Below are 201,926 nucleotides of genomic sequence, written 5' to 3'. Positions count from 1 at the left end.
TGCGCCCATTAGCATCAAGTTTTTTTTTTTAATATATAGCCAAAAATCATCACAAGGCCTATATCTAAAAATAATATAGCCTAAAACCATCCAGAGATTTATAAGAAGCTTCCCTAAATCAGTTCAGTATTTATTGATTTTTTTAACTTCAGATAGAAAAATTTACTACTTTATATAATAGGATTTATGAATAAACTCTTAACTTTTCAAAATATATTTCAAATAATTTAGCATGTCATATTGAGTGATGAGGAATTTTTGAACGTGATACTAATGTACAAAATTATTCTTGCCTTAATCAATTATTTAGCATGATATGATAAGTAATCGTATAAGCTGGCACACAATAGCGGTAGCTTATTGTCGCTGCGCTGTTTAGTGTTTATACACATTAATGTTCTTGTTTTTATTTATAATTTGGCATGGTATAATAAGTAATCATGTAAGTTTGCACACAATAATGGTAGCTTTTTGAAGCTGCGCTACTTATGGATATAAACATCCATGTTTTGATTAATAATTTGGCATGGTATGATAAGTAATCATATAAGCCGCTACAAAAGATTATTTGTCATATCATATTTTTACAATAATAACAAATATTTTTCCTATCATCCACTGCGCAGATATATTATAACAGAAAATTTTAAAACAAAGTTTGTCTACACTTATAGCGAGGATGTAAGTCTAAACGTCCGTAATGGATTGCTATAAACGCAAACTTAAAACCTAAAACAACGAGGAACAACCTTAAATATAAATTTCTCAAACATTTAGGCATATGTTTTTGAACTCTGGTAAATTTAAGAGCTTTTACTCAAAGAGCTGTTTAAGCGCTGATTACCAAGAACACAGTAATAGTGTCTGGCTGATTATGACGTAACAAAAAAAAATTAGCCAATGAGAGGCCGTTATTGACCAATGGTAAAATTTATAGTGGCCTCTCATTGGCTAATTTTTTTTGTTACGTCATAATCATTCAGACACTATTACTGTGTTCATTACCAACCCCTATTATTTTCCAAATGATTTTAAGAAAAAAAATATTCGTTGCTACCCAGTACTCAATATAATTAAACCTAACCTCTCTCAAAATGATTAACAAACAAAAAAATAACACCGCCCCATTGTTCAATAGGCACTTAAAGGAGATACACCTTTATTTTTATATTGGATAATATTTTCTATTACTAACGTATGTATACTGTATAGAAAGTATGGGAGAAACTAGTTACGAATATGATGTATCTTTTCCTATATTAAGTGGTCACCCAATAATAGATAGACTTGCAGTATCCATTAAGTTGTATTGTCCTACTAGCCCAACCCTCCTATAGTAAGTGGTCACCCAATAATAGATAGACCTACAGTATCCTTTAAGTTGTATTGTCCTACTAGCCCAACCCTCCTATAGTAAGTGGTCACCCAATAATAGATAGACTTACAGTATCCTTCAAGTTGTATTGTCCTACTAGCCCAACCCTCCTATAGTAAGTGGTCACCCAATAATAGATAGACCTCCAGTATCCTTCAAGTTGTATTGTCCTACTAGCCCAACCTTCCTATATTAAGTGGTCACCCAATAATAGATAGACCTACAGTATCCTTCAAGTTGTATTGTCCTACTAGCCCAACCCTCCTATAGTAAGTGGTCACCCAATAATAGATAGACCTACAGTATCCTTCAAGTTGTATTGTCCTACTAGCCCAACCTTCCTTTAGTAAGTGGTCACCCAATAATAGATAGTCTTCCAGTATCCCTCAAGTTGTATTGTCCTACTAGCCCAACCTCCTATAGTAAGTGGTCACCCAATAATAGATAGACTTGCAGTATCCCTCAAGTTGTATTGTCCTACTAGCCCAACCTTCCTTTAGTAAGTGGTCACCCAATAATAGATAGACTCGCAGTATCCCTCAAGTTGTATTGTCCTACTAGCACAACCCTCCTATAGTAAGTGGTCACCCAATAATAGATAGACCTACAGTATCCCTCAAGATGTATTGTTCTACTAGCCTAACCTTCCTATAGTAAGTGGTCACCCAATAATAGATAGACTCGCAGTATCCCTCAAGTTGTATTGTCCTACTACTAGCACAACCCTCCTATAGTAAGTGGTCACCCAATAATAGATAGACCTACAGTATCCCTCAAGATGTATTGTTCTACTAGCCCAACCTTCCTATAGTAAGTGGTCACCCAATAATAGATAGACTTCGAGTATCCTTCAAGATGTATTGTCCCACTAGCCCAACCTCCTATAGTAAGTGGTCACCCAATAGTAGAGAGACTCGCAGTATCCCTCAAGTTGTATTGTCTTACTAGACCAACCTTCCTTTAATCTGTACAGAAGGATAACAAAACTTTATGAATGATTAATAAATAATATCAAACACACTGATAAAGTCAAAGAAACACAAATTAAAGGTCTCGATTTTCAAAGGGGAGGGGGGGGGGGCATAAGTTTTTAAACACGCCCTCATATTAGCTGACTTATTTCGTATTTAATATTGATTGTGCAATCTTTTACACTAATATTTAATCCAATAAAATAAGGAGAGATAATTTATGTATTTTAAAAGGAATGTGTATCATCCATTATATTATCTCTTAATATCTCTTAAATTTAATTATTTATTTTTTTAATGGCTGGTCCAAAAATATTTTTGAAATTTTAGCAGGAGGGTACACTAATTTGGGTCACTATACTCTATAGGGAAACTGTCTCTGATACTCAATATAATATCTACAGCAAAAATACAAATAATATCGGAATAAATACATAACAAATATACTTATTATAAATACATAAGAAGGGTACTTTTATATTAATCCTTTGATATAAAGTAGTAATATTTTTGAAGGATTCTCTAAAATGGGTTGATTAATTGGAATTTACTATAAAGGGAGGCTTCATTTATGTCAGGGGTTGTTTTTTAATCATTTTATTTAACTGAACACCTCAAATATGAATCCCATGGTGAAGTTGGATTACCCAAGATTTTAGTCATTTAGATAGGCATAACTAACTTTTAGAAATAATTTTACAAATTAAATTTTTTTTTAGGGTGATTTATCTTGGATGAGTGGAGGTAATTTTCTCAAAAATAGTTACAAACCTTCCGAGGGCCTATGAGAAGCTTCACTTCATTGTTCATCTGTACATATAGACAAACAAACATCCTGTTACTTTTATATAAGAATTTATTTTTTTCAGTTGGAGAAAGAGTGTATGGAGTCAAGTGATTCAAATCTATTGAAAGGCCATGCTGTTAAACTATTGGAAAATGGTAAGTTATTATTTAGTAGCGAAGGTACTCTATAATACACTTTGTCTTTCTGTCCGTAACGCTATAGGAAAATGTGATTTTCTTGGCTGCTATTTAAGAATTTTGGTAAAAATTTCATTTATATATTGATAATTTCATGAACATTTATTTGGACAGTGAGTCTGTCGGTAAGACTATAAAATACAAAAAAATCGTATTTCTTTATTTATTATGAGGTATAGCATCCTTGTTTAATATCAGGTAGTCTAAATTTATTCATAACTACTAAAGTCCACATCATCCATTTACCTATTTTTAAATATGAAAAAAAGTCAGTATAGAATCGGACGAATGTATATTCTATTATATAAAGTAGTCAGCTTTTTTGTCTGAAGCTAATGACCTCTGAAATTGGTGGTCCGAATTGGTTGAACTTTTCTGGTGAGATTTATGCATATCTTAGGGTGGTTTTAAGCTATTTTCCTGACCTCCCCTGTCCTTCTAAAAGAAAAATATTTTAGGTCTTTGAATAAGGAAAGACAATATATCTAATATCATGTTACAAATTTTATCTCGAGCTACATCGCATTGCAATTCCAAGTCAAGAAACAAATTCCCATCAGGGATCTAAAGGGATAAGACAATGTCCGATAAATTGATGTATATCCTCAATGATGATAAACAAAATTACCCCATCGTAGATTACAGTTAGTGGTTGAAACGTGTGAACACTTAACTAAATGAACCAACCTATTAAAATTCAAAAAAAGTCCCCTAAGATTTTAAGCCAACGGATAATAAAACAATATTATAAAACTTTTGGGACTAGTGTTATAAACAGCCCAATGTCCCCTCTGTCTCTCTCTAGCTGAAATTCCACACATTTTTTATGCATTTCATAACTTGAGAAATATAGAAAGTATGTACATATGTATAATATTTATTGCAAGTAAGGACAATTGTGTTCAAATAAAATAATATTTTCGCAGCAAAAACAATATTTTGGACAGGCATGAAATTCTTATGCGATAATTATGTTAGTATTAAATATGAAGTGACTAGGACGTCCAAGCTTTTCAAAATAAGGGGGGGTTAAGTCAAAATCTCAATAGGGTCGTGAGGGGGGGGGTGGAGAGTTAATTAATTCTGGGATGGGGAGTAGAATAGTAATAATCCTCCATATAAAAAATTATAGTACTACGCCCATTACCTTAAACTTAGACACCCTTGGCAAGTTATATGGCTGAAAAAGGACTGTTACTAGAAAAGACAAACAATCTTTTAAAGTTGCTGTTCTTTTGAGAAAGATGTATCTGGTTTTAATCATAGGATAGATAAAAAAAAGGGAAATAAATAGCCTCAAACCTGACTTCTTATTTAACAATCAAGACATTTAAGACCTGTAAGGTAACACAGGGACGAACACACAAATTAGACACACATCATGGCACTCCTGGATTTAAAATTGCATAATTTTTAGAAAGAAGGAGGACAGATAATAATATTTGGAGGGGAAATTATTTCAGGGGAAGGATAAGCTAGCTAAAATGCACTGCATTAGAGTGTTCCTTCCATTTAGCAAAATTATAAAAAAAATTGCATTTTGCCATAGGTGTATCCTTATCAAGTTGACCGAAATACCTTTACATATACTTTAAAAACTTTAATATGATCTATGTTTAACTCTGACCAATACAGCTGTACTCCTATGGGGTTCTTCTGCTCCAAATAAGCAGAACATATTTTTATATTTTTAGATTCTTTTCTAAATCTTAGATGTATAATGAAACTTTTTTACTGGCCTGCCACTCCTTTGCAACTTCTTTTAAGATCCTAGAATGTTTTTTTTAAATATTTTTTTAGTGAAGGATATAAATTGAAAAAAAATTTCCTGAACTCCACAAGCCCAAATAATTTTTTCTTTTAGTACTCAAATCTAAAATGCTGGGTCTATTCCTCCCTTTCCAAACCTCTTTGCACTTGAGGAAAACTAGGGGCGACGCCACTTTAAGTTATTTCACATTGAATGAACGTTCATTTCATTTGGTACATTAACTTATATGATTTATTTCCTTTTATACTCAGGAATACAGGGATAAGATAAATAAAGAAAAAAAATCTTCCACCTAATTTTGCAATATTTAGCAGTGAATAATATATTACGGGGAAAGAAAGGCTTGTAGATTAATTCAACTACAATGTAATCTATTCTCTCCTTTTGCACAACACAACCTAGATACATGGACACAGGGAAAGGGCAACGATCATTCATATCCTTCTATACTATAGAGAAAAATTTGTATATGTATTCAGCAGTGGAGCTACAAAATAACAAGTTTCTTTAAAATTAAATGAAATATTAACATTTAAAACATTTAAACCTATAAATTTGTCTTCCATGCTTATTTACATTAATACATTAAATAAACCTATCATTATTTAATATTTTCTTTATTAAGCAGCATGTTTTTCATGATATAGTTGTCCTTGTTAATCATTATTCCAGTATAGCCTTGAGACCGATTAATATCCCCTGGATTAGAACCAGTTCTAAGCCACTAGGAGCCAATAAAAACAGTTTTTATCTTAACATTTTTCATTTTATTATCCGGGGAAAGCTGTCTTTAGTACGATGCTATAAATAACTATGAGTATCCTGTAGTTATTTTAGTTTTATGTACGTACGGACAATATTAATAATTGAGTAGCTGCACTACAGATATTAATATTGATAATAAGAATAGTGTGAATTAATATCCGCAAATGTATTACATTTTTAAATAACCACATTTGGATTTGTTACAACAGCACAAAGTACGTCTTGTACTATGTAATAAACATTCCTTGTCTTTATATCTTACTAGGGGCAATTTAGGTGGTTTATTAACTAAACATCCCCGTAGGTTTATTTGCTATTTTGACATTCTGGGATTATAAGCAAAGCACTAAGCGCATATTGATTATATTCGGATGTAAAGGCACGTTATAATAAGTATCGCCCTGTTAAACAAATTTAGGCCGCGGTATTAACAAGATTAGTATTAGTAATGGATAAAGAAAATGTGGATATATTGACAGGGGATAATTTATCGTTATTTAGATTGCTAATGGAGATCTCATTTATTGGTCAGTTTAGAAGGGAAGGGGATGGGATTAAGGGGGTAGATTTGATGTATCGTTACTTAAGCCAGCTGAGTGTATAAGTTTCTTAGAGTACATGAAAATCTGGTTCAACATCCAAGTAATTATACATCAATTGTATTAGTACATATTTGTTTATATATGTAGTTGGGTAAATGAAACCAAGTCTTTCTGTGTGAAAACCTTGTCTAAGTCACTTTGGTGGAATGTAAAATATCATACAGTAATAGTAAATTTAATCTTTCATGCATTATGAATAACTCTTTTTCTAAATTTTCCAAACTATGTTAGGTTATAGTATACATATGAATATGATTACTAGAATAATAATAATAATAATGATCCTCAAGTATAAGATGTATATTTGGTTTTAAAGGAAATATTTTTATAAAATTAATTCTACGCATAGTCATATAAATATTAGCCCAAAAATAAGTCCTTGATTTCCTTCTTTATCTTTTTGCTTCTATAACTCTCTATGTAAGACAAAACAACATTCGCCATGTGCTTACTTTAAATTCTACTTTTACCAAATTGAATGGATGCTTTATCTAAACAAAGACTAGTATAATATTTAATGATATGAATGCTACCAGAAAAATTAATTATCTTTAGATGTCATACCCTTGTCATTCCTGTAAAAGTAATACTAATAAATATAAGTATAAAGGTTAAGGAGTAAACAAATATTTGTTATGTATTCCTGATACCAAATATTATACATTTCATGTTATTTCTATAATACAAATTATTTTATAATATAACTAGTTACTTCACCCCTAGCCTGTAGGAATTTTCTTCAAGATCCTTAGCTTTAATGGTTGATATACAAAAATGAACTCAAGTTATTCAGAACATTCTTGACCATTACCTTGCTGGACACCTTAATCCCAAATATCAAAAAAATGATAGTTAAATTGTACATTTCAAACTCTGACTGCTCCACTTGAAGTAAAATAAAGGGAGGATGGGGACATTGGGTTGTTTATTACACTAGTCCCAAAAGTTGTATAACGTTTTCTTATTCACTGTTTGAACAACCTTAGGAACTTTTATTGACAAGTTCATAATCAAAACGATTCAACCACTAATTGTAATCTACAGAAGGGGTCATTTTGTGTATCAACATTGGGGATTTACATCAATTTATCGGCCATTGTCTTATCCCTTTAGATCCCTGAATAAAATATATTTTGTTGATATAAAGATCTTTCTTGTATAAAGAAGTGTGGCTATGACATAATCTTTTCACATTTTCATAATATATTTCTTATTACTCACACTTTCATTAATTACAAAATTTTGTCCTTTTTTACAATTTAATAGTCTTTTTTTAATAATATAGTTTTTTTTTAAATTAAAATTAATGTTACTTTTAAAAATGTGTATTCACACTGTAATAGTGCTAAATCTACTAAAGATAAAAAAGTTGCTACATGCAAGATTTATCTATAAAGTAGCAAGGTTTTTTGTCTGAAGATTTTGATCTTGATAACTACTGAGCCGAGTGGATAAGCTTCGCGCAGGTCATTTGATTGCTATTTTATATTCAGATTTAAGACTTGATATGGTTTAAAGCAATTTTTCTCTGTCCCATAATATTGGGATAGCCACTAGTTAATATATATTCTATTTAAAGTAATCTTTCATTTTATTTTTTAGAAATTTTGAATGTGCAGAGCGGAAATCAAAAGAATTCAACATGCAGGTTAGTAACGTTTTCTTAAAAGTATTTTATAGTGCCTAAAAAAATTACATCATACTGGCCTGTCATTGGTCAATTAATATTTAAATTGGACTGCTATTGGTTATTTATTCTGGCCTGTCATTGGTCATTTGGATGCTGTGAGTATTGGTGCAAAAAATGGGGACAAACTTTAGATTGATTTGACGGGGCTGATTATTTACGTCACAAGTAGGGGAAAGAAAAGGGAAGGAGGAAAGAAACCCCCTAGAAAAGAGATGGGGGTATGACGTCACATGCCAAAACAATATGAAACTTGTCCCCATTTTTTGCACCAATACTCACAGCATCGTCATTTGTATTGTATGTCGTCATTTTTTACAGGCGCCATAAAGTCCTTTGTAAAGTTTTCTTAATTTGTGTACTTTAGACTTAATCAAAGTGTTTGATATTCATAATATCTGTAAAATACAGTTTTAAGGTTTTTTGTATGAAGCTTAAGACCTCGGAAATTGATGGTACGAATTTGTTTACTTTCCAAGGAAGCTTTATAGATGCTCTGGGGTGTTTCTTTGCTACTTTTTTCTGAACTTTCTCACCCTCCCCTAGAGTCTAGGAGTAAAGTAACTATTTCATGATTTAAAACTATTTTTTGTTTGTCTCAAGCTCTTTATAAATGTCCAGGGGTGGTTTCAAGCTATCTTCTTAAACTCACACCCTCTTTCCTACACTAGAGGCTAGGCTGTGAAGCAACTAATAGGTAGCTCCTAGATGTTAGGGACGCAGCCGCTAGTATAAACCGGAACAACGTCTATCCATCTAAACATTAAGATCAAGGTGACCGCTTTACCCTTTTGGCTATTTTTTCATAGTGTGTACCATTGATACAGAATCATTTTTTGCAACATATTACTATTATTATTGAGTAAATAACGGAATAAAATAAATAACAAAGTTAAAGGATTTGTTACCATGTATATAATCTCTCTTGTTTATCTAGTTTTACTTTTGATTCTGTAGTAAAATAACTAATTAACTGTTTTTCAATCTAAATTCATTTTACTATCAAAACAGGATAAACTATTTTGACGTCAAACCTTCATTTAGAAAAAACAGATTAATTCTATTTATATCTAATTTTACATATTAAAAATAATAGATATTAAATAAGTATTCAATAGGTAATGCATTATTGCGTTCTTAATTTATAAAGGCTCTTTATAGGCCCCTGGATGATTTTGGGCTATTTTTTTTATTAAAGTTTGGTTTAGCGGTCAGCCTATTTTCTTACTTTCCTTACTCCCTCGAATAATGAACTACAGTAGATACTAGATGTGCAGCCACTAGTAATATGTATAAAGTAGTTAGTTTTTTTTATCTTAAGCTTAAAATCTCGGAAATTGCTGGTTTGAATGGATTGTACTCTTCATTGATGTATTATTTTTTTAGGCAAAGGGCGAAGCAACTAGTATATTATAAATACATTTTTTTCTTTGATATTTATTGATATATTTTAAAAGTATTTTTATCAAAATTTCCTTATATTTTTACTGTATATTAGTTTATTCCTAAGGTATATCTTTTAATTAAATAGTCCCCAATATTTTATAATAACGTTTTCTTATTCGTTAGCTCAACAACTTTGGGGATTTTATTGATTTTTTTGGTTGGTTCATTAAGTTGAGTGTCCAAGCGTTTCAACTGCTTATTGTAATCTACAGAGTAGCATAAGAGTCAATTTTATATATCATAATTGGGTATGTACATAAATTTAACGGCCATTGTCCCATCCCTGAGAATAACCTTTCTTATAGTTCTTTGTTTCGTCGCAGGAACATATGGATATTGCAATGAACGGTAAATTATTCATATCATTAATTTAGCTTGAGTAGCTTCAAATAGGAAAAGGGAATAAAGGGTTGTAGATTATTTTAGTCGTCACTGTCCCCCCCCCCCTGATTGCGTCGCCATTATTTTCCCTTTTCAAACTTTCTCTCGTTTTTTTCTTTCATTCTCTTTGTCTTTGAAAGTTTTAATTTTACTGTCATTTCCACAACTTTAGCTTTAGACAATTAATTTTAAATTAGAGTCATAAACATTTAGTTTGGAATTAGTATTTAAATGTTGATTATCTAGTATTAAAGCAAAAAATTAGGCTGCTTACGGCAATAATACGAAAAGATAACGGACATGGAAATGTAATTTAAGAATTTAAGATGCAATATTAATTCAAATAGAACACTGTGGGCTAGAATTGAATCAAGACAAAAGTAAGTGTCGAGCCCTGGGACCTATGTATGGTGAAAATAGACATAAAACCATGATGATTCCAGGTAAAACCAAAATATTTCAGCGGGGGCTTTTTGAGAAAATTAGATTTGAAAATTTCAAGTTAAATTTTCGCCCCCTAGGAGTTGCCGCATAATCATGACAAGAAAAGCAAATATTATTTATTTTAAATTTTGAACAACTTTGCTTTTATGAAGTCCTTCTTAAAACCTCTCTATATATGATTTATTTTAGGCTGAATTTTCGTGACCTTTGCAAAGCAAGTGATAAAAATGGCCATTTATTAACTCCCTTCAGGAGTGGTTTTATGAAGAACTTTATAAAAGCAAAGTTGTTCAAAATTTAAAATAAATAATATTTGCTTTTCTTGTCATGATTATGCGGCAACTCCTAGGGGGTGAAAATTGAACTTGAAATTTTCAAATCTAATTTTCTCAAAAAGCCCCCGCTGAAATATTTTGGTTTTACCAGGAATCATCATGGTTTTATGTCTATTTTCACCATACATAGGTCCCAGGGCTCGGCACTTACTTTTGTCTTGATTCAATTCTAGCCCACAGTGAGAAGTTTAAAAATAAATGATTCCAACAAATGCCCTAATTACACACCCAAGATAGTTTATACAAGGTAACTCAAAAATCCGCACATGACGTCATAAAAATGAGGGAGAGGAGAAAACCTCTAAAAAAAGAGATGGATAATCCCTTATTTTTATGACGCCACATGGCTGATTTTTGAGTCACTTTGTCCATCTACCATAATACTATTATATTTTTTAGAGATTTCTTAGCTTGCTCTGATCTAAATATGTCTACTGCAAATTTCTAGCAAGCTTTGCTCTAGTAGTTGAAAACAATTCTATTTGTGTAATTAAAACTTTTAATTCTTTCCCTCCCAATTTAACGCCATAAATCCCAGGGCTCGACAGCCGCGCGTCGGCCGCCTGTAATAAACTTTTAACAATTTTAAAATCAGCTCGAAGTCTAAACCTGGCCCAAATAACGCAATCAATCTTTCCAAAAAGAATTTAAAGCATTCAAAAATTAATGCTTAGTTGCGGCTGCCAAGTCCTGTCATAAATTCCCTCTTGGATGCTAACCGTCCTGTCGCGATGTCTTGAAATCAACAAACAAAATTAATTACCTTTCCTAAAAGTTTTTGACTTAAAAGTATATAATTTTAGGGAGACAGTGAAATATTTTGACATCTATCGTGAGAGACCAATAAGACTAACAGTTCGAGCCCTAGTCCCTGTCAGGGAACATCCTAAAGTAAGTTCATTTCATCTCATGCACAGTTAGGACTTCCAAACAAAGGTCATGCAATCAATTAGTTGGTTGTCTAATGTGTGTTACCTTACTTGATACCCTGGGTGATTGAGCACTCATCACTGCAAAACGCAGAGTATCTTTAAGGTGGCGTGGATAGAACTTGGAATTTTTATGAATCATTAATAAAACTAATCTATTAAAAAATAATAATATCATTTTCATAACTTGAAACTAGTTTAACACATTTTTTGGAAATAAATTGTAATTGTATATGAATCTGAAAAAAAAACTTTTTTAACTCTAACTTTTTGAACTGTCAGTCAAAGAAGTAAATTTTTTTTGAAAAAGTTTTTTTCTTTTTGTTTTATGTAGGATAGTAGAGACTTATTGTTACAGAACATATTATTATTTTTAATTGGCGGAAAGTTTAAATGTACCTCTTACTTTATATATTTTAATCCTATAAAATTTATTTTAGTTTAACTTTGTTGGAAAGTTGTTGGGACCCAAGGGGAACTCAATGAAAAGACTCCAGGAAGAAACCTTGACAAAGATGGCTGTATTGGGTCGAGGCTCTATGAGGGATAAACAGAAGGAAGAGGATCTACGCTTATCTCAGGTTATACACATTTTTTAACATGTTGAAAAGTTAAGTACACATAATTTTAATACATCTTCTTGAATTAGTAATCCTATTAGATAAAATAGCATTGTTGATCTTTTCAGGGTAGTTTTATGTCATGGGATAGTTGTAGGCTATTTTCCTGATCTTAACGTTTTGCCTAGAGGCTAAGGCCAAAGCAACTAGAAAATTTAACTTGACTTAGCTTTCAATCTGATAACACAACACCTGTAACTAGTTTTGGTTCATATTGGTCATGTTGCTTTTTTTATGTTACCTACTGCAAGGGTTGGGTTTTTAAAAAAGCAAAGATACTGAAAAACCTAAATTAAAGAATGCCAATTTATACGCTTGATTTATTCTGACCTTTTTAAAGCTACAACCACTAGTTTTTTCATGGTTATGACCCTGACGATGCTATTACAATTAATGATCTAATCGTGAAAGGGATCTTTAGTACCACGTTCATTTACAAGCTTTAGGACCATTAAAAATTAAATTTTAATTATTCTAGCCATATTTTATAATTCTGAATACCTTAATGGATGTCTTGAGGTTGAAATTATAGCCTTTAATTGTATCCCTGCGGGGCCCATATTAACCTAACCTGACCTTATTCTAGGACCCGAAGTACCAGCATCTCCATGAAGACCTCCATGTTGAAGTTACAGCCTTTGCACCTCCAGCAGAAGCGCATGCCAGGTACAAGAAGTGCATTTTAAAAAATGACGTCATACAATACAAATTACCAATAATATCCGATACACATGGACTGAATTACCTATGGAAGGCCAGTAAACATTTCAATTGACTAATAGTAGGCCAATATGAAGTAATTTTTAATAAGCACTGTAAAAATGCTTCTAGATACAATAAAAATATTTTATTTTGATAGTAGCGCAGCTTCTACAAAACTATATCATGTCTGTTACACCTTATCTGATTTTTTGTTGTGTACTCTATTCTGCAATTTTATTACTCTAATGCAATTCGAAATTCATCCAGAATATAATTTAGAATCTATAGCAATAAGGATCTAGTAATAAATGTATAAGTATAGATGTATAATCCAGACAACTATCTGACCAAAGTGGTGGATATTCTTCTAGTCTGCTAGAAAACTGCTTTTTGTTCTATAATAAGGACTCGACTGTGTTCATATTTCCTTGTGGGCCTTGTGGGCAGGGTTAAACATAGCTCATGCTCCCTTTAACTTTTACTTCATTGATCAATCAATTGTTCAGGATTGCGTTTGCGCTGACGGAGCTGCGGAAATACCTGATACCTGACAGCAATGATGAGATCAGACAGGAACAAATGCGGGAGATGGAAATAATTACATCAAATGGAGAACTACTCGAAAATCTTAAACAGGAATGCTTTAAAAATATTTTTATTTACATCTTTTAAAATTTTGCAAAGATCTTTATAACTGTAAATATAAGAATGAGAAGGGGATAGCAAGAAGTGTTTCTGTGACGTCAAAACAATACGACTAAATGGGAAGGAAAAGAGGAGAAGTGGGAAATCCCTAAAAAGGACAAGACACTTTCCGCTGTCCCATAAGAATATTTTTTAATGAACTGTTCACACATAACAAAACAAAAAGTTATTTATGCATCATTATCAGGGCACCCAACACCTTTTAGCTGCGGGAGGGGTTGGCCTAGCAACTGGGCTTGCAGCAGCCGCTGCTACTGGTCAACCAACAGTTCCTGCAGCTGCTACGCAGCAGCTCCCTTTTCAGCAACATCAACAGGTAAAATTTTTAGGAAACCAAAGCTTTATTTCACATTATAAATAAAGTATTATTAAAGCATAGCTACTCTATAATTATGGAATGCCTGTAAGATACTCTAAAAAGATTTTCTGTATGCACTCTTTAAGTTTTTTCTATACAAAACACTAAGAATCTAAATGCCAATAAAAAGCAAGAAATCAAAGGTAATAGAAATATGGCACTATTAGTATTCTTGTTTTATTGGATCGACATCATATTATCTAAATATTTCATTTACTGAATTTATCGCAAGAAATTATCTTTCGTTTTATGTAATAGTTTAAGTTTTTATCGTTGAAACTGTGCAAATGAACTAAATTGTACTTCTATAATGGAAAACGATTTTGTTGATGAAATAAAATGGCAAGCATAGGAAATAAATTTTTATTCTTAGTTACAGAAACTCTCAAACGATTAGAATTGAGAAGGCTATAATAAAGTGAATATATTTTCTAATGAAGAAGTTTGTTCTTGTTTTTGTAGTATAGCTCTATGCCGCCGCGTTTTTTGAGATTATTATTCTTAATATTTTAGTTATTAGCTTGTGGAAGTGGCCTACCCTCAACAGGGTATGGTGTGAACCCGTACATGAGTACGGCTACAGCACAGGCTACAGCTGCTTTGCATCTACAGGCCGATCATAACAACTCTATCAATAATAATGACAAGTAAGTTTAGTTTATGTTGTTGGTGGGTTGGCTCTTGTGTTCTCATATATAAAACAAATAAGTATGAGATAAAACCACTAGATTAACACAAAATTGTTGGAGTCCCTAAAGTTTTTATTTTAAGTTTCACATATATTTTTTTTGCTCAATTGGCCCATAACAAAGTATTGTGACAGGACATGACGTTATTTGGTATTTAGGTCATTAGGCCAAATTTAAATTTGTTTTGGCTTTTTAAAATAGGTAGTAAAACAATTTACCTCTTGGAAATGTTTAGAGCAATTTTAATTTTAATTTTCAAAAAATCTTTAGATTCAAAACAGTTAAATCTCAATGATTATTATTATTATCAACAATTATCTTCAAATGTAAAAAGCTATCATTTTATCTGTTGTATTGAGAGAGCATACGGTGTAAAATCTGTGTGGATAATCTCTGAAGTTAGGTTAAACTGTCGGAAATAAATCCACCAATATAACAACTGGTGTATACACAATCTGGAATGTTTTTCTAACACAACAAAATGTTTACATCAAATCTAATTCACATCCTCCAGATATTGGGATAGATTAACAAAATAAGCTGACAAATATGCTTTTTCAAAAATGCCCAAAAAGTTAAGTAAGGAGGAGATTTATATAAATGCTGTGCTACTAATATAAGTTAATTCTATTAGATTTCATATCAAAACCTTTGTTACAAAATCCAAAATAATTGTTTTAATCTTACCCCCCCCCCCCCCCCAAAGGGTAGTTGAGTATCCAAAAATGACCCCAATAGTAGCTGAATATCCACTCAGCTGGTATTGAGCCCTATACTCATTGCAAAAAAAAGATAGTTGAAAATAATATTTAAATCAGTTTTGTTAGCCCCTAGGGGCCGAATGAAAATTGCCTGTAATACGATTTTTTGCTATCTAAAATTTTGCAAGAACGTATGTAAAGTTAAAGTCGGTATTACAGGCAGGTTAAAGTGTTGGATTCTATGCTATGTGCCAAATTTATACATATACATGAATACCTAGTTTTTTTTATATAGAAAAGTTTTACATAGGATTGTTTGATATAATTGAATTATGAAAATCTTCCTATTATATAAACTAATATGTCTTTTTTCCCTTCTCTGTATTCAGATTTAGATAACTCCTAAACCGATTAAGTTCTCCATTTTGGAGAAGATTCATTCAAGGGGTAGCTAAAGGCTACTTTATTTATGGATTTAAGTTTGATTATAAATTAGTAAAATAAAGGTATATAATAATGCCTACACAACAATAAGTTAACTTTAAAAAGCCTGGCTATTTTAGAGATATTATACACAATAATGAAAAGAGAATAAGAAGAAGGAAAATGAGTTTTTTTTCTACAAAGTTGAGGCCAGATAAATTATTAATATCCAGACAAAAAAATAGTTTCTTGTTTCTATTTCTAATAAATTTGTTTCCTTTTCTAATACAAATAAAAAACAATATCTTTGTTCATCCTGAGAAAACTTTTGTTTCAAAACATTATCCAGATGAAAATTTATCCAACTTTTGTAATTCCAGGTTTTGTTCAACTTCCATGAAGTCTCTCAGTTCTCTGGACACATCAACTCTCAGAACTCAACCATACAACAAAAAATAAGATATTTATTTTAACTAAGGTTCGTCAGCCGCCTTCCAGCCGCTAATAAGCCGTCAACAAACAGTAACAAGCCTATTTATTGCAGCCAATAAATAATTTATAACTTTGAGCAGCCAAAAAGTAGTCGAATTGGCCGTTGGTAAGCAGCCGGCTGGTGGCTGCAGAGCATTGTAGATCTGCACAATAAAATTTAAAATATAAATTATATGTAATTGTTAATTGTTGACAGTACGATGATGGTATAAAATACACTCTAAAAAATATTCTCTTATTGAAACTTTTAAAACAATATTTTCTTTACTCTATACTGATTTACTTAAAAGTTTACTAGAAAGCTTTTATATCCGAATTTATATAATCATGATATAAAAAAATGAAAGTTTGAATTATTGAAATAATTTTATAGAGTGTATGGTTTATATGTTTAATGTTAAATTGTAAAAAGTATTTGTTAAATATAAAACTTGTTGAGTTTAAATAGTTCTTTTAAGATAAATAAGCTTTTCATTGAAAAATATTCCTAAAATTATTTTAAACAACTATTTAAACTCGACGAAGCCCATTTTGTTCCGAATTTGTATCACTTTTGAAAAGTGCGACTCCAGTTACGTCATATTTTTCTTTCCCGAAAAAGGGAAGGGGGAAAGAAGAAAAAAAGGAAGGGGGGAAGAAAAAAGAGATGAGAGAAAAAGGGGTTTTCCCCATCTCTTTTGAAGAGATTTTCTTCCCCCCTTCCCTTTTTCGGGAAAGAAAAATATGACGTAACTGGAGTCGCACTTTTCAAAAGTGATACAAATTCGGAACAAAATGGGCTTCGTCTTTAAACTCATTTTGAACAATAATACATACATACAAGACAAATCAAAATAAAGACCAAAAATTAAAAAAATAATAATTGTGAATAAGATAGTCAGACTTAGAGTTTTGTGAAAAATACATAATTTTAATTTAAGGGGATTATTAAATGCACTATTTATAAAAGTATAAATACTCATAAATCACTTTTACAGTATTTCAAAATGGGAATGTAACATTTCTCTAGATTTAGTACATTTTTATTTTTTTTTAAACAGTTAAAAAAGACTTTCTCTAATTTTTTATGTAAATTTGTAAAAATTAACATGTTTTTGTTTTTTTTTAAATATTCGACTGAACGTATTTTAAAATGTATGAGCATATTTAACAAGAATTTGTGAGAGACAGAGACATCATATAACAGGGTCATTATTTTCGCGTATTTTTCCAAAATTTGTGTGTTAGTGTTTAGTCAAATGCGCTTATTAAGTCAAACTATTTCTAATTATGAACAAACATATACATTTGGTCAAATTGTTTTTAATTATGAACATTTCAAATACATATATACATTTGGTCAAACTGTTCTTAATAATGGAAATTTCATGTATATTCAGTTGGTCAAAATTTAGAACAGTTTGACTTAATAAGCGCATTTGACTAGACGCTAACACACTTTATGGAAATACGTAAAAAATGACCCTCTTTTGAATAAAAGTATCTTATTATAATGCATATTATGATATTTTTATTTGTACTTGTTATTTATGCTGATAAACTGTCAGTGTATTATTACACAGTAAAAAAATATTTCTATTTGTTAAATTTTTATTACAATTTTCATATTAAGCTGACTATTTTGAAATTTCAAAAACTGGTATGAAGTTTCACTTTCTTTTCCAGTGGCAATTTCTCTTTAGAGGGTGGATAAATTCTCCCCCAAATAGATATAAACCTTCACAGAACCTATTAGAAGCTACTTTGTAAATGAGAAACATACCATTTAAGACGTTAGCGATATCGTTTGGTACAGACAGGCGCAGATCCTGTTACTTTATCATAATGGTAACATAGAAGTTTTAACTATTAGTAAAAGTTTTATATTTAGAAATATTTTTTATTAGTGTATTACCTCTGAACCAGCGCCAATTATCCGATCCAACAAACAAAAATAATCTTACTTTAATACTTATAAGAATATGTTTATTATATTTCTTCTAAATAATATATTAATAAAAGATTAAAGGGATTAATATTAGCAAAATAGAATAATTTTAAAGGGAAAGTGTTTTTACGAAGCTCTTTATAGTGCCTAAAAAGTGACGTCATACAATACAAATGATAAATGTTAAACGAATACACAGACTGAATTACCAATGGCAGGCCAGTATACATTATAATTGATCAATGGTAGGTCACTATGACGTCATTTTTTATAGGCACTATAAAAAGCTTCCTATAGGTATACAAAAATGAAAAAAATATACATCTAATGCCTTATGTAAATCCTTTTAATCTATTATTAAATATTTAACAACTCTTAGATTTTGTTCAAAGGGACATCATTGATTAAAACAAATTTGATTCTTTTAAAAAAATGCTTATCCTTAAAACTATATGTATGTCTTAATTTTGTTTGTTTTGAAGATTTACTTTTGTATTTATTTTTGAAGGCATAAATTAATGTTGCCAGCTACTTTAAATAAACAAGGTGATCAGTCTTCGTGGAAATTTTTAGGTGTGTCTTTATTTCCGAATGAACTAGCCAAAAATAACTCTATATGTAGAGTATATAATACTATCAGCAAATCACCAAATTAAGATGTGGTTTTAAAATAATATTTTATAAATAAAATGAACATCTAACAATTATAACAGCGGCAATATTAAGTTAAGCGGAAATGAGGGAAAATAATTTTTAAAAATGTGACTTTCCAGAGTTATATATTTAAAAAAATAAGCTAACCTAAAAATTGTTGGACTATTTACAGTTGATTTTTTTTCTTTTTAATTCATTTTTGTTGAAAATGCAAAATTTCAATCCCAGCATTAAAAGATAGTTTAAACAAATATATGTGACTTAGAAAGATGCGATTTACCTACGAAATCAAAACATCCCCTTGAGTTTCATATGGCAATATTTTTTCACCCCCCCCCCCCCGCCCCCCTATTTATATTTTGTTACTTTCTTTTAAATTTTGTTTAATTTTAAAGAAAATAATACATTTTGTGTTAATAGGATTAATCTTCACTGGTCAAACAATTTTTTATTTTGCTAAACTATTCAAAATGAAAAAAAAGATTGGAGGAGTGATTTATTTACGTTCTGAATCAGTTTGAAAATTGTATAAAATTGTTTGTTTTGTTAAGTCGGATACAAGTAAACTTCATACAGCAAACATAAACACATTAATTTCAAATTTTAAAACGCATTTCACAATTTTCTTTAACCTTATTTTTAGTAGCGAAGCTACTTTATAATAAGATATGTCAAAACGTCCGTTTTTTATAGTATAAAAATCAGATTTTCTTATGTACAATGTTAGATAAGTATTATAATCTTTAATTTCGATTCCTATTTTCGTCTTGCTGCGCTACCTTCTGAAGTTATTGTCTTTGTTTATTGTAAAGTAAACAATTTTAAATTTGGGAACAATTAATTGATTATTTTGTTGAAATATTGTAATTAGAATTTATTTTCCTGATTGTTATTTTCCTAAATTGTGATAGAATCATAGAATTTAGTTAAAACCTTCTGTGTTCATTTTAATAGAAAGAATATAGTATTATGAGCATAATATTTTTTTTATTTATTTTGTTAAAAGCAAAGCTTTTTTATATTTGTATCAATCCATCGTCCGTAACGAAAAGCCCTGATCGTAAGTTTTGATATGTTACCGATTTCAAACCTTCAGCGATGATTCCATGAACATTTGGGTATACTTCAGAAAGCTTTATAACTAGTCCTTGTCAGTCCATCTGTGCGTATAGCTTCACAACTAATGACTGATGATTGGTAACGGGTTTTTAAAGAAATAAACTCGTATAATTTGCCGTTTGGTAGCATATTTCAATAATATTTTTTTAGTGTACGGCTACCCTATTGTCAATTTTAAACCCCATCTTTGGTCTGTGTTTTAGTGCTGTTTTTAGTACAAATTCTTTCCCAAGTTCTTAAAGCCGTCTTGTCAATACAAGACATGACCCAATAATATTCAAAGCTACTCTATAATAACGAAATACCAAAGTAACAGGATGTCTATGTGTCTGCCTGTCTGTCAGTGTGTAGCGAAGGATCTCGCTAACCACTAAAGCGATGGTTCACCTTTTCAGTGTAGCTTCTAATTGGTCCCCACCCCACCCTGCCAAGATAAATAGCACCTAGAAAAATTACACCTTCCAAAAATAAAAAAAATCCTTTTTCTTTTTAAACTAAAATTAAAAATGGATAGGAAGTCGACTTCACCCTTTTTCGGAGTTTACTTATTAACGGGTATAAATAAGTCTCATTTGAAATTGAAATTTTAATTAGCCCAAAACCATATCAGCACCAAGAGATGCATCTCTGCTTAAATGGAGACAAAAATCAAATAAGAACCTTTCTATTTTATTACTTTAGGGACATATCAATGCTGTGCTTCTTCAGGGCAAAATTATCCTTGTTGGCTACGGTTTCATTTTGTATACGTATTAAGTGTGAGAAAGGTATGTTAGGTATGCATGTAGTATGACATATGAATATCTTGAGTGTGTACTCACTTCCGCTCAAATAGTCATATTTGCAAAAAGAATAGGCAGGGGACAATGGTCTGTTAATTGCACTGGTACTCAATGTTTTTTTTAACCACGATATCTTATTCGTTGACTCAAAATCAAAATCTACTTACTGATTTTTCAAAACTGCTAGTGCCTTAAGTTTCACCAATAATTTTAAACTACAGAAGGAGTAATCTTGTTAATCATCATTGGGGATGTATATCAATTGTCTTATCCCTTAAGATCCCTGGGTAGTAGTAGTTTTAATATGCGGTTCTAATGATTTAATAATAAATACATGTGCGGGAACGAATTAACTCCAATATCTATAGACATGTAGAAGCGCGTATTACATATGTAAAAGTATAAGTTTACAATATTTAAACACGAAAGTTTTTAAAAAATGTTTTTTTCTGATTTATATTTATTGTGTTTTTTACTTTACTGATTTAATTTTAATTAATGAAAGTTTGAATTAATATTAAAGTAACAAGTTGTTTTTTTTTGTTTTTTTTTAGGGGGGGGGGGGATAGTGTCCATTCTATTTTGTTGACCCAAAATCTTTTGTTTGTTTGTCAATTAATATCTCGCTCGCTAATTGCTAAACTGATTATTACTATTTTCTGCTCTCTAACCCCCTTGCATTAAAAGCCTTACATGCTAGGCACAAAGTCCTTAGTTATTAATCATACTATAAAACTTATATTATATAAAGCGATTAGTAAGACGAATGGTTAACGGACCCAACATGTAAAATCCTCAGACAGAAAAACTCAAGGCATCAAATTTTTAAATTTATTCAACGTTTCGAGGGCAAAACTGCCCTCATCATCAGGAATTTTTTTCGTCCATGTACATTATTAACAAAACACAAATTGAAACAGTTTTTAATAATTAATACAGTTTTTCAGCTATTAAGGAAGGATGGCACATTTATAGAAGCTACGCTTTTAAAAAAGTAGTTTACCTTTTCCAGTTGATAATTTGCAATATTATTTTTCATCCTTCCTGCCTTCCTTCCTTATCCATTCTACTTCACACCCTTCCTTCATGAAAACAAAATATTCCACCATGTCAACAATACAATCTAATGATTTTACTTTTACTAAAAAAAATTCAAAGAAAAGAAAAAAAAATAACGATATCAAAGAACACAGTAATAGTGTCTGACTGATTATGACGTAACAAAAAAAATTAGCCAATGAGAGGCCACTATAAATTTTACCATTGGTCAATAACGGCCTCTCATTGGCTAATTTTTTTTGTTACGTCATAATCAGTCAGACACTATTTCCAGGGAGTAAGGGAGGGGACAATGGGCAATTAATTCAATATAAGAGTTATCAAAGAAAGGGCATGAAATCAAGTTTAATCCAATAAATTTGTAGGAAATTATAAAGGGATGGTTAATTGAATAATAGATTTCCATAGCGTCATGTAAAGTGAAATCACAACTTGTTTTTGATGAAATATATTGAGGTTTTTTGGTGTGATTTTTATATTAAAAGATTATTGGACCCGGCCAGCTGCTAGCAAGAATATGACTGCCCCTTTTTATTCTGTTTATTTCCCTTGCCCCTTGCCCCCACCTCCCTTCTCCCTTCTCCCTGTCTGCTACATTCCAAACTAACACAACGAGTGTTTATTTCCCTTGCCCCCACTTCCCATATCCCTTCTCCCTGTCTGCAATATTCAAAACATACATAACGAGTAGCGGCATTTCATGCGCAAGTCCCCAAACTCAGTCAGAAACTGCTAAATTCTTGCACATTCCCTTTAAGCCAGTCCCCAAAGTCTGAGACTCCTAAAAATTGAATATTCGATCCATTGTCCCCTCCCTTACTCCCTGCACTATTTCTGTGTTCGATATCAAATTCTAAAACAATTTTGAACAATTAAAAGTAATTAAAAGTCTTAGAAAATTTTCTTTTTTTAAGTTTAGAACTTTTTTCTATTACAAAATTGTTCTATAATAACTCTAAGCTTAATTGTATAAAAGCAAAACTTTTCTTAAACACATTGAGAGACGACGTTACCTCTTTTGCAAAGAAAACAGCATTTCAAAGATGACAGGCTTCCCCAGTTTGTCTCCCTATTTACCCCCCCCCCCCCCCCAAAAAAAAAAAATATCACTTTAATTTCTTAGCTTTAATTTTCTTCGGTTAGCCCTTGGATCTAAAGGGATAAGACAACAGTCGATATATTTAGAGACATCCCTAATAATAATACACAAAATTACCCTTTCTGTAGATTTTAATTAGTGGTTGTTACATTTGGACACTAAACTTAATGAACTAACCAATCAAAATTCAATAAAAGTCCCCAAAGTTATTAAGCCAAAGAATAGTAAAACATTATTATAAAATTTTGGGGACTATTGAATAAAACCTGACCCCTCCCTCCCTGGATTTACATCACTATTACCCACCTAACAGTGGAAATATTTTGGAAAATTATTATTCTTAATATGCAAGGACGTCTAAGCATCTGGAAGGGGTAAAATTGCGTGCGCACATTTTTTATACCCCCTCCCTAATTCTAACAGCATGGGAAAATTTACATAGGGTAATTCTCACCCCTTCCCCACCTTTTTCTTAATTTCGGGGGGTGGGGGGGGGGGGGAGTTAAAACATAAATTATAAAAGTGAAAAAAAACAAGGCATTAAACCATAGCGGCTAAAACTGTTTGGGAAGGTTTCAGTGATCTTTTTTTTTGGTGGTGCCTGGTAAAAATGTAAAATTAGTAACATATGGTGTTAGACTACAAATAACACATAATTCACTGATTCAGTCACAAATCTGAATCTCATATTTAGTACGAGAAATTTAAGAATATCCATTTATGTTTCATAGTGTTCATGTTTGACTGACTTTTCCTCTTATTTCTTCACTTGGTTGTCTTATAAAGTAACTAAATATTAATATTTTATAGAGGTAATTTTATCTTTTTTTATTTTGAAAAATGACAAAACCAAGATGGCATGTGTTACACTTTTTTGATTTTTTTTTGTTTGGGTTTCACCCAGAGGCAAAAATTAACTACCGAAATTTTGAAAACATTTTGTGGACACCCTTTATGTGTATGATGCCAGAACCAAGATGTCATGTGTCACACTTGTAGAGTTGTTTGGATACCCTTATGTGGGTCATTTTTATAACATTTAGTGGACACCCTGTATGTGTATGAGCATGACAGATGGCGGGTGTCACTTACAAGCAAAAACAAAAACTCAAATCTTTCAACGTTGGCTCAACAGCTAGACTTTTTAGTAGCGCAGCTACTCAATAATATAAACAAATGTCTGTACATCCCCAATGCTATAGCAAAAACTATTCATTGTAATATATAGTATAGATACAGAATGTCATTTCATATCACCCTTCTGACTATTTTAAAGGGAGGATTAGGATTCTATTTTAAGGAGGGGCGAAGGGTATTTGTGAAAAAATTGTATATTGTTCATTTTTGCGTAAAAATCGTGTCTAATAAAGATCAACTAAATCTTTACATTTCCTACTGGGGGGATTTCAAAAAGAATATCGTTTGAAATTTATTTTGTTTCTTCAGTTTTTAAAACTATTTTTGTTGAGCTACCTTAAAACATTGTGGATCTTGTTATATGTTGTAAAGACTCAGAGAGAACTTGAAGGGGTAAAGAAAGCTTTTACATTAATATGGAGAGGTTACATGAAATGAAAGATGAATTAGAAAATTAGAAATTAGAAAAGTAGATTAACAAGGATGACAACAGAAGGAAGAACAAACGAACAATAACTCTTTAAAAGTGTTAGAACTTAATAACCAGTTCATTAATTTGTAAAACTTAAACAAAATTGTAAATATATTTGTTGCAAAATTGCATATATACAGAATATAGTAAAAGGAAATAATATTTATTTTTAGATTTGATTACAGAGATGCATCGCTTATAATATTGTACCTTGTTGTCCTAGGAATCATACTTACAAAAATACTCTAGTTATAGAGCAGCTGCACTACTAAGACTAAAAGTGCAACAATGGATTTATCCTTACTTGGAGCTTACTCTAGAGTACCATAAAGTGAAACTTGTATCTGGCTAAAATAACGGTCACCATCATCATATCTCTTTACCCAATCAACTCCCCTCCTTCTGGAACTGACCAATGTCCATGTTAATATCGAAAATTGATGACAACATTTCCACTGCTATAATATCCACGCATATTATATATCCATTAGTGCAACAGAAGAGAAAAAAAAATGTGCTTAACATAAATATTTAAACTTGTCTTTGATTTCATCAGTCACATTGACATTGCAACTTTAATATAAACTTTCAGAGAGGACTGGACAGATTATTTTTAACCTAATACCTATCCAATCAGTAAAGTAGTAAGTTTTTTTGTCTGTAGCTTAAGATATCGACGATAACCCTCGAACCAATTGAGTTCTTCATTTTTGGGAAGCTTAACATAGGTTTTCTTATGTTTGGTTTTAGGCTATTTTCTTTCTCCTTTGAATACAGAGCTACTAGATTCTAGGAGCGCAGCCGCTACTGAAACAAAATAGTAGGATGTCAATCTAACCGTCCGTCTACTGAATATATAGATCTCGTTAAATATTCTTACTGAACTAGTGGACCTGTGGTTGTTTGAAGCTATTTTCAAAGAAACTGTGACACATCCCTTCCAAATTAAAAAATAAAGTGGTGATAATAAAGCTAATAATTAGGCTAAGAAAAGCTCTCAACTTTTTACGGTCCAACCCGAGTTATCCTAAAGACGTTAATAGTTGTACCTATTGCTGCTATGTCAGATATGCGACATTGATAGTAGAATATGGGGAAATGGCATGGCTTAAATAATGCCAAACTCATTACCACGAACTTTTATAACTTACAGACAAAGGTTTGGATGTCTGAAAGTGCTACATGACCTTCTATTGTTATCAACCATCCCAAGAAGTATTACTCAGATATATTCAAGTTAATCATTTCGGTATCCCGACAAACCTCCTAAAGGACATACATCCTAAGGAACTAAGGTCCTAAAGAGACATCATTTAAACAAGGATGACAACATCCATAAAAGCGAAGCACTGAAACGGTAGGACAAACGGACATGAACACTTATAGTGTCAGAACTGAATAATCAGAATATAAATGTATAAGAGTCAAACCAAAATTGTAAGTAAAAACTGCTTTATACAGGATAATGTTTTTGACGACTTACTTATTTGGCACTTGATTATAGAGTTGCTTCGCTTATAACATTATACTTTGTTGTCCCAGGAGTCAATATACCAAAAATCAGATCAATCGGATAATTAGATCACATAAAAATTTGTTGTTAAAAAAGTAAAAAAATCAACATGTTAAATAGACGTACGGAAATTTTGGTAATGATTATAGAGTTCACGGTTGGTTTTTTATTAAATGAATAAGTTAGGGTACAATGTTTGGCACTTTCGATATAAGTAAATTATAATAACAAAGCCATAGAATACGATAATACCTTCAGAAAAAATCGATGAAAATAGTTTTCATACTAAATTTTGGCTTTTTGTATTTTTTCTAAAATGTCATGACAGAAGATGTAAAATGTCGTCTTAGTTTTTTGAAAGGATTAATCTTCTCTGAAATCTAAATTATCAAAATATTTTTTTTGGTAAATGATTATACGATATATGTCAAACATTTTATCAAAAAGAAATATTTAAAATTGTGAAGTAGAAACCTGAATAATTTTTCTTGTGGAAATAGCTTTCTGCAAATGTTGATAAACATATGTCTGCTGGCATTAAGATGTTTGTACTGCCAATACACGTTGGGTTTTATTTAAATAATTTTTTAAAAATGTTCTTTTTTTACCTCGTATACCAATAACGCAAATTTGCTATCAGGAATTTAGGAACATTAAAAAAAATCATTTTTTGTTTATGATTAAAAATTTTTTTCTATTTCTATCATTTCAGTTATATGACAGTCTTTCAACAGTATACACAGCAAATTCTCTCTTTTTTAACTAACTTTCCGAATAATATACCTAAAGCATTTGAATTAACAAAGGATATGCTAATATTTTTACCATTCAAGTTTATTTAATATTCTAATAGATAGTGCAACCATCCAAGTTATGGCTACTTTTAATGAACATATGATCTAAAGAATAAGCTCTGACGCAATGTCATATAAGGATATTATAATATTCATTAAAAAAATTGTTATTTTTGCATATATGTTACATTTTACAGTGTTTTGTGGCTCAAAAGAAAGACAATTAAAATTTATTTCATATTATATAGTTTAAATTGCATAAGATAACCTAGAAATAGTAAAAAAGTCCCTTTCTTTTTTTGTCGTAAAACAGAAATTAACAAAGATTTTATTAAAAAACACCTTAGTGTAAAAATTAAAAATTTTAAATATGGTCACAAAAAGATTCAATTAGTTTATTAAATGTTTCATTTTCAGCAAATGACGATTAATCTCTAATACAAAGAATAAAGTGTAAAAAGATATTCTCGTTTTAATTTTAAGCAACTTAAAATGCATTTTAATACCTTTTAATGATTTATTTTTTAAAACATCATTTTATAAAATGTTATTGATTTTTAAAGTTATATATTAGAATGTTTTTAAATTTTGTTAACATTTTGTTTTAAATGTAGAAAATTGGTAATTCTAAACATTCAAAAAATGATTTTATTAAATTTTCATCACTTAAATTGCATGTTTGATGAAATTTTCAACTGATAATTCAAGAAAAATCGTTTAAGTTTTATTATATTTTACTTTGAAATGTTAAAAAATATAATTATTGTCAAAAATGTGGAAGTTATACTTTCCTCAAAAAAAGACCTAAAACATGCAAATTAACACGTGTAATTAGATTTTTTTTTCTTTCAGGTTTAATTTTAAGTAATTATTGATATTTTTTGTAAAAAGGATTTTATATAAAAAGTTTTAAAACTCGAGTTATGTAGTGGTTCTAAAAAAGGTTGCGAATTTATGCATTTTTCTTGCAAAAAAAATTTTCTAGGATTTTAAAAATAGCAAAGGGTGTTATTAGACGTACTTACAGATACAATTGCTAAGTCATTTTGGCCAAACACTAAAATAAAGTTTTGACATCTGAGGGTCCAACCGTGAGTTGCTATGCTTTCTTAATCGTACCTAACTACTAAAGAAATCACCATGCAAAATTTAAAATCGATAGGACAATTCTAACATGCCTAAATTAACGAAAAAGGCCATCCGTTACGGACGGACGGACCGACCCTAATTATAGAAAAGCTTTGCTTTTAAAAAGGTACTAGGATGTTTTAGAAATTATGAGGTCAAAATCCAACAATAATGAATCAACTTTACTTTACAATCAAATCTAATATGGCGGTGTACCATTAATTGTCTATCCATTGTCCAGAAAATGTATCCCTAAATTATAATTCCTTTAAATTCATCTTGTATTGTCCTATCCCCGATTATCCTTGATAACCTGTACAGTAAAATAAATAATAATGATAGACAACATGGGAAAAATGCAAGGCTCTTACATCTAACATTCCTTTGCTATAAAATAAAATACTTTAAAAGTACGATAAAACTTAATGTTTGATTCATGGTGTATAGTGAAATATATACCATTTTAATCTAGGCAAGATAAATATGGTAATCGATTTTATCAAAATTTATTTAGAAATTTACACATAATTTATAATATACATATTTGTATTTTGACCATAATTAGAAAGGTACTGTATACTACAGTTAATGTAGAATATACGTGGATATTATGAAAGGGAAAAAATTTAGGCTGCTAACATTGACATCACTCAGTGTTCAGTTCGTTTAGTAGAATGGGGTAAAGTGGTAAAAGGGGGAAAGTCATTTTAGCCCGCTGCGTTTTACACTTTATTAGAGTACATGATAATCTGGTGTAAGTTCCAAGTAATAATATATCCGTTAATGCAACCCAATATAATTTTAATTTACAGGGAAAGCTGTAATAGAATTAATTATAAGCATCTTACTATTTTAAGAAAAAAAAATATATTTTAAAATCTACATTTTACAAAAATTTCGTCACTTTCTCTATTTCTCTAGACCTCAAAATACAGAGTAATTTAATCTTAAAATATTAATTAAACTTCAAATAATGCACAATTTTAAGTACGTTAGAGGTCCGCAAATTAGGATCAAATATCTATATTTTAGGTTAAATTTAGTCATATTTAAAAATAAAACATACATTTAATGTTTTTTTTTCACTCTTAATTGACAAACCATAATAATTAAATCCATATAAAGAACAGACAATTTATTTATTAAAAGTAGCAATTAAAACAAGTTTGTTTGTCAATAAATCACAAAATATCACCTTTTTGAATGTGCATAAAATAGGGACTAGGTATTAATCATCAAAAATTAAAATTGCTCAAAAATGTGTGATCCTAAAAACAGGTGTAAATTAAATACTTTCAGAAGATAAATCATAAAAGTGCTAACTTCAGCAAGTTATGCAGTACTTTCCCATCAAGTGTTTCAGGGCCACATATTTCCCCCTCTAAATCAATTATTGAAGAAAAAAACTTGGGAAGGGGTGTCACACGGGGATCTAAAACCCCTCTTCTCTATATTACAATTATTGGCTAAAACGTTTGAACACTCAACTTAATGTATTATCAAATCAAAATTCATTAAAAGTACCCAAAGTTTTAAAAAATTGAAAAAATATTTCTAAGAGGATAACGTCTTAATACTTAACCCTGCGGGACTATACTGTGTAAACAACTTACCATGTAAAAAAAGACATATCTTATCGACAATGCAACGGTATATGATAAAGTAGTCAAATAACTGACATATTATTGACATGCAATTTATTTAACAATATGATAGATTATTATCTAAATTAAAATTTATCGATATAAACAATATTCTTTCAACATTTTTTACACGGAGCACTAGAAATATTAGCATATTTGGTTTAAGTAAATATTCTTTTATTCAAACATTATAATTTAAATGATACATATGATTATCATTTAATTCATATTTTTAAAGCGTGGGAAAAATTTTCGAGTGTGAGATCCATTTTTTGGCATTAAATTAAAGCAAACAAAATTTAGCATAAATGGATAATTAAATTCCAAAGAATTAGCTCATCATTTAATTGGCTTTGCTCGATCATTTAATACCTTGGGATTTAAATATCCATTTATGCTAAACTTTGTTTGCTTAAATAACTCATTGAACAATATTGAAAAAAGATTGTTGGAAACATTACCTCAATGTAATAATTATATCTTATTTACTATAGTCTTCCTTATGCTTTAACATAACCATTCCCACTGTTAAAAATAATCATGGGGGGGGGGGGTAGATTTCACTTATTGGTATTAAGGATATTGACAGTTATTTAAATCTAAAGTTTCCCAAATTGATAGTTTTGAAATAGAGTCAGGACAGTTTGAAATATGAGCTTTAGTAGGACATCCATTCATTCCAGCAAATATTATATTTAAATAGGATGTTAATTCAAATTTTCCAAATAACCTACCCTATTGAAAACAAACAAACAAACACCAATTTAAAATCCGGAAATATTTTGGAAGTCTGGGTAAAATATTCTTTTTTGGACTAGAAATATATTTGTACTTTCACTTTGGATGTATCTAACTTTTGGAGGTTTTTAAAGAATCGTTATGCATACACATTATTGCCTTATACTCCTAGGAATCTCAATTTCAAATAAAACAGCCTTATGTATTATAGACGTAGGACAGATATTCCTTAATTATAGAGTAAACTTGCTACTTTTACCAATAATAAACTTCACCTTGTTTAATGTTGATCAACACTTTATTTATAGTTAATGGATGCAATAATAACTGGATATATATATATTACTTATATGATCCTGGGTTGGTATATTGTAACTGTGGTGTCCGCACCTAGGGACTCGAACCTACAGCTACAGGGGAGCGAACCTAGCTATGCTAAATTCAAAAACCAACTGAAGTTGTCTAGCTTTGCATTGTTTTGCTTAAAGCCACAGCTTATATTATTTTGACAGCTACCCCTTTTGGCTATTATCCATTTTAGCTGTCTATTTAGATTAATATTAAGATCAGAGCAAAGCTAGTCTTTAACTTATATCACACTTATAATAGCTTTAAATGTCATTTTTTTGTATCAAATTACATTAAAAATCAGAATATGTATAAATATGCACTGATTAGTTTAAAGTAATGATGCATATTCATGGTCTAGAACGACCCAGCTAATATATTGCTTGATTCACTTCTACAAGAGACAATATGAATTGAAAATGATTGCTAAAACCTAAATATATCTTCATGTCTTACAATAGTGTATTCTTAAAAAAATAAGTTGAAAAACATACTAACTTTAAAATATTCATGGTTTGAAAACGATCGATCAGACTATTATCTAAATCTATAAATCTAAAGCCTTTTATAGAAGCTGAATATTTAGATAGAATGTATGACAACCTCCTTAATATTAAGAGCAAATATTTGATTTCAATAATCCTGATAAAGAATTACCAAAGAATAAAAAATAAAATTTAGATTTTAGAATTTTCAAAAGAAATTTACGAAAACGTTTATGTTTAAAAGAAACGAAACTTATACAGAAATTAATCAAATATGAAACACATAAATAAAGCAAAATACATAAGCATTATTTTTTTGAAAACTAGAATTTTAGCAAAAAAGTGCATCATAAATAGTTGAATAAAATTTATCAAAACCAGCATAAAGCTTCCCTAGAATAGATCATTTTATCAAATCAGTTGTTAGAGAGATCTTAACGGACAGGCAAATAACTTTTCTTCATTATAGTGTAAGATAAACTAGTCCAGCGTTAACAATCTGCCGACAGATGAAGACTACTTGTAGAATATTTTCTTCACTGCTAATTAACTAGATTATAAATCAATAAATGTTTTTACAAGCTAATAAAAATCGCTTCATATGTCCTAATTAATCCCAAATCTTAATAGCTCTAAAGTTATACAAATCCAAATTAATTCACATTAAGTCTTTTTAACAAGGACAATTTTATACATAAATGTCGGAAAGTATTCTTTTTGATGGTGTATTGCAATAGAGTTCGAAACCAGCGTAGATTCTTTGTTTTTTATTTGGGGCAAAATGTATCTCTTATCTTACTTATTCTATTATATAAAGTAGTATTAGAAAGGATTTTTAGTCTGTAGCTTAGAATTTAGATAACTACTGAACCGATTGGGCTTTACTCTTCAGGGAATATGCCTACTGGTCCTGTGATGGTTTTAAGCTATTTAATTTTCAAATGGTATTCAGCTTTTAAAAAACAAATATTGATTAAATCCATTTAGAACTTCTTAATATGTATAGATATTGATTTAGTAATTCTCCAGTCTTGTAATAAAACAATTAAAATACCTTTAGATAATTATGAATATCCAAATTAACTAAATATAATTTGGAGTACAGCCGAAGCGCAACTACTATTTATGTAGTACCTTGTACATTTGACTAGCGGAACGTCCAAATACAAATCTCATTACTTATTCATTTTTTACATGAATCTTAACCCTTACAGATCAAGGGGGGGGGGGGCTCCAAGAGCCCCCCCTCTAGTTTTTTCAATCTCATTTTTTTTGTAGGTAAGATGGAGAGCTGCAACTTCATGACTTTTTAAGTTTAGTAATTATACGTCAGCAAGAGTTGATTTTATAAGGATATCTGGTCTGTGTCGTTCGTGGTGTCCGGTCAAAGTCGGTTGGGTAGCAAAAAAACAGTAAATGAATATTACATTCTTACATTTACAATTTTTGTTACTTATACTGTTTCCTCAATATTTTAAAAGTGCTACATTTTCGCTTAAGATTCGCTTTTGTGAACGATGTTATTGCTGTTTTAATTTGAAAAATTAAAATTCACCTTTCATCGGTGAGGGGGATTTTGGCCTAAAAATGATTAATTTTAGTAAATGATGCTGAACATCATTAGGCAATAATTACAAAAATTATCTCATTTTCTGCCACTTTCATAAATATTAAGACTTTGAAAAGTGTTGTTTATATCCTAAAAATATGATGTTTAAGCAACTTTTTAGAATTAAAACATAGTGCTCGGCAGCCGCTCCTCGGACGCGCATAAGCTAAATTTAAACTCGCTTTTGTGCAAAAAAAACAGGATTATGAAAAGATGCATTGTCTGTTTATGAGCAGGTTTATACTTAATTTTGATTTATATTAAGACGATTTCACTGAGTCTTGTACGCGGCTGCCAAGCCCTAATATTTAAGCTTGAATTCCTTTAGGTCATAAATTCACATTTTATCCACAAAAAAAGAAATGGATTCGAACTAAGAATTATAGCGAGTTAAAGAGTAGAAGCAATTTTTTTATTTAATTTATCTAAGTACGTACAGCATTCTATATTGAGTTATAGAGTAGCCTCGCTTCTTCAAAAAAAAACTGTATCTTTTACATAATCCCCTATGACAAAAAAAGAAATATCTATTTATTTATCTATATCTAAAGATATCTGTATAAAATCCCAAGGGAAAATTACAATGTATTTACAATACAAAATATTATTACATTATATTTTTCTTTATTTATTTTGAATTTAACTCTCATCTTTTTTAGCATTTACAAGATTCCTTTTACGGCCAAACGATCAGTCTAACATTCTAGTTCTTCGAATAAAACATCTCCTAAAATATAAAAATCCTATCCTTTTTCGTAAATCAACATTATTTATGGAAAAGTTTGAACCCTGCCTTTATATTTTCACCAATCAAGTTATTTCCCTGTTATTTTCCTTTATTATTTCAATGATTTAGGCATCTCTGTTATAAATATTTGAGAACATTTCTTAGGTGGAATTATATTGGCCTTTTCCTGCCTTATTTTGCGCTACACACACACATAATCTTCCTTGTTTAACTTTGAATAAATAGGTAAACAGGAAGATGAAGTTTTATTTACATATAAAAAGAATTTTCATTATTATAAAAGTTAAATGTAGGATTAACTATTACAGGGTGTTCCAAGTTATTTATTTTCTTTTGTTTTAGTCTTAGATTAATTAAATATGCATGTTACCTATTTAATTTAGTAGATTTTTTCTGTTTATTTTGCGGATTTTTCATCATTAGCGGTCAATAGTAGACTGCCAATACATTTCTTTTATTCTATTGCTGTAGCTCTTAAATATCAAAAGATTTTCAAAAATAAACTTACGTGGGTCACCCTGTTTATACCATGTAAATCTTATATTAGATTTATTTTAAAAGAGGGGAAAGGAAATTTTTAAACTAAGCAGCATAATCCAAATATTTAAAAAATCTTAAATTAAAGCTATTGTTTTCCATAATTGTAAAACTAACTTGTTTTTGTGACTCTAACTTTATCTTATAAATGTACTGCATTGGATCCATAGAACAAAAATTTATAATAAAGAAATTAATTTAATACTTAAGATTAGTATAGTTGCGAGGAAATGATCTCATATAGGTTTCTGATTTGACTGTATTTCCAACTATCAAAGCTGGTTTTCTTCTATATAGTCTTTTTTACATTTAAATTTTGTATTTAAAAAAGCTCCAAAAAATTGTAAAATTAGATAACTGTTTTGATAGTATGGATGCTGCTTTAGTTTTTTTTTTACATATGACAAAAAAAATGATCAGATTCATATCTTTATCGATTACAAATAAGCTGGACGTTGAAAAAACTTCATATAATCAAAAACTAAAGATATTAAAAACGGAAAACGGATATTAAATCCGCTTAAGAAAACATAAGTATTATCATATTCCATACTGTTATAAAATAAATTTTTGAATAAACATCACTTTCCCATAAAATAACATTATTACATTTATTATTTACATTAAAAATTACAATTTCAAACATTATCACAATCACCAACAATCATCATTAAAAAATATTGATTAATCAAAATTGTCTAAAATATCTATAAATTAAAAATAAGTTAGAGTGGGAAGAATAGAAAACAGAAAATTAAAAATCTGTAATCCTCTAACATTATGTAAGACATACAGACAGACAGATTGAGATGAAAACACTAGCTTATAGAGTAGCTTCGCAAAGCTTCATGTTGCTTATACAATTTTTAACATTATAAGTCCAGGCATTGTCTAAGGCTAACTTCTTTTCTGACATTAGAGTTTGGATGGTTTTAACCTAATTTCAGCCCTTCTCTGCCCCTTCGAATACTGTAGCTCTAGATGCTAGGGGAGTAGCCAGTAGTAGTATGGTAATTTTTTCTAGAGCTAAATATCTCGGAAAATGCTAGTCCGAATAGATTGTACTTTGAAGGGTAAGCTTTATAAAAGTCTTGTGATTGTTTTAGGCTATTTTCTAATTTCCTAAAGTAATTATATCTAGCGGAATACATGGAACACCCAGATTTAGAATCAATGCAATATCTGTGTTCTCTGTTGATATTTTCAAAATAAATAAAATTTAGTCACAGAAGTTGATACACAGTTTTTGTGTATATCTGGAAATTTAGTGGCAAAGGACTATATTAGTTATCATGTATGTCTGTCTGTTCTTCTGTCCTTCCTTCCTGCTGATTTTCATGTTAGATCTATATTTTTTGAGATAGTTCTTGTAAATTCTGCAAAAGATTTAGCTGCGCTATTTACAGCTAAATATGTACATATATTCAATTATTGAAGTAAAACTAGAATTATTCCCAGGACAATTCTTTCTCGTATGATCATATCTCCAAAATAAATGATACACTAAATTGAAAATTCTACATTTTCCATTTAAGTTCAAATAAATCAGAAAAAATACCCCTTATTAGGAGAAACTTAGACTCAGCAGTGGAAAATCCAATTCGCTATGCTAATGGGCTATTATAAAAGATTTGAATAAGGCAAATAAAAATGCAATAGTTTTTAAGTTTCTTTATTGTTAACTGTCTTAACTTAACGGTATTTATTTTGTAGCAAAGCTATTCTGTTAGTGTTTGTGGCAGTCTATCTACATATGTCCATCTGTTATGTAGAGGGGTTGCAGGTTTTTATTAACTCTTTTTCACTCCTTCAATCTCTAGAAGAAGTAAAAAATCGAAACATCCCAAATGAGTATGACAAATATTTCCAATGGCACAACGTTTAATGTTCCAGATTTTTCTGAATATCGCTAGATTTGTTATGATTTCATTGGTGGGCAAGGTGGACATTAGTTACATGATGATGAAATTGGATCAAACTCTCCAAAAAGTAAATGTATGGGGGGGGGGAATGTGTGGGCAGTGAACGTGCGTGTGAATAATTGATTTGAACGTGTAGGTGGGGATGAAACAAAAGAAAAGAATTAAAGCAGCTAAAACGGACAAATTATGCTACATATTTTCAAAGTAAATAAACAAAAAGTAAAGTAACTTTCTATGGATATTTTGTAATGTTTTCAGAAGTTTGACCGAACATCTGCGGTTTGTGTGTTGCAAAAATTAGGTGCATGATTTGATTGACCTAACCTTTTGAAATCATATAACATTTTAGCTAATCATCCAATAAATCACTCTTTCTTTAAGCCTTTTCATTATGTATGAATAATGTGTCAAAATAGCTGTGAAAAAAAATTGTGTAAATCTGCCCTCTTTACATATTTTTATCATTTTTTTTGTTCAAATGCAAATTAAGCAATTTATTTTGTAAATGTAATGTAAAACAATACAGGGAAGTTGATAACAGGGTCAATATTTTCAATCTACAATCCTTGATTCCCCCAGATAATTATCAACTAGCATTTGTAGAATATCTACAAAAGAACTGGAATTAAAATACCATTGACCCTTTCCTTCATCCCTAACAACAATCAGGGAGGGAGGGGACATTAGGCTGTTTATTACACTTATCCCCAAAGTCCAGTAATAACATTTTCTTATTTGTTGGCTTAAGAACTTTGGGGACTATTATTGAATTTGATTGGTAGGTTTATTTAGTTGAGTATTCAAATGTTTCTACCACTAATTTTAAAAGGAGTAATTTTATGTATAATTATTTGTTGTGTACCTCAATTTACTGGTCATTGTCTTATCCCTTTACATCCCTGCTAACAACAATGCATAATTTTTAAATTATGTATATTTATCTTGTTGTGCCTCTTAGCGGACATTTTTTAATTTAGTTTTTAAACCTAATTTATTCAAAAATTTAAATATATATGGATAATAGATTTAATTTAATTGGACCTTTAATGAAAACTATTTGATCTTTTTATATCTTTAAAAATTGATCTTTAAAGATTGTTCTACTTAATTGAAAGACTTCTCATAAAAAATCTTTTAAATATATTATTTTTCAAGACTTTTTATATTTGAAATGGATATTTGATTTTTTTGGTAGAGATGTAACTTGTTTAGAAATTTTTTGAAGATTATCTTTAAAATAAAATTTCAATTTACTTTTGAGCTTTTTTATAAATTAATGAGAGAAAAAACAAAACTGTTACTAAACCGTGTACAAATTCAAATCTAGATTTCTATATCGTATTTTTCAACCAGTTTTACATCTTTATCAATTTGAAACTTCTGTTTTGTCATTGTATCAACATGACATGCTTTGGTCGGATAAGAAGCGTCCCAGAAGAAGCCAAGCTCCTGGCAAAATAAGGAAAATTGAAAAGCTATTGTTTACCTAAACATTTGATATTTCCAATATAACACAATGTTTATGTTCCCAGATTTAGAAGAGATCGAAAACCTGGGTTCGGTAGAGCTGAGGATGTCTGCGGCTTAGTGTGACTGATTCTTTCTACAAGCCGCACAGTGTGCAGCTTGTTGTGTCTGAGGCTGATAGTGATTGATTTGAAATTTGATGGATGTGGCTGAGCTTTACTGGTTGGCTTATCAAGCAGCTCGGTTAACAGTAATTGGGTGGCTTAATGAGCCGCGCGGCTGACAAAAAGGCTTAATAGGTAGCTTACAAAGCCACAACTGGCAATGAGACTTCTATAAGACGCGCGGCTGATAGTGGCTGATTTTGGGGATGCCGACCCCTTTCTAAACAATTTAGTTTAATATCCCTATTCAAATTTTTAATCTAGTTAAGTAACCATATTTTCATAACTAAATTAAATGAATAAAATTTATTTAAACTTTTGAGTGTTCGTTATTTTCCACATATTATCACATCTGCAAATTATTTCATTTTTTAATCTTTGCAAAAAAAATTAGCATATGTGTGAGGCTGCTGGATATGACACTCTAACGTCAGGTTAAACAACCTAGGATAAATAATCTCCAAACACCCAGTGTATTAGGTTAAGTAACACTTATCATACAACCAACTCGCACGACCTTCATCTGAAAGTCCTAACTGTTCATGATAATGAGTTGCGCCTAATTTTGGCTAAGACATTTTCCCCTACTCTAACTACTAATATTGCACACCTGACATAGCCGCAGTAGGAACCATTTGAAACTGCTTTAGTTTTGACTCAGTGTTGCGAAAGTTGATGTTCTATTGACTCAATGGTAAATAGGTTTGCGAAAATGAATGTACACCATTAAAACTTCAACAATAAAATGAGATAAATTCATATTTTGAGGGAATTGAATAGTTTGGATAGTCTCATACTTATTCAGATTTAGGAGTAGGACAATGGAGATAAATAAATTAATACCCGTGGTAATAAATGATACCTTAATCGGCTTATAATTATTCTCTTCACATTAAACATTAAATTAAATAATTTTACGGTTAAAGTGACAACATTACCTAATGCTAACGAGACAGCTGGCCAAATAGGCCTGCGAAGATATACAAACTTGGGCTGTATATCCATCAAATTGGCAACTAGCTGCCTATTATGTTGTAATCATTTTCATATTTTGATTACAGCTGCAGCTATTTACTCTAATTAGTTTAAGTTTAATACATAAACGGAACAAATAAAGTTTAAACAACTATTTAACAAACATTTTATTTAAACTTACCAGCTTCAAAAGTAAAAACATTATTTAATTTTCATGGTTCTAAAGGCCAATATATTATCTAATAAGCTAAAAGAGATAGCTTTGCTACTTATGAATGATGTTCTTCTTGTTAAAAAAAAAGATGTTAGCGTACAAAAATACAGACAGATATCTGTTACTTTAGCATAAGAGATTGTTTATTTACTTATTTTAAATTAGGTGTTAATAGTTCTCATTGAACTATTAATGAAGCACAAAAATGTAATTTTACTCTTAATTTATTTTTTAAATATTTTATAGAAAAGGGCAAAATTCAGAGTATTTTACCTGAAAAGCATCTAGTTTGCCATTATTTCAGTGATTATAGTATATGCCTAAACATTTTTTTCAAATTTTTTAGTGATAAAGGTCTCTTAGCAGTGTTTTCTAAAACTACTTTAAGTCTATAACCAGCCCAGCTAATAAAATGGGAAAAAACAAGTAAGCCTATAGGCAAAGTTAAATTTAAAATGAAATGTTGAAGCTGGGATATTTTTTGACAATTAAATCATTTAATCTATATTTTCTTAATAGTCAGGGTTTTGGCCCTTAGGGGTCTCCAAAAAACGGTAACTCTTTTTTTATGAATGCCCTAATATTTAGCTTTTCGATTAAAGCTTTGTTTTGTAATCGTCCTTATTCAAAAATCTCTTTGTAGAAATAATAATACTTGAAATAAATACCCAAAATAGTTTAATGACAAAATAGGCGTTACTTAAACAAAATCAAAACCAAAAATTAAGATGCTGTCTAAATTTCTCTTGTATTATTATCTGACAAAACAAAAGGTCCATAAATGTAAGAAATAGTGCTTCTAGAATAGTTTTACTTCTAGAAATAATTCCCTTTAAAATTCCAACATTGGGGCCATTAAATAAGAATTTAGTGAGTTTAAACCAACTTTTATTCCATAGACATGAATACAGAATACAGGGTAATATACTACCATACATAAATAGAGAGAGAAAGAGAGAGGAGAGAGAGAGAGAGAGAGAGAGAGAGAGAGAGAGAGAGAGAGAGAGAGAGAGAGAGAGAGAGAGAGAGAGAGAGAGAGAGAGAGAGAGAGAGAGTAATAAAACTAGGATGACAACATCTCTAACTAGCGAAGCATAGATATAAGAAACACAATCCTTTCATATAAAGCAGTAAGTTTTTTTGGACATAGATTAAGATACCGATAACTACTAAACAGATTGAGTTTTCTATTCGAGGGAAGCTTCACATAGGTCCTGGATGGTTTTATGCTATATTTTGGAATCATGTCCCTGTATTGTTTTAAACTATTTTTCTGTCCATCTCATCCACCTCCGTAGAAATTTAAAAGGTAGACCTACATAATATGAGTTATAGAATAGGTACTAATTTACATAAGTCTATTTTTGAACGAAATCGCCTAAATAAAATTATTGAACTATAAACTTAAAATTTAATTTTTAGAATAGATACTTTCAACATTTTTTGTTGGTCTATATTGAAAAGCAGCCGATAAAGTAACCTTTCTAGCAAATACTTTAGACGGACATTTTAAATTTTAGAGTAGATATTTGGAAAGAGTTTTAAAGAACTCAAATTCGAAAGAATGAGAGAGATAAAAGAGAGGGAGGGGGGTAGATAGAGAGGGAGAAAAAAAAGAGAGAGAGAGCAGGATGATTTATAGAGAAATAGAGAGACAAAGTAATAAAAGGGATTAAAGGGGAGTTTTATAAAATTCAGAATTTGAGAGAAGGAGAAAGAGAGAGGAGGAGAGGATTAGGATTCAGTGATTTTGTTGAGAGCCCTTGCTTACAATAAAATTTAGCATCAAGAGACCCAGGGATTGTTCATCTCTGAAAATCTATTATGCCTTTGAAAATACTTGTCTCAAGAATAATTGTAAAAGTATAGATGTATAACCCAGAAAACTACCTTTTCCCGGTCTTTGGGATCTTTTCAGTGTGCTAACAAATTGCTTTCTAATATTTTGTAGCGGCATGGCTGTGTTGATATTTACGATGCTATTGGCTTATATTCAAGTCAGCACAGGGTCCACGGGTTGGTAAATACAGTATTATAATCCCTTCCCCCTCAATTGTTTAATAATTATAATCTTCAGGAGAATCGAATACGAATTTTTATGTTTACTTTAGATATAAGAATATTAGTCTAACTTCTCCAAGAAAAAGCTTCACAGAAAAGAAGAAAAAGTGCGGTTGATGATATCTGTTGCTAAAAACAGCCAAACTGCTTCTAACATATACAGATAGAATTTTATAATTTTATTGATAATTATAACAGTACAATATTTTTATTAGAAATATTATATTTTTGCTAGGAGGAAAGTTTTGAAAAAAAAACCAGTTGTATTTTTCTTGCATTAAACATCCCTTCCTGAATATAAGTATCTATCTATCAACATATAAAGAGAAGTAGACACTCTCTAAAAATATAATTAATTAATATGATTTCAAGTACAATTCCTAAAGTAGGTTTTTAATTAAAAATAAATATAATGTTTAACGTTAAAAAATACATATAATATTTTTATTCACTAGCTGAGCTGTCCTTAGCCTATTGTTCTTCGGACTAATTCTAAGCTGAGAAAGTACCACACTCTTTTATTTTTATAGTCGCATTTTTAGCTTTTTAGGGACATTGTATGTCGGTTGTAAAATTTCTTCAAAGTATCCTTAAAAATAAAAAAATCGTAATATAACTAATATATTGCTTGGGTTAAAAAATGTTTCTAACGATTTGCACATTTTAGTAACAGGTCAAAATTGAAGTGTCAAAATTGAAGTGTCAAGATTGAAGTGTTAAAAAAAAACCGCAAGACTTATCTTCAATTTTCTAAATATTCAACAATATATATTGTCATCACTTATTAGTCAATTCGCACATCCAGTAGAAGGGAGGATATAGAGTAGGAGGGTGGATGTGTGGGGATGTGGGGTCGTTATTTTAGCCAGCTACAAGTTTCACTTTATTACAGTACATGATAAGCTGGTGTAAGATTAAAGTAATAATAAATCCATTTTTATATTTATATTATACCATTATACAATTAATGACAGTTGGAACTCAGCAAAGCGTTTGATTATCATAAAGATTAAAAAAAATTTTTTTTTTAAACAAGATAAATTAGCTTGCATAAAATTATTATTATTCCATGTTATAATGCTGCACCGATTGTGTTTTACTTAATAGGAAAGCTTTATACAGGTCCTATGGTATTTTTATTTATATATTTAGTTTTAGGTTGGATCATTATGTTAAATGCTTTTTGAAGTGTGCCATATGTATTCGTGGAAAAATTGTCATATATAATTCTATCTAATGTGACCCTATTAAAATATCAAATATAATTTTTTTAGGAAAGGCAATTTGAAATATTTTATTTCCCTTGTATAGATACATCATCATAAATTCAGGAACCAGGTATATTAATAAGTTTTTAACATTTTTGAATTTTTAGTTTTGATTAGGGTTTCTAAGTAATTATAATAATTGTTTGTTTAGATAAGTCCGTAAGTCTTTTGCTGCTTTTAAACAAAGTGTTCTGTTTTATTCAAGCATATTTTATTAATAATATTACACAATCTCTGAGATACATTAGACAATTACAGTGAAATTGTCCTCTATAATTTCCTTAGAGTGCAATTTTTTTTGCAAAAACCTTTGAGGCCGTTTGCCAAGATATTTTATCGAGGAGCACATTCAGAAATATAAGATTTCATGAAAATTTGAAGTAGGGTGATAAAGTCACTCAAAAATCAAATACGTGATACCATAAAAATGAGGGAGTTGTGAAGAGAAGTGGGAAAGAAAACCACTAAAAAAGAGATGGATAATCCCTCATTATTATGACGTTTGTTTGAACCAAATAATATTTTACAAGAGAATGTGAAATTAGTTCTAAATATTTATGCGTCAACAAACGGCGGAACTCATTAGCATTCTCAGTAGCTCTTCCAGAAAAATGTCCTGAAATGAAAGTGTTGTTTGTCTGTCGTTTGTTAAAATATTTAATACTAAGAGTGTTATAGTACTTGGTTGACTTTACAAGAGTGTCAACAAACCACAAAACCTCACATTCCTTTGATATTGTAACCCTACGTGGGGATTATAAGTTATAAGACAATGGGCGATAAATTGACCTACATCCCCAATGATTATACACAAAATTACCATACTGTATATTACAATTCTGTAGATTGAAACATTTTGACGCTCAACTGAGTGAACCAACAAATCAAATTTTATAAAAGTCTCCAAAGTTGTTGAGCGATCGAATAAGAAAACATCATTATAAAACTTTGGGACTCATGTAATAAACATCCCAATGTTCCCTCCCTTCTTGGATACCAACTACTTATTTATACATATAATTTATATTAAGTATTTGAAAAACACAAAAATATTTTAGGAAAAAACTTATATACCTTAGTGAGCAATAATAAAAGCTCTGAATGTATGCACCTCAAGACTTGGTTGCGCCTGTAATACCGCACAAGAATTGAATCACATACATTAGAAAAGCATTTTATTACAACGCATGAACGGTCCCTTTTTATCAAACTCCCAGGGATCCAAAGGGATAAGACAATGCTGATTAATTAATATTCATCCCCAATGATGATGCACAAAATTACCCTTCTCTTTATTACATTTAGTGTTTGGAACGTTTAGACACTCAACTTATTGAAACAACTGAATTTAATGAGTGTAATAATCAGCCATATGTCCCCTCCCTCCCTACAAATCCATCTTATTAGTTTATATTGGTTAAAAACTAAACACTTAGCGATGTTATAATATGTGGAATTCAAGACCAACCCAAGTTTTTACACAATAAATATTCAATACCTCTTTCAACAGTTTAAACAGTCTTTTTTCTTATTTTACATTTTTTTTTTAAATTGTGGTATACCTAATAGTTCTTTTATATTTTTCAAAATTTTTACAAAAAAAAGTTAAAGTTAAAAAAGTACAGTATCCTCTTATATGAAGAAATCTTCAAAAGTCTTGTTAGGGTGTCAGAGATTTTTATTATTAGATTAATTTTTGATTTAAACATTTTTTTGCAGAATACTGTATATAGACGTAATCTCTAAAAGTATAAATAAACGGGATGTCTTTCTGTCTGTGCTTACCAAAGGATCTCTCTAACCGCTAAACCGATATGGTTCTCCTTTACAATGTAGCTTCTTATAGGTTCTAATTCTTATACAATATACATATTCATTTTTATTCTAGATCTTAATAAACATAAAATGTAAACAACTGCTTTTGAACATTTAAAGGTCATTACTCCACCATTTTGATGTTATACACATATTGCATTTATGATTTCCCTTCCCTCAAGACATTTTAAATTCTATTGTGCATTCCAATATTTCCTTTTTTCCCTTTCTCTCTTTCTCTCTTCTTTTTTTCTGTTGCTGTCTCTATTTCTTTATCTCCTTTACTCTTTCTTTCTTGCTCTCCGTTATCTGGTCACCCCAACATCTAGTATTTCTAAATAATAGATATTTAGACTTAAATTTAATGGGAATTTTTTATGTTTCAACGTGTAGCAAGGTTTTTTTTCTGCGAAATGGTGGATTCGATTCAATGCCTGTATCATACTAAATACGTTAAACATATACGTATACATGATGTTGTTATATCAATATAAAAGTATTTAAAAATGGGGAGTGCAATGGCACATATATTGTTATTATGGTTTAAATGAAGTTATTAAAATAAATTTTAGCTTTCTGATTATAGTAGCTTTTTTGTTTGAAATGTAGACTGACCGTTTGCCTTTTCCTGTCCAGAGAAGTTCTTTTCCACATTTTCTATTTATTTCATAACCCAAGATTTGTAAAAATAATAACAAAAATTTAGCTTACCTCCAAAACATTTTTTACTCATCACTTGAATAGAGAATTGAGTAACATTAAGCACTGAAATGCGGCCTTTTACTTCCAGTATGGCTTCGAAACCGATTGATATCTGGTTTTCAGCCATACTGAAAAAGCATGTATATCATCAAATTGCAGACACTTTACCAATGATATAAACTGGGCTTACAAAACTGTTTTTCCTTTAAGCTGTCTTTAATGATATGAGAAAAATAACTAATACAGGGTTTTAATTCTATTTCCCTTTATTTTGTTTTTCCACTGACAAAATATGTTAAATAATTCCATATTCTTATATATAACTACAATCTTCAGAACCTTCCCTTCCGGGCCAGCTATTTACAAATATTCTACAGCAAAATTCCGCCAAAATTCATATTATAAATTTGTATTTGATCCATACAAAATGGTTTGTGCTTCTTACAGCTAACACTTTCAAATAAAGGTAAATCACTGGGTGCTTTATCTCAAAGTGCCTATCGAGCAAAGAACCCCAAAAAGGGCTATTTTTCTTCTTCTTTATTTTAACTCCTTTAGGGGTTTTCAGCTTCATTACCTTAGTATGACTGACTAACCAATAAAACCTGACGACCTAAAGTAAAATAAAAATACAAAAAAATAACACCTCTCCCAGCGAATTTACGATTCATATTCAAATAAGGGCGTAGGTTCTGTGCGTGACTAGGCGCTTTAAGGGAAACTGTCATGTCATTGATTCTTATATTAGAGTTATTTTATTATTGGATTGGTTCAACTTATACTCTGAGCGTAAGATTAAAATAATAAAGAAGACACTGCTTCATAAGTTACCAAATAATATAGAATCTAAAGCTGAATTGTTTATAGTCATGTTTGGCCATATTTGAATTTAGGAAGATTTAATTTTGCTTGAGAGGAAATACGATTTAATATTAGATTCCATGGCCCTAGGGTGCTCAGGACAGAAATATATCACCAAAATTAAAAACTTTTGCTCCACATAAAAATATTTTTAACTTCCTTTTCATTTAAAAAAAAACCTTTGTCTTTAGTTTATATTGCTTATTAAATTAATTCCCAGATACATTAAACTTCTTAATCTTTCTTTTGAAAGCACCTGAACACATTATAAGATACTTGTTGATGCGCCTCTAGCCTCAAGGGTAGGACGTATATGTCAGGAAAAAAGCCTAAAACCAGGACAACACATATATAAACCTGCCCTAAAAGAATTACCCATTCGAACCAGCCATTTCCGAGATCTTTAGCAACAGAAAAAATTACCCTACTACTTTATATTATAAGATAGGAGGATATAAAGGATTTTTTTGACAAGGGTCTTAACATTTTTTTCTAATGTAAGATGTAACACCTTAAATATAAGTATATATATCAATAAACAAATCGTACACATAGACATACCTATCTTAAAGATCAATAAAGTTTGTAGATTTGTAATTTCATATATTTAATTCTATCTTTTTTGTCTAATTTGAAACCTATTCCTTTTAGATATTATATACACCATTTCTAAGAAAAATAACATAAGAACATTGTAGAAAACTTAATTTAATCGTCAGTTTTCCAATGGAAATGGACAATAAAGATTCTTTCCAGATTTTGACTCCATCTTATGAATACAAATTAGGATAGTAGATCTTCTTTGTGTTTGGGGTTCATACGACGAGATTACAGAGAATCAGTAGATCGAGAATGTACGCTAGTTTAAAGTACAGGGAAAGATTCCAGAAAGAGAGGGGACAATGGGATGTTTATTACACTAGTCCCCAAAATTTTCTTTATTCGTTGGCTATGGTCTTATCCCTTTAGATCCCTGGAAAGATTCTGCTTCCAAAACTTGAATAGTTTTTAAAATTTTCAATCAAAACGTTCTTAAAAATGTTTTGTGTTTATATTAAATGCTGATTAATTCGTTCAAGCAAGAAATGTCCAAATACCTTAATTCTTCAGAACAGATAATTTTGTTCTTCATTATTTAGGAAATTTCACAATAAACCGTTCATTGTCTTATGCCCTAAGATTCCTGCTAAAAAACACTTTATTTGCTCATTATTATCAGTTTTTTAAGTTATTACATATCTAAAACATGAGAACGTTCAGAAAAAATACTTTTAACTGTCAATTTTTTTTTTTTAATGAACATCTGACTGAGGAAAAAAAGCTGGGTTTTTAAAAGTTTTTGATACGTGTAAACACTGATTTGAAAACAACATTAATCCATCCTTTTTTATTTAAATGTTACCAGTAATGCTTTCTCTTCAGTATAAACTAAGCAAAAAAAGCAATGTTTGACTGTGAATGTGTGTTAGTAAAGTGAATATTACAAAGTGTGCAATCATTTCCTCACATACTTCAACAGCACAAACTGTTAATTCAATTTATCATTAAACAACCCCATACATTATATTGGATTTAGAATATACATGGATATTATAACAGGGGGAAATTTTTGTCAATTTATGTTGTTATCTATTGGTCATTTCATTCTTACAGTAGGAGTGGAGGAAATAGGGAAAATATGGTAAGGATCGTTATTTTACACCGCTACAAGTTTCACTTTATTAGAGTACTAGCGGCTACGCCCCCTAGAGGCCTCTAGTGGCACTTTAAATGTGTTTTTTTTTAGATAATACGTTGCCTATCTATGTTTTTTTGTGATTTCTCTTGGAAGTGTGGTGGCTACCTCCCCAAAAAAGTAATAAACATTCCCGGGACCTATGAGAAGCTACCCTGTTATAGAGAACCAGATTGATTGAGCGGTTAGCGAGATCCTTCAGTACAGACACAAAGACAGAAGGATATGATAATCTGGTGTAAGATCAATGTAATAATAAATCCATTCCTGTAACCTATCTTCTTTAGTCTTTTGAGTACATAAAATGTGAATGTGGAATTATGTGTATACCCCTAAAAATGTTCTTCTTTTACGAGTGGCCATAATTCACATCTGTCCCCCCAACACTCTACCATCTAAGCTACTTAATTCCATCTAGAGAACATTCAGTCATGGATTACATGGTTTTCATTTTTCTAAAGGATTTATTTTTATCCAAAAAAAATCCATAGCTTTAAAATTACAGAACGTTAACACACGTAGTATAAAATTGTCATAATAAAGACTGCAAATACATTCGCAGGTGCAACTCTTTTAAGATAGGACTTAAAGACAAGGGTCGTGCAGTTTGTTAGTTCTTTATCAAATACTTTTCTACAGTAAGAAATACAAATTACAGTTCTCATTATTAAGAAAGTTATTCTAAAAGATAAAGTTAGATTTGAAAAAAAAACTTTTAAAGAAATTACACAATGAAAGATAAATGTAAAGAAATATAATAGTACTTTTCAGAATAAGTTTATTAAATTTCCCATATAATTATTCAAAATAATATACTAAGTTTAAGTACAAATTCAAAGCCATTGTTTTAAAGTAAGTTTAGTTTAAAACTGTGTACCCTACAAGTAATTAGAAAAGGACCCACGAAATCACAATTTTTTAATACAGAAAACAGATTATAATTTGATCCTCCTATTCCCTACCCAAAGAAGTGAATCATAGAAAGTAAAGTAACAGGATGTTTGTCTGCTTGTCTGTACCAAAAGGTCTTACTAATAGCTGGACCAATATGGCCCTCCTTTACCGTGAAGCTTCTTATCTGACCTGGAATTGTTTCTTTATCTATTTTATGGTAGCGAACTTTCACCCTCCCAAGAGAAATCATCCCTAATAAAGACTGGACAAAGTTTAAATTAATTTTAAAGAAGGTGTCTTAACTTTTATTTTTATAGCTAGTCGGTGTTTTTAGTAAGTAGTAGATGTAAAATTTTCCATAGAATTTAGATATGCAATAGGTTTTTTTTTGTTTCATCTTATTTTTTAAGTAATTTAGGTTTTTAAAAAAATTAAGTTGGTTTTAAGGTACTAAAACGCAACAAAAAAGAAAAGAAAATTGCCATTATGAACAAAAATAGTAAGATCTTTAATTTGACACCTTACTTTTTGAGTTCTGTCAGGTAATTATTAAAAAAAAAGATTTTTTAAACCTTGTTTTAATAAAAACTTTGAACATAAATATATCCTAACGCAGACATAAAAAATATGGGTTCATATATACCTTTAGAATCAGAAAAATATTACGCATCCATTGTAAGCAAAATTGAAAAAAGTAAAAAAAATTCAAAAATAAAAATGGCCTAACATATCATATTGTACAGGCAACACTTATTTCAACCCCTCTTTACCCCCTTCTATTTTTATTCTCAAAACAAGGATTTAAGATGGTTGCCTGTATATTATATTATAATATTTTCATATAATTTCTTTTATTGTAGTTTATTTACTATTTTGTACACTTTTTATTTCAATTTTGCTTAGAATGGATTTGCAATATTTTTTCTAATTCTAAAAGTATAAAAAACACCTATTTCTTATGCCTGTGTAATGATATATTTAAGTTCAAAGTTTTTATTCTCATGGGTTCAAAAAAATAGATTTTTTCAATAATTACTCAACAGAATTTAAAAAGTAAGGTGTCAAATTAAAGATCTTACTTTTTTTGTTCATAATGGCAATTTTCTTCTCTTTTTTTGTTGCGTTTTAGTACCTGAAAACTGACCTTTTTTTGAAAACTTAAATTACTTTAAAAGTAAGAGGTCTACAAAAAAAACGATTGCATATCTAAATTCTATGGAAAATTTTACATCTATTACTTACTAAAAACACCGACAAGCTACAAAAATAAAAGTTAAGACACCTTCTTTTCAACTAAAATGAATAAGGGTAGGACAAAAATCACCCTTAACCCCAACCACCTTCTTAAATGAATAAGGGTAGGACCAAAATCACCCTTAACCCCAACCACCTTTTTGTTAATTTCTTCTAAAGGCCTCTAGGGGCGTTTCCGTCAATTAGAAATAAAAAAGCCTTATGAAAAGATTTGTTTAAGCCTAAAGACCAATGGAGAAGACGCCTGTTTTATAAGAGATTAACCCTTTTAAATTGAGTGTAATACTTAAATTTTAAAGAATTGTTTTTCATATTGTATTTATACAATAAATTCTGATTAATGTACTACAGCCAGGCTAACTTCTGTGGATCCCCTGGTAATTATAACCTAGGATGTGCAGTGCACCCCAGAATAAATTCTACTAACTTATTCAAATGAACAAACTTCTACTCTCTCTTTGTTTAACTCATTGTACAAGTAAATTTGGGTTTATATTAGAGCAGGGAGGGAGGGGAACATTGGGATGTTCATTACACTATTCCCCAAAGTTTTATGATATTGTTTTGAGGAATTCCGTGAACTTTGATTGGTTGATTTATTATGTTGAGTATTGAGACGCTTCAACCACTATTTTTAATCTACACAAGGGGTGATTTTGTGTATGACCACTGGGGATGTACATCAATTTATCGGCCATTGTTATATCCCTTTAGATCCGTGGTTTAAATAGAGGGTTGAAAACTTAAAAATTCAAGTACAATATCTAAAAAGTTCTATCAATTCTTCATAAAATTACTGAATTTAATAATTTTTATGCTACTAGTGGCTTCGCCCCTAGCCTCTAACAGCTTTTCCACAAGAGGTTTTATCAAACTAATTTTTCGTGTTTTAGATTTTAAAGAAAATTTAAATTTTTTTTTTTGGCGAGGGGTATTTTTCATTTTTTGGGGGGTTAGGGGTGCCCCACCCCCCAAGAAAAAAGTTATAAACCTGCCTGGGACCTATGAGAATCTACCCTGTAAAGGAGAACCCGATCGGTTCAGCGGTTAGCGAGATCCTTTGCTACAAACAAACAGACAGACAGACAAACAAACAGATATACATCGTTTTACTTTGTATTATATATATCTTCCAAGGGGAGGGTGACAAACCGTTCTGCTAATTAGTTTAAATACTGCCCTGGACTATTACAAAACTTCCCAATAGAATATTTGGTCATAATCAAAGACATTAAAGTTTTTCTTTTAATAAGCAACTGTTCCCTTTCTACAAATATGATATTATATAATGATAATGCATTGGTGGTTATAAAAATAATTAATATTTCCAGTAGAATGAATTTATGTTCCATTAACAACTTTCCCCTATTTCCCCTCTTTTTTCTTCTTTACATCTTTTTTTCAGTTGTTTATAACATCTTTCTTTATATAACACATTGTAATATTCTCTAGATATGATATCAAGTAATGGTTATAGAATACGTGGATATTGTGACAGGGGATTTTTGTCGTCAACTTAGTTTCTAATTTAAAGTTTATAGTTCTTGGTTCTTTCCATGGAAAGTGGAGGGAGTCATTACCCCCTCATGGCACTGTTATATTAGCCAGCTTGGAGAATAAACTAGCAGGGTAAGTAAGAAACTCTCATAACATCCACGTTTTCTATATCAATTGGTGTATTATTATAACGTAAGTGGTACTTACATGGATCAAACATTTATAGTGGGTTTTTGGACAGTTAACAGTAAAAATAAAAAATAAGGAATAAATCTGTTACGTAGGTAATGTTTATGAAATCTGATTCTGCACCACTAGTCTATTAAATCAAAGTTTAAAACTGTATTTCAAGTAGGGCTTAGAAACTGATTAATATCCTCTGGATTAGAACGGGTAGTGCATAATGATAAATCATGTATCGTATTTTAACATAGACAATTTTAAATAATAATGCAGATTATTATCGGGCCCTCGGGGCTAACAAAACTTAATTAACCCTTTAATTTTATTACCTACAGAAAGCTGTCTATGATACAATTCGTCAAATAATTATTTTTAGATTCTAAGCGTTCATGGGAATTTTTCCATAATTATTTAAATGTCCTTTTTTTCGATACTTGTAGATCAGAGTTTTAGAGATAACTAAATAAAAAAATATTTTGATTTCTTCAAAGATTCAAAGAAGGAAGATGATTAAAGTCCCTACACAGATTATGACGTCATACGATAGAATAGCCAATGAGAGGCCAGTATACACTGTAATTGACCAATATGGTATAATTTATGCTGGCCTCTCATTGGCTATTTTATCGTATGACGCCATAAACTGTGGTGGGACTTCCAAAGAAGAAATTATTTCAAAAACAAAATTAGTTAGATATATAAAAGAAAACTGGTTGTTATAACATGTAATTGTTAGTGAGGGAGGGGACATTGAGCTGTTTATAACAAGTCTCCAATTTTTATAAAACCGTTTTCTTATTCCTTGAATTTTTTATTGGTTTGTTCATTTAGTTGAGTGTCCAAATTTTTTTTTTTTAATTATAATCTACATCAGGGATAATGTGTGTCATCATTGGGGATTTACACAAATTTATTGGCCATTGTCTTATCCCTTTAGATCCCTGTGTTATTGTATATTGTACCTTACATGTAACTATTTGATTAAGATTGTAACATGTAACTAATAACACAATCAAACAAATTAAGAATATGTTGCAATAAATGTTACTGTCAGATCTTATAACCTTAAACGTGTTATCAATGAATTGTACATATCTATTATTTAATTACATTATATAGGAGGGACACTTGTCAAATCTAACACCCTTACAAGAGTGAATAGCTCAAGAATGTACACAAGAATAAAAAAGTACAAATAAAAAAATAATAAAAAAATACTACCTCTGAAAAAGGTTTTGATATTTGGTTTGAAAGAATGCTGTGTTTTGTATGTTCTATAAATTAAATTCTTAAAAAATATTTTAAACAATATGTAATATGTCCTGTAAAATAATTGTCCTTTTGATGGACTATAATCGAAATAAGGGGGATATATCAGTCTTTGCTTTTCTAATTCTATTAAATAAAAATAAATATATAGCACAAAGTATCATTATATAATTACATTACATCGGTCTTCAGTTTTTTTTCAATATTAATATTTAGTACAACTGACTGCTAATTTGTATGAATAAGATTGATTCAATTGTTTAAAGAAAAATATAGTATTACAAGGATTAGAATCAAAATGTTTCAAGAAATTATCTTGTTGTTTAAATTTAGTTAGTGCTTTAATTTCTTTCAATTTCTATCTACTTTCTTTATCATGTCTGTTTTATTTTATATATGTCACTGCCTATTTCTAATATTACCTTACTGGAACTTGTGAACTATTTCACATCCTTCCTTCATGTATTCAAACAGTTCATATTATCATCAAATACACGATAATCCAAAATCAATCCAAAATTGGTTCAATAAAATTCATCGCCATCAACAAAGCATTTGAGACTAGTATTATTTGGACTCCCTACTCCCCTATTGGGTTTTTGGATGATAAACCGCCCTTCTGAACACCTCGAGTTGAAACAATCAGTTATAATTTAGAACAATTAATAATAATTCGTTTTAAATGTTTTTTTATAATTGAAAAAAAAATCTAAAACTATTATTGTTGTTATTTTACAAAAATTCCATGAAAGAAAATACATATAAATACATATATGTTTTAAGTTGACAAAAAAAAGTTTTTTTTTAGAGTCTTATTATAATTGTTCATTTATTTCATAAGTAATTTTAAATATCTTGAATGCATTAGCAGGTAGTGTAAGTGTAAACTGTAAAACAATTTGTAACTTTGTGTTTATCTTGTAGTGTTGTGCTCTGAATAATTGTCAAATATTTTGTTTGTTTTAACCATTTAGTTTATGGCAAGTATGTCATATTTTTGATTATCTAATAAAATATAAAATAATTATATTGTGCATGTTACTCTACATGTTTGGGCTGTTGTATTATACTAGTCCCAAAAGTTTTATACTAACATGATTTTTGGAACCTCGTAAAAGTGTCGAACTGTGACGTCAGAAAAAAATAACAATTAACCAATGAGAAGCCAGTATTCACTGTAATTGAAAATACATATATAAAATATATAGCGTTCTCTCATTGGTTAATTGTTAATTTTTTCTGACGTCATAGTCAGACACTTTTACTGGGTTCGTTTTTTGATTGTTGATTTTATGAAATTAATTTTATTAAATTTTAATTGGTTGGTTCATTGAGTTGTGTGTCCAAACGTTTTCATCACTAATATTAATCTAAAGAGGATAATTTTGTATATTATCATTGTGGATTTACTTCAATTTTTCGGCCATGGTTTTATACTTTTAGATCCCTGTTTATGAGTAGATTTTTTGTGTCTAGAGCAACAATTTACAATGAACAAAATTTACAATTTTTCTTTTTAAAATTAAAACTAATTTTTATTCCGTCTTAAAAAATCTTAGATTAAGTAAAATAGTAAACTTCAAATCAATATAAAACAATGAAACATAAATACAATATTTTAGATCTAAGATTACAATACGATCCATTACATAATGAATTACAAATCAATGTTGAGAAATATTTTTTTTAAAGATTTAACAGGAATACAGATACAAGTAACATATTTAAAATGATGTAGAATATACGTGGATATCATCACAAGGGAAAAATTGTCGTCAATTTGGATTGCTATTTTCTATTTTGAGAAGAAAGAGTTGTAAGTCAATTTAATAGTAATTTTCGTCTCCCTCTCTGAGATTTATCAAGTATATCTCAGATTTATAAAGTATTATAAATTATGATAAAGATTAGCCTCACTCAATATAGGTATATACTCTGTGCATTATGTTTTATGATTAGGGTGGTTCAATTACTAGAAACATGTCTAAATATTTTAATAACTATTTCTTTTTGCTTGACAAATTTATATCGGTCACCAATTATAAATAAAACAGCGGATTAATCGAAAAAAAATATAAGATTTATATAAGATTTGTTGGCCAACACAGGCCAAAGGACCAGGCAAACAAAATTTCATGATTGGATTATTTATCTGTTGAAAATTACAGTATGTCTTAGATTTGTAATCCAGCGGATATTAATCAATTTTAAAGCGATATTGGAATAAAGATTATTAACTGAAAAGTGCAAATAGAATAAAAATGAACCAGCCTAATAGAAATCCTGGTACAGACTTTGGAAATGGGTCTCATTAGTTTTTCTATTGCTTCCCATTCATGTAGAGATATTGCGAAGGGAGAGAGGGAACAATGGGCTGTTTATTACAATAGTCCCCAAAGTCATATAATAATGATTTTTTTTCTACTTTGGCTCGATAAATTTGGGGTCTTTTATTAGATTTTGATTGGTTGGTTAAATAAGTGCCCAAACTTTTCAACAAGTAATTTATACACAAGGAGTTATTTTGTGTATCACCATTGGAGATGTACATCAATTTATCGGCTATTGTTTTATCCCTTTAGATCCCTGGATATTACAGAAATAATAGGTCAGAGATTTAATACCTAGATTACAAGAAGAACAGGTTTTCCAGTATGGCTTTGAAACCGAATAGTATCTGCTGTTCTCAGCCATGCTGAAAAATCATATATAGTATCATGTTACAGATAAATTTCTACCAATATTAAAATAAATACCATTAAATTAAAGCCCGTTTTGTTCACTAAGGCCTTCGGTCCCTAAGGTTTAACAAAACTGGTGTTAGTATTATAACTTTTTATTTTAATAATTGCTGAAAGCTATCTATAATACGATACGATAAATAAATATTATTTTCTTTGTGGCCATGACCTTTATTAACACCTTCCTTAGGAGGCTACTTTTCTCAAGTAAATGTCCTGAGGCTACTATGTCCGGGGCTACTATGTCCAAAATCCTGATGATATGCTACTTTCAGCTGGCTGATATAACAATAAACCCCATACCCATCTCCTTTACCCCATTATCTCCTCTCCTACTCAAAAAACAAACTGTCTAATAAATGAGGACCTTTGTAACAACCTAAATTGACGACAAAATTTTACCTGTCATAATTTTGATTGGCTTTAAAAAAACACGTATTTCTGATAAGAAACTGCGGCGAACCGAAAATGCTAAGCTAAATTTTAAATCTTCTTTTCTATTGTGCTGTATCTATTGTAAGTGCCTGTCAGGATTACCTAAATCCAGTAGACTGAAAATGTACGCTTTTTGCACAAGTATATACAAGTGCAAATAACCACTGAAATACTGCTTCTAATTAATATATTGTTTTAAAATATCTTTATTTTGTACTTTTTAGTTAACAATCCTTTTTAAAGATAGTTGTAACACTCTAATGGGAAATATAAACTGTACTAAATGGGAGCCTGAATTGGCATATATTTCTCTTCTTGCAAGTCATTTAAGGTTCTTAAATTAATGGTTTTGTTTCTGTATTACAAGTGCCAAAAATAAAATGTAATTACCTTGTTGTTCATACAAATAAATGTATATGGTATATTTTGTTTTATTGGTACTTTTTAGATTAAAGTTGCCGTGTCAAAACAATGCCGTGTCAAAACAAATAGAGAAATTTCACTGTAAAGAAGAACCACGTAGGGTTAGCGATTAGCGAGATCATTTGGCACAAACACACACACAGATATTGTTACTTTAATTTTAATATAAGGATGAACACTCAAATTAGTATCTGCAATTACAGCCTTGATAAAGACATCTCCGCCGAGTTGAAAACCAAAAATAAAAATTCTACTCCCCAATTACATAAAGCACTTATATTACCACTAGGAAGCTTCTTTGAAAAAATTAACAAAAGGATCAATTGATTTTAAGACCATTTGCCTAGATACATGATCTTATATCTTCATCTATTTTTTTTATTTTTATACAATCTTATGTTTATTTATTGAGCAAAAAAGTTTAATTTTAAACCAAATTACATTTAAATGTTTAAAAGATTTGAATTAAATGGTAAAGTTTTCAGGATGAATATCATAATTCTGGTGAATTAAAATTATCTAGAATTTGAGTTTTGCAAAGTTTTAAAAGTTTTACAGTAAGCCAAATTTTCTGGCCGTTTAACCAGAAAATCTCAACTCCCCTACATTTTTCTCCTGGTGTACTATCTCTTCTGCAAAAAAAAAACTCGCATTTAAAACCACCAACAAATAGGTGTAAAACATATTAAAAAAACATAATAATAGAGTTCACATAATGATGGTATTTAGTATTATCAAGATACTAAAAAAAGTACAGGATGTTTGTCTTTCTGTCCATCTATATTTCTGTACCGAAGGATATCTATAACCACTGAACCAATATGGTTCTCCTCTGCAACGTAGATTCTCATAGGTCCTTGGAAGTCGTATAACTATTTTAGGGAGGGTACCACCACCCTCCCAAGAGAAATCTCACCAAGAAAAAATTTCCCCCTTCCTTAAAAAAGCTGAAATTGAAAACCCCCCCCCCCCCATCTTAAGTGCCTCTAGTGGTGTATAATTAGCAAAAATTCAATAAGACAATATTTTACTATTTTATTTTGCAGAACAGACGACACATATTTTCTCTATCTCTTAATGTCTGAATGTAGGTTAATAAGATTCTCTTTGATATTAGTACATCTTGTACAATGTATTTGGTAGATTTATAATGCCAGTATATAAAATTTAAAGCTTTTAGTTTGTCCATTAGGATCTTACTTACCACCAAACCGGTTGAGTGTTCTATCCACAGCTTCACAAACATAGGCACCGGGATGGTTTTAGACTATTTTTAAAAATCAATTCCTATAATTTTATTAGGGTATATTATCCTCATTGAATATGAGGTGCCTAAATATAGGTGCGTATTCGCTGGTATTAAATAATATATATTTAAAAGGGACAGATAATCATGAAATAAACTAAAAACCGTTATAATATAATTTTATTTTAATTATAGCTTACTGTTCTTGCCATAAGAAATTATATTTTTTCATTTATACCCTAAGCTAATGTTAAATTATAATATAAAACATACATTGTGGACAAATAGTTGATTTAATTATATATTAAATTATGTTTTCAGTTCAGTTCAGTTCAGGCGCGTCTCTCTTTTTTACTCTGTAGTCCAGAGAATACGGCCACCCTGTTCCTCCATGATGTCCCGGCCCTTGGCATGTTTTTCAGCTTCTCCCCAGCAATTTTGAATTAATGAGGTCTTTTTCAGTGCTCTGCCTCAAGGTCATTTTTAGTCGTCCCTGTTTACGTTTACCAGTGATGGGGTTCCATCTTAAGCACTTTTTTGGAATCCTGGACACCATGGAAACTGTCCCAATTTTGTATAACTTTTGCGGAACATGTTCCAGTTACGTCATATTTTTCTTTCCCGAAAAATAGAAGGGGGGAAGAAAATCTCTTCAAAAGAGATGGGGAAAACCCCCTTTTCTCCCATCTCTTTTTTCTTACCCCCTTCCCTTTTTTTTCTTTCCCTCTTCCCTTTTTCGGGAAAGAAAAATATGACGTAACTGGAACATGTTCCGCAAAAGTTATACAAAATTGGGACAGTTTCCATGGTGTCGGAATCCTGTTATGTTCCATTCTGAGCACATGCCCTAGCCATCTTAGTCTTTTATATTTTACTTCTGCTTCAATACTATTGCACTTAGTTCAATGTTTGATGTTTTGTTTGGCCAAAATATTATAGTTTAAAGAATTACTGCTACATTATTCTAGATTAAAAAACTCAAAAATGTTTAGTAAGAAAAATTATTATTATGAAAAGGTTTTGTTTCGGTATGTATTTCTTGTATTCCCTGGCAAGTTCGAACCCATTAATCCCTGTTTCCTTACACCAAATTTCCTAGAGAATGAGTGTGTTACGCGGCATTCCTAACTATCTCCGCGCGGCACGTGGCTTGTAAACGAACAAAAGAAACGCGCACTTTTCCTTTGATTAGTCCCACGTGAGGAGCTACGTGAATAAAAATAATGTATTGCTTGAATATACATGCGCTCTGATGTGTGGAATATCTCAAATAAGCCTTCCTGCTTAGTTTGACATCATATGTGGTAAGAATTTATCTTTAATTCTTGAAAATAAGCGTAGAATGGTACAATTTTATGAAGAAATTTAAATCATTAATTTTTCAATAAATAGACCATTTAACTGCTAAGTTTTGATATAACGAATATTTACTTTTATATTATTGATCATTTTATTCTAAAATTATCAATTTCTGATGCGATTTAATATGTTTCGTGCCAATTTAAAGTTTTTTAGAAATTTCATATTTTTATTAAATTGAAATCACGCAACCTCGATGTTACAAAAAATAACAATTAATTTTATGTATTTAATTCTTATATTTTTGTTTTAGACTCACTGTTTTCATGGTAATAAATACACATTTGTAAACTTCACTATGTTGGTCATTCGGAGGGCTTGAGATTAAGATTTCGAGAACGGCTAGGTATTGCGTTCCGAAACAATGAAAACAAGACAGAACAGATGTTGCTAAGAAGAATCTGTGAAGTTTTGAATGTGTTGGTTGTGATACCTTAACACACATTATTATAGTCGTAATCAGTACAGTTAACTTTAGTGACAATCATGGGTCCTAAAAAGAATAAAGGTGAACAATTGAGTAAGCGGCTGCGTCCAGCCGTTGATGCCCTAACCAGTGAGCTAAATAGAGTGATGAAGTTGGTCAGTGATACTTCAGAACTTAATGTTAGACATCTCACTAAGGAGTCAATCCTTGTCCACGACAAGTTCGAAACGTTCGACAGCATCATGGGCGGTTTTAGCAAGCTTGGTTTGAGAATCCAAGAGCTTGATGAGTTTAGTGACATTTTTTCTGATATAGTTACTGTGCAAAAAGACTATAGTGCTTTGAAGGATGCTCTTGATGCTATAGAAGAGCTTAGTGACATTCAAAGTGTTGTTGATGTAGTTGGTGATAATTTGCCTAACCATCAGGCTGAACTTTATGATCGATGTTTGAAGATTGTGAAAGTTATTAAAGGGCCATATTTTCCCTTGCCTGATGCAATTATAAACACTTTGTCTGCTTTGATGAAACGGCTGGCTGAGGTTAAGCTTGAACCTGTGAAGCCACCCACGACGACGGCGGGTGCCTCGACAGCATCGCCATTTGTGTCACCGTTTGGCACACCACAGTTCGCCGCCGGTTCTATGTTCACGCCAGGATATATGAATCGTGTCGACGAACGTCTTCTTCCATCTTTCGACGGCCTGGAAGCATCCTACGTAAGTTTTAAAGACACTTTTAAAAAGCTTACTGTAGGACAAGACCCGTCGTATTTACAGTTATTGTTGAGCAGTGAGAAGGTCTGTAGAAATAAAGAGCTGAGACTCCAATTAACTCAGATTCAATCGCATGAATCTCAGTGGGCTTACCTTGACGCGCGTTTCAAGTCAAAGACACGTCAGATGCTCTGCCTTTTCAACCAATGGGAGAAGAAGTCTAAACCGTCGGACTCCAACCAGATTGTGACTGTGTTAGCAGAGTTTGGTGGTGCAGTTAGCCAGCTGGAGCAGCTGACTAAAGATGATGAAGATGATGAGGTCACCACCAGCCAGTGGTTGACCGTGATACTTCTTGAGATGTTATCCAAGAAGTTGCCACGTGATTTTCAAGATAAGCTCAATTTATCATTGGGCTCGATGGATGTCCCAAACGTTCCAAAGCTGTTAAAGATTATTGAAGAACAGCGGGGCGCCATTTTAATGAGGTGTTCGACTGATATGGACACCCCCTCTAAGAAGAAAGGTAACCCTGCGACAGCCGCTACCGCCGTAGGTAAACCTGGTAAATCTAAGATGAAACAGTCATGTTTTGTTAATGGCTGTAATGATATGCACTTACTTTACAAGTGCCCAAAATTTCATGACCTGTCAGCGCCAGACAGGAAGAGTATTGTGGAGAGTGCTGGATGCTGTTGGATTTGTTTGCAGAAAGGGCATAAATCTGTGGATTGCCCGAAGGCAGATGTAATAGGCGGATGCAAAGTGGACAATTGTGGTCAGGCCCATAACAACCTTCTGCATGAGAGTGTTGATATGGCTGCCGCCGTCTATGAAGTACATACTTCCCCTGAGGCGAACCTAATGTTAATGTTACAACAATTAGACGTCGTTGACATTAATCGCCAGAAGGTCCCAGTGAACGCCATGTGGGACACTGGTTTAACTACCTCAATGGTAACCCAGTCACTTGTTAATAAACTTCAGTTACCTTTTACTGGACGTTCAGCAAGAATTTCTCTAGCTGATGGTGAAGTTAAATGTCTCCCGACGGTCAAGCTATGTTTAGTTGATCGACACAAGAATTATCACATGTTAGAACCTGTGGTAGTGCCTCTCATTGGTCCAAAAGAGGTGATCTGCTCCATGAATCCTGTGGAGGCAGCTGTTTTGTTTGATATGAAACCTGAAGATTTTACTTTGGTTAATGGGCAGGTGGATTTGCTCATTGGGCACCTCTGCCCGTCGATGTTTCCCTACTCTGAACGCTCAGTAGGTGAAACCATGCTTTACTCCAGCCTGTTTGGATCTGGATATTTTGCTGTTAGTGCTAATGGATTAGCAAAGAGTAGGTATGTTGTCTGCTCAGATTTCGAGTTGGAAAGTGAAGCTATAGGGTTTTTAAAACCAGAAAGCTCAGATGTTCAGCCGCAGCCGACTGTTGGTGCTGCTTGTGATGCTATTATTGAACCTGTTGGTTCTGCTTGTAACGCTGCTGATGAACCTTTTGGTTCTGCTAGTGCTGCAGCCGTTGACAACCTGGCTACGGCGTGTGTTGCCGTGGTCATTACTGATAATGATGTTAGTTGTGCTGCAGTTATTCCTGATGATATTGGTAACGATACTGTAGCCGTTGATAACTTTGTTACGGCGGGTGTTGAGCCACTGAATGATTCGGTTCCAGCCGGACAAGAGCCGACGGGAGTTTCGGTTCCGGCTGGACAAGAGCCGATCAGAGTTTTGGTTCCAGCTGGACAAGAGCTGACGGGAGTTTCGGTTCCAGCTGGGCAAGAGCCGATGAGAAATTCGGTCCTGGCCGGACAAGAGCCGACGGGAGTTTCGGTTCCGGCCGGACAAAAGCCGGTAGATGATTCTAAGTTTTATAACAGCCACACTTTTATTACGTGCCCTGGTGGTGTTATGAATCAAGAATTGACTTGGTTGCTGCCAAGCTTGCCGCCCGACACAGGGTAAGAGGCCTGCAAATGGCGGGTGGAAATATGGCGGGTGTTGCCGCCAGAAAGTCATTGAAATTTTTCAAACCACACATATCTAATCCACAACATAAACTATTTATGTGAGAAAATGATCTTTAAAGAAAGAATATTACAAGTTATATGTTGAGCTTGTAAAAGGAACCTAAATCGGTTCTGTAAAGAATAAGTATTCATTATTCAACTAATTTTATTGTTCATACCTAAGCACAAAAATTCTACAAAACTGTTTAGACTTTTAAAGCAGATTTTAAAAAGATTTTGTTTCTTTAAGTATGATTTTGAAAAGCAAAAGTTTGTGTGTATTAAATACCAAATGATTTTGCAGATTTTAAATTGAGAAAATAGATTTCTTACAAATTATTTTTCTAGTTTTTTTTATGGTTCACGTTTACTTAAAAAATGTTATTTCTCAGGTTCTCATATGAAATAATGCATTAAAGTAAAGAACACAACATGTAATATTATTATGATAATGTTTAAAATATTCCTCATTATTATTTTAAAAGATTATCGGAAAAAATCAAGATATTTGTTTAAATTTGTAAGCAAATCAAAGATTTTCTTTCATTCCGGAGGCAGAGATTTTTAACAATTCATGTACAAAAGTTTTTCTTTCACTCCGGGAGCTGGGATTCCTATTAATCCATGCGTAAAGATTTTTTTCTTCATTCCGAGAGCAGAGATTCGTAGTAATATACGTACCTAGCGATTTCGGACAATTTTAAACCTTGAGAAAATACTTTAGCAATTATTTTCCTAGGTATATATATTTTTCGTTCATGTTTAAGCATTTATAATAATGAACACGATGTATGGTATTATTAAAATATTGATTATTATTTTATCTGAATGCCACAGAATTAATTTAAGATAAACTATGCATATTTTAAATTAACTCTACCTTCATTTTTATCGCATATATAAAAATTGAAGCAGTATTTTTTTAAAAAAAAGGAAATGGGTAATTTCATCATTTCTTAAGATTCATAAGTAACGCAAATTTTCATACAATTTTGTTTAAACTTTCAAATCGATGCAAGATTTTTTTCATTTGAAATGCAAACTTAAGTTTTTTATACGTTTACGCAAGTTCTTTCAATGATTTAAGTCTTTCCGGGACCAGGGATTTTTTCGCGGAAAATTTTCTAGGTACCTACGCAGATATAAACATTTTTATCCTTGTTGGATTGAAACTTGATATGATAAGAAATTAACAAAATGAGATTTTTTACATCATTTAAATATTTCTTTATGATTTATTATAATCACATAAATAATTTAATATTATATGCATATTAAAATTATTACTATTTACCTTTGAACTGATGTACCTAAAGAAAAAATGTAGATTTTTTCGCCGATGAATTAAGTAGATTCCTTGATATTCGCAGAATTAAGCTTAATAAGACCGCTCTACGGTGTATCTTAGCTCTGTTTCCTCGGCCAGACATACCGCAGAACGGCAAAACTAAAGCATAAGATAATTTTTATTTTTGACGCTTTGATTGATGATTTAAAAGTTTCTTTGAATTATTTCATGATTCTTTTTATTTTAATTTGATTTAAACATCACTAATTATGTTTATTTTCAGTTGATGCAGCCCTGCGCCAGAAATCCTGTTGGAAATTATGCAGTATCAAAAGTTGTGATGGAAAGACATAACGTCCGACAGGATAGCTGGAACATGGCAATTATTAATATTTGATGGATTTGTTAGTTTGTATCTTGAGGGATTCATTCTAACTGAGGCCCCAAATTGCCTTAATTATGACTGTTTGAATATGTATAAGTTGCTTTCTTCTTAAAACAGAGAGAAATTGCAAACTCAGCATTTAGAGAAGTTCTTTTCTTATATTGAGCTTTTGTTTTATTTTGGTAAATTTAATTTGCATATTTCAATTGCAATTTTAATTTTACGCAATTTTGATTCACGAAGATTTAAAATTATGAAATTTTAATTTTCCGAAGTTTGATGATTTTTTTACAGTCATACTTTATTTAGATTTAAGTATCTATTTTATTAAAACATGTTTAGATTTAAGGATCTTACTTATCTTATCTGAAAAATGTTTAGATGTAAGCAAGTAATTTCCGTCGGAGAAAAATTCTAATTATTGAGAAGTTTTTTATGCAATTTTACTTTTCTTTTCTAGCAAAAAGATTTAGTAGAAAAAATGTCATTATTTAATCTTTCTTTCTTTTGATGAAAAAAAGTTTGAGTTGATTATTTAATTATTGATGCGATTTTTAGTTTAAAAATCATTTACCTATTTTATTATGTAGGTACCTAATTGAAGTTTAGGTACTATTGATTATTAATTCATGTATTCGCAATTACATGGTCTGTAATTCTAATTTTATCTGAGATTATGAGGCCATGATATAATGAGATGTGTGAGTGGTAAATGTGCAGTTCATGAATGTTGAATGCTTTTCCCATTCCTTATTCCTATCCTTATGTGGTAGTGGAGTCGGTTTGAGTTATTGTGGTATTCGTAAGTTACCATAACCAATTTTAGGCCTTATGGCCATGACATTTTAAACTCTTGTGGTTTATGTGTTGTGAGATTGTGATTTCGTGGACACTGTCTGCACGCATATTGCATATTGTGTTCGATTCCCAGTGAATAGACGGGTGTGTTTCGGTATGTATTTCTTGTATTCCCTGGCAAGTTCGAACCCATTAATCCCTGTTTCCTTACACCAAATTTCCTAGAGAATGAGTGTGTTACGCGGCATTCCTAACTATCTCCGCGCGGCGCGTGGCTTGTAAACGAACAAAAGAAACGCGCACTTTTCCTTTGATTAGTCCCACGTGAGGAGCTACGTGAATAAAAATAATGTATTGCTTGAATATACATGCGCTCTGATGTGTGGAATATCTCAAATAAGCCTTCCTGCTTAGTTTGACATCATATGTGGTAAGAATTTATCTTTAATTCTTGAAAATAAGCGTAGAATGGTACAATTTTATGAAGAAATTTAAATCATTAATTTTTCAATAAATAGACCATTTAACTGCTAAGTTTTGATATAACGAATATTTACTTTTATATTATTGATCATTTTATTCTAAAATTATCAATTTCTGATGCAATTTAATATGTTTCGTGCCAATTTAAAGTTTTTTAGAAATTTCATATTTTTATTAAATTGAAATCACGCAACCTCGATGTTACAAAAAATAACAATTAATTTTATGTATTTAATTCTTATATTTTTGTTTTAGACTCACTGTTTTCATGGTAATAAATACACATTTGTAAACTTCACTATGTTGGTCATTCGGAGGGCTTGAGATTAAGATTTCGAGAACGGCTAGGTATTGCGTTCCGAAACAGGTTTATTTTATGATAGTAGGGTTTCTATACTCTAAATTATCAGGGTCATTGGACTGTTTATTACACTTGTCCCCAAAGTTTAAAAATAACCTTATCTTATTCGTTAGCGTAACAACTTTGGGGACTTTCAGTGAATTTTAATTAGATGGTTCATTGAGTTGGTTTTCCAGACGTTTCAACGACTTATTTGTTGAGAATAAGCATTAATTTATCGGCCATTATCTTATCCCTTAAGATTTCCGGAAAATTATTCACCCCTCTACAACCAGAAGCTTCACTATTAAACTTAAACATAAATCTTGGATTAACTAATCCAAGTTTTCTCATTATCTTCAATGGCTTTCTGGGTTTGTTGGTGTCTTATGCGTGTGTTGTTGTGTGTGTGTGTGAGTGTAGATGGGGCTTGTGTTTGTTTTTTGGGTGTAGATTTTCTGTGTTATGGTTCTTTGATACTAAATAAGAATCTTAAGGGGAAAAGAAATTTTGTTGTAAAATCAAATGGTAGGGAAGCTTTTTTAGAAAAAAAATGAAATATATACATGTATACATTTAATATAAAGAGAGGGATTGGTAGATTGATTATCCTATGCTATTATCCATAAATGAGGCCCTAACCCTTTGTGGCTAATATAACCTAACATGGCCTAACCTAAAGGAATAAACAAACAAACGAAAAACCACCCTCCCCCCTTCTTTTTTCATTTTTTTTCAAAATAAGTTTGGGTGAAGTTGTCAGTGCTGAAAATGGCATTTTGAGTGATGCGCCGCATCATTTCAAAAATCAAACACTAAGCAATGAAATATTTGTCAACTGGGAACTCGCAAAAAGTTGTCAATCAAATACAAACCAGTAGCTCAAACTGACTATAGGCGCCGCCACTAGTATTTTTACAGGTAAATTTACATATTTGCAAAGTCTAGAATGTATTCATGAATTTTTACCTGTCAAAATTATGATGAACTGTCTTTTAAAGGTTTTCTTTTAGTGTTTCATCTAGCTTAACACAAAAAAAAAAGATAAATTTGGTGATTTGAAGCGTACATTTTTTTATGTTTTTCTCACATTCAATGTTAATTTTTACTGTTTAAGAATGTAAAGAATTTATTTTCCTCCATTTTTAACTAACCTATAGCAGTTACTGAATTTTGGTTTTTAGCTAAACCATATTTAAAATTGTTAAATTTGTTAAGTATCATATACAGAAATTATTAGACACCCTCACAATTCTCTAAGGACCTATTTCAGTTACAAAGCTTCTCTTTGACTCACTGTACTCTGTATGTCCGAACATCCGTAACGGTTAGCTAATTTCGTTCATTTAACATTAAAATTGTCCTATCAATTTTATACTTAAAGGTACAATTTTGGAAGCGTAGCAACTCTATAATCGTAACCAGAAAGTCCGTACATTTATTTAAAACATGCAGCCTTTATTAATTTTTTGACAACAAATTTTTGTATGACATAATTATCTGATTCCTATTACAACAAGGTACAATATATTAAGCAAAGAATCTCTTTAGTCAAGTCACAAAAATGTAAGTATGTCCTTATACAGTATCTTTTACTTGGCCCGTTTTGCAACAAAACATTATAATTAGACTTATATATATTCTGCTTATTAAGTTTTGACACTCCACAAGTGTTAAAGTTCGTTTGTCCTACTGTTTCAGAGCTTAGCTTTTATGTAGGTTATCATCCATGTAACGATTTTGCTCATCATCTAGCACCTAACACACTTGAAATTGGAAAGCTAATTGTAGAGAAATCTCCATTTTCAATAATAATTCATTCTTATTTGTAAAAAGTTTGAAAACATAACAGACATTTCAAATTAAACGTGGAAATAGAGTCAAAAATATCAATCGACCAAAAAAATTTGCAGTTTCAAAACAAAAAACAAATGAATATTTAAACTTTTAAAAGTCAAAAGAAAACAAAGTCTCAATAATTTTTCAAACATTTTTTCGGATTAAGATTTTCTCGTTTGCTATTCAAGTTAGAAGGCTGATTTTTTTTGCAAATATTAACTATACTTATAAACATACATTATATAATGTAATTGTTCTGTTGCTTTCAAAATCACGTTGTGCATGTGTTCTGTTTATTGATGTTGTCATTCTTTTTTTTAACCACAGATGAAAATTAAGCAATGCAATTAATAACTAAAAATTGAAATTTGACTAAAATATTTACACAGTATTGTATATATTGACAACCCGCGACTGTGGCTCAACATGTAGCGCATCCGCTCGTCGTCGGGATGGTGATAGGTTCGAATCTCGGTCCGACACCGCGTCATAACTAAAGACGTTAAAAATGGTTCCTACTGCTGCTATGTCAGGTGCGCGACATAAATAGTTAGAGTAGGGGGAATGCCTTGGCCCAAAACAGGCGCAACTCACTACCATGCACAGTTAGGACTTCTCAGACAAAGGTCGTGCAATCAAAGGGTTGGTTGTCTGATGGGCAAATGGACGCTTTACATCGCAATCATAGGGCTTAGGGCTGACAACCCTATCCCATATCCATAAAAAGCCCCATTGTTACAGAAACACTGACAAATTGTCAGCGGCCTATGCTCCCCATGTGGAGTGAGAAGGGCTTGTTACTGTTACTGTATATATTGACAATAAAAAAATGTATAAATTAAACTAATACCCAACTTTTTGTCAAAAAGATTTATATCTCCGATATGAACTTGAAAATGAAGGAAAAGAAAAAAGGTTGAATTTATTAAAAAGATTTAAATTTGAAGGATAACAAATCATTTTCTTTTTCAAGTTGAAAGTTCTGTAAATAAATGATTCTAAAGATTTTAAACCACTTCACCCAAAAGGATAAATTTATTTTATTGCAAAAGTTTTTTTTTAACAAATTCGTATATTTAATAAAAGGCATTTGATGGATAAAAAAACTTTTACAAATCTTAATCAGATAGTACAATACAAACCTTTAGTGTTCAAACTTTTAAATCAATGATTGGTGTTAATAATTTCAATTTTGTTTATCATTATTAGTGGTGTATATCATGTCATCCACTATTATCTTATAATCCATAATTATCCCTAAAGTCATGTATGACATATTCTTTTTTAATAAATATCTTTTAAGTAGTCAATTTGGCATAATTTAAAAGTTGCCATTGACAACATACATAAATGATTGCATGATTGCTAGAAGATTAGCTGCGCTTCCGAAAAACTATAAGTTTAATTGATAGACTGTGAGAAAATATTATGTTTGTCATAATGTTTTTTTTTTAAAATGACCTATTAAAAAGTAGCTGCGCTTCCAAAAAACTATAAGTTGAATGGATTTATTATTACTTAAATCTCACACTAGATTATCATGTACTCTAATAAAGTGAAACTTGTATCTGGCTAAAATAACAAACCCTCAGCCCCACTCCCCCCCCCCCCTCTCCTCACTCCAACTGGATGGACAACCTAACAAGTGATATCCTGTAGCAACCTAAATTGACGACAGTGTTTCCCCGTCATAATATCAACATATATTCTAAATCCATTGAAAGTTTAACTGAAAGACTTGTGAGGAAATATTATGTTTGTCACCTAAATTATTTGCTCCATTTGCTGTCTTTACATTTATTTTACCCAAAAAACAGAGAGGGAGGAGACATTTGAATTTAAATTATTCTAGTACCTAAAGTTTATAACCACGTTATCTTATTTGTTTTCTCAAAATCTGGGATACTTTATAATTTCATGGGTGGGTCCAATCTTTTATTTTTCACTTTTCAACTGATAATTGTAATCTACAGAAGGGGTAATTTTGAGTATAATCATTGGGGATGTACATCAATTTATCGGCCATTGTCTTATCCCTTTAAATACCTGGAGGAATTGGAGATTTGGCTGTAAATTACACTGAGATTGGTTTTTGAAAGAATAATGCCGCGTTTTTCGATATTTTTAGACATATCGAACAAACAGAGTTTACAACTATTTATTTAATTATTTCGCTTTTGTTGGTACGGCCTTTATAGAAGAAAAATAAATTATCTTAAATCTATTTTTGCTGCATATTAATCAATGCATCTTTGATTGCTGTATTGCTGTATTAGAGAATGTTTTTCTTTTATGAAGGCAGTACCAACAAAAGCGAAATAATTAAATAAATAGTCGTAAACTCTGTTTTTTTCGATATTTCTAAAAAATGTCGAAAAAACGCGGCATTCTTCTTTCAAAAACCCATCTCTGGTATTAAAATTTTTATAACCACGTTATCTAATTGGGTACTTTTATTGAATTTGATTGGTTGGTTCTAAACTGACAATGTTAAAAAACTCTAACAATAATTTAAATTCATATGGAGTATTTTTTTTTGTCATCATTAGGAATGGACATAAATTTATCGGCCATAGTCTTATCCTGTAAGATATCTACCCTAATATCACCCTCATGAGGCCTCACCTTAACCAGAGAACGGGAGACACACTAATTCGAGAGAAAAAGTTTAATTTATCGTTCATAGACCAACCCTAGCCCTGAATCTATTAAGAGGATTAGTCTGATTAAAAGATTAAAAACTATAAATGTACTTTGAAAAAAAAAGTGCCATGTAGATTTTAAAATATAACTTTCATTTTTTTTGTAAAAAGTTTAGTTTAGTTTAGATATAGAGAGAGAAAAAATATTTTTTTTGAGAGTGGGGTGGAGGATATATTTCTCTGGGTACCATTTCATTTCGTAGGGTGGAATTATTCCCACCCAATCTATCTTCCCAACCCGTTAAAATAGATCAAACCTTTCCTAGACCTAAAGGAAGATTTACTGGAAAGGTTAGCAAGATCTTTGGCACAAACAAATAGTGAGACATACAGAAATCCTGTCTTTTTATATAAAGGCAATGTGTCTCTGCGGATGATGGGGTTACCCTCTCCTAAAATGGACCCTCTCCTAAAATGGAACCTCTCCTAAAATGGACCAAAGCCTTACCAAGAACAATAAGAAGAGTTACTGGAAAGTTGAGCTATTTCGGTCCATGCATTAGCAAGATCTTTAGGGACAAACAAACAGAAAGACATACAGACATCCTGTCTCTTACATATAAGAATAATACATTATACAGACAAAGTTTTTTTTTTAAATGTACACTTTTGATTTTGATTAAAAAAAACAGTTTATTTAGACTGACGTCTGCATTTTGTCGTCAACTTATACTATATTCATTTTATATTTTAATAACAAGATATATTTATAAAGGTAAAATGGAAAATAATTAAAATTATCAACAACAAATCATGCAAAAGAAATGTTTTTAGTTGAGGAGCTAATTCAAATTCGAAATAATTGCTAGTCCTGACTTTTGAAGAAAAAAAATTTCTTGCCTTCTGCTCTTTAATAAACTTTTACATTTTTTATTCGAGTGGTTTAATTTAGTAACGAGCAAATGATTATGAGTCTTTCAAATTTTGGGAGTAATGAGATGTCTATGAGGGAAATTAAATTTACTTGGCTGTGAGTTCATATAATGTTCTGAAAATACTTGTGACTTTTCCAATTTCTGGTCCTGGATGGAATAATAATAGATTTATTATTACTTAGATCTTACAACCGATTATCAGGTTTTCTAATAAAATAAAGATCTCCCCCATCCCTCCCCTCCTACTTGAGTATCGAATTGGCCAATGAATGACAGGGGAAATAGCAACCTAAATTGGCAACTATTTATCTCCTGTCATAATTTCCACGTATATTCTACATCCATTGGAATAATATTGCTTTGTCCAGGCTTCGATACTTTTGGATATTGTCCACTTTGTTATTTTAAAATAAAAACATACAGGGTCATTCAAGAGAAATGATTTTTTAAAAAACTTAATTATGCATAGAAAATAAAACAATTATGTAAAATTCTTTATATATTTGGAAAACCTATTATGGGACATTTATATTTCAACAAATTATGCCCTAAAAACCGGTTTTTCCAAAGGCCTTTTTTTCGTAGATTTATTGATTTAAAGGTTGTAAAAAAATGCGCACCTTTTTGAAATTCAAATTGTGCAGCTTGTGTTAAAAGTAGAAAAATGTTATGCATATCGTTAGAATCGTCATAGCATAGGCGTCCAAGGGGGGGGGGGTAATTGGGCGATTACCCCCCCCCCCCCCCATTCAAAATTTACTCCTACCCTGGGGGTGCCGTAGGCACCCTCAACCATTTAGGAGGGGGTATTAATATTTACCCCCCCAAACAATTTTGGGGGGGTAAATACCCCCCCCAAAATAAAAAATCTCTAATAAAACAAATTTTTGCGCGCTTCACGCGCATTTTTAATACTATATATTTAATAAAATTTAAATTACCCCCCCCAAAAATTTTACCCCGGGGGTAAATTTTGGGGGGGATAAACTAAATTTACCCCTGCCAACAGATTTCAGGGGGGTAATTACCCCCCCCCCCCCCAAAGCAAATTTAACCCCCAGGGTAAAAATTTTGGGGGGGGTAAAAAAAATTTGCGGCGCGCCATTTTACCCCCCCCAAACACGAATTACCCCCCCCCCCTAAAAATTGTTTACCCCCCCCCCAAAATAAAAAGCTTGGACGCCCCTGCGTCATAGGCTCTAGTTTCTTAATATATAAGAACCATTCCTGTGCTACGTATAGTATAGGAGCTACGTGGTAAAATGTTCCGATTCCTTAAAACTTTTCATCCTTTTTCTCACATTTTTCAACGTAGCTCCTAAACTACAAAGAGCACAAAAACGGGTCTTATATTTTTTAAAAACTAGAGCTTATGGCGATTCTAACGATATGCATAACATTTTTCTACTATTAACACAAGCCACGAAATTTGAATTTTAAAAATGTGTGTATTTTTTTAACACCCCTTAAATCCATAAATCTTCGAAAAAAAGGCCTTTGGAAAAACCGGTTTTTAGGGCATAATTTGTTGAAGTAATCATTTTTAAATATTTAAAACATAAATGTCACATAATAGGCTTTCCAAATATATAAAGGATTTTACATAATTGTTTTATTTTCTATGTATAATTAAGTTTTTAAAAAAATCATTTTTCTTGAATGACCCTGTACAATAAAAGATATAAAATAAAATTATACAAATTCTAAGCTTTATAGAGCACATATTGCGTGTCTGGAATGACATTGACATTGAAATCTCTGCTTCACTTCTGTACATTCAATCTAAAGCAGTCTGTTAAACTTTGGTGCTAATGTTATATCAAAATTGAAATCTCAGCTTCTTTTTTGTAGTAGATTTAATCTAAAGTATTCTGTTAGACTTTGGTGCTGCTGTTATATCAAAATTGAAATCTCAGCTTCAATTCTGTAGATTCAATCTAAAGTATTCTGTTAGACTTTGGTGATGTCATTGTATCAACATTGAAATCTTAGCTTCATTTCTGTAGAATTAATCTAAAGTATTCTGTTAGACTTTGGTGATGTCATTGTATCAACATTGAAATCTTAGCTTCACTTCTGTAGATTCAATCTAAAGTAGTCTGTTAGACTTTAGTGCTGCTGTTATATCAACATTGAAATATCAGCTTCACTTTTGTACATTCAATCTAAAGTAGTCTGTTAAACTTTGGTGCTACTGTTATATCAAAATTGAAATCTTAGCTTCAATTCTGTAGATTCAATCCAAAGTATTCTGTTACCATTTGGTGCTGCTATTATATCAACATTGAAATCTCAACCTCACTTCTGTAGATTCAATCTAAAGCAGTATGTTAGACTTTGGTGCTGCTATTATATCAACATTGAAATCTCAACATCACTTCTGTAGATTTAATCTAAAGCAGTCTGTTAGACCTAGGTAATGGTATTATATCAACATTAAACTCCTAGCTTCATTTATGTAGATTCAATCTAAAGTAGTCTACAAAGACTTTGGTGCTGCTATTATATCAACATTGAAATCTCAACCTCACTTCTGTAGATTCAATCTAAAGTAGTCTGTTAGACTTTGATGCTGCTTTCATATCAACATTGAAATATCAGCTTTACTTCTGTACATTCAATTTAAAGTAGTCTGTTAGACTTTGGTGCTGCTGTTATATCAACATTGAAATCTCAACCTCACTTCTGTAGATTCAATCTAAAGTAGTCTATTAAACTTTAGTGTTGCTGTTATATCAACATTGAAATATCAGCTTCACTTCTGTAGATTTAATCTAAAGCAGTCTGTTAGACTTAGGTGCTGGTATTATATCAACATTGAAATCTTAGCTTGATTTCTGTAGATTCAATCTAGAGTATTCTGTTAGACTTTAGTGCTGCTATTATATGAACATTGAAATCTTAGCTTCACTTCTGTAGATTCAATCTAAAGTATTCTGTTAGGCTTTAGTGCTGCTATTATATCAACATTGAAATCTTAGCTTCACTTCTGTACATTCAATCTAAAGTAGTCTGTTAGACTTTAGTGCTGCTGTTATATCAAAATTGAAATATTAGCTTTACTTCTGTTGATTCAATCTAAAGTAGTCTGTTAGACTTTAGTGCTGTCATTATATCAACATTGAAATATTAGCTTCATTTCTGTAGATTCAATTTAAAGCAGTCTGTTAGACTTAGGTGCTGTCATTGTATCAACACTGAAATCTTAGCTTCACTTCTGTAGATTCAATCTAAAGCAGTCTGTTAGACTTAGGTGCTGCTATTATATCAACATTGAAATCTTAGCTTCACTCTGTAGATTCAATCTAAAGTATTCTGTTAGACTTAGGTGCTGCTATTATATCAACATTGAAATCTTAGCTTCACTTCTGTAGATTCAATCTAAAGTAGTCTGTTAGACTTTGGTGCTGCTATTATATCAACATTGAAATCTTAGCTTCACTTCTGTAGATTTAATCTAAAGTAGTCTGTTAGACTTTGGTGCTGCTATTATATCAACATTGAAATATCAGCTTCATTTCTGTAGATTCAATCTAAAGCAGTCTGTTAGACTTTGGTGCTGTCATTATATCAACATTGAAATCTCAGCTTCAATTCTGTAAATTCAATCTAAAGTATTCTGTTAAACTTTGGTGCTGCTGTTATATCAACATTGAAATATCAGCTTTACTTCTGTAGATTCAATCTAAAGCAGTCTGTTAGACTTTGGCGCTGCTGTTATATCAACATTGAAATCTAAGCTTTACTTCTGTAGATTCAATCTAAAGCAGTCTGTTAGACTTTGGCGCTGCTATTATATCAACATTGAAATATCAGCTTCACTTCTGTATATTCAATCTAAAGTAGTCTGTTAGACTTTGGTGCTGCTATTATATCAACATTGAAATCTCTGCTTCACTTCTGTACATTCAATCTAAAGCAGTCTGTTAGACTTTGGTGATGCTATTATATCAACATTGAAATCTTAGCTTCACTTCTGTAGATTCAATTTAAAGCAGTCTGTTAGACTTAGGTGCTACTGTTATATCAACATTAAAATATCATCTTTACTTCTGCAATCCAAAGTATTCTGTTAGACTTTGGTGCTGCTATTATATCAACATTGAAATCTTAGCTTCATTTCTGTAGATTCAATCTATTTTTGATGGTAAATTAATATAAAAGTTTCGGCGATTTCACTAGAAGTATCTTGTTGAACAATGATGACCCCCTTTCCATCACTCTTATTTTCAAAACAAAATGAGAATAATGGGGAGGGTTGTTTTTTCTTTGTTTATTACTTTAGGTCAGTGTATAATTATATTGAGTACTGGGTAGCCCCGTTGGATAAGTATGGATGCTAAATATATGTTGGACATAATGCTTATGTAAATTTCAGACAAATATCTGGTCATTAGAGCCAACAATATGATGGGTGATTAAGTGATTAAGCTTCTTTTTAAATGAGATATGATATACATTCCCTATGATTTTATTTATTTACGTTTGGAGGCAAAAGTATTTTTTTTCTGCGGAATCTGTGTATTCTTGTTTTGTGAACTAATATTTGTTGTACACTTTTTTTTCAAGAAAATATAACAAAGTGTACACTTACTTCCACAGGTGTATAATATTATTGGATCATCAGAACTACCTATTATTATCAAACCAGAAAATGAATCCTTCCATATTGATTAAATCCTATCTGTAAATTAAAATAAGTGGTTAAAAAGTTTGGCCACTACTAGTTTAAAACCAAAATTCAATAAGTACCCATTGTCCAAAGTTTGTGAGTCAACGAATAGATTAAATTGGTAATATAACTTTGGTTACCATTGTCCCCTTCCTCCCAGGATTTAACTTCATAATTAAGAAACAATATCTTATGTTTGAATTTGTTATTATGTTCTGTTGCCACTATAAAATCCAGTAAGATGCCATAAAATGTGGATGATAATGCACACTAAAAATCTGATGTAAATGAAAGGAATATCTTGTCACACACCTGTCTAGATTGCACTTATTTGTTATCAAACAAGTATCATAAATACCATTTAGTCGGTAAATTAATATAATCAATAAGAAGTTTTTTAAGAACCCAACTGGTAAAACTCATTCTAAAATATGTATGTAAGAGTTTTTCCAGTATGGCCTCGTAACCGATTAATATCCGCTGAATTATGACTGGTTTTATTGGCTAATGCATTCGGCGACTGAGGGCCAACAAAGCTGAATTAATCTTATAAATTTAATTTTACTATCAGCGGAAAGCTGTCTATAAAACGAAGCAATAAGAAACTATTATTGAATGGTTTAGGAGTCGTTTTAAAATAAATTCATTGCATTGAAATGGATTACCATTTTTATTATTTTTCAAACGTGACTCAACTCTTTTTATTAAAAATAAATAAGCTGTATCAACATATTTTTTTATTTATTTACAATGTATTATATTTTTATTTAATTGTTAAAAAATAATATTAGGGTTATGACGATTTAAAAAAAAAATAAGATACGACTATTATTAAACGAACAGTAACATTATTTATATGTTGCAAAATTGATATATCCGTTAACTTATAGAGATGCTACGCGTATAATTAAAATCGGTTATTTATATCAATTTCATTTCATTTTTTTATCGCATGAATTTTCTCAAGTATGACTTCGAAACCAATTGATATCTGCTGGATTAGAATCGGTTGTCATACTGAAAAAGCATTTTTCTCATCGTATTACAAACAACTTTCCACGAATACTAAAAGACAAATCTTAAAATTTATACCGATTTTATCATAAAGGGACTCAGGCCTCTAGGAACTAACAAAACTGGAATTAATCTGACGGCCCATCTAGGGTAATACATCTATTGAATCAAGATTTATCGGTGGATAAAGTTACCTATCCCATCGATCTTGGCAATACTGAAAAATCGTATATTAGCATCGTATAGCAGACAATTTTCCATGAACATTTCAGTAAAACAAAAATCATAATATTAATACCAGTTTAGTTTTTAAAAATCACAAAAACCCTAATTTCCAAAACAAATGTTTTATATACATAACACTTTTGTTGCTAAAATCCTTGAATAGAAATATATTAAAATAAAAATCTGGGAGAAATTTTCTGCAGTTTATTTGGTGGGTTTGTTATTGTCAGGCAGCCATGAATAGCCTTCCAATAACTTGGTTACTGGTTATTTCAGTTTTCTGGTAAGAATATATACAAATATTGAATTTAATAATAAATTATTTTGTAAATCCTTATTTAAAAGTAACAGGGTGTCTAAATTTGTGTCTCTCTGTTTGTACCGAAAAATATAGCTAACCGCTGGACTAATATTGTTCTCCTTTACAGTAAGGCTTCTTATAGGTCCTGGGAAGTTTTATATTTTAGGGGAGGGTACCTCCACACTCCCAAGAATCGTAGCAACTAGTTAAAGGTTTGGCGATAAAATCAAACTTAATTATTCTGATAAAAAAAATCACAAAGGTTTTGAAAGTTTTGTCTTTCTTAACATTCATTCTATTTAATTATCCTTATAGCCTAATGTTTATGTTAAAAAAATTTCATATGGACTTCGAAACCGATTGATATCCGCCGGATTCTCAGCTACACTGAAAAATCCTGTATTGTGTCGCATTATAGACAATTTTCCGCTAATATTAAAGTAAAAATCCCCTTGTGGATAACAAAACTGGTTTTAATCTTATAATAATTAATTTTAATATCCGCCGAGAGACGCCTAATACGATGCTGTGATTCTTTTACACCATCGTTTTATGGTTAGCTTTCCGCGGATAGCAAAATAAATAATTATAAGATGGTCCAGAGGAAAATGTCAACAAATTTTATAATTTTATTTCTCGTATTCATTCGAATCCGGTGGATAGAAACCGGTTCTCATCCATACGAAAAAACTATGTCTAGCATCGTATTATATCCAGTTTTCTACGAATATAGAAATGTACAATCATAAGATTAAAACTAGTTTTTTTAGCCCGTGACTTCGTCATCTCGGGGCTAAAAAAACTAGTTTTAATCTTATAATTTTACATTCTATATCCGCGGAAAGCCGTTTATAATACGATACGAGAAATAACTATTATAATTTCTAGAATATTTTGTATATTACGATATATTACCTCCAAAGGGGCTCAGGGCTCATAAGCAGTTTTAATCCAGTGAATACCAACCGAATTCGAAACCATTTTGAAAGAGGCATTACTTTTCCATGTATTATATTTCAATGAAGTTTACTACTTTTTGGATATTTTAATATTGAATATGTGTATTTATTTCAGTACTGGCTCTAATGCATGGTTTGGTGGTGGTTTCTTTGGAAATATCTTCAATTCAGCGTAAGCAATTTATTTCCTGACAATCTTTTGTGTTATTTTGTCAACATTTGTCATAAATAGATTATAGAAATGAGGGTGCTTTCCCTCATTGTACCTATCCGACACTGGATCATCCGCCTTTTTTCTTAATGGGATAATTGTTTTCCTAAGTCTAACCTCTTCAAGAACCTTAAATTACCCATGATGGATTACCAAGCACCCAATGTAACCTAACCCAACCAGACCTAAAGTAATAAACAAAAATAAAAGCAAGTTTCTCCATTTTTGGACAATGTATTACATATAATCTTTTCCTAGATGCTGTGGAACAACTTCCATGAATATTGACGTGTGTAAGAATTGGTGTTCAAGCAGATCATGTAAGTACTTCTGTAATTATCTGGTAGCTTCGTTCCTTTGGGAAGAATGTGTAATCACATTTAAAATATTATATAGACTAGCGTCTATGCCCCTAGAGGCGTCTTTGGGGCACATACTGTTTTTTAGAAGAACAATTTAATATCCTTTCTTTATTTTTTTTCATCTGTGCAATAGAATATAATAGTCCTTGTTTGACAAAAAAAAGCTTGTAATTAATAGACATCAATATTTTTAATTTAAACTATAGTTGGAAAAATTCAGTTTCTTGTAATACAAAATGAAATCCTGCAACAAAAATGTGTGAATTGATTTCCGCATATCAAATAAATTGCATTGTTTTATTCTTTTAAAAAAACACAAAAGCAAAAAGAAACAAAGGGTTTCTTAAAAAATGATTTATTATTACCTTGATCTTACACTTGATTTTCATTTACTCTAATACAGTGAAACACGCAGTGGGCTAAATTTACGATCATATCCCTCCATCTCAACCTCTCCTACTGGATAAACGATGTGACCAAAAATGACAGGGAAAATAGCAACCTAAACTGACGACAATTTTTCCCCGATCATATTTTTATAATACATTCTACATTCATTATCTTTAATGAAGGAGTAGTTTGTGCTGTTTTGATAATATTTTATGACCTTTTTGTTAAAGTGATTCCTGTGCTAAAATGCACAGCAACAAAAATGATTTCAATTCAATATCGAATGTCAAAGAGCTTCTACAAAAAGGCATTCTTAATAATAAATATTTTCAAATAAACGTGAAGTAAACGTGTTTGATTTTGATAAATGGATCTTTGTGGAAAATCTTTTAACAATTTTTTTAAAAAGGCAATATTTTTAAAATAATTGTGTTTGTTATAATTTGTCTTATAAAATATGTGTTGAACAATAGCATGCTGTAAATTATATCAATAAAGAAAGTACAAAAAATTAAGTTGAAAATAGGTTTCATTTTATAAGAAAATTTTCTACTCTTAAATTTAATAAAAAGGAGGGTTATTTTGTTGATCATAGACGTTTGCATCAATTTTTATCGTCAATTGTCTTTTCTTTATCTTCAATATCCCTGGTAAAAGTGCATCCAAATGCCAAGAAACTGAGAAAACAACAAAGATTATATAAACTTACTCCAAATGACAGACCAGAAAATAATAAAAACAGGGCCTCTCATAGTTGCTATACGTAAGAAAAACTAGTTTTATCTATTCAATAACAACCATAAGGTTCTCCCAGTAGCCCCTCTAGGGTTAACTTAAATTGAGGATAGGGGAAGGAGGGGAGGAGGGGTAAGACCCACCACCTTAAATATTAATTTCTAAGATGAATGTAATTAAAGGTAAAATGATGAGTTATTTTTGCTGTAACGGTGATTTCTGTATAGATCAAACGCTCAGACAGACAAACAGACTGACATCCCGTTCATTTTATACAGGGATAATTAATAATAACAACAATAAATATCTTTATTTAAAAGTGAGCTAAAAAGATACAGTACATAAATTGTATTTTTATTAAGGAAAAGTAAAATTTATCAATTTATAACACAAAGCAACTTCAATATTTATCTAATACGTCATTGGAATTAACAATAGAGATGTTAGAATAGAAAAATACTTTTTGTTGCGAAGCTACTCTATAATACAAAATATCTGGCTGATAGCAGTCTTTCTTTCTTCGATTTGTGTATGATGTATGGTATGGGGTAAACTTGAATTTCTTGGCTGCTATTCAAGAAAGACAGTGCAATTTGTTTTGAAGATTCCCTATACCAATGAGCATCTAGTATATAACTTACTTGGTCCGGCGGTCCGTCAGTGAAGCTCTGAAGGACATTGTATATAGATAATTTACTCTGCTGCCATCTAAGATATGCGACTGAATCTTTTTGTGAAGAGTCTTTAAATCAAAAACATTTACTCTATAACTCATTTGTCCGTCAGTCTGTCTGTAATAATCAAAGAAACATATTTCTCCTATGTCTTGTCTCTTTCTATCTTTGAAAAATATAACTCACCAGCTGTTACAGAGATATTATGTAGATTTATATATAGGCAATGAAAGATGTGATGTGAAGTGTACAGTTAACAATTACCTGTGTTACTCTACAACCTGCTCGGATATTAGAACCTGTAGAAGTCCTACCTCCGACGTAAGTTACATAAAGGGTAGCTAGGCTTTTCTTATTGGTTGGTCCGTCCTGATTGTCAAACAGCCAAATCCTCTGATCTTAGGATTTTGATATTTGACGTAAGTCTTTACCTCGTAGTACCTATGTAAACAACTTTGTCAGTCCATCTGTTTGATGACTATTTATTATAAACCTCTGCCCTCCGATATAACCTGTAAATTTTCATAATCCAACTTTCTAAAATGGTATATGTAGTGTCGCTACTCTTCTTGGTCCCCGTCCATCCGTTTTGTCATATGGAACAATCCTCTACTTATAAGACAATGGATGGTAAATTGATGTATACCCCCAATGATGAATCCATGATAATTGATATCAATTAAACTATTCTATAGATTAAAATAAAAATTTGTAGAGGTAAAACTGTGCTTTTCCTCTACGTGTCAAGTCGGCTATTGTAATCTCCTATACTCTGGGGCACCCAATACCCACTATAACCTAACCAAATCTAACCTAAATTCAAATAACAAACACACACAAAACTATTCCACCTCTTCCATTATTCTTAGATAACTAAAAATAAGAGAGAAGGGATGGGTTTTGTACTCGACAAGGGTTTTGAGTGAAATTAGATAAAATAATATGAAGTTTCAACAAATAGATATTTAATGTATTCGTTCGTACTTTGATATGATTAAGCCACAGTTAGAAACAAATAATCTTTTTAAAAGTGAAGCTTTTCTATAATTATGGTCGGTCCACCCGTACGTCCGTCCGTCCGTCCGTAACGGATAGTTTTTTTCGTTAATTTAGGCATGTTAGAATTGTCCTATCGATTTCAAACTTTGCATGTTGATTCCTGTAGAAGTTAGGTACGAGTTAGAAAGCGTAGCAACTCTATAATCATTACTAGAATGTCCGTACGTCCATTTTAAACATGTTTTTACATTTTTAACAATAAATTTGCATGCGACCTAATTATCCGATTGGTCTGATTTTTGGTATACCGATTCCTGGGACAACAAAGTACAATATTATAAGCGAAGCAACTCTATAATCAAGTCCTAAAAATGAAAGTATGTCCATAAACATTATCTATAATACAAAGTAGAACGATGTCTGTCTGTCCGTCTGTCTGTCTGTCCCTTAAGATCTCGGTAACCACTGAACCGATCGGATTCTACTCTTCAGGGTATCTACCTATTGGTCCTGTGGTGGTTTTAAGCTATTTTCTTGGGGGGTGGGGGACCCCCAACCCCCCAAAAAACCAAAAAATCCCCCCCCATTTTTTTTTTTTTTTTTTTTGAAGGAGATTTCCATAGTCCTTTACGATTTTCGCCATAATTTTTTTTATCACCTCTTGGGGCAAAGCCCCTAGAGGCTAGGGGCGAAGCCGCTAGTTCTGTATAAAGCAGTTTTTCATCAAATTTACTTACAATTTTGCTTTGACTCTTTTACATTTACATTCTGATTATTCAGTTCTGACATTATACAAGTGTTAATGTCCGATTGTCCTACCGTTTTAGAGCTTCGCTTTTATGGATGTTGTCATCCTTGTTATTTTTCAATTATTTTTGTTTTATTTCAGTTGTACAACGCTTTGAACAATGGAGCATTTGACATTCTGGATAGAAATAATCCGGTAAAGTATTTTTAAAATAAAAAAAATGTTGACAGATTTTTTAATGAAAAAAAGGATGCTTAAGTAGTGCAGCAATAAAAAAATGCAAAATTCGAAATAACAAAAGAAAATTTTATTATTCTATATTATAATTTAAACCAAGACAAAGGCCACACCATATAATAAGATCTTATTGATATTCGGACATACTTTAATTATAGAGCTTCTGCTGTTTCAAAATGTCATAAATATAATATGCACTTAATTGGGATACACGGATAAAAATACATGCCAATGTCCAATAATTTCAAAGAATCTGTTTTGATTTTAAAAGATTTTTCTTTCGAACATAACCTTGCTTTTTAAATACCTAGCAATATGAGGAGAAAAGAAAAGTGTTTAATGCTGCGTGTACAGCCAAACCTCTGTACATTGTACTTCCAAAAACTGCACAAGATGTCTCCCATATTCTAAAAACTGCTAAAGCTTACAACACTCCCATCAGGTCAGGTTTTAGAGTTCATTTAAAATTGGTTAATTTACAAATTCAAGTACGACCTGCAGGAACACTGTAAGATTGTCTTTTTTCAAGACGATGATTTGCCACTACTCTTGCTAAAAAAAAGTCATTCACAGACAAAGCAACAATTACATTAATTTTACTGGCTTTTCGTATGGCCCGGTTTCAATATAACTAATTAAAAATAATACACAATACATTTTTTTAACGATACCAACTGAGTTGCTAGAATGGTCAGTTTGTAATATCTAATTTTCTTCATTACCTTGGGCATTTTGTAAAAGAAGAAATTATTTCACCGTTTTCACAAAGAATGCCTAAAAAAACATTATTCCAATGCATATGATTTTGGACTTTATTGTTTTAACTAATAAAAACAGATTTTTGAGGCAAACTTTGTTTTAAACTAGGAAATATTGTTTCTTATACAAAAAGCCTCAAGCCAAAGAAGAAAATAAGATATTAATTATTAATTTATGTCAATGGTAAGTGGGTTGAGTCAAGCAATACTTATAGATTCTTTTTAAAAAATTCTAATTAACTATGTTTCTAGTGTGCGAAGTGGTGGACATAGCTACACTTGTAATGGGATCAAACAGGACGCTATCCACATTGTAATATATTTTTATTCTAGTGTGCGAAGTGGTGGACATAGCTAGACTTGTAATGGGATCAAGCAGGATGCTATCCACATTGTCATATATTTCTATTCTAGTTTGCGAAGTGGTGGACATAGCTACACTTGTAATGGGATCAAGCAGGATGCTATCCACATTGTCATATATTTCTATTCTAGTGTGCGAAGTGGTGGACATAGCTACACTTGTAATGGGATCAAACAGGATGCTATCCACATTGTCATATATTTCTATTCTAGTGTGCGAAGTGGTGGACATAGCTACACTTGTAATGGGATCAAGCAGGATGCTATCCACATTGTCATATATTTCTATTCTAGTGTGCGAAGTGGTGGACATAGCTACACTTGTAATGGGATCAAGCAGGATGCTATCCACATTGTCATATATTTCTATTCTAGTGTGCGAAGTGGTGGACATAGCTACACTTGTAATGGGATCAAACAGGATGCTATCCACATTGTCATATATTTCTATTCTAGTGTGCGAAGTGGTGGACATAGCTACACTTGTAATGGGATCAAGCAGGATGCTATCCACATTGTCATATATTTCTATTCTAGTGTGCGAAGTGATGGACATAGCTACACTTGTAATGGGATCAAGCAGGATGCTATCCACATTGTCATATATTTCTATTCTAGTGTGCGAAGTGGTGGACATAGCTACACTTGTAATGGGATCAAACAGGATGCTATCCACATTGTCATGACCAACTTCAACAGGGTGAGGATTATAATAAACTATACCTGCTAAAGTAAAATATTATAAACAGAGTCTTTCTAAGGGGGGGGGGAGAAATGTAGAGTATACACCCCTCCTGGCAAAATTAAGGTTTTACCCTTATTGAGAAGGGTCAACACCCCCGTGATAAACCCACCAAAAACAGTCAAGTTGGGTGTAGGGTTAAAAAAGCCAAAAACCCCTTTAAATTCAAGAGACCGTGAAAAAAATTTGCACACTACTTACATCAATTTACTTGTCAAAGGACGCTTTTCTACTTTTGTATTAAACTTAATTCGGCTTAAGAAGGGTGTCAAAATTTATTTAATCAGTATAACCCTGTGCATACCACTGGTTGTACATGATTAAAAGGTTTGAAATTAAATATTATAAACAACTTCCCAAAAAGTGGTATATTAACATATTTGTAAATTGTGACACACTTCAATTTAGATTGAAAGAGTAGCCTCAGCAGAGAGTGAGACAGGTGATGCTGCTTGGTTAGGTACTGGAGCTATCTGGGGAAATGTTCTAAGGTATTTTCAACAATTATTTCAAAACTAGAAATACTTTTGTTTAGAAACAATGACAAATCTTGTGATTGCCTTAAAAGCTGTTGTTTTTATGCTTAGCAACATTTGTACAAAAAAGATAATCTCTGACTTGATTAAGTTTGGATGAATTGTGACAATTATTTAGTTTCTGTGATGACATCTTATATACCCATGCAAATTTAATTAAAAGTGGAATAATTATCTTTCCAGTATGGATTATTATCCATTGTATTTAGAACCAATTATAAGCCATACTGAAAAATCATATATCGTATCGTATTATTTCAAGTTTTCTAAAAATATTTAATTAAAAATCATATTGTTGATATCAGTTTTGTTACCCGAGCCTTCTGCCCTTTGGGGCTAACAAAACTGGTTTTCATCTTAAAGTTTTTCATTTTGATATCCGCAGAAAGCTTTCTATAATACGATGAAATAAATAACTATTTACAACTTTTGAGGTAAACTATTTTGAATATTTGCAGAACCCTGGATCCTGAGCACACCAGCTATCCTCATGGTCAATGTAGAAGTGTTGGAGTTGGAGGTTTCCTTCTAGGAGGTGGAGTCAATTGGCTTGGTACCTGGAATAAGTATGCAATTTGATTTTATAAGTTGGGGTAGGAGGTAGGTAATTCTTTTGAAAAAATTTTGAAATTATGTAGAGCCTGAACTTTGTATTAGGCAAATACTATTGCAGACATCTAACTTTTGTCTGAAAGTTCTAACTTTCATAGTAGCTCATATGTTGGACCTATGCTTTATCTTATATTGGTATAGCAACATTCTCTGGTCACAGGAAGGAAATGACAGTTTAAAAAAAAGGCTATTTGAACTATATTCAGATTATAATTCTTCCATTTACTATAAGATATCAAAAATTATATACAAACGACGAGGTACAATTTTTATTTAGTTCAATAAAGGGTCAATAAGGTAATAGTAATCTTTTCAGAACCCTAAGTTTATTTTTTACTTAAATTAAATTTTACTTGAATACCAAATCATTATCATACTTTTTTCTTCTAGTAACAAACAATTTTAACTTATAGGTATGGATATGGTGCTGAAGGTATTATCAGAATGAATGCTGTTCTTGCTGATGGAAGCATTGTTTCTGTTGATAAAGACAAAACTACATATGAGGATGGCAGGTCTGATAATTATATTAATGGCTGATTTTTAGATACCACAGTTGTCAAATAACAACCAATTATATCATACATCTATATATTTTTAGAGTAGTGCAACACACTCCTGACAACAATCTGTTCTTTGGACTGAGAGGTGCTGGTAGCAGTCTTGCTATTGTTACAGAGTTCCTCTACATTCTTCATGATGAACCAGAAACCAGGTAAATCAACTTTTCTTTTAAATTTATATCTATTTTTTTATTTGTTAATAATTTTTTTGTTTAGGCCAGCAATTATTCTTGTGTGGTTGGATAATGAAGCTGATGTTGATCACTTTCTTCAGGTTGTTTATCTTATACAACTATTCAGTGTATATCAATATAACCGTATATTGGTAAATTCAATCAAAATAACCCTACCCCCTAAAAAGAGGATGTAATTTTCATCAATTTCATCAATATTATTAGGTCACCAAAACAACTGACAAATACAGTTTCATGATCAACCACCAAATATCAGCTGATGGATTCTGGGAGAGGCCCATCCTAGCTCCACTCATGAGAGCATTCCCATTGGCTATGCAGGCTCTCAAAGTAACTAATGGCAAGCAAGCTTTCCCTGTACAGGTAAAAAGTGCATTATATATTTTAAATCAATGCCAAGTCCTAAATATTATTTTTGTTGAGTCTTTTATAATTTTATTTTAATTTGCCATACTTTCTTATGTACTAGCAGATGTGCTCCTAGCATCTAGGATCAGTGTGTTCCAAGAAGTAAGGAATATAGGAAAACAATCTAAAAACTAAACCTATATATAAGAATTAAATAGCCTAAAACCATGCAAGGACTTATAAGAGGCTTCAATAAAATTGAAAAATCTAATCTGTTCTGTAGTTATTAAAATCTTACAAGTATTACTTAATACTTTATTTAATAAGATAATAGGATAGAAATTATCTTTTAAGGTTATGGTAACTGATATTACACTTGGAGCTGGCAGAACTACTTCTCCTGTACCTGCTGTTCAGTTTCTCAAGGCCAATGGTGTTGAAGTTGTTCTGGATAATATTCTTAATACTATGGCTATTCAAACAGTAAGTTTTTATCCTTAAATGATATATAAGAAATTTTTAAAGTTAAATAGACCAACAAAATTAAATTTTGACATTACAAAATATAATACATCTAATAGAGTACAATACAATACTAATAGGCCTAAATTAATAGAATTGTTCAAAATTTCTGACCTAAAAGCTTTGACCTGTTGAGATAATATAATTTTGAAGCTCTCAGTTTTCTAGTTTAGATATCCATCAAACATTCTGAGAAGAGTTTATATTTTGTAGAAAAATTGAGGAGAGCAGACTAAGAGACTAATTTCTAAGAATTTTAACTTAACTTTCACTAAATTTATACTGTATTGCAAAGAAACATATATACAGAGTGTTCCATTAAAAAGTGTGCAAAAATTTCAGAACTAAAGTATTACCTGCTTTTTCTTTACTTAAGATATTAAAAATATTTTAGAAGCGTCTTTGAATTTGTTGTTTTACATGTACTGTATATTCATACTCTAAATTATAGAGTAGCTACGCTTACAAAAATAGAAGAAAGAAAAACTTTTCAAAATAATTTTTTTGTTAAGTGTACTTAAAACTTTTTGACCCTCCTGTATGTTTATTATTCTCAGAAAGAAAAAAATAAAATTAAGTGCATTTTATTGATATTCTAAAGCATTTTCATGTCAGAAAATGTCAGCCTTGCAGCTGTACTGCTTTGCAGGCAGGCTGTCACTAAAATAGAAGTCAGGCTAGCAAATTGATATAGGTGGAAATGGCCCCAGTTGCATAAAAATAAAGTTAAAGGTACAAAGTACAAAGTACTATTTATTATATGTCTAAACTAGTAACTTTGCCTATTGCTTCTAGTAGGTTTTTTCCTACAGGTGCAAAGAGATTCCTTTACTTGAAAAGTAAAGCCCCATTAGTTTAGGTTTTACTAAGATCTGAAGCTTCAGACGGACAGACGATTGGACATTCATTCTACTTTGTATTATAAATAGCAAATTAATGTGGAAATAGATTCAATGGTATACCTTTATTTGCTTAATTATATTTTTTATCATAAAAAAAGTATAATTTTACCATTTACCTGAAAAAGACTTATTTTAATTTTTTCACTATTATTAAAGGTTATATTTATATTCACAAAAACCTTTTGAAATCAACTATAAATACTTTTGTATAGTGTTTGGGAAGTTAGAATAATAGTGAAACATTGGGGGTCTTTTCTTCTCTTTTCTTACATTGCCTTTATTATATCAGAACTCTACTGATTTTTTTCTATTTGTGTCATAAAATTTATACTTTATATTTTGGATCTTTAGATATGACAAGAATATAACTGGATAATTATGTACTAGTATTTTTAGCTATGGATATTGAATATATGATGTAAAATGCAATTATAAAATTAAATCTAAAAGGGATGGTACTCATTTTACAAAGAAAAAAACTTTGGAATTGATTATGTTTAATGTTTATATTGTTTATGCTAGGTCAACTCAATGCAGTTGTTTGACTACCCCTAACTATCTTTAGGCTACAAAGGGGCTAAGGCCTTGGATCCAATTGTCCTATCCATAAGTTCGTGAAATTTCATTTGTAAATATTTCCAAAATATTTGGAATCATGATTGAAAATGGACTTTCTAGATATTTGTTTGCAAAAATAGTTATGAAATGGTACTCCCCTCATAAATTTTTGTAGCTAATCTAAACTCATTATATCTGTTTTGCCAGTAACTATATAGGAGAAATATAATGGAGGGCATTAATTACATGTCTCCTGAACAAGTCAGAATCATGGTTTAAACCAATATTCATTGAACATCATAGCCTAAATTTAAAGCGGTTACCAAGATCTTTGACTTAATCTGGAAAAAAATTATATTTTGGAAAGGCATTTAATTTTTTTTTTTATAAAGGCCTTCGGAACCAAAGGGGTTACATTTTAGTGTTTTGAATGTTGTCGTCCTTGCTGTTACATTGATTGATAGTTGCAAATATTCAATAACTCAATAAATATAGAAATTACATCATAACAATATCTCCTGATATTGTATTTTCTTTTTTTACTAATATAAACAATTTTTGAAAATCTTGAATAAAACTTTTACTTCTTTTAGTATAATTTTTTAATTTTGATTTTCTAAATCTCAATATTCTTTGTATGTAATTTGGAGTTTTCCACATTTGAAAAGCTGCCTCTAGTTTTCAATCGTCAAATGACTCAAGATTTTAAAATTGTTAGGGTTGGGCCGGATACTTTTTTGGCCGGATACCGGATACCGGATATCCGGCTGATTTCAAATGCCGGATATCCGGTAACCGGCCGGATATCCGACAAAGCCCAAATTGTGTTAAAATTGTGTCTAAAATGAGGGAGATGAGAGAAGTGGGAAAGAAAACCCCTAAAAAGAGATGGATAATCCTCATTTTTGACACAATTTTAACACAATTTGGGCCTTGTCCCTTTAGAAGATTATCTTCATTTTAGCTTTCATAAGGTCAAATGAAGGAAGGTTTTCATTTTGTGTTAAACAGAGTGGCCAACATTTTGAAGAATAATTATTTTTAGCTTTCTGGTGGCCAAATGACTGGAAGTTTTACATTAAGTTCGCCTAGAGTTGCTAACATTTTGAAGAATATCTTATTCTTTACTTTAGCTTTCTGGTGGTCAAATGACTGGAGGTTTCCATTTTGTGTTTGACAGAGTTGCCAACATTTTGTATGAAGAAATTGAAAAGGAACAAGAAGTGTGGAGAGCAGGTAAGAAGATTTTAATTTACAAATCTCACTATTAAGAACATATATTAAGCTCAACAAAATTTATAAAGGCACAAAATCAAGCTAAAGTATATATTCTAAATATTAAAAACAAATAAGACATAAGGAGTTCTCCAAAAGATCTCGCTAACCGCTGAACCGATATTGTTTTCCTTTACAGTGAAGCTTATTATAGGTCCTGGGAAGGTTTTAAACTATTTTTTGGGAGGGTGTCTTCACCCAGGGGCGTCCAAGCTTTTTATTTTGGGGGGGGGTAAAATTTTTTTAAGGGGGGGTAATCGCCCCATTACCCCCCCCATTGGACGCCTATGTCTTCACCTACCTCTTTCTCAAAAATATTTTATTTATTCTTTTGAAACTCAAATTTAATATGGGATGAGGTCGACTTTTCCCCCTTCTAACTTAAGTGCCCCTAGAGGCTTCTAGGGGCGTAGCCGCTAGTTTACATAAATAATAATAACAATTATAATTAACAGGAGAGTATTCCTCCATCTCTTTGAACTATGGTTCTCTCACCTCTACAGCTCCATTCGCTGGACAATTTATACATGACTCTTACACTGGAATGAAGTAAGTCATGCTAATAATCAATAATGTGAGGTAGTTAAATGTCCTTCTGTCTGTCTAAAACAAACGTTGCTGATCGAAAAATTATTTATAGCAGTGCTATAAATTTAAAATAAGATAGTTCGGGTGGTAATTTTTTCCTAGATTTAAGATTAAATCTTCTGGGGCTACCCGCAAATTAATTAAATCCTGTTTTTGTTTTTCAACATTAAAAAAAAACAAAAGTCAAACTTAGTACTGTATGCCTTCTAATTTGTTAAATGGGTGTTTTTCCCTTCAGGAGAACCTTTTTCCTATCACCAGTGGTGTCCAAACAATGTGAATTCTGCTTCTGGATGTTGCACTTCAGGTTTTTTTCTTTATTAAAATCACCTTGTCTTTGTATTATATTCCAATTTCAATTAATCCTTTAGTTTATTTTTATATATCTCTTATTTTAATGCCAATAATTGTAAACATTTTTTATAACACTAGCCTTGTATTTCCTATCGAAGAACACCAGCAAACCTGGTCGTTCAGTTTTTTTACTTTTACAAAACATTAGAAATACTATTTAATATATAAATAGCTTTTATCAAATTAACATGATGTTTGTTTGTCTTTGTATGTGCAATTGTGGATCCTGCTAACCGATGGACCAATACGTTTTATTCTTTTTAATACAGTGAATATTCTTATAGGTCCAGGGAAGTATTATAATTTTTTGGGAAAGGTAGAAAAAAAGCCCCCCCCCCCCCCCCCCCCCCCCAAGAGTGCATAGAGAGGCGTCTTAAGTTCAAGGGCATATCCCCTGTTTAAAAATAAAGGTTTCCAAGGCAATTTCATATTCCAGGTATGTCAATTTAAGACCTTTTATATGTTACTTCAATCAGGCCTGGTTTAAGCGTGAAGAGAAAAATATATAATATTTATTGTGTATTATATACAGTTGGCCGTTGACAATCCATTGAATGCATCCCGGTGAAAAACCAATATTTAGCAAATGGAAACGAATCAGATTCGAAACCGTGTTGGAAAAGTATTTACTAGTTTATGCATTTTGCACAAAAGGTTAAACAAAACAAGGAGGTAAGCCTCCATAGTAATCAAAAAATGAAACATGATAAAATAACAAGAGTATAATTAGATATATTATGAAGTAAAAGGTAGTAAATTAATTTATAAATAACTAGACTACGTCCAAAGAAGGTTAATTTTTTTTAAAACTTCCCAGGACCTAGGAGAAGTTACATTATAAAGAAGAACCATAATGGTTGACCAGTTAGTGAGATCCTTCAGTTCACACAGACAGATAGACACACACTCTGACATCCTGTGACTGTTATATAAGGATTTATTTCCTACTATCTTTCTATAATGTTAAATAGGAATAAATGGCGGGAATCTTCTTAGTATAAGATAACTTTTCCATGTTTAAAAATAAAACTCTTATTCTTTGTTTAGTGTTTTGTCACAGGGTTATCAAAACTTTTTAAAATTATTTTGATGAAAAAAAATAATTAGCAGTTGGAAGAAGCTTCTTGTTTGTTTGTACCAAAAGATCTCTTACAGTGAGTCCTTACAAACAGTAATTGTTTAAGAAATTTTTTTAATATCTGTTTGGGTTCTTCCAAGTTAAATCAACCCATTTATAAAATTTGACCCGCATCTGAATTATTTTTGATGTGATGCCTCTAGTGACCTCTAAAGTCGATACCAAATTAAGTAAACAAATTAGAGGTGGCATGAGCTATATGTAACAATACTCGCAGGGCATGGACTCCGTTCTGATTATGTATTGGGTCTTTCGAATCACCTAATAGCGTCGGAAATAAAAAAAGATCGCTAAAAATGAACAGAAAGCAATTTGCTAGCAGACGATAAGGGTCTCCACTTCTTGAGCCAGGAGTTTTCTGGATGATATATCTATTCAAATACATTTATTCTTACCACAATATTCTTGTTTATAATATTGTTAATGTAATCTTAATTTATTTTTTCAAATTAAAAATTTTTAAATGTTTCATAGTATAAACTAGAATCATACTTTGGTTTTAAAAAAAGTATTCATCATAATTTCAACTTGATATCATGGTTGTGCAAACAGAAATTTAATTTTGAAAGCATGTGTTGAAAAGGTTTAAATTTATCTTGGGACTAAACAAAGCCATGCACCATCTTTTCTCAGGTTTACAGACAATAATATATGCACAATAAAACAAAAAATAGTTATGCTTGTTATATGTCAAGTCAATATTTAGACTTTCCAAACAGATAAATTGTACGAAATGATGCTTTTCAAAATTATCAAGTCATATAAGTTCTAATGCCCAAAATTATGTGATCAGCCTATTAGAATGTATTTTCGACTAAGAACACTCAGACCCTACTTAATATAAAAAAGCAGGTTTTAAGAAAATCTAGAAAATGGCTTGAGCTTTTATGTTTGATAGAGTAAATTGCTAATTTTTCTGATTTAATAAGAAATCTTCTTTGCTTTTTTAACAATAATATCTTTTTTTATTTAGACATCGTCAAGGACAAACCCAGATTTCCTCTACTAACCCCATCTCAACTCGCAAAGACGAACATCAAGTAATATATTTTGATTTATTGGAGAAAATTGTATATATTAAGTCAACTTAAATTTGTAAAAAAAAGACATATGAGAATCATTAAGTTAGATAATCAAGATCTTTTGTATACCTTATTACATATGAATGATGGCTGCCAAAAGCGTATAAATCTATACATAAAAAAACCTCTTTGTTTTCTCTACCTATATCTGAAATATTTGTTTCCTTCAGGTTTTCAAACTCTGATTTAGTAATTTTTTTAAAAGCTCTCTCCAGATTTTTGTATATTATGGATATTAAAAAAAAAGAATGTAAACTAATTCTTTTTAATTTAGGACAACTCTGTGGAGATAAATTTGACGTGCATGTTTAAGCCAGAAAATACACAGTGTACCCAAGTTGTTAATGAGATGAGGGTAAGCATTTCAGGGATCTAAAGGGATAAGACAATGGTATACAAATTTATATACATACCCAATGACAATACACAAAATTACCCCTTCTGTAGATTAAAATTAGTGGTGGAAACATTCGGACACTTAACTTAACTAACGAACCAATCAAAATTCATTAAAAGTGGCCAAATTTGTTTACGACAATGTAGTACAAAACTTATGAGACTAGTGTAATAAACAGCCCAATGTCTCCTCCCTTCATGTGAGCATTTAGTTATTGCTCACTACTCAGGGATATTAGGATTTGATAACTGGGATGAATTAATCTGTTTCACATGTTTGTGTCCAATGTTTTTTGATAAACATCAGGGGTAGCCAGTCTAACCAACAATTCTACAACAAAATCACGAAACCTTATGGGGTATCTGGTGATATAGTTTTTTTTTCATGTAAGTGCAGAGGGATGGGAAAGAAGGGGATTGAAAGGGGGAGGGGGTTATGAGGGAAATTTTCCTTTAGAGTTGTTTGTCAGGATAGCATTCCCTTGTCCCTGGATAAACATTGGAGAGAGAGAGTAGGGGTTAGTTAATTTTTTTTCGCCAAATTCAACTGAAATTAATTTATTACAAGTTTTTTTTTTTAGAAATGGCTATATACAGATTTTGCATGATTTAGTGTAAAAAATTTCTTATGATGTTGCAATAAACTTGTTATTATCAAAGTTTTGTTAAAAGATAATGTTTTGAAAGAAAAATCAGGGATTGGGGAGGGGGAGGGCAGTTGTCTATTAAGTAATCTTTATTTTGAATTATTTCAACAAATTCTGCAACCTATATGTATTTAGGGAAGATTATTTTATCATCTATTGATCTTCCCTCCTGGTATAATAATAGTTTGCAAGTTTTTTTGCAATGTCACCACTAACAATAATAAAAACTCAAGGGACCAAGTTCCTTATGCAAATAATTTAGTTTAAAAAAGATATCTTTAAAAGTTTTTTTTCTTCATGTATTGTACATTTTGCTTGGAGTTTTGCAGGGGATTTAAATCCGAATCTGCAATATGTTTATATACGTAAATGCGGGAATGTTAAGGAATAATACAATGGGCCATAAATTAATGAACACTCCACTATGTAAACAAAATTACCCAGTTGGTTAAAGTCAACATTTAGTTCTAGATTAGGTGAGTTGGGTACCCAAAGTTTTATGATTTAAGCAAATAAAAGAATGAGCGTAAATAACTTTGGGTTCCAGTAGGATTTAAGTCTAATGTCCCCTCTTTCCCTGAGGTTTATGCCACAGGCAATAAACAAAAAATAGAGCAAAATTTTAAAATGTTTATAGGTCTAAATTTTCTAATATATATTTTCTCTAAAAAGAATTTGATTCCAAACAAAAGTATAAGTCTGAGATAATATAAGCAGCTGTACTGCAAGTCCTGAATATTTTGAAAACAAAATTGTTTGAGAAACAACAATAAAAAGTTTGGTTGCTCCATTAAGTAAAACAACACATAGTGCCGCTAGACGAGACAGAAAAAATCATAAATAAAATACAAAATTGGTTCACAACATTACATTTATTATCAAAATAAAATTATTTGTATAATTCTTTCTTTTGCAATTGAGACACAATTTTTGTGATTATGAAATTAACATCCTTAAGGATTCCAATAAGGGGAGGGGGTGGGGTGTATAACAACTAGAAAAATATTATTAAAATAAAATTTAAAAATAATGATAGTGTATCCTAAAGGGAAGGAGGGCGTTGAGTGAATGTAGGTAAAATTATAATTTGCCCCCAATTTTATCATTGTTTTGGACTAAAAAACTTTGGAGACTTTTATTGGATCACATTTTTTTGTTTCGTATTTTTGCTTAGCGTAATTGGGAACAAACATTAATTTATCGTCCATGTCTCTTATCCACTTAAATCCCTGGCATTAAAGGTTTTACAGAGTTTAGTGAGCTTTTACATTATATTACTACTTAATGAACCAACCAATGTCATTATTTGTCAAAAATTGATCTCAAGTTGAAAATAAATTTTGCAAAGTTTTTTGACTGTGTCAAGAATTCAGGGATTGGACTATATATTGACACTCCCAATGGTATATATGTGCATATAAAATTATTAGAGGCCTAGAGGCCTCTAAGAGAAAATGAGAGGTGGGCGGGAGTCAACCCTTCACTTTTCTTCGTAGAGGCAATTTGTCTGGAGAGGATGGTGTTAAACTCCCCAATAAAAGGTTCCTATATAGGTTGAGCGGTTAGCTTAGCTCCATACACATACACAAACAGGCAAACATCCTGTTACTTTTATAGAATGGATGTAAGAAAGGTGTGATGGTTGATTTAAGTAACATTCTCCGTTGCTTCCTGGCTGATTTGACTTTACTTAAGCCGCCGCTATGCTACTATTGGACTTTGCAAACTAAGTTTAAAACGTAGTTTATTTCGGTGTCAATTTAAAACAGCTAAAACTAGGTATTTTTAGCCAAAAAAAATATCCATGGTGGTTTTAAAATAATATTATATTATATATTATACAATTTTGCATATCTTAGTCATTTTCAATATTTATTATTATCAGGATTTATTTTACTGTCTGAAATATTTAATGTTTGTTCATGTGAAGAGCTGAAGCATTTAGGTTTTTTTATTTAAAAAGGTGTAAATTGTTATAAAAATCAATCTTGTTTTATTTTTGGGGGTGGGAGGGATATAGTGTAGAAATGAATTAAGTATATCAGCCCTAAAAAAAACTTGAAAAGGACATACAAATCATTTAGTCATTTAAAACATTCTTTGAAACAAGCATCATTTAGGTACAGTTTTCGTTTCTTGTTGTATCTATAATACAAAGTAGCTTGATGTCTGTCCGTCTGTCCGTCTGTCCGTCTGTCCGTCTGTCTGTCCCTTAAGATCTCGGTAACCGCTGAACCGATTGGATTCTACTCTTCAGGGTATATACCTATTGGTCCTGTGGTGGTTTTAAGCTATTTTCTTGGGGGGTGGGACACCCCCAACCCCCCCAAAAACAAAAAAAATTCCCCCCATTTTTTTTTTTTTTTTTTTTTTCTTTTTTTTTTGGTGAAGAATTCTTTTGTAGAAATATTCTTTTGAAGAAGAATTCTTTTGTAGAAGATTTCTTTTGTAGAAAATTTCTTTTGTAGAAGATTTCTTTAATTCTTCTTATTTTTTTTTTTTTAATTTTTTGTTGTTGTCATCTCTTGGGGCAAAGCCCCTAGAGGCTAGGGGCGAAGCCGCTAGTTTTAATAATAATATTTTGGTTGACCTTGCATTTTATATCTGTCATCAATATTGTTTGTCTATCATTGCAACCAAAGGCGTGCACAAGATATTTCTGGTGGTGCCAGGAGGGGTTTTCTCCCCCCCCCCCCATTAAAATATGTATCAAGGAAGGTAGGGACAGACATAGAAGAGGATATGGCTTCAATTATTTTATTACAAAAATATACAAGTTTTTTCCAGTATGGCTTCTAAAGCGATTAATTTCCGCTGGATTAAAACCAGTTCTCATTAATACTGAAAAATCATGTATAGCATTGTATTAAAGAAAATTTCCCACGAATATCAATACAAAATCATAAGATTATTTCCAGTTTTGCTATCACCGGCCTTCGGGGCTAACAAAACTTGTTTTAATCATTTAATTTTTCATTTTAATATCCGGGGAAAGTCAGTTAGAATACAATAAAAAAAACTACTATGAACTTAATTATATTTGATATTTTTAGGCCAAGATTGACAACAATTTAGCTGGGCAAGAATACAGCAAATATTACAACTTCCCTAGCTGCTCTACTAAGCAAGGTAACTTAGTTTCAAGGAAAGGTATACCTATCCAATTTAAGTTTCTCAAAGAACAGAAACACCCCTCCCTTGATTTGAAATTAATTGAAAAAAAATGAGGGGTTAGTTTTTCTTATATCAGGTAAGGTTAAGTTAGGTTAATATTGGTTCAAGGGGGTTGCATCGCAGATTTAGGCCTCTTTGGGTGTAGGCTCTGCAAGGGCTATTCAAGAATGAAATACACAACTCTCATTTATATGAAAGTTATGAGGGGTGTTCTGTGCTAGGCACTTTAAGGGAAAGCACCAGGACATAAGAAGTAGATTTAGTTCTAAATATGAATCATTTTTTAAGCTTCTTCTATATTGGACACTAGAGTTGGCTCGATATAACTATATCTCGCTATTGGCTAGTGTTCTATAAGTATATATCTATTTATCTATTTCTCAATAAATCAATATTCCGCCCCGGCCATTATTATCTAAAAGAAAGTAGTGAATATTTAATAATTTAAATGATTTTAAGATTTCTTCAATTATATTTTTTTTTTCAGTTTACCATCACCAAAGGGTTAATATGATTAAAATTTTAGTTTCAATATTTGAACACACAGGAAGTGTCGCCACAATCGAATTCTTTTAAAACAGGGTTTTCTTAAATTTACTATATTATAAATTTTGATTTTCTTTTTTATGATTATAAATTAATTACATCAATATAATGTAAATAGCAACATGAAATGAAAAAAATGAATTTATTTTTAATAAAGTAAATAATGGGTCTTATCGTTCTGGGCAATGAGAGTTTATTATGGATTATTGGAGCACTATGAGTTTTAAACGATTATTCCTTGGAAAATTTGAGCTTATTTATAGACATTTATTTCCTATATAGATCTGTCATGGATCTTGAAGCAATAAAGCAGGCCCTTTTGTAAATGTTAAAAATTGGAAGAATCTATTAAATAAAAGTTATCGCAAATATACTTAGTAAATGATCAGGGATCTAAAGAGATAAGACAATGACCATTAGAATGATGTAATTGTACATTTCCAATGATGATACCAAAAGTACCCCTTTTTTTTAGATTACAGGTTTGGTACATGAATGAACTTAATGAATCAACTAATCAAAATTCAACAAAAGTCCCCAAAGTTGTTAAGCCAACGAATAAGAAAACGTCATTACATAATAAACGTAATTTTTAGACATTGACTGGAAGAAACTGTACTGGGGAGATAATGTTGGCCAGCTGATGAGTATTAAACAATACTGGGACCCACAGGATATGTTCCACCATTGTCAGAGTCTGAAGAATACTGACCAGTCCTGTTGTCCTTTCCCTCACACTGCTTAATGTCAACTAAATTTATCTAGGAGATACGGAAAACGTCATGTTTAACGTCATAAAAATACGTCTTAAAGGGATGGATGAGAGGAGAAGTGGGAAAGGAAACCCCTCAAAAAGAGATGAATTTAGACGTATTTTTATGACATCATACATGACACTGTTCATATCTTCATTTATCTATCTATTTAAATCAAAACCATTTCCAACTAATTCTTTAAAAAATATTTCCAATAAATAATTTTGTAATTATTATTTCTTATTCACACTTTTACAGAACTCCTAAATACTTTTTTTCCAATTATTACTAAAATCATCCTGTCAAATAGATATTTGATTTTCAACATTTAAACCTCATTCGACATCTTTTCTAGAATAAATATTATTAACACTCTTCCTCTATTGATTTTTTTTCTTTTCTTTTGATAATACAATTAGGGAATACAACAGAAACCTATTTTATTATTTTAATTTAAAACTTTGAAATGTTAAACTGTTTTTTCCTTTGAATAAATTTTAAATGCATACACTCTAGTGAAAGAAATGCTTCGCTTCCAAAAAATGAACAAAATGATGTATAGTATTACTATATAATTTTCAATTTTATTAAAATTCACTGTCAAAAGATTATGTGTTTTAGTTATTTATATCCTATAAATCTTTACCCGGCTATGACAATCAAAGTTGAACAAATTTGGGCCAGTTAGGATAAGAAAAGCAGAGCTAGGCAGCCGCGGGTAGCCGCAAATAAACCGCCAAAAGTTGCCATAAAATGAGATGAATATAACTATAAAATTTAGCTGGAAAAACTTAATTTGTTCTAATAATTGATACCAATCGCTGAAATAGTATTTTAAGCAGCCAAACCGTTGCGACCAGCTTGCGGCAACTGAGCCCCGAATAAAAGTTTGCAGAGCAGTTCCTGCAATTTATGAAAACTTTTATACTGGAACTCAAAGTAATATTTCAGCTAGCAATATTTTCTCTTTGAACAAATAGGCTTGAAACGAATACCAGGGATATAAAGGGATGAGACATTTGCCGATAAATTGATGTACATCCCCAATGATGATACACACAATAACCCCTTCTATAGATTATAATTGGTGGTTGAAAAGTATGGACACTCAATAAATTGAATCAGCCAATTTTAATTCAATGAAAGTCCCCAAAGTTGTTAAGCCAACGAATAATTAAACATTATTATAAAACTTTGGTGACTAGTGTAACAAACAGTCCAATGATTCCTCCCTCCCTGACCAAATAAAGTGGCGGTGGTCTGTTCCATCACCACGACTGGGATGTAACACGTAGCGCATCCGCTTGTTGTAGGGGGGGTTAAAAATGGTTCCTACTGCTGTGCGGCATAAATAGATATAGCAGAAGGAATGCATTCGCCAAAAACAGGCGCAACTTATCACCATGCACAATTAGGACTTTCACGATAAAACTAGTGCATTCAAAGGGTTGTTTATCTAAAGGACGTTTGTTCATATACGTATTTACATAATAAAGCAAGGTTTTTTTAGCGGTACACTAAAATACAATCTATTGATCGGGACTGTGAGACACTAATTTTAGACTTTCATAGTTTTGTGATTCAATGTTTGTTATCTGAAGAAAAAAACACAAAATATATAAAACCCATGAATGATTGAAAAGATGCTGAAAAGACAACCTTACGTTAATCCACAAGAGGAGAAAAGTTTTAGAAACCTTTATTACAATTAGACCCACCAATAGACAGTTTCTTTTTATAGATAGTTCGTTGAATAAAGTTTAACTTATTTTTTTTACAGAAATTTTAACACAATTTAAAATTTCCATACAAACCCTAGACCTACATAATCCAATATTTCATGTCAACCTCTGATACAACAATAGATAGATACCAAGATGGATAGAAAGATACCTCTGATACAATAATAGATAGATATTAAGATGGATAGAAAGATACTTCTGATACAACAATATATAGATACCAAGATGGATAGAAAGATATCTCTGATACAACAATAGATAGATACCAACATGGATGGAAAGATATCTCTGATACAACAATAGATAGATTCCAAGATGGGTAGAAAGATATCTATGATACAACAATTGATAGATACCAAGATGGATAGAAAGATACCTCTGATACAACAATAGATAGATAAAAAGATGGATAGAAAGATATCTCTGACACAACAATAGATAGATACTAAGATGGATAGAAAGATACCTCTGATACAACAATAGATAGATACAAAGATGGATAGAACTATATCTTTGATACAAAAGATACCTCTGATACAACAATAAATAGATACAAAGATGGATAGAAAGATACTTCTGATACAACAATAGACAGATACCAAGATGGATAGAAAGATACCTTTGATACAACAATAGAAAGATACCAAGATGGATAGAACGATATCTCTGATACAACAAAAGATAGATATGAAAATATTTCTGCTACAACAATAGATACATACCAAGATGGATAGAAAGATACCTCTGATACAACAATAGATACATACCAAGATGGATAGAAAGATACCTCTAACACACCAATAGATATATACCAAGATGGAAAAAAAGAGAGAGAAAAAAAAGAGAAAGATCATCATGATAATTTGGACAGACAGAGTGAATTATATAGTGACTTCGGTAATTTAAAATACGTTTTGAATTATACAGTAGCTTTGTAAAAAAAGCAATGATTATCTATAATGCAAAGTAGCTTGATGTCTGTCTGTCCCTCCGTCCGTCTGAAGCTTAAGATCTTGGTATTCACTGAACCGATTGGACAGGGAATATATCTACTGGTCTTGTGGTGGTTTTAAGCTATTTTCTTGATAGGTAAATTTGGCATAAAAAGACATACACATCAAACATGTCAAACAGTTCTGTCTAGTTCTTGATGATTGACAGGTCTTTCTGTTTTTTTTGTTTGTCAAATTGGCTAGGACTGAGTTAGAAACCTGAATAAAGTGTCTATAGAAAGGTCTTCACATGCCCCATCAAAGCTATAAACATTATGGGGTCTATTTACACGATTTAAAGTACACATTATGGTAAGTTCGTTTTAAAAAAGACAGAGCCGTCATATCTCAATGTTGGGTGGGGGTGTCTTTTTAAGCCAAGTTGGCAAGGATTGAGTTAGAAAACTGGATAAGGTGTCTATAGAAAGGTCTCTACATGCCTCATCAAAAACTCTAAACATTATTGGGACTATCTACATGATTTCAAGTACTTAATACAATTTGTTCTATTTTAATCCACTGGTAGACGAAATTCTCCACTAGGGCTAGGTCTCGAGTGCTTTGGAGAGGTGAGTAGATTCAAAGGTTAATATTTTGTTCTCATTGTCATTTATTGAGAATGAAGTGAGTCATATCTATTAGTTTTTGATCAAAACTGAATGGTTTACATTGAAAAAAGTGAAGGGATTGGTTTTTTGAACACTCTTTACAAAGAAAGAAAACTAGAATTTTAAAATTCTAAAATTTAGCTAAAAGAAAAAAAAGATAAGTACAAAATACAAAATACTTGAAATTTCCTTTAAAACAAATGTTTTGTCAAGTTTAAACCTACAATTATCGACAAGAGTGAAAACTTTTAAATTTAAACTCTGAAAGTACTTAGGAAGGGAAGTGCATTGGTTCTTGTATCAAACAATTTACTTCCTTTCTTCCTCAAAAAATATACTTTAACAAAAGCAGATTTTTAAAAATTAGAATTTTTGGAAGTTTATTATTTATTGTTGTCAAATCCCTTGATCAATGAGAAGTACTTGATGCATTATAGGATTGGACTAATTATTACTTGGATGTTACACCAGATTTTCATGTTATCTAATAAAGTGAAACTCGCAGCGGACTTAAAGACCGATACAGAAATAAGATGAATGTAAAACATTTAAGAAATTTTTATTTAAAAAATCACAATAAAATAAAAAGAAAAATAATATAAAAAACATTATTTCATATAAATTAGCAAACTTTTAAAAAGTATAATTTGGATCAATAGTCTGAGTCCTTGATTGGATTGCTGGTGCCTCTTTTATATAGTGAAACCAAAAGCTTTAGAGATGCTAGAGAGATGCTTTATTATAGCCAGAGGGGTGTAAACCTTAGTCTTTTAAGATGTAGAAATAATAAAGGTACTAAGAAAGAGAGGGAATGTCTGATTGAGCCAATAGGAGAATCGCATCGGTACATACATTTAATTTCATTGGTTGAAATTTTGTACACATCTTGTTACGAATGCATGTTTTTTTTCATTTCATACATAAATAAAAGTCAGCTGTAAACAGTATATTTTCTTAGTAGAAAGCTTTGCGGAATCAGAGTTAATTGCCCAAAAATTTCGTTTAAATTTGAAAGCTTCGAAACGAGGTGGATTCTTTAAAAAAAGTTAGGCTGGCTACTCGCTGGTGAGGCAAAATTATTTTTGTAAAAAATCCTCCAAAATCAAATAAAAAAATTTACAAAAATTAAATAAAATCTTAAAAGGGTTATTAACATACGATTTTGTTTAATTTTTGGAAATTTTAATGTGCTTTTGGATGATGTAGAAATAATCAATATGAAAGTAAAAACTTTTGGAAATAATTATTTTTTAAAAATTCAGAAAAATAAAAATAGTTATAATCTAAACATTTTTTATTTCATATAAATTAGCCAATTTTTAATAATAATTATTTGGTTGAAGATCATTCTCATAATTCTCATTTTCTACCCAGCCACCATTTTCTACAATGAAATATTTGTTATACAAATCTGTAGAATTTATACTAATTTTACGTTGTGTTTTCTTTTCTAGAATTAAAATTCGAAATTTAACGAAAAATAGTAAGAAATAATTTCTTACAAAAGTCTAATCCGAATTCTTTTTCGCTCAGATTTGAGAAAAAAATTTTAGAACTTTAAATTTTGTAGAATTTAATTTTCCCCAAAAAATATTTTCATTTAATCTGACAGGAATATTGTAAGATCTTACTTGAAAAAAATTGTATATTCTGACAAAAAAATATCAAAAAAAATCTGACAATTTTTTTCCTTAAACCAAAGAAATCTGTTGATTTCAATATGCTATTGTCTCTTTATGATATGAATTAAATAATTTTTTCTCTCTAACAGCAAATTTCACGTTGTAGAATATATGACCTGGGTCTTCACGGGATTGTGTGTCAATCTCTTCTCTGGGTTGAGGTTGTGGTGCCTCTATTATTCATTGTTATTTAGTTAATAATTATATACTTAGTTAGTAAAATAATTACACATTTTTTTTTTGTAAAAGTCACCAAACCTTTATTTAATATTACGAAAATGTACTTGTACAATTGCACAGTAATTGCTGTAATATGTACCTAATGGCCTCAATATTATCCAAAGAGGAAAGGTTACACAGCCGCGACTTTATATTTAAAAGATAATTAATCATATTGTTTAAAGTTGCAAGGTTCTTTGTCTTAAGCTAATGGTATTATGCTATCTTTATTTTCGATTTAAAACTTGGGAACAGGGAATAAGATGGTTTTAAGCTAATTTCTAGGCCCTCTTTGCCCCTTATAATAAAGAGCTCCTAGATGCTAGGGGCGTATCCGCTAGTATTATATCTCATAGAATAGAGTGATCTACACAGTTTATTTAAGCATGTTATTTCTTCTTGATATATGTTTCATTGCTTAATTATAAAAAGATATCATTTGGTTTATAAATAAAAAGACTTAAACTTAAAAGAGAAGATATTTAAACTTCATGTATATACTAATCATAAAAAAAAACATAAAGATGCATGCGGCTAATGGGAAGCTTTACAAAGTGTCTAAAAAATCAGCCATGTGACGTCATAAACATGAGGAATTATCCATCTCTTTTTTTAAGGGTTTTCTTTCCAACTTCACCTCTCATGGTTGTTTTTTTAGACACTTTATAAAGCTTCGGCTAATGGTCCTTATTTAAAATGTAAAATTATGCTAATAATATAAAGTTGATAACTAAATGACAAGTTAAACCTGAAGTAATATTAACATGTGGTGGTCTCCAGGGTTCCAAATTCCTAAAACAAAGTTCTATACTTTATTCAATTATAAATTATACAAGGGGCGTCTTAAAGGTGGGTGTCACCCAGATAAGAAATTGAGAATGATTGCATCTCCCCCCTTGCATATCACTGTGCACGCAACTTTAAGAAATATTTAAATGTCAGATATATACAGAATCTGTGTCTATACCGAAGGATATCGCTAGCGGCTGAACCAGAATGGTTCTCCTTTACAATGTTACATCACAAAGCAAAGTTCTTTGAAAGGTTTTTTACTATTCCAAGATAAATCGCCACCAGAAAAGAACTAACAAAAATATGATATTTAAAGTGCCACTAGAGGCCTGTATGGGCATAGACGACATTTTTAATTTGCCGGTAGAGGCCTCTAGGGGCGTAGCCGCTAATTTTAAATATTCCTTTTTGAAATAAATTAACTTTGTGTGGCGTTGTTGTAATAAGATTAAACCCCATAGTTGAATTTCTCAAAGTTGAATGCACCATGATTTCCGCATAATTACTTTGCACGGATCTAAAGGGATAAGACAAAGGCCGATAAATTGAGGTACATCCCCAATACCCTGTCACGTTTTAGAAAAATTTTGTTAAAATTTTTGCCCCCAGCCATAATATGGTTGATTTATGCAAAATAATGACCCATGCAAAATATTTTTTCTGTAATGCAAAAATTGCGATGGTACAAGCACTGCAAAATTTTTAAAATTTGCAAAAAGACCTGTTTTTAAAGCTCTTGTACCATCTCAATTTTAAAGATTTTTTAAAAATTTCAATTCTAGTGTGTCAAAATAAACCTGAAATTTACCAAAAAAAATGGGGGCAGTCTCAATTCTAACATATGAAGGACAAAGATGTAGCAAGTAATCTTTCAAAGTAAAAATTGCCAGATTTCATACACAAATAATCGGGTTAGGCCGGATTGGATGGATACAGATATCCGGCTGATCTATAATTCTGGATATCAAGTATTTAGGTTTATATTGACACACTAGAATTGAAATTTCATAATAATCTTTAAAATTGAGATGAAACAAAAGCTTTAAAAACGGTCTTTTTGCAGATTTTAAAAAGTTTGTACCATCTCAATTTTAAAGATTTTTACAAAATTTCAATTCTAGTGTGTCAATATAACCCTAAATACTTGATATCCAGAATTATGAATCAGCCGGATATCTGTATCTATCGATTCCAGCCCAACCCCTGGCAATTTTTACTTTGGAAATTACTTGCTACACCTTCTTCCATTATATGTTAGAATTGAGACTGTCCCCATTTTTTTTTGGTAAATTTCAGGTTTATATAGACACACTAGAATTGAAATTTTGTAAAAATCTTTAAAATTGAGATGGTACAAGAGCTTTAAAAACAGGTCTTTTTTGCAAATTTTAAAAACTGTGCAGTGCTTGTACCATCGCAGTTTTTGCATTACAGAAAAAATATTTTGCATGGGTCAATATTTTGCATAAATCAACTATATTATGGCTGGGGGCAAAAATTTTAACAAAATTTTTCAAATCCGGGACAGGCTAATCCCCAATGATGATACACATAGCCATTCAGATTAAAAGTTGTGATTAAAATATTGTACACTCAACTTAATGAACCAATAAAACAAAATTTAATATAAGTCCCCAAAGTTGTTGTTATAATAACAATTTGAAACTGAAATTGGAACCTTCCTCCTTCCCACATCTGGTGATCAGAAGAAATACAGAACTTCTTGTACCAGTGTAATTTACAATTTAATCATTCATCCCTCCCAGGAATAAGGTATAACCAACAAGCGATATAAATCTAAAATAATATTTGGGGGGCAAATGGAGAGGTCGTAAATTTTACGATGTGTTGCCCCCCAATGACAGCTGAAAAACACGTATAAGTTACGTGATTTTTTTCCGAATTAATTTCGTTATTGGTAGAAGCTGCATCCCTCCCTGTTTAAAGTTTAATTTTGGCAATATTCTTAAAACGGTTATACTTTGTTAAAATGATAGGACACCAGTTTAGCAAGCAGGGCACTTCAAATTTAGTTAACTTTCTAAACTAAAACTTAAACATTTCTTAGTCTAATCCAAAAGGGATATTTATCTTGAGGGAATCATATCTTTTTCTAACTTTGTACTGCTCATAAATATGTTTGCGGCTGTTGTAATAAAAAAATATGCACCAAACTACGAAAAAATTTAAGATAATTAAAAGATAAAATTGATTGGCTTTAAATATAAAACCACTGTGCTATGTATAGCAGATTAAAAACTTAATCTCTATGGGAATTTTCAAATGACTAACATCAAACCTAAAAGGACTGTTGAACTAAACCCTGGTATATCAAGGGATATCACAATGAAGTCAGTAAATGAATCATACCACCAAATTTAGTATAACTCGACCAGTCAGGGCTAACAAAAATAGGTTTTGTCTTACATTTTTTCTTTTTAATATCCGCGGAAAGCTGCCATACGATAAATAACTAGTTTCTTTAATAATTTTTTTAGCATAGCCCTTCAATTTCACCGACAAAGTCGCATTGTAGAGAAGTTTCGCTATTATTTCTGAACTGTAGTTATGGATATATTATTACTTGGATCTTACACCAGATTCTCTAATAGGAAAAGTTGTAGTGGTATAAGATAACAATCAAACCTTTCAGCCCCTTTCCCCATGCCCTCCAATTCTACTGAATGAACGAACTGACCAATAAATGGGTTCCATGTTAGCACGCTAAATTCACAATTTTTCTCCCTGTCATAGTATCCACGTATATTGTATATCCATTACTTACCTTAGTATGACAGTTCTTTCCTGATTAAACAAACATGCGTGTACACCTTTGTCAGATTAGTCAAGAATATGGCACTATTATAATCCCTTTTTAAAAGTTGCAGGATCTCTGTCTGTCTGTACCAAAGGATCTAGTTAACCTCTGAGGTTTTCCTTTACAAGTAGCTTCGCATAGGTCCTAAGAATGTTTATAACTTTTTGGGGGTGTAAAGATTTCCTCAAAATGAGAACTAAATCGGTTTAGTAGTTACCGAAATCTTGAGCTTCAGACTATTAGCTGTGCTGTGCATTTAGCTCTCTTCAATCATATTTTCCTTATATACAGCATGACCCTCGAAAAAGTATTTTTAAGCATCTGCAGCCTATATTTCTCAATAAAATATTAAAAGATTCATATGTACTTGTTCTCTATAATTTTCTACATCAAAGGATATCAAAATATTTTTTTTACATCAATTAACAGCCGAGATTTTTAAAGCCAAAGTTTGGAAAAAGTGCTTGAGAAACTGGATATTGCTAATTATTTCTTAGTTTTTTATTAGTATATTACTTTTTATCAACCAGTTAAAAAACAAATAAGAAAGAAGAGCAAGTTTACAATTGATACATTTTTTATTGCATAAAAAAAGTTAGTTTTACATATAAAAAATTACTTTTCAAAATTTCATCATATGCATTTTTCTCATAACCATTTACCCTCAAATCTTATAATATCTCCTCTTTATTAATATGACCTTAAATAAACCCCTCCCCAATTAATGCTTACGACCGGAAAGATTAGTGCTTAAATTCCCGCCCACTCATACAAATTACTTAAACACACATAAAAATCATTTAAATTGTTAAATGTTTAATAAAAGTTTGTAGCTGTAACTTTTTTGTTTTTTAACTTATTTTGATAAAATAAAAAGTGTTTGATTTCTGTTTATGTAAACTTTCAATTTGCTACTATTTTTTATAGGATTTCTTTCTGTAAGGGTGTTTTTGCAATTTACACTAATCTAAAAATGCCTTTTAGAGCAAGTGAAAAAAGTGCTTTCAGCATGAAATAAATTTCTTGGAAACATCTTTATATAAGTTTTATAAAAAGTATTGAAATTATGAGGAAAACACGTCATTTCACTTTAAAAAAACATTTTTCTTGAAAAGTTACTTTTTCCTCAGCCACTTTTTCAAAACTTTGGCTCTAAAAATCTCAGCTGTTAATTGATGTAAAAAAAATATTTTTATATCTACTTATGTGGAAATCTACAGAGAACAAGGACATATACATTTTTTGATAATTCATTGAGAAATATGGGCTGCAGATGCTTAAAAATACTTTTTCGAGGGTCATGCTGTATAAAATAGAACCCCTAATCGGTTCAGTGGTTAGCGAGATCTTAACTAACAGATAAAGCTTACTAATTTACTGAATTTTCTCCTAGATATTTATTATCTTATGAAAGTTATGTTAACATTTCTAATATTTTTGTGATTAATATTGAAAATGAGTTGCTAGACATAATCCAACATAAAAACCTAATTAAACATAAAATTTAAAAAAGATCTAATCCAATAAGAGATTTGATCCAAAAAAAAGACCTAAAAGGCAAAACCTTAAAGCGTTAAAGCATAAAACTGCGAAAGGTAGTTTTTGTTGTTGTTGTTATATTCAGGTCTTTTGTAGCAAAGACGTCATCAATATTATTGCGAGACAAACTAGTCTTTCTTTAAGTGGCATATCCCTGAATCCTGTCCAGCAGACAGGAACATGGTCAGGTATACAAACAAGCACAACAACAAACCACGAAGCATATTCTCTGCCAACTAAAAATCTCAGGAAAATTATGCTATATAACAGGGTTGCCGTTGATTTATTTTAAAAAGAAAATTGTTTCTAAATATGTAAATTTAAATCTTTGGTCAGAAATAAATCAAATCAAACCCAGGAAGAGAGGATATCTAAAATAAGATTTTCTTATTCGTTGGCTTGATAACTATGGGGATTTTCAATGAATTTTAACTGGTGGTTCATTAGGTTGAGTGTCAAAAAGTTTCAACTACTCTTTGTAATCTACAGAAGGGGCAATTTTGTGTATCAATATTTGGGATGTACATTAATTTTTCGGTGATTATCTTATCCCTATATATACCTGAATTATTGATTTTAAAATAACTAAAATTTAGCAGCCTAAATACATTTTAAAATTGTTTGAGCAATTTTGGCAACTTTGAATAATGTTAGCTAATGCAAAAAAGTTGTCAAACAGAAGGTGTATACAAAAATATAAAAAAGTTTTTAAGTTAAAAAAAATAACTTTAATGTAAATTAGTAAGGTTTGTACTGCATAGTTATAAAAACTTGTAATGTTATGTTAAAAAGTCTTCATCCAGGGAGGTAGGGGACATAGGACTGTAAATTAAATCGGTACCCAAAAGTTTTATAACCTCGTTATCTTATTCGTTAGTTAGAAACGTGAGTGAATTAAGATTGATTGGTTAAAAACCGGCATTGTCCATACTTTTCAACATATGATTTAAAATTACAGAAGGAATCATTTTGTTTTTCATGATCGGGTTGTATGTATATATTGATTATCGTATACTGTGTTATCTCTTCAGATCCCTGGCCTTCGTGACTCATGAACGGACTTATTATTACCTGTATCTTACACCAGATTATTATGTACTCTAATAGAATGAAACTTAAAGCAGGCTAAAATAATGATACCTCCCATCCACCTCCATTACCCAATTCCTTCCCCTTCTACTGAATGAACGAACTGAACAATCAATGACAATTTTCTCCCTGTCATAATATCCATGTATATACTTTATCCATTGACTCCTGTAAGTGAAGCTTTAGCCACATCAAGAAATATGTGGCTCCACCCACGAATACAGGGATAGGACAACGGATAATACCTATCAATTACCTTGCATGGGTGAGGCTGTTGTACATGACACTTTAACGTCAGGTCCAACAACCTAGGATGGCGAAATCTCTGTTTCTGTCCATTCCAAACACCCGGGGTACTAGGTTAAGTAACACCCAACAGACAACCAACTCTTTGATTGCACAATCGTTGTCTGGAAGTCCTGACTGTGCATTGTAATGAGTTGCCTGTTTCGGGCCAATGGATTACCCGTATAACTCTATTAATATCGCCCATGTGACATAGTAGCAGAAGGAACCATTTTTAACGTCTTTAGTCTTAAAAGGCGGTAGCGAATTTTTAGTATTGACTGTAAAATTAATTGGATTTTAAAATCATTCCTATTCGTTACAGGATTAATGCTGGGAATAAATATAGGTCGATTAAGCATGTCTAACGGTCGCACTGACATATCCTATTGGTCGAATTTGTAAGTTTTTCATTAATTGAAGGAAAAGGTTTATATTAGTTCAAATTTTAATTGAACTCTCCCTCCCTGAACTCTTCTCACTTTAATCAATCCTTTCAAAGTTTCCCATTTCAAACCAAAGTTGTAAAATAAAAGTATAACATTTGTATTTGTGACTATAGCTTACTTTAAGACAACAACCAAATTAAATTCGAAAGAATTACGAATCTTATACATGATGTTCAGCTGTAGTTGGGGGGGGGGGGGGTGGCACTTAGTAGACTTTAATGACACAGTTCAAGTTAGAGTTAATTGAACAGTAAGATCATCCTCAGATGCATCAAACCATCTGTAACCCTCAACAGAATTAATTTAAAATTATATTTTGTAATATCAGTGGATTTTTTCGTTTTTTTTTTTTTGGGGGGGGGGGGAGGGGTAGCAACGTTTTGTAGTAAAGTCAACCTTTTTATCTGCCAGCAAATATTATTTCAGATTTCTTTCGCTTGATGGCTATACCTTATTCCTGCCACAGAAACAACCCTGTCTTATTCTGTTTTACATTAGTTTAGGTTAGGTTAAATAAAGTAGAGGGTTAGGGCACCGTTGGTATAACCCCGCAGTGTTAAGGAAACCCAAATTGGGAAACAAGGATGACAACATCTAGAAGTAGCATAACACATAAAAAACATGGAATGTTTTATGGAGCATGTGTTAAATTGAAGAAAAGGAAGATATAAAAACTCAAAGAAAATCACAAAACTTTTAAAAATCAAGTTAATGTGTTTTGACGCATGACCGACAGAAAGACGGACAAAGTATGGAATAGAGGCACTAAGAATTGTTCAACTTTATTTTAAATATGTTGAAAATATTCTTGTAGCCCTCATATGTATTTTAAGTGAAATATATATCTAATTTACTAACATAAATATATGAATAATATGCATTTTTAAGAATAAATGTGTTGTCTTTTTCTTTTTTTGTGGCAGTGCTTCTCTATAATTCAGAATACATCCTTTGTACAGCAAATAGTATATAGAAATTGGGAGATTTTACCACTTGCTATTCAATATAGATAACAAATTTGTTGATAAATTAACCATAACCATTATATTTTGACAGGGAAAATTTTGTCCTCAATTTAGATTGCTGCGATTGTCTTTATTTATTAGTAAGTTCGTTCCTGAAGCTGATGCTCTGGTAAACTACAATACCAACCCCTACAATCACACATGCTAGCTAATTCCAATTCCTCAACATATTTGCATGGATGGCAGGGAAGGAAGGAACCATGGGCTGTAAATTTTACTAGTACCTAAAGTTTTATAAACATGTTCTCTTATTCGTTGAATAGAAATCTTGGGCACTTAAATCTTGATATTTTGGTTCAAACTATCAGTTTTTCAACAAACAAATAAATGACAAAAAGGGTAATTTTGTCATCATCAAGGGGGATTTATATAAATTCATCTTGTATTTTCTTATGCCTCAAGATCACAGCATGGATGGACAATGACATCTACGTTCATACTCAGATTTATAACCAAGCAGCAAACTACTCGGCGAGGGTGAGGTAATAATGAGGAGCTCTCATAAGATAGCGGGTCAAGTGCTTGAACGTCGGTCGAGCTTAAGCTGGTTCAACTGGCTATACAAAAGTGTCTTAACCTACTATATTACGACTTAGTTCTGAATCCTTAGTAACTATACCTACCTAATCAATCAATCAATAAAAAAACTTAAATTACATAATCCTTTATTTAGATATACAAATTTAAAAGATACATGATGGTATATACTTATTAAAAATACATACAAAATAATTGGTTTCTAAAAATCATTTGAAAAAGCGCATATAACACTCCACTTTGGTTGTATTTTTTAGAAGCCTTCTACTTTTCCTTTATTAGAGGTATACATTATTACAATTCGGGATAGATCACCAAAACACATATTTCCAGTATAGCTTCCAAACCGATTACTATCCGTTGGATTAGTTCCGGTTCACAGCTATACTGAAAAATCATGATTAACATAGAATTACAGACAATTTTCTCCGAATAATAAAATAAAAAGTCATGAAATAAATGTCTTAATTGTTAGCCAAGCCTTTGACCACTCGAGCCTTAAAAACTGTTTTAATCTTTTAACTTTTCATTTTAATATCCACGGAAAGCTGTCTTTAATAGGCGAGATAAAAACAACTATTATGCATATTGCATATTTTATATCACACTGATTTCATTTTCATAACATAGATCGAATTCATAGTAGATAATATGATATAATCCATTTATTTTATTTTGACTGCTGAAACTTATATTCATTTTTATTTACATTTCATTTTTTGCAATCAGACTATATACATTCAATTATAAAATTTTAAAATCTGCTTAAATTTATTCTCAAAACATTATTTATTGGAAATGTTTTGAAAAAATATGATGAACTTTAATAAAACAAAGAAACATCTAAATTTTAGGATAAAACATTAACATACCTACAATCAGCTTTAACCAACAATTTAAATAATTTTTTTTTAAATTCGAAAATTAAGCTGATTTTGGGGAGAATACTATGGTAATTAGCCCAAAATAGCTGAAATTACTAAATATTTTTATTTAAATTAATTCAGATGTTGGTTATACATATTACATGATTTACAATAGTTGATAAAATTTTTATATTTTCTTATTTGATTCTGGTGGTAACAGTATGGCAGAGGTGTGCAAGTGTCCTCTTGAATAGTGAGTCCTTGATCCCCGCCAGGTTATCCATGGCCTCTTGGGAATGGTTCCTGGCCAGCTCGCGTGTCTCTTCTAGACCTGGAAAGTAACAGAGTTAGTATTACTACCATATTCTTACAGCCAATTGTCTAAATGGATATAGTTTATATGTGGATATTATGACAGGGGGAAAATTGTCGGCAATTTATCTGTCAGTTTGTTCATCTAGTAGAAGGAAAGAGTTTGTAAGATCTAAGTAATAATAAATCCATTTTTGTATACATAATATATCATATATTACATAATGTACATACAATGTATGTATATATTTTATAAAAAAAATTTTAGGCTTAGAATTGTAATAATTTAAGTATTGTTCTATGATTTACATTATTACATTTATGTATTGTACATTCCAAAAGATTCTTCAATTTTAAATTAATTTTACATTTGACACTGCTAATTTGGACCAACCAATCAAAATCAATTATTATTAAGCCAGAGAACAAGAGGGCAGGATTACAAAACTTTGGGTACAGTAATAATTTACCGTTCACTATTCCATCCCGCCATAAACTAAATCAAAACTTACCTGACTTAATTGCACATTCATAGGCATACTCAACATCCCCAGGCTCACTGAAAACATTATTGATGTTATAAAGACTTTCATGGTCAAATTGCAATAGAAAATGTCAAAACCTGGCCCCCAAATAATCTAAACCGCCAAAGGAACAGGATGAACAAGATTAGTGAAGACGCGCGTTAATATTTTTTTGATAGCATATTACCGTCTTCATTGTTGAGACTTGCTATTCCAGACAATTTTAGATATAGCTGTGTTGGTTCAATAAGAGATTAGTAGTTTGACTAAAGGTAGTATATTACACTTACCAATATTGACCAAATGATTTTTACTTTAAATCTTCAAGTGCAATTGAATTTTTATTTCACAGAATCAGTGCTACAAACATACATAGACCATAGGTAGTCTTATTATTTCCCAAAAAAACTTTTAAGCTGTCTCCAAAAGAATTTTGAGCTCACCTGAATCGTCTACTGATCAACTGATTCAATTCCGGGAACTTCTTACAAGCAAAGAGTACAGGAGCAGTGGCTAACCCTAGCTGGAGATCAGCTGCAGCTGGTTTACCCAACTAAAATAAAATAGTTATCATACAAAGAGTACAGGAGCAGTGGCTAACCCTAGCTGGAGATTAATTTAAAAAAGAGGGAGGGAGGGTAGTTTTCATTTGATAGTATATTACCTATGGTTGGGTTACATTGGGAACAGGGTTAGGGCACTGCAGTTGAAATTTTTTCTTCATGATCACATGTATCAAATAAAAAAAACAAAATCTAACCAGATCAGCTGACGAGACAAAGTCTAGGAGATCATCAACCAGCTGGAAGCTTATTCCAATGTGTTTGCCATACTTGAATGCAGAATTACACTCCTCTTTAGTTGCACCTAAATATAAAAAAGTATTAAATACCAAAATTAGCTAGAAAATTTTATTTGCAAGATTCACGCAACCTCTGATGTAAATTATATTTTTCTAACAATATACTTTTTGTAATAAAATAAAAAATAAATCCTAAAACATAATTTTTGGCATGAGTATGCCATGAGACTGGCTGTCTTGTTGAATATTTATCTTATAATACAGCATTAGCTTGACATGAGTATGCCATGAGACTGGCTGTCTTGTTGAATATTTACCTGATAATACAGCATTAGCTTGACATGAGTATGCCATGAGACTGGCTGTCTTGTTGAATATTTACCTGATAATACAGCATTAGCTTGACATTAGTATGCCATGAGACTGGCTGTCTTGTTGAATATGTAACTGCTAATACAGCATTAGCTTGACATGAGTATGCCATTAGACTGGCTGTCTTGTTGAATATTTACCTGATAATACAGCATTAGCTTGACATGAGTATGCCATGAGACTGGCTGTCTTGTTGAATATTTACCTGATAATACAGCATTAGCTTGACATGAGTATGCCATGAGACTGGCTGTCTTGTTGAATATTTATCTTATAATACAGCATTAGCTTGACATGAGTATGCCATGAGACTGGCTGTATTGTTGAATATTTACCCGATAATACAGCATTAGCTTTGCATAAGTATGCCATGAGACTGGCTGTGTTGTTGTATATTTACCTGATAATACAGCATTAGCTTGACATGAGTATGCCATGAGACTGGCTGTATTGTTGAATATTTACCCGGTAATACAGCATTAGCTTTGCATAAGTATGCCATGAGACTGGCTGTCTTGTTGAATATTTATCTTATAATACAGCATTAGCTTGACATGAGTATGCCATGAGACTGGCTGTATTGTTGAATATTTACCCGGTAATACAGCATTAGCTTTGCATAAGTATGCCATGAGACTGGCTGTCTTATTGAATATTTACCTGATAATACAGCATTAGCTTGACATGAGTATGCCATGATACTGGCTGTATTGTTGAATATTTACCCGGTAATACAGCATTAGCTTTGCATAAGTATGCCATGAGACTGGCTGTCTTATTGAATATTTACCTGATAATACAGCATTAGCTTGACATGAGTATGCCATGAGACTGGCTGTCTTGTTGAATATTTACCTGATAATACAGCATTAGCTTGACATTAGTATGCCATGAGACTGGCTGTCTTGTTGAATATTTAACTGCTAATACAGCATTAGCTTGACATGAGTATGCCATTAGACTGGCTGTCTTGTTGAATATTTACCTGATAATACAGCATTAGCTTGACATGAGTATGCCATGAGACTGGCTGTCTTGTTGAATATTTACCTGATAATACAGCATTAGCTTGACATGAGTATGCCATGAGACTGGCTGTATTGTTGAATATTTACCCGATAATACAGCATTAGCTTTGCATAAGTATGCCATGAGACTGGCTGTCTTGTTGAATATTTACCTGATAATACAGCATTAGCTTGACATTAGTATGCCATGAGACTGGCTGTCTTGTTGAATATTTACCTGATAATACAGCATTAGCTTGACATGAGTATGCCATGAGACTGGCTGTCTTGTTGAATATTTACCTGATAATACAGCATTAGCTTGACATGAGTATGCCATGAGACTGGCTGTCTTGTTGAATATTTACCTGATAATACAGCATTAGCTTGGCATGAGTATTCCATGAGACTGGCTGTCTTGTTGAATATTTACCTGATAATACAGCATTAGCTTGACATGAGTATGCCATGAGACTGGCTGTCTTGTTGAATATTTACCTGATAATACAGCATTAGCTTGACATGAGTATGCCATGAGACTGGCTGTCTTGTTGAATATTTACCTGATAATACAGCATTAGCTTGACATGAGTATGCCATGAGACTGGCTGTCTTGTTGAATATTTACCTGATAATACAGCATTAGCTTGACATGAGTATGCCATGAGACTGGCTGTCTTGTTGAATGATTTGTCAATGTAGTCTTGGAACCTTTCATCTTCCTCTTTCTAAAAATATATAACTTTTAATCATAAGCCATAATAATTCTTAATATTAAATGAATATATGTTTAAGTAAAGACATAATCTTTTATTTAAAAAGACTGCAAACAAATTAATAGTACTAAGGAAAAACTAGAGCTGTATAGGATATTAGTCCTTACATTATACTGGTTCTAAAGTAAATAACGGGTTCTGCCATGTGTTAGATAAAAAACGATGTGGTCGTTCAAAAAAATCTTAATGTACATATAATAATTGGAGGGACCTTTATTGTCCCATCCAATAAGAACCCTATAGCACAAACTTTCAAAAGAACAATTGGGCAGCGACGCTACTGTATGATTTACCTTATTCTGCATCTGCATGAGTTCTCCATGCACCAGATCTGTCAACACATTCGACAATAGAGTTATTACTTCCTAAAATAAACAAAGAGTGTTAGTACATTAGACAATAGAGTTATTATTACTTCCTAAACATAATAAAGAGTGTCAACATATTAGACAATAGAGTTATTACTTCCTTAACATAATAAAGAGTGTCAACATATTAGACAATAGAGTTATTACTTCCTAAACATAATAAAGAGTGTCAACATATTAGACAATAGAGTTATTACTTCCTTAACATAATAAAGAGTGTCAAAATATTAGAGAATAGAGTTATTACTTTCTAAACATAATAAAGAGTGTCAACATATTAAACAATAGAGTTATTACTTTCTAAACATAATACAGAGTGTCAACATATTAGACAATAGAGTTTTTACTTAATGAACATAATAAAGAGTGGCAACATATTAGACAATAGAGTTATTACTTCCTTAACATAATAAAGAGTGTCAACATATTAGACAATAGAGTTATTACTTCCTAAACATAATAAAGAGTGTCAACATATTAGACAATAGAGTTATTACTTCCTTAACATAATAAAGAGTGTCAAAATAATAGAGAATAGAGTTATTACTTTCTAAACATAATAAAGAGTGTCAACATATTAAACAATAGAGTTATTACTTTCTAAACATAATTCAGAGTGTCAACATATTAGACAATAGAGTTTTTACTTAATGAACATAATAAAGAGTGGCAACATATTAGGCAATATAGTTATTACTTCCTAGACGTAATAAAGAGTGTCAACATATTAGACAATAGAGTTATTACTTCCTAAACATAATAAAGAGTGTCAACATATTGGACAACAGAGTTATTACTTTCTAAACTTAATAAAGAGTGGCAACATATTAGGCAATATAGTTATTACTTCCTAGACGTAATAAAGAGTGTCAACATATTAGACAATAGAGTTATTACTTCCTAAACATAATAAAGAGTGTCAAAATATTAGACAATAGAGTTATAACTTTCTAAACTTAATAAAGAGTGTCAACATATTAGACAATAGAGTTATTACTTCCTAAACATAATAAAGAGTGTCAACATATTAGACAATAGAGTTATTACTTCTTAAACATAATAAAGAGTGTCAACATATTAGACAATAGAGTTATTACTTCCTAAACATAATAAAGAGTGTCAACATATTAGAGAATAGAGTTATTACTTCCTAAACATAATAAAGAGTGTCAACATATTAGACAATAGAGTTATTACTTCCTAAACATAATAAAGAGTGTCAACATATTGGACAATAGAGTTATTACTTCCTAAACATAATAAAGAGTGTCAACATATTAGACAATAGAGTTATTACTTTCTAAACATAATAAAGAGTGTCAACATATTAGACAATAGAGTTATTACTTCCTAAACATAATAAAGAGTGTCAACATATTGGACAAGAGTTTTTATTTCCCTAACATAATAAATAGTGTCAAACAGTGACGTGCAAACAGTTTTGCTAAGGAGGTGCTAAAATTTTGACAATCCTCTATTTTTGACATCCCCCCTGAATCAAAACCGACAGGATGCAAGGGGATTATTACAGATAAAAAGAGGGGTGTATTTTTAGTGTTAGGGGGTCGATACACCCTTCTAGGTATCTAACCATTCAAAAGTCAGAAAAGTGTCCCTAAATTAGATAGGTAAAAAAATTTCCTATAAAAGTTAGCAGCCGAAAATTCACAATACCCACATAGAGCCATCCAGACTGATGGACAGGCGAACAGACGCAATGATAAGGTAACTCCGCTTATAATAGCGCATAATTATGATGTTTGTAGGTATGAAAATTTCATGTCATGGCCGGGGTTCTCTAGGCCCCAGATGACAAAAAGTATTTCATACTATTAGGTTCTCTAGTCCCCAGATGACAAAATTTATTTATACTATGAGGTTCTTTAGGCCCCAGATGACAACATGTATTTTAACTCTTCTAATGATAATTCAAACCTGTCTCAAACTATTTGCGTTTTAGTAGTAGCAAGGCTACTTTATAATAAACTTATTTCGTCAGTCAGTCCGTAGATTCTTTATACTAATGAACATCTTTTGTGTAATTCCCTTTGTCCGTTGGTTTATCAGTCATCATACAAAAGTATGTGAGGAAGGTTTTGTGATGTGATAAAAGGTTCCGTGGTTCTTGATTTCAATAAATTCTCTTGAAATCTCCTTGTCTAATGTCCGTATTCCCATCCATGATTTTTTATGCTTTGCTACTTATGGATGTTGTCATCCTTGTTTGATTTAAGTGTTATGTTTTTGCTTCTAGAACGCAAATATGAATTTATCTTTGTCATTCTTGCAATTATGTTTATTACCATAAAAAGGATGGCAACATCCATAAAATCAAAGCTCTGAAATTAAACGGTAGAACAAACGAACATGAACATTTTGTGTCAAAAATTAATAAGCAAATATTAATTTAAATGTGTAATCATAATTGGGTATAAACTTGTTGCAGAATTGCTTATATACATGATATTGTTTAAGGACATATTGATAATTGGAGATGCTTCTTCTAAAACTTTTGTATCTAGTAATCTTAGAAAACATTTTAAACATTATACTTTTGCAAGGAGAAAACAGATTGGGTTCTCAAATTTAGGGAGACTTCACTCTTCCAATGACGATTTAGACTATCTTCAACCCCTTTAAATACAGAGTCCCTATTAAAAAAAGTATCTTATTAAGTCCTTGGATTAGAATCCTATTATATAAAGTAGTAAGCGTTTTTTGTCTGTCCCGAAGGATATCGCTAACCGCTGAACCGATATTGTTCTCCTTTACAGTAAAGCTTCTTATAGGTCCTGTGAAGGTTTTGAACTATTTTTGGGAAGGGTGTCTTCACCCCTCTCCCCCCCCCCCCCAATAATAATTTTTACTATTTTGTAAACTCAAATTTAAAATGGGATGAGGTCGGTTTTTCTACCTTAAGTGTCCCTAGAGGCTTCTAGGGGCGTAGCCGCTAGTATTAAATAAAGCACAAGCAAAACCTTTTTTGATTCTCCACAAAACTGGGTGCTGATTTTTAAATTACTTTCTTAACGAGCAATTTTTCATTTTTTCTGATGTAATTAACATTCACCGGTGTCCTGGATAGGAAACAGGTTTTTTTTGACATACGTCTTACAAGACCTATGTAGTCATGACCGGGAGACAATGATGGTTCAGTACATGACTTTTGTTAAATCACAGCTGATCATTTTTGTGGATTTTTTTGAAAATTACTTTTATACCCAAATTTTCATAGTTTTTCCCAAAAAAATCACAATTTTCTCACATTTGCAGCTTAGTAAACCTAAATTTACGCAAGAAAATTGTGTATAATAAATACAGCTAAACTAAGGACTGTGTTATCATCAATTACAAAATCTTTAAGGATCTTGAATAATCTAAGATTTGTAGCCTAGAAATGAAATAAGAGTTATTTGAAGTAAATATTTGAATTGATGTCTAAACAGCTCTTGTAATTAACTTTTAAAAAATATTTCATCTCCCTGTTGCATGCCTCATGACATATTATATTGTTAAAACATAGTTTCAGACTGTGAAAAGACCTCCCTTTGAGGTTCCTAATGAAGTTAACACAAACATGCTTCAGAACCAGCAATGATTCTGTTCCAAGTTTCCTTGAAATATTAACAATTTATCCTGCTCAATATTGGTTTCTGGCTGATTTGATGTCTCAACATCAAAACAATATCTGCTTGGGGTATAACATATATCCATAACCACAGTTGCCATGTTCAAAGTCCTATATTACCATATATACCAGGCTACAATTGAATATACAACCAGTCCCTGGTTCAAAAGAGCTTGGCAGAAGGTTAATATATTTAACAAGTGGGATTATCACTTGTAAGGGTTTGACATGAACTTGGAATCCTTGTAAAGACCAGTCAATAGCTGGTCTTGATTGAGTCTCTGCCTTTTGTACACACTACTTGTCTTTACTACTGATTAAATGTCATAGTGAGAACCTTGGAAGGTTTTCATAGGTGAACCTACATAATGATTATAGATACATATTGGATTCATTCTAAGATGGATGGATAATTTGCAAGTTAGTGTATTCAAACATTATGTTGATATGACTCATAAATGTAAGAGCAGCTAACTGACAGGAAAGCACTTGGCTCGTAGCTTGAAGAAAATAATAGTAGCTTATTACTAGAGTGAATGTGAATGCTGGTTACATGATCATAACTGGATTTTATTCAAGTGTGGGTTCCAATGGCGACTTTAAAATCCAATTCGAAATAACACAGGCAAGTTCTTTGTCCTAAGCAGATCAATACTACCCTTCCTAAAAGCTACCAGTAGTAAAGGGACCTAGGAAGGTGTTAAACAGGAAGACCAAAATGTAGGATTAGCAAAGCAAGAATAAAGGGCAGTTTGTCTATCAAGTGGTGTTAAATTTGGAATCATAGACCCACCATCATAGACTTTCAATCAGCAGAGTAGGCGGAAACCATGGTGAATTTCTAAGTAATAGAGAATGAGAGGATATGAGCTCTTAGCTGAAGTAAATAAGGCAAGGGAGTCTTAAAGACCATGTAGCTAGATGCATAACAGTCTAGGCTTTCACCCATGAAAGATATCTCATGACAGTAGCTGGTTCATAGGAAACCATAGGAAGTAAAAAGTAATAATACTTGAAATTTTATTCTTAATCTTGAGGTTATCCCTTTATATGGCTAAAGTCAAGCCACAAGTTCAATAGCAAACAAGTACCATAAAGGGAAGTTGACAAGAACTTTGAAGAAAGAGTCAAAAGTGTGTGAAATTGTTGATTAACCAACAAGGTCAGAATTCTAAACTGACTTCCATCAAGATTTATAGGCTGGCTGAAACATGTCAGCCAGCTAGAATAGAGGTCTGGCTATAACAGGGTGGAGAGAGGTACCCTGTTAAGTGGACAGTATTATGAGGCATACTTGTTAAAGTTGAAAGACAGGGATGGTAACTTCAAAGTCTTTTTAAACAAGAAGTTTAAACAAGATTGAATCATGTTATAGCCAGGTGAAAGCCTATGGAGGCCAGAAGCAGTTCTGACCTGCAAATTTATTGTTGAACATTAATTCAAAATAAATAACTCTTACTCAATTTCTAGACTACAAATCTTATTCCATTGATTCTGAAAGATCTTGTTATAGGCGATAGCACAATCTTCAGTACAGCTGTTACTTATTATACTTTTTTTGCGTAAATTTAGGCTAACTAAGCAGCAAATGTGAGAAAATTGAGATTTTTTTGGGAAAAACTATGAAATTTTGGGTAAAAAAGTAATTTTTAAAAAAATCCACAAAAATGATCAGCTGTGATTTAACGAAAGTCATGTACTGAACCGTCATCGTCTCCCGGTCATGACTACATAGATCTTGTGAGACGTATGTCAAAAAAAACCTGTTTCCTATCCAGGATACCGGTGCATTTACGTTTAAAATGTACTAGAGGATGATAACTTAAATTTTCTCATCCATTACATGAAATACAAATATATAAATTCATAGGTAGCGCAGCAACTATAATATATCAATAAGCAATTAACTACATGTATAGTAATAAAAGAGAAAATAAGTCACACAAAGCAGTGTGTGGAAATTATATAGAGAGCAGCTCTGTCAAACAGGAGCCAACGGCATATTAAAAACTTACGATAGGAGTAGGAAAAGTCGAACCACCCCAATTTTCAAGTTGAGTTTTAAAAACAAAAGGTAGCAAACTATTTTTTATGAGGATTATTTTTCATTGGAAGGGTGGAGATACCCTCCCCCAACATAGTTAAAACCCTTTTCTACATATAAAAGAATGTTCACTGAAAAAGAGTGCCATCTCGGTCAAAAAGAATAACTATTTTATAATAGGATACATATAAATATCACAAATAAAATAAAGCCATATGAAGTATGATTAATTTTTTAAAATATAGAGTAGCTGCACTAATAAAAACATGACTTTTTAAAGATTAAATGCCCATTATATAAAACAATGAAAGCATGATGCAACTATATCTAAAAATGTCAAAAAATATTTGATTTATTTTTTCACGTAAATTGTGCACGGGTTGCAACTTTTTTGACATTTAATAATAGTTTTTAAATGATACAACTTTATTTTAAAATAATAAAACTAACAAGGATGAAAATAACAATAAGTAACGAAGAAAATAAAATCCTGGAATGTACATACAGGCAAAGTGAGTAATAGAGCAGATGTTCAGTTCTCATTACAATGAAAAAAAAATCACAGAAAACCTTAAAAATTACGTTCATATCATTTGAAATATGACCCGACAACAGAAGTATGTCATGGGAATCTTCACTAAAAATTTTAGCTGTCTGTCTTTAAAGCAGTCGAGAAAATCACATTTTCACCAAAGCGTAACGAAATAACTGACGGACGGGCAGACAAAGTGAATTATAGAGTAGCTTCTTTAATTAAAAAAACAGGGCAATTATTTTTCTTAATTTTTGCGTAAAACAATGAGTAAGTGTTGCATTTTTGACAGTTTATAAGTAAGATTAACTATTTTTCATACATTCCTGTTTTTCTATTTGTATTTATAAAACAATACTTGGCCAATTTTTGGATTTCATTATAACAATTCATGAACTTCGTTAATTTATGAAATACTAGCTTTCAGGTTCTTTTTATTTAGAGGGGCAGTAAGGAGGCAAAACAATATCCTAAAACCATCCAAAAACTTAAACAAATGACTTACAAATACACCAAGACTAATGAAAGCATTCTTAAAATTGAGAACTCCATTGGTTCAGTGGTTTTAGAGATCTTGATATACACACAAGAAAATTATTAAGAAAAATAATAGGATTCTTTTATAATTTTCTAAAGATTTGTTCACTAATGATATTTTACTTGCCAAGTCCGTCCCTATGTCCTTCCGTCCATTTTTAAAGCTACAGGAAAAATTCTGAATTTTTTTGTGTAGATTTCCCTGTGAGAATCTAAGCCTACTGTAAAATTGATTTACTGTACTTGTGTATCTATAGTTTTACATAGCTATGAATAGCATCATTCTTATTCAATATATCTATCAAAAACATTTCATTCATCAGGGAAAATAAACCAAGCAATTAAATTTTAATGGTTATTGCAAACAATGCATATTTGGTAAAACAAACCATTTTTCAATTGGATCACACAATAACACCACCCCCCCCCCCTCTCATCTAACTTAATTTGTCCTTTCGCATCTACTCTACACAAGGACGTCAAAAAAAATTTCTTATGAAGGGGGGATAAGGGGTATAATGTCAGAAAGATTTAAAATGGCGCGTCGAAAATTTTGTTATTTTTTTCTGTGCTTGGTTACTCCTGGATGTCCTCATCCTTATTTTGCCTATGCTAAGAATAAACAATATTTAAACCAATTTATCGCCCATTGTCTTATCCCTTTAGATCCCTGAAAGATAGTTCACTGGAGAAATGTAAGATGTTGACCACATATTCTTTATGTTTATGATAATCATATAAGACAGCTGAAGGGCATTAATTAAAAATCTTATCATTAGTTACCTACTGTTGCAAAAATCAATCGTGCAAAAAAAGCAATTTATTTACAAAAATGTTGCGATTAAATGTTTTTTTTACAATAAGAATAAAATGAAAATTTCTTGTGTTTTTCTCAAAGTGCCTATCGAGCAAATGAACCCGCCCCTAACTTCTTATTTATTAAATAGTTACAAAACTATTAGTGATGGTAGTGTTTTCTATGCCTAATTCATGTGAAGGTCATAAAAATACAAAGTTACATTATATAGTACCCAATTCAACCTAACCTAACCAAAAGTAACAAACAAATGAAAGACTATTCCCCCTAATTTGAATTTTTTTCATTAATGCTCGACCTTGCATTTTGAAGGATTTTTTAAAATTCCTCTTACTTTTATTTATGTTTGAAAGGTTTTCTATATTTTGAAACAATTTGTTCATGTATGACTGAGTTAGCAACATTTTTTTGTGAAAAGGGTTTTAAAGTACAAAACTTCAAAGAAAGTTTCTTAAAAAGAGGTTAAAAATGGGAGGTTTATTGATTAATTATACAATACGTCAGGAATGGCGGAAAAAGTAAATTTTATCAAAAAAATTTAATTATCATTTTGTTAATACAGTATGTTTTAATTTACGTATTGTTTCACAGTGACAAACAAACAAACATAAAATTAATAATTCCAAAAAATCTCAACTTATTAACTACTACTTTTGGAAGCTCCTCTCTGACACTTAATAGTAAAATATTAAGTAAAAAGGTTTTTTCTGATGCTAAAGATCTCAGATATTGCTGATTCGAATGCATTCTTTAGGAGCTTTATGAATGTTTTGGATGGTTCTATGCTATTTTCCCATCCTCCCCTAGAAACTAAGGGCAACTAGTGTAACTATTGGTACATTTTAAGTACATCTTTAGTTTCAACTTTTCTCCCTTCTTTCTAAAAATTGGCTTTCAGGGAGAAAGATAATAATAATGGTGACCAGGACTTATGAGAAGCCACTCTGTAAAGGAACCAAATCTGTTCAGTGGTTAGCGAGATCCTTCGATATAATCAAACAGACAGTCATAGATCCAGTTACTTTATCAGAATAGTTAACAAAGCAAAATTTAACACATTAGTTTTTGGGAGGGGGGATAATTTAATAACCATTGTCTTATCCCAATATCCCGGGTTATTCTAGATGAAGCTAGATTTAGATTTCTTGGCAGTTTAGCGTGACCATACGTTCCTGCGGGGTAATATGGACGTCAGGGATCTTAAGGGATAGCCATTGATGATTCGTCCCAAATGATGATTAACAAAATTACCCCCTCTATAGACTAAAACTTTTTGGTTTAAAAGTTTCGAAATCACAAGATTGTAATCAATCAATCAAGATTCCGACCAATAAGACAACGTGTTTATAAAATTTTACTTACCAGTATAATTTACACTACAACGTTCCCTTCCTCCCTGTATGTACTATGTACATCCAGTGGTTTTTGTTCATAAAAGGGAGAGGGGATGGGGGTTATTGACTTTGTTATTCAAAAGTACATGTCTGTGTAGAGTATAATCAAGAAATAGCCAGTTTATATGATGTTCGTAAACTATACATAATAACTCTTTTTTCGTCAAGTTAATCAATTCGGAAATTTTTACGTGAAAATATTTGATTAAAACAAGATAATATTAAGACAATTCTTAGCATTAACACAATTTAGGGAGGGAGAGGACATTGGACTCTAAAGTACACTGGTACCCAAATGTTTAAACAGTGTTCTTTAAAACTCTGGGTACTTTTAATAAATTGTGATTTTTAATTTCCAAACTAGTAGGTAGTGTAAACACCATTTAGAAAATAATATTGATCCACAGAGGGGAAAATTTTGTTCTTCGTCATTGGTGAAGTACATTGATTCAAAGTCCATTGTCTTATCTCTTAAGTTAAAAAGTTAAAAAATACGTTTTTATGAGTTTTATTATTTTTTTATCGAGGAAAAATCTAATCAACCCCCCCAAATACCACAATTCCTTTACAAAAATACAAAACCACCATATGTATCTTTTAGAGTAACTTCATTATATCAAATATCTCAACGAAAACATGTCCCAAATTTACCATCTTTTATACTGTCTAGAGTCTAGACAGAAACACATGGACTAAAACAATTGTCTTAATTCTTGAAAATAGCTAGACTAAATGAACGATTAATGTACGTCTATTTTTTTTAGAAAAAAGTGTGTGTAACTGAAATAATTAAGGGAGAGGTAGGTTGTGCTAAAATTCAGTAAAGGTGAGAGTTTTAAGGCTTAAAAACAATAGTAGAACGATAATATTCATTAAATATGTGTATTGGGTATTCCTTATTGAAAAGAACTATAGACAAAAATATTAGTGAAAAATATTTAGTGAATATTATCGTTCTACTACTATTTTTAACCCTTAAAACTCACACCTTTACGGAATTTTAGCACAACCTACCTCCCCCTTTCTAAAAAGACTTGAATTTTAACAGCTTTTGAAATTACATAAAAAGTGTTAAAAATGCTTCCTAGTGAAAAAATAACTTTCTTATCATTTTCAGCTTAAGGAGATATTGACACTTTTTTACACTATTTTAAATAATTAGGTTGTACCTAAATGCAATCTTTTAGCGCATAATAAGATATTAACACCCCCCCGGGCTTCCCTCCCCCCCCCCCCCCTCCCCATCCCCATAATGCATCCTTGATTCTAGGGGACCTATGGGGTAATCTTATTAATCCTCCGTGCCTTTTTATACCCAAGAAGAGGTTCAGTAGTGTTCCATAACTTTCAACCAATAAAATTTACTAACCTGGTTATTAGTTCTTGCAATAAGTTTACTGCATACTGCCAGCACATAGTCCCCAGCAAATGTAGACTTGGCCGGGGTCCATACTGTATTCACACTTGCCCTACCCCTCCGGGTCTCTGCGTGATCTAAAATAAATAAATGAACATTTATATGAATTCGATTTATATAAACTGGTTTTGAGCCATACGGAGAATTTTCAAAGAATAAAATAAAACCATAAGAATACCTGTTTCGCCCAACAAAACTAGAAATATTCTTATATTTTTTTTTCATTTTACTATCTGCGGAATACTGTCAATAAAACGAGGCTATAAATAACTAATAACAAACTGATAAACTGATATGTCATATGTCATATAAGTTTTATATAAATGTCCTAATCTAGTTTATAAAGTACAGATTACAAAAAGAATATATAAAGTCATAATATATAGCTATTCCTAGGATCTTAATGAGCAAGAAAATTTATTAATTACCTAAAATATCATCATGAATAAGACTGGCTGTATGGATCATCTCACTAATGATAGCCACTAGTCTCTGCTTCTTCACTAGATCCGCGTTTTTCTCTGAAAAAAAGAAACTTTAACGTAACATATAACAACTGCTGATTTTCAGAGACCATTTTCATAAATCTAGGTCGTTAAACAGTTTTGCTTGTAAGCCGGAAACGAAGGATATTTAAAAATATACACAAAAAAGGTAGATACCTATTATAAGAAATAACCGTATAATATGAAAGAAACTAAAAGGCAGTTATGGAGCTTTCTGACTACCACTCAATGGACAAACATGCAATACAGTTGGCAGATTCGATTTTTACACATCCTACACCTATCTTTTACATCCTTTGCAAAAAAAACAATTTCTTGTTAACTTACATAATACATTGTCGGAATGACAGAATAAGAGACCGCTCATAGTTATCGAGTTGCTGTTTGATATGGTAATATTATATATTTGATTTTAATTTAGAAAATTTGCGGATTTAATTAGTATTTACTCTTGTGTGCTATCTTATGTACCACAACAATCGAAATATATAAAGTAGTAGGTAAGCATTTTTTGTCTGTCACGAAGGATCTCGCTAACCGCTAAACCTATAGTGTTCTCCTTTACAGTGAAGCTTCTTAGAGGTCCTGGGAAGGTTTTAAACTATTTTTGGGTAGGGTAACTTCACCCCCCTCCCCCCCAAAAAAATTTGTTTACTCTTTTGAAACTCAAATTTAAAATGGGATGAGGTCGACTTTTCCCCCTTCTACCTTAAGTGCCCCTAGAGGCTTCTAGGGGGCGTAGCCGCTAGTATTTTAAAACATTACAATAAATAGTCCTTTGTGTTGAAATAAGTGCCAAAATCAAATCATAGAGCCTCCTTTTACTTTATATAATACTAGCGGCTACGCCCCTAGAAGACTCTCAGGCTCTTGAAGTGAGGGGAATCGAATTTGATAACCCAATTTCTATTTTAGTTTTTAAGAGAAAAAGTAAAAGAAAAATTTTTTTGGGGGGGGAATTTTTTTCTAGGGGCGATTTCTCTTAGGATGTTAGTAAAACCCTCCCCCAAAATAATTATAAACCTTCCCTGTACCTATGAGAAGCTACCTTGTTAAGGAGAACCCAATCGGTTCAGAGGTTAGCGAGATCCTTCGCTACAGACAAAAAAAGCTTACTACTTTATTTAATAGGATTGTTGTAAAAATAATTCATCTAATTGAATTATTTTAAATTTTGCTAATATTTTAATAGCAATCCCAGAAATTATTAAGGTTCTAATTTTTGTTCAATATATGTTCAATAATTTGTCAGGGATCTAAAGGAATAAGACAATTGCCGACAAATTGATGTACATCCCCAATGGTGCTATACAAAATTACCCCTTCTGTAGATTAATTAGTGGTTTAAACGTGTGACCACTCTATTTAATGAATCAACAAGTTAAGATTTAATTAAAGTTAATTTTTGGTAGGCCAACGAATACGAAAAAAATATCATAAAACTTTGGGGACTAGTGTAATAAAAAGCCCAATGTCTCCTCCCTCCCTGATATTTTGTGCAAATTAGTGACTTGACAATTTTCATGCCGTTTTTTTCATCTGGAAAACCCAGAGACTTTGAATTTTATGAACTTGGAAACAAAACAAAAAACAAGGATGACAACAGAATTTTGAGGCGAATTTCACTTTTACATTAAAACTAAAAATGATCTAATATCTGATAACCGATCTATAAATTTCGGATCATTCTTCTTCGAATTTCATTTTTTTTTATTATTAAATAATTGTTTATAGTGTGGTAACCACTAACCATATAGCAGATTTTTTATTCTTTAAAAAAAACATGTGATGAAAGATTATCTAAACATATCAATGTTTTCTCTTAATGTATTTTTTATACAATTCCAGATTTGAAATAGTTGTTTTATTTGTAATATTTGCAAAATAATGGATATCGACCATAATTTTTCATTATTCGGAAGTTAAAAATGCATTTTATAGTCGGGCATTATTTCATAATGTGGCCATTAAAAACATTGCAAGTAATTCTGCTTAAAACAAAAACTAAAATGTTAACGTTAATTGCTTTGAAATCTAATTCTTAATTACTATACCTATAATATTAATTTGGCAAAAAAATAGTTTAAGAAAGATTCACAGCTATTTTTCTTTTTTTAACATTACATTTACTAAATATGCCAAACAAATTTCATGCTATGTAGTAAACTCATTATTGCTGCGCTATTTATAGACACGTAGTCTTAAAATTATCAAGACTTCTTGTGACATATGCAATTTATATGGGTAGCTGGCTTATTTAAAAAAAACAGCTTGACGACTAAGTTAGTGATGTCTAATTGCTTGTTATTTATTGTAATACAAAATTATATATGTTTGATGGTATATTTTAAACTTATGGTTGGAATATTTTTTCTGAAATACACTTAATGCAACTATCCCTTTTGGTTGCTATTGCCCCTGTCTTCATTGTTCCGTTCTGTCAACAAGTAAGAGGGGTGAAATTGGAGTGCCTAGGGGTGACTGGGGGAATGGGAACGCTATTTAGCCAGCAACAAGTGTCACTTTATTAAAGTACTGATAATCTGGTGTAAGATACAAGTAATAATAAATCCATTAAAAAAATTTAGATTACCTTGATTTGTATGAGCGTTGAAAGCATGTCCAATGCATAGAGCTATCACAGGTCTGAAAAAAATTAACAAAAAATATTTTTTTATGGTTGTGTATTTTTTAATCTTTTTGACATGTTCGGTCGGTCGGTCCGTCCATCAGTCCATAAAAAATGGCTATAATTGTTAATTTAGGGGAAGTGTGACTTTTTTGCCTGACACCCCCTGAACCGTAAGATAAAAACTTTAAGGTTTTAAGTTACCTAATAACTTGTACATTTTTAAGACTTTATTATCTTATTAAACATTATGTTTTTCATTTTTGTTCCTGCTTTCAAAAACATTCTCTGACTTTAAAAGTGTTTGCACTAATGCCTGATTTATTCAGCTTTGCGTTAATGGATTTTGTCATCCTTGATCCTGTTTTTTTTTTATCATTCTTATTTTTTAAGTAGGATAGTTTGGCTTAAGATAAGAAATTTAATTTTTACCTCAAAGCTTTTCCTTTTCCATCAAAGTAATATGTGGCCATGTTTTTAAGTTCTGAATCCTTGCTTAATTCTGATTCCAGCTCCTTCAAAGTAAGTTAAAGTGTTAACAGTTTCAGCCTAACTAAATTAAAGGTTTTTACTTAACGATTTTGGTGGGTTTAAAGGAATGGAGGGGGGGGGGGGCTGTGAAGGGGAAATATTTTAAAGTTAATTTTTTGATGTTACCCATTTCTTGACGTTTCTAGGTGGAGGCTAATTTACTGATTTAGTGTTGAAACCACAATTCAAAGATTAGTGATAATTAATAACGTTAGTCCGGTTTTTAAATGCTTTGAATTCGGTAACAACCCTACCCCACCCCCGCTTCCAACCACTCTGCTTGATATGACAAAGCTACCAGTTATCAAAGGGGGGAGGCGAAAGTGACACTTTTTGAAACCAAAACTAAAAGTAAACAAAGGAACTCAACTAAAAAAAGAGTTACAGGTCTGAGATTTTGCATGGCAGTTGCTTTATAGGGGTAAAATATGGAACTGCGAAGAAACGGCGGCGCAACCGCCAAAAACCGCCGTTTCCCGCCGAATTTTTTTTTGCCTTTTCTTGGCGGTTTTTGGCGGTTGCGACGCCGTTTCTTTACAGTTCCATATTGTACCCCTAAAAAGCAACTGCCATGCAAAATGTCAGACCTGTAACTCTTTTTTTAGTTGAGTTCCTTTAACTTTTAGTTTTGGTTTCAAAAAGTGTCACTTTCGCCCCCTCCCTTTGCATATTTAAAATTCTTCGTTTATGCACTCTTTTTGGCTGACATTTAATCCCATTTATTCAAGTTGTTGAAGGGGATTTACAAATACTATATGATATATCTGATGCAAAACTATAAAAGAAGGTCATCTTAGTCATCTTGTGGAGACCACAAATTTTTGGGATTCACAAAAAGATTTCAAGAAGTAGAAGTGTGTCAAATGTATTGTAAAGCATGAAGGGATAGGACATTGGGCTGTTCATTACATTAGTCCTCAAAGTTTTATAATAACGTTCTTATTCGTTGGCTTAACAACATTGAGGACTTTTATTTAATTTAATTTGTTGGTTCATTAAGTTATGTGGCCAAACCTTTCAGCACCTAATTGTAATCCAGAGGATAAGTAATTCTGTGTATTATCAATGGGGCTGTACTTATTGGCCATTGTTCTATGCCTTTAGATCCCTGATTGTAAGGTCATATGTGAGATCATTATTTCTCAATACCCCAAAAGCTTGAGAACTAGGTACAAAATGTGTGATTTACAAAGTTAACTTTTCTGACAATTTAACAACCCTATAAATTGTATTTTTCAGACCAAGCAGGGTAATTTCGGACAGAGACACAAGACAAACCAAGATGATGGTGAATAATAAACAAATTAGGGGCATTTAAATCCTGTTTTTAACAGTTCTAAATCTATATAAACCATTACATATAAATCAGTAAAAACTGCTGCTCCACAACGAAATATATTTCAAAGAAAAAAATCGTCAGGCAGAGATGGCAAAATAAAAACCACGTGGTTTAAATCAAGTGGTTTAAACCAAAAAAAAAGCTTAAAAAAAAAACAAGGTGGGATGGTTTAAATGGTTTTAAAAAAAAATATTTATACAAAGGCCTATCTTTCTAGTTATATCTTTTTAAAACGTAAATAATACAGTAAATAACTGTCAGTCAGAGTTGCAAATCTGGCAGGCGCTTTTGGGCGGGCGGTTTAAGGCACTATGTGCCCAGAATTCCAATATAAAACAAAAACTCATAGTTCTGTTAATTTTGCTTCAAATTGGGTAAAATCTTTTGGGTTGGGTCACTAATTACCCCAAGTTTTGGTATCTTTAAAAAAACGGCGGCGGGATCGCCGCTCCCGCCGTTAATAGCAATTTTCCGCCGCCAAAAAAGCAACATTTTCTCTAATGATTTCAAATTGCCTAATTTGGCGAGAAAAGCAAAAAAAATTTGGCGGCGGTGGCTAAAAACGGCGGGCCCACCACCGTTTTTTTCTCAAAGATATCAAAAATTTGGGTGATTAGTGACACCCTAAAACGATTTGGATCCAATATCTTAAAAGCACAGGAGAAGCAATGAATTTAAGATTTACCTTGATAAATGAGAATTTGAAAATGAAGTCCCCCACAGCTCAGGGTTGGTTGAGGGGAAAATTTTTTGAAAAAAATAACACAGTCTTAAATGATTCCAAATCGCCTGATTCAGCGAGAAATGCAATAAAAAAAATTTGGTGGTGGCGGAAAACGGCCCTGAACGGCGGTTTCGCCTCAGGTTTTTTTTAAAGATACCAAAACTTGGGGTGATTGGTGACACAACCCAAAAGATTTTACCCAATTATCTCTAAAACTAAGGGAGTAGCGCCCAAAATAAAATTGCTGGTATGTCGTGTTTCAAGTCACCACATTTTACCCCCCCCCCCCCCTTAAATAAATTATCAATGAAATACTTATATATCAATTGATTTATTTCAGGGAGGGAGGGGACATTGGGCTGTTTATTACACTAGTCCCCAAAGCTTTATAATAACGTTTTATTATCCATTGGTTTAGCAACTTTAGGGGTTTTTTACTGAATTTTAATTGTTTTTTTTTCAAATGTTGAATGTCCAAACGTTTAAACCACTAATTGTAATCTACAGAAGGGGTAATTTTGTGTATCATTGTTGGATAAGTTCATCAATTTATCGGCCATTAACGTATCCCTTTAGATCCCTGGATTTGTTGACATTAATAACTATAAATAAGGAAACATGTTAAAACATTTTGTAAAATAATTTTCTATTTTCCTATAGGGTCAAGCGGGGCATTAACCGGTAAGGGGCATTACCGGTAATTTTTTACCCACCTTCAGAAAATGACATTTTTCTCCATGTTTTAATCGACTGACAGAAAAAAAACATAAAAGCAAATTTGTTCCTTATTAAATTGCCTACAAAAAAGTATAAAATGAAATTTTTGTGAGATAAATTTTAAGGGTACTTTTGGGGTCTCAAAGTCGGACAAAAAAAATTTTTTTTCAAAATTTTTTTCACCTATGTGTATAAAGATCGACCTACACAAAAATTGGTAAGACCTAGAACTGATCCGTAAAAACCTTTTGAACTAAGAATTGCCCGCTCATTCCAAATCCGTTGAGAGCTTAAATGTAGAGTTAATATTTTTTTCAAAAATTACCAAAGTTCGCGCGGGGTATTTTTCGGTAACGTCGAAAAAAAATTCAAATTCGATTTTTAAGATCAATTTTCAGGTTTTCTTTGGTAAAATCTAAAATTCAATATGGGCTTTTTAAGAATTAGGCCAAAAAGTGAATAGAACAGATTTTTTTTATAAAAAAATTTAAATTTTATTTTGAAAGAAAATTTTTGTGAAAAAAAAATCGAAATTTCTCGTCTTTTAAAAAAAATGATTTTTGACAAAGAAGGAATAGTCCGATCTTTATGAAAATTTTTGTGGATAATCCCTATAACCTATACTAATTATGATTATTTATGTTTGACTGGCCGTTTTTCATCGATTTTTTTTAGGTTGAAAAGACGTTACCCACAATGCCCCACCATGGGGCATTTATCGGTAATTTCTTTGAGTCCAGTTATGACAAACTTCTAAAAGTCCTAGGATAACGTCCTATTAGGACCTGATAGTCCTTTCCGTAAGCTTTCTAATGGTCTTGGTCCCATTTAAAAATATTAATATTTACCCCATTTTTTTTTCAAAAAACCGAAAAAATTACCGGTAATGCCCCGCCTCACCCTAGGTAACCCATTTTACTATATTTTTTCATTAAAAAATTGACCTGTTATTATTGCTTTGCTACTTATAGACAAAACAATCCTTGTTTTAAAAATAAAAGCAAATATATCACAAATCACCCCAAAAGCACTAAAAACTTTAATCCAAAGGCCTTGCAATCAAAGGATTGATTGTCTGCAATAGGGCCTTTATCAGGAAGGAAGGGGACATTGGGCTGTTTATCAATCTAGTCCCCAAAGTTTTATTATAACATTTTCTTGTTTGTTTATTAAGTTGAGTGTCATAACTTTTCAACCAATAATTGTAATCTACAGAAGGGTAAGTTTGTGTATCATTATTGGTAATGTACATCAATTTATCTGCCATTCTCTTATCCCTTTAGATCCCTAGGTCTTCATACATTTATTAATGAATTTGCTTAAATCTTTTAGTTTCTTTACAAGTTTGCTTAACTCTTTTAATTCTTTAGGGCGTGCATATGGAGTGGAATAGGTTTTAGTTTTATCAAATTAAAACATTTTAGATATTATTAATTTGATTAAAAAGAATGGTAATTGATTAGAAGCAACAGGTTCGATTGCATAGCTTAAATGAATATTCCTAGGCGTGTGCATCGGGGGCCTCCCCCCACACTCCGAGGGTGGGGGGGGGGGGGGAGGATATACTTTAAAGACTTTAAGCAATAAGAATAAGGGATTTATTAAAAAATTGCATCGAGACCTATAAATATCACGATAAAATGATTTGTAAAAAAAGGTATTTTTATTTGTCTTTTTTGTGTGTAAAAAATGCAATAAAATGGGTCCGACCGCTCCTACAAAAATGCGGAAAAAAAATTTCAGCTAACGATGCCGCCATTGAAACCAACGGGATTCATTCACTGAGTGCCTTGGTTAAACATGTGTAAAGGTCTGATATGCGGCATCGTTAGCTGAAAAAAGATCAAACTATTTGAAGTTGAGAGTATCATTACAAAATATTATGAATCCTGATTCTTTAAGGGGGAATGCTTTGACATCAATTTTTTCAGAAGTTTTATAAGTAAACGTATAAAAACTAATTTAAAATCGTATAGTATATTCAATAAGTTTTCAAAAAAGGTATATTATTGTAGCTCAATTTTTGGTAGTTTGACGATAATTTAAAGTTTGCATATAAAATGTAATTTCAATAGTCAGGCTTTTATTACAAAATCCTAAATATCTAGGTAGGCTACTTCTCGAAGCTGTAAAATTATAAGTAATTGATATTTTCACCTCTAGCTTTGGGAATCCTTCTCAAATATGACAAAGATTAACCTAAAACTTTGAAATTGGTCAATATTCAAAAATGCATTTTTTGGAATCTTGGAGTTTTTGCATTGGCTGGGCACATAGTGTAAGGCTGCCCTTTTTCGGGTCCTTTTGGGCAGATTTGGGCACCCCCCCGTTTTGGGGGTGAGAAAAAGGGGGAGGGGTGAAAAAAGAGGGGGACAGGCCTATAATTTGGATGTTATTAAAAAAAACCATAAAAACTTGGTTTTTATTAAAAAAAAAAAAAAAACCTGGTTTAAACCAAAAAAAACCAAACTGGTTTGTTCTTTTTTAAAAAAAAACCTGTTTTTTTCCATCTCTGTCGTCAGGTATTATTAATCGCATCTGTGATAAAAATCCTCGTGTCTTCCTATTAAATCAAGTACAGGTAATTGAGATTCCTTGAATTTTAGTTAAATATTACATATATTTGACTACTTGTTTTTACTGTGCTGCTTATGGATCAGATTGTCTATAATAGAAGACATAATACACCCATAGGCGTCCACAAGAATCTTAAACACCTACATCTCCCTCCTCCCTCAAGTCGGAAACAAGCTCCTTTGTATACATACCATGTGAATTTCTGAGAACATTGTTCTGAGGTCAGTTTCAAGAATGAGACTCGGGGATAGCACGGGTTCTTCTTCCAGGGCCTACAATTAAAAACATTTTAGAAAATTAACAAAAAAGGAGATTATTATAAAACTCTATGCACCTTTTGCAATGTATGGTTTTAAGCCTTTAAGCCCTATTTGTTTGTAGAGGCAAACAAATAGGGCGATCTTGCTTCAAATTGCACTAGGTATGTAACAAAAATATTAGAGCCAGAGTTGAGTAAACCAGCGTTATGTACATACATAACTACAAGCAGAGTTAGAAAGTATCCTTCCTTTTAGAATACGCTCTTTGTGTTTGTAAAATTAAGGATGACAAAATGGAATTGCTAAAAACACTGCAGCTTGAAATGTTGAAAGGAAGCTTATAAAAAATGGATTTTTTTATACCTGTGAGCCAATGAGTCTTTTCTGGGTGTGAATGGTAGGATCCTGTTTTCCATCTGATCCAACTCCTTTGGCACCGGCTCCAGTCAAATATCTCACTATAAAAACAAATATTTATAAGAAAGTGAGAGTTGGAGGTACCGCTTTTAAAAACCCACACATTTAAACTAGGCTAAATGCTACAACCATGGTATTTATTCAAGGCGTATGGATATGGCATTAAAATTGCCTAGAACTATTCCAAATATTAAATATCCCCAAACCACATGCCTATGTAAAGGTTCCTTGAAATGGAGAACTCAATCAGTGAATTCTTAAGCTCCAGACAAATAAACCTTACTACTTTATATTGTAGAATTATGTTTAAATTTTTTAAAAAAACTGTGGTAATAAAACTAAGGTTATATTAAAAATTGTTAAGCAAAAAATAACACATCCATTGCAAAACAATGAGAAAATTTCAATTCATTTTAAAATACCAAAAATAAAAATGTAATTTTGAAGTGTACCTGTTTGGCCGCTAGTTTGAGCATGCGAGGCTGACTGTATGGCTCCAGTGATGCCTCGATACAAGGGTTGCAAGGCTCTCCGCATAATTAAACAGTCGTTTTCTGTAATAATTTGAAATAATTATTATTATGAAAGAAAGAATAGTTATTTCTCGCATCGTATTATAAACGGCTTTCCGCGGATATAAAAATATACAATTATAAGATAAAAAACAGTTTTTTAGCCCCGAGGTGCCGAAGGCACCGGCTAATAAATTGGTTTTAATCTTATGATCGTACATTTTTATATTCGTAGAAAGCTGGATATAATACGATGCTAGACATAGTTTTTTCGTATGGATGAGAACCGGTTCCTATCCACCGGATTCGAATGAATACGAGAAAAGGTTTTCGTGAATTTAATAAATGGCGTGCACAGTGATTTACCAAACAGGGAGGGGGTAGGCAGGTCATTCTAATTATAGTTGTAAGGGGTGTGTTGACACCCCTCCTACCTTACTCCACTGAGTCTAACCTCCCTATTTATAATCAAATGTCGTTCAATATACTGCCCCTAAAGAAAAACAGTTTTGCTTGCTAGTTTTAGCTTGTAAAATTGCAAATATTTTGTTACTTTATTAAAAGAAAACATTTTTAACCCCTAAAAATACCTTAAATCCCCTCATAAATAATTAAAATAGCAGTTTTTTTAAACAAACATAAAGTAATTAGATTATAATACACAAACCACTGGGAGAAAACGTTAAACTTTCTTAAAACCAAAAGGATAGTTGATTTTGTCACAAGATAGTAAGATTTGAAATTTATATAAATAGGTCAAATGTAAAAATTCACTAACATTAATTTATACAATGTTTTTTTTTAAATACAGTATACTAAATTAACTTATATTATTGTCTTGAAAATGTATCACTTTTTTCTGCCGTTAGCAATTTAGAAAAAGAGAAATCACTGTGTATGTAAATGTAGGTTACTAAAAAGCCTTCTTCCTATGCGGCGTGAGTGGTTTTTGTTATGGTCCAACATAATGTTGAACGCAGACTAACCGACTTCGTATGATATGTGCCAGAGTGGTGAGTGTGAGTGTGTGTGTGTGTGTGTGTGTGTGGGTGAGAAAAGGAGAGAGCGGCGAATTAGAGAGAGACGGAAAGAGAGAGAGAGAGAGAGAAATCACAATTAAAAAAATATATAAAATAAAAAAAGGAAAAATATTGAAAAAATAACTTTAAAGTTTAAATGTTACACTCATCCAAAGTTGTTGCCCTATTAAAAATGCTTGGTTTTTGCATTACTTAAAATAAAACTATATAGACTTACAATAAATAAAAACAGATTCATATCTGCATGATTAGAACCAGTTCTACGCCATACTAAAAATCATGTATAGCTTCTTATTCCAGACAATTTTCCACGAATACTAAAATAAAAATCATAAAATTTATACCAGATTTATTAGTAAGTGCCTTCATCAATACTGGTTTGATATTAAGATTTTTCTTTTTTATATCCGCGGAAAGTTTTCTATGATAAGATGCGATAAAAAAAAACTATTATCTATCTTTTTTTTTATCATTTTGTTAAAAATTCCATAAAGAGTATTTTTCTCCCATAGCACGTAAAATTGCTTGACAGACAGACAAGGAAGAGGGAGAGAAAATACATATGTTGATATTATAAGGAAAGGTATGGGAGGGGGGGGGGGGGGGTATTGGTTGATAAAAAGCAGACGAACGGACATTTTCTAAACCAAAAAATACTGCTTTCACAAACTTTTACATTCCTATCACAAGATTGTTTTATACAAACTACTTTTCTAGAGATTTTCCATGTATGTATGTTTTTGTTATATATTAAACGTTCTTTTTTAGTTTCTTGTCTGTATATAAAGATCTCTGAAAAAGCTATACTCAAATTATTGTGATTTAGTTTTAGTCCTAAGAATTCGAAGGCTTTTTCCATTTTTAATAAATTCTTTGATCCTAAGCCTCTTGTATGGGGGTGAAGGTTGTATCCACATCCCATTCTAAAAAGCCTAAAACCTGCCCTAGACGAATATTTTAAGCTTCCCTGCCGTATACGAGATCCTAACGCTAACATCATTTCCAGAAATATTTTTTATCTACATAGCTCAATTTTTATGCAAGTTGTCCTACTTGTTCAAGAGAACCAACACACACAAAATGTATTCAAAAACACGTCCAATTATAAAATGTAGCTGTAAAAATATGTAACATTCATTTTTTTTATACTTGTTGCATTGTTGACTTAAACTGTTTTTAACCTATTTTTGAATGGGTGGTCAAAAATATACTAGGACACCTATAGAATCAGACTGCAGAGCCCAAATTTGAATTAAGTCCCCAATAAACTTTTTTGGGGGGATTTAAAAATTAATTTTTAGTGTTGCTGTAATCATTTTGACCGAAGCAAAAGCTCTTTTTTTACTTCGGGTAATATTGTGGCTTACAGAACATTTTTATACAATTCACTTTATATTGATACAATAAAAAAACATTACTCTGTTCATTGGAAATAATTTTTTTTTCCAAAACAATTAATTTCATTGAAAAATCTAACATTTACAATAAAACAAATAATTCTGAAATCTAACCAATAAGAAGTCTTGTTTTATTTCAATTCCTAACAATTCAAAAAAAGAGTGTTTTCACAAAGTGACTTATTTCCAATGTAGTTAAATAATTTTTATTTAATTAAAATGAAAAGAATGAAAACCATACACATAAAAGATACATTCTTTTTAAAATTATTTTAAAAAATAAGTTTGAACAATCTTATTTTATAACGCATTTGTATATGTGACAAAAATAAATTTGTTGTATTGCATAAACATTTGTTGTCATTTAACCCTTTACAGCCATTTTTTATGTTTTTAAAATAAGTGAGAGAACACAAACATGTTAATGTTAATTCGTTGATATATTATAAAGAATTAACTTTTTAGTGATTTTTTATAGTAAAATCATAAGGCCTAATTTTACTCTATACCAGAATACAATATTTATGAAGCAAAACACTCTAAAAGCTACGAATTTTACCCAAATAAAAAAAAACCTTTTGCTTCGGTCAAAATGATCACGGCAACAGTAAAAATTAATATTTAAATCCCCCCCAAAAAGTTTATTGGGGATTTAATTCAAATTTAGGCTCTGCAGTCTGATTCTACTGGTGTCATAGTATATTTTTTATATACGTTTTAAAAATAGGTTAAAAACAGTTTAATCTAAAAATATTTTATTTATAATTTTAATATTAATCAGAACTTTACAATAGGGTTTCTAAGCTTTACGAGGCCTACTGTTTTGATAAAGGATTTTGTGGGTAAGACAAATAAAAAGTTGTATCTGCTAAGGAATTTCCAGGATTCAAATAGTTTTGACCATTAAAGCCAATGTATTTGTTGAACCAAGCAGGTTTTTCCAAACATTTATGGGCAAAATGCATATTTTGTATTTGGTTGTTATTTTAGAGAGTCAACTAACTAAATTTGTTGTTGTTTTTGTATATGTCATATTAATTTGAAACATTAATATAATATATTCATTGTATTGGATTTATTTGCTGATTTTTAAAATTCAGATTTTCTTTTAATATTTACTTCTTTAAAAATTGAGTTAATGCAGTTCCCGTCATTTCCAAGATCTTAATGCACATATTACGCACATTTTGCTTTTTTTAGATCTTTAGGCTAATGCCCACTTTCTTTGGATAATAATGGATAAGAAAACATTCTTATTAAGGTTGGGCCGGATACTTTTTTGGCCGGATTCCGGAAACCGGATATCCGGCTGCTTTCTAATGCCGGAGATCTGGCCAACGTTCGATATCCGGCAATTTACCGGATATCCAGCCGGATAACCGAATATCCGGCATCAAAAATCAGCCGAATATCATGTAACCTGATAGTTTTAATATCCGGTATCCGGCCGGACATTAAAAATTGCCGGATATCCGGCCCAACCCTAATTCTAATATGTCTAACGACCAACAATGAATTTGGATTTATTATTACATGAATGTTGCACCAGATTTTCATGTACTCTGATAAAGTGAAAGCTATAGCTGGCTAAAATATTGATCTCTCCCATGCACCCTCTCTATCCCATCCCCTCCGCTCCTACTTGGTGAACGAACTGATCAATAAATGATGTCCATGTTAACATTCTAAACTGACGAAAATTTTACCCCTGTCATAATATCCTTGTATATATTATATCCATTGCTTTATGTAAACCATTGTCTGTGCGTGAGTCTACAGAGAGAAAGAGAGAGAGAGAGGAGAATGTGCTGTTTATTACACTAGTCCCCAAAGTTTCACAGTAACATTTTCTTATTCGTTGGCTTAATCACTTTGGAGACTTCAGTCAATTTTGATTAGTTTATGCATTGAACCACCAATTTTTAATATACAGATTACAGATTGTGTAATTGTTTATAATCATTGAGGGATGTACATAAATTTATCCGCCATTGTCCTATCCCTTTAGATCCCTGTAGTCTACACGAAGGTAGACGTAATTGCTACCATATGTATATAGTCAGTTTTTGCGTTTTATTTTAGCCTCAATTTGACCTTGCGGCTTTTTGTCTAACAAGGATAAATTGATAGAGAAAGGTGTTTGTTTTGAATTGCAAATAAGAGATATTTGTCTATGAAGCTAAGCTGATACTCAGGGAGGGTGGAGACGTTGGGCTATACATTTTATGTTCTACCGAATTTTCTAGACTCGTTCTGTCATTCGGCCCTATTTTCAATTTAGTTTTCGAAAGAAATAGTTATATATTTTTGTGGGAGATTTTTTCTAGGGGCGATTTTACTGGGTAGGTAGATGTAAAAGAAGCTTTACTGTTAAAGATATTCATCGGTTAGCAAGATATTAAGCTACAAAGACAACCTGCAGTCGCAGTTCAGTGGCATGTGGGAAGGGATGTCAAGATACCCCTCGCTTAGAATTAAAATTTGTAAACCCTGTCTTTCTTTATATTCACCACCCTCATGAATGGCTGTGCACACCACTGCTTTTATACAAGAAAAAGGAAATGATTTGAAACTTTTTTGAGATTTTTTTAATGAAAATTATTTGCTATGAATTATTTTTGAAAAATTTTCCGTGTCTTTGTTATTCCTGATTTAAACGGTCCATACTGTATTTGAATTCCACCCTTCATTTGCAAAATTATACCCTTGCCATTTTTCCTTATATAAAAGTATTAGGAATGCTGTCTGTCTTTGTGTGTGTGTGTCTGTCTGTATCAAAAGATCCTGTTAACTGCTGAACCGATATGGTTCTTCTTTACAATGTAGGTTCAAAAAGGTGCTGAGAAGGTTTTTAACCATATTGTGGGGTAGTACCACCCAGTGGCGTGCGAAGCACTTTGTCTAGGGGGGGGGGCATTTTGAAGATTTTGTAAAATTTTGCCCCCCCCTAAATCAAAGTGCCCCGGGGGGGCACTTTGCTTTAGGGGGGGGCATTTTGATTATATATACTAATTTCAAATAAGGGCGTTTTAAGGGGTGGGATTATTTGATTATGGGCCTCCTAGTCCTTATCCCTTCTTCCCCATCCCTTCCCCCATCCCTATTTGGAAGGGGATGTTATAAAATCTCAGCAGGAAGGATGAATAACCCCATTAAAAAAAATTGGAGGGGGGGGGGGGAGATAAAAATTCTCATTTTGGAAATAATTTACCAAAAATTAACCTAATATGAAAAAATGATTTTAAATATTTCTTTATTGTATGACAACAAGGATGACAACATCTTTAAGTAGCAAAGCACAAAAAAATCATTAATAAGAATACAGACAAGTAGATTTAAAGAGCATCTGTTGAAATAAATATATATTTTAGGTAGAAAAAGTCACAAATCCTTTTTCCTGTATGTTGTGTGATGACAGTCAAAGTAAATTACATACTGGATGCTCGAAACAGCCAGAAATTTATTTTTTTTAATATTATAATCCACAAAAAATTTATCGTACCATAAAAACCAAAGATATAATGAACTATGTAAAAAATAAAAAAAAATTACTTGTCCTTTCATTGTGATAAAAAGCAGAAACCCTTTGGAAGGGCGCGAAGCGCAAATTTTTTTCTTCAAATATGCAGGGAGGGAGGGGTTTTTGGGCTATTTATTACACTAGTCCCCAATATTTCATAGCAGAAACCATTTGGAAGGGCGCGAAGCGCAAATTTTTTTCTTCAAATATGCAGGGAGGGAGGGGTTTTTGGGCTATTTATTACACTAGACCCCAATATTTCATAGCAGAAACCATTTGGAAGGGCGCAAAGCGCAAATTTTTTTCTTCAAATATGCAGGGAGGGAGGGGTTTTTGGGCTATTTATTACACTAGTCCCCAATATTTCATAGCAGAAACCGTTTGGAAGGGCGCGAAGCGTAAATTTTTTTCTTCAAATATGCAGGGAGGGAGGGGTTTTGGGCTATTTATTACACTAGTCCCCAATATTTCATAGCAGAAACCATTTGGAAGGGCGCGAAGCGCAAATTTTTTTCTTCAAATATGCAGGGAGGGAGGGGTTTTTGGGCTATTTATTACACTAGTCCCCAATATTTCATATAAAATTTTCTTATTCGTTGGCTCAACAACTTTGGGGACTCTAATGGAATTTTGATTGGTTGGTTAATTAAGTCGAGTTTTCATACATTTCATCCACTAATTGTAATCTATATAAGGGGTAATTTTGTGTATCATCATTGGGGATGTACAAAATTTCTTTGGTAAAAAGTTTATAGTATACAAAATAAAATACTTCCTATAACCTGGTTTGTTATGTTCAGTGAAAAAAGATTATAACCTAATTTCTACACTAATTTAAAAATTTGGTAAGGTTAAATAAATAGTAGCTGTCTGTTTGGCGCGAAGCGCCAAAATTTTTTTTTTTGGAGTATTTCTTGATCTTTTTTTAGGAAACTGGGATAGTTTTCCTTTTAGTAGGGTAGGGGGCAAAAAGGGGCATTTTTGTTGACCAGGGGGGGGCAAAATGGGGCATTTTTTAACATTTAGGGGGGGGGGGCAGGGGGGGCGGTTGCTAGGGGGGGGGCAGGGGGGGGCGTTTTGGTCGCTAGGGGGGGGCGATTGCCCCAAATGCCCCCTTCGGTTCGCACGCCACTGGTACCACCACCCCCCCCCCCACGAAAAAAAATATTCTCATAAAACTGAAACTGAAAATGGGGATCGAACAAAATTAATTTGGTTTTAACAATATATAGAGTCGGACAGACGAATATTAACAGATATAGAGTAACAGCGCTACTAATGTGTTAGCACAAATCAAAATATTAAATAATCTGCTTTAACAAGGTTTTGTGAATTTAGAAAATATAAAAATAGTTTTGAGAAAAAATTTGGCTTGTTACCAGAAGCGTGCAGAAGAGGGGTGTAAAGGCCTTCTCCGTGACCAATCAAGGGGATGGATCATACTACTCTTGTTGTCTGTATTACATACCTGTAAAGGTCACACCGAACTCTATTTTTGTTTAAGGGGGGTGTCAAAAATCGAACACCCCCTAGGAAAACACTATGAACGCTAATATTTGTTACTGTTACGATAAATATTACTTCTACTCTTGAATGAATGAACTTGTGAAAAATTTGGTCTAAAAGTTTGACTATTGTTTTCTTTCTCTTTTCATTTATTTACTCTAAAAAATAACTTAAATTTAATCTTTTCACAGATAGTTGTCCGTAGATAGGAAAAAGAATCAATTAATGGATTAATCATTCATCGGTATGTGTATAATTTTTTCTTAATTGTATACTTAACTACAAGGCCCAAGTGGTAAGACCCTTTTCGTCTGCTAGTAAATTCCGTTCTGTTCTTTTGTAGGGCCCTCGGCTGTGTTTATACTTCCGATGATATTAGCTAATTTCAAAGATCCAATATAAAATCGGGAAAGGGTCCCCACCCTGTGGGCAGAGTGTCATATAGCTTATGCCCCCACTATTCTTTTACTTTAATACCCAGGTTGAAAAATTACTCTTCTTTCACATGGTGAAAAAAATCACTCAAAAAATATCCCTGGTATCTTTAAAAGCAGTTTTAAAATCAGTCAATATCTAAACAGAAGACATATTTCCAATGATATATGAATATATTTATCTCTTTAGACACAATTTTTTTTACAGTGCATTAAGTTAAGTTTCCTTGTAGTTATCCCATGGGTATTATAGGGCATTGTTTCTTCAGCCTATAACCCCTCCTACCCCATTCTTGGCCCACCAAAATGGATATAGGATATATGTGGATATATTGACAGGGGAGAAATTGTCGTCATTTTAACATGGTAATCATTTATTGTTGAGTTCGTTCATCCAGTAGGAGGTGAGTGGATTTGGTAAGGGGGAGGGGCAGGGGGTATCATTATATTGTTAGCTTCGAGTTTCATTTTAAAAGATTACATAAAAATCTGGTGTAAGATCCAAGTAATAATATATCCATTGGCCCACCCTAACCCTAAGCCCTCATGGCATTCTGGCCATTTAATTATATTAAACTTTACTCTTTCATGTCTGATAATAGATTTATAAATAAGATATATACTTATTTAACAAGAGTACAGCCATTTTTCAATGTCTCTAAATCAATAAAAATGGCTTGCATGCTTATCCAAAATAAATAGCCACATTTATAACAATGACAATTATTTCCCTGATTTACATTATCCAAATAAGAGTAATTGTTAGACAACTTATGGAAATTGAAGAAATGTAGCAACACAAAAATTTATTAATTTAAAAATCCAAAAATATATTAGTTATTCCTCCCCTCGTCCTTTAAATTTTACAATCAAAATATTTTGGAGCGGGTATTAACCCCCCTCCAAAACATTTGACACCAACTTGAAAGTGGCGGAAGCACTTCTCCTCCCATTTCTCAAAAGGGCCCTTAGAGGCCTCTAGAAGCCTCTCCGCTAGTACTCTATTATTTTACTTTATATACATTTGTAAATAAAGAGAAAGATGAAAAGAGAAAAGCTACTATACATTTTACTTTAATATTTCTTAAATTTATTTGGTAAAAAGTAAAAAAAAATTGTAAATGACATATGGTATTACAGAGATGTAATGCTTAGAATGCCCAATCGTCATAAGAATAATATATTAATTTTTAGGGCATTCATGGGCAGAAAGACAATTAACGAAATATCAACCAAGAGATATTGTTAATAATGACTTTTTTGAAATAGATTAAAATTGAGTGGGGCGAGGTAGATTTTGATGTTTGTTTATTGCGTTAGGTCATGTTATATTGCTAACTTGGTATCCCCACAAGGTTAGAGCACCACAGGCATGGACCCCACAGGGGTAAGCTCATCCCAACTGCAAAGAGTTGGGAATAAAATAACTCAACCCGATATTTTTAGTTTCAAAAATAAGTGAGAATGATTTTTTGCTCGTTAGGCACTTTAAGAGAAAGCACCCCAAAAATATTTGTTTATAGACTACTAGCAGCTTCGCCCCTAGCCTCTATGGGCTTTGCCTCAAGAGGTGATAAAAAAAATTTAAGGTGAAATTCGTAAAAAAAAAAAACAAGGAAATCTTCAGCAAAAAAAGGACCAAGGAAATCTTCAACAACAAAAAAAGGACCAAGGAAATCTTCAACAAAAAAAAAATAAAATAAAAAAAAACAAAAAAGGACTAAGGAAAACTTCAACAACAAGAACTGGGGGGGGGGGTTGTTTTTTGAGGGGTTGGGGGTGTCCCACCCTCCAAGAAAACAGCCTAAAACCACCACAGGACCAGTAGGTATATTCCCTGAAGAGTAGAATCCGATCGGTTCAGTGGTTACCGAGATCTTAAGGGGCGGACGGACAGACAGACAGACGGACGGACAGACAGACAGACAGACATCATTCTACTTTGTATTATAGATAGGGAAACATCTAAATCAAAAATACTTTTGCCCATCCATTCAGGAAGGAAAGGGACTTTGGGATGTAAATAAATCTGTTAACTTTTTCTCATTTGAAAGCTTTTAAAACGTTGGGTAATGTTAACAAATATAATATTGGTTAGTTTAAACTATCAGTATTAAAATTTTTCAATCAGTGAATTTGTTTATACATCCAGGTCTTATTCCTTAACATCCATGCAATACATAATTTATAAAGAATTCATGAAATATTTTAACAAATGTTTATTATTACAATTAATGAGGACAGGGTAAATACATAAATTTATAATTTGCCAACAAATAGGATATAATCACACCGATTTAAAGAAAGCCTGCATTAAATACACCGCTTTAACTGCTAAAAGATTGCCAAAAGTAGACCCAATTCCCCTACATTTGAAGCCTTTAGCTCCAATAACAAAAAAAAGTTATAGGCATTTTAAAATGATTGTTAAATTAGATGAAAAATTTTGAATTTTTCCAGCACCATTGATAGAAATTTCAATATTAAATTGCGTGTCTTTTATGGATGTTATTTAAAAGATCATTAGGATTAGAATGGTTTGAAATAAATCAAGTTATTTATCGATTTCATTATATTTAAGTAAAAAAGTAGACAAATTAAATGGGTAAATTTTAAGCAATATACGTCGAGAAAAAAAACATGTAATAATATATGAAATATATATTATTACATGTATAATGAAACTTTAAATGCAAAATTGCATGATATGGGTAAATGAATAATACATGAACGTGTTTTTTTTACACAATTACAATCGGCTAGTTACAATTAAAATTAAACTTGGCAAATTTTTAACTAAGTGAAGTATAAGTATAAGATAGGGGATAGTTTTACTTAATAGGAGAAACTTAGCAATTTTCCTCAAAATGCCTAGTCGAGCACAAAAAGACCTCTACCACTTTTTTAAAATAATAAATTAAAAAATGAATGGTTACTCTGTTAATTATCTTATGACAGTTTAGGTTAGATTATATGGATAGGGCACCGCAGGAATAGACCCCGCAGGTTTAGAAGAAAAAACTTATTTTTATTTTATTTCAGGACAAATTTAGTCCTGCTCATCCATTGCTTTAATTACCATGACCTATTTACTGGCATTACACAGAAAGAATAATATTGTTTTAATAAAAAATGTATTAGTTTAGATGTATAACCCAGACAACTACCTGGTTCCTTTTCGTCTGCTGGAAAATTGCTTTCTGTTCTGTTGTAGCGACATGCCTGTGTTTATATTTCCGATGATGTTGGCTGATATTCAAAGACCCAGTTGAAAGTTGGTTCAGTGTAACAAAAAAATATAGTTATTTAACCCCTGTCCCTTCTATTCTTTTACTTTAATGTTTGAATATATACAATAATTAACCATAATCAAACATTGTAATGTATAATGATAATTTATTTTTACTACCAGTTTAATTTAAACCATGAAACTGAGAGCACATTACTTCAGGTTATATTTTTTACACCAAAGGTCAAATACTTCCATTACACGCAAAGTAAATAAAATAAAAAGCATAACTACCAAATTTTAAAAAATAAGAGATAAATATCTCAAAGATGAAATGAAAGCAAAGAAAATATAAATAAATGCCGTTTCTTATTTTGTCTTTTGTAGTCATTACAGAGTGAAAAATAATTTGCAATTTAATCTCTTTATTTATCTAGTCCGGAGCAGGAGCCGTTTTTTACGAAAATTACGGCTCCGGCTTCATGGCTCCTGGCTCCGGCTCCGAAACACTGATCAAAACTATCCTGATTGGATATTCTGCGAGAATGGATATAGCTTAAATAGATATAAAATTTTGTCGTCAGTTTAGGTTGCTACAATGGTCCTCATTTATTGGTCAATGCGTCCCTACAGTAAGATAGGAGGGGATTAACAGTATATGCGTGAATCTCTCACACTGTTCACGTATTCTATATCCATTGCTACCAGATACTCTTACACATATAAATATTTAAATGTACAACCAATTGGTTTTAGGTGGTTGCTGACCATAATATTTTTTGGTATATTCTGTAGCCAAATGCGGATTTATGTTATTAAGCTAATGGATGTTCCCATTATAACAACAAGGGAAGGTTGGAAAATGTTAATCCCTCGGGTAGTGAACATAAGTAGATTAGAAGCAATCTGGGAGGCTGAGCTATACTCTTGGCCTCAAGAATAAAGAATATTTATTTCTACTACATTTACCAATTTTGGGGAAGGATTGGGGCCGGGATTTTGCTGAGCTTTTTGCACAACTTTACCATGCCTAAAGTAATTTTGTATTTCAACTAACTAAAAGAATCTGAAATGTTCTTTAACATGCCTTACCTATTCTGAACTTTCAAAACATAATATTCACATTAATACTGGAATTTATTACTGTTTACATGTCATCCACCTGAGATGGAATTTTGAAACTTAAAAGGGGAGTGAACGCACTCATATAAAACACATAAACAAAACATTAATCAGGCTTTACAAAAAAGCTATAAACACAGACAACTTTTTGTTTCAAAATTCCGACTCTGGTAAAAAAAATACTTCGTTTTTCAACTATACCAATATGAAGCTCTATGATGACTATTTATGAGTTACCTTCACCGCCATTGGTTGCAGTTTGTGCAGATGAACAGGATAATAATTCATTTTATCATAAAAATTATGTTTTATTTCTGTATTAAAGAAAGCTTTAATCAGACAGTCATTTTAGTAATTAGCCGCCCTGTTGTATCAGAAGCTGACTGAAAGTAAGTTTGACAATAATAGGTGTTATCATTCAAATCCAATTCTTGACCACCTCCTCCTTGCCTTTTATTAGAGAAACTTATTTTTAGCCACTACTGGAATCATTTAACCCAAATAAACCTAAAAAGAACTTGGCATAAAAAATTCTCAAATAAGTTTTACACAATTTTTCTCATATTTCATGTTCAATCCAGAAAATTTTATGATAGGTTAAGGTTTTTAATCCAAGGGTTGTTTTTTATTCAAAGTTTTCAACATGGATTCGAAAAAAAATTATTTTCTTTATTTAAAAATTAAAAATAATGAATATTGCATTAAAAGTATGATACAAATGTGATGAAAACGCTTGGATATGATTATCCTTGGAACCTGCTGGCTGGAACTATGAACAACAACACTGGAAACCTTTCCTGGATTGGTTATCAAAATGATACCTTTCAATCTTTAGGAATTGTCTTTTAATAAAGGAAACACAATTTTTTTTTAAATAGTAAGAAATAATTAATTTGGCTGAAAGAGTAAATTATTTAGCATTTTATTTGTAAAAAATATGAACAAAATGTATACATGCAATGGCTGACTTGCAGACTTGAAAACCACTAACCTCACTATGCCATATATGTATTAGATTGATATACAGGAGCACTATTTAGAATTAAAGACAACATAATTGTTGTTAGTTGATAAAATGTTAGATGAACAAGTATACAACAGAATATCCTTCATGAATAAGAAAGATAGCACAAAGAAAATATTTTATCCAAAATTTGGATTCTGTTGGGAATTAGATTATGATGTTACATATTTTGATTTTACATTGATAGTACAGAACATTAGGTAGAATTCCTTTTATTGTCAGTTTACCAAAAGTCTGACTGCAAGAATTATATATTTCAGATCCCTACTGATTTTTCATGCCATAAATTTATTTTAACGAAGCAGTGTTTCGGAGCCATTTGATTTTGGTGCGGCTCTGGCTCTGCGGAGCCGTCTGTGATGATGGCGGCTCCAGCTCCGACCTAAAATCAAGAAAAAGTCGATATATTTTTTTCCCATAAAAAAAATTTTTATTTTTGACTTTTGAAGGTTTTAAAAGTTCAATTTTTGATAAAAATGGTCTTGAAATACTTAAGAAGGGCATTTGCACATGACAAAACAGAGTTACTAAATTATAATTTATAAAAAATCTCTTTATTTATCTAGTCCGGAGCCGGAGCCGTTTTATAACGAAAATTACGGCTCCGGCTCCAACAAAATATGGCGGCTCCACGACTCCCAGCTCCAAAACACTGCAACGAAGGCATCACACCTAGCGGATGTGCTCCATTAATCATGATTACTAGTATTCGTCAAAAGACCCCCCCCCCCTTCCTCCTAATTTCATATATTTTAGAGAGGTAGGGAACTGGGAAAAAAAGGAATTCTTTTATTAGTTTTGGCGGTTTTGTATCAGTATATATCACGGATAGAAATACAAATTCCAGCTTTGGTTATGACTATTCTTCAATGCAAGGCAGCAAAATTAGGAAAGTGTTCATTAAATTTGTATATTTTCTTCCAGTATGGCTTCGAAACCTTTAAATATCCGCTGAATTTGAACCGGTTCTCAGTCTTACTTAAATATAATGTAAAGAATCATATTAAAGACAATTTTCCACGAATATTTTTTTTAAATCAAAAAGTTTATACTAGTTTTGTTAGTCCTGGCCTTAGGCCCATTGAGTCTAAAAAAATTTTTTTTGATCAAATATCTTTTTTTATTTTGATATCCGCGGGATGCTGTCTATTTATAATACGATATAATGCAATATATAACTATTAAAAATTTACCACAAGAAAAATATAAAAGAAACCTATAATGGAACCTAGAAACAGTACTTAAAATTTTCTCTGCTGGCCTACTATTTAGAATTTTATGAGCCTTACATAAATATAAAGATAAATGGAACCATAGAAAAACCTAACTTGTATGGCAATGCTCGCTTCTGATATTTGATTTTACCTATTGATATTTTGAAAGTTCTGTCCCTTAAATGAAAAGCATTATTTATGAATAATGAAACTTTTATAAGAATCCCAAATGATAAACCACTGACAAAATATTTTCAAGTTGAAGCAGAATTATACGACGACCAACAAGGAAAACAAGAATGCGAAGGAGACCCAGATTACTCATATAAAAAATGTGTTGATAATCACATTGCTGCTGACCTACTGCCAAAGTTGGGATGTATACCGCCGTATTTGTCTGATAACAATCAATGCACAACTGTTAAACAAGAAAGTGCTACATCTAATCATCTTTTGTGGAACTTTATGACGCCGTATTACTACTTTATGAAGTCAAAAGCTCAGGAAACCTGCAAAACGCCATGTAAATACCAAATCTTTAAAATTACAGAAGGTGAAGAAACTCATTTCTTTGGTAATGATTCCTGGATCAATGTGATATTCAATCAAAAAGTGAAAAAATTCACCGAACTACCCAACTATAACATTTTTAGGTAAAATTACATATTTGACATTTGGACCAGCTGTGTCTTTCCTTTTATATATTTACAGGCAGTTCAGTTGTCGACCTTCTTTTCAATAGTGTAGCTAGAATAGTGTAGGTACATTAAATGTAACAGGATGTCTACCTGTGTGTGTGTGTCTGTACTAAAAGATCTCGCTAAACGCCAAATATATTGTACAGCTTATTTTAAGTCCAGGGAAGGTTATCAAAAGTTCAGTGAAGTGTACCTCCACCCTGCCAAAAGAGTCTGAAAAAATACCAATCTACTCCCTAATATATTTATTATCCTTTGTGTTAACTTTCTTTTGACAAGCCGTTTAAGTACCAACAAAAAGCATTACTTAAAGAAACCTATATCTACCATATACCATATTGGCTGTTCTACTTGTGAAATAAAGATTTTGTAATTTGCCAGTTTTCTTGTGGATGTTGGAAGTGCCTTGGGCCTTTGGTTGGGATTGAGTGCAATATCTATTTATGATATTCTTGTTGATTTTGTTAGAAAAGCTAATCAGCTGACAAAATCACCCCAATAAAGAGAGGCTTTACAAAGTGTCTCAAAAAATCAGCCATGTGACGTCAAAAAAATGAGAGAAGTCGGAAAGAAAACTCCTAAAAAGAGATGAATAATCTTTCCTTTTTATGACGTCATATGGCTGATTTTTGGGACACTTGGTCCCTCTCTGGCAAGTTAAAAAGTATTTGATGCTGTCAAAGGATATAGAATAAGTTGATATTGTGAAAGATTCTCGTATACCCTGAGAAAATGTTTCATCAAGCTAACTTATATAACAACTAGCGGGTTCGCCCCTAGCCTCTAGGGGCTTTGCCCCAAGAGGTTTTATCAAACTTATTTTTCGTGTTTTAGATTTTAAAGAAAATTTTTTAAAAAAATTGGGGGGGAGGGGGTAATTTTCATTTTTTGGGGGGTTAGGGGTATCCCACCCCCCCAAGAAAATAGTTATAAACCTTCCCGGGACCTATGAGAAGCTACCCTGTAAAGGAGAACCCGATTGGTTCAGCGGTTAGCGAGATCCTTCGCTACAAACAAACAGACAGACAGACAGACAATCAAACAAACATCGTTCTACTTTGTATTATAGATAACACCCTATCCCCTCTCCTGACCTAAGGAATTGATCAATATTGGGAAGGACTATATTAGCATCAAAAACTGATAATCACAATTCTTCTGTCAAAATATCTACGTATTCTATACTTATTAAGCAATCATATCTGCGCTAGGTGGGCAGAGAGAAAATGTTCATTTAATGCAAATCAAAATTTACGGTTGCCCGATTTGTTTAAAAAAAACACTTTTGTGAATGTTAACTGTCTTTTATAATAATCTCTTTTTTGTGCTTCTATTTGTATAATCCTTATATAAAAGTAACAGGATATCTGTCTGTCTGTACCGAAAGATCTCGCTAATTGCTCAACAGATATGGATAACCTTTACAGTGTAGCTTGAAGGTATTAATACCAACCCAAGATACATTCCCCCTGGAAGAAAATGAACAACCCCCAAAAGAAAATTTTAAAAAGCTGTTCTTTTTTCTTTTTAATTCAAAAGCCGGGCCTCGACTTACCCTCTCCCTACCTTAAGTGCCCCTGGAGGCGTTGCCGCTAGTATAATAAATAATACTTATAAAACATACAATGTTTGATATAAATGTTTATGTTTATTTTTCCTTATTCCTATTGAATTTTTATTAGTTGTAATTGATTTTGATAAATAAAACGTTTAATTCAATCAATATTAAATGTTTTATACAGATAGTTTTTATAACCTTATATGGAATTGAATTATTTACATATTTTCTCCAATTCTGAATTGTTTCAGAGGTAAAACAGTTGTGAACTTATGGCCACATCTATATAAATTAGTTGCGTCGCCCCTAGCCTCTTATAGATAAGGAAAATAATCTAAATTGAAAATCTCAAATAAAATTATTTGTGGTCCTAAACAGGACCTTGTATTGTTGGTGAGTATTTGCATTTATCCTCCGAATCCATACAGAGTTCTTCCTTGTCTTTTCAGAGCATATACAACATCCATAGCAGTGACAGTCTTCCTCTTGGCGTGTTCAGTGTAGGTGACAGCATCTCTGATCACATTCTCAAGGAAAACCTTGAGAACCCCACGGGTCTCCTCGTAGATAAGTCCAGAGATACGCTTGACACCACCACGACGAGCTAAACGTCTGATGGCAGGCTTGGTAATGCCCTGGATGTTATCTCTCAACACTTTTCTGTGGCGCTTCGCGCCTCCCTTGCCGAGACCCTTACCGCCTTTGCCTCTTCCAGTCATATTTGTAGGTATTGCTTGGTTGTAGACAGTTGAATAACTGATGTCAAGTTAAGGTATTCCATAGAATTTATACCAACTCTAAAAATTTCCTCGAACTTCTATTGGCTGGAATGCTTACTTCGGCAATGGTTTCAAAATGGGCGGAATGGTAAATTCCATAGATAAGGGGATTAAGATTAAAAATAATTAAAGGCGGTCAAAATGGGCTATGTAGGAGAAATTGGGATGTATTAATTAAATAATAAGATTATAAAATAAATTGTTACAATAATTTTAACTTAAAAACTCTGGGTTTTATTGTCTGAAGCGAAAGATCTAGGGAATTATTTGTCCTAATTAAATGTACTCTTCAGGGAAGCTTTATAAATGTCTTAGGCGTGGTTTTTATATATTTTCCTCCCCCCCCTCCCCGGATCTACTCTAGATGCTAGGGGTGAAGCATCTAGTGTTTTCATAAAGCATTGTAATATTTATACATATGATCAAATGAAATTTTTAAATACATTTTATAATTCCGAATAAAGGCCAGAAGATTTAAGACAATAACGATTAGATAATCCCTATGCTACCAGAGGCAGTGTGTCACACGTGGCTCTTCTACTTTTAGGGTGTGTCCAGAACTAATTGTTAGCTTTGATTAATAATTTTGCACGTTAGAATTGTCCTATCGCTCTCAAATACTTAATTATGCTCCATATTGATGAAAATTTTTCAAGAAGTTTTTGATGCGTCTAGACGTATTTCTTTTATAGAAGATTAGGAAATCATGTTTTCTCCCAAACCTTTGAGACGGACACATGGACAGACAGACAGACATTTCAAATCATAGAGAAGCTTCGCAACAAACAATGATTTGTTGGACTAGGATTAAGGCCACTCAGAAATAGTTTACTTATCGCATTGCTTCCTATTATATATAGATTTCAGCGAATAGTAAAGTGAAACGCACCTTGGATAACAAAACTGGTATTTATTTTATGATTTTTATTGGTTATACACATGAAACAATACGACAACACATACGAAAGCTGTCCTTAATACGGCGCGATAAATAACTAATAATTTTGTAATTTATTATCCAAGGAAAAAAGGACAAATTAATATAAAAAAATAAATATAACACCGTACACATATTGTAAATCCTTTTATTTATTGTTACCGCAATTTTTTTTAAAGAGTGGAGTAAATAATCTTTAAGGGCGGTCAAACTATGTTTATGGGCGTGGCTAAAACAGTTATAGGGTAAAAGATTAGTCCCTTAACCAAACTAGAGGTAGCTCTTTATTCTTTGATTACCATCTTTGAGTATTATGATTTCTAATTGGTTCTCTTCCAGGTTTATATACCCAAAACATGAATACTTCATCATCAATTCATTGACAACTACCACCAAACCAATACCAAAAAATGACTGACGTTGCCACCCCAGCATCTCCTGTTAAAAAGGTTGCCAAGACAGCTGCTGTCAAAAAGCCGAAGGTTCCAGCTGCCCACCCACCATTTGCCGACATGATTGTTGCTGCTCTGAAAGCTTTAAAGGACAGAACAGGTAGCTCTAGACAGGCCATTCTTAAATATATTTGTGCCAACTATAAAGTTACGGCAGATAAAGCTGGTGTACACCTTAAGATGGCGCTGAAACGTGGTGTAACTGGAGGATTATTGAAGATGGCCAGATCTTCAGGTAAAGGAGCTGGAAGCTATAAACTTGGAGACAAAGCAAAGGAGGTAAAGAAGCCCAAGGTCAAGAAACCCGCAGCTAAAAAGCCTGCTGCCAAGAAAACAACTGAAAAAAAGAAACCATCAGCTAAAAAGTCTACAGATAAGAAGAAAGCAGCTACCAAAAAAAACCTTGACAAAAAGCCAACAGTTAAGAAGCCTGCTGCCAAAAAGACCACTGTAAAGAAATCAGATGCCAAAAAGCATGCCACTAAAAAGCCAGCTGCAAATAAACCTGCTGCCAAAAAGCCTGCCACTAACAAGCCAGCTGCAAATAAACCTGCTGCCAAAAAGCCTGCCACCAAAAAGCCAGCTGCAAAGAAGCCAGCAGCCAAGAAGACTGTATCTAAAAAATAGTTTTATCTTTATTGTAAATTTACACTGTATATTTCAATTGTTTACTGTTACTGAATAAATTTATAAGTCACCGAAGTTAATTTGTTATTGATCTTTTTGTAGGCTTTGTAATGGGTATATTACTACTTGGATATACACGAGATTTTCATGCTCACTAATAAAGAAACACAAAGCGGTCTAAAATAACTATTCATCCCTTCATCCCACCATCTTTACACCATCCCATTCTACTAGGTAAACGAATTGACCATAAAAGATTTCCATGTTAGCAAGCTAAATTGATGACAATTTTCCCCTGTCATAATATCTACGTATATTCTACATCCATATTGGTCTTGTTAATTTGAAGTTGAATGTGTCAGTAGGTTCAGCTGTTTGGCTGTTTACAACCAAACAACCAAATCTAATTTTTTCACATTTTTTGTTGAAATAATTAAACTTTTAGAGAAAAACTTTTTTTTATTTAATTTTAAACGAAATACTTTGACCTGAAAACAGCCTAAATCAAACTTAAAAAAACTATTTTTGCAATGTTCATTATCAAAGTACTTTTATTGGTTTAAGGTCATGTAAATACTAACCAGAATTACAACATCCATATTTAGCGAAGCATAGATAAATCATAGATGGACAGAGTGAGTTATAGAGCAGTTGTTAAAGTGTAATATAAAATGAATTTACAGAAGATATAAATGTTTGTAATTGGTAACATGACCGACAGACCAACGGACAATGTGAATTATATACTGGACGCTAATTGGTATAGAGAATCACAAAATAAATGCCATCAATTTTTATTAAATTGATCCGAGAAAATCAAGATATCCCTAAAATGTTTAGCAAGGTTGAAAGATTAACAGGAGGATATTTTGAATTATATGGTAGCTTCGTTACTCAGGAAAGGAAGTTCATATCATTAACTTGGTTTTAAGTTTCGCTATTTGTTTGATATGAGTAGTAAATACAATTTCGAAACAAGCAGTGATACAGTCATACAACAATCTATATAAAAGTGTCAGGGTGTATGTCTGTCTTTGGCTTTGGATCACTAAACGCTCGATCAACACGGTTCTCCTTTACACGTGATGCTATTTGAAGGTTTATGGAATGTTTAGAACTTTCGGGGGAGGGTACCTCCACCCTCACAAGATAAATCTGCTCTGAGTTAAATAAAACTAAAATTAAAAGAGTATTGTCAACTAAGGTTATAAATGCCGTTGTCAAAACAGGCAAATTTAATTTCAAATCACTTTGGGGACTTTGGAAAACAAAGATTCATCTATCTAACCCAAAGGTTTGTTTTTCTGTAAAGAATCAAGGATGACAACATCCATAAATGCAAAGATTAATTAAAAATTTGAAACGAACACTAACAAAATAAAGTAACAAAGCATTTAACATTATTTAAAAGTATAAACAAAAATTCTGTATAAATCTAAAATTTAGTGTATGCTAGTTATGGACATACTTACATTTCAAAACTTGATTATAAAGATGCTTCGAATATACCCGGAAAATCTCAAGTGAATAGAATGATTATACCATATAAAATATTGTTTTATAAGCCCAAAATCATACTATTTTCAGTTGATAATTTGCTTTTCAAGTATTGATTATCGAAGTCTACCTAACTGTAACAGGAATCCTCATACTACTCGAAGTTTGAAAGCTATACGACAATTATCAATAAAAGCTATAGACAGGCTATAAATGTAGAAAACCATAGTTTTTTGATTAGACAAATAAAAGTCTATTTCCTGTCTGTAAAGAAAACATCAACAGCTTTATCAAATGACCTCAAAAAAAGCTTATTTATATTTGGTTAATTTTGAATTTGAGTTTAGTTTGTTTGTAACTAAGAAACTGCAAACAACCAAAGAAAGTAAATTCAATGCGATTTTATTTTTTTTACCAAGTAATATTTGTTTTTCTAGTTTTATTTTATCTTTATTGAACCTAATTGTTTTTTAACTTTTATTGTGTTCAAAGGAATTCGCTAGGGGGATTGGGGGGGGGGGGGAGTGAAAAGAGTAACAAGCAGTTCTGCTTAGTTTCTTATTTAACGAGGATTTTACTGAAACCCCCTACACCACAAGTCCCCATGCTTCTGATATTATAATTGATTAAATATGACACTCTTTTAGTTTTAAAGATGGATAAAACTATCTTGTTGTGTGTCGTAGTTGTTTTATCAACAATTTCCTTTAATGTAGATGCTTCTGGTGTTAGGTAATTTATTTTTTTTATATAAAGTAACGAAGCTACTCAATAATTCTAGATGTCCGTTCGTCTATCTGTCCATCTATTATAAATAGTCTGCTGTTTAAGATAGACTGCTGAATTTTTAGTGAAGATTCCCAATAACAATAAACATCAAATATAATTTACTGGGTTTGTTGGTCTGTCGGTCATAATATTTTTGGCCTAGCTACTTATGGATATTTTCATCCTTGTTAATATAAGATGATTAAAGAAATTTTTAAAAGCGAAGTTTTTCTATAATTAGGGTCGGTCCGTCCGTACGTCCGTAACGGATAGCTTTTTTGGTTAATTTAGGCATGTTAGAATTATCCTATCGATTTCAAATTTTGCATGGTGATTCCTTTAATAGTTAGGTACGATTTAGAAAGCGTAGCAACTCTATAATCATCACCAAAATGTCCGTACGTCTATTTTAAACATGTTCATTTTTTTACTTTTTTATCAACAAATTTTTATGTGATCTAATCATCCGACTGATCTGATTTTTGGTATATTGATTTCTGGGACAACAAAGTATAATGTAATCAGCGAAGCAACTCTATAATCAAGTCCTAATAATGTTAGTATGTCCATAAACATTATCCTGAATCAAGCAGTTTTTCAACAAATTTACTTACAATTTTGCTTTGACTCTTATACATTTATATTATGATTATTCAGTTCTGACACTGTACAAGTGTTAATGTCCATTTGTCCTACCGTTTCAGTGCTTCGCTTTTATGAATGCTGTCATCCTTGTTAAAATTAAATCTGATTTTAAAAAAAATAGTTTTAGAAGAAGATGTTTACTTTATATCTTGGAAAATAACCTAAAAATTACAAGGGATGTTATGTACCTTTCCAGAAATGTACAGATTTCAAATCATAGATTTTTGTATTGAAAAAACTAATTTTTTTTATTTATATTCTTTGTTTGGCGAACCTTTGGAATTATTTGAATTTTCTGCTTTGAAACCGATTAATATCCGCTGGATTAGAACTGGATCTTAGCCATGCTCAAAATTATTTTACAATTATCTGTCCTCTATTTTAGGCAGCCAAAGTTCTTTTTCATCTCTTCTTCAACCTCTACAACAACAGTACCAACTACTTTACCAAGCAGCGTTACAGCTACATGTTTAGTGTAAGTAATTATATTCCCTTACTCTCCCTGTTTGTCTCTCTGTCTGTAGCAAGCAATGTTACAACAAGTTGTCTAGTGTAAGTAATTATATTCCCTCCCTCTGTCTGTTTGTTTGTCTGTCTGTACCAATCAATGTTACAACAAGTTGTCTAGTGTAAGTGATTATATTCCCTCCCTCTGTCTGTTTGTTTGTCTGTCTGTACCAATCAATGTTACAACAAGTTGTCTAGTGTAAGTAACTATACTCCCTCCCTCTGTCTGTTTGTCTGTCTGTCTGTAGCAAGCAATGTTACAACAAGTTGTCTTGAGTAAGTAATTATATTCCCTCAATCTGTCTGTTTGTCTGTCTGTCTGTAGCAAGCAAAGTTACAACAAGTTGTCTAGTGTAAGTAATTATATTCCCTCCCTCTGTCTGTTTGTTTGTCTGTCTGTAGCAAGCAATGTTACAACAAGTTGTATAGTGTAAGTAATTATATTCCCTCACTCTGTCTGTTTGTCTGACTGTCTGTAACAAGCAATGTTGCATCAAGTTGTCTAGTGTAAGTAATTATATTCCCTCCCTCTGTCTGTTTGTCTGTCTGTCTGTAGCAAGCAATTTTACAACAAGTTGTCTAGTGTAGGTAATTATATTCCCTCCCTCTGTCTGTTTGTCTGTCTGTCTGTAGCAAGCAATTTTACAACAAGTTGTCTAGTGTAGGTAATTATATTCCCTCCCTCTGTCTGTTTGTCTGTCTGTCTGTACCACATAATGTTTCAGCCAGAAGGGGAGTATATCCAACCCCATTGACCACAGATACACCTGCTTTAAACATTCAAGACGATAGAAGTTAAAAAATCAAAAACACCTTTAAATTGTTCTTGCATTCACAAATACAGACTTTATTTTAGTTTAACCTCAACATCTTATATGGCCTGTCCAGAGGGAGCTAGGAAAAAGAAAGCTATTATTCATCATGAACAAATAGAAGTTAATCCTAGTAAATCAAACAGGTTAGATTTGAATTATTTTGTAAATAGCTGCTAAATACCTTATCCTACTCTACCTTACTTTTGTATAATTCAACAGAGGCTTCCAAAATGGGGAGCGTAGGGGTGTCCAGCCCTTTACACATCCATCTTGATTTACTAAAATGATTTGTTATGTTGTTGTGTATATAACCATTTCTTATACTTTTTTGTGAAAAAATTTAATATTTTTTTAGACCCTGATGATGTTTATGCCAATAAACGAAAAATTTCGGTGCCTGATGTGTTGATTTTTTGCCTTGTTGGGGAATAGAATAGTTGGTGCGCGTCCTTTTTATGAATATACCACATCCATCTTGGTATAAAGGAGGTGTAAAAATGACAAAACCTTGAGCACGCCACTGCATATAACCCTTTGAATTTATTTAAAATCCAGGAAGAGCAAGGACATGAATGTTGAACCAAGCGGAGTATCAACTGTAGAAGAGCCTCAAGGAGGCAGAGAGGCCGGGTTTGCCTGGTATTATATGACAACTACCCTAACAACTACAGCGTATTCAACTACCTACTCAGAAACTACTGTTAGTAAGTATACTTTTTAGTAGCTATTCTACTCTATACCTATGGTTTGTCTAAGCGTTGTAAGTCATTACACTAAACAACTTTGAAACTAATGTTAGTAAGTTCAGATTATGCTAAAAAGCGACTCTATAACTTAAGTATTTCTTTTAGTTCGTTTTTCGTTTCATTTCAATAATTTTTGTAATTTTTGTAATATAAGATATTTTAATCGAAGATAATTGATATACTTTAATCTAAGAAGATAATGATCAATCTATCCCTTCTTTAAATCAATATCATTGGTAGAAAAATTAGGCACTGTTAATTTAAACTAACCGAACTTTAGTGTTAAAAAGTACCCAAACTTATAAAACTTTGGGAAAAAAATAATTTATAACCCAATGTCCTTTTTCTTTTCTGATAAAAAACATCTCTTATTATATATGCTCAGACATTTTAAAAATTTTAAGTAATAAATATTTTAAGAATAAGAATGACAACATCCATAATTAGCGAAGAACTAAAAATTAATGGAAGGACAAACATAAAAAATTAATTAAGGAGAAGATGATAAATATGCAATAATGCATAGAAATCACGAAACCTTTTTGAAATATTAAAAAATATGTTTTACGTTTTACGCATGACCGATAGACTGACTGACAAAGTAAATTATACATTTTATTCTCATTGAAAAAACACTAAGCCATTTTTTCTACAGCACCCGAGAAAATTCACCCATGGCATTACAGACGGACGGACTGAGGACAGCCAAATTGAATAATAGAGTAGCTTCGCTCTTAAAAATTAAATTGTATTTTGTTTAGGAACTGTTTCAGTATCAGCTTTGAATTGCACACCTAGCTCATTCATTGGGTGTGGAAAATAAGAAGCTAGCCCCTCAAAATAATTTAGCAAAATTATTATGAAACGAGTAATGATACATTTAAAATTGTTTATTTTTGTTGAAATCCAAGACTGAATTTGTGATATCATGTTTTTATTTATTGTTATGTTTTGTCTAATGAATTAAAAATTGCAAAATAGATATTTATTTTTAATAATTTTGCAAAATTTTCCTATTTTATAACGTAATAAGTTTTTTGGTCTGTAGCTTAAGATTTTGATAACTAATGAACCGATTGAGTTCTCCAATATAGGGGATGATTTCAAGCTATTTTCTGCCTATCCCTACCCTCTGAATACCGAATTCCTAGATTCTAGGGGAACAGCAGCAACTTTGGAGGCTTTAATTTAATTTTGACTGGTTGGTTCATTAAGTTGAGTGTCCAGTCCAAACGTTTTAACCACTAATTGTAATCTACAGAAGGGATAATTTTGTGTATCACCATTGGGGATGTACATCAATTTATTGTACATTGTGTCATCTTTAGATTCCTGTTTTAGGCCACTCTAAAATAACAGACAATCTGCTCTATAACTAACTTTGTCCGTTTGTCTATTTCACATTAGATTTATGCTTCGCTACTTATGAATGTTGTCATCCGGCCTTGTTTTGTGTATGTATCACGAAGCTAATATTATATGAAAATTAGAAAACAAACAAATTAAATGAAAATTAGAACTTGCATGTTCAGTGCAGTAATTGATTTATGATTTAATTTTAATTTATAAAACGTTGTTAATGACATATTAAACAATCCTAGTTAAATAAAGCGAATCTGCTATTAAATTCAAAGTTGTAGAATATACGTGGATATTGTGACGGAAAAAATTTAGCTTGTTATCATGGAACTCATTTATTAGTCAGCTTGTTCATAAAGTAGGGGAAAGGGGATGGAATAAAGGGGGTCTGAAGAGGGGAATCTTTATTTTAGCTCGCTGCGTTTTTCACTTATTAGAGATAATTAAATTCTGGTGTAAGATCCAAGTACTAGTATGTAAATTCATTGAAACTTACAGGTCCATGGCACGTTCTACGCTATTTTTCTCTTTATGAACTTCATTACTTACTATTCAGCTACATATGAATTATCCAATTATACAATAATTTCTTCTCTATAGAAAGTTTATTAACATTTAATGGTATACATCTTAATTTAACAAAATAATTTACAGTAGTAAAATATTTTTAGTATATACATCATAAAGTTTCAATAGTAAAACAACTAATAAAAAAAATATATTTAATTCTATTACAATTGAATTCAGATAAAAATTTACTTTTTAGTTTATACATATAAAACACAAATGCATAGGTTATAGATAAAAACAATATCAAAAATATATTTTGCAAGTCAACAACAAAATTGGCACTAATATTTATATCTGCTAAAAAAATCAAGGAAATGATTTTCATAAATCGTCGAAAATTTAAGAAATCTTCAAAATATCAGGCTCTTCTTTATGTTGAAATGTTGGATTTTCTTTTCCACTATCCAATTTTTCCTCCAAAATACTAGCGTCCTAAAAAATAGAAAATAACTTTAGGATGTGTGATACCTTTTTTTTCTATGTACCCCCTTAGAGGCTTGGGTTGTAGCCACTAATGAAAATCTTAGATAATACAAAAATGGATTTCATACAAAATTAGAGCCTTTTTGAAATAAAACTAAGTTGCTCTCCTTTCGTGTAATGACATGCAATTCGAAGCAATTTGAAAATTGTAAGAATGGAGAAAAACCTCCCCAATTTCAATACTAAAAAATATAGAATCATGCAACCTTACAAAGGAACAGAGCACAATATATATTATAGGAAAAGGGGGCTAAAATACACATAAAAAACTATAAAAAATATGAGCAATATTTTTTTTATAAATCCCCTTACTTAGATTTTTAAAAATCATACCTTTGACATATTAAACTCATCGGAGAAAACAGAGGTGTCGCGGACATTTCTCTTTGTAAGAGAAAAGACATCGGTTACAGTAGTGCTGTCATGACCGTTCTTCTTTCCAACTCTATCAAGACCTATAATACAATATAATCATTAGAAACAGTAGTGCTATCATGGGCGTTCTCAGGATGAAGTCAAATTCTATTCTTATTAAGATCAACTCTATCAAGACCTATAAAAAATGTATAATCATTAGAATCAGTAGTGTTATTATAAAGGTTTTTATTAAGATCAACTGTATCAAGACCTATAATACAATTTTATTCATTAGTATTAGTTGTGTTATCATGAAAGTTCTTATTGAGATCAACTCTATCAACCCCTATTATACAAGATTGATCATTAGAAACAATAGTTTCATCATGAAGGATCTCATTATAGATAAATTCTATCAAGACCTATAATACTTGAGTATACTCAATATTAAGACCTAAAATACAAGTATAGTAACAGTGGTGTCATCATGAAGGATCAAGTTATGATCAATTCTATCAAGACTTAAAATACAATATAATCATTAGAAACAGTAGTGTCATCCTAAAGGATCAAAATAAGATCAACTCTATCAAGACTTATAATACAATATAATCATAAGAAACAGTAGTGCCATCCTGAAGGATCAAAATAAGATCAACTCTATCAAGACCTATAATACAAGTATAATCATTAAAAACAGCAGTTTTAACATGAAAGTTTTTATTAAGATCATAATTTACCTGTGATGGATCCCGCAAGGCTAATTCTTCTTTCCTCCATTTCCATTCTCTCCTGACGCTTGCTCTGAGGCAAAACGTCGTCAAGAACCTAAGAGAAATGTCACAATGTTAGTTTTAGAATAGGGGTAACAGGTAAAAATAGAAAGATGGTTGTTATGCTTAATCCTTATACTAAAGTAACAGGATGTTTGTCAGTGTGTTTGTACCGAAGGATCTCGCTAACCGCTAAACCGATCGGGTTCTCCTAAACAGGGTAGATTTTCATGGTTCCCGGGAAGGTTTATAACTATTTTAGGGGAGGGTACCACCACCCTCCCAAGAGACATGACAAAAAATCGAATTTTTTTTAATACGAGAGACTTCAACGTAAAATAAAGAGGTATCGTACTAAAGAATTATCGTAGAGACTTTAACAAACAAAAACATTTAAAGTGCCACTAGAGGCATCTAGGGGCGTAGCCGCTAGTATTGTATATAAGAGAAAACTATATGCATAATTTTGTGCCAATTTCATCCCTGTTAGTTAATCTGACTATAGCCTTAATGTTCATATAATGACAGCAAAAAATGACAAGCTTAAATATTGTAAGGTAGGCATAAATAAGCAATAATAGAAAATACTTCAAAATAAAGGGATATTGTGGATGAGACAATAAACGATAAATTGAATGCACTCCCAACTATAATAAACAAAATTTCTCCTCCTATTGTTTTAAATAATTGGTGAAAAGTTTGTACAGCTTCACCCACCTGTAAAGATTTAATAGAAGTATCCAAAGTTTTTAGAGCAACGTAATTTAAAAACTTATAGTACAAGTATAATTTACAGTCGAATGTTCCCTCCCTCCCTGAAATTGTCTTACCTTAAGTTCATATTGAGTAAAGATATACTCGAGAAGTTTTCTGATGCCAATTATAACAACTAACATGATGGGGAACATAATTGAAACAGCTTTAAACTCCTAAAACGTACATATTTAATTTAAATTAGGTTTAATTGTGGTATCCGCCGAGGATAAATGGCAGACACCGGAGTTCAATTAGATTACGGCGGTGTGACAGACGTGGACACCTTACTATAGAGAAGCTACGCTTCTCTAGCATTCACTAGATAATAATCAACATCTATTTCAGTTGTCACTTTATTGAAGGTTTAAAGGATACTAAAGCTATATACAACAAACAATAACTACATGGATAGGAATAAATAATCATAACATAAAAGCATTATAATACATATACAATGGTCAGTTTGGGCAATAATGATCCCCCATCCCTGGAAAGGGTGGGGAGAATTAAGAATACAGTTAACCATAATAAACATGACAGATTCAATCATTAATTTTAAGCATAGGGAGGGGGTCGTCAGACCCCTTCCCCAGGACTCGGGGGAGGGCCATTGACCCTCCACCGAACCCTAGTTCAGGGGTGCCATAGGCATGGCTCACGGTTGCCGAATACCACAACTCTCCCCTCGGAAGGTTGGGAGAGGGTTTCCCTACCAGACTTCCGACAGTGGTTGAGGCCTTCGGTCCGCTCCTTAGGGCTAAGATATATACAAACGATAATGATTCAATGGAATCCTAGTGGTGAGTGTTTTCTCAGGGTTGATGGGCTCCCAACGTGGGATAGAAGGCAGAGGCTGGCTTTGGTTGGACACGTTGTTCAGCGCCGGCAGGTGTCAGGTTGGCAGGTGGCACAGTTGTTGCTGGGACGGCCAGCAGTGGGGCCTGCTGGTTGTTGTTGGCAGCGGCTGGGGCGCTGGCCGCCAGGTTGATCGTCTGGGCAGCGGCCTGTCCTCCTGAGGGGCCGCGGGGTCTGCCAGAGGGCGGTCCTGGCCTACCTGGGCGGTCATGCCCGCTATCAGCTGATTGCATAGACACCATCTCCTCGGCTGCTTCCCGGCCGATGGGGATGGCATCCCAGTCTACTGAAAAGTCCCGGGACTTGGCATGGGTGAGCCTGGCTCTAGCCAGAGCTTTCCTATACAAAGTTGGATGGTACAGGAACACTTGTGACATCGCATTCATGGCTGCTCGGACGCCTCCCTGTGCTGCTGCCAGAGAAATGATGGTTAGGTCCCCCAGCAGTTTGAGGATCAACAACAGCAAGCACAGTATGGCTGCGCCATCTCCCCACTCGTGGATAGCTTGTCTAAATCCAGCCCAGACATCCAGGGCTGCCTCTCCTTCCTCCGCCAGTCGGTCAATGTTGTAGGACACTATCCCATGGTCTCCTGTGGCCGAACAGCTGCCTTGCTGAACGCAGGAGCCATAGGATAGGCCGGTCAGCATGGCGCTCTTGTATGCTGGGAACGCCAGCAATTGTTGCCAGTCGTTCAACTCAGCCTGCGAATACAAGCCCCCTGAACTGAAGTCATCCAAGGGCTCTGTCAGCAATTGCTTAGGCGTATCCAGCGGGGGTGGCCTCTTCTTAGGAGTGGGGGTTAACTCTATCCAGCCTTCCTCTGCGTGCACAGTCAGGGGGTATGTGGAGGGGCAGGGAATCTTGGTGGCGTGGCCACTATATACTCGCGTCACGGCGTCTACAAATCCTGTGGGTTCTACTGGCACTTTGTCCCAACACTCCTTGTGTTCGCGGACAACGTATTTATTGCGTTGGCAGGTCAGCTGCAGCAGGATGTCTCCCCTCAGTACCGAGAACGTGCTCCCCTGGACACGCACCGGGTGGGCCGGGTCTAGTTGCTGGAGCTTCCAGCAGTTGGCCGCTACTTCTTCTGCTGCTGTACTTTTCATGCGCGTTTCCAGGGTAAACCCAATATAACCTGCATGTATTTGGGCTTGTAGGGGGACGTCAACATCCCTGGCCGACACTCTGGGCAGCGCAGCCGCGGCTGGGTCAGCTGCCACGAACAACGCTGGATGGTTGGTGGCATGGGCCTCGAAGTCGCAGTTCACGATCGAGGTGGGGTTGGTCATGTTGATGAAAAACTGGGCCTGATGGTCAACCAGGTAGGCATCCATCACTAGGCTGGGCTGGAGGCTGCGGATCAGCCTCAAGGGGCAATCTCTCCCCAGGTGGTCCCACACATAGGTTGCTTCCCCAGTGATGCAAGACAGCTCAGAATGGGGACACTCCAGGGTCAGGTGGTCAGATTGGGACTCCACCCGTCCATCCTCTACCACGTAGGTCTCTTCCTTGACCAGCAGCCGTCGCTCCTGGAGCACTAATTCATTGCGGTACAGCTGGCCCTCGAAGTGGACGTCCTCCCCTTCACAGCCCACCCCCTCGGGGCTGTTGACGAGGGCGCCCACCATGTCGAGGGTGAAGAACAGGGGGTGGTTCAGCTGGAACGTCATTGGCTGGGTCTTGCCTGGCAGCGTGTAGACTCGGTTCCTGGCCAGGTCTCTGCACGTTTCTGGGTCTATCTTGGTTGGCCTCATGAGGGTGGGGACCGAGGTCACCTTGAGGTGACCCCATACCCCACACCTGAATGTCCACTGGGACACGGTGAGCTGGCAACTGTACCCGGTTGTTTCCCTCACTTTGACTTGCTGCAGGACGTGCACTTCATGGCCCAGGGGCACCTCCTGGTGTAGGGGCTCCGTGTTACACATCTTTTCTTTATTGTAGGATGTGACGTGGGTGGGGTTGGCGCAGTCCCATCCCACCAGGACGTAGCTGGTTGTAGGCCACACGGCTGCCAGCAGGAGGCCCCACAGGACCATCCACCAATGGGAGAAGCTTCCAGGCAACCATCTACCTCGCACACGCGGCTGGGGATCTTCAGCTCTGGTCACGGCTGCTTCTTGTGGCTGGACACGGCTGGGCTGCTCCTGGCTAGATACAAGTTTCCATTTAGCGTTATCTTTGTGCGGCCGGGGCACCCCGATACCCTCCCCAATGACAGACTGGCAAGCGACTGGCACTTGCCTGGGTGTCGGCTCCCCTAGCCCCAAGTGCTCCCTTCCCTTGTCCAAGGCATGCCCAGTGGCATGGGGCTGAAGTGCATGTGGCACAGGCTCGCCCTTACTCACTTCCCTCCCCTGCCCTAGGAACTCAGGTGCATGTGGCACAGGCAAGTCCTTATTTTCCCAAATTTCAATCTCCCCAGCCTCTGGTGCAGGGGGCACAGGCAAGGCTGGGGTTTTACAATGGCTTGGATACAACACATTTAACAAATTCAACTTATCCTGGTGTTGAGCAGCTGGGTTCCTTCGGCTGGCAGGGGGCTCTGGATGGCATGTAGCTGGGCTCTCCCTGCAGGCTGGTGGCGCTGGCTGACTGGGGGTGACGGGTGTCACCCCTTCCTCTGGTACTGCTGGCTCGTTCCAGGACTCAGGTCTCTTGGTGGCGGCGACGGTTGTCGCCCCAGACATCAGGTTGGAGGCTGGCTCGTTCCAGGATCCAGGTATCTCGGTGGCGGCGACGGTTGTCGCCCCAGACATCAGGTGGGAGGCTGGCTCGTTCCAGGATCCAGGTATCTCGGTGGCGGCGACGGTTGTCGCCCCAGGCACCAGGTGGGAGGCGCTGGATAGCACCCCCCCGTCATCCCAGGTGGCGACGCCGGGTGGCGTCCCATACATCGATGCTGAGGCGCTGGCTAGCGCCTCCTGCCTCTCTCGTTCAGCGGCCGCCAGAGCCTCCCCGTACACCGTCTCAGGGACGCTGGGTAGCGCCCCTCCACTCTTGCTGGGTAGGCTCAGTCGGGCAGGTTCCATCATATTGAGGCTAAAAGGCTGGGGCCTCAGAATCTCTGGCTCGGCGATGTTGTTGGGTTGTATCAGCTCTGGCCCCAGGTGGTTGAGACTGAAGCCTAGGCCAACCCGGTTGGGTTCAGCCGCGCCGCCCAGTACGTTGATCCTGGCTGGGACAGTCCCAAACTGCGGCATCCCATCGGCTCGGTCCGCAGCTTTGGGGGCGGCTGCTTGCTGCGGTGGTGCTGGGGGCGCGCTCCCTTCCATGTGGGCCACTCTGCTGGGCTTCCCTGGAGGGGCACCCTTGTCGGCGGTGCGCCTGCGGCTGGCTACCTGGGCCCAGTCAGCTCTACAATCGGCCGCCGTGTGACCGTCATAGTGGCAACGCTCGCACTTGGCAGAACGGTCACGGCGTGGCTGGGTGCGTCTCTCCTCTAGGCTAACTTCCACAGGCGTCGGGCAGTCTCGAGCTCGGTGGCCTCTCCCCTGGCAGCGGAAGCAGCGGCCTGGAACCTTGTCATCTGGAGCGACCTTCCCCATCTGGTGGAGACCCGGAGCCAAGGCGCCAATCTCCATTGGCTCCGAATCATCATATTGGGGCATACAATGGTCAGTTTGGGCAATAATGATCCCCCATCCCTGGAAAGGGTGGGGAGAATTAAGAATACAGTTAACCATAATAAACATGACAGATTCAATCATTAATTTTAAGCATAGGGAGGGGGTCGTCAGACCCCTTCCCCAGGACTCGGGGGAGGGCCATTGACCCTCCACCGAACCCTAGTTCAGGGGTGCCATAGGCATGGCTCACGGTTGCCGAATACCACATAATCATACAAAAAATACAGAGAAGTACATAAACAATATTTGAAAATATTTTGTATGGTATTATAGACAGGTCTGCGCAGACTTTAAATAGAATTATTTATAATATATGTCTGTTTTGATGGCCCCATGGTGCTACAGTCTCGGGCCAATAAAACTGGGGTCATTTTTTGTTTGTTTTACAGTAAACTACATAATATCAAATTGTCTATTTTCTTTAAGATATTTGACACAATTCTATACCTGGATTACCCATAGCAGTACAAAACAGAATATCTGGATCAGAGTAAAGATATAAAACTGTACCTGGATTACCCATAGCAGTACAAAACAGGTTATCTGGATCAGAGTAAAGATAAAAAACTGTACCTGGATTACCCAAAGCAGTACAAAACAGGTTATCTGGATCAGGGTAAAGAAGTGTACACGAACTGTAGGAATTTTTCTGAATAAAATTTTTTTTCAAACATTATATATATTTGTTTTTAAAGGTTTGTGTACAAGGTTTGCCACGAAAGGGGGTGGGTGTTTATTAGGGGGTTGATGGTAAAATCTAAAATATTTCCCAATGCTTAGGGGATGCCTAAATATCTTTCATGGACATCCTTCAGTCAAATAAAACAAATAAATAATTATTTTGTAGTCTTATTTTGTTTTAACAAAATCATGGGTATTGCCTTACTAATTTTGTATACATTAGATAACAGTATTAACCATACAGGTATTTCATTGACATCAATGATATTAGAGTGACTCCATAACTATCTATGCAAAAATTGTATACCTTAGATAAGAATAATCAGGCTGGTATTTCCTGGGCATCAAAAACAGAAGGACTCTGTCAAACATTTGAATACCTAAAAATACATATAACAAATTAACAGTGCAACACTAATATACCATTAAAGTTGAAAAGCAATGACAGAAATAGAAAAATTGTTTGACTACATTTTAATCAGGGTTTAGGTTTATAAGCAATAAGATATCCCTGCCTAAAATTTACTTTATGACATTATGAAAGACTTTAATGAACATATACATACCATATAACGCTATAATAATAAAGAAGTTAACATTATGTTAATATATTAATGGCACAACGGTTTGGCAAGTATTACTTATAACTAACTTGCATATGTATATTTAAAAAACAAGAACAAAAAATGAATAGCAAAAATGCTGTTACCTTTAAGAGAGCTGATACCCATGTACAAGAAGACTCCATATAACACTGGCATAGGAATGTAACTCAAGATTCTAACAGAGATAATCAGTTTTATTACATTGCTTTAATCATTAATGAAAGAAAGGTTTGCTCATTTTCATCAAGTATAGTATTAACCTTAAATGTAGTCGCACAGACAATTTTATAAACTACCCTATCAAAACTTTTGCCGCCAATAACTACGCAAAACCTCAACAAATCCCCCCGTTCTAAAATACTACTGTTTTCTGTAATTAACACATAAATAACATGAGTTAAGGTTTCGTGATAAAATTTAACGTTTTCAATATTGGAAAATATAAAATGAACTAAAACCATTCCTAGTCATAAAGGCAGAGAAGCCAACCAATAGGAAGACGACAATTGAAGTGACCCTCTGCTCTCTGATACCAAGAAACTGTCGCTTCTCCCCGGGGGCGGCGGTTTCTGATTCCATCTAATAAAAGAGAAAATATATGTTTAAAAAATACTGTATTAAAGTTTATTTTCTGTTTTTTGAAAATATCATAAGGGATAAGAAAATGGATGATTGATTTATGTACTTTATCCATGATAACTACCCCGTCGGCAGATTAAATTATTGGTAAAATGTTTAAAACAATTTGTTTCAACCAATAACAATTTAAGATTCAATTTAGCTTGCTAACATGAAACTCGTTTATTGGTCAGTTCTTTCATCCAGTACAAGGGGAAAGGATGGGGTAAAGGGGTTTAAAAGGGGAAGAATCACGATTTTAGTCCGCTGCGTGTTTCATTTTATTAAAGAACATGAAAATATGGTGGAAGAACCAATTAATAACAAATAAATTAATTTAATTTATACCTGTAGAGATTTGACATGAGTGATGGACAGAATAGTGCTGGCGACATACCACGGGATGCCGAGAATAGAATTGATCACAATGGTTAGAGCAAGTATAAGCAGATCCAAGTGGTAGCCACCTCCCTTCTTCAATTTATTTTCTTTCCTGAATTTTAAGTATGTTCATCAAATTTCTAAAAAAAAGCATCTTTAGTTTTGTGATACAAAAAATACATTAGATTTATTTATCTATAAAAATACTAATTAGGAAATAGTGGGATGTGAAACCATTAGGGGATGAAAAAGGAGGAGGATGTCTTTCCCGAATTCAATTTTAAGGATGACACCCCTCTACACCCTCCTGCCACATTACACTACATACAGCATGACCCTCAAAAAAGTATTTTTAAGCATCTGCAGCCCTTATTTCTCAATGAATTATAAAAAAATGCATATGTCCTTGTTCTCCATAGTATTCCACATAAGTAGATATAAAAATATTTTTTTTACCTCCATTAACACTGGAGATTTTTAGAGCTAAAGTTTTGAAAAAGTGACTGAGAAAAAGAATTTTTTTTGTTTCTCTTATTTTTTGGATGGTTATATTATGTTTTTCTGGCAACTGAATAATGAGACACAAAGAAAAACAAGTTAACTAATTATTTCTTTTTTATTCCACCAAAAAATATAAATTTTTAATGGCAAAAAATACTACTGAATGAATTGATTATTTGCAAATTTTAGGTTATTTATTAACCCTTATTTGAGAAAAGGATTAATTATGACAGTTGCTCCGCCTACTTTTTTGACATCTCAATAATTTAATAGGGGGTTAATTAAGCTTTTTAGACAAAAAAAATCATTATGTTTTAATTTTATTTTCTTCATAACTTTTTTGTTATTAAAGTTAGGATTGTGAAACAAAAACAATTTTCCTGCTATATTCATAAAGATTTATTTGGTTTTTTAATCTTAAAAAATTTTGCCTAATAAGTAAGTTTTTCAAAATATCATTAAACTAAAAAGACTCAAAAAATATGTGTAAAAAAATGCTTTTTACTCAAAAACTAAATTTTTTATTTCATTTTTGTATAAAGTTTCTGCTAGTAACAAAAATAAAACTATTTCTACCTTAATTTTGCTAAAAAAGTCGTTTCATGTTAAAAGTTACTTTTTCCTCAGTCACTTTTTCAAAACTTTAGCTCTAAAAATCTCCGGTGTTAATGGAGGTAAAAAAAATATTTTTATATCTACTTATGTGGAATACTATGGAGAACAAGGACATATGCATTTTTTTATTATTCATTGAGAAATAAGGGCTGCAGATGCTTAAAAATACTTTTTTGAGGGTCATGCTGTATATGTGTGGTAATTTATTAAATTATTATGTTATTAAAGACTTTTTTAATTATGCACCTTTTGACACAGCCGAAAATTAGGTTTTTCTTATTAATAAATGTTTGGTTACAAGAAAATTACATACCCATCCCTAGAGGCGAATCATACCTGTTAACAATAACAGCTGTGATCTGTTGATCCAAGAAAATAAGGATGGTTCCAAGAAGGGCTGGAATGATGGCCACAATAATGGTCCACCAGGGGTTGTTGCCAAGGGGCTCGATCAGCCAATCTCTTCCTATAACAAGGGCAATTATGTTTTATAGATATCAAAGATAGAGCTAAACAAACTATTATCACAATTTAAGTTATGTCTTTGTCATATACTTTACACTTTCCAAATCTAAGTTTAAATTTTGTAATTTACTACTCCCTTTATTTGTCCAGTCAAGCGGATTTCTTACCTTCCATATATTACTGGGTTTTTTTTCTTCAGATTGTCTATATTGAAGCTTTATCAGAATTTAAACGTACACGATCCTATCCTTATGATAAAGTAATCGGGTGTTTGTCTGTACTAAAGAATATAGCTAACCACCGAACTGATATGGTCCTATATTAAAGGGTAGCTTCTCATATGTCCTGGGAAGGTTTATAACTATTTTTTAAGGAGGGTACCAACACCCACTCAAAAAAATTCGCCCCTAGAAAACAAATTCCCCCCTCCCATTTTAATTTCCTCTAACCTGACCAGGTAGGGCTGAATTTATCAGGTACAACCAGCTTAGGAGTGTTGATACCAAACGCAATGTCGACCAGGACCATGAGAACAATGGCAGTTATGACGGCAAAGTCAGAAATGTAGGCCCTCACTACGGCTGGGAAGAAAGCAAAGTCCTGTATAATTTTGTATTATGATCATGATTTGTACATTATGGATTACATCTTAACTTTCAGAAATCTAAATGGCTGGATAACTTCTGTATAGTAATCCTAACTTTGTATAATGATGAATTACGTCAGTTACAGAATTTTTTTATTACATATATTTTTCAACTAACATAACATCAGTAGATTAAAGTTTTAATTTTATATTTAGGGCATAGATTAGGACACAATTCTTTTATAATGAATAAATGTACTACGTCTCATTTCTGTCGCCAAGTTTTATTTTTACAAGCTTTATCTATAGGTTTAACTTTACAGGAAAGATTTGATATAGTCCTGAACAGGTTTAAGCTATTATTTTGGTTATTGGTTCCTATATGCCAAAAATAACGCCTTTTCACGCTTTATAAATTTCAAATGTAGTAGACATTTTATGAAAAAGGCGTTTTTAAAGATATGCGTTTTCTGAGATGGGCGTTTACTGAGATAGGCGTTTTATGAGATGACCCTTTAGAAATAAAAATTGAGCATTATTATTATAAGACGGTTTATAAAATATCTCAAAAACTGTATGTATTGTGTTTTTTTTTAAGTATTAATCATGATCAAACATTCCTTGAACTGTTTAAGATTAGTAGCAATAAGGAAAGTGCCCACAAAGAGAACAATACTCAGAAAGAAAGCATTAGGGGCATAGTTGCATCCAGGTGTCGTGAACCCATACAGGTCCATCATGTCGGTGGACAGGTTTGATGGCAGGTTGGCCGCCAGGATGGAACATTTGGCTCCAGCTTTGGAGATGTTGTAGATGGAAAGGGTTGATTCAATCTCTGTGTTGTTTAAACGGTAGAAATCCTTGCCTAAATTAAAATTCTTTAAAAATTCTATAAAATCAGTTTCAAATCAACTATTTTATTGATTTGACACAAAAATGTTATAAAAATTCACAATTTAGAAGTGCTCGAAGAAAAAGTTTTTGTTTTATCTTATAATCCCCCCCCCCCCTTCAACCTCTTTTTTTCAATATAAAAGTGAATAGTTTTCTCTATGTATACAATATCCACTGCAGGGATCCATAACCCCTTTGGGCCTATACCTTTAGAGCCATTATCATAATAACAAAGGAAAAACTACCCTCATCACCTGAATTCAATTCATTTTTAAATTAAGACGGGTGAGGGGGGAAGGAGATTATTATTTGCTCGACTAGGATGAGGGAATCGGCCCTTTGAAATTATGCTATCCAGTCAATGGTTAATCAATCATATTTAGATTCACCTTGATCAATGTCCCAGTTATCAGGTAGAATCATTGGTTCACAGGCACACACAGATTCAGTGTACGGGTGGGTTTGTGCTATCTAGACAAAAATATATCAAGTAGTGAGGATTTTTTTCTCAAGCTTAAGATCTTAATCTTGGGTTCAATATTTTAGGTAAGATTAACATATGTCCTGTAATGTTTTTTGCTATTTTTATTAGGATAGATTTTAGGGTGGATTTAAGCTATTTTCCAGCCCTTTTCTGTCCCTAGATGATAGAGGCGTATTTGCTAGTATAAATATAATTGGAGGACTAATTACATTATGGGTTCAGTTAATTTAAAATTGGCTATACTAGGTAGGGTAGTTACATAACGAGCATGGACATTTAGATGGTAAAGCCCCACCGCCCCGCCCCTACAAAAAAAAATTAGACAGGAGATTATGTGAAATTTCATGTATAATTTAAGTTTTTTAAAATAAATTCATACTGTCCAAAACAACCCGTAAACGTAAACAACCCGTGCTAAATGCGAAATATAAAATACAATGACGTTATTTTTGCCATGTCTTGTTAATTAAACACACATTTAATTTTTGTTCTGAATAATTAAAAGTAAAACATTGAGCTTTCAAATGATTAAATAGTCTATCTATATTTATTTCAAAAAGTCAATAGAGAAAAATAATGATATGTTATTAACAACGCAATTTCAATAATTCTTTTTTAAAAGAATGTTCAGATATTTTTTTTGCGAAATTCAAAAATCTTCCCATAACCATTTACATAAAAATAATTAATAGACCAAAATATAACCTCCCACTAATATCTGTCAAAAATATGTATTACCTTTACTACATTTTCTATGGATTTCTTGATAAAGATAACAGCAATCAGGGTGGCAAAACTTTCTTCTGTAAACCTATCAATTAATGAATTATTATTTAATTTAAAAATTTCATGAAACTTTTTTATTTTGCTGTTAATAATTCTCTCTATACTCAACACCAATGATATTTGTATAGCTTGATTTAAAAAATATTTAAAACAAAAAACTTTATAACTTTTACCAATTACTTTCAGATTTATAAATTAAGTGATTTTTTTTGGTTTTAACTGAAATAATCGTCCTATGAATCTAAAACACAAACCTGGTGATATAACACACAAAAGAGCTGGCATCTGTAATTACAAGTATAACCAGAATCAAAGCTATCCATACTCCAATCCACAACCTTCATATAAAAAATAATAAGTTAAGAAAAAATATCAGACTGAACTAAATATCAATTACCTGAAACTTGCGAGGTTGCTGTCCATGACACTTTAAAAGACAAATACAACAACCAAGGATAACTAATGGGAGCCAATATCTCTATTTCTGCGCAAAATACCGGGGTATTTGGTTAAGAAAAACTCAAAAGACAACCAATTCTTTGATCGACGTCGTTTATCTGGAAATCATGGTAAGGAGTTCTTCTGTTTTAGGCCATGGCATACCCCCTACTCTATTAATGCGACGCATTTGGCATATCAGAAGTAGGGACCCTTTTTAATGTCTTTTGTTATGAAGCGGCTTAACATCTTTGCTGATAGCATCCTCTTTAACCTTCAAGTCAATTGGCCTTTTTACCTGAAAGACAGGTAGTCCCAATTTTGTCCTTCACAGAAATCAAACACCAGAGTTTCAAAGACAAGATCAGGTCCTGTTAGGCCCATAATGGTCAGAGGTTGTCCAGAAAACATCGAATAGACTACACCAGCAGTCAAACCTGAAGATATTAGATGGAATTGAACAAGTTAGGTATACCTAAATATTATTTGCTCTGGCATACGTGGGCTTGCGGGAGTATTGTCAACACTCAGGAATAAGGTATAACCAACAAGGGAATTAAATCTAAAATAATATTTGGGGGGCAAATGGAGAGGTCGTCAGTTTTACGATGTGTTGCCCCCCAACGACAGCTGAAAAACACGTATAGGTTTCGTGATTTTTTTCCGAATTAATTTCGTTATTGGTATGAGCTGGTCAACACTACCTTAAAAATAAAATGGAGGTGGCCTGCCTTTCTATATTGCCTCTTATCTTTAAAGTTTACTCCCCAAGACAGAACCCTGTTCACCCCGCTGCTATTTTATTATTCTGTAACTAATTTTATGTAGCAAAACTGAAATGCATCAATAAGTTTAAGTCCCATAGGCAATGGGCATACATGATCCTTTGAAAAGTATAAAATACAACGCATAATTTAATGTTAATACCTGAAACAAGGGACTCAATGGAAGCCATCCTATTTTTGGTTACTTGACCCAGAATACCTCCAAAGGCAATGGTTGGAGCCAAACAGGCAAAATACAGGAAAAATATCGTAGCAACACACTGAATCGAGAAACCATCCTAAAATAAAATGTAACATCAATAAGATAACTATATGTAGAAAGTTTATATTATTAAAGGATTTTTGACAGGAAAAATTTGTATTAGAGTAGAAGGCTCCAAAAATAACACAAAGAAAGGACAATAATAGATATGTGAAAGTTAAAAGTTAGTGTGAATAGAAATAGAAAATACACCATCAATCACTAAAAGTAAATAATAAGAAATTTTAAGTGACATTAACCTTAAAATCTGAGATAAACCAGGGTATTTTTCTTCTAACATCATTTATGAGACCTCCACAAAAATTGCCACTTCGCACCAGACCTGCTTCTTTTCTCATCCTGGGAAAAGAGTAATTTTAGTATCAAAGAAACTTTATCTATCAGCGTCATTAGCTTCTTTTTAGAACTTGTGTTTTGCATAAGTTTCTCTTTTAACCCCAGTTTTTTTTTTATGTGAACATTAAGTATTATTTGCATATTTTTCAAACATCTTTCGCTCTATTGCATTAGAAGAAATAGTCTCGCTTTCTTAATTTCACAGATAAATAGCAAAAGATGATAAATCCAGATATCTTTAGGGATAGGACAACGGACGTAAATCTCCAAATTACTTCTTTTAGAGATCAAAATTATCGATTGTCCACAGCTAGTTTAAACAAACCATCAATATTTATTTAAGATCCAAAGTATGATTGGTTAACCTGTGTTTTTCCTCTTCCTCATCAATCTCCTCCAGAACAGGATTGGTGGCATAACTGGGAATCTTCGGCACCTTCCTACTCTCCTGGGACGGCACAGAGGTGGGCGGCTCTATCCGGATGTTCCTGTCCCACTCACCAGGTGGCAGCACAGTCACACTGTCCAGAAATTCATCCAGACCCTAGAAAATTAAAAATTAGTTCCATATTAGAAAGCAAGATGGCACTACAATATTACTTTTTATTTCAAGTAGCGCAGCAATACAAAACACATTCAAATTTTTAAGAGAGAAAAAAACAGTCAAATAGGATTATGAACTTCCTAACTAAAGAGTATTTAAGTAAAGTATAAAAAAGTTTTTTTTATAAATCAAAGATCTTAGTGTAAGTACAAATAGAAATTATAAAAAATTAGTTTAAATCTTCGACACAAGATGGCCGTGCTTACCAGGATGAGATGTTCCCTATTCCTGGCTCTGTAGGCAACTTCATGGAATACTTCATCGACCAAGCTGGTACCTATAGATCTACCAATCTCCTAATTCAATGATTTTTATGAATACAGTGTTCAATAACTAGAAAAGGTTTAGTAAAACTATATTTATATAGGAATATAGTATTTTAATTATAATTCTCTTAAATTTGTTTAACATTATGATAATTTGAAAATTAGAGGCAATAAGTAATTCCATATTTGATTATACGTGATTCAGTAGATATTTAAAAAAATCCCTTGTAGCAATCAGAGCTGTTATGATCTACTGGTGGACCGAGAAGGAGGAATAGGAATCTGGTGGGTAGAGCAACTTCTGTCAGGTCTCCAAGACGTACAGCTTTCTAAAATTATAAAAAAAACTTATATCTTTCCTCAAAGGTAATAAAGTTTATCAAACTTTTTAGATCTATGAGGAGCTTCACTGTAAGAAAAATCATATTATTTAGTTCAGAGCTTTAGCAAAATCAGTCTTTACAGTCTTTAATTAGAATGTAACAGTTCAATGTAAGCTAAGAGCTCCTAGAATAAAAAAAATCAACATGGACGATTGCAATCAATTGAAGCGAAAGTAAATAACTAATAAGACAGGAGAATTATATCTTTTATTATAACTGGGAAAAGAAAGGTCACCTCTAATCTGATGAATGCAGAAATTGGTTTCTTGAGGAAGTCAACTTCACCGACCATAATGTTGGAGGCCTCGGCACCCTTGGGGATCTTCTTCATGAAGGTAGTGTTAGTGTTGATCATCTCCTCGTCCTGAATTTGTGGAAAGGTTGTTAGCGAAGCTACTCTATAATTTACTCTTTAGTCTGTCTTTTCATAAAGCTATGGATGAATGTTCCATACTTGGCTGCTATTTGAAACAGAAATGGATTTATTACTACTTGGATCTTACACCAGATTATAATGTACTCTAATACGGTGAATCTTGTAGCTGGATAAAATAACAATCCCCCCAATTCACACTATTTACCCCCATACCCTTCCGTCGTTCTTAATGAACAAACTGACCAATAAGTAATATCCATATTAGCAACCTATATTGACGAAAAAAAATTCCCCTGTCATAATATCCATGTATATTTTACATCCATTGAAACTGATTTTAAAGTAAAACTTACATTGTCTGTCCGTACATAGAATATGCTTCAGATTTTCATGTTCTCTAATAAAGTGAAACACGCAGCGGGCTATAATAATAATCCACTCTCTCAACCCCCTTTACCCAATCCCCTCCTACTGGATGAACGAACTGACCAATAAATGGGAGGAGAAATAGGTTGATAATTTTCCCTTGTCAATAATATACACATCCACATTCTACATCCATTAGCAAAATATTTAAGTTATACCTTTTGAAGACTGTGTGAGGAGCTAGATCCTGCAACTGTAGATGCTGTGGCACTTTTCTTTAAATCATTCCCAGAACTATTATGCGCGCTGTGACGGATTTCTGCCATACTGAAAAAATCGGTATATTATTTCTTGTATGTTGCACCAGATTTACCTGTAATCACTTCAACAAATGTCATTAGAAGAAAAAAATTCAACACCCCCCCCCCCTTCCCCTACTCCAAAATAACAAAAATTTATTATATGATTAACATACTGCAGGAGTTTAATAATGGTTCTTGGTCATTCAGAAAAATCTTGAATCGTATTGTATAATGGACAAATTTTTATGAATAATAAAACGACAAGGATGACAACATCAATAAAGGCGAGGCTTTAAAATCAAAAGGAAGGACAAACGAACTTAACTCTTGTAGAGTGTCAGAACATTAATCTCTAAGTCTAAACGAAATTGTACATAAATATATAGCAAAATTGTGTGAATATAGGATACATACAATAAAAGATCATGGTTTTATTTTTTTAGGATTTGATTATAGAGTCGCCTCACTTATTAAACTTAAACCTGTTGTCCTATGAATCATTTTTTTCAAAATCAGTTGAAATGGATAATCATATCATACAAAAAAAGTTGTCAAAATTTTAAATACCTATCCTAATTATAGAACAGCTTCGCTTTTAAAATTCGTTAGATTAATACCAGTTTTACTGACCCGGCATTCAGCCACTAAAACTACATGTTATTAATCTAAATATCACCTACCTTCTCACAGCATTCAGAATGAATCCAGTTTCAAAAGTATGCGAAGAACTAATCTTCTTGAGACCTGAGGCCTCGCTCTTCGACTTCTTCAAACCTTCAAACTGATGTCGGTGCTTCTGTAGGATAAGCTGCTTTAGAGGTTCTCTGTAAGATATTTTAGTTTAATTACGCAACGAATGCAGTTTCAATAAATGTAAAAATACATACATTTTTCAACAGTAAACATATGAATGCATTATTAGAATAGTGTTGTATATATGTTTTCAGATTAGTCAAATTTTAAATAGCAGTAAAATTGGAAACATATCAATAAGAGGCTAGCAATGCACCCATTTATTAAATATAAATACAACATTTCAAGTGTATATTAACCTATTTTACAAATACAATTGATACCTTTGATCATAAGTGATTCTGTCGTTGTTGATCATGTTCTCCAGAAGCACATCGACTATCTCCTGCAGGTTGTTAGCTTCCATGTCCAGGAATATGGTTCCCTTCCTGACAAAAGTAAACAGGTAAAGTATATATTAAATATTTAGAGAATTAAAGAACAGTTCACTCCTAGGCTGCAGAAGAAGGTTGTATGGGGTGGACGCCTTAAAAAAGATTACACCCCCAATTTTTTTTTGTCTGTAATAAGCCCCCCCCCCCCCCAAATAGTCCTCCCCTTAATTGTCCCTAGAGACCTGTAGGGGAGTACAACTATTACAAAAAAATCTGTACTAACCTCAAATATTCTTTCAATTTCATCAAGGAATGCAGAGACAATGAAGATACATGAGGTTTGCTCCATCTAAAATAAAAAAATAAGAATTTAACAACAAAAAGAACAGTAAACTGCAATTAAGAAAGAATAAGGTCAGGTAATTGTAAAGTATATTTTCAAAGCTTATATAATTTAGTGGGTTTTGGAGTGAATGCGTGATTTTCATTATAAGCTATCTAAGAAAACTATGTTTTACATTTTTTTGTATGTTCATTGATTTACAAACCGTCTAAAAGACGAACATATTGGCATACCTTATTTATAGAGCGGCTGCGCTTCTAAAAAGGAAAGCCTACCTATTAGCACCTTCTTCCACATCTTCCTCGAACCTGACCCATCTATAAAAAATATAATCATATATCCAGAAAGAAATTGGTAATTGGTTTTCACAAACAAGGATGATAACAGCCATAAAAGCAAAGATCTCAAACGGTAGGATCCAAACGAACATTAACATTTAAAAGAGAGTAAGAACTGGATAAGCAGAATATAAATACATACTCGAAAAAAAATTATATTCGTTGCAAACCTTATACTGCTTAAGGATATATTTATATTTTAGGACTTTATTTTATAGATTTTGAGAGGGCGTAAGGGGGGGGGGGTGTTCATCAGAGGTTAACCCTACCTGGCAGTTTCCTTCCATTCGTCCAGCTTTAGCTCAACCATTTCAGAGAACAGGGGATGCGGCTCATGACCTGAACAAGGAAATTGTGTCCTAAAGTAGCGCAGCTAAAAAACTTAAATAAAAAAATATTACACAGAAATAAAGAATACGTGGATAAAATGCTTCTTCCAGCTGGCTAATATAACAATACTCGCTACCCCCCCCCCCCCCCCTCCCCCCACCTTATAACTCTACCCCATATTCATCACTCACGTGGAGTAACATATTGATCAATATCTGAGGACTATATTATCAACCAAATTTTACGACATAATTTCCTGTCACATGCACGGAATATGTTTGTATGTACCTAGTAGTTCTATCTATTGTGATTGTTAATAATTCTTTTCAAGTTTTAGAGTAGCTGTGCTACTTAAACTACCTATAAAAATGAAAATAAAGGTATTTTTTGTCGTAAAGAAAGAATATAATTCCTAACCTACATAAATGGTGATTAATTCTTTACACTACATTTAACTTTATTAATAGCCAATCTTGGCTGGATATTATTACACTTATTTGGGATACATGGATAGGACATTGGATAGAAATAGAAATAAATGTATAAGTATAGATGTATTACCCAGACAACTATCTGGCTAAAGTGATGGGAACCTTTTTCGTCTACTAGCTAATTGCTTTCTACTCTTTTGTGTGGCTGTGTTAATATTTCCGACGCTATTAAAATAAAGATCCGATTGACGTCGGTACAGGGTTGGGTCCAAACCCCGTAGATCCAGCGACATATAATGCCCGCTCTATTTTTTTTTGTCCACACAAATCTATGGTTTAGTTTCTACCTACCAATTCCAGTAGCAAGAACCCTTGAAATAAAACACCCACCCTGTAATCTAAATGGATAAGACAGTGGATGATAAATTTATGGGACATCCACAACAAAATTACCCCTTCTGTAGATTACTTTTAGGTGTTGAAAGGTTTGAATATTTAAGTTGAGTAACTAACTAATCAAAATTCAGTAATAGTCCCCAAAGTTGTTAAGCCAAAGAATAGGAAAACGTTAGTTTAAAACTTTGGGGACTAGTGTAATAAACAACCCAATGTCCCCTTCCTCCCTGACACCTACCTGAAGTGGAGTCGCCAAGAAGTTCTTTAACAATATCTCCAGGTGAGACCTCTTCTTCCCTACACAAATTAGAAATTAAAATATGAGTAACATAATAGTTATTTCTCGTATTCATTCGAATCCGGTGGATAGGAACCGGTTCTCATCCATACGAAAAAACTATGTCTAGCATCGTATTATATCCAGTTTTCTACGAATATAGAAAATAGAAATGTACAAACATAAGATTAAAACCAGTTTTTTAGCCCGTGCCTTCGGCATCTCGGGGCTAAAAAATGGTTTTAATCTTATAATTGTACATTCTATATCCGCGGAAAGCAGTTTATAATACGATGAAAGAAATAACTATTCTCGCATTTGTATATTGTACATTTTTATATTCGTAGAAAGCTGGATATAATACGATGCTAGATATAGTTTTTTCGTAAGGATGATAACCGGTTCCAATCCACCGGATTCGAATGAAACGAGAAAATAACAACGATTGCATCCAAAAGTATTGTAGCTGTTTGAAATTATTCGCTATAGATGGGCATAAAGAAATACAAGGAGAGAGGAAGTAACTGGTAAAAAAAAGATAAAGAAAAAAGAAAGAAAATTAGAACTACTTAATTATATAAAAAAAATAACGAAAGAAAATGGGTAACAAACGTAAAGCAAATGATATACAAACAGTCTACAGGAGTTTTTTTTTGAGTATTTTCGCTACAAACTCTACCTGATATCATTAATGAAATGTTCACTGGCTGGACTGCGACGCTTCTTCCTGTGCCTGCGGGTGCGCTGGGGCTTTCCCCCCAAACTGATATCAGAATCCTTTCTTCCATTGCCGCTGGACAGCCGTTGGAACCTAAAATACATTAAAATTATGTTAAAATCTCAAAACCCGTTCAATTATAGCATTTGTGTGACCTAAAAAATATATTTTATTACTTTACCTACATTTCATCGGAAAGAAAATAGTCTAGAACCTGCTATTTTTTTTCATTTTCAACGACAGCTCTTCTTGAGATCCTTTAAGGGGTTACCTCCGAAATATAGCCTATAGGCATGAAAAATAGCCTAAAACCTACCATAGTCACCTTTTCTCCATATGTAATACAGCTGCATGCCATAACTTCAATTCCTAAGATCTACAAAAATAGCCTAAAACCCATTAATAACAGCCTAGAACCTTCTGTAGCTAACTTTCTCCATTTAGCTGGAGCTGGTATACAGCTGCATCCCATGGCTGCCATTCCTGGGATCTATAAAAATGGCATATAATCTGCTATAATTACCTTTTCTCCATTTGGCTGGAGCTGTTATACAGTTGCATCCCATGGTTGCCATTCCTGGGGTCTACTCGTCCTGGTTCCTCCTCTTCCTCCTCCTACGAAATTTCTGTATTGATCATATGTGCTTTCAATGCTTACATGATGTAATAATTTGACAAATAGGACTATTCTAACAAACCTTATATTGTTGCGGTGTTTAGTGCCCTAGGAAAATGGGGATAGTTGTCACAGTTTTTGACCTACCTATTCTATTGGCCTCCTTGTAGAGGGAAAGAGAAAGGAAAGGGGGAAAGAAACCCCTAGAAAAGAGATGGAGTAAATGTATGTATGTATGTAGCCTTGATTCTCTGAAGTTAGGATTCAGATGCACGAGGAGATTGGAGGTGAGAATCCTTTGACCAATCCTAGATTGGCAAGCTTCGCGCACAGCTGAGTGTATTCTATGTTACATTACAAGCTGACCCGCAATTCTCGTGGAAGCTACTCGATTATTACATCACCCTGGCCTAGAGTTTTGGCAGGTGTTCCATATTGAGCCACCCTAATTAATGGCACTCTCATACGAATGAGGATCATGGACGAGGGAAAGCACGATTACAGTTGCTTGATAGGTAGGATCCTAACTTCCTACAAATCTCCCCCCTTACAACCTAAGGGCATCACAGGGAAGGTTGTGTGATTATATTCTGACAAATTGCAACAACATTTGTCATCCAAGTGCAATGTCTATGTGGGGACTTGAACTCGGATTTTCCCAACCACAGCGTAGTGCGCTAACCACTACTCTATGGGACACCCAGATGGAAAATGGTATTTCCTGACGTCAATAGGATAGGTAGGCCAAAAGTAGTGACATCTATCCCCATTTTGCTAGGGCACTATAGACAGCTACATCGTATATTACATTTCTGCTGTCATAAAAAAATGGTTTCACGCTCTGAACTGTTATTGATATCCTTTTGTTGTCTCTATGGAAAAACCCAAAAGTTCACTGTACTGAAAATCCTTATTAGCATGGGTCGGGCAATCTTATATAACAATTTAGATATTATAACAGTTACTTATTCATGTACAATAACTTATAACTGGTCACTTATAATAGGTGTGTATCCATTTCCACAAATGTATCACATTATTTATATGTATCCCTAAGTATAAGTAATAGGATGTCTTTTAGTTGGTATATCTATTAATCATTTCTGTAGCATACAAATCATCATGGTATATCTATTTGTATCAAAAACTATCACTAACCACTGAACCGATATTGTTCTCTTTTACAAAGCTCCACTGAAGGTTAATAACTATTTTGAAAGAAGGATCACCACACTTTCTAGACAAAATTACCCTCAAAAATTTGTTTTACGTTTTTTTCAATGACTAAAATTAAAATTAGGGGGTGGGGGTCAAATTTACCCCTGTGCATCTATTTTTAAACTATTGTATAATTATGCTGATGTGAAACAAATTGCAGTTATGATTTTATGCGGAAATGAACAAACACCGCCGTATTATCAGTGTATTGAATCACTTAACAGAAACTTAAATGGTCAAAATAATCTTGCTTATTTCATATTTGGATAAATTTAAATAGCATGCAGGGATAAAGCCCATACAAATAGTTGATTTTCGCTTTGTATTATAGACAGCTTTCCGAGGTTATTAAAATAAAAAATTATAAGATAAAAACCAGTTTTATTAGTCTCTAGTATCCTTTTTTTGAAAATTGTTTGTAATACGATTGTATACATGATTCTTCATTATTACTTAGAACTGGATTTAATCCAGCAGATATTAATATGTTTCGAAGCAATACCGGAAAAATTTATCTTTTGAAACTTTATAAATTGACCAATTGTCTGCAATATTATAATCATTTTGTTAAAATTAATACACTTAAAATAATCAAAGCCACTCTATAATTAAACTAAACGCGACTATTTGTAATCGTAATTGAGTGCTGAATTAAACATTATTCATGTAGTATAAATATTAAGCAATAATTTTTAAACAATCTTCAAAAAACGAAGTAAAAATGACAATGTACAGCTAAATTTTCCAAAATTTTCACATCTGTTGATTCATTTTTTTTTTAACATATTGGTGTAATACACATATATGTACTGCTACTAAAAAAATATCTCTTGTTCACTTCTATAGATTAAACAAATCCTAAAGAAACTTGCCAGTTTAAATGAAGGAATACTCGGCAGATAAAATCTGACAACCATTTCTCACTCACCCGTAAGATGGACTAATTAATTAACTATCATGCAAAAAAACACAATTTTCCCTCCCCTTGAAATGAAGTCCCTTCCCCATAACCAGCCTATACTGACCGCTGGATAATACTTCGGTTGTCGCCGAAAACAACAAAATTTTGAAATAAGCTGAGATGCCACATTTAAGTCATAAAAAGAAAAATGTTATTTAAAAACAGATAAACATTAAATATAACTTAGCTACTTTACAAGTCATTTGTATCCGTTAGTCAGTCTGTATGTCTTGTTATCTGTAATGCTCAAATTTATTGTTATTGTTTATAATTTGCTTTATTGTAGAAACAACCAGAGGAAAGGTCACGAGCATACTACGCACTATTTAATCATAAGAAAAGTATAAGAACAATGTTCAAATGATAGGGAGGAGTTACTATTGCTATTTATTACACTAGTCCTCAAAGTTTTATTATAGTGTTTTACTATTCGTTGGCCTAAGAACTTTGGAGACTAATATTGAATTGTAATTAGTTGGTTCTCCAGGTTGAGTGTGCAATCATTTCAACCCCTGATTGCAATCTACAAAAGGGGTTATTATTTGTATAATCATTGAAGATGTACATCAATTTATCGGCCATTGTGTTATCCCTTTAGATCTCTGTTCAAATGAACTTTTATGAGATTTTACCAAATATGTCATGTTTTTGTTTTGTATAAACGATTCCAAACTTATTTTCAAAGTACAAGTTTGAGCCAGATTATATTATTTTAAAGAAGATTAAATTTTCATAGACAATAAATCATATTTTTACTCATTTAAACATCTGTATTCTTAAAAGTTCTTAAAACGTTGATGAAAATAGATAAATCATCGAATTTACATCATTTCTTTGGTATGGATATATACTTTCTTGTTTTAAGAATATTGCTTTAATTTTATATTATTTTATTCCAAGTTCGCATACCATTTAAAAGTAGTGTCCTTTGAATTCAGATTGTACTCTCCCCCCCCCCCCCCCCCAACACTCATTGTATTAGTACTCATTGAACTTGTTATATTCAGTTTAATCCATTAAATATTTGCAGGTGTAATTTCTTAAACACCAAGCCCAGTGGATATAGGATATACGTGGATATAATGACAGGTCAGTTTAGCTTGCTTATATGAACATCGTTTATTGGTCTGTTCGTTCATCCATTTCATCATTTGGAAGGGAGGGGATAGGTTAAAGGGGTGTGTTGGGAGTATCGTTATTTTAGCATGCTAAGACCATCATTTTATTAGAGTACATGAAAATCTGATGCAACATCCAATTAATAATATATCGATTCAAAGTCCTTCTCCATAAAATATGCCTTAGGAAAATTAACAAAAACTGGAAATGGGTGGTTTATCTAAAAGTAGCGGTTGCGCCCCTAGCATCAGGGGCTTTATATTTAAAGAGGAAAGAAGGGGACAGAACAGTAGCCAAATAGCAGCCAAAGGCTTAAAACCAAAAATACCTCAAACAATCCCTGGACAAAAATGAGAACTCAATCAGTTCAGTATTTATTGAAATCTTAAGCTTCGGACAAAAACCTTACTACTTTATATAATAGGATAAGACAGACATTGTTATTTGGTTTTACTTAAATTGCTTGGTGAAACAAATATGTTTCACAAGAAGAGTTCGACTGGTAATTATAAGGATATTGCTACAAGCCATTTTCTAAGAAACAATTGTCTACACGGCCTTTGCAAATATGTTTTTGCAGAAACAGGTTCTAGTCCTGGCCTTTCCGCAATTTTATGAGTTTATTACATACATGTTCACAATGTTATGCAAATTTTAATAATTTTATGATTAGCTGGTTGTGGAATGAGTCATAGACGATCAACCTTTTGATAGCACGACCTTTGTTTGAAATACCTAGATCTTCCCTTAGTCTTTTGTAGATATTTTACTATTTCAAAAACAAAAGTACCCAGACTGTAGATTAAAACGATTGGTTGAAAGATTAGACACTCAACTTAATGAACCAACCAATATAAATCTGATAAAAGTATTTAAAGTTTTGAAGCCATTAAGTAAACGTGATTAAATGATTTTGGGTACTAAAGTAAACAGACTGAAGATTAAAACGATTGCTTGAACGTTTAAAAACTCAACTTAATGAACCAACCAATTTTAATCTAATTAAAGTATTCAAAGTTTTTAAGCCATTATGTAAACGTAATTATATAACTTTGGGTACTAGTATTTTTAACTGTCCAATGTCCCCTTCCGCCCCGAAGGGCACCCAAACGAAGTGAAAATTAAAAAATAAAAGTTTTTAAATATTAAATTCATAAATTATTTAAACTGAACTAAGAAATGCATAAATTGCTTAGTTTACGTTGAAAGTTGTTTACAATTTGAAACTGTGCAATAAAAAAATGTCCTCTAGTTTTCTAAGCCATCATATTTACTATTTAAATTTCCCATATTGCAAAGATTCAAATACCAGCGCGTTATACAGCATTTATCTTGATTATCTAGGGCCATTTCTTTGGTTTTCATTTCATAGTAAACACTTTAGTTTACAACTTCTAAGGTTTATGTTTAATAGTATTCTCTTCTTAAAGGGGCCTATTGAAACCACGTCCAGTGTCTGGATGTATAAACCATTGAAATCTCTTTTATGGGTCAAGGATTGTATTTTTAAAGTTTGAAATAAAAATTAAACAACTTAACTTAATTTTTGAATGTAACTCTTACAAATCATTTTTTGTAATAAAATAAAGATTAATATAAGAAAACAATAATTTTAGGTATTCAATCAATTAAATGTACCAAATGTACACAGTAAAAGAACAATCCGACCAAACTATTGGTTAGAAAGTGTACACATTTTGCTGCAAATTTGCACCTTTTTTATTTAATTCATATGAAATAGTTGTATCTTGGGATACAGTTTTAATAGGAAATTTATATTGTCACAAAAATTTCTTCGTTTTTATTATGGGATTGAGTCATATGTGGTTAAACTTAAACTTCGGGTCATGGAAAGAAAACGAATTTGCTGGTTTCGTCGCATTTTCACAGTAGCCTTTAAAAGGTTATTTTAGATTAGGTTAGGTTACTGTTAATGATTGCCCTGCAGGGTTAGAAAAAAAGACCAGGCAGGGTTTGAGCCCCCCAAAGGAGCTAGAAATAGGAAAAAGCTACTGTGAAAATGCGACGAAACCTGAAACTTAGTTTTCTCTCCATGATCCCAAACGTCTACTAAAAATTCCTTTTTAAGTTTGATGGGTTATTTTGTCTGATGGACCATCTTGTATAATAAATCCAACTTTAGAGCTAATACTGCCTTGTCATAAACGTTCAAAATAGTGAAATAATTATAATTAAATGTCATGGCCTTATAACAAGTGTAATTTATTCGAATAAACGGATTTTTAGACAAAGAACTTGCCAACACAGGGTCATCTTTCAGTTTGTCAAGTAAACGTGTTTTAAGCAAAATTCATTGTTTTTCAACCTATGTGAAAATAATTCTTGTAGTATAGGGTATTCCAATACATAAACCCATATAGTACTATGTGATCTGATAGAATAAATTATTTAGATCTTGATACCATCATGATTTTCTTCCTTCATAGTTCCCACTTAGATCTATATCTTACAAATATGCATGTTCATCATATTCAACAGAATTCAGTAAAATAGTAAACTTTACAACAACAAAAACATAGGTTTCTCTCAGTGATCTAAAAGAATAAGACGATGGCCGATAAATTGATATAAATCCCCAATGTTGATACAAAAAATTACCCCTTCTGTAGATTACAATTAGTGGTTGAAATATTTGGACACTCAGCTCACAAATAGGAACCATTATTATAAAACTTTGGGACTAGTGCAATAAATAACCCAAAGTCCCCTCGATCTCTCCATGGGTTTCTCTCAGTATCATCTATAATACAAAGTAGAACGATGTCTGTCCGTCCGTCCGTCTGTCTGAAGCTTAAGATCTCGGTAACCCCTGAACCGATTGGATTCTACTCTTCAGGGTATATATCTTTCGGTCCTGTGGTGGTATTAAGCTATTTTCTTTTGGGGTGGGACACCCCCCCCCCCTAAAAACCAAAAAATTCCCTCCCCCTTATGTAATTAATATAGAGCTATTGCTCTAACAAATATTATCCATATTATCCACAGGATTATTTTTTTGTAGAAGATTTCCTTGGTCCTTTTTTTTGAAGGACATTTCCTTGGTCCTTTGCGATTTTCACCTTAATTTTTTTATCACCTCTTTGGGCAAAGCCCCTAGAGGCTAGGGGCGAAGCCGCTAGTATCATATAAAGTAGTAATGTTTTTTTTTGTTATCGATAAAGATTTTAACTTTTGAACTGATTGAGTTCTCCATTTAAGGGAAGCTTCACTTAGACCCCAAAATGGTTTTAGGGTATACTATTTTCAGATTTAAGTCTTGCAATTGTTTTAGGCTATTTTTCTGCCCTTAGGTTTTAACCGCTAATATTGTTGTAATTTAAATTAACATAATCAACTATAAAAAAGCCTATATTGTGCCTATAAGCAATGCACCAAAGCATGATAACATCATACTTTAGAAGATATAAGGCTTGAATAACTGTTATATTATAGTTTCAAACCACCATAGAACCCTATCAATATATCATAACCCCATCCCTTGAAGAAAAACATGCAGAATATTCCGGCTTAAACAAGTTAGTGCATTATTTGGGATATAGATATCAGGGTTTAGCACCCGCACGTCAGCCACATATAAACCCCAGGGAAATCAAACGGTTACATTTTTAAAAATCAGCTGGAAGTCTAAACCTGACCTAAATATGGCAATCCTTTTTTTTTTAAATATCCAAATGGGTTTAAATTTTAGGCTTCGGCGCGGCTGCCAAGCCCTAATTGACAGTCTAACCACTTTCAGAGTTTTAAGATTAGAATATGAAAATTAGGGTTTATTAGGGAGGGAGGGGACATTAGACTGTAAATAATACTTGTACCAAAAGTTTTGTAGATATGGTATCTTTTTCGTTGACTCAGAAACTTTTGGTACTTTTATTAAATTTGGATTGGTTGGTTCAATCAATCAGTGTCAACGCTTATTAAACTTTTATATTAATTAAAAAGTGCTTTGTTAAAAACATAACAAATCGTTTCTTCATAGCATAAACCTTCTACAAAAGAATTAAAAAAAGATTTAAATCAAAAAGATTGTCTGAAATTAAAGATCTCGGAAAATGTTGATACAAATTGGTATAAATTTTCAGGAAAGCTTAATAATGTCTGTTTTCTTGTTTTCTCCTGTTCATCCCTAGAGGCTAGGGACGAAGAAATTATTTAAACCATAATGTTTTTTAAAGGACAATTAGTACCCTCATGTAAAAAAAGCTAGTGCGGCCAAATATTGACCAGTAACACGATAAACCCCTACAGCTAGTAAAAAAAGTACATAAAAAGGTGAAAAGTAGAAAAAATAGAGATAGGAGATTTTTAATAAAAGGTTTATATTTAAACCTTTTCAAATATACATTTTTTGTTCTATTTTTTGATTTTGTGGTATATTTTTGTAATATTTTCAAGCTTCGAACAGATACAAACTATACTTTAATGGTTACAGGCATTAATATATTTACAATTTACCTATAAATGGATATATCATTACTTGGATCTTTCGTGTTCTCCAATTAAGTGAAACTTGTAGCGGACGGAAATAACGATTCTTTCCCTTTCATCCGATCCACTGAATGAACGAACTGACCAATAGCGTTCCATGTTAGCAAGCTAAATTGAAGACAATTTTTTCCCTGTCAAAATACCTATTTATAATGTATATTCTATATCCATTGACCTATACCTGTATCAAAAGTAAAAAACACGCGGCCGACGCATGTAAGCTCATAAATTAGGACACTGTACTTTGAATGTTTTAAAAAATGCCATTATAAATGCCAGGGGATATAACTTAGCATTAATAATAATAAATTGATCTTCTCCCATTCTTATGTGCAAAAATCCACAAAAGGTTGTTTTCAAATTTTTTTGGCGGAAAAAGAATAATTTAATAGCTATTGTCCTTTCCTTCCCTGAAAACCTTCCCTTTTTAATGGACACAACCAAATGTACACTAAAACCTTTTTGTCACCATTCTTGTTTTTTTGGTCATTGTTAATTACTGACTTTCCCTGTCAGTATTGAAGTCTGTGCTAGGGACCAATTAAAGTCTTCTAAGTCGCCTTCAAGTTTTAAGTATCTAGGGGAAGACTTCTCTGAAACCTTAGTCCTTGTGTTTATATTAAAAGAAAAACCTTTCATCCTAACATATAAGGTAGTATGTCGTATGTGTCTATGAGTTTGTGAGTGTATGCAAGAACTCGTGAATGGCTGAACCGTTCGTTTATGTGAAGTTTATTTATAGTCCAGGGAAGGTTTTAGGCTACTTAGTAGGAGTGGGGGAAGGAGATTAACACAAATTTTAAAAAAATAAAAGATAGATCTCATATATTTATATTGGGGCGAAGCCACTAGTAGGAAACAAGGTTTAAAAATTTACATTTTCTTAAAGCATGATATTTATGGACAATTTCTTAGCAAATCATATGACCATAAATTGCACACGAATTGCAATGGTTGAGTCCCTCATTTTATAGGAGTAGTACCTACTACCCCACTCTCCTCCTGTAAAATATTATAAAACAATTTCTACTCCAGTTCTTAAACATAAAAGATAATAAAAAGGATAAAAGAAGATTTACTATTTGAAAACAGAAATTAATATGCCAACTTTAGCAAAGTATAATTTATTTCAAGCTGGTTTTATTTAACTGTATCTAAAATTACTGCAATTTATAAATCAAATTTAAACAGATTAACTTTGTTAGTAGATTTAATGGGTATTTTAAACTTAGATAGGTTTAATTTGGCTAGAAGCTTGGCTGAAATCTACAACTTTTATGCCATTTTCAAAATTCTACTATCCCAGGAATCTAAAGGGATAAGACAATAGCCGATAAATTGAAGTACATCCCAAATGATAATAAACAAAATTATTCCATTACTTTTTAGATCTTGGTAAGTTTAGTTTTAAATATCAAAACTAGTTTTTTTTTGAAAGACTGGGTTTATTTTATAAATTGATACAATATCTAACATTAATGTTCAAAATCTAATTCCAAATTAAAATCACCATGTAATTAATTCCCAAACGTCCCAATTTAACCAATCCTACTATACATACCAATACTTTTAGCCTAAAGTGTATAATTGTATATAATGTCGAATTGTAAGTACAGTTTGAGGGTCAGTAACCCGTAGGAAAATTTAAATATACATGGTTGGTTATTGGTTCTATAAGATTTGGTCTAAAAGTTAAGAATATCCTAACAGCAATATCAATATCGCAATATCAGTATCGTAGCAATAACAAGGTAACAACAATGGAGGAAGGATATACGTGGTGGATATACTGACATGGGAAAATTTTTCCATCAATTTAGCTTTTTCCATCCCCAAAGATAAAAAGCTTGGACGTCCTTGCTACATGGATAATGCAACTAAAGATTAATTCTTTCTCTCGCGTCAGAATGATGAGATCGGAATTTTAATCTATTTTATTATTGCACCTCTTCAAAAACTTGGTTTAATAATGAATTAATAATTACTTACATACTTACTTATATACATAAAATACATTTTTAAAAGTTTTCCTTCGATTAAAAGTTTTAATTTACTCGCATATATGACGCATATAAAGAAAAACTAATAAAATGCATTAAAAAAAGGGAGGAAGGGCATCACTCTCGCATATATTTTATTTAACATCTCCAGTGATTGTAGATTACAATTATTGGTTGAAACGTTTAGACACTGAACTTAATAAATTATCAATGAAATTTCAATAAAAGTCCCCAATGTTGGTAAGCCAACGAATAAGAAAACGTAACTATACGACTTGGGAAACTAGAGTAATAAACAGTCCAATGTCCCCTCCCACCCTAATATCAAACAGATAGTAATAACTTGCGTAATAATAATGTGCTAATGTATTCATTTTTGGGGAAGTAATTGCACTCCTAAAAAGGATATCGGCCTTTAATGGAGGTGTTTTTATAGAGTTGACAAAAGAACATATTTCACAGCTCTGTCAACTATGTTAGGCCATAAAATTTCAATTTTTGTCCTCTTAATGCTAACATGTCACTACAAAAGCAAAAATATATCAAAAAATATGGACAGAAAACATAAAAATTACAGCATCAAAAATTATTCAATTCTAACTAATTTTAAAAACTAAAATAACGAATCAACAACCCTTGAAAAAAATAATATTTATCACGATAGAATTTTACAAAAAGAGTTAAAGAAGGGCCGGAGGGATTAACTTATTATTATATTGTTTTATCTTTGTACCAAATATTTTCACGGAAGTGGATGAACACCATTAATGGAATCATATTTAATTCATTATAAACATTTTCTTCCAAGAATTCAATTTTATTAAACTTTTGTAGAAAAAAATAGGTACGAGAGCTATTCCTGCCCGTGGTGTACCTGCCTGTGGTTCAAAGAAGTGATGAGCTGTACTGTAGGTCCAACCAAGCAGCCAAGGTCAACATGGAGAATCCCGTCTAAACATAGCTCACCTCCCCAGGTGGTACCTGGGTTGGAACAGGGCTAACTACCCAGTTCTTTAAAAAGCCACCAGTTACTGAAACAGACACAAACGAACCAACAACAATAAACCAACGGGATCCACGTGAAAGAGCTCCCTCTACTGAGGGAAATATGATGGCTGACTGGCAAACCCCTAGGGGACCAGGCAGGCGGATGATCTTGAACACCAGATCCCACACCTTATTAGGAACCTGGAATGTCAGAACAATGTTCCAGACGGGGAAACCTGAAACTATAGCAGGGGAAATGATAAGATATAATATACAAATCCTTGGACTTTGCGAAACAAGATGGCTAAATTTTGGAGAGGAAAAAATACAGAATATCAAGCTAATTTATTCAGGACACACACAAAATGATGCTAGTCATACATATGGAGTAGGCTTAATGATGTCAGAACAAGCACAAAAATCACTGATATCATGGGAACCACATGGCCCCAGACTTCTTGAAGCCTCCTTCAAAACATCAGAAAAAGATATCAAATTAAGAATTATAGTTTGCTATGCTCCTACTGACGCTGCGGAAGATGAGATCAAAGATGAGTTCTATGAAAAACTAGAGAGCATCACCAGAAGATCAAACTCCAATAAAGATCTCCTTATTGTGCTTGGAGATCTAAATGCAAAAGTAGGTAGTGATAATACCGGCTATGAAAGAATAATGGGTAAAAATGGCGTTGGAGATAGAAGTGACAATGGTGAAAGATTCCTACAGTATTGTCAAGTTAATAATCTAGTCATAGGGGGCACAATTTTTCCCCACAAAACTTCTCATAAAGTAACCTGGGAATCTCCTGGGAACAGAGTACAAAATCAAATTGACCATATAACTATATCGAGAAGATTTAGAAGATCTCTGCACGATGTAAGGAGTAAAAGAGGAGCTGACTGTTACTCTGATCATCATCTAGTCATTGCAAAGATCAAACTAAAACTTAAAAAAATGCCAAGTGAAAATACATACAGAAAGAAATTTAATGTGAAGCGCCTTAAAGATGCAAATACCAAAGAAACTTTTGAACTTGAAATACAAAACAGATTTGCTATATTAGAAAATGAAGTAAATGTAGACCAAGATGTAAATATTCTCTGGAATGATACCAAGAAAATTTACGAGGAAACTTGTGAGTCAATTCTTGGAACTAACAGAAGACAAGAAGATACTTGGATATCAGAGCACAGTTTACAAAAAATCAATGAAAGAAGAGCAGCAAAAGAATTACTTTGCAATGATCCTGAAAACCCAGAGCTTAAAAACAGATACAAAATTCTTAATAAACAAGTAAAAAAGAGTGTCAAAAAAGATAAGAGAGATGAAATTGAATCCTTAGCAAAACAAGCAGAAGATGCCGCAGCTAGGTTTGATACAAAAGAAGTTTACAATATTACCAAAAAACTTGCTAATAAAAAAGCTTCCTCAGTTGTGCATATAAGGGATTCTCAAGGAAACCTGATAACGTCTAGTGATGAGCAGCAAAAACGTTGGGTAGAACATTTTTCCCAAATTTTGAATAGACCCAGGCCTCCAGAAACACTCAATATCAATCCTACACCATTCAACTTAGATATAAATACAGATCCTCCTAATGTGTCAGAAATTAAAGAACACGTTGGTACACTTAAAAATGGAAAAGCTGCAGGACCTGACAACATACCTCCAGAAGCAATTAAGTCAACATTAGAAAGTTCAGCAAATGTTCTCCATAAAATCTTAGGTAAAATTTGGGAAACAAATGAAGTACCAAAGGACTGGAAAGATGGACATCTAACTGTCCTCCCTAAGAAAGGAGATCTTACTAAATGTGACAACCACAGAGGAATAATGCTCCTATCTGCCCCAGGCAAAGTTTTGAGCAAAATCTTGCTCAAAAGAATGAAAGATGCTATTGACTGCAATCTACGGAAAAACCAGGCTGGTTTCAGATCTGGAAGATCCTGCTCTGATCAGATAGTCACATTAAGAATCATTATTGAACAGTGCCTTGAAATGAAAGTTCCGTGCTATCTAAATTTTATTGACTACCAAAAAGCCTTTGACAGCATTGACAGAACAACTCTTTGGAAAATCTTAGCTTACTATGGAGTACCAGAAAAATTCATAGAAATTATAAAAAGTTTGTATTCTGAACAAGAAGTCAAGATATTATTTAAAGGTAAACTTTCAGAAGCCTTTAAAGTTTTAACTGGAGTGAGACAGGGCTGTATACTCTCTCCATTCTTGTTCCTTCTAGCAATTGACTACATTATGAGACATTGCAGTAATGGAAACGGATTTTCCTGGGGTGATGAAGAACTAGATGACCTAGACTTTGCAGATGACATTGTTCTCATCGCCAACACACCTCAGCAACTTCAGAACAAAACTGATGAAATCCAAGACAAATCGGCAAAAATTGGTCTCTTTATTAATATACAGAAGACTAAAACTATGTCCATATATAGCGACCAAAATGCTAATATTAATGTGAGAGGAGAAGATCTAGAAGAGGTAAATAGTTTTACATATCTTGGCAGCAATATGACCAAACAAGGTGGAACTGACGAGGATATAGATGACAGAATAAGGAAAGCCGCAGCCGCCTATGGTATCCTTTCAAAAATTTGGAAAACTAGCAATATTGGCTTAAAAACAAAAATGCAAATTTTTAATTCAAATGTGAAATCTGTGCTTCTCTATGGCTCAGAAAGCTGGAGCTTGACCAAAAAACGGGAGAAAAAAATTCAAGTTTTTGTCAACAAATGTCTGAGGAAAATTCTCAAGATATATTGGCCCCAGAGAATAAGTAATGTGGACCTTTGGACAAGAACTAAACAAAAACAAATAAATATACAAATTAAACAGAGAAGATTCAAATGGATTGGGCACACTTTAAGAAAGCAGAATTTAGAAATACCTAAACAAGCACTTGATTGGGTTTTGGTTGGCACCAGAGGGCGTGGTAGACCAAAACTTACATGGCAGAGACAGTTGGTGGCGGACCTAATAAACATGGATAAGACCTGGGACGAGATCAAAATGTTGGCCCAGAATAGAGTTGATTGGAGACAGTTTGTGGCTGGCCTGAGTCCCCCGGATGGATGAGAAGGCTGTAAGTAAGTAAGTAAGAAAAAAACTTAAAATTTAACTAAATCTAAATCAAACTCTACTTGTTTTTATTTTAAGATTCTTATATTTAAATGCACTAATAAATTATAGGTAACATAGGTTTGAAGTTTTATGAAACTTAAAATGATTTTTATTATTAATAGTTTCAATAAAACTTGTACTTTTAGAGTAATGCATTTTACTTAACTATTTCAACAGGTATCTAGAAGGATAAGACAATGGCCGATAAATTAATATACATCCCCAATGATAATACACAAAATTACCAGTTCTGTATATTACAATTAGGGGTTGAAAATGAAATGTTTAGACACTGAACTAAAAAAACCAACAATAAAAATTCAATAAAAGTCCCCAAAGTTATTGAGCCAACGAATAAGAAAACGTTTTTATAAAACTCTGGGGACAAGTTTAATAAACATCCCAATCTCCCCTCCACCCTGCTATTTTAGTATATTTTTTTTATTTTTAAAATTAAGTCTTCAGGTGGTTTTAGTCTAATTTCATGCCCCCTTCAACGCAATAAATGCTTGGGACGCAGTTGCTAGTTTATGCATAATTGTATTAAGTTGTATTGCCTACCTTTGGATCTTCTATTCCTAGTTGGAATTTTACTCTTTCCCCACTCATTGCGTTCAGATCACTGGCAAATAATAGTTTTTGGTTTGTCTTCAAATTTTTTTTATACTTTTAGAATTATGCTAATTGAATACTTTGAAAAATGATATTTTCTTTTGCAATAAAATAGTTTTAATATTTTTTTTATAAAAGTAATTTAAATAGAAAGTTTTAGGTATAATTAGAAATTGTAATTATAAATAAGTGCGTTTCCATAATTCACTTTCACGATGAAACGGACGGACAGATAAATCCTAGCTATGGTGTAGTTACGCTTCATCAGATAAAATAGAGCAATTGAAAGAGATTTTTGTTTGAAATTATTTTATTTATGTTCAAATTATTTTAAGAGAACAACCAACCCTTAGCAGTAACTTGTCTCTAATTATTTGGGTATTGACCCTTTGGACGTCAAATAGTGACTGCCTCAAATCTCTGAATAATGCACACATAAAGTTATAGGGGTGTGCTATCATTTCAGCTAATTGTACAATAATTTTAAGATAGCAAAATATTACCCTACACTCTCCTCAACATCAAGTACTAACCATATTATTTAGCTATTGTGTTTTTTTTTGTAGTTATGGAAACCTTTGTGGATGTAACAATATGCGGAAGAAATGGCATACCAAGTTACAGTGGTCGGTATACAAGTTTCTACTAGTGATAGGATCTTTTTGATGTTACAAAATTAACAAATAGCAAAATTAATTGTAATTCAATAAAAAGTTATCACAAATATCAATGTTTGTGGCCAAAGGATGCTTTCACTACAAAAAAATACACCCTTTAAATGTATTAATATAACAATAATTAAGTTTAAGGAACTTTTATGTTGAAGAAGAGGGTTAGGAGTGAAATATCAACTTTGCTATTCTGAAATATTGGCAATAAAGTTAAAAAACTTTTAAGGTGGTTATATCTCTAAGGAGGCAATAGGAGATGAGAGAGGGACCCTTACTGATCTGATCTAAATGTAAACTGTACAAATTAAATACGCAATAGTCCCAAAAAGTTTTATGATAAGTTTTCTTATTCATTGCAGGGAGTAAGGGAGGGGATAATGGATCGAATATTCAATTATTAGGGGTCTCAAAACTTTCCAATTTCATGTATAGAAACTCTACTGAGATATTTGTGTAATAAAAAAATCTAAGAACACTTTCATTTAGATTCGAGCTTCATTGAATTTTGGTGACAATTAATAATACAGATATGCAGAAGTTCTAAGGTCGATTTTTCTAATGATTAATTACAGAATGTTTACCACATTGTTATTGTACTAGTAACCTA

General features: G+C 32.3%; 7 protein-coding genes and 1 long non-coding RNA gene across 10 annotated transcripts in view; 4 read left to right on the top strand and 4 right to left on the bottom strand.

The window, feature by feature from the left end:
• The window catches only part of LOC145322092 (uncharacterized), a 50,106-nt gene extending 32,455 nt beyond the window's left edge, over positions 1-17,651 (top strand). The window contains exons 8-16 of the mRNA XM_080163864.1: positions 3,216-3,288; positions 8,071-8,116; positions 11,565-11,652; positions 12,131-12,271; positions 12,897-12,976; positions 13,519-13,649; positions 13,906-14,033; positions 14,589-14,722; positions 16,269-17,651. Of these exons, the coding sequence (XP_080019990.1) occupies positions 3,216-3,288; positions 8,071-8,116; positions 11,565-11,652; positions 12,131-12,271; positions 12,897-12,976; positions 13,519-13,649; positions 13,906-14,033; positions 14,589-14,722; positions 16,269-16,347 (900 nt within the window). The 3' untranslated portion in view covers positions 16,348-17,651. The remainder of the gene's footprint in view (positions 1-3,215; positions 3,289-8,070; positions 8,117-11,564; positions 11,653-12,130; positions 12,272-12,896; positions 12,977-13,518; positions 13,650-13,905; positions 14,034-14,588; positions 14,723-16,268) is intronic.
• A 58,932-nt stretch (positions 17,652-76,583) lies between these two features.
• Positions 76,584-98,326, top strand: LOC145322107 (uncharacterized). The gene is made up of 21 exons (XM_080163889.1): positions 76,584-76,722; positions 77,815-77,871; positions 78,169-78,230; positions 80,295-80,392; positions 81,960-82,013; positions 82,367-82,497; positions 83,795-83,876; positions 84,327-84,409; positions 84,913-85,020; positions 85,480-85,581; positions 85,668-85,781; positions 85,846-85,903; positions 86,028-86,186; positions 86,526-86,654; positions 89,287-89,389; positions 89,884-89,977; positions 90,255-90,323; positions 92,482-92,548; positions 92,865-92,945; positions 96,687-96,762; positions 97,950-98,326. Exons 1-21 carry the CDS (start codon positions 76,676-76,678, stop codon positions 98,096-98,098), a joined length of 1,923 nt encoding a protein of 640 aa, XP_080020015.1. The 5' UTR covers positions 76,584-76,675; the 3' UTR covers positions 98,099-98,326.
• Positions 98,327-102,726: 4,400 nt separating this feature from the next.
• On the bottom strand, positions 102,727-108,763 carry LOC145322106 (uncharacterized). The gene is made up of 5 exons (XR_013880506.1): positions 108,657-108,763; positions 106,929-106,976; positions 104,100-104,143; positions 103,249-103,305; positions 102,727-102,834 (listed from the first exon to the last, which is right to left on the bottom strand). It is a non-coding gene; the product is annotated as an uncharacterized LOC145322106 (long non-coding RNA).
• Positions 108,764-111,996: 3,233 nt separating this feature from the next.
• LOC145322104 (all trans-polyprenyl-diphosphate synthase PDSS1-like) lies at positions 111,997-137,645 on the bottom strand. Its single transcript, XM_080163888.1, has 13 exons — positions 137,434-137,645; positions 136,928-137,022; positions 136,496-136,576; positions 130,849-130,931; positions 130,381-130,433; positions 127,710-127,802; positions 127,234-127,358; positions 116,838-116,909; positions 116,397-116,496; positions 114,348-114,454; positions 114,031-114,140; positions 113,576-113,622; positions 111,997-113,082 (listed from the first exon to the last, which is right to left on the bottom strand). The coding sequence occupies exons 1-13, from the start codon at positions 137,516-137,518 to the stop codon at positions 112,949-112,951; spliced, it is 1,185 nt and encodes a 394-aa protein (XP_080020014.1). The 5' UTR covers positions 137,519-137,645; the 3' UTR covers positions 111,997-112,948.
• A 16,840-nt stretch (positions 137,646-154,485) lies between these two features.
• Positions 154,486-154,970, bottom strand: LOC145323310 (histone H4). Its single transcript, XM_080165742.1, has one exon. It carries the CDS (start codon positions 154,952-154,954, stop codon positions 154,643-154,645), a length of 312 nt encoding a protein of 103 aa, XP_080021868.1. The 5' UTR covers positions 154,955-154,970; the 3' UTR covers positions 154,486-154,642.
• A 1,370-nt stretch (positions 154,971-156,340) lies between these two features.
• Positions 156,341-157,105, top strand: LOC145323309 (uncharacterized). The gene has a single exon (XM_080165741.1). The coding sequence runs from the start codon at positions 156,362-156,364 to the stop codon at positions 157,028-157,030; it is 669 nt and encodes a 222-aa protein (XP_080021867.1). The 5' UTR covers positions 156,341-156,361; the 3' UTR covers positions 157,031-157,105.
• Positions 157,106-159,178: 2,073 nt separating this feature from the next.
• Positions 159,179-162,988, top strand: LOC145323308 (uncharacterized). Its single transcript, XM_080165740.1, has 5 exons — positions 159,179-159,259; positions 160,326-160,415; positions 161,304-161,405; positions 161,818-161,966; positions 162,770-162,988. The coding sequence occupies exons 1-5, from the start codon at positions 159,183-159,185 to the stop codon at positions 162,829-162,831; spliced, it is 480 nt and encodes a 159-aa protein (XP_080021866.1). The 5' UTR covers positions 159,179-159,182; the 3' UTR covers positions 162,832-162,988.
• Positions 162,989-163,953: 965 nt separating this feature from the next.
• On the bottom strand, positions 163,954-201,414 carry LOC145322091 (sodium-driven chloride bicarbonate exchanger-like). Of its 3 annotated transcripts, XM_080163861.1 has the most exons (33): positions 200,996-201,414; positions 200,598-200,658; positions 186,014-186,105; positions 185,452-185,583; positions 184,734-184,792; positions 183,608-183,677; positions 183,276-183,317; positions 182,941-183,006; positions 182,607-182,711; positions 182,211-182,354; positions 181,447-181,555; positions 180,722-180,850; positions 180,330-180,432; positions 180,044-180,135; positions 179,599-179,777; positions 179,137-179,236; positions 178,778-178,913; positions 178,149-178,287; positions 177,667-177,750; positions 177,365-177,437; positions 176,532-176,613; positions 175,871-176,113; positions 175,112-175,264; positions 174,534-174,663; positions 173,049-173,193; positions 172,549-172,661; positions 172,187-172,260; positions 171,785-171,857; positions 171,370-171,445; positions 166,381-166,479; positions 165,518-165,605; positions 164,754-164,875; positions 163,954-164,369 (listed from the first exon to the last, which is right to left on the bottom strand). In XM_080163861.1, exons 2-33 carry the CDS (start codon positions 200,643-200,645, stop codon positions 164,277-164,279), a joined length of 3,393 nt encoding a protein of 1,130 aa, XP_080019987.1. In that variant the 5' UTR covers positions 200,646-200,658; positions 200,996-201,414; the 3' UTR covers positions 163,954-164,276. The 3 variants fall into 3 exon arrangements, with proteins under 3 accessions (XP_080019987.1, XP_080019988.1, XP_080019989.1); XM_080163862.1 differs by lacking the exons at positions 200,598-200,658; positions 200,996-201,414 and adding an exon at positions 188,197-188,303; XM_080163863.1 differs by lacking the exons at positions 163,954-164,369; positions 164,754-164,875 and adding an exon at positions 165,162-165,199.
• Positions 201,415-201,926: the final 512 nt, after the last annotated feature.

This window comes from Acartia tonsa, chromosome 6 (genome assembly GCF_053477335.1).
Source record: "Acartia tonsa isolate MP-2025a chromosome 6, ASM5347733v1, whole genome shotgun sequence".
Lineage (NCBI taxonomy): Eukaryota > Metazoa > Arthropoda > Copepoda > Calanoida > Acartiidae > Acartia > Acartia tonsa.
Note: the sequence above shows the minus strand (reverse complement) of the source record. Positions and strands in the feature narration are given on the sequence as shown.

What these genes read in the sequence shown, in the direction of transcription:
- LOC145322107 (XM_080163889.1), top strand. Translation starts at nt 76,676, where the DNA reads ATGAATAGCCTTCCAATAACTTGGTTACTGGTTATTTCAGTTTTCTG. An exon ending in TTCTGGATAGAAATAATCCG is followed by an intron (nt 82,014 to 82,366) that starts GTAAAGTATTTT and finishes TTAAATACCTAG; the next exon opens with CAATATGAGGAGAAAAGAAA. An exon ending in AGCAAGCTTTCCCTGTACAG is followed by an intron (nt 86,187 to 86,525) that starts GTAAAAAGTGCA and finishes TTATCTTTTAAG; the next exon opens with GTTATGGTAACTGATATTAC.
- LOC145322104 (XM_080163888.1), bottom strand. Translation starts at nt 137,518, where the DNA reads ATGCGGAGAGCCTTGCAACCCTTGTATCGAGGCATCACTGGAGCCATA. An exon ending in TGTTCTCAGAAATTCACATG is followed by an intron (nt 130,932 to 136,495) that starts GTATGTATACAA and finishes CTTACTTTGAAG; the next exon opens with GAGCTGGAATCAGAATTAAG. An exon ending in TCATGCAGATGCAGAATAAG is followed by an intron (nt 116,497 to 116,837) that starts GTAAATCATACA and finishes ATATATTTTTAG; the next exon opens with AAAGAGGAAGATGAAAGGTT.
- LOC145322091 (XM_080163861.1), bottom strand. Translation starts at nt 200,645, where the DNA reads ATGAGTGGGGAAAGAGTAAAATTCCAACTAGGAATAGAAGATCCAAAG. An exon ending in TCCAGCCAAATGGAGAAAAG is followed by an intron (nt 185,584 to 186,013) that starts GTAATTATAGCA and finishes AATGTATTTTAG; the next exon opens with GTTCCAACGGCTGTCCAGCG. An exon ending in GGGTATCAGCTCTCTTAAAG is followed by an intron (nt 171,858 to 172,186) that starts GTAACAGCATTT and finishes ATGTATTTTTAG; the next exon opens with GTATTCAAATGTTTGACAGA.
- LOC145323309 (XM_080165741.1), top strand. Translation starts at nt 156,362, where the DNA reads ATGACTGACGTTGCCACCCCAGCATCTCCTGTTAAAAAGGTTGCCAAG.
- LOC145323308 (XM_080165740.1), top strand. Translation starts at nt 159,183, where the DNA reads ATGGATAAAACTATCTTGTTGTGTGTCGTAGTTGTTTTATCAACAATT. An exon ending in GTAGATGCTTCTGGTGTTAG is followed by an intron (nt 159,260 to 160,325) that starts GTAATTTATTTT and finishes CCTCTATTTTAG; the next exon opens with GCAGCCAAAGTTCTTTTTCA. An exon ending in CTACTCAGAAACTACTGTTA is followed by an intron (nt 161,967 to 162,769) that starts GTAAGTATACTT and finishes TATTTTGTTTAG; the next exon opens with GAACTGTTTCAGTATCAGCT.
- LOC145323310 (XM_080165742.1), bottom strand. Translation starts at nt 154,954, where the DNA reads ATGACTGGAAGAGGCAAAGGCGGTAAGGGTCTCGGCAAGGGAGGCGCG.